At 39.4% G+C, this 275,108-nt stretch overlaps 1 protein-coding gene and 1 pseudogene across 7 annotated transcripts; both read left to right on the top strand.

The window, feature by feature from the left end:
- The first annotated feature begins 35,224 nt into the window (after positions 1–35,224).
- AGTPBP1 (ATP/GTP binding carboxypeptidase 1) lies at positions 35,225–237,700 on the top strand. Of its 7 annotated transcripts, XR_006966288.1 has the most exons (27): positions 73,740–74,070; positions 98,183–98,268; positions 108,325–108,449; positions 119,170–119,237; positions 122,372–122,435; positions 122,873–123,019; positions 125,191–125,322; positions 128,125–128,218; positions 134,955–134,992; positions 138,602–138,810; positions 140,854–141,031; positions 152,067–152,164; positions 156,931–157,047; positions 167,482–168,197; positions 183,559–183,642; positions 185,215–185,301; positions 185,386–185,534; positions 203,807–203,894; positions 207,290–207,434; positions 209,930–210,083; positions 211,109–211,289; positions 212,769–212,898; positions 214,112–214,243; positions 216,265–216,441; positions 220,353–220,513; positions 232,710–232,909; positions 234,463–234,551. XR_006966288.1 is itself a non-coding variant. In XM_047102959.1 (26 exons), exons 2-26 carry the CDS (start codon positions 98,216–98,218, stop codon positions 234,638–234,640), a joined length of 3,705 nt encoding a protein of 1,234 aa, XP_046958915.1. In that variant the 5' UTR covers positions 35,225–35,330; positions 98,183–98,215; the 3' UTR covers positions 234,641–237,700. The 7 variants fall into 7 exon arrangements, 6 of the variants coding, with proteins under 6 accessions (XP_046958915.1, XP_046958939.1, XP_046958921.1 ...); XM_047102959.1 differs by lacking the exons at positions 73,740–74,070; positions 232,710–232,909 and adding an exon at positions 35,225–35,330 and having other exon boundaries at positions 234,463–237,700; XM_047102983.1 differs by lacking the exons at positions 73,740–74,070; positions 232,710–232,909 and adding an exon at positions 35,226–35,330 and having other exon boundaries at positions 98,183–98,247; positions 234,463–237,700.
- On the top strand, positions 87,561–88,802 carry LOC124529071 (annexin A2-like; annotated as a pseudogene).
- Positions 237,701–275,108: the final 37,408 nt, after the last annotated feature.

Below are 275,108 nucleotides of genomic sequence, written 5' to 3'. Positions count from 1 at the left end.
TATGAAATGCTACTTTAATCTGCACAGTCTCTTAGGATATGGAGTCCTTGGAGAACTCTGCCAAAGTTAAAGTTTGGGCAACTCGAATGTAGAAAATCATGAAGGAAACTTTGTTATTTATAGAATGGTATATTTCCATCTTTCTGCACCAGTTATTCTTAAAATATGCTTGAGGATAAACAAAGGAGAATAACATTCATTGGTATTATTAAGTGAAAATATATAATGTGAAGTTAAGACTAAGATTTATTCAAAGCCAAATGCAGTAACTAAAGAATGCAAAATGAAATCTACTCTAACAAACTTCCTTACAAAATGATTACCAAAATAATTTGAAAATAATCCAGATAAAATATACTGGCAAGTGTGTAGGGGGGAAAAAAAGTTCATCTGGTACAAACTATGATTCATAACATTTCCAGTATTGTTCTAGCCTTTTTCTCTTTGGAGACAGTCAAGAAGTGGGATTTCTGCAGATATGCCAATATATGAAATATAGAGTTCATGTTATAATATAATGCCAGCACATGAGTGTTGAAAAATCTAGAGTTATAAAAAAGAATCTGAAGCAACATAACCTGCAGGTTCTAGGAGAGGCTAAGCTATGAGATCCATCCTTCCACACACACACATATTGCAATGAAACAAACAATGTAAGAGAGATCTGCAAGGTGTTTGGAACACTATTCTTTCATTATTTGCTCATCTTTTCTGGAAATTAAAGTAGATGGGCAAGACATGAAACGACTTTCTTAGTTTTTTTTGTACAGAACTTTCATTTCTGCATAAATTTTTTTCCTGCTAATGGCAGTGTGCATCCCCATTGGGGAATCTTTCCACATAACATAGACATGTAAGAACTACAGGTTTCCTTGAATCTTCACGTGGTCATGGCCTCTCTTTATTCCACATAAGAAAAATATAAAGAAAAAATTATTTTGTTATCAAGTCCTGCATTCCAAACTCCACTTTTCGGTTCTGAAACTTTTACTGATTACTTCCATAACTCAACAAATATCTACTAAGCGCCTTTTCTGTGTCAAGTACTCTTCTGTGCAGTGGTGACGTCGCAGGATACAAGACCAATAAGATCCTTGCTCTCACAGAAATTACAACTTAGGAAGGGAAGTTATTCTGGTGTTTTATTATTAAAAAATCTAATTAGAGGTAATTCAGAAGAAAGAAAAGCAGGAAAAAGAAATTCTATGCCAACCCAATTATTATTAGTATTTTGCTCTCTTTGCTTCTAGTTATTTTCTCCCCCTCTGCCAGAGTTTTTGGCTGTTTTCCTTTGTTGGGGGCGGGAGTGTGACGGGTATTAACGTACCACATCCTAGGTTTTTCTCCTTGTAAGTGTGTGCCCATGTAACCGCATAATCTTCATGATTATCATTTTAAAAAATTTTTATTTATTTAATTTTAAGGGGGAGGGGAGAGCGGCTGAGGGGGAGAGAGAGAATATTAAGCACACTCCACGCTCAGCATGGAGCCCAAGGCAGCGTTTGATACCACAATCCTGGGATCATGATTTCAGTCAAAATCAAGAGTCAGTTGCTCAACCAACTGAGCCACCCATGCACCCCAATCATCATTTTTATCGTTGATAATATTCAAGTGTTCACTGTTTCTTGAGACTGGTATTTGGATGGGATCCCAAACACCAGTTCACATATTCCATCCTTAGGGAAAACTAATCTCTACTGGGGTTTGTTGACAAATGCTACTTATGTCCCAAATCCTTTTTTTTTTTTTTTTTAACTTCGGGCTTGCTGATCAGGAGTCGCTAGGCTTGTAATGGGTTTATACGGACAGGAGACACGTGTTTATGCTGTTGTCCAATGGTGTGACATACTTTCCCATAGAAATAAAATGATTAATGATGCTTCAATTCCCAGGCCAGTCCAGATCACGAAGGGCTTTGTTGGTCTTGGATGTACTTAGGTGTGCTCTTAGCATGAAGTGTCTTCAAAAATTCAAATGGCTTTCAGACCCAGAATTGTAAAGTGAACAACTGCTGTTGCGTTGGTGCTAGAAGAAAATATGTGTGACATTACCAATGACTACCATGCAAGTGAATTTTTGGAATAGGGCTTATTTATAAACTTTTGACTGTTACAGCAATGCTATTTTTCCTTGTTAAGGGGAACAATTGTCAGTGGATAGTCAATTGTGTTCACCCATTTATTTTACCTAGATGAAAAGAGTCTGGTTGCCTTTACTTGGAAAGCAAAATCTCTGGCTTTAGAGATGCTGTTTGACATTCTTCAGATGATAGAACCTATAATTCAGACCTCAATCCCCAAAGATACTGTGCATATGTGCAGAGAACAATCTGGGTTCTGAGGGTATACTAAAAGATGTGACCATGGGGCGCCTGGGTGGCGCAGTCGGTTAAGCGTCCGACTTCAGCCAGGTCACGATCTCGCTGTCCGTGGGTTCGAGCCCCGCGTTGGGCTCTGGGCTGATGGCTCAGAGCCTGGAGCCTGTTTCCGATTCTGTGTCTCCCTCTCTCTCTGCCCCTCCCCCGTTCATGCTCTGTCTCTCTCTGTCCCAAAAATAAATAAAAAACGTTGAAAAAAAAATTAAAAAAAAAAAAAAGATATGACCATCAATTGGCTTCTAATTTCAAGGGAGAGAGTTACAAGCTAACAACTACAACAGGAGCCACAATGAAGTAAAGTGCCACAATAGTGGTAGAAGCTTTGAAGAAAGTGAAAAGACAACCCAAAAAATGGAAGAAAATTTTTGTAACTCATTTATCTGACATAGGATTTGTAGATAGAGTATATTAAAGACTGTTACAACTCAATAATAAAAAGAAACAATTTGACAATGGACAAAAGATCCAAGTACGATACACAAATGGCCAATAAGCACACAAAAAGATAATCATCATCTTTAGCTACCAGGAAAATGCAAATCAAATGAGATACCAATGAGATACCGCTTCATGCCAATAGAAGAGACCCATCATAAAAAATGTTGGCGAGGATGTGGAGAAACTGGAACCCTCATACGTTGCTGATGGGAATTTAAAATGGTACGGCTGCTTTGGAAACAGTCCAGAAATCCCTCAAAAGGCTAAACATAGGGAGACCATTCTACTCCTAGAATGGCTTCTACCCAAAGAAATGAAAACATATATCCACACAAAAACAAGGACATGAATGCTCATAGCAGCCTTATCCATAATAGCCCCAAAATAGAAATAACCAAAATGCCCATCAACTGAAGAATGGATAAATAGAATGTAGTATACCCATACAAGGGAAGATTATAGAAACAGATGAGGTACTGATATGTGCTATAAGATGAATGGACCTTGAAAACATTAGGCAAAGTGAAATAAACCAATCACAAAAGATCACACACAATTCCATTTATGCAGAGCATCTAGAATAGGCAAACCTGTAGAGATAAGAAGCCGAAAATCCAGGGGCGATGGAGGGTTGTGGGTGATTGCTAAGGGGAACAGGGTTTCTTTCTGAGGTAATTAAAGTGTTTTGAAATTGATTCTAGTAATGATTGCACAACTCTGAATATGCTAAAAGCCATGGACTTATACACTTTAAATGGGTGAATTGTACGGTTTGTGGGTTACATCTCAATAAAGCAGTTTTATTTATTTTTTTGTTTTAGAGTGAGAAAGAGCATGCATGCACATGAGGCGGGGAGAGGGGCAGAGGGAGAGAGAATCTCAAGCAGACTCCACTCAGGGTGGAGCCCAATGCAGGGCTTGATCCTATGACCTGGGTTCATGATCTGAGCTGAAATCAAGGGTCCAAAGCTCAACCGGCCGAGCCACCCAGGTGCCCCTCAATAAAGCTGTTTTAAAAAAGGATTTGGGGTAGCTGGGAGTGGGAATGAAGACTGCCTGCAAATGGTCATGATGAATCTTTTAGGGGTGGTGAAAATGTTTTATTATAATGATGGTTTCACAACTTTAAATTTATTAATAATCATTGAGGCATACCCTTAAAATGAATAAAATTTATGGCATATAAAAAGTATTGATATATAACTTAAGTAAACTCTCAGAGGGCTTAGGATTCCAGCTCAACGGCAAGAAACAGTCTTGGTAAGAACTCAAATTTCTGGAATAGTATGCTTCCTGAAGCAGAAGTTCCGTAAGGCAGCATAATTTGTGGCCAGCCTCAACACCCAGAGGCGTTGCTGCTAACAATAGTATTTCACAAATTCCAGGTGACTAGTCCCATGCTGGTTTTCCACTGGTTAGGTGGCCAAGAAAAGGCAACTTGTAAAGATGAGCACTTGGACATGGCCCCACGTGAACCTTCAGAGCACACAGCTATGTATAGTAGTCTTGCCAGCACGGCATGGCCATCCATGGTATCTTCTTACACTGCAGTGTAAGAAGATAACTTCTTGGGACACAAGTCATCTGAGCCCACTGGATTGGATTGCTTCCTGGCAGATGAAATGTTCTAAAACCCCCAGAGAATGCCAAAGTTCAAATAGATGGGGACCAGGGGGGAGGTGTTCATCTACAAAACTCCAGGAGAAGTCAGGAGTTCAGAATTTTTCTGCACAAAGTAGAGTCATACCAGCTGGTGCCTCTGCTCTCTCCCATGCCTGGCAGGCCAGAACATACCCATATGGCTAGCCATCAATGCAGGCAGAACTGTATCTATGATCCAGACGGGATGTCTGACTTGGAATGGCAAGGAAAGAGCTTTGTCTGATTACCTGTTTTCTCTGCCAGTCAGGCCCATCAGGATTCCACTAAGACCACGGAGCAGGTAAAAGCACGTACCTAGTTTCTGGTCAAACGTGGAACCCTGATCACTCACTATAGCTTAGCTACCTACTGTGATATTCACAACTCCAGAGGCATCCCAAAAAACCCTTCAAGTAGCACATGAATAAGATGTTGCCTTGGTCTTAGGCTGAGAGCTACCAACCACCAGGAACCACGCTAATGTGGCCCACTACACAGTACCTTGTCCAAGATCAGTACCATACCTGGCAATTGAAAGCAAACAAACATGGATGGAGAAATTAGTGAAAGGATGACATACTAGTACAGCCCATCTAATCTGTGTGGGTTGAAGTGCTCAGGCTGGGCTAGAGGCCCAGAGTCCTTAAGACAGTAGGATCTCTGGAGAAAAATCAGAAGAGCTGGAAATGTGGGTTTGGGGGTCATCTCAAAGGGTAAGTGGTAGTGACTGCATGAAGCAGGACTTGAGGTCTTTCTCAGGCACTTACCAGCTAAATATCTAAGTAGAAAATTTACTTTTCCTGGCCAAACCTCAAGTTCATCATCTGTAGAACTACCTGTCTTTAGGGTTGTCAAATATAAGAGAATTTCTTCTATACCTCTGAAGCCACAGGAATAAGTGAGATACTCTCCCCCACTCCCAGGATAGGTTCAGAATAAGACAGAAAGAGCAGGGGATGCCTGGGCGGCTCAGTTGAGTGTCTGACTCTTGATTTCGATCTTGGAGCCCAGTTGGGATTCTCTCTCTCCCTCTCTCTCTGCCCTTCCCACATTCTCTCTCTCTCAAAATAAAAAAAAAAAAAAAAGGAGAGAGAAAGAGCAGAAAGACGTAATGATAACAAAAAGACAGCAAACATGTAAGAACTGATTTTATATTTGCTGATAATCAAGAACAAAGCAGGATAAAAATATAGGTTACCAAGATAGGGAAGGCAATTTCTGTTTAAATATAAAATGTGACATTTACATGACAGATTCTCAGGAAAGAAGTGGTCTGAAAAAACAGCAGCATTGGATGATTGTTTTATAAATGTAGTGTTCCAATTTTGAATATGCCTATTTAAGAAATTTCATTTAAGTTTCTTAAATTGAGGTTTAGGTTACTAACTTGCCAATAACCCACTAATTCTAAGAATTGTCACATTTTACATTATCTATTATACGACTCCCAGTAAGAGGAGTTTAATAGGAGTTTAGAGTTTAGTGCAAAGTGAAAACAGTGATTTCTCAGGACACAGAGGAATATACTATTTGATAGGCAGGTCAGGGGTAAACATGACTCTGAATTTGGATCCACCAACACCCGAGTTTTAATTTTGGCTTCACCATTTACTAGCTCTCTGAACTTCAAGTCACAACATACCCAAGCTTCAATTTTACCATCTTGGAAGTAGTCATAATACTACATATCTTTTAGGTTTGGGTTAAGAATTAAATGAGGCATCATCAAGATGTTTATAAACTTTATCCTACAAAACAGTATAGCATTTGGTCATGAAAAAGAATCAGTTGTTAAACATTTATTACTTTTCTGAACCCAATATGTCAGGTGAGTATATACACTATAACGAAAGAAACATTGGGACTCATAACTGTAATTTAGGTAATATTTGGTTTCTAGCAAAATTTGGAAACTTCTAGACTCGGCAGTTCAACCTTGGCTGCACACTGGAATCACCAAGAAGCCTTTAAATATTGATATCCAAGCCCCCATCAGAGATTCTGCTTTACTTGGTCTGCAGTATGGTTAGAGACTTCTAGATGTACAGCCAGGCTTGAGACCCACTGCTCTAGAGAAAATTGTCAAAAATACAAGCTGGGGAACCACACCATTGAATTCTAATGTAAATTTAGCTAATCTAGCCTGGGTGTAGCCTAAAGTACCTTGGATGAGCATGAATATACTGAAAACAAGGCTCAGCTTTCTGTTCCAAGACCAGTTCATTAACAGGAATCACTGGACTCAAAACAAAACACCTTCTTGCTGGCCTCCTCACCAGGTGCCCTCAGAAAAGTTGCTTATGGCCAGGCTGTGTTGTGCTTGTGATTGGTTTTCCAGAGAAACAGAGCCAATAGAATGTAGGGTGTATGCGTGTATGCATATATTAATTATGAGAAAATGGCTGGTGCCATTCTGGAGGCTAACACTTCCAACATCTGCAATTGGCAAGCTGGAGACCCAGGAGAGCCGATGGTGTGGTTCAAGCAGGTTTGAGATTCAAGAGTCACTATTTTAGTTAGAGCCTGAAGGCAGAAAAACCAATGGATATTCCAGCCAGAAGGCAATCAGGCAGGAAGAGTTTCCCCCTACTCACAGGAGGGCCACCCTTTTTATTCTGTTCCTTCAACTGATTGGATGCTGACCATCCACATTTGAGAAGAGAATCTCCTTTATTCAGTCTACTGATTCACATGTTAATCATATCCACTGAAATCTTGCCATTTGCAACAATGTGGATGGAACTGGAGTGTATTTTGCTAGCTGAAATAAGTCAGAGAAAGAGAAATATCACTCATATGTGGAATTTAAGAAACAAAACAGATGAACATAGGGGAAGGGAAAGACAAATAAAATAAGATAAAAACAGAGAGGCAAACCATAAGAGACTCTTAAATACAGAGGACAAACTGAGGATTGCTGGGGGATGGGCTAAATGGGTGATGGGCATTAAAGAGGGCACTCGTTGGGATAAGCACTGGCTATTGTATGTAAGTGATAAATCACTAAATTCTACTCCTGAAACAAATACTATGCTATATGTTAACTAACTTGAATTAAAAAAATAAAATAAAAAAAATGACATTTAGTACCCAATTTTACAAAATGCTAATCTTATCTAGATATACTCTCAGAGGCGCGCCTGGGTGGCTCAGTTGGTTGAACTTCCGACTTCCGCTCAGGTCATGATCTCTTGATCTGTGAGTTCGAGCCCCGTGCCGGACTCTGCGCTGACAGCTCAGAGCCTGGAACCTGCTTCAGATTCTGTGTCTATCTCTCTCTCTGCCCCTCCCCCCCTCATGCTGTGTGTCTCTCTGTCAAAAATAAATAAACATTAAAAAAAATTTTAGATATACCCTCAGAAACACACTAGAATAATGTTTGACCAAATGTCTGGGCACCCTGTGGCCAACTCAAGTTGACACATAAAATAAACCATCACAGTGGTATTTGATCTTAAGCCCTATCTGCTGCTCCTGCAGGAAACACAAAAAGGCACCCAGGAGAAGGAGTAAGGAGACTGGAGACAGCTGTCTGGTTCTCTGTAGCCTAGTTTCCTAGTTTCCTTTCCTGGTAACTGAGGGGAAAGAATGAGAAATTTACAGACTGCTATGTAACTGACTTCCATATCTATAGGTTTCTAAAGCACTTAGTCATGGTGGCTTCGAGAACTGCTACAATCAATTCTGTTTCCCTCACCAGCACATGGGTCATCGAAAGGAGAAAGCATCAAGTCATAGGGAGAAGGTGAATGAATGTTTCCCTCTGGCCTAGAGAAGTCTCATTCATGTTTTTACTTTAATATTACTGAGATACCACAGTCTTAAATATTTTAGTTTACTAGAAGCATTAGGGCTACTAAATAATCTTCACCACTACTGCACTCCATTCCTAGATAATTCTTTTTTATAAAATACTTTGCTTGGGTCCTTAAAGCTTTGCATTAGTTTTTTTCCTCCCTACATACTCCACTTGTGTCATTGGAACTTAACCTCTGTGACCTACATGCTAAGCTCTGATTGTTAAATAGACGCTTCTCTCTGCACTCTGGACTTTTCTCAAACTCCTGCCATCTGGAAATGCAACCCAGCCTTTTAGAAGCTCAAAAAGCCCGTGTTGTATAATAATACCCAAACCTGGAAGAGAAGCAGTCACCCTAAATATCTCTAAGTTCATGCATTTCTCCTGTAGGAGGCGCTCTCCAACCCCTCCGTGCAAACGCCTGTCTCTGTTATCTTTGAGTATCATCAGTGCTTCCCAGACCAGAGACCTCAGCCTCACCCGGGAACTTGTTAGAAACATAAATTCCCAGGCACGGCCCCAGACCTAGTCAATTGCAAACCCTGGGAGCGGAGCTTAGCAATCTGTTGTAACAAGCCTTCCAGGTGAGGCCGATGCCTATCTTTGTGAAGTTTTGTGCTAATGAGAGCGTACTCTGCTGCCTCAGAGCTATACTGACACACCTCTACAAACGAATGTTCCTTTCTCTTCCAACTCATTAGATGGGAAAAACAGTTTCATAACCCCGTCTGTGGGCCGATGCTCTCAGTGTTGCACACAAAGGAGCAAAACATCAACCGATTCCTACCTGGATTTCTGAACAGCACAGGCATGAAAAGGGAAGGGATGAAGAGGCACGAAGCAGGAGGAGAAAGCCAAAGTTGTGAGGTGAACTAGCACCTCTTTTATTCTTTTTTTAAAAATTGTTTTTAATGCCTTATTATTTTATCTTTAAGAAAGAGAGAGAGAGAGCATAAGTGGAGAGGGGCAGAGAGAGGGAGACAGAATCAGAAGTAGGCTCCAGGCTCTGAGCTGTCAGCACCGAGCCCGACACAGGGCTCGAACTCACTAACCTTGAGATCATGACCTGAGCCAAAGTTGGACACCCGGCTGAGCCACCCAGGCACCCACACCTCTTTTATTATTTTTGTTTTTTTTTTAAATGTGTTTAATGTTTTATTATTTTATCTTAGGGAGAGAGAGAGCGAGCGAGCAGGGGAAGGGGCAGAGAGAGAGAGGGAGACACAGAATCCCAAGCAGGCTCCAGGCTCTGAGCTGTCAGCACAGAGCCCAACATGGGGCTTGAACTCGTGAGCAGTGAGATCAGGACCTGAGCCAAAGTCAGACGCTCTACCAACTGAGCCACCCAGGTGCCTCAAACCTCTTTTATTCTAATAGAGAGACATTAACATGGCTTTTCGTAGGTTCCATTCTGAATATTTATTTTTAAGTGATTTTCACATTAGTCTATCAGAGTAGAAGCCACTGAAGCGGAGCTTTTCAAACCTGAGAGTGTGTCAGAACTCCCTGGAAGGTTGGGGGAGGGGGAGTTTGCTAGCTCGAGCTTCTTCACCCTGAGATCCGGATTCGGTAGGTCTAGGATGAGGCCCATGACTGCACTTCCCAGGTAATGCCTTGTTACTAGTCTTTTGACCACACTTTAACGCTGCACTAGAGGACAGAATCCATGCCTCAAGCATTTAATAAGTGCCCAGTGTGTTCCAAACCCTACATTAGCTACCTAGAAAAGAAAGAACACAATTGATTTTCAATAGGTTCCTAGTCTTACAGGAGCAAAAAGATACACAGTTTTTTGGTCAGCTTTAGATTTATTAAAGAGAAAGTTCCCATGACAGGGGGATAATAACAGTAGCCACTTCGCAGCACCATTGAGAAGATTTTTAAAAGATCATACGTGGGAAAGCACAGACTGTCAAGAACTTTTCAGCAACGGCTGGCACACAGCAGATGCCTAGAGCTTGGTTCTTGGAGGTGGTCGTATAGGAAAAGGGGAAGCGGGAGGCCAGTCAGTGGTGGGCTTCTGAAGAGTCAGTCAAGCAAAGGGGAGCAGGAGTCACTCACCAGAGGCTGTGGGTGTGCTCACTGATGGCCACAGCAGGCAGTTGATGAGAAAACGAAAGCCCCGGTGCAGATAGGGGTATAAATGTTTCTCCAAACCAAGTGGCAGGGAGCACATCTTGAAAATCCAGCAACAAAATTCAGCAGACGGGAGGAAACAGAAACAGTTGAAGGAAAGCAAAATATGTATTCTGGGAAACTCTCAGAAACATGGCTCACTGCATCCTACCCTTCCGCACCAACCGCAACATGGAATGGGATTGGATTGCCTGCGTTTAAAAGCCATGCACCAGATGACCCGAATAAATCAATGATCAGGAGGAAGTTGGTGGAAGTTCTGTTGAATCACCCAAAGTAATTCTGTTTCCTCTTTCAAAGCCTTTGTTTCTGTAGAGGCAGAGGTTCACAGAACCTTGATTGCACGTTGGAATCTCCTAGAGAGCTTGAAAAAATACTGATGTTTGGATCTCACCTGCAGAGACTCTCATTTAAATGGTCAGGGTTTCGTCAGGGAATAGAGAATTCTCTAACGATTCCAATGTCCAGCCAAGACATATTTTGTCAGTCCAAAGGATGCCTAAGCAGATTGCGTGGGAGGTACGAATTTGCATGGTCCTGGAGGTTCATTCCCTCTATCCTTTCAGTAGATTAGCAAAGAGCTGGCCCACCAGGTCTGAGTTCACTCAGAGGAAAACAGGCTAATACAGACAGCTGATCTCAGAAGGCTTCGTTTTTCTATTCTATATTTTAATTTATATCTTTCTTTTTTTATTTGCTAAAAGTAAAAGAAATGTCATGGGAATGCCTACATTTTCAAATAGAAGTAGGGAAAGTAACTTCCCACTGAATAAATTTAAGGGGAGAGTGGAAGTAAAGAAAGAGTAACTTCAGCAAAACGGCATATAAGGAGGTCCCAGCCCCCACTACCAGCCCTCCAAAGAGCTCCCACAAAATAATTTAACATGAATCACTACATTGTACACCTGAAACTAATATTATACTCTATGTTAACTGTACTAGAATTTTAAAGGTTAACCAAAAAAATAATAATTTAACAACTATCCATGGATGAAAAGAGCACTGGGAATGCTCCAGATTATAATTAAGAAGCTATGGCAACCCAGAGGAGCACAAAAACCAAGAATGGCCACACAGAGAAGGTAGGAGCCATTTTACCTGCCCCCTTGCCCCCCAGCAGGCCAGCACAACTCAGTGCCAAGAGGAATCCCCTACACCATGTGTTCCTCTAAGGGGGATAAGGAGAGCAAAAGGATCCCAGAAGCTTTTAACACTAAGGACTCCAGCAGCCCACACTCCTTCCTTGGATCCCCACAGCCTTCACTGCCAAGGACCTAAACAATCTTGGCCAATGGAGACCTCAGCTGCTGGAGCCGCTGGGAGCCCAAGCCAGCGTACCCCCTCCCCCTGAATCAACCCCACTGTGGCCCACCTCCCTTTCACAGCCCTGTTACCACTGCATTCACACTCACCCACTCCATATCTGGAGATGCTACATACCCACCAGAGCCAGGGACACCATGGACTCGTTGGAACTCAGAACGTGTCCATAGAATGAGCATCACCACATGTCCCTGGATATTGCACCAGACCTAGCACTGCCACCCCCCCTCCAGCTGACACCCCTTTGTCCACCTACAATTGAAAGTCTCTCCCTGCTGATGCTAATCCTGAAAGTCTGGAAGAGGTGATTACTTCTTCAAGTGTACAGATAGAAACACAAGGCTACAAGGAACACAAAAATTCAGGCAAACGTGACACCACCAAAAGAACAAAACGAATTTCCAGTCGCTGGCCCCAAAGAAATGGATACCTATGAATACCTGACAAAGAAGTCTAAAATAATTGTTTTTTTTTTAATATTAAGTTTATTGTCAAATTGGTTTCCATACAACACCCAGTGCTCATCCCAACAGGTGCCCTCCTCAATGCCCCTTGTTTTAAAGAAGCTCAGTGGGCTCAGCTGAGCTCAGACAGACAACTCAACAAAATCAGGAAAGCAATACATGAACGAAACAAGAAGTTCAACAAAGAGATGGAAATCATTGGAGAAGAAGTTCTGGAGCTGGAGAATATAATGAATGGAATACAAAAAATGCAGTCGAGAGTTTAGACAACAGACCCTATCAAACAGAAAAGAGAATCAGCAAACTCAATAAATCCTTTGAAATTATCCATTTGAAGGAGACAGAGGAAAAAAGAATGAAACAGAATGAAGGAATCCTGCAAGGTTTATAGGACACCACCAAGTGAATTGTTGGGAGTCTCAGAAGAAGAAAAAGAGGAGAAAGGGATCGGAGAGATTGGCTAAACAAACAATGACTGAAAACTTCCTGAAACTGGGGAAGGAGACATCCACATCCATGCAGCCCAAAGAATCCTAAATAGGCTGACTACAAAGAGGTCCATATGGAGACATATTCTAATTAAACTGTCAAAAGGCAAAGGCAGAGAGGGAATTTTGAAAACAGCGAGAGAAGAGTGACTCACCACACAGAAGGGATTCCACAGTGAGGCTACCAGTGGATTTCTCCACAGAAACCTTGCAGGCCAGGAGAGACCGGGATGATATATTCAAAGAACTAAATGGAAGAAAAACTGCCAACCCAGAATACTACATCTGGCAAAAGAATTCTTTAGAGATGAAGGAGAGATAAATCTTTTTCGGACAAAAACTGATACAGTTCAACACCATTAGACCTGTGTTACAGTAAATGCATAAGAGAGTCCTTCAAATTGAAATGAAAACATGCTAAACAATATGAAAGCATAAATCTCAAAATAGACATTAAAACTGGCTATAGAGACAAAGAAGTTTATTGTATGACAAAAGGGTTAATTCGACAAGAAGATATGACAATTATGAATATATTCACCCCCCAACATCAGAGCACCTAAATTTATAAAGCAAACATTGACAGATCTGAAGGGAGAAATTTATAGCAATGCGATAATAGCGGGAGTCAATACCTCACTTTAAATAATGGATAGAACATCCAGACAGAAAATCAATAAAGATACGCCTGACTTGAAAAACACTAGATAAAAAGGACCTTAAAAAAGCTAAACTCAGATACAGAGTAGAATGGTGGTTACCAGGGGTTGGAGGGTGAGGGAAGTTGGGAAATGGGGAGTTGTTGGGCCTAGGGTACAAACTTCCACTTATATAATGCATATTTTCTGGGGATTTCATGTACAGTATAGTGACTACAGTTAATAATACAGTTGACCCTTGAATGCTGACCCCTTCAGCAGTCAAAAATCCATGTATAATTTTTGACTTTCCCAAAACTTAACTGCCAATAGTCTACTGTTGACCAGCAGTAACCCTACCAATGACATAAACAGCCAATTAAAACATATTTTGTACGTTATATATGTTGTATACTATATCCTTATAATAAAGTAAGCTAGCAAAAAAACAAAAAAAAGCAAGCTAGAGAAAAGGAAATGTTATTAAGAAAATCATAGGAAGAGAAAAGACATTTACAGTACTGTACCGTCTTTATCAGAAAAAAATCCATGCATTTCAAAGCCTGTGTTGTTCAAGAGTCCACTGTACTGTATTGAATACTTGCAATCTGTGAAGAGAGTAGATCTTAAGTACTCTTGTCACACACGCAAGAAAAAAAGGAAGAAAGAAAAAAGAAAATGGTAACTATGTGAGGTGCTGGATATGTTCACTAGCTGAACATATGTGGTAATCATTTCACAATATACACGTATATCAAAACACCAAGTTGTACACTCTAAAGAAAAACTAAATCAGAGACTACAGTTTGAATATATCCCTAGACCAAACATTAATAGTCACATAAACAAAATATGAAATTGTTCTGATTTATCTGAAATGCCGACCCAAGGAAGCTGAAACAAAAAAAGAGAGAAAGGCAGGAAAGTGTTTTCTAACTACACTCCCTGAATCAAGTCAAGCTTGTTTAACATACTGGTTATGTTACTTTCACCTATCAGATGGCAAAAGCTTAGAATATCTGATAACACCGAATATTGGTGAGAATGTAGGAAAATGGAACCCTCATACTCTGTCAGGAGAGTCATTCAGTCACACCATTCTGGAGAGTAATCCAAGAGTACTTAGTCAATAGTGTACTATATCCTCTGTGATAGAACAACCCCATATTGCATACACCCAGAGAATCATACACACAGGTCACAAAGTGCTCATGTACAAGGATGTTCGTTGCAACATTGTTTGGGAAAACCAGCAACTGTAGGGAATGGATAAATAAGAGTTTAGCTTCCAGGCTTTGTATAGAAGCCACTTAGGAAATATATAGTGCAAGGGATGTTGCATCAGGCAACTTACAGTATCCATCATTTAAGTCTGGTTTAAATTGAAATTCTTAAGATCACACTCGAATACCAAAAAAACCTCATGGAACACCTGACTTCTGGAGTCCATGTCAGATCCAACCAGAAACTGGCAAGTTTCCATGTATTTCTCCAAACACAGTTTAGTAGCTCCAAGTAGAAGATCTGTGATATGCCACAATTGTCCACCCCCCACTGCCCCCACCCATGATCAAAGGCATCTCCTCCAAAGATGTAATCTTTTATGCTTTGCCATAAAATCCCTTCCTAAGTCAATTCTTTCAACAACCCAAACTGGAAATTAGAGACAAAATTCCTTTACTAAAATATGAGTTGTGACCGCAATATTGTTTGCAGTAATGAAAAAATTGAAAAAAATCTGTGAGTATAATTCGCCAATGGAGTCTTTCTCATCTCTCAAAGATGTTTAAGACCCTTTGTTCCCTTGCAAAGTTAAACGTTAGCAATAGTAGTGGTTTCAATCCCTAGGTTTTATTTGAAGTGTGTTTCTTTCTCACCAACTATTTTCAGACTTAATATCCATTTCCCCTGAGGGCTCCAATACTGAATATAGTGGCATAGCGTCCAGTTTTCCCAAAAAGTACTCGTTTCCAGCCTTAAGTCATGATATCTATTTCTTCTGCGTATTATGATGAAGCTATAAAATAAAAAAATCTCTAAAGTAAGATTTTTCCTCATATTTAGGATGATTACATGATTTATCATTTAAACCAGGATATATCTGAGAATGGAAAAGCCTACAGGCCCAATCAGCCTTACCCATGTAAGGCAAAAAGTAGTCTGATTGGAACAAATGTACCTTCCCTGAGGTGATGCAGAGACTTTCAGTCCCTTCTTCCTTTGTTCTTTGGTGCATGCTCATCGCAAAGCTGGGAAAATGAGCCCCCGAAAAGGCAGAAGGGAAGAAGAACCAGGAAGTGAAGTGTCTAAGGGTTTGGGACTCCACTGTGGGAGTGGGGGTGAGGTGGAGGGGGGAGGGTCGTACATATTTCCAATAGATTGTAAACCTACTGTTAACTAAACAGCACAGCTTTTATTTGGTATTTCTGAAAATGAATCATCTTTACTTCTCAGAGGAAGGGGCTCTAATAATAATTTGTGTGGAACCATAGGTGAAAATTAGGGCTGTTTGAGATGAACTGATATAATGGTCAGTGATTAACCAACTGAGAACCAACCAGAAATCATCTAGTGGGAGAACCAACTCTTGAGCCTATTGAGGGGCTACTGAATCCAGAGTTAGATTCTCCACTGTTTCCTACTTGGTTCTGAAATCATAATGGACTTAGGGACAACTGATTTACTCTGAGGACCACTGCCCAGCACCCACCAAGAGACAGAATGAAGTGGCCATTTTGTGACTTTATTTATTTATTTATTTATGTATTTTGCTTTGTGATTTTAAAAAAAAAAAATTTTTTTAACGCTTATTTATTTTTGAGACAGAGAGAGACAGAGCATGAATGGGGGAGGGTCAGAGAGAGGGAGACACAGAATCTGAAACAGGCTCCAGGCTCTGAGCTGTCAGCACAGAGCCCGACGCAGGGCTCGAACTCACGGACTGTGAGATCATGACCTGAGCTGAAGTCGGCTGCTTAACCGACTGAGCCACCCAGGTGCCCCATTTGCTTTGTGATGTTAAAGTGGCAAATGTTGGTCTTCCATCAGTGAAGAGTTTTTTCTAGACAACGCAAGTCTCCAAATTTCAGAAATAAAAATCAGAATATACCAATAACCAGTATACCCATACTAGTTTTTAAAAAAGCAGTGAGAGAAAAAGAGAGAGAGAGAGAGAGAGAGAGAACAAAAACACAAAGAAACTCCACCTTCTCCGCCCTGACATAAAAGTACCCGGTACTGATTTTTTAAAATTAAATAAAATGTTCAGCTTTATTTAAATATTTTTACTTAAAAACTTCATATGTATTAACTATTATATTTTGCCCTTTAATTTTCTTAAATGAGGAATATTCCACATTGAGTTAAATACACAAATCTGAAACTCACAATGTGAGGTGATTGTGTTACCAGTAGGAGAGCCTGTGTTGTGTGAATGGAGGTTTCAGTTCTTGGATTTGCCAGGAAAGACTTAAATGAGGATCCGAGTTCACATAAAGACAGCCAGAAGGAAGGTAGCAAGAACAAAGCAGTTTATTAAAGACAGTATACTCTGGTCAAGGCCAGAGGTGGCGACTGCTCTGAGGCTACAGAGGTCCTTTCTTTTTATGTGAGGTGGGGTGGATGTCTAGGGTCCTGGACCGGGTGGTCTCTGAGGGAGGCTGCTTCCAATCCTTTGGGGAACTCCTCCCACAGGTTGTGAGGAGGAGTTTTTGACCCTACCCTGTTTATGCTGGAACCATCATGGCAGCCTTCCCTGCCATGGAGGGCATGGCTAAAACCACAATGCAAATGCAGTATAATGAGTCTAGGGCTTACCCTGGGGCAGAGCTGGAAGAGGAGAGCACATGTCCTACACCTGTGGCTCTTAGTCTATTAGCCCCAGGGTCTTAAAAACCAGAAGGCCAGGATGATGAGGGACCTTGGAAGTCACAAAGTCAGGATGTTGTGCCCCCAGACTTCTAAATGTGTGATGTTGTGCCTCTGGGTTTCTAACACGTAACCTATTTATCACTGTCCTTGCCTGCGGGTCATGTCTGTCTACTCCCTCATCCGACTGATGGATATACACATATGCCCTCATGTGCAACCCACACTGTATCAAGACTCGGGATATTTCCATCGCTTCGGGGGGTTTTCCTGTGTCTCTCTCAGTCAATTCCTGCTCAGCCCCAGAGGTGAAAGATATTGATTTTCATCACAATAGATAACATTCGCTGCCTCTAGAACTTCATAGCAAAGAAATCATATAGTGTGTACTTTTGCGTTTGTCTTCTTTGAAAGGGATCCGTGTTGCTGCATGTAGCAGTTTAATCCTTTCTTATTGCTCACTAGTATTTCACTGTGTGTCTATACCACTAGCTCTTCATCCTCTCTCCTGTTAGTAGACGTCTGGGTTGTTTCCAGTTTTGTGAAGAAGGCTACTACACAAACGTTACAGCATATGTTTGTTTGTGGACATATATTTTCATTTCTCTTAAATGGCTAAGAATGGGATTGGTGTGTTTATGAAAATATGATCTAGGAGTGGTTTTGGCGCATTTCTGGAAATCTAGTATCTTCCTCTTTACCTTTTTAATTGGAGTACCTAGGTTTTACATTCAATGTAAATAAGTACAATGTAATTATTGTGGGTGGCTTTTGATTTTTATTTGTTTTCTGTTTAGCCCGTTTTCTTTGTGCCTTTGTTTTTCTCCTACCTTCCTTTGGGTTAATCAAGTTTGGTTTTGTTGTTATTTGGTATTCCATTTTATCACCTCCATTTCCTTTATGTAATTCTATGAGTTATTTCTTCTTTTGTATGTTTGTTTATTTTTGAGAGAGACAGAGTGTGAGCTCCTGCACAAGCAGGAGAGGGGCGGGGGGAACAGGGGATCAGAAGCAGGCTCCGTGCTAACAGCAGAGAGCCCAATGCGAGGCTGGAATTCATGATGAGATCATGACCCCAGCCCATCAGGGGCTTAACCAATTTAAGATTGTCTTATCTTGTTATGTATTATAGTAAGGTGTTATAAATCCCACAATATAATGATACATTGTTACTATTTTTGCTTTAAAAATAAATAACATTTTCTAGAAATTAACGAATGTGTGATACAGATAAATAATTTTTTGTTTGTATACACATTTATTCTTTTTTAAAAAATTTATTTACATTACACATTTTACTCTTTTTTTTTTAATTTTTTTTTTCAACGTTTATTTATTTTGGGACAGAGAGAGACAGAGCATGAACGGGCGAGGGGCAGAGAGAGAGGGAGACACAGAATCGGAAACAGGCTCCAGGCTCTGAGCCATCAGCCCAGAGCCCGACGCGGGGCTCGAACTCACGGACCGCGAGATCGTGACCTGGCTGAAGTCGGACGCTTAACCGACTGCGCCACCCAGGCGCCCCACTCTTTTTTTTTTTTTAATGTTTATTCATTTTTGAGAGAAAGAGAGTGCAAGCAGGAGAAGAGTAGAGAGAGGAGACACAGAATCTGAAGCAGGCTCCAGGCTCTGAGTTGTCAGTGCAGAGCCTGATTCTGGGCTCAAACTCACAAAATATGAGATCATAACCTGAGCCGAAATTGGAGGCTTAACCGACCTAGCCACCCAGGGAAGCCACACATTTATTCTTTCTGATACTGTTCGTTCTTTCCTACAAATTTGAGCTTCCCTCTAGTATCATTTCCCTTCACAGTTAAAGAACCTCTAGTATTTCTTTTTTTGTTGTTTTTTTAAAGTATTTTTTAAAGGGGCGCCTGGGTGGCTCAGTTGGTTAAGTGTCCGACTTTGTCTCTGGTCATCATCTCCTGGTTCGTGGGTTCGAGCCGGGCTTTGGGCTCTGTGCTGACAGCTCAGCCAGAGCCTGGAGCCTGCTTTGGATTCTGTTTGTTTATTTTTGACAGAGAGAAAGAGTGCACAAGTGGAGAAGGGGCAGAGAAAGAGAGAGGGAGAGAGAGAATCCCAAGCAGGCTCCAGCACTGAAGGCACAGAGACCTATGTGGGGCTCACAAACTGTGAGATCATGACCTGAGCCAAAGTCTGACACTTAACACACTGAGCCACCGAGGTGCCTGAAACTTCTAGTATTTCTTATAGTACTGGCTGAAGATAAATTCTTTAGCTTTTGCTTGTAAAGGTATTTATTTTACTGTTATTTTTGAAGGATATTTTTACTGAGATGGAATTCTAGGTTCACAGATTGGTTTTTTCTTTTAGCATTTTAAGGATGTTGTTTCATTGTCTTCTGGCTTCCATTCCTTCTGATTAGTCAGCAAAAACCCCCCTATTGAAGATTCTGGATCTGTGAACTGCTCCCCAACCCCCACCAATCTGGGAAAAGCCTTGGGCATCACCTGTGCAAGTATTTATTCTGCCCCATTTTTTTTTTTGGATTTTTTTTTGGATTTTTCTCTTGGATTTCAATTACATTTCAATTACAAATATCAGAGGATTTGTTCAGTTTTTACACTTGTTTTCTTATTACATTTCGGTTTGGATAATTTGTAACATATTCACTGATCTTTCCTCTACTCTGTCAAGTCTGCTATGAAGCCCAACTAGTAAAATCTTTATTTCTAACATTGTCTTTTCCAGTCCTAGCATTTCCATTTGGATCTTTTCTATAGTTTCCATTTCTGAGATGAAATTCCCTGCCTGCATGTTTTCCATCTTTATATGTCACTGTTATTTTAAATTCCTTGTCTGCTGATTCTAACATTGTGTCCATCTGTGCATCCACTTTTATTAGCTGTCACTTTTTGTATTCATAAAAAATCTTTTATTTTTAGGGGCACCTGGAAGGCTCAGTTGGTTATGTGTCCAACTCTTGATTTTGGCTCAGGTCATGATCTCACGGTTCGTAGGGTCGAGCCCCACGTCGGGCTCTGTGCTAACAAACAGCTCAGAGCCTGGAGCCTGCTTCAGATTCTGTGTCTCCCTCTCTCTCTCTCCCCCTCCCCTGCTTGCACTCTGTCTCTCTCTCAAAAATAAGTAAACATTAAAAAAATTTTTTAAAGTGTTTTATTTCTTAAATTTTTTAAATTAAGTTTTTATTTCAGTTCCAGTATAATTAACATACAGTGTTATATTAATTTCAGGTGACAATATAGTGATTCCACAATTCCATACATCACTGTGCTCATCATGACAAGTGCACTCTTTAATTCCCATCAATCTATTTAACCCATCCCCTACCCATCTCCCTCTAGTAACCATCAGTTTGTTATTTCTCTCTCTCTTTTTTTAATGTTTATGTATTTTTGAGAAGAGAGAGCGGGGGGGGGGCAGAGAGAGAGAGAGAGAGAGAGAGAGAGATTGAGCAGAGGATCTGAAGCAGGCTCTGTGCTGACAGCAGAGAGCCTGATGACAGGTTCGAACTCACTAACTGCAAGATCGTGACCTGAGCTGAAGTTGGACATTAACCCCACTGAGTCACCCAGGTACCCACGGTTTGTTTTCTGTAGTTAAGAGTCTATTTCCTGGTTTCTCTCCCTCTCTTTTTTCTTTGCTTGTTTGTTTATTAAATTCCTCATATGAGTGAAATCATATGGTATTTGCCTTTCTCTGACTGACTTATTTTGCTTAGCATTATACTTTCTAGCTCCACCCATGTTGTAAATGGCAAGATTTCATTCTTTTTTATGGTTGAGTAATATTTCTATATATATATGTATATATATACATATATATATGACATCTTTATCCACTTGTGTATTGATTGACACTTGGGCTGCTTCTATAATTTGGCTATTGTAAATAATGCTGCTACAAATATGTCCTGCTTTTTTAGGTCTTATAACTATAGCAGCCCTAACAAACTAATATATAGACTATCCACTTCTCAATCGACTTGGAATGCTGGAGGGGGAAAGCATGTTATTTATTAAGTGCCCTAAAATTCCCCGATTATCTGTCAAGTAGAAGCATTCAATTAATACTTATAGAATGACAATTTTAACAACTTCTTAATAAAAGCAAATTGCTTTTCTGATGTTTGTTCTGAATTTGTTTGCTCAATAGTATAATATCCTTAGAGAAGTTTAGATTGGCATTAACATTATCTGTAGTTACTCCAGGGGTTGATAGTGATAGCTTTGGGACAGTGGTTTATGTCACATTGATAAGGGTAAACACAGGTCACAAAGCATTGCAATCTTGATTATTACTTATCTGGAAATTCTTTATGGCTTGTTGAATGTCTGCATTTTACACAAAGCAATAGGCCTGAATCAGGGTTGATTACACCTTACAAATACACAACATATTTATAGAATAATGTCTTCAACTACAGGCAGGATAGTCAATGAAGGGAGTAAAGATTAGGGGTTAAGAGCACAGGCTCTGGAGTCTGAAACTCTTAGTTCAAACTCCAACTCTGCCATTAACGAGGTCTGTAGATATTTCTACATCTAAAAAGTGCAGGTGGGGTGCCTGGGTTGGTCAGTCGGTTAAGTGTCCAACTCTTGATTTTGTGTGCACATTCCCTCTCTCTCCTCAAAATAAATAAACATTTAAAAAGTGCAGGTGACAACAACAGTACCTATCCTGTGTGGCGCTTTTGAGGCTTAAATGGGTTAACGCAAGCATGTGACTAGTGTTATGTGTGTGTTAAACCAGAAGAAAACAAAAGCTGGCAAGGAAATTAACAATGCCGGAAGGAGTTGTATTTCTCCTCCCCTATATAAATCTACGAAAAGAAGATGCTTGCATTACAGACAGAAATATGGCACTTTCCTTAAATCAGTGCACAACTTCCTCTTCTGGGTCTGGGGTGGGACAGCCCACCAGGGGGCTGTCCCTGGTGGGACAGGGGGATACCAGGGGGAACCACTGGGAGACAGGAAGAAGAAGTAGAATCAGTGGCTGTGTTGAGATTTATTAGGATGTTACATAGCATAAGAGATGTCAGCTAGTGCACTGCCCTCTTTACCCACCCCTTGGTTACTTATGTGACAAATGTCTTAAGTTACTTTCTTTTTTTAATTTTTTCAAACATTTATTTTTTGAGAGACAGAGAGAGACAGAGCATGAGCAGGGGAGGGGCAGAGAGAGAGAGGGAGTCACAGAATCCGAAGCAGGCTCCAAACTCCCGAGTTGTCAGCACAGAGTCCAACGTGGGGCTCGGACTCATGAGCCGTGAGATCATGACCTGAGCTGAAGCTGGACGCTCAACCTACTGAGCCATCCAGGCACTCCAGTTACTTTCTAACTGTTAAGAGGGAACCAAGGCTGCAGGTCCAGATGAGAACTTGGTTTATGGAGTGGGAGTCCTCATAAGAAGCATAGGTAGGTATTCAGTAATCAGGAATAACTAGTACTAGAAAAAGTTCTCTACAATGGGAGAAGTTCGAATAGGGGGAATTTCATAGAAATTGTTAAAAAAAAAAGTTCAATTAGAAATTTATCCTGAAAGACAAAACTAAACAGTGTAAACATTTTCTCTTATGTTGAACAAAATTTAGATTATAATTTCAGCTAAGCCTTGAATAATGGAATGAAGTAGAAGAAACCTAGCTTTGACTTTTACAGGATAGTGGAGATGCCATCCTTTATAACCGACTTTCACAGCATGAGTGTTCTTGCAAAAATACTTACGGGTGTAATCAAATTTCTCAAGAGGCCTTTCTGAATCCTTGGATGGTTAACTTATTCCGTTTTGAAGCTCCTCTCATAACCTAATCATCCTCATTAATTTTTTCCCCCTCATTTATTAACTGTCCTAGATATGTCAAGTTGCATGGCATCTCTTGTCTTTTATATGAATTTTGCTTTCCGTTACAACCTGGTAATTACAGGAGTTAAGTCATGAATTTTCAGAAAACAAAATCCTCTTAGAATAATTCCCATCTCTTGAGGAGGTGTAAATAATATCATGTTCAATATGAGCCATTTCTGACCGTTTGAACCATTATAAACATTCATGTGCTCGCTTCGGCAGCACATATACTAAACGTGTATAAAAACATGTTATTCGACATTTATAAAATCATGTGATTTCCTGAAATTGCCTTAAAATTTTGTTTTAAAGTAATATTAGAGAAAGGTTTAGGGGCAGGACTGCGTCTTCGTATATACATTTTCATGAAAGGTTACCAACTGGCATATTTTGCACAACAGCCCCCTGCATTTCTGTGTTTGATCATATCTACCATCTCATAGTTACAGTGAGAACACATGGAAATATTTAAGGAAGATGTGTCTCGGACGTGTGAAAGTGACTCTCTACTTTTTTGTGTTGTTAGGTAACTTATATCCCAACTTGAAATCAAACAAGAAAGCAGCCATAGATACTCACATTTGCACCAAGAGCATTTCATGAGGCCCTAGTAACTGAAACTGACCAGTAAAGCTGGAGATAGAAGTTAGCAAGTTACAGTTCTTCCTTTGGTCCTCAGCGACCCCCAGTCCAGACATCAGCATCTTAAGGTAGGTGCTAGATTTGTTCCTGTTTTGCTTAACAAATTATCATATACAGTTGTGAGCACTTTATTTAAATGTGACACTTTTTCAATGAGACAAGTTTAAAAAAAAATTCTTTTTTTAACGTTTATTTATTTTTGGGAAGAGAGAGACACAGCATGAGCAGGGGAGGAGAGAGAAAGAGAGAGACACAGAATCTGAAACAGGCTCCAGGCTCTGAGCGGTCAGCACAGAGCCTGACGCGGGGCTTGAACTCACAGACCGCGAGATCATGACCTGAGCCAAAGTGGGTCGCTCAAGCGACTGAGCCACCCAGACGCCCCATCAATGAGACAAGTTTTTGAGTGTTTAGGCAGCCATAAGGAATAATCATTGTGCTACTCCTGCACTATTCCTTTCTATATATCATTCATATAGGAATGAATTAAGATTTTACGCAGGTGGATGCCTCTCTTGCATCATTTCTGTCTCAACTCAAAGATCACCTCTGCAAAGGCCATGTCTGACTAGCTCATGTCATATTCCTATATCACTTTCTATCTTGCCATCCTGCCCCATTTTCTTATTACTATGTGAAATTATCTTGTTCATTCATCTGCGTGGTTATTCCCTACTCCTCACCCCAAGAATGTAATCTCCTCAAGGACAAGGACTATACCCATCGTATTCACTATATCTCCAATGCCTAGAACAGTGGTTGTTTGGCACATATCAGATGTGTTGAACGAAGTAATGAATTATGAAGTTGCAAAGAGTCAGCTAAATTAATACACAGGAAGCTGAGCGAGTCTTAAAGTTTTATTGAAATATTTGCGTTAAAATACTGATATAAAAAATTAACTTGCAATTATTTATGGAGCACAGTGCAAGCGTCAGATACATTTTCTTTTCTAAACCCACGCTTCCATTATTCAAATATATTTTATCAGCTTCTGAGATCGCTTTCCTGCATTGGAGAGCTAAATTTGGAAAAAGTACCAGCATTTGTATGCAAATCTGGCACTCTCCCTGTCTATTTCTTGGAAATTTATATGCTCCCCAAAGGTAGAGCTAGACAGAAAATATGTGGCTTGAATGAGGTTTGCTTTAATTCAAGGCAATTTTTATTCTTAGTCAACAGAAGTTACACACTCATCTTACTGTAGAAATGAAATTCTCTTCTTTTCAATACTCTTCTCTTTGAAAGAGCAATCCACATGACTGAGACAAATATACATGTCTAAGAACATTGAAATCATTCCTGGCAAAATCACTGTTTCATTTTCAGTGATTCATCTAATAATTCCTCTTTCTAGCATGCACTGTAAATTTTAGTATGTGTGATAAATTAGACTATCAAAAATATTTCCCTGGGGGCGCCTGGGTGGCTCAGTCGGTTAACCGTCCGACTTCAGCTCAGGTCACGATCTCGCGGTCTGTGAGTTCGAGCCCCGCGTCAGGCTCTGGGCTGATGGCTCAGAGCCTGGAGCCTGCTTCCGATTCTGTGTCTCCCTCTCTCTCTGCCCCTCGCCCGTTCATGCTCTGTCTCTCTCTGTCTCAAAAATAAATAAACGTTAAAAAAAAAATTAAAAAAAAAATATTTCCCTGACTGATTTTTAAATGTTTATTTACCCTTGAGAGAGAGAGATACAGAGCATGAGTGGGGGAGGGGCAGAGGGAGAGGGAGACACAGAATCTGAAGCAGGCTCCAGGCTCTGAGCTGTCAGCACAGAGCCCGACGCAGGGCTCGAACTCATGGACAGCAAGATAACTACCTGAGCCAATGCCCAACCAACTGAGCCACCCAGGGGCCCCTCCTTGACTGTTTTTAAAAATACCTCAATAAGTAAGAAATAAATTAAGGAAAATATTGTTGCTCATATATTCACGATCAAATGTGAGGATAGCACACATTAATGAAATCAACAACCCATTCTTTAATTTTATTCATTAGTTCCAGCCTCTCCTCTAAATATCCTCTCCACTAAATCTATTACTGAATGAGCAATGAAATATAAAATCAAAGGTTTATGTTTTACTGTTTGTCAAAATTAGGCTAGGTTGATTAAAATTAGGCTAGGTGTCCTTCCCTTCTGGTAGATTTCCCACCACGAGCTTCCAAAAGAAAAGAAAAGAACGGCTTCTTCTCAAACATTATATCTGTGAAACTAGTGCTCTCCCACCAGGCCTCTGTTAGTGCTCTTACCCCAGGCCTCTATTAGAATTCAAGAACTATGTTACTGTTGTGTTGGAGAAACTCTTACAGCTATATAGTTTCGTAGCTGGGGGTAAAATTACATCCTATTAGATGTTCTCAGGTCAGTCAGTTTACACCCTTAACTTCAATTTTATTACTGTAATTAAAAAGTCAGGAGACTTTGGCTTAGAACCAGTTTTATTCTGCATTCAGAAGTCAATGAGTGGCAGGGGTGCCTGGGTGGCTCAGTTGGTTGGGCGTCTGACTTGGGCTCAGGTCATGATCTCATGGTCTGTGAGTTCGAGCCCCACATTGGGCTCTGTGCTGACTGCTCAGAGCCTGGAGTCTGCTTCAGATTCTGTCTTCCTTTCTCTCTGCCTCTCCCCCACTCGTGCTCTGTCTCTCTCTCTCTCTCTCTCTCTCTCTCTCAAAAATAAATAAACGTTAAAATAATGTTTTTAAAAAAGAAGTCAATGGGTGGGGAGTGGGCAAAATGGGTGAAAGGGAGTGGGAGATACAGGCTTCCTGTTAAGTAATAAATAAGTCATGGGGATGAATGGTACAGCATAATGAATATAGTTAAAAAAAAAACAAGATTAAAAAATCCCTGTGATGGACAGTGGTTGATTCACCCACGTATGTTCAACCCCAGATAAATAATGTATAGTCAACTGTAGTAATTCTATTTCTCTTCCAAAGTGAAGTGAGGAAAATATTCTTGGGTTGATGATGACAGACCTACACTAAGGAATCCACCAACTCTAAAGGCTGCTATGCCTTTTGGAGTTTGATTTAGTAACATAATGAATTCTTTTTAAGTTTACTCATTTATTTTTGAGAGAGAGTGAGCACAAGTGGGGGAGGGGCAGAAAGAGAGGGAGACACAGAATCCGAAGCAGGCTCCAGGCTCTGAGCTGTCAGCACAGAGCCCGACACGGGGCTTGAATCCACCAACCGTGAGTTCATGACCTGAGCCGAAGTCGAACGCTCAACCAACTGATCCCCTAGGAAAGGAGTCCATAGCCATGATTCCATTTCACTAAGAAGAACCTCAGATTTTGGGTGCTGCTATGAATCAAATGTCCCAGAGATCTTCTTCACCTTGATGGTGAGACCAGCACCCTCTGAGCTTTAGTTGTACCTCTTTTTTAACTTTTTGTAGGCCAGGAGACTTTTGTCTAGCTTGCCATTCTTTGTAATGGCCCCTGAAGTCTCTGAACACTATCACTAGTTCTACCTACTTATTACACATGCTTTTGGGACCACTGGGGATTCTCCAAGATTTCAAAGATCCAGTACATTCCAACGTGGCATCTTCTTAGTAGAGTAATGCCCAGCAGTTTCAGTGCCTATAGACGGACGAGGGACTGGATTATTGCACTAAAATAACCTGAATCTGTAGACTTGCATTTTACAGTTGCCTCTCTTCCCTATAAACAAATGGAAGTGAGATTTACTAGCACACTGAGATTGTTATGTCTAGTCTGATAAGTGGATCTAGCATGTCTGAATTTCAGCAAAATGTTCTAACAAAGCCTCTCGTGCTAACTTTGTAAACAAATTGGAGAAATGTGAGCTGGCTATTGATTTATACTTGTTATTGCTATCATTGATTTATATTTGTCATTAACATTTAAATGCTCAGACCTTCAGAATGCTGACCAGTGGATCAAGGTCAACTTAGAGAAAGTTCTGCAGTGCCTGCTTTGAAGCACTGTCATCAAAAGTGCTCTATTCAATATTTTGTTTTTCAGTACGTTTCTCAGTGAACAAAATGAAAACAGAAAAAACATGCTTTAGGATCATTTCCCAATGATACAAAATTGAGGAACATGCCAAAATGATGAACAGCGGCAGCAGAATCCAAAAATAATTTGACAGGCTGGGTCAAATCCAAAGAAAGCTGTTTTCATAAATAATATAAAAAGACGGTGAAGATCATGTAAAACATTGTCACAAAGAACCTGTGATAGGTAGAAGGAAAAAGGAGGTAGCCATATTCATCTATTTGGAGGACTATTGCAGGGAATTAGAGACAGATATATTGTCTATGCCTCCATAAAGTAAAACTCGGATGAACTTTGTGGCTCAATAATGAAAGGACTTTCATATTGGAGGCAAAGGATCTGAATTTTGAAAAGAATGATCTGGATTAGGATGTAGTGACATAGTGAGATTCCTACGGTTTACAAATTCAAACCAAAGCTAAGTGGCTGTATGCAGTTAGTTGCGTGATATAGATACGTTTGAGAAGAGGAACTTAGAACTATCTTCCTGGGGGGTTATTTTTTTAATTAGCTTGTGGTTTTTTGTGTTTGAATTGTGTTGGAGAGCAAGAAGCCGGAGGCACTGTAGGAATGTCCTGAGGAAAGGGACGGAGCAGCATGAAACTGAAAGCAGTTTTATTCCCAGGACGGAAGGCTGCTGGGACTGCTCGTTCTCTCCAGAAGGACATCATATGGGCACCAGGCCTGGGGATAAGAATATTTTGTCTGGCGCCAGATGTACTCTTGACCCAGTATGGAATACACCGCAGGTACATGACCTGTCCAGATGCCAAATACTATGTTGTATGTGCTTGCTGTTATCAGACAATTTGCAAAAATAAAAGAGGCTTGAGCCAGGAGACCGGTGCTTTGGCTCCTGGAGAGTCTTAGCCTCCTGCTTTCTAATTCTCTGGTCACCGCACCTTTAGGACCTGTCTTTTTATTTTATTTTATTTTATTTTATTTTATTTTATTTTAATGTGTGTAGAAGATCAGAGATGCAGAAAGGAAGGAGGAATAATAAAAATCATGGTATTAGTAAATCTAAATGTGTTTTTATGATATACAACAAAATTAATAATGTCTTAGTTTCAAATATTTGTAGGGTTGAATATAAGACCACAATGGTGTATAATTTGGGAGGGAGGTATATGGATTTGTGCTGTTCCAGAAACCTCCAATTGTACTGGGAATGGGTAAAAGTGCCACTAATATTAAACTTTGGCAAGCTAAAAATTGCACGTTATAAAAATATTTTTTAGAAAACCCTGCATGTTATAATATCTAAGGCAACCACAAAAGAAGAGTAAAATATGTAACTTCTTAGTGAATAGAGATTAAAAGTCAAATTAAAAAAAATCAATCAACACAAAAGAGGTCAAGATAGAGAGGAAAAAGGAACAGAGAGCAAACAGAGGAAATATAAATCATGTAGTAATCACAGATATATAATCATATAATCAGCCAACCAACTCAAGAATCACTACGAACCCTAAGCAGGATTGGAAAAAGAAAGCACACTTAGGAGTAAAATTGCAAAAACCCAAGAAAAGGAGAAAAATCTTCAAAGCAGCCAGAAAAAAAGGCAGATCGTCTTAAAAATGAGCAACTAAAATGATAAGTTTACTTTTCCATAGACAAAATGGAAGCTAGAAGACAATGGAATGGCACCTCCAATTTGCTGAAGAAATTAGATGCCATAGCTATTTGGTAAAATTGATAAATAGTGAAAATGCCCTTTAGAAATGATGTAGGAGTAAAGGCATTTTCAAGAAAAAAAAACATTAAATGAGAGGTCATCACCAGCAAGCTCATACTATAAGTATAAAAGGGTATACTTCAGCCAAAAAATCGGGACATAACTTCATAAACGATTATCCTTCAAAATTAGATAAACTGGTGTTATGTAAAGCTCACCACCTTGTTATTTTTCTCCTTTCATACGGATCAGTGAAAATTTGATTATCTGGAAGGAGGAATGTACAGACTAATATTTTGGAGCAATGGCTTCATATTTATTTTATTTTCTGCAATGGTATTTATTTATTTATTTTTTTTTTTTTAATTTTTTTTTTCAACGTTTTATTTATTTTTGGGACAGAGAGAGACAGAGCATGAACGGGGGAGGGGCAGAGAGAGAGGGAGACACAGAATCGGAAACAGGCTCCAGGCTCTGAGCCATCAGCCCAGAGCCCGACGCGGGGCTCGAACTCACGGACTGCGAGATCGTGACCTGGCTGAAGTCGGACGCTTAACCGACTGCGCCACCCAGGCGCCCCTGCAATGGTATTTAAAAGATATCATAAAACCTAAATAGAAAACTTATTATTGAATAAAATGCATGTAGGTATCCAATGAAAGTCTCTCTGAATTACCAATCTTATGCTAAATTAAGACAGATTCTCAAGTCATGTGTCAGCAGAGTCAAGCTTCCAATGGTCCTCTTCTGTGTTGGTAAAGAAATCTGACAAGTATTTATGATTTAAGAATACAGAGACATTCCTAAAAACAGTGGCCACGTTGCATCTCCGAGTTAACATTATGCCCAGAGCTATGATTTATCAAGTATGAAGAGTAATAAATAAAACTGTCCTTATCTGCAGATGACATGATTGTCTACATAGAAAATCCTAAAGGATATATAAAAATGCTCCTAAAACTTAAGTTCAGCAAGGCCACAGGATATAAGATAAACAGACAAAAATCAATTGTATTTCTATAGCCTAGCAGTAAACATGTAGGCAGCAAAATTTAAAATGTGGTATTATTTACGATTGCTCAAAAAAGGGAGAAATATGTAGGTGTCAATCCCACGAAAATGTATAGGACTTGTATGCTGAAAACAATGTAATACTAATGACAGAAATCAAAGAAGATCTTAATAAATTGAGAGACATACTTTGTCCACGGGTTGGAAGAGTCAACGTAGTAAATGTGCTCATTCTTTGCAAATAGATATGTAGGTTTAATACAATTTCAATCAAGAGCCCAGCAAAAATTGTGGATATAGACAAATCATCCTAAAGTGTATATGGAAAGGTAAAGGAATTAGACCAGCTAAAAAATTTTTGAAAAAAAAAGGAATAAAACGGGGGGACCAATCTACTTGGTTTCACGACTTATTGTATCGGTACAATAATAAAGACTGTGATCTCGGGAAGGAATAAACACATAGACCAGTGGAAAAGAACAGAGGACTCAGTAATAGACCCACAAAAATGGACCCTCAACTGATCTTTGACAAAAGTGCAAAGCAATTCAGTGGAGGAAGAGTAGCCTTTTTTGATACATGGTTCCAGAGCAACCGGAAACTCGCTGGCAAAAAAAAAATGAACCTTGATTCAGTCACGCCTTATACAAAAATGAACTTAGGTGGGTTACAGGCTTAAATATAAAATGTAAAAGTATAAGGCTTTTAGAAAAAAGCATGGCAGAAAATCTTTGGGATCTGTGGCTAGGCCAAGAGTTCTCAGACAACACCAAAAGCATGATCGAAAGAAGGAAAAATCCATAAACTGCACTTGACCAAAATTAAAACCTTTTGCTCTGTGGAAATCTCTGATAAGAGGATGAAAAAGCAAGCTACACATTGGGAGAAAACACTTGTGAGCCACATACCCGACAAAAGAACAGTATTAAGAATATATAAACAAGGGTGCCTGGGTGGCGCAGTCGGTTAAGCGTCCGACTTCAGCTCAGGTCACCATCTCGTGGTCCATGAGTTCGAGCCCCGCGTCGGGCTCTGGGCTGATGGCTCAGAGCCTGGAGCCTGCTTCCGATTCTGTGTCTCCCTCTCTCTCTGCCCCTCCCCCGTTCATGCTCTGTCTCTGTCTCAAAGATAAATAAACGTTAAAAAATTTTTTTAAAAATAAATAAAAAATAATAATAAAAAAAGAATATATAAACAACTCTCAAAACTCGACAGTAAAAGAACAAAGAACAAACAGTCCAAATAAAATATGGCAAAAGCCATCAAGAGACACGGCACTGAAGAAGACACACAGATGGCAAATAAATACTTGAAGGGATGTTCATCATCATTGCTCATCAGGGAAATGAAAATTAAAACCAGGAGGAGATATTACCACACACCTATGAGAATGGCTAACACAAAAGATGGTGACAACACCAAACGCTGTTGAGGATGCAGAGAAGCTGAATCATTCATATATTACTGGTGGGAATGTAATATGGTACAGCTGCTCTGGGAAGCTGGCAGTTTCTTAAAATGCAACATGCAACTTGCCTACAACTTAGCATTTGCACTCTTGGGCATTTGTTCCATAGAGATGAAATTTTGTGTTCACAGCATAACTTGTATGCCCTTCACCTTGAAGCAGGTGAATGGTTCAACAGACTGCAGTATGTCTACACCACAGGCTACTGCTCAGCAATAAAAAGGAGTGAAATATTGATATACATATTAACTTGGATGACCCATCAGAGAATTGACCTGTATGAAAAAAGCCAATCTAAAAAGGTTACATGCTGTAATGGCTCCATTGGTGTAACATCCTTGAAATGAAAAAATTACGGAAAGGGAGAACAGAGTAGTGGTTGCTTGGGGCTAAGGACAGAGTGGGGTTTGGTGGGGGGGAGTTGACCAAACAGTGCTGCATGGTGATAGAACTGTCCGGTATCTTGACTGTATCAATGTCAATATCATGGTCAATATCCAAAAAATAATAAAATTTTTATTCAAACACACACAACACATAATTTATCTTCTCTGCCTTTCAAAATGTGAACTTCTTTAGAAAATTTCCTGGTGACATAAGATTCTTCATTAATTACCTCAATTTACCAATATTCCAAGGTCTCAAAGTCAGACTGTATAATCTAAGTTGACATTAAATCATTAAATCCCTGTTACTATTAAGAAGGCATCAGAAAAAGAAAACCTCCCAGGATAGTGTGATTGGAGAATGTCTGCAAGTCTTCAGTAATGTTAGAAATTTACAAGCCAATTATGTAACAATTGTTTTAAAAATTCAGTTTAATGCAATCCGTTTCCTTGTATATGTTATCAATTGATGGTGTAAGGAATAAGGATAACAAATTTAGGAGGTTACAGTTAATTAACCTTTCTTCCAAGAAACAAATTCAGATTTGGCACAAATGACAATGTCATGTTTGCACTTAATTTTTTCACTGTGATATAAATCAGAGAGAAGACACTCAGCTGTCCTTTCATATCCAATTCATAAAATAAAGTTAATTTGTTTAAGGATTTTTTAGTATTAGATGTATTAAGTGAACTTAGCTAATGCTTAAACCAAAATTCTTCAAATCAATTTTATGGTCTAGTACTAAAACCCTCTAAATCTTAGTAAAACATCTTAGTACAGAAGCGTTCCTTAAAGATTTCTTACAATTGCTAATTGTCGGCCCAATGCCAACAGTGCCAATGTGCATTTCTTAGGTCCTAATCTTGTAACTCAGATGCAAGGACCCTGAAGAATAATAAACCAAAGTTATATTTTCATTTGCTAAAGATACTTACCTTTAAGTAATGGTCTCATAACTCAGTTGAGTAATTGATTTTTACTTGGAATAGAAAAAGGATCTTCTCCAGGTAGAAAACCATTATAAGGTTTAGTTCCCTAAAGACTGATCTCTTTAATGTATTTTAAAGTATGTGTGCAAGTTATAGAGTATATCATACTGCTTGGCAGTTCCATGAACTTCACACTTATTTCTTCCATCCTGGAAAGTTTTTCTCAAAGAGCATAGAGCATAGCTCATATAGCATTAAAGGTTTTACTTCTTTTCTTTTACTTTCTCCCCCCGCCCCACTCCTGGAAATCTTTGACACTTCTTATTTTAGATTTAAGTACCTTGTAGTGTCTAGAAATCAATCAAAATAGAAGCATCATTGAATTTGGGACTTTGTAATTTTATTTGCTAATTCCTATGGAAGTGGGCCATCCTCTCTTGTTCAGAGATAGCTTTCAAGGGAAGCACATGTCTTTTACTGGAGGTGGCATAGTGATGCCAGCTTTGGAGGAACAGACCCCTTACCCAAATGGGGAAAAACCTTTACTCACAAAGTAGAAGCATCCTATCAAAATCTGACTTTAAGGAGGCCCTCCTGTGAGGTCCGAGTCCTTATCCCTAAGTCTGACAGAATGATTCTTGGACAGAGATCTGTGCAAGGTGATATTAAACATGTTTGATGATGGGGGCACCTGGGTGGCTCAGTCGGTTAAGCGTGTGACTTCGGCTTAGGTCATGATCATGTGGTTTGTGTGTTCAAGCCCAGTTGTTGAAGTCTGTGCTGACAACTCAGAGCCTGGAGCTTGCTTCGGATTCTGTGTCTCCCTCTCTCTGCCCCTCCCCTGCTCGCCTTCTCCCTCTACCTCTCAAAAATTAACATTAAAAAGTAAAAAATAAAAAAAAAATGTTTGTGGCTATGGCAGATGCCTGAACATTCAGATGGATGCCCAGACAGCGTATAACAGCTTGCACATCAGAGCCGATCCTTGTCCACTTAAAGATCTCTGACTCTGGGAATTCTTAATCCGTAGAAGTTGTTTCTTCCTATTTCATATACACTTGAAGAGAGAAAACAAATTTAACCAATTAGATTGCAAAAGAGCCACGTCTTTTTTTTTTAATGTTTATTCATTTATTGAGAGAGAGAATGAGAGAGAGCGCATGCATACACACACACACACACACACACACACGTGGGGGAGGGGCAGAGAGAGGGAGACAGAATCCAAAGCAGGCTCCAAGCTCTGAGCTGTCAGCACAGAGCCCCTCACGGGACTTGAACCCACAAAACACGAGATCATGACCTGAGCCAAAGTCATATGCTTAACTGACTGAGCCACCCAGGGGTCCCAAGAGATCCAGGTCTTAATGCAAAGATTTCAAAACCCCACAGCAAAGCCTTGCTACTGGCACTCAGAGCTTTCCCCCACAGCTTGATTTGACTCATCTTTGTTTTGCTGTGACGTGTATCTATTTTTTCTGAGGGTAAAAAACACAGTTGCTTGGGTAGAGTTTAGGAAGGAAAAGACTTTGAGCCAACGTGCCATTACACCTGCAGATGAGACTTTAAGAAGCAAGAGAGAAGGCATTCACGTGGATGTTCTGAGCTTCCCATGAACGGGGTTTCCTCTCTTCCTCCAGGTGGCAGCAGCTCCTGTTACTGAAGACAGGTCAACTTGTCAGCTCTGGTTTTATATCTAAGTGCCTCTCTATGATACACACCCACAGTTCACTAAGACTGGAGGCAAACTACTCCTCCAGACTAAAATCTTTCAAAAAGAAAGACTAGCCTAAATCATAACCCAAACAACTCCACAAACCTAGAAAATAACTTCCCAAATAGCAGTAATCACCCGTGGTTGTCTGACCATATGTGGCAGGAATGGCTCACTGTTAATGGCTCACAGATGATGTGTTTCCCCTTCCTAATGGCACAGTTAGACTCCATTTCCCAGCCCTCCTCTCAGTGAGATGTGATTATGTGGCTGAATTTAGCTGATGGCTTATGGGTGGAAGTGACTCTAAAGAAATAAGTGCATGCCTTCTGTCCCCTTTTTCCTGTTCCATCATGTGGTTTCAGACAAGACCCTAAACTAGAGCCACAAGATGGAAGGAGTCTGGTTCCTGAGTCACCTCCTGGAGAGCAGACGCTGGACTCCGCCGATCAGGAGTGTTACCCAAGTAAGAAGTCTAGTTCTTTTGTGTTTGAGCCATTGCATTTCTTGGTTTCTCTGTTACAGCAATTTAGCCGACCCTAACACTATACCTGATAAAATATTACTCTGCAGATAATGTTAAAGTTGGCATTTCTGAATTTTTTGTCTCCATATATAAATGTAATCAATATGTATATCTACTGGATATTTCAAATCTTGAGTAAATTCGGACATTGACTTAAATCTCTCTCCTAAAGTAATACTTGCAAAAAAATTAATCAATTAATACTTGTTTCCAAGTAATGCATAATATTTGTTTCAAAAAATTGTAAAACTTATGTTTTTGCATTGGTTGCTCTCAATTTTATAAGGGTGGCTCCCAAATGTTGTCAAAGAATATTCTAGAATGTAAGTTTTTATAGAAAGAAAAGAACGTTCATACATTTATTGTAAGGCATAGTATAGGACCCTACCTCTCAGTTTGCTTATAATCTAACACCAAAGAGATGAGATATATGCACAAATAATTTTAGCACATGAATTGGTGATAGGTTCTAAAAATTGGCTTGGAAATTATTAAATGTGAAAACAGTCAATACCAAGAGAGTATGTATGTTTCTGAGTGACTCATAATTGTCCCAGAAATGCAAAAGCTAATAACTACAATAAAGCATTTACTGTAGAACAGGGATGAAATCATTTCTACTTTTAGTTTTGGGGATGGAAAAACCGAAATTAAAAAAGAAATGTACAGATGTTTCCAGTGCTCAAAGACTTCAAGTACAACCAACATGAATAGCTATTTTAAGACCCGTGTTGGGATGGGGGGAACAAAACAAAACCAACAGTCTTGAAAGTAATCAGGGGAATTTTAGAAAGACTGTGAGAGTATTATAAAAAAGTTGAAGCTAATATTGTTGTAGCAGAAGAATGCCCATTCCTCCCTTCGGTGGACTCAGTGTCTCAGAAGTCTGCATGTACTCTAAGGCTGATTAAAGCTGGTTTTACTAACCATTCAAATTCAGATCTCTCTACCCAGGTTCTAGACTGTGGTCTAATAGGTGCAGCTGTTCAGTAACAATTGCAGGCTGAATAACATTTCCAAAAGCTCATGGGTGGACAGCATGAAATCCTAAAGGCAGAATAAAATTTCACTCTAGGGGTGCCTGGGTGGCTCAGTATGTTAAGCGTCCGACTTCGGTTCAGGTCATGACCTCAGGTGTGCTGACAGCTCGGGGCCTGGAGCCTGTTTCAGATTCTGTGTCTCCCTCACTCTCTGCCCCTCCCCCACTCTCACTCTTTCTGTCTCTCAAAAATAAATAAACATTAAAAAATTAAAAAAAAATTCCACTCTTGACTTAGGTAAGGTTATTAAGTCATGAAATAAATGCATATTGCATCTTTTTATGAGAGATGTGATCATTATGGCAGGGTTTCACTGCCAACAAAACAGGTTCCAAATGTTCACTGATCATTTCATAGCTTATGTCTTCCCCCTCTGCTATGTGAAAGCATGTATACGTGTACAATATTACTGCTAACTAAGATCCCTTGAGGTCTTCTAGAGTCATGCCCAATGCATGCGACCTTAATTTCAGGGAATGGAGGAATGTTTTTTCTACCCAAGAGGACCTTTCCTTCTTTGTTATATGCTAGATTTACTTACCAAATGAGTAACAGCTATCTGTTAATTGAACAAAACCAGAATCAATGATGAATAGATATTAAAGAAATACATTTTTAGCATTTTTATTTTTCCAATGCTATATAGTGGAGGTCTAGCATAGCTCATGATTTTAAATTGTATGAATTCAACACGTGTACTTGACAAAAACGAAAACTGATTATAAATATATATACGTACTATATTTTTTCTGTGTCTTAAGGGCTTTTAAAGAGAATTTTGACAATTTTTGTCTTTTAGATTAGAAGAACCTAACTTGCAGGGTGCCTGGATGGCTCAGTGGGTTAAGCGTCCAACTCTTGATTTTGACTCACGTCATGATCTCATGGTTCATGGGATTGAGCTCTGCATCGGACTCTGTGCTGACAATATGGAACCTGCTTAGAATTCTCTCTCTCTCTCTCTCTCTCTCTTTCTGCCCCTCTCTGGCTCATGCATTTTCTCTCTCTAAAAATAAATAAACATTAAAAAAAGAATCTAACTTCCCTGTACGAAATAATTCTACTGCATCTAATTTTTAAAAATACTATTACCAGGGTGCCTGGGTGGCTTAGTTGGTTAAGCCTCTGACTTTGGCTCACATCATGATCTTGTGGTTTGTGTGTTTGAGTCCTGTGTCAGACTCTGTGCTGATAGCTCAGAACCTGGAGCCTGCTTCAGATTCTGTGTCTCCCTTTCTCTCTGTCCCTCCCCTGCTCATCCTCCGTCTCTCTCTCTCTCTTTAAAAATAAATAAACATTAAAAAAATACCATTACCAAAAGAAAATGAATCTTGTCAGCTTTCTGTAAGGTATAAGCTAACTTCGATATTTTAAAAGTGTGCATGTGAAAACTATTATTAGCTTTACTGTCTTTACTTGTAATTTCATTTTATTAAAAAGTCTTTATTGAGATATAATTGACACAACATTATGTTAGTTTCAAGTGTACAACATAATGATTTGATATTTGTATATATTTTAAGTGATTACTATAATTCGAGTTAACACCTGTCACTGTACACATATAATTATTTTTCTTGTGAGAATTTTTAAGATTTACTCTCTTAGAAACTTTAAAATATGGACTACAGTATTATTAACTATAGTTGCCATACTGTACATTACATTACCTTGACTTATTTATTTTATAACTGCAAGTTTGTACCTTTTGATGCCTTCCACACATTTCCCCCCACCCCATCCCATTGGCAACCACCAGTCTGTCCTCTGTATCTATGATCTTCGGTGGTTTTTTTTTTTTTTCCAGTTTCCATGTAAGTGATATCAAATGGTATCAAATTGTCCCTCTTTTTCTGGCTTGTTTCACTTAGCATAATACCCTCAAGTTTCACCCATGTTGGGGTGCATGGGTGACTCAGTCATTTGAGCGTTCAACCCTTGATTTTGACTCAGGTCGTTTCCCAAGGTTGTGGGATCTCTGTGTCTGTAGGATGTCGTTAGTCCAGGCATCTGATGGCCGTTAATTACCACAGACACAGCCCTGACCTTGTGGTTTGTGGTTGGGGGGACAAGTCGTCCAGGCTGTGGTTGACTGTACATTGCTGCGTTCGTAACAGACAATAAACACTGAACAGAAGTAAAATGTAAAAGGTGCTGGGTATGGAGGCACAGATTCTTCAACAGTTACCTTATTAATTCAGAGCCCATTGATTTAGAATATGTGATAGTCCAGACAAGGTCTGGGTGGATGGTTATTTGTCTAAAAGATGCTCTAACTCACAACCAAAGTTCTTTCTAGTTTCAAGATAGTCCATCCCTCCTCTTCTTTTAACATGTTTATTTTTGAGAGAGAGAGAAAGAGAGAGGGAGGGAGGGAGAGGGAGACATAGGATCTGAGGCAGGCTCTGTGCTGACAGCAGAGAGCCCGATGTGGGGCTCGAACTCACAAACTGTGAGATCATGACCTGAGCTGAAGTTGGACGCTTAACTGACTGAACCACCCAGGTGCCCCCATCCCTCTTTTAATGACCACTGACTTAGTGGCCAATATATGTCAGACTCTGGGCTACAATTTAGCACTGAAGAGAGTATAGTCCCTGCTTCAAGGGGATTAGGGGGAAATATATAGCATTAGCCATGCATAAGGGAAATAATGGAAGAGAGCACAGGCACACAGGTTACCTTATTGTTGGTAGGGGAGAGAAGGGGCAAGCTTAGAATCCTAATAAAAGTATAAAGAATGTCAGGCATATATTAATAAACAAATTGCTTTCATACAGTTTTCAAATCCAGTTACATATTGTACTACCTTTGATCCTTCTTATCTGTTAGTGAAAAGCATTCTTTTATTAGTAAATGAGAACTTTATTAGTCAGTGCAAACTTGGCCATTAATTTCCTGACTCTACATGTATGAAGGTAGTAAAATTATTTCTAAAAATTATCTAATTCAGAGTTTTTCTTATTTGTAATAGATTTTCCAAATGCATGAGATTTTATTGCCACGGCAATAAAATGACCTGGAGAATAAAAAAGACACAGAGAAAGCAATCAGATGCTGAAACATAGTGGATTCTCTTACCTAAAGGAGTAAGGCTATCACTGAAATACTCGTGCTTTCTAGAATAAGAGTATCCATAAATATCCTTGCTACCTTAACTAAATATCATGTCATCTCATGATTCAGCAATCACACTACCAGATATTTACCTATTTGTGGTGTGTGCATGACATCATGTATTGGTCAAAACGTACACACAGATCCTTGCAATGCAAAGAGTGAATTGTAACGTATACAAATTTAAAGATGTATTTGGGAGGTCAGGGGGTACCAGGAAAACATGCAGACTCTTGACAGGAGACTCCAACTGCACGACAAATGTATGAAACAACCTCACTGGAGGGACAAAGAAAAACATGCTGACCTCAATAACTCTGGCAATGAATGGAGTCTGTGAGACTAAGGGCAAAATGAACCGCGGTAATACTTTACTCCATTTGATAACATTGTTTCCTTTAATGGGATAGGAAGGCTGATACCGTACCTGTATACTGGACTTGAGCAGTTAAGTAAATTGAGGACAGATGTGGGAGCCAGGTTTCCCACTATTGAAGTAGGAGCTGACAGATAGGATAGGAGGTTAGAATGGCCCATATGGTAACAATTTAGAGTTGGCGACATCAGGAAGAACTCAGGTTTAACATGAAATAGATACAGGTGATCATACAGAGAGATATTTATGTATGTGCATATACAAGGTGTTTTAGTTTGCTGTAGCTGCTGTAACAAATTACCATAACTGAATGGCTTGAAACAGGTCAAATCTATTCTTTCACAGTTCAGGAGGCTAGAGGTCCAAAGTCAATGTGTCAGCAGGGCTGTACCCTTTCTCGAGAGTCTAGGGGAGAGTCCATTCCTTGCCTTTTCCAGATTCTGGTGGCTTTGGGCATCCCCTGGTGTATTTCTGCATCGCTCTGATCTCTGCCTCTGTGTTGTCTCTTCACTTCCTCCTCTTTGTGTCTCTTTTATAAGGAGGCATTTGGTGGCATGTAGGGCCCACCCAGATGATCCAAGATTATCTCCTCATCTCAAGAGTCTTAATCACAATTGCAAAGACAATTTTTCCAAATGATTTACATTCACAGGCTCCAGGGGTTTTGGAGAGGGAGGGGGCAGCGCGTTTTTGGCTTACTATACACAGATTAGTACACACACATGTGTTTCCCCTGACAGCTTAGAGGGCCTAAGAGAAACAACACCCTGGTGGCAACAGGTATATCCATTGTCCAGATGTTGGTTTCTAATACCATTATCCAGTAGAAGAAACCAGGGATCCTGAAGCAATGGCTGATTCTGTAACTGGGACAGGAAATATACAAGATGAGCCTGGAACATTTTGTAGTGCAAGAAAGTAAGGAAGTGTTCAAAATGACAGCAAAAAACATTTATGGGAGTGCTTTATTTTTTTTATTTTCTATTTTTTAAATTATTTATTTATTTATTTCATTTTATTTATTTTAGAGAGAGAGAGAGAGCACACAAGTGGGGGTGGGGAGGGAGAAAGAGGCTCCATGCTTAGTGCAGAGGCTGGTGGGGGCTTGATCCCACAACCCTGGAATCATGACCTGAGCCAAAATTAAGAGTCGGACCCTAAACCAACTGAGCCACCCAGGAACCCCTATGGGAGTGTTTAAAAAAAAATTTTTTTTTTTAATGTTTATTTATTTTGGGGACAGAGAGAGACAGAGCATGAACGGGGGAGGGGCAGAGAGAGAGGGAGACACAGAATCGGAAGCAGGCTCCAGGCTCTGAGCCATCAGCCCAGAGCCTGACGCGGGGCTCGAACTCACGGACCGCAAGATCGTGACCTGAGCTGAAGTCGGACACTTAACCGACTGAGCCACCCAGGCACCCCAGTATGGGAGTGTTTTAAAGGCAGACAGGAGTCAACTGGATTGGAAAAATTTGAGTAAGAAAATAAAGTAGTATTGGATTATGACCCAAAATTTAAAATAAATATCCAAGAGGGGCGCCTGAGTGGCTCAGTCGGTTAAGTGTCTGACTTTGGCTCAGGTCATGATATCACAGTCCATGGGTTCAAGCCCCATGTCGGGCTCTGTGCTGACAGCTTGGAGCCTGGAGCCTGCTTCAGATTCTGTGTCTCCCTCTCTCTCTGCCCCTCCCCTCCTCTCTCTCTCTCTCTCTCTCTCTCTCTCTCTCAAAAATAAACATTTAAAACAATTAAAAGATAAAATAAATATCCAAGAGTCCATAGTGATATAAATAAGTGATTGAGTAAATTCATAACCAGGGGAGAAGAGGCAAACCTCCTGTGAAGAATCCTAAATAGTTTATGTAGGTACTGTGCCCTAAAGGAGGAGAACATGACTCCCCATCCTGTAAGTGTGGACTATGCAGGGGCTTCCCTCCAAACAGTATGGTATGGAAAGGAAGGAAGGGAATAATTTCGCTGTGGAGAATCCTGACAAATACTACTTCAGCCATGTGATGAAGGTCAACATCAACAGTTAGAAATCATGTTGATAGTCTATACCTTTGATGTGATGGAGATGACACTTATGTGGTTTCCTCCCCCAAACCCATAATCCTAGTTATCATGATAAAAATACCAAATTTGAACTGAGAGACATTTTATAAAAACTTCACCAGTACTCCTCAAAATGGTCAAGGTCATCAAAAACAAGGCAAGTCTGAGAAACTGTCACAACCAAGAGAACCCAGAGGAGGCATGACAACTGGGTGTCATGTGGTATCCTGGATGGGATCCTGGGACGAAACATGGACATAAGGGAAAAACTAAGGATATGTGAATGAAGTGTAGACTATAGTTAATAATACATCAATAATGAGCCAACATTGGCTCATTAATTGTAACAAACGTAACACACTTGTAAATGGGGCAAATCTGACTCGGTTGGTTGAGTGTCCGACTCTTGATTTTGGCTCAGGTCACAATCTCATGGTTTGTGAGTTTGAGCCCCACGTCAGACTCTGAACTGACAGCATGGAGCCTGCTTGGGATCCTCTCTCTCCCTCTTTCTCTCTCTCTGCATCTCCTCTGCTCACGCTCTCTCTCTCTCAAAATAAACAAACATTTTTAAAAATGGGGCAACTTTGTGCAGAGATGGGGGCAGTATTTTGATACTGTCTATACTATTTGGTCAACATTTTGTAAATCTAGAACTGTCCAAAAACAGGTCCATTGATAAAATAGCATCTTCATTACTATGTCTTCATAGTCAGTTTTTTCTTCTTTAAAAAATTCTTTAAAATTTAAAGAGTGTGACTCTTTCTTGTTTAAAATTTAAAGAGTGTAACTTAGTAGCCAGCTCACTTGGATGAGCAGGCATGTTGTGGGGTCTAGGGCGAGCTGCAGAACCCACTTCCCTCGGGGATCTGTGTGGGCTTTGACAAGATTCTTAGCCTCTCTGCACATCAGTTGCCTTGTGGACAGAATAGCAACAAACCTCCTCTCCTAAATTTGTGAGATTTATTTTTTTTTATTTAATTTTTTATGTTAGAGAGAAAGAGTGTGTGCAAGTGGGGGAGAGGGGCAGAGGGAGAGAGAGAGACAATCGTCTGCTTAGGACGGAGCCCAATTCGGGGCTGGATCCCACGACTCTGGGATCATGACCTGAGCCAAAATCAAGAGTCAGAGCCTCAACCGACAGAACCACCTAGGCGCTAATGTGAGATTTAAATGAGATAGTATCTTGGCAGTAAGTTCCATGAGGCAAGGAATCTTGTCTTTTATGACTTATCAGTGCACCCTTCACCCCTGGTCTGCCTGGTACAGGTCAGCAAACTTTTTCTATAAAAAGCCAAATAAAAAATATCTTAAGCCTTATGAACTACATGGGTTGTTACACCATTTCAATTCAGCTGCGGTAGCACACAGGCCGACTCAGACAATATGTAAATGAATGGTCGTGGCAAGGTGACAATTAACCTTTATTGATGGATGCTGAAATTTAAATTGCATGTGTAATTTTCATGTGCCATGAAATATTACTTTTCCTTTGATTTTATCCTCCGACCGCTTCAAAATGTAAAACCGTTCTTAGGCAGGAACTAAAGCTCACTCTGGGCCCATGCATCAAAGTTAGCTGGCCAGAAAGTCAAGCTCTTTCAATTGTCAAAAGAAGAAATAAATGAGAGGATTAGGAAGAAACTGAAATACAAATGAGGATACGATTTTTTAAGATCTTAAATCCAGAAATGAGGATAGGATTTTTTAAGATCCTAAATCCAGACAGTGGGCTGGAGTTAGCCTACAGACCATAATTTGCTGACCCCTGGTCTAAGTATTCACTAAATTCAAAAAGAATGTAACAGTACATTAGTAGCATTAGTATTATCATCTATTTCTTTTATAACTATAGCAGCTAGAAAGTGAATGTTTACAAGATGATGAGATTTGGATTTATAATTTCAATTGTATATTTGCAATGACCTCCTTTAAAAACACCCAAACACCACCTTCTTATCCACAAACCGCAAGGTTTACAATCACAGACCTTTACACCCTTAACTTTCTAAAGGGTTGACAACACAGGAAAAAAATTAAAGTCATCTGCCTTTTCTTTACTTTCTTTCCTAAATACGAGAATTTAGAAATAAGATACAAAGTATAAAAAACTATTCCTTCTGTTCATTTGTTTTATGGATACTTTGCAAAACTGTTTCAATCAGCTCTCGAGATTCTAGTTCAGAACCTCAGAGAGAAAAATTGCTGCTATGTGGAAATATTACATAAGTCTCTCTGACAGCATAGCATGTTAGCTCGTTATCCCAAGGTTCTGTTCAGGAACAATCTGTGCTGGAGGGAGCTGCACCCTGCACAGAAATGTTGAAGAAGCAAGGGTCTGGTTTTACAGAATCATGGGCATGACCCTAGAGTCAGAAGGTAGTTTTTCCACAATTAATCTGAAGAGAAACAAAGGAGCAGAAGCTATTTGATTTATTTCCAAACTCTGGAACTCGGGCTCAAAGTCTTAAGGTCTGGTGAAGCTTCCTAGAAAAATACCAATTCGAGGTGAAATAGGACTGTTTTCAATGAACAAAGATGCGTTGAGGTTGTTGAAATGGTTTTAAAAATCCGCTTGATTCCTAGCTTCTGGAGTCAAGTGCTGGGTGTTGCCTTCTGTTCTAGCCCCTACGGCACTTAGCAACCATTTTCCAAATCATATGCGCTGCGTTGTGGAAGCAAATGACAAAATTCTTTTTCATTTAATTTAGCTGTTGGAGTGGAACCAAGAAAGAGTAGAGGAGCCTGGGCCAACAGTTGGAAAAAAATGTTAGCCTATGGTCCCACCTTTATTCTTCAAACAGGCCCTCTGATACACTTGCCCCTGTCTTTTTAATTTTAAGGAGGGGAATGTGCATCTTTAAAATCATACCTCACTTGAGATTAGGTCCATCAAGAGGTTTCATGGTACTTTTTCCTCTGGAAGCCCCTTATGTGATGCAAGCATGAATCAATGAAGACTTGTGTAAACTGTGATGTTCTAGGGGCACCTGGGTGGCGCAGTCGGTTAAGCGTCCGACTTCAGCCAGGTCACGATCTCACGGTCCGTGAGTTTGAGCCCCGCGTCGGGCTCTGGGCTGATGGCTCAGAGCCTGGAGCCTGCTTCCGATTCTGTGTCTCCCTCTCTCTCTGCCCCTCCCCCGTTCATGCTCTGTCTCTCTCTGTCCCAAAAATAAATAAACGTTGAAAAAAAAATTTTTTTTTAAAAAACTGTGATGTTCTAGACAAATGTAAGGCTTAACAAAATTGCTCTAATTCCCAAACAAAATAAGTTACTTAAAACTACTTCGTGAAGTGATTAAAATTAATAATACCCTGGGAGGACAAACCACTACATTTAAAAAATAGGTTGCCTGTAGGAGAGAAAGAATGGAGGGGGCAGAAAAATATTCAAATGTATTTCCTCAGATGTATTTTGTTCGTGTTTTGGATTTTGGAACCATGTTTATGTTTCACATAATCGTAACATAAAATCAGGTGTAAAATTAAAATATAATCAAATGAACTTAAAAGTAGATCCAGTTGATGGCATAAGTAGAGAGAGAGGCATTATTCCAAGTATCTTTAAAATATAGTAATTTGATTGCATATACCTAGCGGTATATACCCAAAAGACTAAGAACTGTAAAAATAATCCTCAACTGTTTTCAGTAATCATATTGTCAGAGGTCCTGGTAGACATGGGTGGAGTCTGCCTAATTCTGCACCACCCCACCCTGACCTTTCTCATGTTTTATCCTAACTCTAACTCTAACTCAGTGTCTCCTTCTAGAAAACCCAACCTGTGACAGAGGCAGTATTTTGCTATTATTCTGAGACCTTTATATGTGTGGCTTGAGGTAAAACAAATGAGTAATCATGTCCAGTTTGCTTAAAATCAGAATTTTCGGAGGAGAAAGAAGTCTCAGTGGAAGATCAAGGCTTACATAAAAACTCTGCAGATATGGATTTTAACTCAAGGTTATTAAGTTATTAATGTGAACATGTGATATACTTTATGTTTAAAATTTGTATTTTTGTATCAGTCAGCTTTTGCTGCTTAACAAACCATCCCAAAGTTGAATGGCTTCAAACAAGAAACATTTTCATTTCTCATGATTCTGTGAATGACTTGGGTGGGTCTTCTGGTTTGGGTTGGCTAGTTTGGGGAGGGATTGTGTAGGACAGCATAATTCACATGTCTGTGGGCTCAGCTGGGATCAGGCAGGATGGTGGGTGCCTCTGTCCATGTGGTTTTTTATCCTCCAGGAAGTTAACTGAGTCTTGTTCCTAGAAGTACAGTGAACAAGCCTGCATTGGCCACTTTTTTTTTTTTAATGTTTATTTTTTATTTACTTTGAGAGAGAGAGAGAGAGAGAGCAAGCACACTTGGGGGAGGGTCAGAGAGAGGAAAGATAGAATCCCAAACAGGCTCCACACTGACAGCACAGAGCTGTTCGAACCCAAGAACTGCAAGATCATGACTTGAGCCAAAACCAAGAGTTGGGCGCTTAACTGACTGAGCCACCCAGGCGCCCCACACATGTGCTTTTTAAATCTCTGCTTTTGTCAACTTTACTGTGGTCTGTTAGCCAAGGCAAGCCACATAGCCAAGCCCAGATTTTTGGGTTAGAGAAATACATTCCACTTTTTGATGTGAGTGTCAAAGTCACACTTTGAGACATATATTGCATACAGGAAGAAGAGGGATTTATGCCCATTTTTACAATTTATCATGATTTCAGAGCAACCTCTGAAATTATTTTGAGAGAGAGAGAGAGAGAGAGAGAGAGAAAAGTATGAGTGGGGGAGGGGCAGAGAGAGAGAGAAGGAGAGAGAGAATCCCAAGCAGGCTCCATGCTGTCCGCACAGAGCCCAATTTGGGGCTTGAACTCATGAACCATGAAATCATGACCCGAGCTGAAATCAAGAGTCAGAAGCTTAACGGACTGAGCCACCCAGAGAGAGAGAGAGAGAGGGAAACCATGTTTCTAGATATTTTCAAATGAGTTGGAATAAGCACCAAAACTCTTTGCAGAAATGGTTGATTCCAGGTCTGGGCAAGCAAAGTAAAAGATAAGGCTGGAGTATCTTATAATACCAGACAATAGAAAGCTATCAAGGCTAGTAGGCTTGTATCAAAGGGCCTTGGAATATGGAAACTACCTAAGTGTCCATTGCTGACAGATGAATGGATAAAGAAGATGTGATATCTTTCTTTCTCTCTCTCTCTCTCTCTCTCTCTCTGTGTGTGCGTGTGTGTGTTATTCATCCATAAAAAGAATGAAATCTTGCTATTTGCAAAAACATGGATGGACCTTGAGGACATTATGCTAAGTGAAGTAAGTCAGAGAAAGACAAATATCCTATGATTTCACTCATGTGTGAAATCTAAACAACTAAACAACAAACAAGCTCATGGATGCAGAAAACAAATTGGTGGCTGCCAGAGGCAGGGAATGGGGAGTGAGCAAAATGGGTGAAGGCTGTTGAAAGGTACAAACTTCCAGTTATAAAATAAATAAGTCATGGTGATGTAATGTAAAGTACGGTGGGTATAGTTAATAAAATTGTGTTGCATGTTTGAAAGTTGCCACGAGAGTAAATCTTAAAACTTATCACGAGAAAAATATTCTATAATTACACACAGTGATGGATATTAAATAGATTTACTTGGTGACTATTTTGCAAGATATACAAATATTGAATCATTGTGTTTCACACCTGGAACTAATATAATGTATGTCAATTATACCTCAGTAAAAAATACTGCTTAATACATATGAGGATATATACTACAATTATGAAACACTGCGCTTAGTAAAAAAGGGGGGGAGGGGACTTGGAACCAACTTGCATAGACTTCCAGTGGCCAAAGATGGAGAAATTTGAGCATCGATAAGGGAAAGATATTAAAATACTTCAAGTATGTTTAAAATCCATGATTTCATAATGACACTAAAGAAAAAATACCATTGGTCATCTTTTGGAGGATGCTAACTCATTACTTTTTTTTTTGATGTTTATTTTTATTTTTGAGAGAGAGAGAAAGAGAGAGCGAGTGAGAGAGAGAGAGGCAGAGAGAGAGGGAGACAGAGGATCCGAAGCAGGCTCTGTGTTGAGAGCAGAGACCCAGCTACTCAGGTGCCCCAGCTAACTCATTATTTTAAAAACTGGTAAAGGCCAAAGAATCAAGCATTTATTTTATCTTTCCTATATTTCCACAACGTAATCCAGTAATTGATGATGTAAAGCTTCTCTTTATAGATGCATTACAGCCCTCAAATGAAGAATAATGATAGAAGTAGGGTATCTCCATTTTTCAGTTTCTAGTAATCAATCTAGTCAACATCATCATCAGCGGCTAACACAAACACACATGCAAAGACAAGTAGCCAGCATAGGCTTTTTTTAAAAATTTTTTTTAATGTTTATTTATTTTTGAGACAGAGAGAGACACAGCATGAGCAGGGAAGGGGCAGAGAGAGAGGGAGACACAGAATGTGAAGCAGGCTCCAGGCTCTGAGCTGTCAGCACAGAGCCCGACGCGGGGCTCGAACTCACGAGCTGTGAGATTATGACCTGAGCCGAAGTCGGACGCTTAACCGACTGAGCCACCCAGGCGCCCCCAGCATAGGCTTTTTGATGGAAGAATGTAACACCACCTGTGGAATTGTCTTGCCTGCCCCCCCACACTCCACCCCCAAATATCAAACTTGAATCTGGTCAACACTCTAAATTGAAGCATCAGTGTAGAGTTCAGAGCAATGTGTTAAATGAAATCCTAGGGACAAAATCTAGCCTGTGGGAAGCAACTAGTCTTTTTTCTTTTCTTTCTTTCTTTCTTCTTCTTTTTTTTTTTTAACGTTTTTGATTTTTGAGAGAGTGCAGGTGAGGGAGAGGCAGAGGGAGAGGGAGACAGAGGATCCTAAGCAGGCTCCGTGCTGACAGCAGAGAGCCTGATGTGGGGCTCGAGCTCATGAACTGTGAGATCATGACCTGAGTCAAAGTTGGACGCTCACCCAACCGAGCCACCAGGTGCCCCTAACCTTTTTTTCTTTAATAAAAAGCTGCAAGACATTTTAAAAAACATAGGAGAAACCTATAGATTGAGCTGTAAGACATATCAAACAATTGCAATAAATAAACTGAATGTGCTTCCTCAAAATTCATATGTTGAACTCCAATCCCCAATATGTTGGTATTTGGAGAATAGGACCTTTAGGAAGTGATTAGGTCTTTGGGGATAGGGTGCTCAGGAATGGCATTAGTGCCCTTATAAAAAAGATCCCAGAGAAATCCTTTCCCCCTTCTTCCACGTGAGGACACAGAAAGAAGATGGCCACCTGTGAATCAGGAAGAGGATCCTCACCAGACACGGAATGTGTTTTGATCATGGACTTCCCAGTCTCCAGAACTGGGAGCGATATATGCTTGTTGTTTAGGCTCTCCAGTTTATGGCATTTTTGTTACATCAGCCCAAACAAACTAAGACATATCTTACTGGAATTCTGATTCAAAAAACAAAGTATAAAAAATTTTTATGAGACAATCAGGGAACTGTGAAAGCTTGATTGTGTACTTGTTGGTATTTAGATGCTAACTCAGGTTAGCTTTTTAGGTGTGGTAAGGATATTGTACTTACGTTTTAAAGAATTTTCATCCTTAGTGATACATACTGAACTATGTGTGTATGATGCCTGAGAGTTGGCATTAAATAATCTGGGTAGGGGTAATGGTTGGGATTATAGAGGAAGAAAGATTGCCCATGAGTTTTTAATTATTGAAGCTGGGTGGTATAATGGTATATTATACAATGCTCTCTAGTTTTATGTATGCTTGGGAATTTCTGTAATAGTTAAAATTTGTATACATAAAGGCAATTTTCAGGAAGATGAGGGCAATATTAGGTTCAACTGGAAAAAATGAAGACAGATATACCTACTACAAGGAGAAAAAAACCCATGAAAGTGAAGCACAGTGGCATTGACACTTGATTTGAAGGTTTCTGTCATATTTGACTTCCTCCCTCTTTTCTTTGGTCTGTTTTCTTTACTATCTCAAGAAAATCTTCTTTTGTACTTGTGGTAGTTGTTCTCCACTTGACTGACCGTGATCCATTCTCTTGCCTTTCTTTGCCTTGTTCCTGGAGGCTACCTCTAGGGATTCTGTCATCCAGCTCCCTTATAGACTGATTTCTGGTTAGTTTTTGCCAGGGTTATGGGGAAGAGATAGAGGTCCAGGTATTAATTCCACCATTCCACAACCCTGGGGCTCTGTGGTTTCAATAGTGGCAGCTTCCTTCCATGGCTCCAGCTCTCCCAGGATGGTTCCTTCTGCCCAGCTCCGCTCTTCCTAAGCTCAGATGACAGTATTTCATTCCCTAGCACAGCAGTGGATTCCCACTGCTGCTAAGCTCTAGATGCCCCAACATCTCTTGCTTGGTTCTTGCATGAAGGACCAATTGTCCCCTCATTAAATAGTCTATTCGTTAAAGCCTCCTCAGTTAAGACATCTGAGCCTGAGTTCCTGCCAGGACCTCCACTTCACTAACATTCTATTTTCAACATTAGAATTTTCTCCCTTTTGTATTTTACCCTGCTCAAAGGCAAAGGAGAATTAAGTCAACAAACATTCATCGAGCACCTATGTGCCGGGCAGTGTGCAAATATCTGCTTATACGATAGGCAATGAGACAGATAAGGTCTCTGCTGTCATGGGATACGCAGTCTAGGAGGGGGGTAAGTGAGGTAATATAACAAGACCCATTGATTTGCAAGTGATGGGAGGGCTGAACCCAAACTGGCTTGTGGAAAAAGGGGGAATTTTTTGGCTAATAAAAAATAAATCCAGAAATAGAGCTTGCTTCCTGTAAAGTTTTATCTAGCATCTCAGGCTAGGTCACCAAACGAGTTCTCTCAAGTGTGCTTCTGGTAATGCATTCTGTGGCTTGTCTCCTTGCTGAAACAAGCTTGCCCCTAGCTGTGCCAAAGTGTTGCAGCAGTTTGGGGGAAGAGCAAGCCCCAGAATACATCTCGTTACTTCTCATTGGCTGATTGGGAAAGCGATGCTCTGATTGGCCCACGGGAGCCTCCCGACCATTATTAGAACCCAGACTGCAGTCTTCGTTTGAAGCTCCTGGATTGAGAACAGCGAAGGAGGCTTTCCCAGAGGAAAAAAAGCTCCCAAAACATTAGCTGTTTCATGAGCAAAGGCCAACAATGATGCACCTTGATCAGTAAATTAAAGATGATCTACTCTCTCTGCCCCTCCCCTGCTTGGGCTCTGGTTCTCTCTCTCTCTCTCAAAAATAAACATTAAAAAAATATTTAACGATGATCTGTATTGTTATGCAAGATGATTGAAGGGCTGCCAGCTTTCGCGGAGAGCCTCTCTAAGTGTTAAACTCACCTTGACTTAAACTGCACCTCCAGGGATCAGTTCCCCTATGTGTGGACAAGCACTCCACCTCCAATTCTGCCTCAGAGCTTTCTTGGTAGCTTCGGCTACCAAGATTTTCCACATGCAGGGGTGCCTGGGTGGCTCAGCCGGTTAAATATCCCATTTGGGCTCAGGTCATGATCTAACCAATTGGGAGTTGGAGCCCCATGTTGGGCCAGCTTCAGATCCTCTGTCTCCCTCTTTCTCTGCCCCTCCCCAGCCCTGTCAAAAATAAATAAACATAAAAAAAAAAAAAAAAAGCAAAATTCCCTCCCTAAGTCCTTTTGTCAGTCCCTGCCCTGGAGATATCCCTCTGAAACCCAGTTGAGCCCAGAAGCCTGGAAAGGAGCTAGCCACCGAGAGAGAAGGAAGAAGACTGTGATTTTCAAAAAGTAGAGAACTCTCCCATCAAGGAAGAAAAAAATAATTATGTCAATTTCAGGTCCCAGGGGAGAGCTCTGAAAGGTAAAGAGAAAAGTGCATTTAATGAAGATAAGACTGAATTGCGTGTACAGTTTATTAATAAGCATTCTTATAATTATCTGCATATTAATAAACATAATTTATAATGTTAATAAACGTAATGTGTATAGTTATTAAAGTCGATTAGCCTTACTCCCCCTGTCCAATGCACTGCAAATTTTTTAAAAGCAGAGTGTTCCAAACTGGTATCTCTAAATTAAATTAAACTCAGTACATTTGCATTGAGTGGATAGTATATCCAAAGCACTTTGCAAAGTGCTGTAAAACAAATTTTATTTGCTCAAGAGGCCCTCAGAGTCTACTGGAGGCAACAGATATACCTAAATGGCTAGCTTAAGACCTACCAAGGGAACTTCAGGATTATCGGTATAATCCTAGTACCCTGCGGCCGCTTAGTAAAGGTCATATATTCATTCATCTTTTACTGAGCATATCCTTATGCCAGATCTGCATGAGGGACTTTTTATTTTTATCTTATTATTCAGGTGCAAAAAATATTCATGTGTCTCCAAAGGCCAACTCTTCTTATTTCTAACCTGCAAATTCTCTACCTCTGCTGTAAAACACCTTTCTTGCCTTTTTGAGCTTCCCCAAGGAAACCAATTTGGTTTTTTTCATGACTTCCCATGCATATTTCTCCAGGGGTTTGGAAGCTCTCCCTCTGGAGATGCAAAGTCTACTCTCACATGTTCACAGAATGTTAGTTCTGAAAGGGATCTAATGTTTTCCAGCATTTTTCATAGACATTGGGGTATACACTGTACCCCAAGAAAAACAGATCTGGCGGTTTGTGTCTGGAAAAAGCAGGCCCAGGGGTCTCCAGAGATGGTCCTCACACTGTTAACAACCTTCACTGCACAGCTATTGACCAATCAGAATGCACACTGGACACCAGCATGACCACCTGGGGGTCACCAGATGACTGTCAGCTTGCCCATAGAGCCGTTCCTGGTGCATTAGTATTACCTGGCACACACACTTGGAAATGCTATCTTAGAGATTGTATAGTCCAGCCCCTCAGTTTGTTAGTTTATTTTCCAGCTTCTCAGTTTTAGAAAAGAGAGAACCAAGGCTCAGAGAGGTGGTATGGCTTACCCGAGGACATATACGGAATGGGAGTTTCTCCCAAGGGCTCCGTTTAGAGATGACTCTCTCTCACCACTGTCAGGCTCTTTCACAGGGCCTGTAGGCCAGGGTCCCCAACTTCCTGTTCCTTTGTTTATGTCTAGTGGAGGCAACAGATATATGTAAAAGTACCACTTCATTTTCCCATTCCCATTCCTTCCCTCTTGATGAACTCCTATTCATCTTTCAAAACCCAGTTAGATTATTTACCTCCTTTGTCTAATCTTCCTTAGCCCCTCTGGGCAATTAGTCACTCCCTCTTTTACTCCTTCCCTCTTCTTTTTACCAGTGATTTATTTAAAAAAAAAAATAGCTTTGATACAATAAAACTTACACACAATGAAATGAGCCTATTTTTAGTATACAGTTCAATGAATTTTGAAAAATGAATACATCTGTGTATTCAGTCAGTATATATAACATTTCTGTCCCCTCCAAAATTTCCCTCATGACCAAAAGTTAATCCTCCCGCACCCCATATCCCAGCCCTAGGGGGAATCTCTGATTTGTTTTCTGTCACTATAGATTTCTGTTTTCCAAAATTTTGTAAAAATGGAACTGAGCAATACATACTCTCTGGCCTCTGGCTTCTTTTGCTCAGGAAAATATTTTTGAGGCTTGTCTATGTTGTTGTCTGTGTCAGTGGTTTTTTCCTTTCATGGATGAGTATCCATTGTGCAGATAGACCAAAATTTGTTTAACTGTTTACCTATTGATGGACATTTGGGTTATTTCCAGTAAATGGGCTATTGTGAATAAAGCTGCTGTGTATCCCCAAAGTATTTTACATTGATTCATGTTAGAGTACTTTTTATATTAATTGGAACTATAGATTAGGTAAAGTGGAAAGGGCACTAAAGCCAGAATCAAACCCTAGGTTTCTGATTCTAAGATAATGTATATAAGTGGCTCAGCACAGTTTCGACATATAAATGCTTAATAAATAATAGCTATTATGGCTGCTGTTCTTTTTAGCTGTTTGGCCATGAGTAAGTTACTTAACCTCTCTGAGTCTCAGTTTCTTCTTATGTAAATGAGAAACTTCCAGGGTCTTGCCACAACGCTGACCTGCACTGTGAGGAGTATCTAGCTATCATGTAGAGTATTGGTAGGGATGCTCTGGCTTGGAGGGTATAACTTGAGACTTGTTGGGGGGGGTGCGGGGGGGAGAGATAGGGCCAGCCAATTCAGGGAGAGGGGAGTGTATGGAGGATGCAAAAGACGGACTAGATTGTATCTCTGAAATGAGGAAACTCAGTGGAGAGGAAGCGGAAGCAGGGTGTGGGAGGAGTGGGCGTAGGGAGCATTAGTAAAGTTCATGGCAGGTTACATTCAGAAACACAGGATGTGGGACAGAGCAGTTTTTTTTTTGAGTTTCAGGGAGCATATCCAGGATGGGCTGAGGTGCTGAAGCAAGTGAATTATGATGCTTCTCCTAAAATAACTTTGCTTCAGAGCTAAGGATATCTAGCCAGGCTCAAGGTTGCACAGACCTTTTCCCACAGCTCTTTGCTAATTGAATTAAACCCTTCTTGGCAATAAGGGAGACTCCCAAAGACTGACCGGAAGGATCAATTTTGCACATAGTATGATTCAGCTTTCCAGTTGCTTTCAGGCTGCACGCCTTGGCTCAAATTCTTCTTTAGCTACTGTTGACTTTCATTTTCCTGTAATGGTTAGCGGTACCTGACTGCATTCCATGCTGGCGGCCTTCCAGGTGTAATCTGTTGGCTAATACTCACGATTACTGCTGATTCCTAGAGGAAAGGACTCTGCACGGGGCTGGTATGTCTTCACACACTTGTCAGTTTCAGCTGCAGTGCCAAAGGAAATTAAAGCACTGCAGTAGATGTGTTTTGTTTTCCAGAATCATGTATGTGCCAGAATCAAAGCCAGCAAGAGAAACAAAGGAAAGTGACAGAATTAAACTCTGTCTTCTATTCCCTTGCATTTCATGACTGAGTTTATACTCACTTTCATAGCTCGCTGAGTCTTGCTCTGCCCAGAGCCTGCACACGGCATCCTTCCAAGCTCTGCATCTTGCTCCCTTCCGTTCGTGATAATCTCTTTGGTTGCCTGTGTCCTTTTCATTAAATTCATAAATATATAAAAATTGTGTTTCTAACTGCTAAGGCCATCTCCCTCATAGGTCAAATATATCATAGCTATAAGTTCCTTTGGAGAAGTGTAATTGATGTGATATCAGTGACTCCTAGGCTAGGAATTTCAGGTAACTCAATGTGCCTGCAGTTGGAGATACGGATTTTGGAGTAGGCAATTATTTTGAACTTTCTTTCCTTCACAGCCACTAATGCTAGGTAACATTGCCTAGAAGATGAGTAGAAAATTTTTAGAATGTTTGTGATTCTGCGCAAGATGGTAATCTTACATGATTGTGCAAAAAAGCTGAACCAGGGACTACTTTATCATGGGAAGCAGAACTGACCATCCAGGTCCTCAGTACAAAACTAAAACACATGGATAAGACACAGTGAAAATGGACTTACCCAATTATTTGTTTGGGTCCCATTCTCCCATGCCCATGTGAACACAGCATTTATTAAAAATTGCCCATCTCCCTTCCAGAAATAAACAATAGCATGATTCATAAGGGAAGAAAAGGCCTGTATGGTATGAAATCATCACGAGGCCGAAGAGATGTCTACAATTTGCCAGAATCACTGCAGTCAATAAAGAATGTGACTTTCCGAATTTGGATGCTCTCTGCACAATGCCAGTAAGGATGAACACATGACAAGTAGATTTACCTTTTTACCGTAAGCATCATCTGGAGATGGTTTGTAGGTGTGGGATCATTAGAGATCCAGGAGACCCCTACATTTGATAAAGATGATCTAAATAGATCATTAAGAGAGGAACATCACCAGAGAAGGCTGTACCCTAATTAACTACAGTATAACCCAAATCTGTGAACCAATGAAGGCACAGCATGTTGTGTTCCGCGTGGAGCACACATATAGCAGTGTTGTGTTGCAGCCGGCAGTACAGGTTTATAAGAGCCGATTGTGAAATACTTGGGAATTCTGTGAGCCGTCGTTAAATTCTGTTGGTGGTTTGAAATCAGCCATCGTACGAGTGTTTATATCACAGAAACTGGCAATTGCTAGAGACTAGGGCTTTTTGTTGGTTAGTGTTGTTTTGCTTTGTTTTCAGAGAGCTAGGTTAGCGGGCTACCACTGCCTAGTGCCGTTGAAGGCAGAGACTGTCAGGAAAGTGTGTGTTTCCATCTTTCACAGAGGTGTGTGTTATTGTGGGGCTGGAATAGCTCGTCAGGCATTTCCCAGAACCTGGACCTAGCATTCCCACAATTCTCTTTGCTCGCTGAGCAATTTGCTGCTTATTTATTTGGTACCAGTAGATGAATTGGTGTTCAGTGGTGTTCTTCAAAGTCCTGGGAATTCTTTTTTTTTTTTTTTTTAATATATGAAATTTATTGACAAATTGGTTTCCATACAACACCCAGTGCTCATCCCAAAAGGTGCCCTCCTCAATACCCATCACCCACCCTCCCCTCTCTCCCACCCCCCATCAACCCTCAGTTTGTTCTCAGTTTTTAACAGTCTCTTATGCTTTGGCTCTCTCCCACTCTAACCTCTCTTTTTTTTTTTTTCCTTCCCCTCCCCCATGGGTTCCTGTTAAGTTTCTCAGGATCCACATAAGAGTGAAACCATATGGTATCTGTCTTTCTCTGTATGGCTTATTTCACTTAGCATAACACTCTCCAGTTCCATCCACGTTGCTACAAAAGGCCATATTTCATTTTTTCTCATTGCCACGTAGTATTCCATTGTGTATATAAACCACAATTTCTTTATCCATTCATCAGTTGATGGACATTTAGGCTCTTTCCATAATTTGGCTATTGTTGAGAGTGCTGCTATGAACATTGGGGTACAAGTGCCCCTATGCATCAGTACTCCTGTATCCCTTGGGTAGATTCCTAGCAGTGCTATTGCTGGGTCATAGGGTAGGTCTATTTTTAATTTTCTGAGGAACTTCCACACTGCTTTCCAGAGCGGCTGCACCAATTTGCATTCCCACCAACAGTGCAAGAGGGTTCCCGTTTCTCCACATCCTCTCCAGCATCTATAGTCTCCTGATTTGTTCATTTTGGCCACTCTGACTGGCGTGAGGTGATACCTGAGTGTGGTTTTGATTTGTATTTCCCTGATAAGGAGCGACGCTGAACATCTTTTCATGTGCCTGTTGGCCATCTGGATGTCTTCTTTAGAGAAGTGTCTATTCATGTTTTCTGCCCATTTCTTCACTGGGTTATTTGTTTTTCGGGTGTGGAGTTTGGTGAGCTCTTTATAGATTTTAGATACTAGCCCTTTGTCCGATATGTCATTTGCAAATATCTTTTCCCATTCCGTTGGTTGCCTTTTAGTTTTGTTGGTTGTTTCCTTTGCTGTGCAGAAGCTTTTTATCTTCATAAGGTCCCAGTAATTCACTTTTGCTTTTAATTCCCTTGCCTTTGGGGATGTGTCGAGTAAGAGATTGCTACGGCTGAGGTCAGAGAGGTCTTTTCCTGCTTTCTCCTCTAAGGTTTTGATGGTTTCCTGTCTCACATTTAGGTCCTTTATCCATTTTGAGTTTATTTTTGTAAATGGTGTGAGAAAGTGGTCTAGTTTCAACCTTCTGCATGTTGCTGTCCAGTTCTCCCAGCACCATTTGTTAAAGAGGCTGTCTTTTTTCCATTGGATGTTCTTTCCTGCTTTGTCAAAGATGAGCTGGCCATACGTTTGTGGGTCTAGTTCTGGGGTTTCTATTCTATTCCATTGGTCTGTGTGTCTGTTTTTGTGCCAATACCATGCTGTCTTGATGATGACAGCTTTGTAGTAGAGGCTAAAGTCTGGGATTGTGATGCCTCCTGCTTTGGTCTTCTTCTTCAAAATTCCTTTGGCTATTCGGGGCCTTTTGTGGTTCCATATGAATTTTAGGATTGCTTGTTCTAGTTTCGAGAAGAATGCTGGTGCAATTTTGATTGGGATTGCATTGAATGTGTAGATAGCTTTGGGTAGTATTGACATTTTGACAATATTTATTCTTCCAATCCATGAGCAGGGAATGTCTTTCCATTTCTTTAAATCTTCTTCAATTACCTTCATAAGCTTTCTATAGTTTTCAGCATACAGATCCTTTACATCTTTGGTTAGATTTATTCCTAGGTATTTTATGCTTCTTGGTGCAATTGTGAATGGGATCAGTTTCTTTATTTGTCTTTCTGTTGCTTCATTGTTAGTGTATAAGAATGCAACTGATTTCTGTACATTGATTTTGTATCCTGCAACTTTGCTGAATTCATGTATCAGTTCTAGCAGACTTTTGGTGGAGTCTATCGGATTTTCCATGTATAATATCATGTCATCTGCAAAAAGCGAAAGCTTCACTTCATCTTTGCCAATTTTGATGACTTTGATTTCCTTTTGTTGTCTGATTGCTGATGCTAGAACTTCCAGCACTATGTTAAACAACAACGGTGCCCTTAGGGGACATCTGGGGAAGGGAGGAGGATTAACATGAGACTGAGCAGATTTTCATCTATCTGCCACCAGAGCAGATTCATTTTCTTTGTTTTACATACTGGTGCCCCACAAAACAAAAACAAGAACAACAGAAAGCAAACCAACCAACCCGTTGCTTGAAGAAAGCAGACCACTGCTAAAAAAAACTTTTGAAAATAGTAGGCCAGAGCTCTTGGCTCACCAGAAGAGCACATACCTTATTATTAACAAATTACCATTCTGGGAATAATTCAGCCACTTGTGAGTTTGGTTAACATCAACTAGTTTCTCACCAACTGATAAAGTTGGGACGCACCAACTGAAAATTCGAATTTCATAATTAGCCACGTTGAAGACAAGACCCATTGATGAGGAATTGCCCTTCTGAGATTTTTCCTGGGGTGGTCAGCACACCATCGTTTCTGATGGCTCCTTCTCTCACATGTAGCAACTGGAAACTTTCTCTCTGCTACAAGGAAACTGGAAAATGAGTCAATCAGGTGAGCTGGGCTCAATTCATGGGAAGCTTTTACCTTTTAAAATGGATCCTTTTCTAGGGACGCCTGGGTGGCTCAGTTGGTTAAGCATCCAACTCTCGATTTCGGCTCAGGTCATGATCTCACAGTTCTTGAGTTTGAGCCCTGTGTGGGGCTCTGTGTTGACAACACGGAGCTTGCTTGGGATTCTGTCTCTCTCTTTCCCCCTCCACTGCTCACACGCTCTCTGCCTCTCAAAATAAATAAATAAACAACAACAACAAAAAAGGATTGTGGCTAGTCCCTTTAAAAATAAATAAATAAATACAGGTGCCTGGGTGGCTCAGTCAGTTAAGTGTCCGACTCTTGGTTTCGGCTCCAGTCATGATCTTACAGTTTTGTGAATTTGAACCCTGCGCTGGCGGCCTCCTGCTTGGGATTCTCTCTCTCCCTCTCTGCTCCTTCCCCACTTGTGCGGTCTCTGTCTAAATAAATACATAAATAAATAAATAAAATGGCTCCTCTTTTAATTCCAACAGTGACCTGAGTGTCCTTTATAACACTTCAGAAAATTAAAAAACAAAAAGGTCAAAGTGAAAATCACCTTATCCACCATCCCAAGATAGTAGCTGTTCACACACGCACACATATACACCCACTCATACACGCCTTATTTTTTGAAAGGGGTTTTTAAATTTGGAGTTCACAATGTAATGTCACTTGGCTGGTCCTCATCGGTTTGATCATCTGTTACACGCGGGTGCAGCTTGATCTTGTCTATATAGAATTCTAAATAGAAGCTAATGTAAAAGACTCAAAAATTTAAAAATCAAGTAGTTATTTCGGTAGGCACTACATGCATATGGTATAATCTACAAGCACAGTATGGCATTCAACAAACTATAGCCTACCAGTTCTCTTCAGAGGCCAACATTGCTATAAATTCCTTGTTTACTTTTTCTGAGATATTCTGGGTATATCTGTCAATTGTAACAGTTAGCTTGAAGAAAGGATTTCTGGTTTCTATGTGAAAGTGGTTTTTTAATTTAGTAGAATCTTTAAAAAAGGTTTTTGGTTTTTGTTGTTTTGTTCCTATGCTTTACTCTTTATGGCTAGAGAACGCTTCTCATCTGTGGTCACTACTACTGTTATAATGATCAGAAGTCACGTACCTATGAAGCCTCTATTGTGTGCATGTTGCTTTAAGCGTAACTTCATTTAGAGAATCAGTTATTCTGACTTGGGGGTGGGAGTTGGCAGTTGGTAAGGTGAGAATTGCATAACAATGAAAGTTTTTCCAAATTAGAAGTAAAAAAAACCTATTTACGTTTTCTGTCGAGAAAGCTTAAAAGAAAAAAAAAAACTAAAAAAAACCTAGTGTATACACATTTAGAATTGAGTAAATGTGTGTTTAGGAAGTCAGTATAGAGGGGTGCCTGGGTGGCTCAGTTGGTTGAGCATCTGACTCTTGATTTTGGCTCAGGTTGTGATCCCAGGTTTGTGAGATTGAGCCCCCCCACCCCCACTGCCCCTGCATAAAATGCTCACGGGGCGCATTCCTTGCTGGAGGTTCTGGGAGGATCCTCTCTGTTGCCTTTTTCAGCTTCTAGAGACCACACACATTTTCCAGCTCACCATCTCTTCTCCTTTTTCAAAGCCAGCAATGTTGCATCTTTCTGAGATCTCTTCTGTAATCACATCTTCCTCTGACCGCAGCCAGGAAAGGCTTTCCGTTTTCAAATTCTCAGGTGATTACATTGGGTTCAGATAATTCAGAACAATCCTGATAATCCGGAATAATCTTCCTATCTCAAGGCCGGTAATTTAATCAAGTCTGCAAAATCTCTTTGCCATGTAATGTGATATATTCACAGGTTGTGGGGATTAGAATGTGGACATCTTTGGGGGATCATTACGCCTACCACAGGGACCAAGAGAAGGGAATTCCTAAAGGAAAGGAGCATTCCTTCTGTGCTGTCCTGTGTTTTCTCAGGAAAATCCCAAAATGGGGCCTGAAATGTCTGGCCCTACTTAAGTTGCAATTTTTTTCATTTCTTACAGAAATAATACATTAGCATATTATGACTATTGTTCATCAATAAGGCAGGTCAGAGTCACTGAGTATTTTCCTGTAAAATATTTTCATGTCTCACTGGTCATCCTTTGGTTGAAATCCCTCTTATTTGTGAATCCCATGTCCTTATTTTTTTGACATGAATTTCTTTATAAATAATCAAGGTATCAGCTTGTCACTTTGAGTCTCAAACCATGCAAAAGGAAGTTGTAAAGTATTTTTACCAGTATTCCGGAATTAAAGTTGGTTGGGTCTGCAGAGACTTCACAGTAAGGTCATGAGAAACCCTCAATTTCTCAGGGAGGAATTACAGGTCTAGAATCCTTTGGAAAATTGAGGATTCCCATGACAGGAAGAAGAGTAAAGGCATTACAGACACTACCTAGATATTTTGGGGACGTTGTATATATGACTAGTCGTCTGAGGAAGAAAAAATAATCAAACCTGGCTCACAGATGGGTCTGTTCAATGTGCTAGAACCATCCACAGTTCACAGCTACAGCATTACAGCCCTACTTGGTGGTGATGCCAAAGGACAAGGGTGAAGGAAAATCCTTTCGGTGGGCAGAACTTTTTTTTTACGTTTATTTTTTTATTTTGAGAGAGAGAGAGAGAGAGAGAGAGAGAGAGAGAGAGAGAAATGGGGGAGGGGAGGAGAGGAGAGGCAGAGAGAGAGGGAGAAAGAGAAAATCCCAAGCAGGCTCTGTGCTGTCAGCGCAGAGCCCGATGTGGGGCTTGAACTCAGGAACTGTGAGTTCATGACCTGAGTTTAAACCAAGAGTCGGAAGCAATACATTTGGTTGTCCACGTCTAGAGTGAGAGATGGCCAGAAGTATGGGTCTACACACTGCTTCTTGGGCAGTTGCTAGTGGGTCAGGGGCTTGGAAGAAACAGGATTGAAAGATGGGTGACAGGGAAGGGTCACCTCTTAGGGAAGAGGTATGTGGATGAGCCTCTCTAAAAGGTCATAAGCTTCGAAGACATGTGAGATCCACATTAAGGCCCACCACTGGGCATCCACTGCAGAGAAGGCTCTTAATTATCAGGTGAACTAAATGATGCTCTCTGGGATGTCAGTCACTTTATCCAGCCATCCCAGGGTTTGCTCAACAGGCCCTGGGACAGAGTGACTGTGGTAGCAGGGACGGAGGCTCAAGAACATGGACTCACCTTCACTGAGGGTGACTTGGCTAATGCTGCTGCTACGTGCCTCATTTGCCAACAGCAAAACATTATGTCCCCTTGGGTGCCTTCTCCAAACACATGGCTTCTACAGGTCATCACCTATAGCACACGGGTAATCACCGATGATCACCAGATGACCACCAGCACCCAGTGGCCAGTAGCTGGCACTCTTTCAGGCAGTGTCATACTGGAGTGTCTCCAGTGAGGCACCTCCCCTTGAATAGCTTTTCCCAGCACCCTGGGTAGTGGATTTCCAGCCATCTCTGTAAGCACAGACAGACCACAGTGACCTCTCAGCCACCCAGTTAGTCACTGTTGGGCTCTCTCCAAGATCTGGCTCTCAAACATGGAGACTGATGCAAACAGGGAATAAATAAGCCCTTTCATTGATCTGATCGGTTATTGTCCAGAGATTTCCATCTCAACATGAATCAAAGGAATCAAAGTGATGAATCAGGAATCCAAGTCCGGTTGAGTCCCAAGAGGACGAAGGTATCCCCAAATTTCACATATCCTTAAATAGCAAATAACATTTCTTCAAGAAATCATGGAAGCGTATTCATTATGTTTTAAAATAATTCCAGGTGAATTTTTTTTTATAATTAAAACCTTCCAGGGGTGCCTGGGTGGCTCAGTCAGTTAAGCCTCGGACTCTTGTTTTCAGCTTAGGTCTGATCTCACCTCTTAGTGAGTTCAGCCCTGCATTGGGCTCTGCGCTGGCAACACGGAGCCTACTTGGAATTCTCATTCTCTCTCTCTCTCTCTCTCCCTCTGTCTCTGCCCATCCCCTACTTGCACTCTCTCTCCCAAAATAAATAAACTTAAAAAAAAATCCAAATCCTTCGTATCTGCATAAAGTCTTGTTTTAAAAGGTGGGCAACACATAAGAGACTCTTAAATATGGAGAACAAACCGAGGGTTACTGGAGGGGTTGTGGGAGGGGGGATGGGCTAAATGGGTAAGGGACACTAAGGAATCTACTCCTGAAATCATTGTTGTACTATATGCTAACTAACTTGGATGTAAACTAAAAAAAAATCAAATTAAAAAAACGGTGTTCGTCTACAAGGTTCATTGTGACAGAAGAGATTAATGTATGAATGAGATTTTCTAATGCTTACTCCTGGTTTCAGGCTAATCCAGCCTATTGTGTTCACCTGCTTTAAAGCCAGGTGAACAGTAATTAACATTTGTAAGTGCCTTATGATTTACTGCCTGCTTTGACATATACCCTACCTTTTAATCACTCACAACTTCAGAGTTAGTTATGACTATAAATTAAGGAATGTTTTAGTTTTTTTTGTTAAAATATTTTATTGTAGAAAATGTAATAAACAGGGAAAGAAAAAGAACAAATTGGAAATGATTTGCACCCCCACTGCCAAGTGATAACTGTTGTTAGAACTTCAAAGTATATTCTAGGATCTAGCATTTGTGGGCTTTGAAGCCTATATAATTTTTGAGGCTCTCTTCTATTTTTTGGATTTCAATTTTTATTTTATCTTCGGTTACATCGCATGCTTACTTTAAAAATGTTTTAAACAGTGCAAAATATATAAAGTGGTAGCACCTACCTCAACTTGTCCTCAAGTAATTCTAGTAAATAGAACGGTCTCTTTCTTAGCAAATAGAATCCTATTTTTCCTGACATAACTTTGATAATGAGAGTGTAAATGCGTGGTCTCTTCTATCATATTGATTTAAAAAAATTTTTTTAATGTTTATCTTTGAGAGAGATGGAGAGATAGAGTGTGAACGGGGGAGGGGCAGAGAGAGAGAGAGAGAGAGAGAGAGAGAGAGAGAGAATCCCAAGCAGGCTCTAGGCTCTGAGCTGTCGGCACAGAGCCCGATGCAGAGCTCAAACTCACAAACTGAGACATCCTGACCTGAGCCGAAGTCAGACGCTCAGCCGGCTGAGACACCCAGGTGCCCCATCCATAGTATTGATTTTTAAAAAATACAAATGGGCTCATATACTCTATACAGTTCAACAAGTTGCTTTTCTCAATAATAGACATCGAAAAGTTTCTTAAATGTGAAAAAGTGAATTTAGTTTTGACTCTGTTTCTAAATTTCTTCCAATTAATGGTTAGTATTAGGGGAGAGTATCAAGATGACAGGACTCATGTGAGCTGAACCCCTGAAATCACAGCCTCCTCACCCCCTCCCCTGTGTTTGGAACGTGCGTTCTCCTTGCTTTCCCCACTCCTGGAGGCTGCCCTTGAGATGGCTGGTGTTGAGACTTTCTGGGTGGTATCTGTGGCTGAACCCAGTTAAGGCCTTCGCAATTTACGAATTGTCAGATGGCTACAGAGAGCTCATCTCGTGGCCGCTCAAGACCTACCAATCTGGAGTGGATTGTCCCTCTTTTTTTTTTTTTTTTTTTTTTATCTCTCTGTGCCCTCCACCCTATGGTTGGGGGGGCAATGGTGAGGGGGCTTGTTTCAGATTCTACCCACGAAGTTCTGAATAGCTGATATGAAACATTTCTTTAATGTTTTCGAATCAGTTAGTTATTGATGAGGAAGTCTTTTGGAAATGCTGAACAGTTTTATTAAATAGGAAACAGTGGTACTTCTGGTGTTTATGATTTTTGCTTAAAAAGTTTATTTTATTTTGGTTAGTCAAAACAAAACAAAGAGATGGAGTGCACTGGTTGCTATGTGCACTAGGTGTTGTGTGGAAGTGCTGAGTCACTATGTTGTGCACCTGACGCTAATTGCACACTCGATGTTAACGAACTGGAATTGAAATAAACACTTAAAACAAACACAGTTGGGGGCACCTGGGTGGCGCAGTCGGTTAAGCGTCCGACTTCAGCCAGGTCACGATCTCACGGTCCGTGAGTTCGAGCCCCGCGTCAGGCTCTGGGCTGATGGCTCAGAGCCTGGAGCCTGTTTCCGATTCTGTGTCTCCCTCTCTCTCTGCCCCTCCCCCGTTCATGCTCTGTCTCTCTCTGTCCCAAAAATAAATAAACATTGAAAAAAAAATAAAAAAAAAAAACAAAAAAAAACCCAAACACAGTTGTCTAAATTGTAGGATTGAGAAGCTGACTTGAAAATGATGGAAAAATTTCTTTTTCTCACACTTGTTGGGAGCCCTCTAAAAGGAAAAAAAATGCAAAATTATAAATATTTATATATAATTCACATATATAAATGTGAATATTTTTGTAGAATGAGTGATTGCAATATCTTGCTGGAAACTTGGGAGACTCAAGTCTTTTTTATTTTCTATGTTAAAATTTTAAAATTTATTTTCATTTATGCATTTTTAAAAATTTAGTATAGTTGACACACAATGTTATATTCGTTGCAGTTATACAAATCAGTTAGTGATTTGACAAGTTTATACATTATGCTATGTTCACCCCATGTGTGGCTACCATTTGTCCCATTACATCACTGTTCCAGTATCATTGATGGTATTCTTTATGCCATTACTTTTATTCCCACGGCTTATTCATTCCAGAACTGTAAGCCTGTATCACCCTCTCCCCTTCACACATTTTGCCCATTCCACCATCCCCCTCTCCTCTGGCAACCATTAATTTATTCTCTGTATTTATAGGTGTGATTCTGCTTTTTGATATGGCATTTGTCTTTCTCAGTGTGACTTATTTCCCTTAGCATAATACCCTCTAGATGCATCATGTTATCTTGAATGGCACAGTCTGATCTTTTTTTATGGCTAAGCAATATTCTGTGTGTGTGTGTGTGCGCGTGTGCGTGTGTGTGTGTGTATGACATTTTCCTTATTCATTTGTCTATTGTTAGATACTTAGGTTGGTTCCATATCTTGGCTTTTGTAAATAATGCCGCAACAAAAATATGGGTGCATATATCTTTTTGAATTAGTGTCTTTGTTTTCTTTGGGTAAATACCTAATAGTGGAATTATTGACTCATTCAGTATTATTTTTAATTTTTGAATAACTTCCATACTGTTTTCCACAGTGACTGTACAAATTTACATTCCCACCAACAGTGTATGAGGGTTTGTTTTTCTCCAGAACCTTGCCAACACTTGTTATTTCTTGTCATTTTGATTTTGGCTATTCTAACTGATGTAAGGTGATATCTCTTTGTAGTTTTGATTTGCATTTCCCTGATGATTAGAAAAGATGATTAGCATCTTTTCATGTGTTTATTGGCCTTTTGTCTGTCCTTGGAAAAAATGTATTTAAGTACTCTGCCCATTTTTTAATTGGATTGTTTGTTTTTTTGGTACTGAGTTCCTTATATATTTTGGATATTAACCTCTTACTGGATACATCATTTGCGAATATCTTCTCCCATTCAGTAGGCTATCTTTTTGTTTTGTTAATGGTTCCCTTTGCTGTGCAGAAGCTTTTTATTTTGATATAGTCCCAATAGTTTATTGTTGCTTTGTTTTCCTTGCTTTAGGTGACATATCTAGAAAAATGTGGCTGATGGCAGAGAAATTACTACTTCTGCTCTTTTCTAGGAATTTTATGGTTTCAGGGATTTAATCCATTTTGAGTTTATTTCGTGTATGGTGTTAGAAAGTGGTCCTGTTTTATTCTTTTACAGTTTCTCCAGCACCATTTATTGAAGAGACTGTTTTTCCCCATTGTATATTCTTGCTTCTTTTGTCATAGATTAACTGAAAATAACTGTGAGTTTATTTCTGTAATCTCTATCTGTTCCATTGAACTATGTGTCTATTTTTTGTGTCTATATCATATTTCTTTAATTACTACAGATCTCTAGTATATCTTGAAATCTAGTAACTTCGTTCTTTTTTCTCAGGATTGCTTTGGTTATATGGGGTCTTTTGTGGTTCCATACAAATTTTAGTATTATTTGTTCTAGTTTTGTGAAAAAATGCTGTGGTATTTTGGTAGGGATTGCATTGAATCTGTACGTTGCATGGATGAATGGATGTTGAATCTTGTCAAATCCTTTTTCTGCATCTATTGAGATGATCAAATGATTTTTAGCCTTTGTTTTGTTGATGTGGTGTATGACATTGCTTGATTTATGAATATTGAATAATCCTTTTATCATGGGAATAAATTCCATGATCATGGTGAATGATTTTTTTTAAATGTATTTTTGTATGTGTTTTTTCTAATATTTTGTTGAGGATTTTTGCATCTGTGTTCATCAGGGATTTTGGCCTATAGTTTTCTTTTTTTGTGGTGTCTTTGTCTGGTTTTCATATCATGGGTAGTGCTGGCCTCATAGAATGTATTGGGAAGCTTTCCTTCCTCTTCTATTTTGAGGAATAGTTTGAGAATAGGTATTAACTCTTATTTAAATGCCTGATGGAGTCCCACTGTCAATTTATCTGGTCCTGGATTTTCATTTTTTTGGTAGTTGTTTGATTACTGATTCAATTTTGTTACTTATAATTGATCTGTTCAGATTTTTATTTCTTCCTGACTCAGTTTTGGGAAGTTATATATTTGTAGGAATTTATCCCTTTCTTCTAGGTTGTCCCATTTGTTGGCATATGATTTTTTTATAGTATTCTCTTAGAAGCCTTTGTATTTCTGTGGGGTCAGTTGTTACGTTTCCTCTCTCATTTCTGATTTTATTTATTTGGATCCTTTCTCATTTTTGATGAGTCTGGCTGAGGGCTTATCAATTTTGTTTATCTTTTCGAAGAACCAGCTCTTGGTTTCCTTGATTTTCTCTATTGTTTTTTCAGTCTCTATGACATTTATTTCTTGTCTATATTACTTCCTCCCTTCTACTCACCTTGGGCTTTGTTCTCTTTTTTTAGTTCCTTTAGATGTAAGGTTAGATTGTTTATTTGAGTTTTTTGTTGTCTCTTAATTTGTTTTTAATGTTTATTTATTATTGACAGACAGACACACAGCGTGATCAGGGGAGGGGGAGAGAGAGGGGGAGACACAGAATCCAAAGCAGGCTCCAGGCTCTGAGCTGTCAGCACAGAGCCCGACGCGGGGCTTGAACTAATAGACCGCGAGATCATGACCTGAGCCGAAGTCGGTTGCCTAACCAACTGAGCCACCCAGGCACTCCTCTTTTTGTTGTCTCTTGACATAGGCTTATATTACTGTATACTTTCCTCTTAGGACTGCTTTTGCAGTGTCCCAAAGATTTTGAACTGTTGTGTTTTCATTGTCATTTGTGTCCATGCATTTTTAAAACTTCTTCTTTGATTAAGTTTTGACCCACTGTTTGTTTAGGATCATGCTTAGTCTCTGTGTGTTTGTATTATTTTTCCGTTTTTTCTTGTGATTTATTTGTAGTTTCATATTGTTGTGATTGGAAAAGGAGCATGGTATGATTTCAATCTTCTCAAAAAATTTTAAAAGAATTTTTTAATTTTTGAGAGAGAGCACAAAATGGGGAGAGGGGCAGAGGGAGAGAGGGAGAATCTTCAGCAGGCTCCAAGCTCAGCGCAGAGCCTGACACAGGGCTTGATTCCACGACTCTGGGATCGTGACCTGAGCTGAAATCAAGAGTTGGTCACTCAAGTGACTGAGACACTCAGGTGCCCCTCAAAAAAAAATTTTTTTTTCAGGAATAGAACTTAATGATTCATCACTTACATGTAACACCAAGTGCTCATCCTGACAAGTGCCCTCCTTAATGCCCCTTGCCCATTTAGCCCATTCTCCCATCCAACACCTCGCCAGCAACCCTCAGTTTATTCTTGGTAGTTAAGAGTCTCTTATGGTTTGTCTCCCTCTCTGTTTTTATATTATTTTTGCTTCCCTTCCCTTGATTTTTTTTTAAACAATTGATAATCAGTTTATTAAAAAGGTTGATTTAAGCATTTATAATAGTGACTTCAGCCTTGACTCCTGGTTCAATGGAAGTACTCCAAAGATGGAAGTAATTCAAAAAATTTTTTTAATGTTTATTTATTTTTGAGAGACAGAGAGAGAGAGAGAGAGAGAGAGAGAAAGAACGACCAGGGGAGGAGCAGAGACAGAGGGAGAGAGAGAACCCCAAGCAGGCTCCAGGCTCTGAAATGTCAGCACAGAGCTCAATGCAGGGCTCAAACCCATGAACCACAAGATCATGACCTGAGCTGAAGTTGGATGCTTAACTGATTGAGCCACCCAGGCGCCCCCAGATGGAAGTGATTTGCTTAACAATCTCAGAAGGACTGTGCAAATTGATGAGTTGCTTGTGGATTCTCATCTGAAAACAATCCCAAGTCTCAGAACCTTCACCACAAGGAGTCTTTCCTATAGTGATGCTCAGAGTCTTGGTAGGCATCTGAACTGGTTCTTTCACTTTGAGATTCTTTTCTTTTGCACCTCGTATGAGCAAGTCAGCACATACCTCCTCCGAAGATTTACACTGCAGCTGGTTAGAGGAATTCTACTTTGGTGAATTGCCACCTCTGGATTCATGGATATCTTCCTGCTGACTTTAAAAGCCATGGCTGGGGCACCTGGGTGCCTCAGTGAGTTAAGCATCCAACTCTTGATTTCAGTTCAGGTCATGATCTCACAGTTCATGGGATTGAGCCCCACAGTGGGCTCTGCACTGACAGCCAGCCTGGAGTCTGCTTGGGATTCTCTTTCTCCCTCTCTCTCTCTGAAAATAAAGAAACTTAAAAAAACAAAAAAACCAAAACCAAAACCAAAGGCTAGGCTGCAGTGTGGCTTTCTGATTGACTTGTTCCTTGGTGAGGCAAACAGCAGGGAGTCAGGAGCAGGGGTGCCCAGAGCTCCACTGTAGCTGTGACCGCCTTTCCTCAAAGACCCAGTCTTCTCTAATTATTGAGGCTCATTTTATGCCCTCATATGTGATCTATTCAGATCCTTTTTAAATTGGATCTGTTCAGGAAGTTTACCAGAAATGCTTATATAGAAATGCTTCTCGATTGCAATCTGGCTTCTCCTTCATGTCTGGAAAATCCTTTAACTCTCAGCAAACTCAGAACTCAGCGGGCCTTCTTCAGCCTCAAGGTAAATCCATGGCTGTACAGGAGGAGTTAAACCTGTTGCATCCCACGTTAAGAGCATGTTAAGGGCACTTGCTCTAGCACGTTATTATTTAAAAAAATTTTTTAAAAATGTTTATTCATTTTTGAGAGACAGAGGGAGACAGAGCATGAGTGGGGAAGGGGCAGAGAGAGAAGGAGACACAGAACCTGAAGCAGGCTCCAGGCTTTGAGCTGTCAGCACAGAGCCCGACGCGGGGCTCGAACTGACAAACTGCGAGATCATGACCTGAGCCGAAGTCGGACACTCAACCGACTGAGTCACCCAGGCACCCCCCTACCACGTTATTTTTAATGGCTTCCTAGTGATCTATTGCATGGGTGTAAAATATTGTGTTTAATTGGGTGCCTTCTGTTGAGCATGTAAGACAGCTTGGACACCACTCTGTGATGAACATCCTTCTGGCTAAATCTCTGCACATTTTCCTTGTTATTTCCTTAGGATAAATTCCTATGATGAGGCTAAAGGGTATGCCAAATTTTAAAACTTTAAATTTGGCAAGAATATTTAAGTTCCATTTCACAAATAAAGAAAATGAGGGTGCAGTGGTTTACGGATATGGATATTTATTTATTTGTATGGAAGCATAGTTGAAATGAAATGTTATTTTCACTCCAGGTGTACAATCTGATGATGTGGTAATTCTAGAATTGCACAGGGATCAACATGTTACTGTGTAGTCACCATCTGCCCCCATACAAAGTTATTATAATATTATTGACTATGTTACCTATGCTGCACTTTTCATCCCTGTGATTTAGTTATTTTGTAACAGGAAGTTTGTACCTTTTTTTTTTTTAAGTTTATTTATTTGATTGTGTGTGTGTGTGTGTGTGAGAGAGAGAGAGAGAGAGAGAGAGAGAGAGAGAGAACAGTAGGGGCAGGGTTGAGAGAGAGGGAGAGAGAGAGAGAATCCCAAGCAGGCTCCGTGCTCAGTACAGAGCCCAACTCAGTGCCCGAATCACGGACCGTGAGATCATGACCTGAGCTGAAATCAAGAGTCCTACACTTAACTGACTCTGAGCCACTCAGGTGCCCCCTGGCAGTTTGTACCTCCTAATATCCTTCATCTATTTTGCTCATCCCATCCACCTACCTCCCCTCTGGCAATCACCAGTTTATTCTCTGTATTTAAGGATCTCTTTGTTGTTGTTGTTGTTTGTTCATTTGCTTTGTTTTGTCAAATTTCACATATGAGGGAAATCATGCCTTTCTCTTGTCTAGCTTACTTCACTTAGCGTAATACCCACTATGTCCATCTATGTTGTTGCAAGTAGCAAGATTTCACTTATTTTTTTAATGACTGAGTAACATTCCATTGTCTATCTGTCACATCTTTATACCACATCTTCTTTGTCTATCCATCTATGGATATAGCAAACCTTTTAGTTTCACAGAGGGCAGGCAGCTGTTAGGTTTTTGTTGAGTTAAGTTATCATTTGCTTATCTCTTCCAAAGATTTCAGGATTGGTCTGGCACATAAGGTGCTTGATAAACTGATGATTGTTGAATAACGTAGAATAGCTATAACAATCCTAGAACTCCAGAGGACTGGATATGTCCATGGCTGTTCTAAACCATATAACTATATAGTTTTGTTACAATGTTTGTTGCATTTTGTAGGTTACTCTACTAAAAGTACGGAGGCAGGAAAATCAGCAGAAGAGGAGGAGAAAGAGATAGCTGGGCTCCACTGCTCATCTTTCTTTCTCTGCCTAGTCCAGAGTTAAAAAAAAAACCAAACAAACAAAAAACAAAAAAAACCTAAACATTTACTGAATACCTAAAGGCGCTGACTAGACTGATTTGAGGAATCAGAGTTAAGTGAGTATTATTATGTGATCAGACTGATCTACATCACACGATTATTTGTATTCAGTTTTATATATCATAACAGTGTTGGGGAAACTGTTTAAAATAGTGGAAAATTGTGACAGACAGGGAATGGCTTGGCCCTTTCCCTAGTTGTGTGGTTTAATCCACTAGATCTGTGTCCTGGCCATCAAACCATACTAATGATGCTTTGCTAAAGTGGGATTCAAATTCTATATACACACACATTTACATTTATTTCTATATCTTTATATATTGAAGGTTGATTCATTTAGGAAGATGCTCTTTGAATAAAGTTTTATGTGTGTTATATATAATGTCTGTAAAATGTTAAATATTCTTAGGTAATTGTAATTAGGTGTTGTTAGATATGCTTTTCAGTCTGGGTGGTTTGGGGTGGTTCTTGTTTTAAAATTCCTTAAAATACTGTAATCCACCTTTCAGTGCTCACAGCCAGGGAAATTATGGCATTTCTGAAATGGCAATCTCTCCTTAAAGACTCTGCCAAGGGCAAACTGCAAGAAGCAGGTGTCGTGCACCTTGGATTACCTTTTGAACTGCCTTCACAACTGTTTAATTTTGTTGAAACATGATGATAAGAAAACAAAGCAAAAATTTCACAGGTCTCAATTTATTTCTCTACCTGGTTGTAATAATTTTGCATTCTGTAGCAGCTAGCATAAACAGCAGCAAACATGATCCATGCTCTTGGAAAAAAAGTAAATGTCAAGTATTTATTAAGAATCTATTACAGTGGCTTTACGGGCAGTCAAAACAGAAGGGGGTGAATCAGTATTCAATCTTTCTGACACATCACTTTGGCTCTGATTAAAAAAACACTGTCTTTGCCTCTAGTGGCCAATTTAACATTACCATTTTCGTGACTATACGTAGCCACATTACGAAAAAGCAAAAAATAAATCAGCTTGCTATTTTTTTCACTGCAGCTCTAGGCATCTAATTTATTGAGGTTTGGCCACAAGGTGCAATTTCCTTGTGTTCTGGAGCCCAGCTGTCTCTTTATAGACTCTCCTCGAGGTCAGGAAAGGGCTGAGCTTTCCAGTGGTGCCCAAGGACTAGAGCACCCCCCCCCCCCCCCGGCGCCACACTGGGGAGTTAACCGCTCGTCCACAGCAGCTAACAGCCTTCTAAGAGCAGAGTGATTGATGGTAGTGGGGTGGGCGCTGGCTTAGCTCCGGAGAAAGGCGGGCCGCTCTAATTGGGAGCGTACAGGAAGGTGAATTGCAGAGAGTGGGGAGCCGCCCGCCTACCGGTTCGGTTCGGTTGGGTTGGACGCTCGCTGCAGGGTCTGGGCCTGCAGCGCGCGTGCAACCCTCCTCCCCAAACCCCTGCCGCGCCTACCCCGCAGCACAGCACCTAACGCCGGCACGCGCGCCCCGCCCTCCCTCCTGCGCACGCTCGCTCCTTACCCACGCGCGCTCCCTGAGTCCCAACCCCGTTCCGGCCCGCGCGTGCCCCACCCTCCTCCCTAGCGCGTGCCCCACCCTCCTCCCTAGCGCGTGCCCCACGCGGCCCGCGCGCACGCGCATTTCGTCCTCCCCGCCGCTCGGCGCGCGCGAGCCTTCGGGCCCAGGGCGTGCGGTGGGCGGGGCGCCGCGCTGACGTTGCCCGGGATGCGGGCAGGTTCCGCCGCCGCCACCGCCGCCGCCACCGCCGCCTCCGCCTCGCCTGCCACCGGGGTTTGTATGAAAACACCGGGCGGCGGGCGGCGAGAATTCCGTCGTGCTCCCAGAGAGCAGCCGCCGGCGCTGCGGATGCCGAGCTGGTGCCGCGGCTCTGCCCAGTCCCGCCAGCGCCCCATCCTGAGCCGGTGAGCGCCCCGCCGCTGTCCGCACGTCCGGGCCGGCCGCCCCTCGGCCGCTGCTTGCCCGCCCGTCCGCCTTCCCTCCGCAGTCCCCCGGCCACCGAGTCCCGGGGGCGGGAGAAGCCGGGAGGAGCGACCCCGCGCCCGCCGCGGTCTGCGTCCTGGGATCCCTCCGCCCCTCACCTGACAGGTTGTGTAACGTGTGTCTTTCGGGGCGAGTGGACCGGAGCTGGAGGGAGGAAAACCCCTGATGGTTTGGGGCTTTGGCTGGCTTCTGGAAAGCGCCCCACGCCGCCCCCACCCGCGACACTCGGTGACCCCCGCCTCAATCCCCGGCGGAGGGTCCCCGACGCGGTTTTCGGGCACAGGCGGCCCCCGTGCCCTGCCCTTTTTCTGGGGCCGGGGTGCAGCGCGGAGCCGAGCTGGGGGGCGGCGGGCCGGGGACGGGCACGCGCCCCGCCTCCCCCACCCACCCCGGCACACACCTTGCTTCGCGGTGGGCTTGGTGTGTGGTGTGACTTTGGCGGTGGCCAGGTTTGCTTCGTGTCAGGGTGGTTGGCCTGAAGTGTGTTCTCCGTTTACAACTTGTCGCCTTTTGGGTTTGATTTGAGCCTGAATGAGATCGCTCTAGATGACAGTGCAGAGTTTCCTTACAGCCTGCCTTCCTGAGTGAGTTGCGGGTTCTTCGTTGCAAGTACTCGAGGACTCCTGCAACCGTCTACATGGTTTCCCCCTTGTGCCGGTTAAGTCTCTTACTAGGACCAGTGCAATTTTGAATTGGCTGGTTTCCTGGGCATTTACCCATTATAGAATGGAGTTTTTATACATCTTAGCGTAATCGATATGAATGTTGATCATTTAAAGGCCACTTCTTGTTTTGATACAGATTGCTCAATCAAGGGCTTAAAGGTCCAGCACTGCTGATGACCTAATACATTGTAACACTGAGGGGATTTTTTTTTTTTTTTGGCGGTATTAATTCCTTGTAGGTGTTTTGTTTTTCTTCAGGTGTTGAAAATTGTAGCAGTGTTTAATTGTAATGCACGACAATTTGTAGTTAGAAAGGACTGAACAGCTTTCTTTATCACTCATTTTCACTTACTTTGATGCCTGTGTTGTAATCTTTATGTAAATCCAGCTAGTAACCTGAACTCTTATTATAAACTGTCTTTTTTCCTGAGAAAACTAGAAAGTTACTTTTGCAATTTTACAGTGAAATGTTTTCAGTTCAGTATGCTAAAAAAATAGTAGTTTATTTAAGGCACTTTAAATGGTAGTATTTTAAAACATGTGCCAAAGTACTAATGAAAACCAGACAAAACCCTGGAAGATCTGTAAGCATTTCCTATAATGGCTGTGATTAGTCCTGTAATTGCTGTGAGATAGGGATGTCTTATCTACGCCTTATTTTCTTATTGTAATATGACTTGTTTAATTCCCATTCCACCTCGCTTGAGTTAAATTCCGCAATGAAGTTATAGGTTCATTTTTAATGACCTCAAAAATCTGCCTTGAATTAATTGCTTCCACACTTACTGAGAACTGCAGTCTCATTCTGAACTTTGTAATGAAGGGGGTAGACTTAGAGTTCCTCTTGTTACTAGCCAACACTGAAAAAACATTTAAGTGTTTTACTGTAGCCTAAGCTTTTGTAGAAGCAATTTTTATAAATCTTTTCCCATTGACTTGAATTGAGGCATTATTACTTTTTGGAGCAGTCTAGCAAGACTCCTTTTATAATAATGGTTATCTCTGACAGAAGGAAAAGAGACCCAAATGTGAAATTACCCAATTTGTATTAGATTCTACATTTTGGAATTTTTAGTAAATCTCCACAGTATTCACCTTCCAAAATGTATTCTTGCTTAAAGTCCCCCAGTACCTGAAGTTCAACAGTGTATCCGTAGTAATGGATGAAATTGTCAGAGGGCTCTTCAAATTGGGAGACTCCCTTAGGCAGTTGGTCTTGGTGACAACAACAGAAGTTTAGAGTGGGCACCAAATTTTAAATTTTATATATTACTGTAGGTTATAGGGTCTGTGTACTGTAATGCAGTGGCTGAGGAGTTGGGCTTCAGGGCTGGCTTTGAATCCTGGCTTTGCCTGAGGCAAGTTATTTATCCTCCTTGTGCTTCAGTTTTCTCTGTTCCAAAAATGGGGTAATAATGGTTATATCCTTAAGATCTTGAATATTAAATGAGTTAATACACATAGAGTGCTTAACCCACAGTGCCTGGCACATAGTAATTGCTCAGTAAATATTACTGCTACTGCTTTTTCTCACTCTTCCAAGGGGTTTAGTAAGCTCAAGACGGACTTTAGGCTGATGGAGCATGATTACTGTAGAATCGTTCCACTGTGACCCATTGACTCCTTTGGGGCTAAATGACAGCTTAGTCTCACTGTCCTGCCTTGGAAGCATGTAATTTAGTTTTAAATAGAACAGCTAGACCCTGAAAGCTGGGTGTGCTGAGATGCTGCTGGAGAGGTGCTGAAGTATCCATGTTTGTCCCTTCTGACAGAACCTTGGATTGTCTCCCTTATGGTGGTGGTGACTGCTATTTTAATCACCTGTTTTTGACTTGTGTTTCTTTGACTGTCATGTGCTTCTATCAAAAATACTATGTATCAAATTGTTACTGGGTATACAGGAGTTTATCTGATGAAGATACTGCACATTCTGTTGTTTTTTTCTTCATTGGTGTTACAGAGTGAGGTTAGTTATGATTGGACATTGTACCTTTTCAGCTTTCATGTAATTTTGCTAGGAAAGTTTTTGCTAATTAATGACTTTATGTACTTCTTGTTTTTCTTGGTTTGCAGGGATCTGATGTTAATACTCAGTTGTTTAAATCAGTTTTCAAACTTTTGATTTTAGTACCCTTTTACATTCTTAAAAATTATTGCACACCCCAAAGAGCTTTTGTGGATTATGTCTGTATTTATTATATTATAAATTAAAGAGAAATGTACAACTTTTATTAATTCACTTAAATATGATAATATCTTAATATAAGCATATTTTTAATGAAAAATGACTATTTTTCAAAACAAGGCAATAAGAAGAGTGGTATTGTTTTACATAAAAAAATGTTTATTTATTTTGAGGCAAGGGGAGGGGCAGAGAGGGAGGGAGACGGAATCCCAAGCAGGCTCCACACTCAGCACAGAGCCTGACATGGGGCTCAGTCTCACAATCTTGAGATCATGACCTGAGCCAAAATCAACAGTCGGACACCTAACCAACTGAGCCATCCAGGTGCCCCTTGTTTTACATTTTTGTAAATCTCTAATGTCTGGTTTAATAGAAACAGCTGGATTCTCATCTCCTTCTGCATTCAGTCTGTTGCAATATGTTTTTTGGTTTGAAGTATATAGAAAGAGAAACCCAGCCTTACATAGTTAATGGCTGGAAAAGGGAGGGGTATTTTAATAGCCTTTTCAGATAATAATGGATTTTCTTGCTTGGTGCTACATCAGAACTCAACATGTGTTGGTTTTCTAGTTACTTGTATTATGGAATCTGAAATCATATCAATGGACTTTTTATAATGTTATATTAAAATCCACTGGTCTAAACTTTGAATGGATCTTGCATAACCATGCCTGAATTTATAACATCATGCCATGGTCGTTTCTAAGTATTGGTTCAGTCAGTTATGCAGATCTCCAAAATGTTGGCACATTTCATTATATATTATTAGAAAATCACGTTTGTTAATATCACCATTCATCCCATCAGAAACAGATTATTGGGAAGCTATCCAGGTCATGACATGATGGTGGATGTGAGTTTTCCAGAAATCTGATTTTTGCTTGAAGGCTCAAATTTTATCGTTGGCAAGAATTATGACTGCCAGTTGTTTCCTAGAAGTGACAGGCAGATTTTGTTCATCTGTGAGAGAACGTCTGCCAGAATACCCAAGTCTGAATAACCATGGTCATTCTTTCAAGTAAAAATGGGTGTTTCACAAAAAAAAAAAAAAAAAAAAAAAAAAGGCTAGTGAAAGCTCTCAGTTCAGTCACACAAGTGCTTTACCTTGAGACACCCATCAACTATTGCAATTCAGTATGTGGTCAGAAATGCTTTGTGCATACTTAACCATTTTGTCACACAGAATATTAAAAAGATCTGTACTGAAGGGCTGAGATTAATAAAATTAATTTTTACTATTTGAAGGACTTTTTTTAGAGTTTTTTTTTTAAAGTTTATTTATTTTGAGAGAGAGAGCGAGCTTGTGTAAGTAAGCTGGGGAGGGGGAGAGAGAGAGAGAGAGAGAGAGAGAGAGAGAGAATTTCAAGCAGACTCTGCATTGTCAGCACAAAGCCCGACATGGGGCTCAATCTCATGAACCATGAGATCATGACCTGAGTGGAAGTCAGCCACCCAGGCTCCCCTGAAGGACATTCTTAAGTAAAGAAGGATTTTTTTTTTTTTTTTTAATAGCTACTGGTACTTGATGGTGAAAAATACAATGACCGATAGTGCAATTTGGTACCAGTACCAGAAGTTGTTCCAAGATGCTAGAAATGTTATACATCATTGCTTTTGTACCATAGTATAAATGTTAATACAGTTAAAAAGGCTAATAATACTTTATGTTATTATGAAGATAGTTTTGACCTTGTGGACCCCTGAAAAAGGTGTCAGGATCCCAGGTGTCTATGGGCCACATTTTGAGGACTTCTGGTACACATCAGCAGTTCCTACCAAACTTTGATTAGGAGGGGAAGTGGCAGTGACAATTACTAGTTTGTTTTTGCTTCAGTCTTTAGGGCCCAGTGAAGGCTGCCTTTAAAAGGATTTTTTTTTTTTTTTTTTTTAAAGCGCAGTAAAGGCAATTCACTTCTAGAAAGTTGAGGCTCTTAGGGGTTTTAGTCAGATGCTGATATGGGGGAACTATAATATTAGTAATTTGAAATTATGCTATCTAAAAGCAAAAAGAGGGGCGCCTGGGTGGCGCAGTCGGTTAAGCGTCCGACTTCAGCCAGGTCACGATCTCACGGTCCGTGAGTTCGAGCCCCGCGTCAGGCTCTGGGCTGATGGCTCAGAGCCTGGAGCCTGTTTCCGATTCTGTGTCTCCCTCTCTCTGTCCCTCCCCCGTTCATGCTCTGTCTCTCTCTGTCCCAAAAATAAATAAACGTTGAAAAAAAAAATTTAAAAGCAAAAAGATTGGGGAGTATATTTCCACATAAATGTTCAACAAATCTAATTTGGGGGGTTTAAATATTAGATAAATAGTGAAGGCACAAAATGTGAAAAGCTCAACTGATATCAAGCTCTTAAGCTAAAATAAACATCTTAGCTTCCCTTCTTAATCTCTTGAGTTCATTTCTCACTTAATTCGTGCTGAGGGTCAACCATCCCTAAGCAGAGGTACCCAGCATTTGCTCTCTTTGCTTCACGTCATACCTTACTAGGAAAATGACTTAAGATTATGAAGGTTATAAGGGTATATAGGTAACATGGGGAATAAAAGTAATAGGCTTATGAAAGATCTATGATAGAATAACGGTAATAAAAATGTAAACACTGTCTACATATAATAAGTGTTGAATGAATTGAAAAGAATACTGTTTTGGGGTTCCTGTATGGCTCAGTTGGTTAAGCATCTGACTTCAGCTCAGGTCATGATCTTGTGGTTAGTGAGTTTGAGCCCTGCATCCGGCTCTGTGTTGACAACGTGGAGCTTGGAGCCTGCTTCAGATTTTGTGTCTCCCTCTCTCTCTGCCCTCCCCCCCCTTCTCAAAAATAAACGTTAAAATTTTTTTCTTTTTAATTAAAAATAAAAAAAGAATACTATTTTTGACAGGAATTCTCCAGACTTTTTAATTTATTGTAGGCACAATTTCTAGTTGTATGTAGGTAGAAGTGATGTTGAATAAGGCAAGACAGCAAACATCCTTGATGAGCTTTTCTCCTAATTGCAAAGTAAGAGGATTTGACTCCCAGGTGATCTTTGAAGTTTCTTACAACTCTAGAGTTCTAGGTTTTTTGTTTTTATTTTCTTTGCCTATTGATAACATCTTTGTCATTTCTTAACTCCATCTCATCAATTCGAATTTGTGATTTCATTTGAAGCTTATTTTTCCCAATTCTTATATTTGTATTTTTAGTTCGTATTTTGATTTAAAAATTATTTTAAACTTATATGTATATATAAAATATAAAAATTGCCATTTTAATCATTTTACAGTGGTATTAAGTACATTCACGTTATTGTGCAGCCGTCACACCATCCATCTTCAGATCTTTTTTGGTCTTGCAAAACTGAAAGTTTGTACCCATTGAACAATAAATTCTCATTTCCTCCTTCCTGTAATCACTAGCAACCACAAATTCAACTTTCTCTCTCTATGAATTTGACTGGTGTGAGTACCTTTTATGAGTAGAATCATGCAGTATTTACCCTTTTGTGACTGGCTATTTCATTTAGCATTGTCTTCAGGATTCATCCGTTTAGGATGTATTAGGATTTCTTCTTTTAGGGCTGAATAATATTCCATTGTGTGTATATTCCATATTTGTTTATTCATCTGTCAGTGGACTTTTGGGTTGCTTTTACCTTTTGACTATTGTGAATAATGCGGCTATGTACATGGGTGTAGAAATACTTCTTCAAGACCCTGCTTTCAGTTCTTTTGGGTCCATATTTAGAAATGGAATTGCTGGGCCATATGGTAATTCTATTTTTGAGTAACAACTGTACTGTTTCCATAACAGCTGCACCATTTTATTTCTATACCAACAGTGTACGAGGATTCTAGTTTCTCCACATCCTTGTCAACACTTGTTTTCTGGTTGATTGGTCTCTTGTTGGGGGTGGGGTTGGCCGTTGGAGTCATTCTAATGGGTGTGAGGTCCTATCTCATTGTGGTTTAGATTTGCATTTATGCTGCTGAATTTGGTTTGCTGCTATTTTGTTGAGGATTTGTATGACAGTGTTCATAAAGGTTATTGATCTCTGGTTTTCTTGTAATGTCTTTGTTTGGCTTTGGTATCAGGGCAGTGCTGGCCTCATAGAAAGAGCGAGTGTCCCCTTCTCTTCAGTTTTTTGAAAGAATTTGAGAGGGATTGATGTTCTTTAAATGGTACAATTCACAAGTGAAGCCATCAAATCTGGGTCTTTTGTTTGTTGGGAAATTTTTGATTACTCATCCAATCTCCTTAATAGTTATGGATTTATTCAGATTTTCTGTTTCTTTGTGATTTTGTTTCAGTAAGTTTTGTGTTTCAGGAAATTTGTCAATTTCATCTAGTTTATCCAATTTGTTGGTGAACAGTTCATAGTATTCACTTAAAATCCTTCATATTTCTGTAGAATCAGTAGTCGTGTCTCCACTTGCTTTCCTGCTTTTAATAATTTGAGCCTTCTCTGTTTTTTTGTAAACTTACTAAAGCTTTGCCAATTTTGTTAATCTTTTTAAAGAACCAGTTTTTTTTTTACTTGTTGATTTTCTCTATTTTTCTATTCTCTATTTTCTTTATCTCTGCTCTAATCCTTAGTATTTCCTTCCTTCTGCTAGCTTTGTGTTCTCCTTTTTCTAGTTCCTTAATTTGTTAGGTTGTTGATAGGAGGTCATTCTCTCTCTCTCTCTTTTTTTTTTAAATGTTTATTTTTGAGAGAGAGAGTGCGAGTGTGCTGTGTGCACACGAGCAGGGGAGGGGCAGAAAGAGAGGGAGACACAGAATCAGAAGCAGGCTCCAGGCTCTGAACTATCAGCACAGAGCCTGATATGGAGCTTGAACCCATGAACCATGAATGAGATCATGACTTGAGTCCAAGTCAGATGCTTAACCAATTGAGCCACCCAAGCACCCCTGAAATCTTTCTTTTTTAATGTAAGTGTTTATAGCTGTAAACTTTCCCTCCTAGCCCTGCTTTCTCTGCATCCCATAAATTTTGGTATGTTTTATTTTCATTTATCTCATTTCCCTTGTGATTTTTTTTCTTTGACCCATTGGTTGTTAAACAGTATGTTGTTTCCACAAACTTGTGCATTTTCCAATTTTCCTTGTTTATTTCTAACTTCATCCTGTTGTGTTTGGAGAGGTTACTTTGTATAATATCTGTCTTTTAAAATCTATTGAGACCCAATTTGTGGCCTAAAAGGTGGTTTATCCTGGAGAATGCTCCAAGTGCCCTTGAGAGGAATATATATTCTATTGTTAGGTAGTGTTTTATATTTGTTATCTCTCGTTGGTTTACAATGTTATTCAAATCCTCTGTTTTCTTATTTATCTTATGTCTGGTTGTTCTTTCCAAGACTGACCATGGGATATTGAAGCCTCCAACAATTATTGTAGAACTGTTTGTTTTCCCCTTTAATTCTGTCAATTTTTGCTTAGTGTGTTTTGATGCTCTGTTATTAGGTACATGAATGTTTATAATTGTTATATCTTCTTGCTGTCTTAAACCTTTTATTAGTATATAGTGTCCTTCTTTGTCTCTTGTAATCTTTTTTGATTTAAAGTCCCTTTTTTTTCTGATGTTAGTATAGCCACCCTGCATTGTTCTTGGTCACTATTTGCATGGAATATTTTTCTGTCTTTTTATTTTCAAACTATTTGTGCCTTTATATCTAAATGAGTTTCTTGTAGATAGCATATTGTTGGATTATGTTTTTTAAATCCATTCTGCCAATCTCTGCCTTTTGATTGGAGGTTTTAACCCATTTAGATTTAAAGTAATTACTGATAAGGAGGAACTTTGTCATTTTTATATTTTTAAAAATTATTTATTATTTGTTTTGTTTTTATGACTATCTTTGGTTTGCCTAAATTTTTTTTTTAATAATTTTTTTTTTAACGTTTATTTATTTTTGGGACAGAGAGAGACAGAGCATGAACGGGGGAGGGGCAGAGAGAGAGGGAGACACAGAATCGGAAGCAGGCTCCAGGCTCTGAGCCATCAGCCCAGAGCCTGACGCGGGGCTCGAACTCACGGACCGTGAGATCGTGACCTGAGCCGAAGTCGGACGCTCAACCGACTGAGCCACCGAGGCGCCCCTGGTTTGCCTAAATTTTTAATTTTTTATTTATTTTAGTTTTTCTTGTTTATTTCTATATGCCTTATGGTTTTTTGAGTCTCTTATATCCTGTATATTTTGATTTTTATTGGGACTGACTTTGGCTGTGATACTTTACTTAAACAACAAACAGACAAAACTGAAACCATTTTCATGGGCTTGTCATAGGTTAGAGGCAAGGACAATATGTGTTTCAAGGTAAGAATTTTAATGTCAGGTATCACCTATATAGGTTTATGAATTTTGACATTTGTTTAAATCTAAAAATGGTTGGAATCTGAGTTGAGGGAAGAGTAATATTAAATAAATTATTTAGTTGGACTGAAGTGTGGTGCAATTCTGCTCCCAATGGTAACACATTATTTGTAGTATAATTAAAACATCATATAGCAAAACAAATTAGACCTTGTGTAAGTGCTGGAACATCTTTGTGGAGTAGCATGTGAACTATCCAAACTTAGGTTTTTAATGAGGATGCATGATGAAGAAAGGTAAAAGGTATAACTTTTATAGGTTTCCTCTTATCCACAGTTTTTTGGTAAAATTAATGACAATAATATAGGTAAAAAAAAAATTTGCCTGTTTGCAGATTGGGCTGCAACATTCATAAACTACCGTTGACCTTTGAAACAACATGAGTTTGAACTGTGTGAGTCCACCTATCTGCATGTTGTTTTTTATAAATACAGTACAGTACTGTAAATGTATTTTCTTTTCCTTATGATTTTATTAATATTTTTTTCCTCTAGCTTTATTGTAAGAATATGGTGTATAATACATATACATACACATGCAAAATATATGTTAATTGGCTGTTTACATTATTGGTAAGGCTTCTGGTCAATTGACCAGCCAGACTTCTGGCTATTGATAACTAAATCTGGGGGGAGTCAAAAGTTATATGTGCATTTTTGAGTGCATGGGGATCTGTGTTTGTTCCAACATCTCTAATCATTGAATACCATATGAATAAGGTAACTAGATGAAAATGTATACTCTAATAGTAGTAATTTAGAGTAGATCAATGTATATGGAGATGTGGGTTAGTATATGCAGACTGTGTCCAATATATATATTTCTCTCAGTTTAAATGGAAATGATTTTTATATGCCTTTTGCTGGGAATGTTACTTCTCTTTCCTTAGACAACAGATATTGTTTACCTTCTTCCCTTAAAATTTCTCACTGTTCCTTCAAGGATGCTGCCAAGGGTATGGTCATATTCTTTGGGATGTTTCTTATTCAGTAATCAGAATTTACAGTTTTCCATCACATTGACATAGCCGGTGTGGGGGAATAGTAGCTGCCTTATGTTCTTGAAAAGTGATTTCTTCTTTTCAGATAATGAAACAATTAGAGAAAGCTGACAAAAGATGATGCCTTTTCAGTGTACTTGTTTCCCGGTTCCTCGCAGTAGAACCAGCTACCCAGATCTTCTTTAACTGCAGTCTTTCCTTAGTTGTCCACATCCACTACAATAAGAACAATGTCTACTATTTAACAGCAAAGGTAATCATTGTTGACTAGAGCAGTGCTTCCCCAAAGTTTAAACAATGGAAATTTTGCCTAATTATATCTTGTAGGGAGGCCCATTTGTGGACATTTGAGAGTAAAATAGTGAAGTTGTTCTGGTTGAATAGGAATAGAACCAGGTTGTTTAAACAATGCAAGTGAAAAGGAATCCTATTTCCTCAGACCGTATTTAAAAGATTTCATGTGAATAGTGTATGTTTCTTTGCATTTTTTAGCAGTTTGATTTGAAATACATTAAAAACCATGTATGTTTGCGAAGTATATATATTTAGAAAATATAACCTTAACTTTGGGGCATGTGCCAGAATTAATTTCTTTTATGGCTTGTTTGCGGAATGGAAATTAGGACAGGCTTACATGTATGAAGTGTGTTTATGCACACTTACTGACTTGGCTGATAGGTTTGATTTTAAGCTTAAGCCAGTGGAACCTGAGGCCTTCAGTTTTGGTTTCTTGGGCTCTGGAACTAGCTCTAGTTGAGAGCAAAAGATCAGGAGAATCTAAAACACAAACAAATCAGAAAATCCAATACTTTTCTTGAGCTAGAGTATATAAAATTGCTTGTTTTTTTCTTATGTGTGGGCTAGGTTGAGTGAATTGATCTTGCTTATGTGGTTTTCTGCCAAGGCCATATGCCCACATTTAATTCAAGTTCAAGCCACCTTTAAATATATATAAAAGTCAACGTATACAGACACTCCCCCCCCCCCGCCATTTTGGGAAATGTATACTGCGGATTTTTTTTTTATGTGCAGCATAGCAGGATTGTGTTTTTTTTCTCCCTAAAGACCCAGGTGGGTCAGTAGTTTTGCTTTTGTGTAAAAGGGATATTGTATTCTATTGTGGGAATCAGGCATTGAACTACAGAGAGTGTTAAGCCCTTAACCCTAATTTAAGGATGGATTGAATTAGAAAGTTCCTGCAGTGACTAACTTTTTTTTTTAACAGCTTTATTGAGATATAACTCACATACCATACAATTTTCCCTTTAAAATACGCAATTCAGTGCCCTTTAGTATATTCACAGAGTTGTGTAGCCATCACCACAGTGAATTTTGGAACATTTTTATTGCCCCAAAAAGAAATCCCACATCCTTTTAGTGTGTCTCCTCCCCCAGCCCCACCCCATTCTCTTCTAGTCCTAGATGAGCATTAATCTACTCTCTGTATAGATTTACCTATTCTGGATATTTCATATAAATGGAATCATACAATGATGTTGTCTTTCATGACTGGCTTCCTTTTATTTAATATATTTTCAAGGTTCATTTATGTAGCATATATCAGTCCTTTGTTTCCTTTTATCATTGAATAATATTCTATATAGCTATACCACATTTCATTTATCCATTCATTGGTTGGTGGACATTTGGGTTATTTCTACTTTTTGGTTATGAATAATGCTGTTAGGAACATTTGTGTACAAATTTTTGTGTGGATATAAATTTTCATTTCTTTGAGTATATACTTAGAAATGGAATAGTTGGGTCACATGGTTTCTTTTTGTTTAACCTTTTGAGGAACTGTTAGATTGTTTTCAAAGCAGCTGTACCGTTTTAAATTCCTATCAACAATGTATAAGGATTCCAGTTTTTCACATCCTTGCTAATGCTTGTTATTGTCTGTATTTTTTAAAAACTATTATAGCCGGGGCGCCTGGGTGGCGCAGTCGGTTGGGCGTCCGACTTCAGCCAGGTCACGATCTCGCGGTCCGTGAGTTCGAGCCCCGCGTCGGGCTCTGGGCTGATGGCTCAGAGCCTGGAGCCTGTTTCCGATTCTGTGTCTCCCTCTCTCTCTGCCCCCGCCCCCCGTTCATGCTCTCTCTCTGTCCCAAAAATAAATAAACGTTTAAAAAAAAAAAAAAAAAAAAAAAAAAAAAAAACTATTATAGCCATGCTAGTGGGTGAGAAGTGGTATCTCATTGTAGACTAACTTTTTAAATAGTAGTTAAGCATAACAAGAATGATAGTACTCTAAGATGGAGTTAATTTTACAGTTAAAGTATTTAATAGGCTGATCTAGGAATATAATTATCAGAATTAATACTTAAAACTCTATGATTAATTAGTACCACTTGCTAATTAAAAAATGAGGTCATAGATTTTTCTAATCTCTGATTGTACGATTTTTCCTCACAAAAGTCTTTTTGAAAAAGAAAATTGAAGTTTGAATTTCAGAGAACAAAATTCACTCTAGACACCTTAGGCAGAGAAGGTTTATTTATGTTAGAGTACTAAGTAGTTTGCTGGGATATATCAGTCTGGGTCCAATCAGGAAATAGAAACCACACAGTAATTTAACAGGGAAAGATTAATATAAAAAATTATTGACTATAACAGGGATTGGAGAATTGAGGGATTTGTCAGCAAGAAGTAAAGATAACTCTAAAGAAGAGTGGGATAGCTGGTTACTGCCCCCAAGGCTGAGATAGAGTGGGCCCCTCTTCCCCACTGAAGACTTGTTGAAAAAGGTAAGGTCAAGGCAAGTAGGTGTGGTGTGACACTAGTGGAATTTGCTGCATGTTCACCTTGTAGGGTGCCAGGGAAAGCTGTTCATGGGGAGATGTCTCACCCGAGGCCCTCTGCTACAGAGCAGCTTAGACCCCTGTTGGAGAGGCTGCATGTGCTGTAGGAGCCTGGTGCTGTAGAAACCATCCTTGTTGCAGGAATGGGTCCCAGAGAAGCCTTGGCTGCTGCAGCCAAGTGAACACCCCGGAGCCAGGAAGCAAAATCCTTTTCCTCTGCAATGTCTTTCCAGTGCCCTCTTGACAAAGCTTAATGTCTTGCCAGCTGGCAAAGAAATTAGTATTTTAAGGGCACACATCCGTTTTCACAGAGCAGGCAAAAATGGTGAATTTAGAGATGAGGGGCAATAAATCAATGCCTGGCACGGGTTTTAATTGGTTTACAGAATTGTTCGGAGATTTAAAGAAAGAGATTCTAGGTTGAGCTTTAAGGAACAACTCCCAAAACCTCTACACAAAACTGAGAGACCAAGGGAGATATTGTCTCTTTTATGATTAAGAGACCTGTCTAGTTGTGAAATTGCTTTCAGATCTTCATTCCTAGAACCACACTGATATTTTAAAATCAGGATACTGTTGACTCCACAACTGGGGATGCTTGCGGCTCTCGGCGTCTGGCCTCGCTTCTTTCAGAATGTCTGCTGTTGACGACATTCTCTGCAAGCTCAGCTTGGAGGGTGAAAACTCCCACCCCCAAGTTCATGCTGGTTGGTGATGCCAATTTTGCATATACCAATTTTGATACTGAGTGTGATGCTCTGAACATTGAAACAGCTATCAAGACCAAAGGTGTGGATGAGGTCACCATTGTCAACCATTTTGACCAGCCTCAACAATGAACAGAAACAGGATGTTGCCTTCCCCACCAGAGAAGGACCAAAAGGGAACTTGTATCAGCACTGAAGTCAGCCTGGAGACCGTGTTTTGGGGCCTGTTGCAAACACCTGTTCAGTATGATGCTTCTGTGCTGAAATCCTCCATGAAGGGCCTGGGGACTCATGAGGACTCCCTCACTGAGATCGTCTGCTCAAGGACCAACAGGAGCTTCAGAAAATTAATAGAGTCTATGAGGAAATGTACAAGATTGATCTGACACATCTGGTGACTTCTGCAAGCTGATGGTTGCCCTCGCAAAGGGTAGAAGAGCAGGGGATGGCTCTGTCATTGGTTATGAACTGATTGATTGACCAAGGTGCCTGGGATCTCTATGATGCTGGAGTGAAGAGGAAAGGAACTGATGTGCCCAAGTGGATCAGCATCAAAACAAGTGAAGTGTGTGACACATCCAGAAAGTATGACACGCTGGACAGCATCAAGAAGGAGGTCAAAGGAGATCTGGAAAATGCTTTCCCGAAGCCGGGGCAGTGCATTCAGAACAAGCCCCTATATTTTGCTGACTATATGACTCCAGGAAGGGCAGAAGGACTCGTGATAAAGTCTTGATTAAATCTTAAGTTTTTAAAGTAATCTCTGCACCCACTGTGGGGCTCGAACTCAGGACCCTGAGATCAGGAGTCGCATGCTGTATTGACTGAGCCAGGCAGGTGCCCCAGTAAAGTCCTGATTAGAGTCATGGTCTCTCTCAGTGGACATGTTGAAAATTAGGTCTGAATTCAAGAGAAAGTGTGGCGAGTCCTTGTACTGCTGCATCCAGTGAGGCACCAAAGGCAACTACCCAAAAGCGCTGCTGTACCTGTGTGGTGAGGCTGACTGAGGCCCATGACAGCAAGAGCATCCAGGAGTGGTGCTCCTTTGTTTCCAGCTAACAGTTCTAGAAAATAGCTGTGACTAACAGTCCCCTTGTGCCCATCCCTGCCAGGGTGATGTTAGCATTGCCCCTCCTCAATTTTTTTTTAAGTATTTATTTTTTGAGAGAGAGTGCGAGTGGGAGAGAGGTGGAGAGAAGGGGGGACCGAGGATCCGAAGCGGGCTCTGACAGCACGGAGCCCGGTGCGGTGCTTGAACCCACAAACTGTGAGATCATGATCTCAGCTGACGTCGGATGCTCAACTGACTGAGCCACGTAGGCGCCCTTGCCCCCTCCTCAACTTTATTTCAGTTATGTAAGCATTGCCTGCCCCTCATGTCTAGTCTCTCTTTTAACCAAAGAAGTGAACATTCCAAGGAGTTGGAAGAGGAATATGTAATGTGAAACACTTTATCTCGTGTACTCATGTACTGTATGATAAACAGATGAGTAAACTGAAATTTTACTTTATAAAAAAAGAATAAATAAAATCAGGAAACTGTGGTGGTCAGGAGGCTATGGTGATCAGGAATGTCCTGCTGTACTTAACTAGCTGTAGAACCACACTGGGCCAAGACCTGTTATGGCTGCACCAGTCCTGTCTGCTGGTCTTTCTCTATACCCCAAAGGGTCCACGAGATAATTTTCAGGTCTCAGGAAATTCCTCCATAAAAATTAGAACATCTGTGTTAGCAGCTGTGATAATTAGTTTTGATAATTGTTCTGATCAATTCATTGGTGGAGGAGGGATCTTATGTCTTTAAATGGTATGAGATGGCTACTGCCTGACTTTGACCAGATGCTATTAACAACAGTTTATTCGTCAAATACAACCTGGGAGAGGAGGTTACTGCATGCCTCATGGAAGTTGCATTTGGGAGTAGAGTGAACCAGTCACAGTGGCCATGGGAGGCAGGCTTTGTAGTAACAAATGGATGAAATAACAAAAGGACTGCCCTCATGGGAGGATGTGATTTATTTGTTTGAATAATTCTGAGGGCTGGCAGGGCAAGGCACTGACAGCTTGAGGACTGAGTGGGGTGCAGCTGGTTCAGCTGATGGTGGAACTAGCTGGGTGGAGAGCCCTTCTTGCTGGATGGGATTGCACATGGCAGGACAGTAGGCCTTCGGGGCCTTATGAGGCTCAGAGTTGGCGGGGTGTAATTGAAATTTTAAGTCTATATAATAGTACCTCAGTAATGACTGCTAATGCTCTTTTGAAAGAGAGTATTTTTCTGCACATCTGTTTATTGTGGCTATTTAATTAGTCTGCTCTTTTGTGTGGCTCTCCATCCCCACAAACAGCATGAACTCTAATGTGAGTTAGAAATGCAGGTAGGAAAAACAGGTTTTCCTTTCCTTAAATTTCCCACTTTATTTTTTTACTTTATACAAGTAGGCCTAAGGAGTCTTACTACAAATTTTTACTACACAAGACATTAATAAATTATGCCTTGTGGTATATGATGTATACAAAAGTAGTTTTATTTTTCTTTATTTAAAGCATACAAAAAAGACTTTAATTAACCTTACGTGAAAAGCAAATAGGTAGTTAAAATTACCTTACCATTCTGGAAACTAATCTTTCTTCCTTTTCATGATTTTTAAAACCTCATGTGGTAAAGATAATACATTTCTGTTTAACTGACTTAAAGTAAAATGAATTCATTTTTTTAAAAGATAGGATAGACCTAATTTAAATAAATAATGTAAGTTAATGTTTTGTATTTTTTTGTTGTGGTAAAACATATCTAATATAAAATTAGCCTGTGTAACCATTTTTTAGCTTTTGATTCAATGGCATTAATTGCATTCACAAAGTTGTACGGCCATCACCATTATTTCTGAAATTTTTTGTCACTGCAGACAGACACTTTTTAATTATTAGACTATGACTCCCTACATCCTCTTGTCTCCAACCCCTGCTAACTTCTAAAATCTATTTTATATGTCTATGAACCTGCCAATTCTAGGTATTTCATATAGGTGGGGGCATATGATTTTTGTTGCTTTGTTTCTAGCTTATTTCACTTTACATAATATTTTCAAGGTTCATGTTATAGCATATACAAGAACCTCATTCCTTTTTATAAAAAGCTGAATAATATTCCATTGTGTGTATCTACCACATGTTGTCCCTTCATCTGTTAGTGGACACCTGGATTTTTTCTACTTTTGGCTATTGTGAATAATGCTTCTATGAACATTAATGACAATTATCTCTTCAAGTCACTGTTTTCAGTTCTTGGGTGTGTACTTAGGAGTAGAGTTGCTGGGTCATATGGTATTTTACATTTAGCTTGAGGAACTGCCAAACTGTTTTCTACGTGGTTGCACCATTTTACATTCCCACCAGCCACAAATGAGGGTTTTAGTTTATCCACATTTTCAACCCCTATTTACTGTTTTTTAAATTATAGACATCCTAGTTGGTATGAAGTAATACTGTGATTTTGATTTGCATTTCTCTAATGACTAATGATGTTGACAATCTTTTCATGTGCCTATTGGTCATTTGAATATTTTCTTTGAAGAAATGTCTATTCAAGTCCTAAGGTTGCATGCTTTACCGACTGAGCCAGCCAGGCGCCCCTCAAGTCCTTTGCTCATTTTTAAATTGAGTTCTCTTTTGGTTGTTGAGTTGAAGAAGTTGTATATATATTTGGCTACAAAACTCTTATCAGATATATAAATGCAAATATTTTCTCCCATTCTGTGTTTGCTTTTCACTTTCTTGATAGCGTCCTTTGATGCACAAAAAACTTTAAATTTTGAAGTCCACCTTATCTTTTTTTTCTTTTGTTGGTTGTGCTTTTGTTGCTGCAGTGGAGACTCTCTTGCCAATTCCAGGTCCTGCAGATTTACCTCCGTGTTTTCTACTGAAAGTTTTAGCACTTATATTGGGGTCACTGATCCATTTTGAGTTAATTTTTATAATACGGTTTGAGTACCAACTTCATTCTTTTGCATGTGGAAGTCACGCCGTCCCAGCATAGAAGGGACTACAGACATACCTCACTTTCTTGTGCTTTGCTTTATTGCATTTCACAGATACTGTTTTTTATAAATTGAAGGTTTGTGGCAATGCTGTATCTAACAAGCCTGTTGGCACCATTTTTCCAACGCATTTGCTCACTTTGTGTGTGTCACATTTTGGTAATTCTCACATTACTTCAAACTTTTTCATTATTATATTTATTATGGTGATCTGCAGTCAGCGATTCTGACTTGCTGAAAACTTACATGATGGTTAGCACTTTTTAGCAATGAAGTACTTTTTAATTAAGGTATGCACATTGTTTTTTTTTTTAGATATTGTGCTTTGCACACTTAATTGACTACAGTATAGTGTAGACAAGGCTTTTATATGTGCTGGGAAACCAAACAATTTTTATTTGACTTGCCTTATTATGATACTTGCTTCATTACAGTGGTCTGGAACTGAACCCGCAATATCTCTGAGGGGTGCTCATATTCTTTCTTCACTGAGTGGACTTGGTAACCTTGCCAAAAATCAGTCGGCCAGAGATGTGTGTGTTTATTTCTAGACTTTAAGGTCTATTCTGTTGGTCTGGTTTTCTGTCTTTTTGCCAGTACCACTTTAAGTTGATTCTAATTAACATTGTTTACAATGTGAACATTCAAAGAAAAAACAAATTAAAAAAAAATACAATGTGAACATTAACAGTGTCAAATAGCAAAGCTACTAAAAACCATAGGTCAAAATAATATTAACGAAAATAGAGCCTAATATACAATTTATATAAGAATTTGAAAAAAACAAACTTTTTTTTTTCCACTCACTCACTTGAGTGAATATAGGTTCAGAAGTAATGAATAATTATATGTGTTGATTTTTTATGAAAAGGCTTTATACAATAAAATTGTTATTTTTTGAAGCCAAAAGAATGAAGTTTATCTCTCATGAAACTTGTTTTTGCTTTCTATGTTGAACTTGAAATAACCATTCACACATTTCATTTCAACCAACATAAGATTATTTCTTCCTGGCTCTTGATGCTATTAAAAAACAAAATCTTTCTTTCATGAGAGGTTGAAAGCCTACAGCGAAATGTTCATTATTTTCCTAAGATTTTCAGGATACTACTCGTTTGTAGACACTGAGAACTCTTTTAGGGACAGATCAGGAAGTCTCATCTTGAGTATGTAATTAGACCATAACATATGAAATTCTTCCTCCTCAAAGTCAAGTTCTCAGCCTGAGCAGTAGATTCAGAGGAAGGGTTCCTCATTCAGTCTTACACTTGTTTGAAAATAAGGAGGAAATCCTGTTTAACTTTGCTTTTCAATTTTGTTCTTCTAGGTCAGCAAGACTTGAGATTTACAGATACCCTTTTTCACTCTCAAACCCAAGCAGCAGTAGGAGCAGTTTTATGATACTTGTTTGTCACCTGATTTTTTCCCCAATAATCTTGTCACTTGATGTCAAAACATTTTCTCTAAGGTCTTGCAAAGTCATTCACTTGTTTCACGTGATAACAAGTGTTTGCTAAGTTGGCTGGTTTCAGTAGGCAGCCTTTTTTCTCCAAGCACATAGCCTACTGTGTGAAAGTACTCTGCACTTCACCTTTCAGCGCTGACACCCTGTTGAGAACTCCTCATGCACTGAGTCACTGCACTTCTGGATGTAACAGGAGATTCATATGCTCCTTGTTCAGGTTGTAACATAGTTCTTTAAACACTGGTTTTTATTTTTTCTTTAAAAAATTTTTTTAGGGGCGCCTGGGTGGCGCAGTCGGTTAAGCGTCCGACTTCAGCCAGGTCACGATCTCACGGTCCGTGAGTTCGAGCCCCGCGTCGGGCTCTGGGCTGATGGCTCAGAGCCTGGAGCCTGTTTCCGATTCTGTGTCTCCCTCTCTCTCTGCCCCTCCCCCATTCATGCTCTGTCTCTCTCTGTCCCAAAAATAAATAAACGTTGAAAAAAAAAAATTAAAAAAAAAATTTTTTTTAATGTTTATTTTTCAAGAGAGAGAGGGGGGGGGAGAGAGAGAGAGAGAGACAGACCGTGAGTGGGGGAGGGGCAGAGAGAGAGGGAGACACAGAATCCAAAGCAGGCTCCAGGCTCTGAGCTGTCAGCACAGAGCCCAACACGGGGCTTGAACCCACGGACCATGAGATCACGACCTGAGCTGAAGTCAGACGCTCAACCGACTCAGCCACCCAGGCACCCATAAATATTTTCAAGTGAACGGGTTTTTGTTTAATAAAGTTAATCATTTTTTGTAGTTTCAAGCAACTTTTTCCTCTCACCTGCCAGAGTTTTTGACACTAGCACCTCTTTGTGAAGAAAACACTGTGTCGTGAAGTCAGCTTTTGTTTTTTTTTAAACAAGAGTGACAAATCTTCAGATGAAGCCAGCTATCCATTGGACATTGTCAGTATAGATGTCAACATTGTTCTTTAAGACAGACTTTTGTTTCTAGATAGGAAGACAAAATATTAATTATCCTTATTTAGCACCTGCAGTGTGCTGGCTCTCTTCTAGATACTTGGGAGGCATTTACTAAGCAAAACAGATTTTTGTCTATATGGAGCTTTAATTCTAGCAGGGAAATATAGATAGTAAGCAATACACAGAGTTAAGTAAATTGTCTAGTTTACAAGGTGATTAAATGAGTAAAATATTGGCCAGTGAGATATTAGATATTAGACCGTGTGATTTCTTATGTGGGCGTACCAAGGACTGTGGGTTGCTATCACTTTTTCCTCAGGACCTCAAGAAAATGAAGGTACCTACTGTGGTTGCCTTTGTAGTCATCAGTAGTGATAAACTGGTAAGGGTCTGGGATGAATTTGATTACAGGATTGATATATATGGTTTAATGGGGTATCTGTTGAACATTTGTAAGTTTATAATACTAAACTGTTCCCTTGAAAGTTGTTTTGATGCATGTTCATGTATTATCAGTTATTGCATAGTACAGTCTTACAAGTGTTCAGTAATTTGTGAATCATCCAGTGTTAGAAGGTGGTAAGTGCTCCAGAAGAAGAGAGAGTAGATTCAGGCAAGGGACAGTGGGTATGCTAGGGTCTGGATCTGGTTTACAAAATTAAATAGGATGGTTGAAATTTAGACTTTATTGAAAAGGCGATACTCAAGCAAAAGAAGTTTGGGAGTTGTTTGGTCATCAGACTATCTGGCAGGAGAACATTTTGGATAGAGGAAACAGCTTGGGCAAAGGCATTAAGGTAAGAGTGGGAAGAAAGCAAGGAGGCACAGACAGTGTGTCTAGAGCAGTGTGAGTGAGGAGAGTTGTAGGTAGGAGATGAAGTCAGGGAGGGGAACGGCTGGGGGTATTCACCTAGGGCGCTTAGTGCCACCGAAATGGGCAGCGTTGCAGGACATCGAGCAGAGTGGTGACAAGGTTTACCTAAGGTTCCCCCCCCCCCCGCCAACTTTTATTTCCCCAAGGGTTTAATAGGATCAGTCAGATGTTGTGTTGAGAATAGACTGTAGGAGGCCAGAGGTAGAAGGGAAACTAATGAGGATGGTTTGCTTGACCATTGTAGTAGGTATGGTGGAGTGATCAGATTCTGGATGTATTTTGAAAGAATTATCAGAACTTGCTGATGCATTGGATGTGGGATGTAAGATAGGAGCCAAGGAGGAAGTTAAGGCCTTGTACTGAGAACTGGAGAGAGAATTGTCTTTACAGTTGGAAAAGCTTAGGTGAGGGCATACTTGGTAGGGGAGAGCGGGTCAGGAGATCAGTTTTGGATATGTTGAATTTGATATTATTCGAGATCCAAGTGGAGATGTTGAGTAGTCATAAGACTGGATGAGGTCACCAAGGAAGAGACTGGAGTTAGAAACAGATGAGAAAGAAATGAGCCTGGGACATCCAGTGAGGGAAGCTTAGAAAGTATGGCCAAATGAGGAAAGTATTTCCAAGAAAAAGGAGTGACCAGCTCTATCAAATGCTGCTGATAGGACAAATAAGATGAAGACTGAGAGTTGACAGTTGGATCTAGGGACATGGAGGTCACTGACACAGACAAGTGGGATGGGGAGAATCTGGTTGGAGTGTGTTTAGGAGAGGATGGGAAGAGAGTACTGGTTGGCAATGTGTGTAAACAACTAAATGAGACTTGATTGAGGATTGAGGAAGTGGGAACAAGAGAGGTTGTTTTTCCCTTCAAGACTCGGAAATAACATGATTTTATGGTGATGAGAATGACCCCATAAAGAGGAATGAGTAGACTATACCTAAACTTCACGGTCAGTTTTTATCATATGCCCTTATTATACATTCTCAGTTTCTCTGCCCCTTTCTTGCTTTGTCACACTTGGTTGGCAAAGCCACAAACTTGGTGAAATGCAGCACTTCTCTAGGTGCCTCTTTTTAGTACGTGATACTGTAACGGACACAGACTTTCAAAACAGAAAGTTCCCAAGTTCTCTGGAGACACTCTGGCCTTAGGCTATAAAAAGTGACCATACTGGCTTAGCTCTAGGATGATGGGATTGAGAGCTGGCCTTTTTCCTGGGGAATCTCTTTAGTCCCAGAAAGCAGAATTCTTTGAGGTTGTCAGTTTCTTTAGTGAAGATTATTTGTCAGGAGTTCTGTGACTGTTGAACATTTCCCACAATGGTGAGGTATGAGGTATGGAGGAGGTAAGAAGTTGGGATTACAAGGTTTTAGTTAGCTGCCAAGCAGTCTCTTTCTGTTTTACTTGGCATCTTCTAGTCCCTGGGTTCCAAGTGTCCTGAGTTCTTCTGGACAAGGCACCTACCTCCCATCCCCAACTTTTGTTTCCTTTTTGGCACTGTGGGGCTTCAACATAACTTAATTTCTCTTTATTGCTGCTGTCTACTTTAATTCAGTCCTAGGAGGGAGAGGATAGGAATGCCTGTTGTTCGACTATTATTTTATTGTGAATTGGAAATTTGAATCATTTCTTAACTGTTGAAATAGAATTGGCTGTGATGTAAGTGCCCAACATTAACCTATCCAGCTTTATCAGTTTTTTATTTTTTATTTTTTTACATTTATTTATTTTTGAGAGACAGAGAGAGACAGAGCAGAAGTGGGGGAGGGGCAGAGAGAGAGGGAGACACAGAATCTGAAGCAGGCTCCAGGCTCTGAGCCATCAGCAAAGAGCCTGGCGCAGGGCTCGAACTCACAAACCATGAGATTGTGACCTGAGCTGAAGTCGGGCACTCAACCGACTGAGCCACCCAGGTGCCCCCCCAACTTTATCAGTTCTAATGAGATTTGCAGTGAACTTTTCATGAGATGTGCTATTAATGCACTTTTAGAGAGCACCCTACCAGCCAACAAGTAGAAGTAACTTACTTTAACTTTATGTTTATGGCAGCATTAGTGCTTTTGAAATTACATAGGATTTTTTTCCTCCTTTGGATTTTTGATTCTTAATTAATTTGGAAATTGGAAAAAGTTACTTTCAATTGGTAGGTTTTTTTTTTTTAAGTCAGTTAAAAGAATAGCAATTTAAAATTTCTAGTAACCTTAAAAACAATTATGTAATTTTTATACATAATCCTAAATACATGTTTTCTCTTTTATAATTGAGTTAATGAAAAAATTGAAAAAAAATCATATGTGTTTTATTGAAGTCGAAAGTTCTTTGTTAATTGAAGAAAAACATCCAGAATACCTGTATCTTCTAAATCTGTTATGTTCTTTTGCATGTTTCCTTCCCTTTAACTAAATGGCATTACTATATATTGCATAAATATGTGAGAAACTTGTTGAATTGGCAGTAATTTTTAAACTTTCTAGTGATGCCACAAAATTCTGCCTCAGTAAGCATTTATATATAAAATTTAAAAATGTCCAGGGTTCTTTTTTTTTTTTTTTTCTTTTTTGGAGGGTGAATAGTTGCAAAAGAAATATGAAAAGTTGTAAAGATTCTGCAAGCCAAGATTTAAAGCTTTAAAATGTATAATGGACACTTTCTAATGATAAAACTTTGTTGGAGGAAAATATGCATTACGTATATTGAATGAGATATTATAGATGGTTTTTACTGTGTACACAATTTGTTGTTAAAAAGTGCTCTCTCATAGAAATAATGGTACACATTTAACAGTATTTGACCACAGTGTGAATGGTGGACAAGTAAGTACATTGCTGTGGTTGGTTTGAGTATTTTAAGGAGGAATGTAAGAACAGGAAAGATAATTTGAACTGTCTCAAAAGAAATGTTAACACTAGATATTAGATTATTATGTTAGGTTTTTGCATTTTTGTAGCACCAGGATTTTGATAACTTTTTACTGGCTGGTTTTAGGTCTTATACTAGTCACACATTTTTGCACATTGAAGTAGCTTGCCAGAAGCACATAAAACTCAAAACATTCTTCTTTGGTTTCTTGTGTTATCTTGTTATCTTTACAATAAAAACTTTCAGTTGTCTGGCTTTTATGTCACCTAATATTTAGAAACAATCATGTGTTTAAAATCATTAACGTTTTTTCTTTTAGATTATCTGCAATGATGAAATGAAGTAACTCAAGATGAGCAAGTTAAAAGTGGTATCAGAGAAGAGGTACTGTACTTCTAAATACCAATATGTATCAGTTATGGAAATAATACTCCAATGGTTGTTTGAAACTCCTTACTTGAAAATATTATTTATGTTTAAATGATTGTATGTTGTATTTATATTTTTAAATTAATATTTATTAATGTTTAACTTTTCAGTTAAAAATAAGAGTCAGCAAACTATGACCCATGGGCCAAATTTGGTCTACCTCTTGTTTTTGTATAGCTTATGAGCTAAGAATAGTTTTTTTTTTTAAGTTTATTTATTTTGAGAGAGAGAGAAAGAGAGAGAGAGAAACAGAGTGGGGGAGGGGCAGAGAGAGGGGGCGGGGGAGAGAATCCCAAGCAGGTTCTGTGCTTTCAGTGGGAAGCCTGACTTGGGGCTCGATCCCATGAACTGTGAGATCATGACCTGAGCTAAAATCAAGAGTCAGATGCACTTAACTGACTGAACCACCCAGGCACCCGAAGAATAGTTTTTAACATTTCTAAATGGTTGGGGGGGGGGAAGAATATTTATGACACAAGAAGTTTATATGAAATTTCTGTGTACATAAATAAAGTTTCATTGTAACAAGCTGTGCTCCTTCATTTATATATTGTCTGGACACTTTTGCTCTAGAGTGACAGAGTTGAGTAATCATGACAGAGACTGTTTCGTCCACAGTGTCCGGCCCTTTCCAGGAAAATTTTAACTACCCCTGAGTTAAAGCATCATATCGACTAAAGCTCGAATGTACCAAGAAATTGTCCTTAGCAAGGTTTTACTGTGGACTCTTTCATTAAAAGTCAAACTCTTTGATTCTAATTTGGAATTTTTTTAGCTAGATTACTTAACCCTGTTAAGTGTCTATAAAATGGGTGTAATAATAATGCTATCACTATGAAGTTGCAAAGATTAAATAGCGTCTAGCAGGCTCAGTAAATGACAACTTATTAATATTGATAATAGAGTTTTTTTGCTTTGTAGCAGTGTTGTATGTTACATTTACTACAACTTTGCACTTACAAGTATGGTTTACTCTGTTTTCTAATGAGAAGTATATACACAGTTTATTTAAAATTAAAAGAAAATTATTTATTTATTGTTGAGAAACAGAGTGTGAGTGGGGGAGGAACAGAGAGAGAGGGAGACACAGAATCTGAAGTAGGCTCCAGGCTCTGAGCTGTCAGCACAGAGCCCAACGTGGAGCTTGATCCCATCAATCCTGAACTGAAGTCGGATGCTCAACTGCCCAGGAGCCCCTAAATTTTTTTTAAATGTTTATTTATTTTTGAGAGAGAAAGAGAGAGAGGGAGGGAGGGAGGGAGACAGACAAAGCATGAACAAGGGACGGGCAGAGAGAGAAGGAGACACAGAATCCGAAGCAGGCTCTGGGCTCTGAGCTGTCAGCACAGAGCCTAATGTGGGGCTCAAACTCATGAAATGCAAGATCATAACCTGAACTGAAGTCAGACACAACACACCGAGCCACCCAGGTGCCCCACACAGTTTATTTAGATAAGATTTATTCCTGGGGCACCTGGGTGGCTTGGTCGGTTAAGCGTCCGACTTCGGCTCAGGTCATGATCTCACGGTCCGTGAGTTTGAGCCCCGCGTCGGGCTCTGTGCTGACTGCTCAGAGCCTGGAACCTGTTTCAGATTCTGTGTCTCCCTCTCTCTCTGACCCTCCCCCGTTCATGCTCTGTCTCTGTCTCAAAAATAAATAAACGTTAAAAAAAAAAATTAAAAAAAAAAAGATTTATTCCTTAAATTGTTAGATTTTCCAGGTATTAACTATGTGATACATTGTAACAAATTTCATTGTTCAAGTATTTCTGTAATTTCTATAGTAAAGGAATTAAGTACTGACTGTGTTTTAAAAAGGAGCACCAGTCTTCTTTTTGGGATTAGGTGCAACAAGTAATGCTATTTCTGTTGATTAGCTAAAGTATCTAGAATTACTAGCTTGTTGTTCATAAGAATATGAAGTTATAGTTTGACAACTTCTGGCTCTTAGTGTTAGTTTTCATTTTTTTCTCCTGAAATAGTTTTACTGGATATTTATTGTTATTTTTGCTGCTGTTTTAGGTGATCATTGCAAATGGTCTTCATCTAAGAGAAATTATAGTTTCTAGTAATACTTGTTATACTGCCCTGTGAAGAAAACTGTATGCAGGGGCACCTGGGTGGTTCAGTCGACTAAGTGTCTGACTCTTGATCCTGGTGTGGGTCATGATCTCATTGTTCATGCGTTCAAGGCCTGCATTGGGCTTTGCACTGATGGCATGGAGCCTGCTTGGGATTCTGTCTCTCCTTCTCTCTGCCCTTACCTGCTTGTGCTGTCTCTACCTCACAATAAATAAATAAACTTAAAAAAACCTGAATTCAGTAAGATAAATTGAGATAGATAGAAAAGGGTCAAATCCTTCTTTTCCCTTGCTCTAATCTTTTATCTCTCTAGCTCACTTGCTCCAGTGTCTGTATTACAAGAGTTCTCCCTTACTGAGAGTGCTAATCTGTTGACTTCTATTTTTTCTCATTCACCTCCTCCTTTCTTACCCAGTGTAGAATCCATTGTCTATCATTACACTCTTGAAAATACCTGAAATGGCTTTACCTCGTTTTTTATTTTCCATCACACCCATCTGACAGAGTCCTTTCTCTGGATAAACTTGTTGAGTAGCTAAATGACATTGGAGGATGAACTAACTTGGCAGATATCACTAAAAATTACTGATCATCGGCCTGAACTGAGCCCAGCAATCTTGTGACTGTGGTTCTCTGGAAAGTTCATTTTCTCAATTTTTGTAATGATTATTTTATACTTTCTTTCACCCTTTAAACCTTTGAAATCCTCAGACATCTCAAATACATATCCTTAACAAATGGCCTCCCCTTATGATATCACAGAGATAATACAATCTATTATCCTCATATTTCTGGCACCAAAATTTTCCATATTCCCCTTTATTTGATCCCATCCTCTGCCTACCATCTTGTCACTTCCTGCAGCAGATAATGTGTCTCTTTTATTGTCAAAGACTAATACTGAAACCTGTGTTATTGATTTCACCTCCCTCTTTCCTTCTCAGGGTCTTTTAATCATTTGTGCTTCTGTCTTGAATGTTTAACTTCTTCATTCATTACTATTTAAACAAGATCTGGGCTTCCCAGTATTTAGACTCTGCTCTTCTGTCACTACCCAATATATATGATTCCCTTAAAAGCCAAAAAAATTTGAAATGGTCTGTAAATGCAATCTACATCTCCTTTCACACGCTCCATCCATTTCTGTGTAGTTTCTGTCTTACCCAAGAGTACTTACTAAGGCCACCTATAATTTGTGAACAAGTTCATTGACATACAATCATTGTGCAACAAACTGTACGTAGAGAGTACAGTTTGGTAAGTTTGGTCTGTTTATACCTGCAAAATCCTCTCAATCAACAATTTGTATCTTTGTCAAAAATTAGTTGTCATGTATGTGTTGATCTATATTTGGACTCTGTTTCATTCCACTGATTTAGATGTTTATCTTGGTGTTGATACCTCTCTGCCTTGGTGGCTTTATGAGTCTCATAATTAGTGTTGGTCCACCAACTTTGTTCTTTTATTTCCAAAGTTTGGTGTATTTTAGGTTTCTTTGTATTTTCATGTGAATTTAGCATCAGTTTTATAATTTCTACACAATAGCCTGCTGGGATTTTTATTGGATTGCCTTGATTCTATAGATCAGTTTGGGGAGAATTGGTATCTCTCTTTTTTTTTTTTTTTTTGAGAGAGTACCTGCGAGTGAGTGGGCGAGGGGCAGAGGAAGAGGGAGAGAGAGAATCTTAAGCAGGCTCCATGTCCAGTCCAGCGTGGATCCCAGAACTGTGAGATTGTCACCTGAGCCGAGATCAAGAGTTGGATGCTTAACTGACTGAGCCACCCAGGCGCCCCACGGGGGAGAATTGATATTTTGACAACATTGAGTCTTCTTACCCTTGAGGACAGCATATTCCTTTTTTATGATCTTCTTTAATATTTTTTGCAGTGTTTTGTAGTTTTTATTGTATTGATGTGTCCTGGTCTTTCAGGTTGTTTGTCGGATGATTTCTGTTTCCCTTGAAAATAACACCTCTTTTGGGGGTCCCCAGTAATTTTTGAATATAAAGATATCATGAGACAATAAAAAAAAACACTAAAACAAAACTGAGAGCCTGTGATCTAGCCTATACTAACTTCTACATTAAGCTAAAAATGAGAAGTGTGGCTTACCAGGGTGGCTCACACCTGACTGAAACTTGTCATTCTGAAAGATAGGACAGATACCAGGGCAAAGCAGTTAGCCATAAACGTGTACCTAAAATCCCAGTGGAACGTTACCAGAGAAGTTATAAAAAATAATGAATAGAAAATCATTAGCATGTTATTAACTTTGGTGAAGGACTTTCAAGGAAAACTTGACTAATTATTGCTGATCCTAGTATAAATTTAGGCAGTTTGCAATTTTATTAGCAAGATTTTATTGGTTGTCTTTAACAACAAGTCACTTGGTAGTATTGAACTAGAATTTATTGTTAGAGAAGACTTTATTGCATTTAATTCTAATAAGTAGTCAGAGAAATAGTTACTGTTCTCTTCCAGTTAGAATAATATTGTTTTCCAAACATACATATTTAAATACTTAACTATTTCTACAGAAGAATGATAATGAAATTTCTGTTTTTCATTGTCCTTTGATTTATGATGGAAGAAAATAAAGTTTTGTGTTTAGTGTTTGGAGAGAAACAGTAAAAATGTAAACAAAGCAAAAGTAATAAAAGACAGGTAAAAAAGACCTATAAATGAGGAACAGACATTTCTGAAAGATAATGTGCATTTTAGAAATCAAACTGTATTGTTTGAAATTAAAACTAAATTCCTGTGATTCATGTTTAAGTCTAAAACTTTAGTATATTTCTGTTTTTTTTTTTTTTTTTTTTTTTGCTGTGAGATATTTTTACCTGTTTTACAAGGACATCTTTATTATCTACATTTTAAGGTGAAAAAGATAATAACATTTATTTATAATATGAAGGTAGGTTCTATAGCCCTTGCACTTGCTTGGGAAATAATTTGTTGCAGATTAATATCTGTACATCATTGGGACTTTTGTAATATCCAAGAAAATTTATGCTTTTAGAAAAATAGCTCTGAGAGTAAACCCAAATATCAAAGCAGTAGGTGACCACTGTGAAACAGATATTTGAATGATATTATTTTTAAAATATCCATTTGAGGGGCGCCTGGGTGGGTCAGTCGGTGAAGCGCATCTGACTCTTGATTTTGCCTCAGGTCAAGATCTCATGGTTTGTGGGTTTGAGCCCTGCCCCAGGCTCTGCACTGATAGTGTGGAGACTGCTTGAAATTTTCTCTCCCTCTCTTTGTCTCTCCCTCCCTCTTTCTCTCAAAAAAAAAGAAAAAAAAGAGGAAAAAAAAACCTAAAAAAATGTCCATTTGGAGGTTAACTTGATTTGATGTGTTTCATATTGTTCATATTTCCAATTACATGATTTTTCACTACATAATAATTAACAATTATAAGTTGAATCTCTGGAATTTGGTCTGAGCCTCATTTTGATTCATCTAAGAATAGGGTAAGGCAGGGAAGATAACATTCTTTTCCGAGTCTTGTTGTTTAAAATTTTTCTCGGTGTAGTTCAGATTGTCCACTGAATAGTTGTATAGCTTATCACCACCCTCAGATTTTCCAAAGTCTGAAAATTATTCAGAAGGTAGAGCTGCCCTCTGGTGTTCACCCGGTGATTCCTTCAATATTAGTGTCTGCAGCTTTACGTTCTTAGAGCTAAATTGGGGTGGCTTAAAGTATTTTGTTCAGTTTTCATTCGGTAGATGAGAAAAATAGGAATAGAAAGGGAAATTGTTGGGGCGCCTGGGTGGCGCAGTCGGTTAAGTGTCCGACTTCAGCCAGGTCACGATCTCACGGTCCGTGAGTTCGAGCCCCGCGTCAGGCTCTGGACTGATGGCTCAGAGCCTGGAGCCTGTTTCCGATTCTGTGTCTCCCTCTCTCTCTGCCCCTCCCCCGTTCATGCTCTGTCTCTCTCTGTCCCAAAAATAAATAAAAGCGTTGAAAAAAAAAATTAAAAAAAAAAAAAAAAGAAAGGGAAATTGTTTTGCCAGTGTTCTCAATTATTTGCTTCCCTTCCAAAAATTCATCCATCCATCCATTTGAAAGAGCATGATTCTCAGAATGGAATCACTCCGATGAAAGGTTTTTTTTTTTTTCTTTTTTCTTTTTATACAGTGGTGTAATTTAAAAATTTTAAGAGTTACTGATAAATTTTTAATTTGGAATAGAACAGAATGTGTGTTACACTTAGTATGTTTTGTATGTTCATGAATTTTTTGAATAGTAGATGTTTTATTAGCTACTGAAAAATAGAGATGACCTTTAAGAGAAAAATAATATGGAGAAAATTTAAGAAACACTCAGTTATTAAATTTCAGAATTTTGGTTTCCTTAATGCAAATTTCTCTTAAATCTGGGTTATGGAACTGTTTTTAAAGATGTATTTGCTCCCTAGTTTGCAAACTGTGGTGTCTTAGTACCATTTCTCACCAGAAAGAACCAGGGCTCTTTGGAGAAAGGGCTGATTCTAGGTCAGGAGCACAAAATGTGCAAGATAAGCCTAGAGGAGTGGTTCTTAAATTTTTTAGCTTAGAACCTTTTAGTGCTCTTAAATTGATGAAGACTCCAAAAAGTTTTTGTTGATGTGAGTTATTTTATCTATTGATATTTATGGTATTATACATTAAAACTGAGAAATTAAAACTATTCATTTTAAAATGATAATAAACCAATTGTATAGTAATATAACATTTTGTTTTAGAAATAACTATATTTTCAAAAAGATAGAAGACTGGCATTTTTTATTACATTTTTGCAAATATCTTTAATGTGTGGCTTAATGAAAGATAGCTAGATTCTCTTATGTGTTCCTGAGTTCAGTCTTTAATGATATAAGTATCTATACATTACATATAGTATATACACATATATATGATACATACACATACATGGGTTTTGTGGATTTGTGGTGTTCTTTTTTTTTTAATTAAAAAATATTTTTAATGTTTATTTATTTTTGAGAGAGACAGAGAGCGAGTAGGGGAGAGGCAGAGAGAGAGGGAGACACAGAATCTGAAGCAGGCTCCAGGCTCTAAGCTGTCAGCACAGAGCCTTACGTGGGGCTTGAACTCACGAGCTGTGAGATCATGACCTGAGTGGAAATTGGGCACTCAACTGACTGAGCCACCCAGGTGCCCCGTGTTGCGTTATTTTAAATGGTATATTAGGTATATTTTCAAATGTGTGCTTAATGTGTATTTTTCAAACTTCAGATACCTTTTCAGTTGAAGTACTTCCAAATTCAAAGCATTGGGCACAGTTAATCTGAAAAAACATATATTGTTTGTTTATCATATGTTTCTAGATGTGTATTGCCTATGCTATACCAGTCAGTGTTTGAAATACTGGGTGACATGCAAGATCTCTACCTTTGTGGAGCTTATGTAATTACAGATTGTGATAAATTCTCTATAGGTACACTTTAATATTGGAAGTGGAGGGGCTGGTGAGGAAATGGTCCCATGGTTGGGCTGTAGCCTGAAATGAGAAGGAGCCAGCTCTAAATAGAGCTGGGAGAAACCTCCCTCCAGATTGAGAAGACAGCAAATACAAAGACCTTGAGGTTGGGGAAAAACATGTCGTATTCAAAGAACTGATAGAAATCCACTGCAACTGGATCCCAGTGTGTGAGGGGAACATTGTGAGAAGTCAAGTCGGGGAGGTAGACAGAAGCCAAATGATATAAAGTCTAGTATGTTGTGATAAATAAGATTTGGCCTAACGGCTGAAGGGAAGCCATTGAAGGGGTTTTAGCTGGACAGCAACTTGATTATATTAGTGGTTCTATAAATCTACATATGTGATAAAGTGGCCTAGAACTGTATAAGTAACCAATGTCAATTTCCTGGTTTTTGCTGTTGCCCTGTAGTTCATGTAAATGTAACTATTGGGGAAACTAGGCGAAAGATGGAAGGGACCACTCTACTATTTTTTCAACTTTCTGTGCCTGTTTATAATTATTTCAAAACAAAAAGATAAAAAAAGTACTGTGAAAATGGATTATTGGCAAGCAAGAATGAAAGCAGACTAGTTATGAGGCTCTGATTTCCAAGCGAGAGAGAATGATTGCTTAGACTTGGGTAGTAATGGTAGATAGGGAGACAAGTGGATGAAGTTGAGATGTTTCAGAGATGGAGCTGTTATTGGGTTGGTGTGTGGGGAAGGGAGCCCAGATTTTTGTCTTGAGCAACGGATGGTTTCACGTGAGTTTGGGAGCATTAAGATTGGAAGAAGAATAGGTTGAGAGGAAGAATGGGTGGTTTTATATTGGGCTTGCTAGGTTGGGTAAGCTATCATGGTGAGGCTGGAGTTGAGTGTAGGAGCCAGGCAGCATTTAGATCATAACAGTGGTGGGATTAGATGAGACCACACTGGTTGAAGAGTGGAGAGAGTGAAGAGAAGAGAGCTGGGGATAGAGCTGTGTGGGGTCTTTAGCATGTAGAGATGTGTCACAGGAGGAGGAGCCAATCACGAGATCTCAGAGTGGTGGTGACAGGAAGAACGTGAGGAGAGAGTGGGGTCATTGAAGCCCAAAGAAGGAGGTGAAGGAAGAGGGAGCTATCTGATAGTGCTGAGAGACTGAGTGTAACGAGGAAGGAAGTGACCACAGGAGGTTGGGAGATCTCGAGGTGCAGAAGGCAAGCTTGAAAAGTGAACAGTATGTGAGAAAATGGAGAGAGCAAGCACAGACATCTCCTTCAAGGAGTAACGGAAATGCCATGGCAGCTAGTGGGAGCTCCTGCAGGAGATTCGTGTGCCAGGGGGGTATGATCCAGTTGAAAGGGAGAGAGGGAGATGATGTACTACAAGTAATTGAAGGAGCAAAGACATTGAAAATGCAGGAGGGGCTGAGGCAAGTAAATAGGGGAGGGATTGTTCTTTGAGTCTCCACATGCCAGTCAAAGAGCCTTTTTAAAACATCAGAGCACATCGCTCATTTCAAAAACTTTCCATCCCTCTTAGGGTAAAAACCAAAATCCCTACAGTGGCCTGCAAAGCTTTAAATGTTGGTGCTCTGTCCAACCCCACCCCCACTCTGACCTCAAATGTTACTGTTAACTCTCCTTGAAGTCTGCTCCAGCTACATGGGTCACCTCACTTTAGCTGAATGCAGCAGACCCCTGCTTTGGGGTCTTCGTGGTCGTGACTCCTTTTCCCTGGACAGCTCTTTCTGCAGATTTCTGCACAGCTTACTCCTTTACTTCTTTCAGGTCTTTCCCTAAATGATACCCTGTCAATGAGGTTTTCCCTGACCACTGTCTAAAATTGCATCCCTTACCCTGTACCTTTTATTCCCCCAATCTGCTTTTCTTTATAACACTTACCACCACCTTAAATACTGTATGATTATCAACATATTTATCTCTCACCATTGGAATGTTCAGTCTGTAGGGGGCATGAATTTTTGTTGTGTTTACTGTTTGTAATACCTAGAAGAGTATCAAATGTGCAATGTATAATGAAAGAGAACAAAGAAGAAAGAATGTGGATAGAGAATCAGATAGGTTTAAGGATCTGGTAGTGGGAAGATGAGTGTGTGCCTTTTTGAGCTTATAACGATTGTAAAGCAAGGCACTGAGAGTGAACTGGGGTGGGTGGGATGATTAGAGTTTTGAGGTGAGCCTAGGAAATGTAAGACGTCTTTTTGGAGAGTGTAAAGATGAACTTTCAGGGCGTGATTTAAGATTGCTGGGCAGGGTTGAGTGCATATTTGTGGTTTTCTGAAATGGAATGTGTTTCTCATTTAAATTAATAGAATTTTTAGCAATGTTGAGCTATATAACACAGAGTAAGGAAATGTGATATAAACGCTTAATGTTTTTAGAAGGGTAGAGTTTTTTTTTTTTTTTTAAACAGTGATCTTCTAGTGTTGAGTTTACAATTGATGTAGAATGTGTCCTAATATAAAGTAACATTCTTTTTAGCCTTACCAATAATTCACGGATCGTGGGACTCCTGGCTCAGCTGGAGAAGATCAATACTGAATCTGCAGAATCAGATACTGCCCGATATGTTACATCAAAAATTCTTCATCTGGCCCAAAGTCAAGGTAAACTTTAGTCTCTTGTTTTTGAAATGCTTTTTTAGTTCTTCGAAAGTTGATGCTAAGAATATTCAAACTTTGGAGAAATAGATGATTTTCTGTAAAAATTGAACTTTCTCAAATAGACTCAGGAAGTAGAAAACTTCACTGAGTAACTGTGAAAGGTATTGCTATTCAAAGCATTGTTTCCAGAAATGATTATGATTGCCTGAACCATTTTCAAACAATACTTAATTCCAGTGCTTCTTGTTCTAGAATGTTGACACAAAGATGGCAAGTAGCATTGAACATTGGTTACTAGTGTGATCCCTACTTTGAAATGTAAACTCTTTCATTCAGTGGTGGGTGATCTGAGGGAGGTTTTGACTCTGTGGGATTCAGCTGCACCATCTCCGAAATAGAGATAAGAAATCATGTGATTATCATTTACATGGGAAGCATGTAAAAAGAATGCTGAAATGTTCAGGGCCACCTAGGTGGCTCAGTCTGTTAAGCATCTGACTTTGGCCCAGGTTATGATCTGGCAGTTAGTGAGTTCGAGCCCTGCGTGCACCACCAGTGCAGAGCCTGCTTGAGATTCTCTCCCTCTCTCTCTGCCCCTTCCCCACTTGTGCTCTCTCTCTTTCTCTCTCTCAAAATAAATAAGCTTAAAAAAAATCTTAAAAAAAAAGAATGCTAAAATGTTCAATAAATGGTACCTGTAGTTAGGCTTCAGTGCTCTATTTTATGAAGTCAATACTACTGAATTGGTATCGAAATCTCGACAGAGTACGAGAGAAGAAGGGTACTGACTTTGCACTTAGGAATACAAATATGAAAAATCCCAAATAAAACATTAGTGAATTAAGTCTAAGTATACGTTAAAAAATGAATGTCATTGCTAAAGAGCACTTATTTTAGGAATGTAAAATGGCTTAATATCAGGAACTGTACCAGTATAACATTATTTGAACAGGTCAAATAAAATCTATGTAATCATTTCAGTAGATGCTAAAAAAGGTATTTAAGGTTCCAAAACCTGTGGTTGATTAAAATGAAAACAAAAACAGAAAAAAACCCCAAAAACCAAAAAAAAAAAAAAAAACCCCACAAAACACCTGATTTTTCTTTAGTTAAATAAGGGTAAACCAGCAGCTGCCTTAATATTTAACAGTGATACATTGAAGACATTCTGCTAAAATTAAAGTCCAGACATTTTGTAATTTTAGTATTTTATTTTTATTATTTTTTAAAATAATTTTTTAAAATGTTTTTTTTTTATTTTTGAAAGAGAGAGATAGAATGCAAACGGGGTAGGGGCAGAGAGAGAGGGAGACACAGAATCTAAAGCAGGCTCCAGGCTCTGAGCTGTCGGCACAGAGCCCAATGTGGGGCTCGAACCCATGAACCGTGAGATCATGACCTGAGCTGAGGTCGGACACTTAACCAACCGACTGAGATATCCAGGTGCCCCTAATTAGTATTTTATTTAATTTTCAATTATTTCGTTATTCTAAAGTTTCAGGTCCTTCAGTAAGCATTGAACTGTGTTTAAGAACTCAGTATCTTAACCCTTCTTAATGGTCATAGACTATTATTATTTTGATAACTTCCTCCTATTCAGTCCATGTATTTCGGGGGTGGTTGAGGAGATATCTCTAACAGATGACATTTATTTCTAACAAAAATCTAAAATACGTGCCTGTACTTTTTAATTCAGGAAGTCACTAACTGGATTCTAGCCTTGGGAAGTATTGTGCTTATCAACCAAGGTCTATATACAAGGATGTACACTGTAATAGTGCAAAGTTAGATGTACCAAGGATATTCATTGTATTGTTATATGAAATACCTCTTCAGAACAAAACCAACAAAACCAAAAGAAAACAAATTCCTCAGACACATGAATAACACTTGTGTACCCTGCCTCTGCCGCTGCAGACTTTTCCCATCATAGCCTGGAAGCCCTCCTACTCCAGCATCACCACTGAAAATGCCCCAAGTGTACCACTACCCAGACTGCCCCTCTCCTATGCCACTCACCACTGGGGGACCAGCCCCTAAGCACTGTCCCCTGAGTTGTGTAATACAGGGACTTTGTTTATCGTACCTTGGATGAGGCAGTCAACACAGTGTAAGTTAGAAGTGGAAGATTGTCCTGTCATCATTTATAGGATGATCCTGTTTGCTATCCATTTGAGAGAGAAAGATTAGAAATTTGTAGTTCAAGGAAGAAGAAATGCAAATAACCAGTAAGCCTAGGAAAAGGTTCTTTACCTCCTTGAAAGTTGGGAATTACTGATAAAAACAACAGAGATACTTCTCACTGGTTAGGTTGGCAGAAATTAGAAAATGATAATATCCTGTTTTGGGGACATGGAAAATAGGGTATTCTTATACACTGTTGGTGGTGCAGTAATTATTACTAACTTGGAAGAAAAGAATCTGGCGATATTTATTAAAATTTAAAGTGCACTTGCTGGTTGACTCTCAGGAATGTGTTTGACTGAAATAAAAATGCTAGTATAGAAGAGAGTGTGTGAGGATGTTTTACAACATTGTTTGCCTATCAAAGACTAAGATACAACCTAAATATCCATCAGTGAGAAAATGGTTGAATTAATTTTGATGTAGCCAAATTGTGGAACTTTAAAACTATATTATGCAGCTATTATCAGTGAGTTATTTGTGATATATGGAACCTACAGTTTGTATGCGGAACTATATGCATTGTTTCTGGAGTCCTAAGTTTAACATATTAAGTAAAAAAGCAAGTTTCTTTGGCTTATGTAACTATATGTGTAAACTCATTTTTATACAAAATCATTATAAATGTATGTAATGTTTGTATGAGCAAGGCAAAAAAGCAAAAACAAAACCATAAATATGCATACCAAATGTTTAGCAGTAGTTATCAATGGGATAGAAATGGAGGGGAATGAGGTAAGTTCCTAGTTTACTTAAGGTACTTTTCTACTGTTAGAATTGTTGCAGTAAGCACATGCTACTCATAATTTAAATGTACTACTTGTAATTAAAAAAAACAACAACAATAACACCGAACTCCTACAATACCTGTTTACATAGTTGAAATATGTATTTCCACAATTTAGTGCTAGTTTTCCTTGGACGCATTACATTTTCAGTCTTTAATAATGTACTACTTATTTGCAGCATGCATGATACTGTTTGTAATTTACCCTTAATTTTTTTCTCTAGAAACATAATAATTATCCATTTCAGGTAAATGGTCTAATTTGTTGGCATACATCTGTTGATAATAATTCCCTTATAATCCTTTCAGTTTCTGTAGGGTAGGAAGTGATGTTCTTCATTCTTGATTTTTGTTATTTGTGTCATCTGTCTCTTTTCTTGGTCTGTCTAGCTCAGCGGTTCTCAACCAGGGGTGATTTTTCCCTCCACTTGCCTCAGGATACTGGCAATGTTTGGAGATATTTGGGGTTGTGAAATTTGAGAAGGGGATTGTTACTGGCATCTAGTGGAGAGAGGCCAGGGATGCTGCTGAACATTATGTAACACATAGGACAACGCCCTACAAGAAAGAATTATTTGGCCCAAAATGTCAACAGTGCTAGACTCAGGTCTAGCTAAACATTTGTCAATTTTGTTGCTCTTTTGAAAGCACCAACTTGATTATCTCTGTTTTTTCTTTTTTTTCTCTTTCATCGATCTCTAATCTTTATTGCTTCCTTCCTTCTGCTTGCTTTGAGTTTGATTTTTGCTTCCCTTTCCATTTTCTTAAATTGAAACTTTGATTATTGATTTTTGATTTTGAGACCTTTCTTTTCTAATGTGGGCATTAAAGCTGTAAATTTCCCTATTAACACTGCATTCTTCAGATATTGATATGTTGTAGTTTGATTTTCATTCAGTTCACATTTGTTCTAATTTCTTTTGTGATTTCTTCTTTGACCCATGGATTATTTAGCATTGTGTTGTTTAATTTCCCATTATTTCAGAATTTCCCAATTTCTTTCTGTTGTTTTCCAATTTAATTCCACTGTGTTTGGAGATTTGTATGATTTTAGTCCTTTTGAATTTATTGAGACATGTTTTATGGCTTAGTATATGGTCACTCCTGGAGAATGTTCCATGTGCACTTGAGTATTCCATCTGCTGTTGTGTGGAGTATCCTGTCAATGTTGTTGGCTACATCAGTTTGGTTGATAGTGTTCAAATCTTATATACCTTGTTGATTTTCTTTTTTTTTTTTTTTTTTTTCAACGTTTATTTATTTTTGGGACAGAGAGAGACAGAGCATGAACGGGGGAGGGGCAGAGAGAGAGGGAGACACAGAATCGGAAACAGGCTCCAGGCTCTGAGCCATCAGCCCAGAGCCCGACGCGGGGCTCGAACTCCCGGACCGCGAGATCGTGACCTGGCTGAAGTCGGACGCTTAACCGACTGCGCCACCCAGGCGCCCCACCTTGTTGATTTTCTAGTTTAGCTTCTCTATTAATTGTTAAAAATTGGGTATTGAATTCTCTACCTGTTGGTGAACTGTATATTTTCCTTTTCAGTTTTGGCAGTTTTGGTTTATGTATTTTGAGGCTCTGTGTATACATTTAGAGTTGTTAAATCTTCCTGACGTCAAAGACTGTTTGGCCATTATGAAATGTCTGTCTTTGTCTCCAGTAATATTTCTAGATTGAAAATCTGTTTAATAATGGAACCCTTCTAGCTGTTATGGTTACTCTTTGCATATTATACCTTTTCCTTCTCCTTTTCCTTTCAGTCTGTTTCTGCTTTTTATTCTAGAGCATGTTTCTTGGAAATAGTATATTTTTGGATCTTGCTTTTTAAAAATCTAATCTGAGTATTTTTGGTTTCCAAATTAATGTACTTGTTTCTTGGATGATTGGATTTACATCTGCCTTTTTGCTGTTTTCTGTATGATTCAGGCCTTTTATATTCCTCTTCTCATCCTCTACTGCCTTCTTTTGTGTCATCTGTTGATCTTTTAGTTTTTAAAGATTTTAGTTGTTTTCTTAGTGGCTCCTATAGGGATTACAGTATACATTGAACTTCAGATTAATACTAATTTAATTCTGATAAAATATTGAAACTTTTTCCCCAATATAGCTCCATTTCTCTCTTATTCCTTTGTGCTGTTATCATCATATATATTGTGTTCATAGATGGTAGAAACCCAACAATTACAACATTGTAATTACTGCTTCCACAAGTTTATGCCTTGTAAAATAGTTAGGAGAAAAAGTGGAAAATTCTGCTGAATTTCAGAGTTCTGAATAAAGGTCAGGATTGAGAACCAAAAGCTTGGTAGTTTAATTAATGGAAGTGAAGTGATATTTTCTCAGGAGGAGGTAGAGAGGGAGAAAGCTGAGATTTGTGTTCTGGGAACGGTCTACATTTTGTATTTTGCTATAAGAGAGTCCTGTGAAAATGACAAAGTGCATTCATGTTTAGGATTTTTATGTCCTTGACGAATTTACCCTGTTATCATTATGGGATGTTCATCTTTATCTCTAGTAATTTTCCTTACCTTGATGTTTGTTTTGTCTGATATTAGTATAGCCTCTCCAGCTTTTTTATACTTGTTTACATGATTAGCTTTTCCTGTTCTTTTTCTTCTAGCCTATTTGTATTTTTGAATCTAAAGTGTGTCTTCTGTAGGTAACAGTTTGACATTCTCTGCTTTTTAACTTGAGCATTTAGTTTGATAAAATTTAATATAACATTGATTGGACTTAGGTTTATAGTTACTTGTTTTCTGTTTGTCCTTTCTGTTTTTATTTCTCGTTTCTCTTTGTCCTGTCCTCTTTTTTATTATTTGACCATTTTTTAGAATTCCATTTTAATTTACCTATTGACTTTTTAGTTATACCTGTTTGCATTTTTAAGAAATCATTCCTCTGAAAATCATAATAAACAATCGGTAACTTTTTATCCTTTGTTTAGAATTGATATTGTAACCTCATATAAAATTTGGAATCCTTGGCACGTTATATATCCATTTATATTTACATTCTTTAGCTATACTTGTGATATTTATCACATCTGTATACATTACAAACCCCAAAAGACAAATTTTTGCTTTAAGAAATCATGTGTATTTTAAAGACACTAAGAAAAAAAAGTAGTTTTTATATTTACTCAGATATTTACCATTTCTGAAGCTCTATTCTTTCCTAAAGATGTGAGTTTGGTCTGGTATAATTTCCCTGATAGCCTACAGAATTTCCTTTGGCATTTCTAGTGGACAGGTCTGCTGTCTAAGAATTTTTTTCCTTTTGTCTGACAGTGGATTTATTTCACCTAATTCTTGAGGGATATTTTCACTGGTTATAGAATTCTGGGTTGGCAGTTTTTATCTTTCAGCATTTAGAGTGCACATAAAACAGTGCTTCCACTATTTTGTGGCCTCCATAATTTCAAAGGTGAGGTCTGCTATTTTTGAATCTTTGTTTTCTGAAAGTTATGTGTCATTTTTCTCTGGTTGAGTTCACGATTGTTCCATTAGTTTTGGTTTTCAGAAGTTTGCCTGTAGTTTTCTTAGTATTTATGCTGCTTGGAATTTGCTGAGCTTTTCAAACTTGTACATTTGTGTCTTTTTTCACATTTAGGAAATTTTTGGCTGATCAAAAATATTTTTTTCTTCATTCTCTCTTCTTTTGGGTCTATAATTATACATATGTTAGACTTGTGGAGATTGTTTCAGAAGTCCTTGAGGCTCCTGTTTTTCAATTTTAATTCTGTTATTCAGATTGGATAAATTTCCCTTTTTCTGTTCAAGTTCTCTGCCCTTTTCCTCTGCAGTCTACCATTATGTCTATCTGATATTTATTTCACACATTGTATTTTTCTTTTCTGAAATATGCATTTGGTTCTTCATCATACTTTTAATTTTTCTGTTGTGATTTCCTATATTTTTGTTCATAGTGACCTTGTATTTTCCTTAATGTAATAGAATGTAATTATAATAGCTGCTTTAAAATCCTTGCCTGTTAAATATAACATTCAGATTATTGAAAGTGTTGAAGAAAGCATGTAGTGGTATAAGAACTGGGAAGGACTTTTGAAAAAGCCAAGGGAGGAAGCATTGTCAGTAATGTTAAGTAACATAGAGAGGTCAGTTAAAATAAAGACCTTTTTGACTTGATAATTAATAAATTACTGGCCACAACAAGAGCACTTTCAAGTGGTGGAATTAGAAGGAAGATTACAGTATGCTGTAATATGAGTGGCAAATGAAATAATGTTGGGGAGTATAGAGTTTTTTTGTTGTTGTTGGAGAGAGTTTCACTGAGAAAACAAAGAAACAGAGGAAGAGGCAAGGTAAAATAAGGTTTGTTAAGTATATGGGAAAATAAAAAACAGTATGTGCGTGGAGGTTGAAGCTATAGCTTTATAAGTAGGTAGAAAGGATGGGATTCAGAATGTAGTAAAAAGGACACATCCTCTTCCAATACCCCGACTGGAAAAAGGAATGCAAAATTGTCAAGGCTTTGCTACATGAGTATATGGATTTTGGTAATTGTTTATAGAATTTCATCTGTACTTAACAGATCACTTTGTCTCAATTCATTGAGGGAAATATAGATGCTGAGAGTTGGGAACAGAGGCCCAGGGATTGAGAGTCCACAGGTAGAGGACTGGTACAACGTTTGGAATAGCTGTGGGCTATGGCAGGGCAGATGGTGATGGCTGTGAGTTGAGGTAAGTGAAAATAGTAGTTTTGTGTTTCCAAATAAGGATGGAAATGGTGAATTTTTGGTACTAACAATCTTAAACTAGGAGAAGAAATTCTTATGGCATTATTTTTACTGTGATGTAGGAAAGAGAATGCACATTTGAGCATTTACTTAATTAGAAAGCTTTGTGGTGGTTAAGTTTAAGGGGTGAGGCTTTGAATCCAAGTGGGGTACGTCTAGACCTGATTTTACCTGAAAATAGCACTACCTTTGATGAGTTAGAAGTTTCAGTGAAAGTGACAGTGAGACTTCCCTAATCTTTCGAAAAGAAAGAAGGATAGGAGTGTTAGGAGTCTGGGGTCTGATAGAGGGAGATCGTAGGTTAAGATTCCAGAGGTAGGACAGTTTGGGGTACGAGAATTGCAAGGGTTGATAAATTAGAGCAAAGGAGAAGGGTTTTGTTGTCAAAAAACTATGCAGCTAGGTATTTGAATCATTGACATCGAAACCTCCTTAGATTATGACAGAATCTAGAGTATAGTAAAAAACTGTATGGCACCTAGTTTTCGTTTAACGTGTGGAATAAACTAGATGATCGTGGATGTTACAATAAGGAGAGTTTTTGGTCTGTTCCATGAAAGTGAAAATGTAATGGTTTGTTAGTAGAGGAGATCTCAGCCTTCTGACTATTCTATGTGATTAATATCGAAAAATCATTTGGCTTTAGTAGTAAATCAATTGTGGGGGTCCCTGGGTGGGTCAGTCGGTTAAGTGTCTGACTTTGGCTCAGGTCATGATCTCACGGTTTGTGAGTTAGAGTCTTGCTTTGGGCTCTGTGCTGACAGCTCCGAGCCTGCAGCTTGCTTTGGATTCTGTGTCTTCTTCTCTCTCTGCCCCTCCCACACTTATATTCTGTCTCTCAAAAATAAATAAATGTAAAAAAAAAATAGTAAATCAGTTGTGTTATTTAAAAGGTTAAATCAAGGGTGCATTGTAGATATTTAAACAATATTTATTTTATAACTCAGTGCTTACTGATGGAGGCAGCTGGCCCAGGGAAATGAAGGGTCAGCAGAGGAATCCCATACTTTTATTTTTTAAATTTTTTTAATGTTTACTTTTGAGAGAGAGAGAGAGAGAGAGACAGGGCATGAGTGGGGGAGGGGCAGAGAGAGAGGAAGACACAGAATTCGAAGCAGGCTCCAGGCACTGAGTTGTCAGCACAGAGCCCGACGTGGGGCTCGAACTCACAAACCATGAGATCATGACCTGGGCGGAAGTCAGCTGCTTAACTGACTGAGCCATCCAGGTGCCCCATGAATCACATACTTTTTAAAAGGGAATTGAGTTTTACGAATATTTATGAGTTTTTCCTTTTTTTGTAGGCAAAGAAATTTGTCATTCTTTTAAGCATTAGTAATTATGGCAAGGGGTAAGGAGATGAACAGTCACTTATGCAAGTTTATATTTAAACAGATTGTAAGACTTCTGTAAGTTTTACAAAATTCGTTATCTGGACCCAAGATGATGCATGATAGCATGAGTTAGTTGTTTTAAAGAAAAATATGGTTTCTAATCTCCATATTTATTTTGTAGGTAGTTACTAATAGTTATTATAAATAATATTTTACCATAACTTCTCTGTAGCACATTTGTCCCTTTTTGTAATAACTTATAATTTAGAATAACCTAATTTTCAGATGGGTATCAGACTAATGAGTTTTTTCCCAAGATTTTGTGACTTGTCGTCTACATCTTACACTTCATTTCCTTGTGAAATTGTAAATATATAATTTGTATGTGGCAGAACTGTACCATGTATGGCTTTTTCGTTCTTTCACGATGCAAGTTGAACAGGATTTGCTTTGGGCAGAAGTGTGATGTTCTAAAGGCCTGGTCTCACTTTTACCCCCTCCCCTTATCAGGGCTTCGGGGCTCATTCTGCTCTTAGACTCCTTGATCATCCCTGTGTAGAACACATTTGGTATTACCAATCTCTTGAACTGTATTATGTAGTATGTGCTGTATTGAGAATGGATTATTTGTGTTCTCTTTTTAAAATCTCAAAATGTGAAAGGAATGGCATTGTCATTCTATATTAAAAGAATTCCTGGCACTAATGTTTAGGTGTGAAACAGTTGGAGAGGGTCATCAAGTCTCTTGTACCAACAGTCCTATATAAAGGAATGATTCCTGTGGCTCTTTTAGAAATACACTAAATCAGTGAAAGACTGTAAGCTTTGGGTTCAGAAACATCTGGATCACCTAGTCTCTTACTTTTACCCTTACCTGCTCAATGACATTGTACAGATTTCTTCTTTCTGAACTCAAATTTCTGGTCTGTAAAAATAGTAATTTTTCTCCTGGACAGTTAAAATGAGTCATAAATGAGGTGATATAGGTAAAGTACATATAATTTGTGTGTGGTCTATCTAAATGTCTACCTTTCTACCTTTCTTATCTTGTCAATCAAAGGAAAAGAATCGTGGAGAAACTCTAGAAACCTTTAAATAGAGGAAAATGTATACTGTTCCCCCTGCCCCCAATCTCAGTGAGATAAAAGGGATTATTTGGGTGATCTGATCTCCAGAGTCTTGCAGAAGCAGCTCTTCCCTAGTTTTGTATTTTTGTGTAATTCAGAATTTTAAAATAGTATTAGTTCAGTAAAAACATTTGAAAATGGTACTAGGTTTTTGTTTTCACCAATTTTGACTAAATATTTTCTAATTCTAGTCATAAAGATAATAAAGAGGCCTACCATTACTACTCCTACCTCACCTGCAGTTCTGGTATCTACACTTTACTGCTGATTTTAATATTACAGATGGATTGATAAGGATTCATCTAGTTCATGATAGGAAATGTGATCAAATGCAAGGAAGGTCTTGTAAACTGAGATCTGGAAGTTCCCATAGAGTATAATTAGCAGTATCAGAGGGAGAAACATCTAAGAACCAATTTAGAATGTTTACTAAATCAATGGAGTCCTGTGGATTCTACATTAGCTATACAATAGAATTATATGTAATTTTTTTCTTTCATATCTTAGAAGAAAACTTTTTTATACCTTTCAGAAAAGACAAGGAGAGAAATGACAGCCAAAGGTTCTACAGGAATGGAAGTTCTGCTGTCAACCCTAGAGGTAAATCGCTGATAGGCTTTAATTAATGTAACTATTAATACCAACCAGGACTGAAGGAAAAAATGTATATATGAAGTATAAAAGTTTTATTCTAGAGGTAAAGCCAATGAATGGAAGTTAGTTTTATGTTTTAAATGATCACTTGGAACGGTGGCAGAAGCATTCTAATATATATTAGGTAAACCTCTAAGTATATTCCCTGATGATTATCACGTAACCATATTTTAAATTTTAACATGCCATTCCGGTTGGTAATAAGAAGGCATTAGCTGGAAATAAATGATTGATATTGGAAATTCTCATTTATTGTGTTAGGTGATATATATTTGTGATTTAGTTTACTGCATGTATTGGTTGAATAACTATATTATGTTGGTAATAATTAAATTTCTATCCCAGTGTAAAATTTTGGGGTGGAACAGCAGGAAATATTCAGAATCAGGATTTTAAATTTTATTCAGTGCGGTGTTAAGAGTGGGGAGTGAATACATTGTATGCTTTAAACTTACACAGTGCTATATGTCAAATTATATCTCAATAGAGCTGGAAAAAAAAAAAGAACAGGGAGTAAGTTCATGTTTTTTGGTAGGAATCACTTTCTATTCAAAATGATATGTCATTTTTCCCTAAATTGATTCGTCAGTTTAGAGTAATTTCAATAAAAACATTAGCAGTTTTCTTTCTAAAGTCCGATGGGAAAATAAAAAGCAAGAGTAGAAAGGACATTTCTGAAAAAGGAGAGAAATGAGAAAAGACTTGCTGCATCAAATATCAAAGAACACTATAAAATTTTAGTAATTCAGATAGATAGCTTAGAAATTGTGCATGAGTAATAGACATCAGTGTAATAGAAATTCTGGAAATAAATTAAGATCACATGGGAATTTAATATCATCTAAGAAAGGTAGCATTTCAGATCAGTGAGAAGTGGAGGGATTACTTACTAAGTGGAGCTCAGATAGATTGGTAGCCACTTAGAAAAGTGTAGTGGATCCTTACTTCCTACACCAAAGTAAGTTCCATATCCAGCAAAGATTTAAGCTTGGAAAATAAAATCATAATACTAGAGGAAGTAATGGGAGAAATCTTTAAATAATCTTTAAACAGGGAAGGCTTTTTTTTTTATTAAAAAAAATTTTTTTTAATATTCATTTATTTTTTGAGAGACATAGAGAGACAAAGGTTGAGCGAGGGAGAAGCAGAGAGAGAGGGAGTCACAGAATCTGAAGCAGGCTCCAGGCTCTGAGCTGCCAGCACAGAGCCCAACATGGGGCTTGAACTCACGAACTGTGAGATCATGACCTGAGCCCAAGTTGGACGCTTAACTGACTGAGCCACCGAGGTGCCCTGGAAGGCTTTTCTAATGTAAAAAAAGACTCAGGAGTTATAAAGGAAAAGATGGATAAATTCAACTCCATTAACAAAAGTATGTAGGAAAAAAGCACCCTAGACACCCTAGGCAAACTGAGGAAAAAACATTCAACTTGTGTAACTTCTTTAACATATAAAGAAGTTTTACAAATGAGTAAGGAAAAATTAAATCAGTAACCCAATAGAAAAATGTGTAGACGTTCTGGACAATTCCCAGGAAAAGAAACACAAATGGCACTTGAGATTGAACACCATTTGTTTTGTTTGTTTGCTTTATCACAATTTACTGAGGTCAGCAGGGATGGGAGGTGGCGAATTACATATGGGAGACTTGTCTGGGTAAGGCCTAGACATGACAATACAACTTCCATTCAGGTTCCAATGGCCTGAGCTCAGTCGCATGGCCCAAACCTAATTACAGAGGGCTGGAAAATGTGGTTTGTGTACCCAGGAAGAAGATGAAATCAGTTTGCCAAACACGTAATAATATTCTGCCATAGTCCATTCTTCTTTTTAACAGATGTCTGTCTGGCCCTCTCTTCTTTCAGATTCCTCTCTAGTGAGTTGATGGTCCATTTAATATCGCCAATGCTAAGACAAGGGTTTCTGGTTAATGCATAATCCTCTAACTGGTCTAGATGTGGCCTTTTGGTTCCATTAGTCTATAAGCTAAAATGGGGAAGCAGAGACAACACTCATTCCCTTTTGGAAAGGGGAAGAGTAAGAGACTCCTGCCAGTCACTGATACACAGCACTTTTGAAATTCCTCTGTATAAACATTGTAACATTCCTCTACTTTGGGGGTGAAGAAGTTCTCTAAGTAGGTCATAATTCTGCTTTATCTGTGGTTTTCTTGATCCAAGCATCACTTTTAATAAGAGAAATGTAACCAAAGGAAAGTATTTAAACATTTTCTCTTCTTAGATTGGTTGTCCAGACTTTGGGAAATACTCTTCCACGTTGTTGGTGGGAGTGTAAATTACTGCATGAAGAGCAATTTAGTAATATTCATCAAAGTAAATGCTCATATTCTTTGACCCAGAAATTCCAGGAATTCGTCCCATATGGAGATGTACTTGGTTCCGTATAAACATGTACTTAATTTTTTGTTACAGTTTTTTAATAGCAAAAGATTTGAAAAATTAAATACTCCATTAGTAGGCGACTGGTTTCATAAACAATGGCATCACCATATATAATGGATTATATCCTGTAGCCCCTAAAAAAGAGTTAAGAAACCATTTGTTCATACATAAAAATATCAATGTATAGACTAGTATCCATAGGGCAATACCATTTGTAGAAATCTGTGTATACACCTCCATTTACATGGATTTCTTTTATGTGTGCACATTATCTTCGGCTGGATACACAAGCAACTGGTACTGCAGTTGCCTTCTGAGAGGGGAGCTAGGTGACTGGGTAGTCACCATATATACACTGTAGTGCCTTTCACATTTTGATTCATTTATTTGTATTTTCTGTTTGGTAGAAGATGATGAATTCAAATGACAAATGAATTCCTCTTGTAATAATGTTGGTACTAAGAAAATAATAGCTCAGATGACCTGCAAACAGTCTCCTGGGCAAGAAGAAGCTCCTGAAGTGATGAGTGGGAATAGTGGAAGCCCAAATACATTTGTTCTCAGAGAAATTGGAAGGGTCATTTGTAAAAATATATGTAGTTCACAACAGGAACAGAAAAGGTTTGGGAATCACAGATTTACAATGGTTTAATACAGCAAATAAACTATTTATTTCAGAACACGAAAGATCTTCAAACTACACTTAATATCTTAAGCATTCTTGTTGAGCTGGTGTCAGCTGGTAAGTTTTTGTTTCCTTTGGTCTAATTTCTGTTTGTAAACAGTGATCAACAATGTATTATGTGTACTTTATTTGGAATTTTTTGATACTCATATAGAGACAGTTCTGAGTATCAGAATTTGGAAGCTGAAATGTCATACTCTTATTGTTGCTTTGTTTTTGATTTGAGGGCTCTTCCAGTATCCCTCAAACCACTCCAAAACCCATTTCCAGAGCCTTGAGTGTAGAATTTTGGCATCACTTTTATTTACTCCTTCTGTTTTTCTAACTAAAATACTAAATGAAATGAAAGAAAATTTGATTTTGAGGTATTTGATTTCAGAAGTCATCACTTGAAGTATTTCTTGAATGCTAACAAGTTGTGATGTTTTTAATATGTTATGGGAGGATTTGCTGTTTAAACAATTAAAAACAATCTTTTTTTTTTTTTTTTTTAGGTGGAGGTCGAAGAGCGAGTTTCTTGGTCGCCAAAGGTGGTTCACAAATATTGTTGCAGTTACTTACGAATGCTAGCAAAGAATCTCCCCAGAATGAGGAGTTAATGGTGCAGATTCATTCTATTCTTGCAAAGATTGGACCAAAAGGTAAGGGTTTCACTTGTGTGTTCATCATAGAACCACTTGTGACACTGATTCTGTGTGCCTTGAAATTTGGTCAGTTTTGAACATCTAAAATGGTATGGCTTTTTCTCAGTCTTAGCTATGGACTACTTTTTACAGTCAACTGCAGTAGCCTGCAAGAATGGGAGATCCTAAATTCACGAGGAATGCCTTTGCATAGGTTGGAAAAAAGGAAGAAAAATATGTCAAAATCACAAGTGTGTCTTAGTGTATGTGTGCCTGCATTTGTATGTGTGTAAAGGACACATATAGCATGGATATTGTTGGAGCTGGAAGGAGGGAGTATGGATGGAAATGCTTTGAGGAACATGGAGGTGAAATGTGTTCACTTTTCATTAATAGTCATATTTGTACTGCACGTCTCAGTGCTTAAAAAGCTTATGACCTAGTCAAGATCAAAAGAGATATAAAATATTGTAAGACTGATTATTATAACAGTTAAGACCTGCAATATGTTAAAAAATAGAAATTGAGAAAACATGGGATTTGAAACAAAGGTGATTTAGGTTAGGTTAACAGAGAAAGGGCATCCTTGGAATAGAACCTAAATTCAGTTTATAGTAGTCTAACTACACAGATTAAAATGATTCTCTGAACTCTTAGTATAGCAATTTTTTAAGAGTTCTGCCATTGCCTTGTGGTGTACCTATGAGTTTTAAACTTTGAAGCTTTTGGTTAAACTGTTTATTCTAAAAAGTGTTTACATATGTGTATTCAGTGTATTATTATGTATTTCATACATATCCTTACTGTATAAATATTTAATACTTTTAACAATTGTTCCCTCAAAGCATCTCTGAGATGACTTTAATTTTCCAGTTGTCTTAAGGGCCTTAATACTTAAACAAATATTCAGTTAATGTAAGAAATATGTCAACTTTTATTTTTCCTTAACTCTCATATTTGAAGTTTAAGGGCTCCCTGCTGAGATTTTTGCTGTAAATGAGAAATAAAACAAGAAAACCTTATTTCATGATGACTATTGTTATCTCATGCTTCCTCCTTTTTTAGAGCTTTCCTTTGCTTTTCATGAAATTAAGACATTCATGAATTTATATTTGTATTTCTTTAATGTCTCTTCTAAGTTATGGTTTATTTTATTGTCTTCTGTACTTTTAAATTTGTGGTATCTCCTTTATTATTTGTACTAGTTTTCCATTTTTGTTATTCAAGGAAATTGTGCTGTAATTCTTTGAGTGACTTTCTATACTTTTTGTCCCCACCCCCCTCCCCGGTGAGATGGGAGTAATTTTTCCTCAGGAATGTTTAGTTCTTTTTGATGTAAAATTCCTGTTGTTAATGAAATAACTCTGCTTGCTGGTCCTGCTTATTTTCTATGTTTGAAATCTTAACATTATTCTTGTTATCCAGATTGTTTCTTAGACTATTTTAATCTCTTTGTGAGAATAAAAATCCAGAACTTTTCTTTTTCTCCTTTTCTGTGTTGAATTAGATCCTTTAGAAACTAACTAACTTGATAATATTTGCTAGATTATTTTTTACTTAAGCTGTTTATATTTTCATTAATTTATATTCTAAGTCTGAAAAATATAGTTAATATGAAATAAATAATATTGGTAATGGACATTTAGATTCTTTATGATTCTCCCTAACCTTGTGATGGTGTTCCTTTGAATAATATATGTAGTGGAGCAGTTAAATTATTCCTTTCATGACAGTCGAACTTTTTCAACCTCTGTCCCTGTGTGCTATCCTCCCAACTTGCCCTTTTGTACTTTCTTTCAGGCCATGTTTTAAAAGTTTAAGGGATCTTTTAAAATTATGTAAGAGGGGCGCCTGAGTGGCTCATTCAGATGAACGTCTAACTCTTGATTTTGGCTCAGGTCATGATCTCAGGGTTGTGGGATCAAGCCCTTTGTCAGCCTCCTTGCAGAAAGAACTTAGAGTCTGCTTAAGATCCTCTCTCCCCTGCTTGCACACTCCCTCTAAAAAATAAAAAATAAATAAAAAATATACAAGAAAGCAATTCCAATTTTAGTTACTTCTGGTCAATTTTATGTGTGATAATATGAATTCATAATATAAGTTTTTAAATTTTCATTGCTTTATGACATTTTTATTTCATTCAAAAGTTATACATGGCTAAATTGTGTTTGTTCATTTTTTTTTAACAGACAAAAAATTTGGAGTGAAAGCTAGAATTAATGGAGCTCTGAATATAACTCTGAATTTGGTCAAACAGAATTTGCAGAATCATCGCTTGGTTTTGCCTTGTCTTCAGCTTTTACGAGTATATTCTGCCAATTGTAAGTATTTTAGGGCCGCTTTTAGTTGACTCAGTGTTGTCAAGTTACACAAAATGCAAATGGGGAAGTACCTAAGCTCCATGAATCTCTAAAAATTGGAGACAAGAAAAGAGAATATTTAATATGACTCTTGGTAACTCCTAACCCCACTGCCACAAAAGCGATAAGTGGTAGGAAGGTAAGTTGACAAAATCTTGAGAATTCTCATTTCCTGCCGTTTGTAAAAGCCTGTAGTGAAGGGGATGAATAGACAGCCTGTGGGAAGATGTGGAAGAATAGGTGAGTGTTGGCAGCTGGAAAAACTGCTGAGCCTATTTGGATTTCCACAGATGAGAGAAAAACTGAGAGGGAAAGCATGTGGTAGCATAGTCTCCTAGAGCTAATTACCTTCAGCAATCAATAGGGAAGTAGTGGAACAGAAGAAAATAGTATAGGAGCCTCCGAGGAAGCTGCAGAGAAGAGGGATCACAGAGAGAAAGCTTCCTAGCATGCACACACACACACACACTCTCACTAATATTAGGTCCCAAACCTAGGAGGTGTGAATTTTCTTTCTATTCCCTGACTATGGGATTGGAGTGGTTAACAAGACACCTTGAAATTGAAATTGTAGAGTACATGATACGATGTACATGGAGAGTACATGATTCTGCCATATCATGGCAGAATATCATTGTAGAATAATGATAGTCCAAGTGGTAGAGATATGTGTGTGTGTTTGTGTGTATGTATAAAAATGTGTGTGTGTATGTATTTGTCAATAGCTATACTTTGACACTATGGCTAAAGGTGAGCTCATAGGAAAATAGCTCTGACCACTTAAAGAATTAACACTAGATAATTTAAAAAGAACAGAAGAAAATGAATGAATTGGATTTCTAACCAAAGAAGTTAAGAGAGCAATAAACACAAGGAAAGCAGAGGAAAAAGCAGGAAAAGTACACGAAAAAGAACACCCAGTTGATGTAAAAAATAAATTGATTGGATTAAAATAATACTGTAATAGTGATGTAATGGGGCAGATGGTAGCTATTCTGATGGTGAACATACCAAATGTATAAACTTATCAAATGATTAAGTTGTATACCTGAAGCTAATGTAACATTGTGTATCAACTACACTCAAATAAAATTAAAAAAAATAAACAGGTAAACCACCAAATACCCCAATGAAGGAAAAAAAAAGACAGCGCAGAGGTAAAATTAGAAGGGATAATGGAAAAATAGATACAGAAGAAATTAAAATAATCATACAAAACTTGAGCTTATATTTTTGGTGGCAACATATTGAATTTACCACTAGAAGGCTAGTAATGGTTTATGTATAATTTTTAAAAATCTATGTGTTCAGAGTTGAAAACATTAGGCACAATTTTCTGGATAGGTAATTGTGTATTCTGTGTGAAACTCTGAAGTTGTTTCCTCTTTTTCCCCACCACAGTTGCTTTGGTTGAGGTCTCATCACCTCTCACGTAGACCACAGCCTGCTAACAAATGTCTTTCTTTCTTTCTTTTTTTAATATGAAATTTATTGTCAAATTGGTTTCCATGCAACACCTAATGCTCATCCCAACAGGTGCCCTCCTTAATACCCATCTCCCACCCCCCATCAACCCTCAGTTTATTCTCAGTTTTTAAGAGTCTGTTATGGTTTGGCTGCCTCCCTCTCTAACTTTTTTTTTTTCCTTCCCCTCCCCCATGGTCTTCTGTTAAGTTTCTCAGAATCTACATGTCTTTCAAATCTGTCTTCCCCACAGTGCTGTGAGATCTGACTTGTATTTAAAATGCATGTCTGATTGGTTGTTCTTTTTGGGCAATTCCCTGTAGTTGAACAAATTAACAACTTCTGGGGCTCTTTATAGTTTGTTACCTTCTTTTCCTACCTCATCTTCCTACTGATACGCTTTTGTCTGGTATTATATCTTGCTTTTTTAAGTTTTTTAAATATTTATTTATTTTCTGGAGAGAGCACATGCGCACAGGGGAGAAGCAGAGAAAGAGGGAGAGAGAGAGAGAGAGAGAGAGAGAAAATTACAAGCAGGCTCCACAGGGTCAGCATGGGGCCTGACTTGCGGCTCACACTCAGGAACCACAAGATCATGACCTGCTGAAGTTGAATGCTCAACCGACTGAGCCACCCAGTCATCCCCTGATATTGTTATCTTTTAATGTGTGACTTTATACCCGTGCTGTTCACGGACTCTGTTCTGTTTTCCGTGTTATCCCTGTCTCCAGAGACATTCCCTTACAGCAATTCCTGTCCTTGCTAGCTCCTCTTCATTGGTAAAGACTGAGCCCAGGCATCAATTTCTACAGAGATACCTTCAGTTTCATTATGGATTTGGGGCTCCACACAGGTGTAACCTAAACAGCTTACAACTCTTAGTTATTTAGAAAATAATGTAGTAATGATTTGTTTATTGTTACTGTCATGCTCCTCTCTACTGTGTTCTCAGTTTTTGTCCTTGAATCTCCATGACCTGGTATTTAAGAGTTCTCTAAATTTATTGAAGAAACAAACAGAGCAATTTAAAACTATTTTTGTTTTGTAGTAACATTGTGTTGTTTTATATAACTTCTTTCATAATTTCCCTGTAAGGTAGTAAATAACTGCCTCCCCCTCTCCCCCCCACCCCCAACCAAATCTTCCCTTCAAGTGATTGGCTAAGGTGGATGTCATGAGGCCTTGAGTTCATATCTGCTACAGAACTTGTGTATGTTTTTGGCCATGTATTACCAAGAATACACATTTCTATTTATTGAGGTTTTAACATCATTTTACATTCTTTCTTCTCCCTCCTAGCTGTGAATTCAGTATCCTTAGGGAAAAATGGAGTTGTGGAGCTGCTGTTTAAAATCATTGGACCATTTAGTAAGAAGAATTCGGGTCTCATGAAGTGAGTAAATGCTTTGAGTATAAATAGAGGTCTATCTTTTGTTATTCTGGGCCTCTTCTTGATCTGCACAGCCAGCAGGTTGAGTTATATTGTATTGAGGGTCCTTTCTTAGTTCTTAGTGATTTTATTATGATAAAGATTTTTAAAATATAAAGTTTAATCTTCAAAGGTGTATCAAAATTAGAAAGCTTTAAAGTCATTGAATATAGTGTTATGGAAATTTAGATGTAGAACATTCCTAGATACTAGAAGAGGAAAAACCTCATTGACAGAGTAGCATTCATTCAGAAACATTTATTGGATGCCTACTATATCCCCTACCCAGTTTTGCAGTCTTTCAGTGGCTGCATCCTTCATTCTCACAATTATCTGAACATATTTTAAATTTATACATTTCTTTTTTGGCAAAATGTCTTTTTTTTTCTTTTTTCTTGAGATATGTATATTCCAAGATATATATCTATTCATTTGTAGGTCTTTCAGCCTCAAAAATGAAAGCAGCTTCCAGTTATTTGGTTATATTTAGTATTTTTTTCTTAAGCCATATTCTTTAAAAAAGTATTGAGTTTTTCAAAGATACCTGGGGTTTATATTATATTAGAATGATTATCTTGAATTAGGTTTATTAATCACTTACTTGATTCAACAGTTATCAACATTCTGCCATTTAATCCCACTCTATACTTTTATTTATGCTGAGGTATTTTTAAGCAAATCCCAGATGCCATTCGTATATTTCATTCATATATGCAATTCAAATATATATATTTCTATAAAAAAAATCCAAGATATTTTATCATTTTTCCCTAAATACTTCAGTATTTAACTCTACTAAATAGGGACTTAAAAAAATAACCAAAATACTAAAATCATACTCAACCAAATTATTAATTCCTTAATATAACCTAAAATCTATTCTGTGTTCATTTTTCTCCTGTTGTCTCAAAATGCCCTTTTTTTTAATGGGTTTGTTTGAATCAGAATCCAAACAGGACACACACATTGTTCCTTGTCACATTTAGGAAATTTCCAAACCTACACAAAAATAGACTAGAGGAATTACAGACCTGTGCAGAACTAGAATAGAACCCTGTGATGTACCCACCACCCAGTTTCAGCAGTAACCAACATTGGCATTTTTATCTCAGCTTTCCCTTCCTTGTCCGTCCTTCCTTCCTTCCTTCCTTCCTTCCTTCCTTCCTTCCTTCCTTCCTTCCTTTCTTTCTGTATTTTGAAGCAAATATTGGCTGTAACATTTGTTCTGTGAATTCTTTAGTATGATTATCATCAGACACAACTTTTTCCTTTTAGTGTTTCCAGAATATTGTTTCATTGTCCAGCAATATTAATAATCCCTTAATATCATCTGATACTTCCTTTATTTAAAAAAATTTTTTTAATGTTTTTATTTATTCTTGAGACAGAGACAGAGCGTGAACAGGGGAGGGGCAGAGAAAGAGGGAGACACAGAATCTGAAACAGGCTCCAGGCTCTGAGCTGTCAGCACAGAGCATGACATGGGGCTCGAACCCACAAACTGTGAGATCATGACCTGAGCAGAAGTTGGACACTTAAGCGACTGAGCCACCCAGGCGCCCCTGATACTTTCTGATTGTCTTTGAAATGTCTTTTTTTACAGTTGACTTGTTCCAATCAGGATCCAAATAAGATCTGTACATTTTATTTGATTGCTGTGTCTCATAATCTTTAACAATCAGTAACAGTTCCCCTGTTTTTTGGTTCTGTTTTATTTATTTGTTGAAGGACCTGGGTGATGTCTTGTAGGTTGTCCCAACATTCTGGATTAAGATGACTGTATCCTGGGGTCCTTTAACATGTAGGTATGTCCCTTGAATTTCCTGTAGACTGATAGAGCTAGAGGATTGATTAGATTTGGGTTCATTTTTTCTGATCAAAAGGTTTCAGATGTGCTGGGTACTCTCTTTTGTACCACTTGAGATCACTGAGTTTAGGTGATGGCTCTACTTTCCACCTAATAATTTAGCAGTATTTCATGACACTGTCTAGATCCATTATTTCTTTAGGGGTTGCAGAATAGTGACTTTTCTAATTTTCTCATTCTTTCTACTTTGATTAGCTATGGTTCTTTTATGAGAAAGAGTTTATCCACATCAACTATTTTACCAAATTTTACAAATAAGTTCAGAACATTTCCAGTCTTTCCACTCTTTTTAAATAAAGGTCAAATATTTCAGCTTTTACCCTTTTAGAAAATGGAGCTGACTTGTGCATATGATTATTCATTAAATATTGTTTGGTGGGATGTCTTAACATATTTACTTATGCAGAGATCATACACAGTCCTAGAGCATCTCATGAAATGTAACAAAACAAAGAAAATGGTTGTATCACAATTAGTAAAGCCAACTTCCAGAATTGGTGTAGTGTAGTGAGTGGGCTCTGGAGGCAGGCGGAACTGGATTTGCAGGCCATTGACTGGCTCTAGGTACGAAGTAGGTTACCTTACTTAAGCCCCGGTTTCCTGTCTGTAAATGGTAACATGGACCCCTACATCAGAAGTTTGGTTTGAGGATTTAATGAAATGATTCTTTTTTTTTTCTTTTTTAAATTTTTTAAATGTTTATTCTTGAGAGAGAGCACGTGCGCACACATGAGCAGAGGAGGGGCAGAGAGAGAGAGACACACACACACACATACACACAGAATCCAAAGCAGGTTCCAGGCTCTGAGCTGGCAGCACAGAGCCTGACTCAGGGCTTGAACCCACAAGCTGCGAGATCATGACCCGAGCTGAAGCAGGACGCTCGACCGACTGAGCCACCCAGGCGCCCCGAGATGATTCTTATAATGATCACAGTGCCTATGAGTGCAGTGTAGTTAGTTTCGATAACTAATGTAGTAATGAGGGTGTGAGTGAATTTTAGTACTAAAAGTATAGTCTTTATTTTTTAATTTATATGCCATTTCTCCCCTTGACCTATAAAGTACTTTAAAAAAAAATTTTTTTTTAAGGTTTATTCATTTTTCAGAGACAGAGCGTGAGCGGGGGAGGGGCAGAGAGAGGGAGACACAGAATCTGAAACAGGCTCCAGGCTCTGAGCTGTCAGCACAGAGCCCACCGTGGGGCCCGAACTCATGGACGGCGAGATCATGACCTGCGCTGAAGTCGGATGCTTAACTGACTGAGCCACCCAGGCACTCCTAAAGTACTTTTTAATTTATCTTTTATCTCATGGTTTTGATCTCATTCTTAAAGTCTACATTAGTCTATTCTAACCAGTTGCCAAATCTAATATAAAATGTTCCTAGGAGAAACAGAACATTTCACAAATGTCATTAGAATATCCAATATGGGAATATATCCAAAATTATGTAGAAATAGTGGGTATAAACTTCTAAGCAAGGAATAGAGCTACCTAAATTATCCCTTCATTCCTTCCTGTATTTATATTTAAAAACAAAAAACAAATTTTTTACTTTATTTTTACTTTAAAAACAATAAACAATTCATTGGCTGAGCATCAGTATCTCGATGTCTTTATCATTTTTAATAATCTTAGGGTCTCTCCCTTAATTATAAAATTTTGACATATAGAACATTTGTTTTGCTGTTCTTCCTCCTCTGAAATAATGCTCCATGTTTAGAGGAGTAAGATTAGGGTTATTATTTATGTTTGAACGGTAGTGCGGCCCTTGAGGGTTTCCTTCCGTTTCCAATTTTAGGTTTTAGATATACACACTGTTAATCCAGAAGGAAGCAACTTAGGGCGCAGTGGGTTCTTGAATGTCCCGATAAGGATTGAGCCCCTAATTTAAAGGAAATGTGACTTCATGAGAACCTGGAGCTAAAGCTTTCTTCCTTTACTGCTCCTAAAGGAATAAGCCATAGGCAGCTTTTTAAGCCATTCATTGTTGGTTGTATTATTCTGTTTGGGACATAGGAAGATTGGGAAAATATATGAGGAAGTATAAAATAGTGAAACTGAAAAATTCTAATCAGTTAACATAATATAAACTGTGCATTTCAATAAATCTGTTATTCTAAAATTCTTTTGTAAGTTTTATATTATAAATTTGTATTGACTTCTCCGTGTCAGAGAATTCCAGAATTTTTTTGTGCTGAAGGTTTTAAAAATAAACTTTTAAATAACATTTTGGTAAAAACATCAAGAGGACTTTGCACTGAACTTCATAATTTCTTTTAATGTAGTGCAGCTGTGGAACAAGCATGATGGGCTTTGGCAGCAGAAAGAACTGGGTTCACATCCCAGTTTTGCCAGTATTGAAGAATAAACATGAACCCAAAACACATGTAATTTAAGGATTAGAAACTGTCAGAGACACTTTTATTTGGTTCAAAGAAAGAAAGACTGTTTCTCTAACAGTACTCTAGGATTTTTATATTTTGAATAAAGACTTAACAGTAGATTAAGTCATTGCAAGTGATTGCAGCTAAGTGATTGTATTTGTTTCCTAGAACTGTTGTAACAAAGTACCTAGGACAAATTTTTTGGCTTCAAATGACAGAAATTTATGGTCTCATAGTTCTGGAGGCTGGAAGTCCACAATCACCCTTTTGGCAGGGCCACTGCTCCCTCTGAAACCTTTGTGGGAGAATCCTTCCCCGCTTTCTAGCTGGTGGTTTGTTGGCAGTCTTTGGTGTTTCTTGGCTTGTAGCTGCCGCTTTTCAATCTTGGCCTCTCTCTTCACGTGGTGTTCTCTTCTTGTGTGTCTGTCTTCAGATAGTCTCCCCTTTTCTAATCCAATCATGATGGATTAAGGGCCACTACTCCAGTATGATCTCATTTAAACTAATTACACCTGCAGTGACGATGTTTCCAAATAAGGTCACGTTCTGAGGTACTGGGGGGGTTAGGATTTCAACATCTTTTTTGGAGGAAACCAGTATTTCTGATTTCATAATTTTCTTTCTCAACAAGAGGCCTGTATTACTCATTTTTCATAGCACCTAGTTTTTATGGGACCCTAGACACATTATATTCTGAAATCTTTGGTTTCTTTATCCATAAAATGTGCCAGTTCTATGGACCAGGATTGTTTTAAGAATTAACTAGAAAACACATATATGAGGCACCTATAATAATTTCTGGCACTTATCAGCTCTTCTTTTCTATTTTGTACTTTGTATTGGCATTTCCCTTGGAGTATCCCTTTAGTTCTGTGTTTTAATTTTGACCAATTTCAAAGCCATCCTTATTTCTGTTTTACAGTCTTGTGTACATTTTATTACGTAATTATGAGGTTATGGAAAGTTTCTTACTGATGATTTAGTGCTATGAAAATTCAGTATGTAATTTTATAATTTGCATTTAATTTTAACTCACCATTATGAAAACTTCACATTGTTTTGAGAAAATAACAAGTACGAATTTGTAGCATTTTTTAAAGCATATACTTTTGTTTTCCTTTTTATGAATGTCATCTTAAGCTTTATATCGTTGCTTTATTTGTGTCAATAAACCAAAGTATGGCTGTTAATGAGCATTTATTATAAATGAGCACTTACTCTGTGCCTAGTCCTAGATCATTGCTGCACATTTTACCATGAACCAGTATCCATCCTCAGTCTCCCACTCAGCTGTGCTCTTTACCTTTAAACAAATACTCTGGGCATTCCGTGTTGCCTTTACACTAATGTGTGCAGCTTTTCCTTCATTGCTTTGTTTCTGGTTTTCATTTCTTGAGTAGTTTTTTCACAGGTGTGTACATTCTATCACAGTATCTAGACTGTAAAAGTGTGGAAGAGAGAAGTTTGCTGATTTGATCCCAATGAAGGAACTGGCTACTCTGGGTGTCTAGTAGGCATTCAACAAATGCTTAATGATGAGCGACGTGCTTAAGTTTGACAAAGTGCATATTTTTATGCAAATTAATGATAGTTTTTGAAGTCTTACTAAGAGGTACTGTATGTTGTATGTAGCCTTATATTTTTAAAGTTACTGAAATCAAGTGCCAAGTTTTCAGTAACTTATTTAAAAAAGTATTTGATTCTAGGATTTTCCACAGTGATGTTCTGTGTATTTTTAAAGCTGATTAATGGCAGTTGATTTTACTGTGTGTATTTGAGTATTTATGTTCAAAGAAAATATAAGTACTTTTAAGTTTCTGGGCAATTCCTCTGTCCTTTAATAGGCAGTAAGAGTTTTTGAGGTATTAATTAGGTTCATTATTTTCTTTGATGCCTTATGGCTGAAAAATGCTAACGTCTCATACTTCTCCCCTAACCTCCCAGTTCTAAAAATAGTTTACATTTGTTATCACTTTAAATATTAGGATTATTGTGTGATAGAGCTAAAATAATTTTAAGTCAGGTAACTATGAACATCTGTAGAGTTTTGTAGTTAAGAATTTTATTTGTGTTAACACTTCTTTAAAATTTTTGTGAATCAAGGCCTCTGATTCTTAATATTGCTATTTTGTGAACTGTCAGGGTCAGATTCAAGTACAATAATTGAGTCTGTTCATCTAATCTCTGATATAAAGACTAAAATGTTGTTAATTTTCTTCCTTAAAAATATTTTTTGGTGCTTGCCTATTAATATTTCAATCTTCCTCCTATTCGATTTTAACCTAAAGGGAGAGGTCCATACAGAGAAAGACCATATGTAATTGACTATAACAGGAATGACTTTTGGAATAGATAATAATTACTTATCTGAAAAGATGTCTGAATTTACTATTGTAGATTAATTTTACTAGTTTTGTTGTTGTTTGTGTTTTCTCACGTTGACAGGGTTGCTTTAGACACTCTTGCTGCATTGCTAAAATCAAGTAAGTTTTTAAATACTAGAAATACTAGATACTATTTTTCCAAGTATTCTACTATGTTAAAGAAACTCGAAATGTAGATTTAGTCTGTAGTTATAAAGCTGATTTGTGATAATGAAATGTCAAAGTTGATTTTTCATATGGTTGATCGATATATGTCCTAGCTAATGTCATTTATGTTTATTGAGCTATTATATATTATAGTTCAGTACAGTTATGGAATTTTTTCAAGTACATGGGGTTCCTTTTTATAAGTTCATTATGTAAACATAAAATCTTGTCAACAGAAGAAAGTAATATGTGAATATTACCTAAGTATTGTCTTTTAAAAAGTGAAGGTAACATGGTATTGAGGATATTTACTATGAAAATATTTCGAACAACTACTGTCTCTACTATATCAAACACATGATTTTCATGTAGAAACCTCCTATTAGAAATTTTATTTCTATCAAATTCAAGTTTATATCATTAAAAAGTGACTTAATGTAAATTTACAGTTTACTAAATTCATTTACAAACTAAAGCAACTGTTTTCTGATCTTCAGAATTTAAGCATTTGGAGTAAATGTGTCTCATGATACAGTTCCTTTGGAAAGTAATTTATCTACATTATATATTTTCTCTAAGATACTCAGTATCTGCTTTTTAATTAGTAATTTTTGTTAGCACTTCCAGTCTCTTTGCTTGACTAAGTTAACATTTTGACCACAGTAACATTTAGTCCTAAGGATATGTGTGGTGGCTTTCTATCTTATTTTCCCCCAAAACTGTCTAATCAAGGGTACGATTAGGTTGCCTTTAGATTTGAATGACCAGAGTTGTTCATTTGAACAGTAGCAAATGATTAATTGTTTGAAAATCTGGTGTTTGGTAATGATTTATTTAAAAAGTCACTTAGGTGTTAGTATTACATACCAGAGAATATAAAATTCAGTTAACCGTTTTATCTTTGAAATGAAATGTGTAGTACTCAATTAGATTAGCCATGTAGCTTTATTTCCATATTTGATAGGATAAACTTTAGACCAAGATCAGAATACTTGGGTTAATTTTCAAAGATAGTTGTAGCCTTGCTTTGTTGTGCCCTGACTTTGTGGTTCAAATTGTTATTTAAAGATTCATTTTTAAATTAATATAGGCATATGTTTTTGATTTAGAATAGATTAAAATAGCTATTAAAACTGAAGCTTACTAATTTTCAGAATCACTGATGACAAAATCACTAAGTCAGTAAAAACTAAAGCCCTCATAAGTTCCAATTATTTGTAGGAATTGGTTAAGATGACTGAAATCTGGTATCTTCCATTTTAAAACGTATTCTTCCTTTTACTCCCTCTTTCTTCAAAGGACTATGGTGGGCAAACATATCCTTTTACCCCATCAGGTAAAAATGTGACCGACCAGTAGGATGAGTCTAGTTCCTATCTAACATGTTTTCATATGGCACATAGCACTAGAAGGATAGTGCACACTGCATATTTTTAAATGCATATTTAGTAGCACACTGCATGTTTTTAAATGCACTGTGGCATTTTGGAACATTCTTACCCATTGATTTTTTTTTTTTTTTAACTGCTTTTTTTGGAGGGCGCAGTAATTTACTTTAAAAGGGTAAATGAGATTACTGTAATAAGCCTGAGTGAGTGTAAAGCAAAGAACCTGGATTCATGCCCAGTGCAGAATGACAGGCACTTGGGTGCCATCGCTAGAGTATAGATGAGATGCTGCAGTCTGAAGGGGAACCTGAATTTCTTTTAACCAGAGAGGGAAGAAGAAGCATAGGCTGATTTTGAGTTAGGTATCCTGAACACATGAATAAAAAGCCCTTTACTAAACTTTTTAGTTGTGCTCAGTTGCAGATTGCAGATAGCTCTGTTCACTTCTCTTCACTCAGCACCTGTGTTTGAATTATGGGCAGGTTTCTTATTTGATCTTTAATAAAGAATTTAAATTATTTCATATAAATACCATTTAGGCTGTTGGGAATTCCAGTGGAGACCACGTTTTGTAATAGGTGTTACAGTGATCATAATGTCTTGTAAGAAAAATTGTATTCACAGACAGTAAACGAAAGGAAAGGCTTATATATTCCAGGTGGTGTAAACAAAGTATGTATTCCCTTAAAGTACACGAAACTCCTGTTAGTCAAAACTATTGAACTGATTTTGTAAATAGCCACAGCTTTGGCCGACAAACTCTTCAAGACACAATAGAGGTTTTTAAAGCTTTTACACAAGAAGGCTTCACTCCCCACATGAATTTCTTCCAGCTCTCTAATGCCTTCTGATAGGGCATTAATAAGTTTGTTGATCTCAGTATCTTTATGTTTTAGGTACGTATATTAGCACATTTGGAAGCTGTAGTAATTCTTTCAGGTAACTAAAAGCAGCAGAACATTACTGTTATCTTAGTGCCTATGCCATGAGGCAGGCGGTAAACTTAGGAAGAGATTGGAATTTCTTTGTAATTAAAGAAGCTAAGTAATTAAATAATTAAATACCAACCAATCAATGGGTTGGTATTCCACATTATTTTGTGCTCTTATCAATGGCCTACCTATGTGGTGATGGGTGGCTCAGGATGTTGCTATGATAGGATTCCCCTACTGCTATTCTAGTGAAATGTACCCTTTTGGTTAATAATCTAAAATAGTAACACTTTAAAAATAATAAAGTAGATCAACTTTGTAGATTTCTGTTAATTCTACCCCAGTAAAAGTGACCATTTACAAAAAAGCTCTTTAATGTAGTTTTTATTACATTAAACAATTAATGATCAGAAAGCAGTAATGTGCTCCTTACATTTCATTTACTAAAAGTTGTGTAAGTATTTTTTTTTTTTTTTTTCTTTTGAGAGAGAGATAGAGAGCAAACAGGGGAGGGGCAGAGAGAGAGGGAGACAGAATCCCAAGCAGGCTCTGTGCTGTCAGTGCAGACCCAAGGTGGGGTTCGAACTCAGGAACTGTGAGATCATGACTGAGCTGTAGTTGAGTCTGATGTTTAATTGGCTGAGCCACCCAGGCGCTCCCAAGTTGTATAAGTATTTTTAACTTACCATTGTTATTGCATGGATATTTATATAGTTGTGGGGGTAATTGAAGCAGTTGATTTCATTGGAAACACATATAGATTGTAATACTGTATTATAGTATTAATTGAAGCTACAATCCAATGGAGTTATTTCAGTGGAAACACAAGGTTTATGATAGGACTTACAATAATGATAATGTCTTTTAACAAAATCATACTCACAGCTAGTAAGGTAAGGGCTTATATATTCACTGTAATCAAAGTTGGTTTAAGTTTTAAACTACATGAAACTTTAGTATTCATGTTTAAAAAGATGTAGCCCTAATTGTATTAAAGATATTTTGATATTTATTAACCATAAAACACTATATTGGGCAGGTTTCTGGAAAATGTAGTCATCTGAACCTTTTATTTTGTTAGATAAAAAGAATAAATGTGTGGCTCCTACGTATTTTTTCTTTTTGGAATAAAAGTTGTAAGAACTCCTTACAAGATTGTAGCGGTATTTTTAATTTGATTTATTCAAACAGTTTCTCTTGTCATTTAAAAAATATTCTTTCTCAATTTTCTTTTGTTAAAGAAACAAACGCCAGGAGAGCTGTAGACAGAGGATATGTCCAAGTCCTTTTAACAATTTATGTAGATTGGCACCGCCATGATAACCGGCATAGAAACATGCTCATTCGGAAAGGAATTTTACAGAGTTTAAAAAGTGTTACAAACATCAAGTTGGGAAGAAAAGCATTTATAGATGCCAATGGGATGAAAATTCTCTATAACACTTCACAAGTGAGTTTTTTGTTTTCTTCCTGGTTATGTGTTAATATTTCGTTCTTAAGAAAGTATTTCTATAAATCCTCACAAAAGTATGATAAATATGTTTAAGAAAAAAATCTGAAAACCAAAAGGTGCAGTCATTTCTCACGTGACCTCACAGTGAGTTGGAGAAAGTGCCCGGTGCATATCTCCACAATATGAGAATTTTTCCTCATAGGTAAAAAGGACGATGTATGTCTAAATCCATCCACCGGGCAGGAAGGGACTCCATATAGCCATGTTTTCTAAGATGTGCAGTTGACTGTACTCAGTTTTGCATGTTCCCCTCATAAGGTATTTATGGATCCTTTACAGCTGGTAAGATAGTTCTGTTGCCTCTGAGTGCTGTCAATGTCTTCCTTCTGGATAGAGCATTTTTACATAGAGAAGGTACAAAAGTGAATCCTGGAGTTAGGAATCCTAGTCCTGCCAGCCAGCTTAACCATAAACCTTCTTGACAAAAGGCTTAGCAAGAGGACTGTCAGCTCTGGGCAATGGGGATGTTACAGTGCAACCCTTTTGTTTTTAGAAGGTTATAATTATTAGAAAGAAATCTGACTTTTTGAAAATTGCAGCCATTATCTTGGTTGTGCCCTCTTGGTCTTACACACAAGTCTCTTTCTACGTGGCAGTAGTTAAGATATCTGAACACACGATTTACGTTTACCCTAAGCTTTTTCTTTTCCACATCAATCATATGCACTTGTATTTACTATTCCTAATATAGACAGTGATGGATAATTGGTATATTAGGAAGATTTGAGTGGCTTTGTTTATGTCACTTAACATGTCTGAGCCTTAATCTCTCATCTGTTCTACAGGCTAGATGTGAAGATTTGTATTGAAAATTTTATGGGATATCAAAGTGCTATCTAAATGCCAGCTGTCAGTAATAATAATAATAATAGTGTTATATGTTACAGATTCAAATTCCCTGTTCATTAGCCCTTCTCAAGATCAGATACCAGGACAGCAAATTAAAACTATTGAAACTTAAAATTGTGGTATTCAGGCTACTTGTTTTTTTATAAGCTGAAGAGCCAGCTTATTGGAGGTGCTATTGTATGATAACTGATACAGTTCTGAGACAGGCTTAGCTAATGCACATTCCTTTTTATTTCTTACACCTTCCTCTCTTACTGTGTTTTTTACTTAATGCTTTTTTTTCCCTTCTTCCCTTACATTAAAAAGAATTTTTATTTTATGCCCTAGGCTTGCTAAGTAAATATAAATATTTATATTTATAAATTTTACTCGTAAATATTACTTGGCACAGTAGCCCCCCCTTATCTGTGGGGGATACATTCCAAGACCCCCTGGCTTAGATGACTGAAACCTGAGACAGTACTCAACCTTATATATATGATGTGTTTTTTCCTGTACTATACATACCTATCATAAAGTTTACTACTTAGGCCCAGTAAGAGATTAACAACTAATAATAAAATAGAACAACTACAACAATATACTGTAATAAACAGTGAATGTGGTCCCTCTCTCTCAGAATATCTTACTGTACTGCACTCATCTGTCTTAGGATGACATGAGATGATAAAATGCCTGTGTGATGAGATGAAGGGAGGTGAGTGATGTAGTTATGTCGTGTTGTAGCATTAGGGCTAGTATTGACCTTCTGACAGTTGACCTTAGGTCAGAAGGAAGATCATTGGCTCTGGACCAGACTTGACCATGAGTAACTGAAACCAGGGGTAAAAAGGGGTTGATATACTTCAGTGACTTTGGTGCCAAAGATGGTACTGATTTTTGCTTAGTTAAAATATTTTGAGAAAAGTATTAACTAAATTTGCCATATGAAGTTCTTATTTATGAAGAGACCCTTCTGAATAGCCAAAGCTATTTTATAATAAAAAAAAATACTTTTTTTTTGTGATATTTGTCTCTTGAAATTTATTGATGTATTACTTTATGAAGTAATGTAAAATTGGTTCAGTTACTCACCAAAGGCATATTACCTTTTTTCTTTTCTCTTTCTTTTTTTGTTTTCTTAAAAAACAGGAATGTTTGGCAGTTAGGACCCTTGATCCTCTTGTCAACACCTCCAGTCTAATAATGAGGAAGTGTTTTCCTAAAAATCGCCTGCCACTCCCAACGATTAAAAGTTCTTTCCATTTCCAGTTGCCAGTTATTCCTGTGACTGGGCCTGTGGCCCAGCTTTACAGTTTACCCCCTGAAGGTAAGATGACATATTTACTGCTGGCTTTCAGTGGTTCTTGGAATTGTGTGACTGTTGACTTTTTATTTCTTGTTTCTAGTTCCTCAATAAAAGAAGGCCTACATACACACAGTAAACTTTCATATTATGTTTTAGTTAAATATTTCTTTAAATGTAAGAAATTGAAGTCTGATAGTTAAGGGAAGTAGTGTGGAATATTACATTTATGTAAATTCGAATTTGAAAAAATTTATGCATTACATATAGGAGCACTATTTCATAGTTTAAATAAATTTTCAAAGGATAAGAACGTAACATTAAATGTTTAGGTAATTATATTTGGGCCTACGTTTATAACTTTTTGATGAGCCTTCATTCTTTTAAAGTCAAGAATACCTAATCGCCAAAAATGTTATGGTTTATGCTAAGTAAAACTTGCACATGACTTACCCGAGTGAAAATAATGAAATGATCAGAAGTTGGCTGTTTGTCGTTTTCAGTACAATGCTGAGAACATAGTAAAAGAAGTAAGAGTTTAATTTCTTAATGTGGGGAAAAAGATTTTTTTGGGGGGGTTAAGACCTAGCAAAATGGAAAAGAGAATGTAGTCTAGGCTATTGATAGAATTTCTAAAGTATTTTCTTGTCAGTTACTTTTTTGCAAAAACAAATGGAAGATGTTTTATATTTAAAAGCAATTACTTGAAATAAATGATTTAAGAGAATTTCCAGGTAATTATAATTAATTTTATTATTCTTGATATATATTTATTAGTGGTATATGCCACAGAGTATACTGTTAAGATATTATTTAAAAAAACATCTTATTATTAAAGTACAAGTTTAGTCCACACAAAATATCAAAATGGATTACTCAGAAACTTCCTTTAAAAGGTTTAAAAATCTACAACTAAGTCAGGGACTTGAGTAAGACCGTGAAGTGAAAACAGTTAATTTCTCTTTCCCATTGCATTTTAAATTACCACAGACTTTAAAAATAGGGTAAGAGCTGTACCAAAAGTGAAAACAAGGTAAAAGAAGCATTCTTATGAAACAAACAGAACATGCATGGGCGCCTGGATGGCTCAGTCCCTTAAGTGACTGCCTCTTGATCTCAGCTCAGGTCTTGATCTTAGGGTCATGAGTTCAGGCCCCATGTTGGGCTCTGCACTGGGCGTGAAGCCTACTTTAAAAAACAAAACAAAACAAAACAACTCAAAATCAAATACGGAACATGCAACAAACATGGTGGAGATACGAATATATTAAAGAAGAGCATCAACTCCCTACTCAGCCTTCTGTAAATGCAACTTCTCAGACTCCAAGTTGAGGTACCAGTAGCACCTATTTGGAGGGACAGTCAAGGAGCAGTTAGAATCCTTTTCTGTCCTGTATCTCAGTGTAGAATTACAGGGGTTTAAGTGGTGGTTGCAACTGGTAGAAAGCTGGGGAGACTTCTGTCGATATAGCAGGTAGTAACACTGGGAGGAGGATAGGATATAGGGTACACCCCATAGTGTTCTTTATTCAGTGTCCAAAATAATCACATAGGTTGAGAAAACTGACTTCTAGTGCAGTGAATTCAGCAAACATGGGGAAAAAATGACACAGAGATGATATTTTCCTGAGGGCTCCTTTTCTTTTTCATCTCAGACTAATGGATCACTAAAGTAGAAATGGACATTTACATTGACTAACAAGCCTTCGTGATTAAGATGTGAGAGGAGGGTTTTAACAGCAACTGTTCAGACACAAGGAAAATACCTTCTTTCTGTTTACCATTTTTTTTCATGTATCAGGCTTAATTATGTTTATCACAGTTTTCATTACTTTTTTTTTTTATGTTTATTCTTGAGAGAGAGAAAGAGCATGAGTGGGGCAAGTGCAGAGAGAGGGAGACACAGAATCCGAAGCAGGCTGCAGGCTCCTGGCTCAGGGCTGTCAGCGCAGAACCCGACGCGGGGCTCGAATTCACGAACCACGAGATCATGACCTGAGCCGAAGTCGGGCACTTAACTAACTGAGCCACCCAGGCACCCACAGTTTTCATTATTTTTTACCTTCCTCAGGTAGAATATAAGTTCCATGAGGATAGGACTGTTGTTTTTTCCCTTCATTTTATCCTCAGCATCTATTAGACGCAGATTGTGTGCATGTAACATTTGTTGATGAAGGAACTGAGCTGACCTTGAGACTTAGTCTCTAGAACATTAAATACCAAGAGATAGTGAAGCAGCGTCTACAGAGATTTGAAGGGAATAGTCCTGATTCAAGATTTCTGAAGACTTATTAGTTTTCTTCTGTATGTGAAGGTGACATATTCTTCGGTATATAATGGTATGGAAGTAGATTATCCAGGTATCCTTTCTGAAGTAATCATATGAAATATAACTCCAGCTCAGCCAGTGATGAATTAAGAATACATGGTAGCAGAATAATTATATTAAACATTACAAATTATTAATTATGTAACACTAGATAATTGTAATATTCTTTTGAAATACATCTACTCTTGGCCAAAGGTACATAATCCTCAGTTATAGCAAACTGGGTCTTTTACACAAATAAACTAAAGTTTATAATATTTATATTACATATAATTTATATTATTTATATTGTTGGAGTTCCTATTCTTAGGAATATTACACTATTCTTGCATTTCTAAAATAATTATAGAAATAGTGGTTCAGATATGGGTTTTAAAATGTAAAATTAACATCTGAAACAGGGATCTTTAGTGTGGGATCTATTGAACCATAGGAATCCATGGATGGAGTTCAGAGACTGTGAACACTTCGACATTCTATATAAAATTATGTACTTTTTTCCCTTGAGAAAAAATCTTGAAGAGATCTATTTATTGTTCTAGAAAAGCAAGGAGACTTCAGAGATGCACAGAAATCCTGAGAGTGCTGAATACAAAGCAAAAACCAGCAAATCAGTTTTAGTAATAAGATATCTAAGTGGATAAAATACTCTGACTAAAAGGAGAAGAATCTCAGGTTGGGTTCTAGAGTGTAAGTAGCTGATACATTCTGGAGACTCTTAACACAGCAGGATGGAAAGCTTGAAAGTAAATAGATTGGCAGATGTACAGCTGTTAGTCCCATCTCAGAAGAGTCAGTATTATACCGAACAAATGTTTAAAACAAGACAGCAGGGATTATTTTCATACAGGTTAGATAATAAGAAGTATGTCATAAATACTAGAGCAAAGATAGATAACACTGTAAACATTGACTAAAAAGGAGAAGTTCATGGAAACACAGTGTTATTTTTCTTGCAAAACAAATTGAGGAAGTTCATCCAATCCAAATGGATGCAAAAGATAAGTCCTGTTAATACATTTCAAAATATGATTTAAATGGACAATATTTTAGACAAATGTGAGTAACTAAAATTGACCTAAAGAGTAGAAAATCTGCAGGTGAGGTTGCCTTCAGTGAAGACCCCAGACACTGATGACTTGATCTTAATTTTCAAGAAACTTTCCTGTGCTTTGTTTTCCAGAGCATAGGATAAAAGGGAAAGTTTAGAAGCAGCTTCGTTCTGAAATCAAAGCCTGGTAGGAATAACCTGAAACTGGAGATAATTGTCACTCACGAAAATATAAAAGTCCTAAAATATTAGAAAATTGAATTGAGCTGTATTTTTCATGACAATTAAGGATTATTTTTTAAAAAGTAAGTTCATTGTAATATTAAGATTTTAATTAATAGAATTTAACAATAGGTCAAAGGAAGAAAACCAATGAGTCCCTTGCTAAATGCCACGAAGAGATTTAATAAAAATCATTCTTAGTTTCAGATAAAATTTCTTAAGCAATCCAGGAATATTTCCCAGGCAAGCTGGATATTATCCAACTCAGATCAATAGCCAACATCACACACAGTAATGAAGTGTCAGAGAATGCCTTGCTCAACCATTGTTCAGTAACATCATTTTGAAAGCTCTAGGCAGATCCATAAGCCTGGGAAAGCAAGGGTCTTAACTTTAGCCTACTCTTTCAGTGACTGTCAGTATCTGTGGAGGATATTACTGTCTATGTAGAAAATCCCAGCAAGTCAGTTAAGAAGATGTGTCTTAGACAAGATAAAAGTTCTTGAAGTACTGTTTATAAGATACATGTGTAAAATTCAGTAGCTTTCCTGGGTTACGTATGCGGATACAGGAACAAAACCATTTAGAAAACAGGGAAAGTGGATCACATTTAAGGAGCAATAGCAAAAGCTAAATAAACTCCTTGGAATATACGTTCCAAAACCTTACAAAAAGTACTGACTCATTCCTTGTAATTGTTACATCATATAGATATAATGTAATTTATCTAAGTAGTGTCCTGTTGAAAGGCATTTAAGTTTTTCCCTGTATTTTATTAGTTTTTAGTATAAATGAGCCAAGGACATTTTGAAGACCGAGTAACAAGGATTGATTTATATTCCCTGATTTTAATTGTATAATTATAATGATTGATATTGTTCATTAGAATAGAAAAGAAGGCCTCAGACACTCTAAGCTAAATGACATTTCACATCTGGAACAGAAAACCAAAGGAAAATGACGTGTAAAGGAAAATATTTGAAAGATTTGGTTAAAAATTAAAAACATTTTCTCTCTGATACTGAACTGCACTTTCCTTCCTCCCTATCCAGGCAGTCATCTTTCTTGTTTGCAATAGACTTTTTTGAATTCAGTCCCTTTCTTTCTGTCTTATAGTTCATTCTCTGAATGTCAGTTCTTCCCTTGTTTATCCATGGCTAACTGCTATTAGTACATTGGCATATGTTGACCCAGGTTACTACATATATGTAATATGAATAGGTAATTTTTTGCTATTTCCAAAGGAACCTACGGCAATTTGGTGACTGTGTTAATTAGGATGAATTGAGCTGCTGTTACAGAGTGACCTAGGACAGTACCATAGTCACTCAGGCAACAATAGTAACAGACACTTTCATAGCACATACTTCTTGCCTGGCACATTATGTATTAGCCTGTATAATGCTCCCAGCAACACTCATTTTATGGATGAGGAAATGGAGACACAACTTACGGAACTTGCTCAAGGTCAGATGGTTAGTAAATAGAGGACCCGGATTTGAATTAGGTATTCTGTCTCCAGAGCCGCTTTGTTATACTGCAACAAGACAGAAGATTGTTTTTTCTTACATATTCATCCAGAAGATGGGCAGATAAGCCTGGGCAGTAGGCCTCTGTTTCACAGATCATCAAAGGAAACAGTTCTCTTTGTTTTCATCATCTCCTATGGTGGTTTCCTCAAGTACATGTGGAAAATGGTCATGAAAGAAACTGGAACGGGCAATTTTCTTTCTAAAGAATGTGGCCTGGAATTTTGTGTTTACCACTTTGCCTCCCATACTTTTGGCTAAAAACTTATCATATGTCTATAACCACTGTGAGGGAGGCTGGAATCAATAACCTCTAGCAAAACCTCAGAGGCTCTGTTACTAAGGGGAAGGAGAGAACAGACACTTGGGAGGTAGGGAGGAGTTTGTCATCTTCACCATAAGAAGGCACATTGGAAACGGAAGTCCAAAGGAATTTGAAGAAGGTGATGTCAGCTAGAGGGAAGGTCAGGAGGTCCTAATGCTCATCACCCCCACAAACACAGCAAAAACAATAAATAACCAACCACAAAGTGATGGAAATATATGAGAAAGAGTGTTTTTAAAACCCTGAAGAGCTCAAAATCCAAGGATGGCCACAGAGCGAAGTATGGGAAGTGTTTTCTCTGCAGTACCCCATCTCTTAGTCCAGACCAGCGCAGCGCAGGGTGGGGTTTCCTTCAGAGAAACCTCACCCTGGGGGGAAGAAGCGGGAGAACCCCAGGACGCCTTCGCACTGTGGATGTTAGTCGCCTTTGCTGCTGAGGCCTTCCAGGTCTGCACCAAAGCTGATGGAGCTGCACGGAGTCCTGCCTGCTGCATTTACTCTCTGGGGATGGAGCTGTTGCTCTGAGCCCATGCAGCTGCTGCTGCTGCGTCTCCCTACCAGCTGGAGTCACTGTGGGGAGCCCCAGACACCCACACTTGTTTTCCACAAGGGATCTGCACGCTCTGACAGCCGACACCACCACTGCAGCAAGGGCACCTGTGCCCTAGGACCAGGCATGGCGGTGGTTCCACACGTGCCTGACCCCAGGATCCCAGCTGTGCTACTGCTCTGAGTGCTAGCATGCTAGACCAGGGACTGAGAGGGAGCTCCTTGCCCAGAGCTCTCCCACGTTGTCTGTCTCAAGGAGAACAAGGAGGCCCTAGAAGCTTTTGCCTCTTAGGAACCCTCCAGCCCTAGCTCCCACTGCCACCTGAAGACCCTCAGAGTCAGTGTTGACATTGATCTCTGCTGACGGAGCTGCACGGGGACTGTGCTGCTGTGCCTTGCCAGGGAGCAAAGATACTACATCTTCCCCAGCCTCTGTCGTCACAGCTGTTTCCAGGTGAGAGTCTTTCCCACCCAAGCCAATCCGAAAAGGCTGGAAGAAGCAAGCGCATCCTCAAATGGGACAGTGAAGTATCCTCCAGACTGAGACGGCACTTTGAGACCAAGAAAAGTACGTAAGCCGCTCCATACCGTTTACAGAGTTTTATTCAAGGTAACTTATTGAGGAGAGCAGGTGGGCGGTCTAGGTGCTGCTACACAGCTATTTTTTGCCCAGTCCAGACCTTAATCCACAGCTTTTATGGAGTGAGGGGCATTCGTGGTGAGGTCAAAGGGTAGTTATCTAATGTGGCACCATATGTGCGCCGGAGGATCTCTACCTGTTATCCAAAATGGTGCCATCTGTGCACCACTTTAGGGAAGCTCAGAGCAAGCCTGTCTGCGTTCTGGTCAGGGCATACATTAACCTCCACTGGGCCCTGAGGGAGGCATTGCTTGGACATGACCAAGATGGAGGGCCGCAGGTGGAGTCGGTTTGTTGGCACTCCTACACAGGTCAGTATCTGTGTGAACAGAGATGCAGAATCCTCAGCAAAATAACAGCAAACCGATTTTAACAACAAATTAAGAGGATCATATATCATGATCAGGTGGGATTCATCTCTGGGATGCAGGGACATTTCAGCATCCAGAAATCAAAATGTGATATACCACAGTAACAAAATGAAGGATAAAAATAATATGATCATTGCGATAGATGCAGGAAAAGCATTTGGCAAAATTCAAATCCTTTATGATAAAAACTCTTTTAACAAATTAGGTATAGAGAGAATGTTCTTCATCATAATAAATAAAGGTCATATATGACAAGTCCACAGCTGATATTGTGTTCTATAGTAAAAAGTTAACAGCTTTTCCTGTGAGATTATGGAGAAGACGGAGATGTCCTCTCTGGCCATTTCTATTCAACACAATACCGGATGTCCTAGCTGTAATGATTAGGCTAGAAAAATAATTAAAAGGCCTCCAAATCAGAAAGGGAGAAGTAGAATTATCTGTTTGCAGATAATCTTATATATACAAATGATCTTATATATATAAGATCATATATATATATATATATATATATATATATATATATATATAAAGTCTCCACCAGAAAATTGTTAGAACTGATAAGTGAATTCAGGAAAGTTGAAGGATACAAAATCAAATATACAAAAATCAGTTGCATTTTTATACACCTAATAAACTATCTGAAAGAGATGATAGCAGCTTTATTTACAATAGCATTGAAAACAAAATAGGGATAAATTTACCAAGGAGTTGAATGATCTGTACACTGGACACTATAAGACGTTGATGAAAGAGATTAAAGAAGACACAAATAAATGGAAAGATATCCTGTGTTCTTGGATTGGAAGAATTAATATTGTGAAAATGCCCGTATTACCCAAAGTGATCTACAGATTTAATGCAAACTCTATGAAAATTGCAATGGCATTTTTCACAGAAATACAAAAAATTACTCTAAAATTTTATGGAACTTACAAAAGACCCCCCGGTAGCCAAAGCAATCCTGAGAAAGAAAGCTAGAGAGGCATCACAGTTCTGGATTTCAAACTATTACAAAGCTATAGTATTCAAAACAGGATGGTACTCAAATAAAGCAGGCACATAGATTAGTGGAACAGAATCGATAGCCTAGACATAAACCCACACATATGGGGTCAGTTAAGAATACACAGTTGGGGGAAGGACATTGTTTTCAATAAATTGTATTGGGAAGGCTGGATATCCACATGCAAAGGAACGAAACTGGACCCCTGTCTTATACCACTCACAAAAGACTATCTTGACATGGATCAAAGACTTAATTATAAGAGCTGAAACTATAAAACTTCTAGAAGAAAACTTACGGAAAAAGATCTTTGACATTGGTCTTGGCAGTGATTTCTTGGGTAGGACACCAAAAGCACAGGCAACGGAAGCTAAAATAAACAAGTGGTATTTTGACAAACTAAAAAGATTCTGTTTTAATTTCAATTTACTGCCCTACAGAATGGGAGAAGATATTGCAAAACATATATCTGAGAATGAGCTACTGTCTAAAATATATAAAGAACTCTCACAGCTGAAGAGTACAAAAGCAAGTAATCCAATTAAAAATTAGGCAAAGGACCTGAATAAACATTTTCCCAAAGAAGACATACAAATGGCTGATAGTATATGAAAAAGTACTCAACATCAGTAATCATCAGGGAAATGGAAATAAAAACCACTTACTGTATCACCTCACACCTGTTAGAGTGGCTATTATCAAAAAGACAAGACATGGGAAGTAGTTGCAAGGTTGTGAAGGAAATGGAACTCTTTAACGTTGTTGGTGGGAATGTGAAAATGGTACAGCTACAGTATGGAGGTTCCTCAAAAAATTAAAAATACAACTACCATATGATCTAACAATCCTACTCCTGAGTATATATATATCCAAAGGAATTGAAATAATTATCTTAAAGCGAGATCTGTACACCCATATTCCCTATAGCATTATTCACAATAGACAAGATTTAGAAATGAACTTAATGTCCTTTGATAGATAAATGGATAAAAGACCATAAAACTTCCTTCCTTCCTTCCTTCCTTCCTTCCTTCCTTCCTTCCTTCCTTCCTTCCTTCCTCCCTCTCATTTTGTCATGTATATATATTTGAATATTATTCAGCCAAAATGAAGGAGAACCTGCCATTTGCTGCAACATGAATGTATCTGAAGGGCACTATGCCCAGTAAAATACACCAGACGGAAAGACAAATACTGTATGGTATTACTTATATGTGGAATCTTAAAATAAAAACCAAAAAAAAAAAAAAAAACCCAGCAGCACAAAAAATGATTTTGTATGAACAGAGAATAGAATGTTGGGTGCCACAGGTGAGGGGAGTGATAAATTAGTTGATGGGGTCAAAGCATACAGATTTGCAGTTTAAGAGGATTACATTCTGAGAATCTGTGTACAGCCTGGTAACTATAGTTACTAATATGGTATTGCATACTTAGACATTCATGAGAGGAGCTTTTAAGCATTTGTACAACAAACACACACACAGACACTATTGACAATGTTAATTGTGTGAAGTGATGGATGTATTAGTTATCTTTGTTTTGGTAATCATTTTGCCTTGTGTATTTGTATCAAATCATCACATTGTATACTTTAATATATACAATTTTATTGGCCATTTCTTCCTCAATAGAGTTAAATAGTTTAGAAAAACATCCTTTTTTAAAAAATGTTTATTTTTGAGAGCGTGGAGAGAGTATACATGCATGCACAAGTAGGGGAGGGGCAGAGAGAGAGAGGGAGACACAGAATCCAAAGCTGGCTCCAGGCTCTGAGCTGTCAGCACAGAGCCCGATGCGGGGCTCTAACCCTCAACCATGAGATCATGATCTGAGCCAAAGTTGGACACTTAACCAACTGAGCCACCTAGGCACCCCCCAAAATATTCTTTTAAAATATTCTCTATCTTGTTTTAAAGCACTCAGTTACTCACCTGAGTACTCTACTCTTCTTTCCTTGTCTCTCCTACAGCCATGGTCCTCATGTCTCTTTACATTCTGTTCCCTGAGTTTTTCTCTAATGTATACTCATTATCCCCATTCCTGCTATATTGGTCAGACAGTTACTGTCTCCAGTTAAATGGTCCCCCTCCACATATGTTCTCCCTCTCACTCGCCAGAGTGATCTTTTGAACAGTTTCAAGTTGAATTAAGCCATTTTCCTCTTGAAAATTCTCAGTGCTTATCTTCCAGAGGTTAAAAATCTAAACTACTTGGCCTACTGTGTGCCCTACATGTTCTCATTCTTATTTGCCTTTCTTAGTACTTTTCCAAGCATACAAGTTTAGTTACACTTGCTGTTTCCCAAAGATACCATCTCAGCTTTTTGTTTTCATCTTTCTTAAAAGCCACACTCACCCACCCTTATGTTCACCTAGAAAGCTGCCATGTTTTCTGGATATTCAGGATATTGCTTAATCACTACCTGTTTTGTGAGGCGATCATTCATAGCCCCGTGATCCCAAGCAGTTTGCAGTTATTCCATCCTCATATTCCCATAACTGTTTTACGTATATGCCTTCATGAACATAAATCTTTTGTATTGTAGTTATCTGTTTACTCTTTGCTGCTCTTTAACCTCATGAGCTCCCTGCAGACAGGGAGTAAATATATTTACACATATTTAAAAGAATACCCAGCACATTGCACTATATAAGGCACATGGTAGCCATTGAAACAAATAGATGGGAAGTCAGTTGATAAAGGCATGAAAGCAGTTCTTGAAATTTGTCATGTACAGGAAATAAGATGTTTCATTCAGGCTGTTGCAACAGAAGACATTATTCATTTTTAAAAACCGAGAACATCAGTAAAAACACCGATGCATTTTTACAGTGCTTTTTCAAATTTTAAAGCACTTTCACTTTATCTGCTAGGTTTTTCAACAGTGTTAGAGACATTTTTAATGAGGCATTTCATTAACTTTTCCTTTGGTGATTGGAACACCGATGTGGTATGTCTGTGCCACCCTGTCTTCGGATGTGCATGTTGCAGAATGCTTATCTCTGACCTACTCATAGCGCGTTTTGTGTCACAGTGGACGACGTAGTGGATGAAAGTGATGACAACGATGAGCTTGACTTAGAAGCCGAAAATGAAACTGAAAATGAAGATGACGTAGATCAGAATTTTAAGGTTAGTGTGACTCCATCTTTAGTTGACTTTATAAATTGTATCCACAGTTGTAAAACAAAGGTTGGGGAGGTAGGTATAGCTTAATGGTAGATTAATTCATGTAGTCCACATCTGTTTATTATGATGAGGGTGGACACTGAATTAATGAAAGGGAAAATAATATTGTTCTGAATGCATTGGTCTGAAAAGGGTGTGAGAATAACTTACCTTCACTCTTTTTGGCCAGGATGACCTCAGGTAACCCATCTGGCTTAGGTTTCAAAGTCTAAGGAAATCTGAGTTTGAAGGAAAGTGGTTTGAGACTCTAAGTGGCAACCTGTTCCTCTTTCAGCAATCTTTTGGAGATATCAAAATAGTAGGAAAATAATCTGTAACTGCTGGCTCTTTGGTAAGAATTAGTGTCTACATGATGATTCTTAGGTTTCAGGTAATTGGAGAAGAAAATGGACAAAAGTATTTATTGAATTGAGACTAGATAAAAAATATTGTCATGTGATATTAAGTGAAAAGGCAGGGGAGTTTTCAGAATTTGGTGGCACCCCTAGAAGTATAGTGACTATATTTGCTTTATTTAGTGTTAGAAGGTGTTGTTTTAGTATCTTTGGAAAAGTATCTGTTTAACTCTTTCAGTTTTCAGCTGTTTAACTTAGTGCTTTTTTGGCATATGGGGAGGGATTCATTTGACCTTTGCCTGCTTGCACCTTTTTGTCTTGAAATGTTACATCAAAATTGGGTACACTGAGTATTTGACCCCCTCTGGAGATAGAATCTAAGATACTGGAGGGAGATTTCCACCTTTTTTTTTTTTTAATTATTTTTTTTTAATGTTTGTTTATTTTTGAGAAAGACAGAGCGTGAGTGGGAGAGGGGTAGAGAGAGAGACACAGACTCCGAAGCAGGCTCCAGGCTCTGAGCTGTCAGCACAGAGCCTGACGGGCTCCAACTCATGAACCCCGAGATCATGACCTAAGCCAAAGTTGGATGCTTAACCAGCTGAGCCGCCCAGGCACCCTGAGATTTCCATCTTAATAGGAGATGGAGAACCAGTTTTATTATCACCAACTGTGATCACCAAGGCAGGCTTTGGCAGAAATGTCAAGTTAGCCAATCTGGACAGCATGATGGTCTACATTCTTACCTCAAGAAGCTGCAAAGAAGAAAACCCATGCAGGCTCTGATGGTCAAGGCAAAAAATCTGGGCTAACTGTGTGATTGTGGTTCAGGACTTGATGGAAGTGAAAGAACTATGGGATGAGAATTTAGATTCTGTTATGTAAAATGTTCCTTAGATAATAGGAAAAATCACCTGTTTGGATTCTTTGGGAAGTGAGTGTTTAAGGGTAGTAAAATTTTTCAGATTGACACTAAATTTATGATTTGAAGTATTATATTTTGATAGAAACTTTTATGTGCTGTATGTTTCCATGTTATTAAAAACATAGTATGTTGAGTATAATTCATTCTTTATGATTCAGGGTCCTCATTAAAATATCTGTTATTGGGATCACTACAGAGGTAAAGACAGAGAGATTGGTGGGAAAATAGAACTCAATAGGAATTATAACAATGATTCTATTTTGCTCCTTGGAAATTGTCAGTGTAGATGCATGAATACATTACTTAAAATTTTTTTAAAAAATCATATGAGAGTAAAGTTATGTATATTATGTGTCATGATCCTATACCCCTAAATATGTCAGTCTACATTTCCTAAGAATAGTGATACTCTCTTACATAACTACAATGCAGTTATTAACTTCATAAATATATATTGATAGAACATTTTTATCTAATCTACCATCCATATTTGACTGTCAGCTGATGTAATAAATGTCCTTTATGACATTTTTTTCCCTCTCTCTAGTATTTTTTTTTTCCTCCCTCTAGTGCTAACATCAGGTATTGTGTTTAATTATCTTGTCCCTTAGATCTCCTTTAATTTAAAACATTTCCACATATTTCTTTCTCTTTTGTGACATTCACATCTTTGGAAAATATAGTTGTTGGCTGTGTTACTCACTGGAATGTTCATGATTGCTCACATTTCCCCCACTTTACCTTAACACAGCAGTTGTAATAATAAAATAATTTATTGAACATCCAATCTTATGTTAGTCCATGCTCTTTTTAATTTTTTTTTAAGTTTATTTATTTATTTTGAGAGAGAGTGAGCACGACTGGGGGAGGGGTGGAGAGGGAGACAGAGAATTCCAAGCAGGCTCTGCACCATCAGCACAGAGCCCGATGTGCGGCTCAAACTCACAAAGCGTGAGATCATGACCTGAGCCGGAATCAAGAGTTGGATGCTTAACCGACTGAGCCATCCAGGCGACTGTACTTTTTTTAAAAAATTGAAGTATAGTTGACATACACTATTTTATTAGTTTCAGGTATACAACATAGTGATTTGACACTATGAAATGTTCACCATGGTAAGTCTAGTTACCATTTGAATTTACCATTTATGCTAATCCATGCTCTTTACATATAGTAACTCTAAAGCCTCATCTCAGTCCTCTAAGTTACATGGTATTAATTACCTCTGCTTTACATGGCTAATAATCAGAAGAAGGAGGCACAAAAAGATTACTAATGTAGCTTATAAGAGGGGGGGCAGGATTCAGAATAAAGCAGTCGGATGTGAATGTCAGCTTTCTTTACCACCATGCTATACCAAAATGTTATTTGTTTGTTTTTAAAGGGCTACAGAATTGTTGACTCTTTGAAACTGCTGAGTTCTATTATCTTATTTTCTTCTTTACCACAGTCTGCCTCTTACTGTCTTTGGCAGTTACATATTTAGTAAAACTTAATTTTTCCTTTTATTCTAAATCCCATTACTTCTTTCCTTGTCAGGTGAACCTGATATGCATTGAGTTTAATATTTATTTGTGTTCCATTGTGTTTATACTCATAGAGACTCTTTTTTTCCTCACCATAGCAATCCCATTCTCTATTCTCTTTACCCCAGATGTTTCAGCTTGGAGCATTTATAGAAACCTGGAGGTTTAGAAGACTCATTTCCAGATAGCCAGGACTTGTCAGTATACACACTTCAATGTGTTTTTTCCCTCTCCTTTACTTTAGAAGAACTTTAAGGAGTGATAGACAGTTGTTGTTGTTGTTGTTTTTCCCTGAGGCTGCCAGTAGCTCTTCATCTTTGTTTTTCCCTAAACCAAAACACAGAATTTCCTGCTGTTGACCTCTCAAAGTACAGTTTTTTTTGGTCCACAATGACTGTTTTACAGATAAATTATTATTATTTTTTTGAAAGTAGAGAGCCAATCTCTAAGGCTTAATTTTCACAAAATATTGAATATTGAATTCTAGTATGTTTAGAGAAAGAATACTTTTGTAAACTTTTTGTTATTTTAAAAGCATTCTCTATTAGATGCCAATCAAGGAAATTATATATTTTGATTCATCAATTAATAATTTGAAGACACATGAAATTACATATTCAAGTACTAATAATTATATAATAATGATACAGTAATTATCATGATACTCTTTAAATACACATAGTGTTTATTATTTCTGGCAATGGAGAAAATCTTTTTGTTGGTTATACAAGGGATAGCTAAGTTCCTGAATATAAAATATGAGAAATACATAGTATGTTTTTCCTTTTAAATTACTTAATACGAAATATGTACATAGAGTCTATGGAGACTATGTGTATATGCATATACACGTATAGAAAGTATTGTAAGAATTGGGGCATGGTAGAATAAATTTAAGGCTAAAAGTAAGTTCACTCTGATAGTAAGGTAAATGCAAAGTTAAAAATGAATGCCCATTGCAGACAAATCTTACATCTCTCTTTTGCAGTGAAGGTGGTGGTAAGTCTGTATTTGTGTGAGGCCACATTTGGTGAGAATAGCTTGTGTAGTAGGTAAACTGACACTTGTCCTTCTGTCACAGCGTACTTCTGGTCTTTGAGCAGATACAGATAAAATTAATCCCGGATGCATATCCTGTTTTCCTAAGGTCAGACCTCTCCTTTAAATTTACCCTCTTCTTTCTTAAAAGGGCATGAAAATCATTTCTGGTTGTTGTTCAACTTTTCACTTTTTTCCCCCGAAAAACAAAGTGAATGGTGACACTGAGCTTTTCTAAGGGAAATTATTGACCAAGGAATACAAGAGGACGGTATAATCATTAATTTGTCTTGAGGCAGTCCATCGAGCAACAGTGTATGCTCTGAAATCAATGATGAATTTTACATCCTGGGTGTTCTCTTTGCATGCTGTGTAATTTTGAGCAAGCCACTTAACCCTCTCTCTACCTCCGTTTCCTCTTCAGTTAAATGGAGGTAATAATGCTATCTACCTCATAGTGTTCTTGTGCAGATTAAATTATGTAAAACCCTTAGCGCTTCACACATTTTCACTGCTTAGTAAATGTTATGATTATCACCACCACTATCTTGTATTTATATTTTTCAATTTAGTTTTAAGTTTTACTGCCCTTAAATGTGAATAAAATTTTGACAATTCAGGAGGGCATACTTTAGTCTGGATCTTGATGCTAGGTTTTCCATCTTGAGGTGCCCAAATACTGTGTTCTATTAGAGTAACCTTTAACACAATAAAACAACCAAAACAATGAAATGTGCAACAATGAAGCAAAAATACAAGCACATTTTAATTTATACAGCTTTTATTCAGTGATTATTCTCTACATGTGATTAATAATTTGGAAAATTTTAGTCTGAATTATATTATGTAACTTTTTCTTAACTGGTGACATTTTTATTATTTCAGAATGATGATATTGAAACGGATATTAACAAGCTAAAACCCCAGCAGGAACCAGGACGAACGATAGAAGAACTTAAAATGTATGAACACCTTTTCCCTGAGCTTGTTGATGATTTTCAGGTATAAATATGGAAAATACAGCATCTTAATTGATTTTAAGAAAAAATTCTTTTTTTTTCTTCCTTAGGCCTATAATCACTGGTTTCCTTCTTCCTGTTTCTAAAATGTGAAAGTAATATTGCCTTTCTGAGTGACATTGGACTGCTGCTTTAGCATTCTGAGCTGCAAACTGCTTATTTATAAAATGAGGGGACCAGCTCATTTAGTTTTTGGGCTGGCTTAAAAGTTTTTTCATCTCTTTGGCTCATTGCTTTAATTGGCATAGTTTCTTACTCTTTGCAAAAAAAATAATCTTTAAAATGGCATTTCAGAATCTGACATTAAAGTCATCTTTGTAGCAGTTGCATCCAACCGAAGGGGAGACGAGAGCTAAGAAAGTGCTAAATTAAAACTGTAGTCTGCTTGTTGTGTTTCCTGGAGGTTTCCATGTAATGGGACGGGGTTTGGGGGGTGGGGAGGACAACTTGAAGTCTTTATATCTGATTTGGTTCACAGGGAGAGTGACTTCTTGTTAACATTTCTTACCCTCATTTATTTACTGGAGTGCGCGTACATAGCGTGGGTTACGTAGCAAGTAAACCTGATTGAATTGATGGTGATTAGTAGGTTTAGTTTCTTATTCCCACTCAGCTGCCTGCTGTGGTGGGTCCTTGAGTAAGTCCCTGAAATTGCCCAGAATCTTAAACTGTAAAATAAAGGGTGAACCAGATAATCTCAGATTTATTCAGCTCTTATTACAAGCCCCATACCCCATAAACCCATTTATTTCCATTATAATTCTTAGTTGCCTAAAGAAAAAGACTTTAATACGAAGTTATGTATGAGAAATAAAAAAAGAAATACAGTTGATCCTTGAAAAATGTGGGGGTTGGAGGTGTCAGTCTCTGAATGGAGTAAAAAGTGAATGTGTAACTTTTGATTCCCCCAAAACTTAACTACTTAATAGCCTCCTGTTGACTGGAATCCTTACTGATAATAGAAGCAGTTGATGAACACATTTCGTATGCTGTATGTATTATATACCGGGTTCGTACAAATACAGCAAGCTACAAGAAAGAAAATGTTAAGAAAATCATAAGGAAGAGAAAATATGTATACAGCACTGTACTGCATGTACTGTGCGTATCAGAAACAATCCGGGTTAGTGGTGTTGACACTCACCGTGCTCATTCTTCAGGGTTCTCTTGGGGATCCTAATGAGCTTGGGACGCAATAGGAACAGCCTCTAGTTGCTCCCCGCCGCCCCCCCCCCCCCGCCATTTCCTCGGTGCTCACAAAGATTTGAGGGATGTTGGGAGGTACTCTAAAATCAGGCGGACTAGAAAGAAGGCAGGAGTAAAGGAGAATGGTATTTGTCAAAAAGAGAAAAAGAAGAAGACAGGAGGAGGCGTTTGGGAAAGGGTACTGAACTTGCTAGATGTATGGCTGTTCTTTAAACATCTTTGTGCCCAGCTAAGAACTGCTTAAAAATAACACCTGGGAGGTGACAGATAGTGCTACCTCAAAGCAGAAAAATACCGCAGAAGGAATTTGGGGAAGGAATTTCTTCTTTCTTTTCTGTGTGTGTATAGGAACTATATAACATGATTAAAAATGGTGGGAGTTCTGATGTGTGAGTAAAGAAAAATAATTTTTTAACGGGTGTCAAGGCCAGGATTTTGGTTCTCATTCTTTCGCAGGCTACTTCTTTCTTGTAGGCTACGATGGTGAGTTCTTGTATATCCGCCTGTTAATTCATCACCCAGAATAGGCTACCCTTGATGGTTTCCTGCTTGGCCCCTAACAGCTGGTCAGCTTGTCCTTTAATTTGGCTGCTCATAGAAGTGGGTTCCTACTTGTGGTCTGACTTGGCCAGGGCCGGATGGTAAAGACGGGTTTGTCAGAGTGTAAGTGCTCTGAAAAGTCTTCCCAAGTAACTGACTCCTTTTTATTATGTGTAAGCAAAAGAAACTATTTCAAGTATTTCAGTTAATATGTATTTATCAATGTGTTCTCTATTTTGCCACAAAGTATAGTGTAGAATAGTTAACTGTATTTCTGTGGCATGTGTTACAGGAATAGCACATGGTCTTTTATTTACACAACTGGACAGTTATTTCTAAAGTAGCTGTGTTGGCAGTTGACTGTCTTTCTCATTTTTAAATTTCAGATGAATGCATCTTTAGGATACATTAATCTCTATTTTTTGAATTGTGTGTTGGAGCTGTATCTAAGCAGCAAGATTTAAGTGATACATTTTAGAGAATTAAAAATACTGGTTGGTTCCAGATAAGAAGTATTTGAAAGAATTTTTTCAGCCATCATCTTACCAGATACTGGCAGATCATGAGATATTAAACACAAATGAAATTAATTTCAACTTTTTAAATGACCTTTTCCATTTGGATTTACATGTCATTTTCAGTATCAACCATTGGAGTTTAAAATTACTTGATGCATTTGTTAGAATTCTGAACACCACCCACTTTGCTTCCAGATGTGTTAAGGCTACTTACACTATTCAGTGGCCAGATGGAGGCAAATTGAATACATTTGAAGGCAATTTGTAGAAGTGTTAAAGTAATTATCAACAGACTTTTGAGGGACCTTTTTAAAACTATGATTATTTATTCATAGTGACAGTTACAGTTTTATTTGCTTTTGTTTCTTAATGGCAGAATATGGGAAGTGTCAGAATTCTGAATTGTCACAGCTCTTTTTTCATGTATTTGTGGTGGCATGATGACGGTTGCCATATGGACTTTTGTTAGTTTTGTTTTTATTTTTTTCCTCTTTTTATTTTGGTTTTAAATTTTTATTAAAGTTATGTATGGACAGAGTTTAAAGAGTCACATAGCTTTACCTAATTTAATCAGGAAAAACTGGGTCCCTTTCCCACTACTGTTTCCTACCATCACTTTTAGCATGTTTTTGACACTAATCCCCATATTTCTAAATGGTAGGCTCACAGTGTCATCTCTTGATTTTCCTGCTTTTGCTCTTTTTTGTTATATTATTATTTTAAGATAGGCATCCAATAATTTTTAGTCTTCTTTTTTAGTACTGTATTTAAAATTTTAAGCTACAGATTTCCCTCTAATTACTGTTTTAGCTACATTACACATGTTTCGATATTTAGTATTTTCATTATCTTTGTTTGGAAACTTTATTTACATTATGATTTTTTTCTTTCATCTGTTGATAATGTGAAAGTTGGCTTTCCCAATTTTGTATTTATCTTTTTATATATCTGGCATACTGTGGCAGAAGAGGACATTCTTTATGATTAGAATCTCTTGAATTTTTTGAGGCTTCTTTTATGGCTTTGAATTTAGTCAATTTTCGTTGCTACTTCTTGTACCCTTGAAAATAATTCTGCACCTGTTAGGCACGGTTGTGGGTTTGGCCACTGTGACAGGATTGTTCATCACGTTGAGAAGATCTTTCCTGTACTTAAGGCTTTTTATTCCAGTGCTATCAATTACTGTGAAAAATGTGTTAGAAATTTCTCGCTGTGATTGCAAATGTGTCTCCATTTTGTAGGTCAGTTTTGTTAAATATTTTTGGAGGCATATGAGTATATATTGATTTCTGTTCCCTCTGAAATGAACTGTTAATGGTTATAAAGTTATTGATACTATAAAGTCTCTAAGACATTTAAGGCAAAAAAGTTTAGAAAGTTATTAATGTAGCTAAATTAATTTTGATGAGCTGCCCGGTATCTTTTTAAAGCCTTTTGCTTTGAACTTTTTGATATCTTTAGACATGTATCTTTTAAACAGCATACAGTTGGATTTTTAAAAAGCCTGAGGCTGCCATTTAACTGGAGCATTCAGTTCATTTACATATAACTATTACTCTATTTAGATTTATATTTATGAGATCAGATTTTGTTTCATCTCTGTATCTTTGTCTTTTGTTTGGCCTTCATTTGGATTGACTGTTTTTTGTTTCACTTTTTCACGTGTATTCATTTGAAAGCTCTACAGTCTTGTTATTTTTTATTTTAATCAGCTCTATTGAGGTATAATTTACATATAATAAACTTCATTCCTTTAAAGTATAAGTTTGAGTATTGACATACATGCAGAAATTCTAGTTACTCTTGATGTAAGTTTTTACTATTCAGAAGTTAATCAGGACCTTTCTTTTTTCTCTTAATTACAAAAGGAAACTTGGAATACTTTTAAGTATCATCACCTCCCAAACCAGTGTATATACTTTTAATTTACATTTTAATTCTAGCTTTTAAAAAATCATTGTGTATGGTACTGCTTTGTGCTTTACATTCAGTGTTTAAGATTTACTCACATTTTTACTATTTTGTTTTTCATTTCTTATTGTTTCTCAGACCTTTAGTCTGAATTACTTTCCTTCTGCCTGAAATACACCTTTTAGTGTGTCTCTAAAAGCGCTTTTACTTTGTAATCATTCTTGAAGTTAGTTTCTTTCTCTGGCTAATTTTTAGGAATCAGCTTTATTGAAATATAATCTACATGCAGTAAATTACTCATCTTTAAGTCCAGTGAGTTTCGACGAATTACTGTGCAACTACCCACCCAGCCAAGATAATGAAATTCTTTCTGTCACCCCAGATACCTCCCTGGGCCCCTGTGTGGTCAGTCTCTTCATCTCCTGCCCAGGTAACAGCTGATCTGCTGTCACTGTAGGTTAATTTGCCTGTTCTAGAACTTCTCGTCACTGCAGTCCTGCATGAATGTGCTCCGGTGTAAGGTTTCTGTGCTCATCTTATGGTTTTGAGGTTCACTAATGTTACTGCGTATATCAGTGGCTCTTTCCTTATTGCTAAGTAATATTTCATTGTATGAATGTACCATGGTTTCTCTATCTGTTCACTTGATGAGTATTGGAATGCTTGCAGTTTGGGTCCACTGTGAATAAAATTGAGATTAGCACCTGTGTAAAAAGCTTTTTGTGGAAATTTGCCTTCATTTCTCTTGGGTAGATACCTATGAGTGAAATTGCTGGGTAGTATGTATAGGAAGTGTATGTTTTCACTGTACAACACATTGTTTCTGGTGACTTTCAAGATCATTTCTTTTTTTTTTTTTTTTTTTTTTTTTTTTTTTTTTTAATTTTTTTTTTTTTTTTTTTTTTTTAACGTTTATTTATTTTGGAGACAGAGAGAGACAGAGCATGAACGGGGGAGGGGCAGAGAGAGAGGGAGACACAGAATCGGAAACAGGCTCCAGGCTCCGAGCTGTCAGCCCAGAGCCCGACGCGGGGCTCGAACTCACAGACCGTGAGATCGTGACCTGAGCCGAAGTCGGCCGCTTAACCGACTGAGCCACCCAGGCGCCCCTCAAGATCATTTCTTTAGCTTCCTGCTTTGCAGTTTCCCAATAATGTTGACTAAGGGCAGGTATTCTTTTTTAAATCTTATATGGGATTTGCTATGTTTTGGAATCTCTGAGTTGTTTTCGTTTAGGGTTTGGAAAAACTATCTCTCCTTCAGATACTGCCTCTTTCCCTTTTCTTCTCTCTTTTCTTTTGGCATTACTAATTGGATGTAGACTTAAAAACTTTTTTGTTTAATGTTTATTCATTTTTGAGAGAGAGAGAGATACAGAGACAGAGACAGAGCACGAACAGGGGGAGGAGCAGAGAGAGAGGGAGACACAGAATCTGAAGCAGGCTCCAGGCCCTGAGCTGTCAGCACAGCGTCTGACACGGGGCTCGAGCCCACACCTATGAACTGTGAGATCATGACCTGAACCGAAGTTGGACTCAACTGACTGAGCCACCCAGGCGCCTCTGGATATAGACTTTTTTACTTTCTTCCCATATCTTTTAACTCTTTTTCATGTTTTCCTTCTCTTTCTCTATGCTATAGTCAACTACATTCCTTAAAACAGTCTGCCAGTTCCCTAATTTTATTTTTGGCTCTGATTGGTTGTTACAAGCATCCACTAGGCATCCAGATTTGTTTTTTTGCGGGGGGGTTTGGAAGGTTTAAAAAAAATCTGTTTCATCATTGTTAAACTTCTTCTTGTCTTTTATTTCTTTGAACATATTAAATATAGTCATTTAATTAGTGTTATAATATTAGTGTCTGAAGTTCTTGCAGGTCTTTTTCCACATCTGTTTGTTTTAGTTCCTTCTCTTCTACTTGTTTAATTTTTCATTTAGTTGTATTTTTGTTTTTGTTTTTTTCCCTATGAGCTGGTCATTTTCTTTACAATTCTGTTTGTGGAACTTATGCGGAAACTCCAGAAGTTGTTGTTTATTACTTTTGACAGGCTCTCTTAATAGGTTACATTCCTTCTGAAGGGTTTTTGGACCACTCAGATACGTGAGTTCAGGCTGCAGTCTGTGTGATGTGATGGCAGGCTTTTGATATCAATTTATAACTTATGGGTAGTGATATTTTTCATTCTCTTAGTGCCCAGGTTTGAGACAGTTGGTTTTCCTTGCTGTTTGTTTTCTGGTGGGGGTATTTTTAGGGCCTCCATATCGAAAGTTAGTTCTCTGGGGGTTTCATCTTTATGGGAGAAGGATCTTCTGGTAGAGTCCCCACCTTACGCCGGTTCTGGGATAGTCTTCTATTCTTTGTACTCTGAGATGGGAAAACCTAAACCCCCAGGTCTCCTGTTTTAGCAAATATTTTCCAAGTGAAAGCCATTTAGTCTTACCACTTTGGGATCCCGTCATCATTTACTCTTTGCTCTTTATTTTTGCTGTCTTATCCACTTGTTGTGGTACTTAAAATATTTTAATATCCAACAATTGTAAGTGTTTCTGTGGGTGGATATCTAACCCACCGTATTTCAAACAGAGTTTTTGTTGCTCTTGTTTTTTAGAATTACAGGATCACATTATAATTTTATATTTTACAGTTCAGCATTAATACCACCACATGTATACAAATAGTGTAAAAAAAGTACAGTGGTATCTTTAACATAAAATAAAGATTTGTTTTATGGAAAAACTAGCCTTCCTATCTAAATAGGCAACCCCTCTTTTCCAAACCATAGTCAAAATTAAAATTAACTACAAAAGCTCCAAAAAAGGGGAGACCACTTCAGTGTAAGGTATTTCAGGAGAAATGGGCCCATAATACATTATAAGGGTGATCTGAAGATTGTAAATGAAATTACTATTTTTAATTTTTTTTTTCCCTCATGCATTCAGTTGTACTTAGGGGGACGTTTTCTCACTTCAGCATGACCCCAGATCATAGATGAGTAAACTAACATTAAAATATTTATGGTTAAGTTACTGTTCTAAGAATAAAACCTCTCAACTATTTGCCTCAACTTACTGTTTTAAATTCATTTATGTACATGGAATGTACTTTTACTCTTTAAGAAAAGCAGCTTTCATGTTATACCCCTATTTGTTTATGGAAAAGCTTCAGGTGCTGCATACTGAGTTTGATACTGAAGTAACATCCTGGATCAAAATGACATCTCAATATAAAATACCACTTATGTAGCAGTGTTCTTTGTATGTTAGTCTTTATAAATCAACAGAGTTTTTAAATGCAAGTTTACTTGCTTTCAACACTTTTTTTTTTTTAACGTTTATTTTATTTTTGAGACAGAGAGAGACAGAGCATGAACGGGGGAGGGGCAGAGAGAGAGGGAGACACAGAATAGGAAGCAGGCTCCAGGCTCTGAGCCATCAGCCCAGAGCCCGACGCGGGGCTCGAACTCACAGACCGTGAGATCGTGACCTGAGCTGAAGTTGGACGCCCAATCGACTGAGCCACCCAGGCGCCCCGCTTTTAACACTTTTAATGGAGAGCCACCTACCTCTACTACCTCCTTTGTGCCTCCACTGTCTCCTTGGATTAGACATTGTATAGGGGCTGAGAGTGAATCGTCTTAAGGTCCTTGGTTTATATGCAGTGGGTATTTAAAGAATGAATCACAAAGGAAAATATTCTTAATTTTTACCACATAATGTGTATAAAGAAGCTAAAGTTAAAAGATGAATTGCAAATTCAGAAAAATATTTGCAAAGATAGGTTACGTGGAGGATTGGGGTGTTTGTGTGTGTAATGTAGGAATTTATGCAATATAAGAAAAACCCTGTATTTCAAGAACAAATAAATTACCTATGAAGAATTAAACCAGTTAACAGATGTATAGATTTTTATTTTTTTTTTTGCTTTTCTCATAGGGAAATTCAAATTAAAATAGCATTAGACAGTACTTCTTATCTGTCCCTTTTGGAAAAGTGTTTTAAAACTATAGTACTTAATGTTGGCAAGGAAGAGAGCAGTTGAAATAGATAATCTCATCCACAGGTACTGGGAATGTACACTTGGATAAGTATTTTTGGAGAGTATTTGGAGAATTTGTATTAAACATTAAAATTGATTATAGTTATATGACCCTGTAATTCCATTTCAGTGCTTAGGACGTCATCCTAAACAAAAAGTTTTATGCAAAAAGATGTTCTTTACAGATTTTTTTATAATAGCAAAATTTTGGAAATGGCTTAAATATATACTTTGTTTATATGTTTGTTTAAATCCTCTGTTGAATAAAAGATTTAATGCCCAACAGTAGAATAAAAGTTAAATCAGTTGTGGTATATTTCTTTGGTAGAGTCTATATAAGATATAGACGCAAAAAATATTTTTGTAAGTGTAAAAAGAGAAAAGGCTACTTGACCTGTCAGCGACATCCTTTTTTTAAACTTGGCTTCCAGGACACTTTTCTTTCCTGGTGTTTGTCTTTCCCGACTGGCTTTTCCTTCTCCATCTTCTCTAAAGCTTTATTTTCATCCCCTGAACCTCTGTAGTTGATAGTGACCCAAAGTTCAGTCTTCTTCTCTTCTCTAGTTCTTTTCATTGAAGATCTCCAGCCTCATGGCTTGAAATGATATCTGTATGCTAATGATTCCCAGATTTAAATCTTCTGGATGGGCATTTCTTCTGAATTCTAGACTCATATATGTCCAGTTGCCTACTTTACACGCTTGACTAGCTGTGAATAGCTCACACTTAACATCTCAGAGCTAAACTCCTGATGCTTTTCATTTATTCAGGCAAACACTTGGGCACCGTGTATGATACCTCTCTGTCCCTTCTGTCCTGTATCTGGTCTTTTACAGTATCATGTTAGTTCTGCCTCACAGTGCATTTAGAATCCAACCCCCTCTTAGCACCTTGCCCAGACTCTTAATTTGTCCTCTGTTTCTACTCTCCCCTCCTTAGTCTGTTCTCAGAAGGACACTAGAGCAGTGGTTCTCAACTGGGATGATTTTGTCTCCAGGGGATATTTGACAATGTCTGGAGACATTTTGGGTGATCACAAATGCGTGAGGATACTGTTGGCATCTAGCGTGTACAGGGTTGCTGCTAGACATCTTACCATGCACAAGATGGTGCCCCCTATCTTGCTAGCCCTGGCCCCTGAAACATAGAACCAAAACCAAACAAAGAATAATTATTTAGATCAAATGTCTTACCCCTGTGGTTAAGAAACCCTGTACTGCAGGTGGTTAAGACACTCTGTACTTACAGGTTCTATTTTGTTTTGTTTTGTTTTTTTTCTCAGTGTAAGTCCTGTGTCATGGCACTCCTCTTCCCTAAACCCTCCACTGGCTCCCAGTGTCATTCACAGTAAAAACCAAAATTCTTACAATAGCCTGCCAAGCCCTACAGTATCTGGTCCTCTTTTACATCTTAGAATCCATCTTGTTCATTCTGTTCCAGCGATCCTAACCTCCTTGCTGTTCTCTGCATACACCAAGCACCCTTCTTCTCTAGGGCGTGTGGATGGCAGTCCTTTCTGCCTTTGCTTATATTTCATCTTCTCAGGCTTCCCTAATCCATGGCATTTAAAATTGCAGCCCACTTTTCCTCCCTCTGGCACTCGCCATCCACAGTACCCAACTCCCCCCTCTTCTTGCTATTAACACTTTAGTCTATTAAGTTTTCATATTATATATTTGTGTCATGTTTGTTGTGTTGACAGTCCTCGCCCTTCCTTTCATCAAAGAATGTAAGTGGCAGGAGGGAAGAAGATTTGTTTTTGTTTTTAAGCTGATGGGCCTTAAGAGCCTGAAACATTGCTTGGTACAAAACAGACACTGTAGTTGTTGAAGTAACAGTTTGGGTGTTGTGCTTCCTTTAAAAAAATTTTTTTTTTTAATATTTATTTATCTTAGAGAGAGAGAGAGACAGAGCGTGAGTGGGGGAGAAACGGGGGTGGGTGGGTGGGGGAGACACAGAATCCGAAGCAGCTCCAGGCTCTGAGCTGTCAGCACAGAGCCTGACGCGGGACTCGAACTCACAGACCGTGAGATCACGACCTGAGCCGAAGTCGGACGCTCAACCGACTGAGCCACCCAGGCGCTCCATCTTTATAATTTTCAAATGTTAGATTCTGAAGCAGCATATGCAATGAATATAGTCTTAATTTTGTTAATACATTTTAATATTTACAGCTAAAAGATCATATGTATTTTTTATTTTCAAAGGACTATGATTTAATCTCCAAAGAACCAAAGCCTTTTGTATTTGAGGGGAAAGTACGTGGCCCTATTGTTGTTCCTACAGCTGGAGAGGAAGCATCTGGAAATTCAGGCAATTTAAGAAAAGGAGTTGTAAGGAAGGTGCATGTGTCTCCTAAAGGAGACGAAGGTGATAAGAAACCTACCTGTATGGATCTGGCAAAAGAAGATATGAAAGATAATGGCAGAACATCACAACAGCAGCCAGGTGATCAAAATAGAACTATTTCTTCCACCCAGGGCCTAAACAACGATATTGTGAAGGCATTGGACCGAATTACGTTGCAGAATCTTCCTTCTCAGACAGGCCCGGGTTTTACCGCAGGAGGGAAGAAGGACTACAGTCTCCCTCTCACTGTCCTTACGTGCACTAAAGCTTGTCCACACATGGCTGCTTGCGGAAATGTTCTGTTTGAGGGAAGAACAGTTCAGCTAGGGAAGCTTTGTTGTACTGGAGTTGAAACTGAGGATGATGAAGATACAGAGTCTACTTCATCAGTGGAACAGACATCAGTGGAAGTCTCAGATGGACCCACACTCCACGACTCAGATCTCTATATTGAGATTGTGAAAAATACAAAGTCTGTCCCAGAATATTCAGAGGTGGCTTATCCTGATTATTTTGGTCACATTCCACCTCCATTCAAAGAGCCTATCTTAGAAAGACCTTACGGTGTACAAAGGTGAGTTTCAGATTTCTTCGTTCTTTTAAGCAGGACCATTGTCAGAATATAAGACGTACTTCAAAAAACTGCTTTGGTATTTAGGAAGAAAAGTACTCTGAATTAAAGTTATTATAATTTTTTATCCTGCTTTGGAAATTTTGCACTGTTTTAAAATTGTCCTTATGGGTTACTGTATTTTCTAAGCTCATTACTTATTCAGATGAAGCCAACATAATAAACCTGACCATAGGACAGTTTAGAAATTTAGAAATTTTTTATTCATATGGAATCTGAAAGTACAGATTATTTACTAACTTTCAATAAATATTAGTAGTAATATATATTTATTTAGTAATTTGATTTTAATTTGAACTTGATTTAGATATATCTAAATCTGTATGATTTAAAAAGAGATGTGGACAGTATTATTTTGTTATAAAAATTGAAATTAGAAATACTCAGGTTGAAAATATGGGATTCATAAAAACAGTAGCTATAGTTCTTAAATCTTGCCAGTTAATTTTAGAAATTACAAATAGTATTCATTATTGCCAACTAGTAATATTTGGCATATAAGTACATTTGTGGTGCAACTTGACTATTTTCAGTGATTATTTTAGGTTTTTGTGATGATGGTTTACCAGTACCTAAACCATGTACATGCACTTACAAGTATAGTGTGTAATGATAAAAGGAAGACACTGCTGTGGGCATTTGATTTTCCTTGGACTGTAGGCTTTTTTTAAGCAACAACTGTATCTTATTGATTTTTTAAATATTTAATGTATAGTATAAATTAATCATTTTACTTAGCAACTTAGTATATGTTTAATGCTACCAGTTGGCTACTTGACCCACAGCTATGGAATCACATACAACATAGCATCAGAACAGGGACTCACTTTGCTGGAAAGATGTGTGGGAGTGGGCATGTGCCCAGGCATCCACTGGTTGCATCACACACTGCACTGTTCAGAGTTGCAGCCCTGAGAACAGTTGCGGTGATGGGGACAAAGTTTGGCCTGCTCATGTTTGCCTTCTCAGTTTCTCCTTAGGAGATGCCCACAGGAACTGTGGGGGAGCTGCATTTGTTCCTTCAAGTGACATTAAGACTGGAAGAACACACATATGTAGCAGCCATACTTGAACCAGTGAATTTGACTTGATAAGAGTGATGAGTCAGTGTGGTGTGTCCTAGCAGGATGGGGTATTCTGAAAAGCAAGTCAGAATGTTTGGATTCTAGACTTGGCTGTCCCACTGATTCTGTGTGTGTATGTTTGAGCAAAATAACCTAATTTCTCTAGATACCAATTTTCTCTCCAGACTGTGGATTGACACCCATTAGTACCCAGTATTATAAGAGAAAGTAGCTGTGTCACACGTAGTGCAGCAACGTATTGTTGCATAAACCTTTGGGTGTGTGTGTGTGTGTGTGTGCACGTGTGCGCGCGTGCTCACATGTATGCAGGGATGTGAGTTTTTTTAAATGTTTATTTTTGAGAGAGTGAGTGAGAGTGAGCAAACGTGAGCAGGTGAGGGGCAGAAAGAGAGGGAGACAGGCTGTGCTGACTGCATAGTGCCTGATGCAGGGCTCCCATGAACTGTGAGATCATGACCTGAGCCAAAACCAAGAGTCAGATGCTTAACTGACTGAAACACCTTGGTGCCCCAGGGCTGTGATTTTTAAAATGTATTTCTTACAGGTCATGATCAAAAAAGTTTGTTATTCACCTTGACCATGGTTAACAAACTATGGCCCATTGTGTCAGATACAGCTCATAGCCTGTTTATGTTCATCCCACAAGCTAAGAATGGTTTTTATGTGTTTAAATGGTTCAAAAAAAATCCAAAGAAAATAACATTTTGTGACACATGAAAATTACATGACATTCATATTTGTGTTTATAAATAAAGATTTTTTTTTTTGGAACACAGCCATTTCTATTTGTTTATGTATGATCTCTGGCTGTTTTGGTACCACAATGGCAAAGTTAAATAGTTGTCATAGAGACATGTGGCTTGCAAAACTTAAAATATATACTAACTGATCCTTAAAGGAAAAGTTTGCTTCACCCCAGTAGCTACATAGTCTGAAGGCTTTATGGTTCTGTATTTGCAATAAAATACTCAATATCGGCCAGGTAATAAGGATTTCTGAGTATTCAGAAATGCTGCTTTTTCTGAAGTCCTACATTGAGGGTATTGTTTCTGGTTTGCTTATATTATTTGCCTTGTCTTCTGCAAGTTATTTTTTGAGCAAATGATAACATTTTGTAAATTATTTGCTAACTTTTAGGCCAGTCCTTATTCAAATGTAGTAACACCATAAATGAATAATGTCAAAATTAATAAGGATCATTTTCAGAAAAAGGAAGCATTAGACTTCTTAAAATTACTTGGTGAAAATATGTTTTTGTTACTTTGAGTTTCTGCTTTATGATTATCACTGATCTTTTATTCATTAATCTTTTTAAACACAATAAATGAATAAAACTTCATTAAAAATTTCTCCACCCCATTTGGAAGGGGAAAAACCCATTATAAGATTCATATCTCAATGGTAGATAGTACATTAATACTTAAAATTTGGGATTTTGTGCGGAGGAGCCAAGATGATTGAGCAGCATGGAAGCTCTCTGCTTCTCTTGTCCCTGAGATGCAACTAGATCAGCAGCAAACCATTTTGCACACCTAGAAAATTGATATGAGGATTAACACAACAACTGTATAACTTGAGCCATGGACCTTGGCAGGTACCTGGCATGGAGAGGTGAACGGGTGGGGAGAGAAGTTGTGGAGGGTAGGGAGCTGTTTTTGTTTGCAGAGAGAGGACAGAGATAGGGAGAGAGTATAGGAAAAGCACTCCCCCTCAAAGCAGCTGGAGAGAAAGAGAAAGAGTGGAAGTACCCACAAGGGTGTGAACAAGAAAGGGAGAAAGAAGAAAGGAGAGAGTTTCAATACCATTAGGACTCTATAAACAGGAGAGTACAGAGTCAGAAACTCCGCAGCCAGATAGATACCTGGCGGTGCTCTGGTGGGAAGGATGAATCCCCAGGAGCAGACAGAGAGGTGCGAGCGGTCTTTGGGCCACATGGGGAGAGACAGTTCCCCTGCTGGGAGTACATTTGGTGGAGACTGTGTGGCATCCCCATGGGAAAAGGTCCCAGCGGACCCCAGAGAACAGCAATGTTTGCTGGTGTTGGAACAAGGACGCTAGGGTGCAGTGAAGCCTTGTGCCAGTTGTGTGTGTTGTGATTTGCCATAGTCCCTTGAACCACTGCTGCTACATGATCACGCAAACTTTTTCTGGGGCAGGCTGGCACCCAGAGGCAGTCTCTGGGTCTCTGCGGTGGTGTGGTCGTGCAAGTGGTCCTGGGGGCAAGCCAGCACCTGGCCATTGCTCAGCAAGGCCCTCCCCCAGAAGGTCTGAGTAGGTCAAAGCTGCAGGGCCCTCAGAAGTGAGGCGTTTGGAAAAACAGCCCCATCTGAGATAAAATTTGAGAGAGAGGTGCTGCCTGGCAGGTTGATGGCTTGGTCATGGACAGTGTAGAAGCAGGGAGTGGACAAAAGCTGGAAACAAAGGAGAGGTGCCTGATGGCTGCCTGGGGAGAGCACAGAGTTCTGATGCTAGTGACTGGGAAACTGGGTGACACCATTTTCACCTCATTGGCACATACCTCTGCATGTGCCCACATTGATCCACCCCAGTAAGCTAAGCAGCACCACCTAATGGAGAATGGAGCCATTACACCAAGCCCTGTCCAACTACACCAATTAAGCCCTAGAGGACGACCACAAATTTTCCTGCCTGCTTAGTGTACAAGCTATAAAATAACTCATAGTTTGACTTCTAGGGGAAACTGTAATTTCATTCTGTTCGCTGGCCCATCTATTCATTTTTTTCTCTTTTTCTTTTCTTATTCTTAGATACAAAAAGAGGAAAATGTATTTTTATTTTGTTTTTACAAAAACATTTAAAATTTTTTTACTGTATTTTTTTGTAAACTTTTCATTCCATTTTACTTCATTTTATTCTGTTTCATTGTATACATTTAAAAAAAATTTTTAAACATTTTTTTCTTTTTCTCTTTTCCTTTTTTCTCTATTCTGTCAAGCTTCTTTCAACAACCAGACCAAAACACACCTAGGATCTGTCTTCCTTTATTTGATTGTGTTGTGTTTAATTTATAAATTTTAAAAATTTTATTCATTCTCTTTCTCCAAAATGATGAAAAGAAGGAATTCACCCCTGAAGAAAGAACAGGAAGAAATGACAGCCAGGGACTTAACACAGATATAAGCAAGACGTCTGAACTAGAATTTAGAATCACTATAATAAGAATACTAGCTGGGGTTGAAAAAAAGCATAGAATCCCTTTCTGTGGAGATAAAAGAAGTAAAATCTAGTCAGGACAAAATTAAAAATGCTATAACAGAGATGGAATCTTGAATGGATGCCATGGCGGCAAGGATGGATGAAGTAGAGCAGCGAATCAGTGATAGAGAAGACAAAATTATGGAGAATAATGAAGCAGAAAAAAAGAGGGAAACTAAAGCAAAAGAGCACAATATAGGAATTAGAGAACTCAGTGACTCATTAAAAAGGAATAACATCAGAATCATAGGAGTCCCAGAAGATGAAGAGAGAGAAAAAGGAGTAGAAGGTTTATGTGAGCAAATCAGAGTGGAAAACTTTCCTAACCTGGGGAAAGACACAGACATCAAAATCCATGAAGCACAGAGAACTCCTATTAGATTCAACAAGAACCATCAACAAGGCATATTGTAGTCAAATTTACAAAATACACAGACATGGAAAGAATTATGAAAGCAACAAGGAAAAAAAAAGTCCTTAACCTATAAGAGAAGCCAGATCAGGTTTGCAGCAGACCTATCCACAGAAACTTGGCAGGCCAGAAATGAGTGGCAGGATATATTCAATGTGCTGAATCGGAAAAATATGCAGCCAAGAATTATTTCTACAGCAAGGCTGTCACTCAAAATAGGAGAGAGAAAAATTTCCCAGACAAACAAAAACTAAAGAAGTTTGTGACAACTAAACTAGCCCTGCAAGAAATTTTAAGGGAGACTCTCTGAGGGGAGAAAAGACAAAACAAAACAAAAAAGACCAAAAGCAGCAAAGACTAGAAAGGACCAGAGAACATCACCAGAGACTCCAACTCTATAGGCAACACACTGGCAATAAATTCATATCTTTCAGTACTCACTGTAAATGTCAGTGAACTAAACACTCCAATCAAAAGACAAGGGGTAACAGAATGGATTAGAAAATGAGATCCATCTATATGCTATTTACAAGAGACCCACGTTAGACCTAAAGACACCTTCAGATTGAAAATAAGGGGATGGAGAACCATTTATCATGTTAACGGTCACTAAAAGAAAGCTGGAGTAGCCATACTTATATCAGACTATCTAGATTTTAAAATAAAGACTGTAACAAGAGATAAAGGCATTATAATTAAGGGGTTTATCCACCAAGATCTAACAATCGTAAACATTTATACCCCTAATGTGATAGCACCTAAATATATAAATCAGTTAATCACAAATGTAAACACTTTAATAAAGACTCATTGACAATAATACCATAATAGTAGGGGACTTCAACACCCAATTACAAAAATGGATAGATCATCTAAGCAGAAAATCAACAAGGAAACAATGGCCTTGAATGACACACTGGACCAGATGGACTTAACAGATATATTTAGAACATTTCATCCTAAAGCAGCAGAATACACATTCCTCTCAAGTGAACATGGAACATTCTCCAGAATAGATCACATACTGGGACATAAATCAGCCCTCAACAAGTACAAAAAGATTGAGATTGTACTGTGCATATTTTCACACCACAACGCTATGAAACTCAAAAACACAAGAAAAAATTTGGAAAGAAAAAGAATACTTGGAGATTAAAGAACATCCTACTAAAGAATGAATGGTTTAGCCAAGAAGTTAAAGAGGAAATTAAAAAGTACATGGAAGCCAATGAAAATGCTAACACCCACAGCCCCAGACCTCTGAGATGCAGCAAAGGTGGTCATAAGAGGGAAGTATATAGCAATTCAGGCCTTCCTAAAAAAGGAAGAAAGTTCTGATACAAAACCTAACCTTACACCTTAAAGAGCTGGAAAAAGAACAGTAAAAACAACCCCAAACCAGCAGAATAGGGGAAATAATAAAGATTAGAGCAGAAACAATGCTATCGAAACCAAAAAACAAAACAAAACAAAAAAACCCGAAAAGACAAAAACCCAAAACAAACAAAAAAACCCCCCCAGTAGAAGAGATCAGTGAAATCAGGAGCTGGTTCTTTGAAAGAATTATTAAAATTGATAAGTTCCTAGCCAGTTTGGTCAAAAAGAAAAAGCAAAGGAGCTAAATAAATAAAATCAATAATAAAAGATGAGAGATTACAACCAATACTGCAGAAATACAAACAATAATAAGAGAATATTATGATCAATTATATGCCCATCAGGCAATGTGGAAGAAATGGACAAGTTTCTAGAAACATAAACTTCCAAAACTGAAACAGGAAGCTATAAAAACTTTAAAACAGGCCCATAACCAGTAAAGAAATTGAATTAGTAATCAAAAATCTCCCAACAAACAAGAGTCCAGCGCTGGTTGGCTTTCCAGGGGAATTCTATCAAACATTCAAAGAAGAGTTAACACCTGTTCTTTTGAAGCTGTTCCAAAAAATAGAAATGGAAGGAAAACTTCCAAACTTACTCTGTGAGGCAGTGTTACCTTGATTCCAAAACCAGTCAGAGACCCCACTAAAAAGAACTACAGACCAATTTCCCTGATGAACATGGATGCAAAAATTCTGGATGAGATACTGGCCAACTGGATCCAACAATACGTTAAAAGAATTATTCACCACGATCAAGTGGGATTTATACCTGGGATGCAGGGCTGGTTCAATACCCGCAAGTCATTGTGATACATCACAGTAATAAAAGAAAGGACAAGAACCACATGATCCTCTCAAAAGATGCAGAGAAAGCATTTGACAAAATACATCATCCTTTCTTGATAAAAACCCTCAAGAAAGGAAAGATAGAAGGATCATACCTCAAGATCATAAAAGCTGTATATGAAAGACCCAATGCTAATATTATCCTCAATAGGGAAAAACTGAGAGCTTTCCTCCTAAGGTCAGGAACACAACAGGTATGTCCACTCTTGCCACTGTTATTCAACGTAGTAGTGAAAGTCTTAGCCTCAGAAATCAGACAACACAAAGAAATAAAAGGCATCCAGATCAGCAAAGAGGAAGTCAAACTTTCAGTCTTTGCGTATCCTTTATATGGAAAACCCAAAAGATTCCACCAAAAAACCTGCTAGAACTGATCCATGAATTCGGCAAAGTCACAGGATATAAAATCAGTGCACAGAAAGTGATTGCATTTCTATACACCAATAATGAAACAGCAGAAAGAAATCAAGGAATCTATCCCATTTACAATTGCACCAAAAACCATAAGATACCTAGGAATAAACCTAACTAAAGTGAAAAATCTATACACTGAAAACCATAGAAAGCTTGTGAAAGAAATTAAAGAAGACACACACACACACACACACACACACACACACACACACACACAAAATGGAAAAATATTCCATGATCATTGATTGGAAGAAAAAACACTGTTAAAATGTTGATGCTGCCCAAAGCAATCTACGTATTCAATGCAATCCCTACCAGAATAACACCAGCATTCTTCACAGAGCTAGAACAAACAATCCTAAAATTTGTATGGAACCAGAAAAGACTGCGAATAGCCAAAGCAATCCTGAGGAAGAAAGCCAAAGCTGGAGGCATCACAATTCTGGACTTCAGGATGTATTACAAAACTGTAATCATCAAGATGGTATGATACTGGCACAAAACCAGAATGGAACAGAATAGAGAACCCACAAATGGACCCACAAACGTATGACCAACTAATCTTTGATAAAACAAGAAAGAATATCCAAATGGAATAAAGACAGTTTCTTCAGCAGATGTTGTTGGGAAAACTGGACAGCAACATGCAGAAGATTGAACCTGGACCCCTTTCTTACCCCATACACAAAAATAAACTCAAAATGGATGAAAGACCTAAACATAAGACAGGAAGCCATCAAAATCCTAGTTGAGAACACAGGCAAAAACCTCTTTGACCTCGGCCGCAGCAACTTCTTACTCAACAAATCTCCAGAGGCAAGGGGAACAAAAGTAAAAATGAACTATTGGGACCTCATCAAAATAAGCTTCTGCACAGCGAAGGAAACAATCAGCAAAACTTAAAGGCAACTGACAGAATGGGAGAAGTTATTTGCCAATGACATATCAGATAAAGGGTTAGTATCCAAAATCTCTAAAGAACTTCTCAAACTCAATACCCAGAAAACAAATAATCCATTGAAGAAATAGGCAAAAGATATGAATAGACCCTTTTTCAAAGAAGACATCCAATAGCTTAACAGACCCATGAAAAAATGCTCAACATTACTCATCATCAGGGAAATACAAATCAAAACCACAATGAGATACCACCTCACACCTGTCAGAATGGCTAAAATTAACAACGCAGGCAACAACAGGTTTTGGTGAGGATGCAGAGAAAGAGGAACCCTTTTGCACTGCTGGTGGGAATGCAAACTGGTGCAGTCACTCTGGAAAATAGTATGGAGGTTCCTTAAACAAATTAAAAATGGAACTACCCTATGACCCAGCAATTGCCCTGCTAGGTATTTATCCAAAGGATATAGGTGTGCTGTTTTGAAGGGGTACATGCATTCCAGTGTTTATAGCAGCACTATCAACAATAGCCAAAGTATGGAAAGAGCCCAAATATCCATCAATGGATAAAGAATATGCACATAATGGAGTATTACTTGGCAATCAAAAAGTGTGAAATCTTGCCATTTGCAACTATGTGGGTGGAACTAGAGTGTATTAGGCTAAGCAAAATTAGGGAAAGACAAATATATAACTTCACTCATGTGAATGGGGGATGAATCACTGGATTCTACTCCTGAAATCATTATTGCACTATATGCTAACTAACTTGGATGTAAATTTTTTAAAAATACTTAAAAAATTTTTTTAATTGTAATCCCATACTGATAATTACTTGAATCCATATTTTTGGCTTAAATTGGCTTATAAATTAAAATGAAACTGATCTCTTATAAAGTATGCTTAGCATTTTGGGGTGCATCTTTCCTGTTTTCATATTCGATAAAATTAGAACATGAGAAAAAGTAGAAAGGATAAAGGTCATTCTTCGTCTCATTTCTCAGAGGTAATAACTTTTAGCATTTTGATTTTACTTTCCAGCTTTCTGTATGTTTTTAGAAAAATTGTCTAGCTGTATTTTATTGTAAATTATAATCCATATTGCTTTGTTTTACAAAGCATTTAAGGTATTTTACAAAAATACTTTTATCAAAATAAAATGAAAAATACGGCAAAGAAATATAGTAACAATCACAGAAATATGTTCAACTTGTCTCAAAATAAAAGAAATGCATATTAAAATGTACTGAGATATCATTTCCCACATATCACATTGCCTAAAATCTAGAAGTTTGATAGCATGTTTTACTGATGAGGCTGGGGGAAACAGGCACACTCGCTCGCTCTCTCTCTCTCTCTCTCTCTCTTTTCCCCAGACACCTGTACACTCATTGTTTAATTTGTAAAGTCCTTTTAACAGAGATAACAATTATGTTGAATTTGATGTTTCTTATTATCATACATTTCTGATTATTTTATAATATGCATAGTTAAATATATACATAAATATTATATGGCATTGTTTTTCATGTTTTTAAACTTTATGTAAATAATATACTGATAGTATTCTTTTGGAAACTTTTCATCAGTCAATAGCAGGTTTATGATGTTCATCATGGTAATCAATACATAGTATTGTATGAGTATACTCACAATTTATTCATTTTGTTGCTGACGAACATAGTTTGTTTCTAATATATTGCTTTCAGAAAAAAAATTCTTATGTTTTAAATGTTCTTTCATGTTTCATAGTTCCTTCAATGAAAATTTATTTGCATTTTATATCAAAATGGAATTGCTGGGCTGTACACTATAAAAATCCATTCTGCACAATGCAAAATATTTCTCAAGTTCAATTACTATTTCCAAAGAATATCTTCAGTTCTGAAAATTTATTCTGACATAACAATAAATACTATTTTTTATCCTAACATTTTGTATTTTGTTAATGTATAGTAATATACTGCAATTTGCAATAAATTTTCTTTTAATATTATCTCTAGGAATATTAATTGTTCCTTCTGTTCTAGATTTTATATTTTAAGTATTTTAGTAGTTTTACTTAACTCATCTATTTTTGTGAATTTTATTCCTAAGTAATTTTATGGATTTCTGTTACTGTGAATAGGATTTTTAAACCAATTCCATTCTTGGCTAATTATGGCCAGTAAAGTAGCAATTTTATATCTTGTTTTTCAGTAAGTTCATCAAATTCTCTAACATAAATATGAATTAAAACTTTAATGAACATGTAGTAAATGCACATATTGCCTTAAATGCTTACTTTCTAAAACATGATTTGTTCTCAATTCAACCTTGGTAAATGTTAATTTTATAAAGTAAGATTTTTTTTTTTGCATTATATTAGTCATTCTGGTTAAATATGTCATACCAAATTCTGATTGCATTTTATCCATCCCTACCACATATTTCTTACTATTTTTTTAAATTAATATCCAAGTTAGTTAACATGTAGTGCAATAATGATTTCAGGAGTAGATTCCTTAATGCCCCTTACCCATTTAGCCCACCCCCCCCACAACCCCTCCAGTAACCCTGTTTGTTCTCCATATTTAAGAGTCTCTTCTGTTTTGTCTCCCTCCCTGTTTTTACATTATTTTTGCTTCCCTTCCCTTACATTCATCTGTTTTTATCTTAAAGTCCTCATATGAGTGAAGTCATATGACATTTGTCTTTCTCTAATTTTGCTTAACATAATACCCCGTAGGTCCATCCACATAGTTGCAAATGGCAAGATTTCATTCTTTTTGATTGCCTAGTAGTACTTCGTTGTATATATATACAACATCTTCTTTATCCATTCATCCATCGATGGACATTTGGGCTCTTTCCATACTTTGGCTATTGTTGATAGTGCTGCTATAAACATGGAGGGTGCATGTGCCCCTTCGAAACACTATACCTGTATCCCTTGGATAAATACCTAGTAGGGCAATTGCTGGGTCATAGGGTAGTTCTATTTTTAATTTTTGAGGAACTTCCATACTGTTTTCCAGAGTGGCTGCACCAGTTTGCATCCCCAAAAACAGGTTTTCTTATACATTAATAATGGGATTGCAAATTGATAGTACCTCTTGTGGAGGGCAGCCTGACAGTGTCTATCAAGATTAACAGTACTTATTTCCTTTGACACGTTAATCCTGCATCTGGGAATTTATAATTTATATACATTATACACACACACACACACATACACACTCACACTCACATAATTTGCATATCTGTGAAATGGTGTTCAAAGTTTTTTGTTTTGGCATTGTGCCCACCAATCAAACTAGTTAAATAAATTATGGTATATCTTACCTATGAATACTATGCAGTGCTTAAAAAAACAAAAAGATCTGTATATACTGATGGAAAAAGCTATAAGATGCTAATGGAGGGAGAGCAATAAAAGTAGTTAACTGGATGGATGGAGGATATGGCTTGTATAGAAAGTGAGAGTCTCCATTTTATACTTTTATGTAGCATATGAGTTTTGCTCCATGTCAATATATTACCTGTTCAGAAGTTTAAAATTGAAAAGTAGGCGAAAGAATTGTGGCAAAAGCAAAATAAGGAAAGCAAACCCCTGGATTTCTTTATATTAAGTTTAGAATGGCTTGGGGGAGCATAAGTACCTATGGAATGGAGACAGTAGCAGAAATCTTAGTACTGGCACAGCAGCAGATAACTTATATTGAGTGTTTTTTTTTTAAGGCCAGACATAGTACTAAGTAACAAGTACTTCGTATGCAATGTATATGTGTATATAGAGTGTGCCATTTCATGGTATAATAGCTCTATGAGGAAATTACTGTTCTTTCTCTTATTTTACAGAAGACTATGCTGAAGCTTAGGATTCTTGAGTTAACTTATCCAAGGTTACACTGCTAGTAAGTGGCAGAGCCAAGAGTCAAACTCTGGTCTAGGTCATGAGCCTACCCTGTTAATCATTTATATATAGTTATCATGTACGTATGGTTAAACCATGTTCTCTATAAAGAAGATCATCTTCTGTGGACCCTCGGGAATAGTTATGCAATGAACAACATTGCCCATAATATTTGTACAGAAAATATAGCTGTGAGATGTATGAAATTGTTTCCTGTAAGACTGCCCTGTACTGGTGGAAACCTAACTAACAAAGGAAAGTTTCACTGGTGGCCGCGTGTCCTGCGAACTTTAGAGCATTTACTGGACTGAATGCACTGGACATTGTTCAGACTGCATACATTATTGTCTTCTGGGCCAAGTCTTTGCTAGCTATTGGAGGTCAGTAAATTTGAGATTATAGTCCCCGAGGGTATCTGGAAAATATTTACTGTTTTGTTTTGACTGGAGAGCCATGTATTTTAATAGGCCGGTGAGGGAAAGGGAGGAAGGATTGACATTCTTTTTATGGAAGTTGTGGTACTTCACCCAGATCCATGTCTGAATAAAAGATTGACCTTCCTCTTTATTAATGGGGGCTCCTGGAAGGGCAGGTAATTTCCTAAAGTGTTAATTTTAGGTCTAGTCTAATATACATGGGCCACTATGTACCCTAAAATACAGTGTCAGAAGTTGAGAACTAGTGGCCCGTAGGCCATATTAACTTGAACATGATTTTGGCTTCACTTTGCAGACTTTGTTTGTTTGTTTTGTTTTTACTGATTTTGCATTTAAAATTTGGGAGATTCCTCATAGAAATCCAAGTTTCTGATGTTTCTTGAAAAACTGGTATAACAACCTTAGTATCTGGTTCCTACCTGGCATCAGTCAGTTTGTTTTCAGACAGAGCCTGGGCCCTGCAGTGTTCCACACACTATCCATCCATCTCATGGGTACACATGGCTGACCCGTGGCTGTCTGTGCTGTTCTGACCCTGTTTTATATTATGGAGCATTGCTGTGGAACTGAGGTGTTGTATCAGCCTGTTAATACCATTTTCCTTTAAAAACAAAAACCCCAGACTTTTGTAAGTATTCGTATTTGCACATTTGTGGTATGTTTCAGCCTTATTTAATAAATTATTCTGACAAATGGATATATTCTAACAAATGGATATAATTAGGATTTATTTAGTCATTCACCCATACTTGAATACTCACATTTTTTTTTTTTTGGTATGGTGTATCTGAATGTATGTGAGTGCTACCTCTTTTATTGTCAAAGGTCTGGGCAATATAAATTTTGGACTTGTTTATTATTGCAATTAATAGCTTTTTAAAAATGTTTCTTTAGAAAGAATTTGGCATTTGAAAGTTATGACATTGAATGTAAATCAAAGATTTATATCTTAATCCTTTGATACTGGGTCTTTTTCTTGATAGATTGCTTGTCAGTGAAGAGTTATTTTTTGTAGAATAAAACTAAAAATAAATTTAGAGTTGTACCTCTTTAATTTTTTTTCTGTATTTAACTATCACACCTTTTAATGTTTTCCTGATAACTATTAGCTTTTTATCAGAATAGGTTCTTAGCTTATTCTGAAGTCAGTTATACTGATATTGTTAGAGATAATTCTGAACTATATGAGAGTTAATACTGCTTAATCACAAAGAAGTATCTTTGGTGCAGGAGACTAGTTTCACATCTACCTGAAGTTCAGGAGACTTTCAGTGTTTAGTATTTTAAGATTTTATTATAACCATTTTGGCAACTTTCCTCACTCTGTTCTAACAATAAATCAATAAACCACAGTTTTAATCTGTATTACCAATCTTTAGCTGAAACAGACAAATTTGAAATTTAAAGCTGTTCATATAATCGGCTTCCTCTTTAAGAATAAGTGATAGGAGCGCCTAGGTGCCTCATTCGCTTAAGCATCTGACTCTTGATTTTGATTTTGGCTTAGGTCATGATTCTCACAGTTTCAGGAGTTTGAGCCCCGCGTCGGGCTCTGTGCTGTTGGTGCCAAGCCTGCTTGAGATTCTGTCTCTCTCCTTATTTCTCTGTCCCTTGCCCACTCAAGCTCTCTCTCAACAACAACAACAAAAAAAAGAATAAGTGATAATATGACAAGTTATCACTTGACTGTGACTATAACAGCAGTAGGCATCTTCCCAGTATGAGCTTTGTGGCCAGTCTACCTGCAGTTCCAGGTAGATGTATGTATGTAGGCTGTATGACCTACATTTGTTCTGGTTTGCTTACCCTTGGTGACACCTTCAGTGATTGTTGCCTTCCTTGGCTTAATTATGGACAGGGAAGATGGTAGAATCTGTCTGTGACTCCTTTTTCTAGGATAGTGGCAGGATTCTAGGAATTTTCCAGTTGGTGACCGTTTCATTGGACTGATTCAGGGGGAGGCCTAGAGAATTCTCAGGCCTAGAGAATCCTGGAGATGCAGGGTCCATGCTCTGCCTCCTGACACAAGTGTCCCCTTCTCCTCCACATTTCCTCTCCACACAGAAGAGAGCACTGATTCTGACAAATGTGCATGCTGGTTGCCAGTTGCATTTTAGCAACATTCCAGCAATGGTGGCTTTTAAGAATCTTCATATATAATTTTTGGCTTTTTGGATCTTTACTGCTTCTAATAATGCTGTTCTTATATATGTAAAATTATTTGCTTTTCGGCTACAGAGTGGCTTGTTACCATTTCGATGTCGAAAGTCATAAATAAGACATTCAAGATTTTTTAAAATAAAGTTTATTTATTTATTTTGAGAGAGACAGAGACAGCTCGAATTGGGGAGGGTCAGAGAGAGAGAAAATCCCAAGCACTGCCAGTGCAGAGCCCAGTGTGGGTCTCAAACCCATGAAACTGTGAGATCATAACCTGAGCCGAAACCAAGAGTCAGGTGCTAACTGTCTCAGCCACCTGGACACCCCTTAAAATTTATTTTTAAGGTGTTGAACTGGTAACTGTATTCTACATGGTTATTTTCAGAATTCGGGCTTTAATAATACAGATACTGTCTTGCGACATATTGATATGAATGATCATTTTTATTTTAAGAAAGTGTTATCCTTTTACACTTTTTCATCCCAAACTTATTTTGGAGAAAGTTGTGCCTTGGCCTATAATAATGAATTTTGGTGGTCATGCTTCTCTTTTGTGATTTCAGGACAAAAATTGCCCAAGATATTGAGAGGTTAATACATCAGAGTGATATCATAGATCGAGTGGTATATGACTTGGATAACCCAAAGTAAGTCTGTTGTTGTTTTTAGTTTTATTAGTTTTATTAGTACTCTAAAATTTCAGTGTTATTTTTAAAAATAAAAAAATATAGCTAACTTCCACCTAGTTTGCCCTTGCTATGTTTTCATCTTTTAGCAGGGACATAATGGTAATGTAATAGTAAATCATATTAAATTGAATGTATCACAGGCTTTTGTTTGTTCTTAGGTGGACTTAATGGGTTCTATAAGGAAAAGGTCACAAACTGATGCTGTGTTTTTAAAAAATGTGAAATTACCTCCATTTTAGAGAGTGGAAATGTCACATGAAATGCTGCAATTTTGTCCTATTGACAATATTGAGCCTTCGTTCCCTTAGGACAACAAATTACCATCCGTTTTAAAAAAAAGAAGGGACATGTGCTTGCTAATTTCTCCATAGTCCCCACTACTCTTTGTCGCCTCTTACTGCTTACAATGTGCATCAGTCCTTTATATTACTTTCCTGATCTTTGAAGCCATGTGTTTATGATGCTTGATGCGTTAGTGTTATTCACAATTTAGGGTTATCACTGTTATCAGCACATTTTAGGGTTTAAATAAATGAACATTAGAAACGATGAATGTGACTATTATTTAGTCATATGCCTCTTTATACAAGAAATGTAATGAGCCCTCAGTGGGTTTCCCCATCTCTCAACATTCTAATATTCTGATGGACATTTCAGATCTTACTGGTCTTTTTGGAGGAAATAAAACACTTTTTAAAGATCATTATCTTTAAAGGTAAAGAAATAAGGGTAAAAATTATGTCAAAGCTAATGACTGAATTTGAAATAATACTTTTAAAAATGAAAACCAAATCTACCTTACTCAAAATGTCTTAGTTATTTCAATATTTATAATTTGGTGTCAGATCAGGCAGATGTGGTGAAAACAGAAACTCAGGAACCCTGAGCGTGGCATACATACCATTGCTATTTCTAATTGAAATGACTTTGGACAAAATCATTGAGCTTCTTAAAGTCTGAGTTTCCCTCTGTTAGAATGTAAGCTCCAGAAGGGCAAAAATTTGTATTTAATCAGAGACACAGACAGACAACTAAAACCGAATCTGGTACCTAGTAGGCATTCAGTAAATACTAAAGTAGTGAATATGTAAAGTGAAGACAGTACTTTCACCTTCCTGGCACTAATTAAATAAGCTAGTATCTATATCTAATATAGCTCTGCAAATTTAATCTGAGAACTGCATAGTTTAATTAGAATTATTGCTACTCAGTACTGGTCATATGCCTTTTTAAAGATACGTCTAGTCTTTTTATTTGATTATTGGTATTTAGGAATGACGTTTATTTAGTGGGGCAGAATTTCTTATTTGTGATTAATATTCAGTCTCTACTTGTAATTGTAATTTTTAAGTCTATAAATGTTAACCAGAGTTTGTGTTTTGCTTACATTCTTTGGTTTAAAAATAAAGAAGGGGGGACGTGGCAATAGTGGTATATTTTTAATTTGTAGTGTAGTTTTATTTTAAATTTTTTGTTTACCTATTTAATTGCAGTGTATTTTATAATACTTACTTGAATACTTTTATTTAGTTACACTATTCCAGAAGAAGGAGATATTTTGAAGTTTAACTCCAAATTTGAATCTGGGAATCTGCGCAAAGTAATTCAAATTAGAAAGTAAGTCATTTAAAATGTTCTCACTTTGTCTGTACACAGATATTTCCCTAATTTTCATCAGATTTCTTTATTTTCTATTTTCAGAAATGAATATGATCTTATTCTGAACTCAGATATAAATAGCAATCATTATCATCAGTGGTTTTACTTTGAAGTCAGTGGAATGCGACCAGGTGTTGCTTACAGGTTTAACATCATTAACTGTGAAAAGTCCAACAGTCAATTTAATTATGGTAAGACATGTTTTTCCCCCAGTGTAGATGATATGCAGGCATTGTAACTATAGTACATAAGGCTTTTTTTTTCTTCTAATTATTAACATGTTTAAAAAAGGTTCATTGTTCTTTTGTTTTCTCTAGTTCTCAAAATTCGGATACTTATTAATGCAAAATTTGGAATAAACCTGTGCATTGCTTTGTTGGTGAAAAGCTGTTTAAAATGTAAAGAGCATCTTTGCTTTCATCCAAATTAAATACAACTAAAGATTTATTACTTATCCTGCTTAAAATTAAGTTTTCAGTGTCAGCTCATCTAGAAGAGAATTACATAAAGCGGTCTTTAAAAATGTTTAATTTTGAATAGTCTCATAGAAAGTGAATATATATAATGGAAGTTCCAGAAAGGTTTCACGTTCTCTTCACTGAGTTTTCTCCAGTGGCTACATCTTCAGTAGTAACTGACCATCCCAGAGTCAGGATTTGATGTTGGTATGGTGTGGGTGCAGTTTCATGCCATTCTATTACATTTGTAGATTCTTGAAGTTGTCACCACAGTCAAGGTACAGAATGCTCCCACCACCACAAAGCCTTGTGCTTCTCCTTTATTAGTCACTTTTCAGTACGATGTTAGCAGTCATTTTCTATAAATTTTAAAATATAGTTGAGGAGGTTTCCTCCTATTACTACTTTGCTGAGGCTTTTTTTTTTTTTTTTGTCACGAGTGGGCATTGAACTTTGTCGTATGTTTCATCTCCATCAATTGATTTGATCATGTGATCTTCTGTCTGTAAATTGTTAATATGGTGTTATTTCATTGAGTTTTGAATATTGAATCAGCATTTTTTAATCTGTGGAATAGACCCCACTTGGTCATTGTGGATAATTGCTAACATTTTGTTAAGAAATTTGTATTTATATGTTCAGGAGGGATATCAAGCTATAGTTGCTTTTTTGGTTTGTTTTTATCTTTGGTACCGTATCTGGTTTTGGTATCATGGTAACACTGACCTCATAACATGGTCTGGGAAATTATTATCTTATTTTCTGGAAGAGCCTGTGTAGATTTCATGTTACTTTTTTTAAAAATTTATTTATTTGGGGGCGGGGAATGGAGGGAAGAGCAGAGAGAGAGAGGGAGAATCCCAAGCAGACTCTGTGCTTAGTGCGGAGCCTGATGTGGGGCTCTGTCTTGCAAACTGGGAGATCATGACCTGAGCCGAAATTGAAAGTTGGATGCTTAACCAACTGAGCCACTCAGGCACCCCAAATTTGGTATTACTTCTTAAACATTTGGTAGAATTCTCCAATGAAACCATCTGGGTCTGGAAGGATTTCTTTTTTGAGAGTCTTTAGTTTTACTTTTTTTAACTGTTTATTTTTGACAGAGATTATGTGCCAGCAGGGGAAGGGCGGTGGGGGGAGGAGGGGACAGAGAATCCCAAGCAGGCTCTGTACTGACAGCAGTGAGCCTGATGTGGGGCTCCAACCCACACACTGTGAGATCATGACCTGAGCTGAAGCCTGACACTCAACCGACCGAGCCACCTGGATGCCCCTTTTGATAGTCTTTAAGTTACAAATTAAATTTAATAGTTGTAGGGCTATTCAGATTATTTTCTACTGAGTGAGTTGTGGTATGTGGTAGTTTGTGCCTTTTAGGAATTGATCCATTTCTTCTGAATTGTCAAATGTCTGTGTAGAGTTGGTCACAGTATTCCCTTTCTGTCCTCTTGAGGTCTGCAGGGTCCGTTGTGACACCCCTGCTTCATTTCTGGTACTAGTAATTTGTGTTTTATCTTTGTTTTCCTTTGTCAATCCTGCTAGAATTGTCAGCTCTATTGACCTTTGTCAATTTTACTGACCTTTTCAAAGAACCAGCTTTTTGTTTCATTGGTTTTCTCTACTGTTTTTCTCATGAAACAATTTTTTAAAAACTCTAGTGTGTGTAGAGCACACTAGCAAAAGTATTAAAGTTGTTAAAGGCATGAATATGATGGTGCTTTTTAAGGGGCGTTTCGAAGAATTAGAGTTTTCAAGAGTTGAAGAGGCTGTTCTCAGTTGTCATCATTTATGTGGGAAATAGGAAATTTTACACTCTAGATGATTACATGTTTGGGATAAAAGCTTTAATCAGATTCACTAATTTAATGCAATAATGAAAGGAAGATTATGTAGCATAATATCTAGGTTAGTTATAAAATTGTTTAAAGTTTTTAAACGTTTTAAGTAATCTAATTTTAAATAGTGCATTTTAAATATATTTTGACCAAGGAGTCAGTGCTTATATTTTGCATGAATAGTGATGTGAATATTCTATATTTTATTCTAATAGATAAAATCTATTTCACATTCTTTATTTTTGTGATTTTGGGGCCTAACTAGTAATCATTGAATGTTGTATTTCTTAGAAAATAATTTTGACCTATTTTTGATCTTAAAACCTTCATACAATTAAAAAAATTACCTTATTTGAAACTCATTCAGAATAATAGTAAAAAATGAAAGAATTTCATGTTTTCCTTATTTAACTTGTAACTATAGTGCTGACATAATATTTTAGAGGAGGAAAGGACAGTTACTTAAGTGGAAGTATGTTTGTATTTTGGGTGCTCCTTAAGAGTATATAAATATAAAAGCCTATTTATTCCTAAAATGATAGCCAGTATAATTTTCAAATTGTAGTGCCTGCAGGTGGATGACATCTTTACAACTACATTCATTTATTCACTTTTATAAAATAGTACTCTTACTACTTTAAACTTTATTATAATTTTAATTTTAAAAATTAAAAACTTACATTGTAGAGCAGTGCTTCTCTATTTTTTTAATTACAAAATGTTTTTAATGTTAATTTTTATTTTTGAGAGAGAGAGAGAGAGACAGACAGACTGCGAGCCGGGGAGGGGTAGAGAGGGAGACAGAATCTGAAGTAGGCTCCAGGCTCTGAGCTGTCATGACACACGGAGTCCGACATGGGGCTCAAACCCACGAACCGTGAGATCATGACCTGAACCGAAGTCTGCTGTTTAACCGACTGAGCCACCCAGGGGCCCCTATTTTTATTTTTAAATCAGTACTTCCATGTGATAAAATAATGTCTTCCTTTAGTATCATTTTAAGTTTAAAATAAATAAACTGAAACTTGCAAACTGAAACCAAATCAAAACAATGGGACAGATGGCTGCTTTACTTTAAAATTTCCCCTGCTTCTTAGCCCTTGCCCTTTGGGTATTTTTGTATGTCTATCACACTTTCCAAACTCACTTTATAGAGAATTTGGGTAACAGAATGGTGTTAAGAAAATTGAAACCATCCACAGTGCATCATCCAGAGATAGCCACTTTAATATTGTTGTGTCCTTCCAGCCTATTTTATATGGCAATATATGATTTCCACATCTACATAATTCTGTATTTATTTTAAAAAATAAGCCTGTATCCCATGCAGTTTTATAGTCTGTATGTTAACCAAACATTATATTGTTAACATTTTTTTCTGGTCATGAAATATTTCTCCAAAACAGAGTATAATGGACATCCTACAAGAGGTACTGTAACTTATTTATCCAAACCTTTTTCTGTTGTACATTTAAGCTGCTTCTAATTATTTTCTATTTTAAATAATGCTGAGATCAACATTATTGTACAAAATATTTGTGTGTATAATTATTTAGTTACAAATCTACAGAAGTGGAATTCCTCTGTCTGCCAGCTGTAAATATGTTTATTTTTCTGATAATCAAGCAGTGGATCTTTAATGTGGGGATTTGGTAAATTAAAAATTGTTTAGAGAAGAATGTAAGAAGGGGAGAAAATCCACTAATTAGCATTTTGTAATCCTCAGACTTACATTCACATAATTTTAAAATGAAATTTTATCCTTTCATAGATTGGGGTTAGAGTATGAAAACTCACCCGAAACTATTCTCATGCCATTCAGTATTTTCAGTGACATCATTACTAATGTTTATATAATATTCTATTGAGTAATGTACAGTTCGGGATTTTATTAAGTCTTTTTCAACATTTCAAAATTATAAGCTGTGCTGTTGATACCCTTACTTATTTGCTTTTGTGTATGTTTATGATTATTGCTTTGCCATAAATTTCTCTAAGTAGAATTTCTCAAAGCAAATGAACAGATGTTGCTGAAAACTAGGGAAAAGGATACTTACTGTGCTGGTAGGAGTGTTAAATTAGGTCAACCTTTTTGAAGTGCATTTGATAATATGCTTTCGGTGTTTATATTTAACTTCATCCAGGATTTATTTTGGTAAATTCTGTGAATTTGGGGTCTAACTTAATCCTATTGTTAGTAGTTAAGCAGCTACAACTGAACCCATTCTTTCTCCAAAGAGATTTAAAATGGTGTTGATAAATTGAGTTATTTGTTAAATGTTTATTTACATTTATGCCTCATTTGCAACTCTGTTCCTGACCCACTAGTAAAAAATGGAGAGGAAACATCACTTAGAAGACATTGTGAATGGCTGCTCTGTGGTAGCTCGTATAGAAAATGCTCTGGTTATGGGGCGCCTGGGTGGCTCAGTTGGTTAAGCATCCGACTTCAGCTCAGTTTATGATCTCGTGGTTCATGAGTTCAAGCCCTGTGTCAGGCTTTGTGCTGACTGCTCAGAGCCTTGAGCCTGCTTTGGATTCTGTGTCTCCTTCTGTCTGCCCCTCCCTTGCTTGCATTCTGTCTCTCTCTCTCTCTCTCAAAAATAAATAAATATTAAAAAAGAAAAGAAAAGAAAATGCTCTGGTTAGCAAACACAGATTGGAAGCTGGTTGGTAAGATATCACTCTGACTTGCTCCTAGTTCCTAACTTTTTGAATCTGGGTTGAATTACTCTGACCTCCTAGTCATATTATTTGTCCCCTCTGGTTTGAAACAATACAGTTCTCAGAAGCTATGGACTAGCATTTTGGGGGGAAGCTGTTTGTTGCTCTGGTACCACTTGATTTTAATGATCCTGACCTTTCTGTCTAGTGTAACATCCTTTGCTGTGTAACTGACTTTATAATACAGCTTAACATCCTGTAGTCTTTTTCAAAAACAATTGAATTTTTCTACCTATTTTTCCAGAATTGTTTATTCTAAATATTATTCAGAATAGTTTTATTAAGTGCCAGAAGATTTCAATTACATTAAACTCATAGAATAATCTGAGAGAAATTGAATTTTTTATATTAAGTCTCACTGCTTAGGAACATGGTGTATAGTTTTGTTTATTCATTTTCTTCTGCCCTCTCTTAAGTTTAGTTTTTTTTAAATAATTTTTTAAGTTTATTTTTATTTCTTGAGAGAGAGAGAGAGAGAGAGAGAGAGAGAGAGAGAGAGAGAGAGAGAGAATCCCAAGCAGGCTCTGCGCTGATAGCAGAGGTAGGGTTCAAAAACATGAACTGTGATATCATGACTTGAGCTGAAATCAAGAGGTGGATGCTTAACTGACTGAGCCACCCAGGTGCCGCTATTTAGTTTTCTTTTTGTTAGTTTTGTTCATTTTTATTTACTTCCATTCTTAAGTATTTTATGTATTTTCTTTTGGTGTCTATTTTGAAAGAGTACTTTCAAACATTTTCAGGTTTGTTATTTATAATTAAGACAGCTGTCAAGTTTTATATGTTCACTTGAAAAATGACCTCTTTACTGAACGTTCTTACTAGTTTTCATAGTTTGTGAATTGATACTGCGGATTTTCTTGCTATGTCCTTAGAATTTTTCCTTATCTGTAGTTATATTGTGTATCTTTCATTGTTTTGTAGCTGTTGGATATAATTTTGAGAATGTTTACAATAAAAAGGAGACATTGGGCATCCTTGTTTTGACTCTAATGTGAATGCTGCTAGTATTTACATTAAATACCCTAGCTCTTTTTTTGAGGTACAGATTCTTTCTCATAGTAAAGAATTTCTATTTTGGGGCGCCTGGATGGCTCAGTTGGTTAAGTGTCCGACTTCGGTTCAGGTCATGATCTCGCGGTTTGTGGGTTCGAGCCCCATGTCCAGCTCTGTGCTGACAGCTCAGAGCCTAGAGCTTCCTTCAGATTCTGTGTCTCCCTCTCTCTCTGCCCCTCCCCTGCTCATGCTCTCTGTCGCTCAAAAATAAAAACAAATTCTTAAAAAAAAATTTCTACTTTTACTAAGATTTAAAAACTGAAAGTATTTTATTTTTGCGTTTATTAATGTGATGTGACCGTATAATATGAGCTATTAATGTGCTGTATTGTATTAATAATATTTCTAATATCAAATCATCCTTGGGTTTCAGAAATAAATCCACTTTGCCATGGGAGTTAATCTTTTAATATACAACTATTTTTGATTTGTTAGTATTTTGTTTAAAGGCTTTACATCATTGGTTGTAAGTTAGACAAGTCCGTTTCTTGTTTGGAGGGTTGTTTTTGGCCAGTTTTGCAAACAAGCTGATGCTAACTTTGAACACTTAAATAAAAAAGCTTTTATTTCCCCACCCTGTGTTCTGGAACAGCTTAAATAGCATATACATGTCTTCATGAAATTCGGAAAGAACGCACCTCTAGAACTGTCTGCGTATTCCTTTTTGGGTGGGAGGAGAGTCTGGATAACTTCTTCAGATTTCCGTGACTTGGTGTAGTCTAGTTTTCTATTTCTTATTGTGGCAATCGTGATGATTTACATTTTATTATATAAATGACATTTAGATTTTCAGAATTCACTAGCAGGGATTTCTGTATGATGTCTGCACTGTGTGTGCTGCCTGTTCTCTTGCTTCGTTCCCTTGCGTGTGTGCTTAAAACATAATTTAGTGTTTTAAAAACCTAGCTCTTGGTTTTATTCCTTATTTCCGTTAAAAGTTTTAAAATTAACTTTTCTCTTTTCCTCTCTGCAGTTTGATTTTTTTCTTCTTTTTAGCTTCTAGTTTGTTTACCTAAATTTATTTTTGTTTGATGATCAAGCATCTAGGGCTTGAATTTGCTCTTAATTATAACTTATTTTGTATCCCCTTCCCCTCTGGATTTTAATATTAAGACTCCTTGTTATTTTGTAGGTTGCCTCTAATTGTATGTAGTGTTGGTATCCTTTTTGATGCAAGAATTATTTTGGAAGACATTTGTTATATTCGTGGTTGGTTAGATTATTTTGATTAAAATTTTTCTCATTACTTTCAAATTTTAATGAATCTTGTTCACATACATATAAAATTTATGATTTGGAACAGTTTTTTAAGCTTCCTATCTGGTCAGTTTTTGTTTTCATGGGCGCTTGGAAAATAATATATATTCTCTGCTGGAAGCATAATTTCATGTACATTGTTAGTTTAGTGTTATAAATCCATTTATTCAGCTTTTGGTGTCCTTATTTATTTTTTACCCTATCTGCCTAAGACTTAAAAAAATTTTCTTTCAGTTCTGTTGTGCTTCTGTCCAGTCCTCATTTACGAAAACATACATATTTTTTTGTGTTTAAGCAGCATTATTTGGCACATAGTTTGTAACTTTTCCATATTTATTTTGTATATACCATTGAACAGTATAAAATAGTCATACTTAAGTATATTTAACCTTGAATTCTATTTTTACAATGTTTTGGTTTAAATTTGCTTGATACATCTTTGTTTCTTATAAATAGAGGTTGCATTTTATTGTTTGACCCTTGTCTTTAACATGCTTTTAACTTAAAATTCTTTTTGTAATTGATACATTTAGATTTTTACGCTATTTTTGTGCTTCTTGATTGTTCTGTCTGTCACTCTTTAAGGTGTAGTGCAACACTTGTTTCATTGTGGAAATCCAAAATATGTATATAAAAAAATAGAGCATGAGGCATATTCTGCATTGGATTTTCTCAGTCCTTTTCCATCTGCCTTAAGTTTAGTAGAGATTTCTCCCAAATTCTGACAAGAAGTGGTCTCTTGTGATTTCCTTTTATTGCCATATACTTGTAAGTATTTAACTAGGAAGTTGGTTATAGCTGTGAAATGAGCTCTTAGGCAGATATAATTTTTTTAAGTGAAACTCTGTTAGGTTTGTTTAGTACAACATAAAGGAAATCTTGGTTTGTCTTAACATCAGTAGAAAGAAGGGACTAATATTTTAGTAAGCTGGAATTCAGCAGTTTAAGAAATTGCAACTAGCTATGTAGTTGATGTTGTCATCGGGTTGAATTTTGAATTCACTCCAGGGATGGTACTGATGACAAAATATTTGCAGTAGAATCTTGTTCAGCTGAAAGGATTTGTTTAATTGCCATCCATGACTGAAATTCAGAAGTAATATTAGTTTTAATTAATTTTATTTCTTCTCTTTTTTTTGATTGGGACATCTTTTTTTTTTGATTGGTTTGGGGTTTTAGTGTTGGGTTCTAAGCAAATATGTCCAAAGATGGCTTATTCTTTGACAGTGCCCCCAAAAGGGGCAGAATTACTATTGTTTTTGTTTCCTAAATTGCCCTTTTCCTGGGGATATTTTAGGTGATTCTGTTAGTTTTCTCACAAGTGAATGATCTTATTTGTGAATTTTATTTGAGAATTTATATCACTGTATAATAATGTCACATCTGTTGTAATCCATTTCTCTCTCCACACACCCCCCCATTACTTGAAAGGGGTTTGCTCAAATTACCACTAGATGGCAGTCTTGCATTTTAGTAACTTGGAACTTTCCTTGGCAAGCTCCCTCCCTGGCACTTCTGCACTCTTTTTCTCATCCTACCCCCTAACCCTTCCTTCTCCCTGCTCCTCCCCTTAGCCATGTCTCCCAGATACATGAAGATTTTTAACCACCTCCTTACATAAATTGAACATGTGTGGAATCAGCAGAATAGAATTTTAGAGTCTAGTCTGTAGCATTCCCACCTTGCCCTCGTTAGTTAATTCCATACTTGGAAGTTGAGCTGAGCTATCTCTTGACTAAGGAAGTATTCCCTGACTCCTCAGGCTGGATGAATCTCCTGGATAAATGTTCCTTGTAATTTTTCCCTTTGGAGTGCTCATAACAGTTTTATGTTGTTTATAAGTGTAGCTTATTAATCTCTTTCCTGCCCCCTCCCCCTTGTTTATACATTCCATCTGATCAGGGACAGTGTCACTGTTGCTGACTGCCATGTTTACACTATGGCGTTTAACAGATGTTTAGTAAACATTTGTTAAATGAATGAGGCAATGGATGGATGAACTATGAAGATCCCATTAGGAACATAAAATGAACATGCACAAAATATATGTCAAGAAGATTCTAGTTTAATACAAGATCAACTATTTCTAAATATTTTATTTTGAAATAATTTCAAATTCACGGAAAAGTTACACCCTGACTCCAGATGTTGAGGATCTGAAATGATACCTTATCACCCTAGAATACTTTTAGTATATTTTCTATAAACAGTGGCATTTTTAAAATATATATATAACCACCAACGTCAGGAAATAATTGATTTGTGAATCCTGTCTAATCCATAGACTCTTCATTTGAGTTTCACCCATTTTCTCAATAATATCCTTATAATAGCAAGAGAATTCTGCTCAAACCATGTGTATTTAGTTGTCAAGTTCTACACTCTTTAAGTCAGGAACAGTTTTATAGGCCTTAACATATATGACCTGACACTTTTGAAAATTACAGAACTCCTATTCTGTAGAGTAGTTCTCGACTTGGAGTTGTCTCTTGTTCCTCGTGACTCCATTCAAGTTAGGTATCTTTGGCAGGAATATTATAGAAGTGATGTTGTACTCTGGTGACATCCCAGATTTTGTTTGTCCCATTACTGATAATAATAATTTTATCACTTGGAGTCTGCTAGCCTTTCCACTATAAAGTTACCCCTTTTCTCTTTATAATTAATAAAGTATTTTAGGTGGAAGTACTTTGAAACTATGTAAATATCTTTTCCTCATCAGATTTTACTATGTTAATATAAACCCAGATTGGGTTCCTGTTTTTACTTAGTAGGTTGTAATTTGTTTCTCTCATTATTTATTTTTATGCTCAAATTGCCCAATATTTGGCCAGTGGGATCCTTTTCATACTGGCTTCAGTGTCCTTTTGACACATCCCTATCATTCTGTATGGGCATCCTTGCTTTTTCGGCATACATATCCAAGGCGCATCTTGCCTTTTCCTGCCCCAGCCTGGTATCAATCATTTCTTGGAAGAGCCCCGGCTTGTTTTAGTGGTGAATGGTACTTAAAAACCAAGGTCTGTGTGCATAGTGTGTACATTGTTATTGGACCTCTTAGTAGACAGAGCTGAGGACTGTATGTGTGTATAAGTACTTATATAGAAATTTTCATTTGTAGTGGTTTCTCTATATGTATATATATGTTTATGTTTGTGTGTATGTGTTATGTGTATACACCCCCACACAGTCTCTATGAGGTCACACTGATACCTTCAATTCCACAGGCTTTATTCTGTGTGTGTGTTTTTTTTTTTAACCTATATTTACAACGTCCTTCAACGTGGAGAATGTGAACTTCCCTTATCCTTAATATATTTAATCCTGATCAATTCCAGTGTATGTTACAATCTTTCTGCTGCCTTTTTGGGCAGATGTCCTCCTCCCTTCATTCAGCCTTTCTTCCTACCTCCCCTGCATGTGTGTCCTCCCTGTTTGTGTTCATTTTGTTTTATTAGTATTATTTTTTAATGTTTATTCATTTATTTTGAGCGAGAGAGAGAGTGCCCACATGTGAATGGGGGAGGGACAGAGTGAGAGGGACAAAGAATCCCCAGCAGGCTCGAGTGTGGAGCCCGACTCGGGGCTTGATTTCACAACAGTGAGACCATGACTTGAGCCTGTATCAAAAACTGACTGAGCCATCCAGGTGCCCCAAGTGTTAATTTTATTTTTAGTTTCTAGTTTTATTACATGGTGGTTAGACAGTTTTGTTGGTTAGTATTTCTCTTTTATGGAACTTCTGACATTTCCTTTTGATCTAATATGTGATCATTTTTTGTGACTATCTCACGTGCTCTTAAAAGAAGGTATATATATTCTGTGTATATATAAGGATACAGTGTTCCGTATTTAAGATTTGCCTTATTATGTTCTTTAGATCTTCTGTATACATTTCTTCATTTTTGTTCATTTGGTTTGTGGTGTACCTAGAGTGATGTGTTAGTCTACTATTGATAGTATGTTTCTGTCTTCTGTATTCTGTAATTTCTGCTTTACTTAGGAGATTGGTCTTATCTGGTACATAGATATTGGTTATTATTATATTTTACTGTGAATGATCACTTTATAAAGTTCCTTCTTTGTCTCATTTATTATTTTTTGGCCTGAAATCTACTTTGATCTCAGGATTTCAACTCCTACTTTGTTTCCATTTGCCTGGTGTATCTTTGCCCATTTTTAACAGGTGATTTAAAGTTTTTATATTGTCTTCTAGTAATGATGAAAGCCTGGGTTTTATTTGTGCTGCTTGTTGAATTTATTTATTTCCTTTTTGGTGGTAAGGATGTGTGTAGGGATGTAGACTCAAGTGGCTACCATTATCTCCTAGACCAACAATCTGATCTTCCTATTTTTAGTATAAATCTCTGTTGTTGTACTAGCCATATGATAAGCATACATTTTTTTCTCCATAGAGTCACTCAGTCCAGATAACGTATGCAACTTGTGATAGGTGGCTGTAGGTTATTCAAGTTCCATTTTAAACTTTTTTTGTCCCCCTTCCTTGTTAAATGAGGGTATTAGCTTCAACTTGAAAATTTCATGAATATGTGGTTCATCATACATTTGATGAATAGGGACTAAAACACCTTGTCTTTTTTTGTATCTGTACTTGTCATTTAGCATCTACTCAATGTGACTTTGGCTTTTACTTAGATATTGTTAGAAGCTACTGCCATTGGATTTTGCCTTCACCATGGCAATTTAATATTTTGGTGGTCTGTATTCAAGTGACAAGATTGACAGTTCTTGGCATATTTTTTATGTATATAAAGGTTTATCCTTTGGCTAATGATCATATCAATTACTCAGATATAGCCAAAATGTCAGGTCGAGTAGATTGTGGTATATTCAGTCTGAGTTACCTCATTTGATTGATTCTTAGTAGGACAACCTCTTTGGTTCAAATGGTTTTTATGATAGTTGGAATTTTAAGATGTCACTCTTCCATTGTGATCATAATTAACTATCATTTAAAAAGTAATAGAATACATTGTCTTTTATAAAATTAGAACACTTCAATAAATCTAATGTACCGTTGATTTCAGCTGGAACCTTACTGTAGTCAACCATTATTATGAGTTTTGTGTGTCTGGAGGAGTTTGAAGTTTCTTCCCCCCCGCCCCCCGCTTTTTTTTTCTTTTTAGAAAGAGAGGGTGAGCTGGGGAGAGGGACAGAGGAGATAGAGTCATTATTTTTATTTTGAGAGATAGAGCATGCATGAGTGAGCGCTAGTGAGGGAAGGGCAGAGAGAGAAGAAGACAGGAGACAGAATCCCAAGCGGGCTCCGCGTTGTCAGTACAGAGCCCCATATGGGACTTGAATCTGGAGATCATGACCTGAGCCGAAATCAAGAGTTGGACACTTAACCGAGCCACCCAGGTGCCCTGAGAGAGAGAATCTTAAGCATGTTCCACGCATAGATCCCATGACCTTGGATCTTGACCTGAACCAAAATTAACAGTCTGACGCTTAACCCACTGAGCCACCTAGGAGCCCCTGGGGGAGTTTGAAGTTTCAGATTAAAATGGCTCAGTGATTCCTAGGAAGAAATAAAGAAGATAGGAATCTGTTGTATGTACCAGTGAAATACTTGAGTTTCAAATATAAAGAGAAAATTTTAACATACTTCCACTTTAAAAGAACTGGTTACATAAATAATGATAATATTACAGCAGCTAATGTTTATTGAGTATTTACCGTGTGCTGGGCCTTGTTCTAAGTGCTAACACATGTGGTACTCTTAATCCATACAACAGAATCCATTTTACAGAAGAGAAAAAGAGGGCATCAGTGCTTTAGTAATCTGCCCAGGATCACGCATCTGGTAGGTGGTGAAGTTGGAATTCAAATCCAGGTAGTCTGGTTGCAGACTGCATGCTCTTAATCACTGTGTTGTTCTGCACGTGAGAAAGGTGGATTAGTGTCGGACTTCTCATCGGTGGCACAGGAAGCTAGAGGACAGCCAAATGTCTTTTGCGAAGTGTGTCATTTGTTTGTCACTGCCATAGACTTTGTGTATGTAGAATTCAGAATTATATTCTCCCTGAACCCTCTGTGAGAAAAATAAATGAGGAAAAAGATCTCAAGGTAGAAGTCTTGAAATTTATAAAATCTGTCAAAAGTAAAAATGTTCTAAAGGGGGTGATATGGGAGACGTGAAGGTTAACTTATCTTGATGGGATTGCTTAGTTATTGATACAGTATCAGAGAAATACCAATTAATCATAACGATGAGGATGGGAAGTGAATTGAAGAGTACAACAGAAAGCTTCCAATAATGGAGAAAAAAATGTGGAGAAATCAACCAAGCCAGTAATAATAAGAAAGCAAAGAAGAAGAAAACCCATGAAATAGTAGAAAGAAAATAAGATGGAAGGAATGACATGAAATGTACGTCTGTCATCACTAATTATGAGTTGAAATGTCCTAAAAAAGTTACACAGTGGTGGGGGTGAGGAGGGTATTAATTAAATGACAAAGAAAAGTTGAAAATGAATGATTGGGCAGAGATAAACTAGGAAAATGCAAATAAAATATAGCAAAAGTGGTAATATTAATGCCAGAAGTGGAATTGGCAGGTCATATGGTATTTACATTTTTAATTTTTGAAGGGCCTTCATGGCTGTTGTCTGTAAAGGTGTCACCAATTTACATTCCCATCCAGACAAAGAAAAAATCAGGATCAAAAGCACTAAATAGATACTGTGTATTTATAAGTTGCAGTTCTTGAAGATGTAGAATAATCACAAACATTTTTTAAATTGAGGTATAATTAACATATAACCTATTAATTTCAGATGTATAACCTAATGTTTCAATATTGGTATATATTGTGAAATGATCCCTTTGAGAAGTTTAGTTAACATCTATTGCCACATAGTTATAAATTTGTTTTTCTTGAGATGAGAACTTTTAAGAGCTACTGTCTTAGCAACTTTCAGGTATGAAATGTAGTATTTATATATTAACTACAGTCCCTGTGCTGTACATTACATCCCCAGGACTTACTTATTTTATAACTGGCAGTTTTTACCTTTTGACCACTTCCCCCCTTTTTGCCCACCCCCACTTTTATTCTTGCCTTACCAATCTGTTCTCTGTTTCTATGAGATTTTTTTTTTTTTTTTTTTTTTTTAGGTTCTACATGTGAGATCATATGGTATTTTGGTATTTGTCTTTGTCTGACTTAGTTCACTTAGCATGATGCCCTCAAGGTCCATCCATGTTATTGCAGATGGCAAGATTTCCTTCTATTTAATGGCTGTCCATTTTTTAATCAGATTGTTATTTTTTCTGTTGAGTTGTAGGAGTTCTTTATATATTTTAGATATTAACCGCTTATCAAATACATGATTTGCACGTGTTTTCTTCCACTTAGTAGGTTGCATTTTCATTTTGTTGATGATTTCTTTTGCTGTGCAGAACACAAACCTTTATACAGCACAGCAAGGACCATAACCATAGAGCATTTGTAGAGAATGAACAAAAGCTCCAAGAAATACAACTTAATTAGAAGACAGTCGTTGTGAGAATTTAAAATACCCCTTTCAGAATTTAACATATCAAGAAGACAAAACACAAATAACAATACAGAAAATTTGAATAATGTAGTCAACAAGCTTGATTTTGGGATTCATTGGGATTCCAGTTTGAGAACATATTTGAAGATGTGTTGCAGCCAACAGAGTGAGATGTAAGATGGGAAGTGGGAGAAATGGTGGAGCTAATCTGGGATTCCAGTGTTAACAGGAGGAAAGTTGAGGAGCATTTCGGGAAAGCATCTCATCCATGTTAGAACTGGAAGTTGGTGGGATCTTGGACTTCTGCCTTAAAAAAATTGAAATGGGTTTCAAGAAATAGTGTGACATAGTATGATTATGAAACTGAGACATGTTAGGGACATGGGGCAGAAGGCCTGTGTATCTTCTCCAACAGAAGGATAAAACAGAAGAACTGCAAAAAAGTCACATTACAAATGTGAGTGACATAGAATGTCACATGAGTTGGAGTGTTTGATGAAGTGTATGAAAGAATCCATTTGAACTAGACCCTGCAAATACTTTATTTGGGAGTGTGTGGGTAATGCACTTTGGCTGTGCAGTGAGCTATATTTACGGAATCTGGATGTAAGTACTGTTGTTTTTCACCTTAAAAGGTCTGCTTTATAGACGGAGCACAAGAAGGTATCTTCCTTATGTTCATGAAACATTTAAAAATTTTTAACTTTTTTTGTTACAGACAAAACTTATGGGTGACTAAAAAGCTCAGAGATTTTACAGATTTCATTGTGATTTAAAATACTAATGGAAATCAACAAAATGTTGAACAAAAAATGGGTACTTGGAGATGTAAAGTTCTTCCTTAAAAAAACAAAAACAAAAAACCTCTGAAATTTAAAATTGGTGTTACAAATCCTGTAGAACCATGCTGTCCAGTATGGTAGTGACTAGCACACACATGTGGCTAAGTTAAGTTAATTTAAAATTAAAAATTCTACTTTTTGGTGGTACTGGGCTCATCGCCTGCCCTTACTAGCCACGTGTGGCAGGCCGCTGCCAACTTGGATGTTGCAGGTACAGAACATTTCTGTTCTGGTAGGAAGTTCAATTGAACAACTCTGACGTAGAAAGTCCTTCAAAAGAGGACACTTTATAGACTTACGTGACATAGCTAAGCTGGGAGCTGGCGGGAAAGCATTTAATAACTTGCATTATTTATAATAAAAAAGACTGAAAGTAAGTGAACTAAGTACTCAAGATAGTAGAAAAACAAGAAAATAAACCAAAAGGAAGAGAATGAATTTTTTTTAATGCTGTAAATAATGATAGACATAAAATAAAATATGCCAGAATTGAGTAATAAGTAGAGATTCTGGGGTTATCTGGGTGGCTCAGTCAGTTAAGTGTCTGACTTTTTGATTTCAGCTCAGGTCATATCTCAAGGTTCCTGGGATAAGAGTGTGGAGCCTGCTTGGGATCCTGTCTCTCCTTCTTTCTCTGCCCCTTTCCTGCTTGCACGCTTGTGCACTGTCTCTCAAAATAAACTTTAAAAAAAGTAGAGAGTCTGAACAGACTATAACTTTTTAAAAGGAAATTTAAAAAGTATTAGTCACCTTATCGAGATGGCATTTCAGCTGAATTATATTTACCTTTTAAAGAATAGATTGTACTGCTGTTTATTCCAATCAATAATGGATAGCTTCTCAGTATATTTTTCTGAAGCTAGTATAGTCTTATACTGATACTTCGTAAAGGTAATTTTTAAAAAGACCAGTTTTTAGATACACAAATTCTGTTTTTTTAAATGTTTATTTATTTTTGAGAGAGACAGCGTGTGAGCATGGGAGGGGCAGAGAAAAAGAGAGCCACAGAATCCGAACCAGGCTTCAGGTTCTGAGATGCGGGCATAGAACTCGAAGTGGGGCTTGAACCCATGAACACTGAGATCATGCCTGAGCCAAAGTCGGACACTTAACTGCCTGAGCCACCCAGGCACCCCTAGATACAAAAATTCTAAATAAGATTTTAGCTAACATAATTATATACTAGTAAAAGAATAGCATTTTCTTGCAGTGCAAAGATAGCCATAGGAAACCTATCAACATAATTTATTCTGTCAACAGATTAAAGGAGAAAAGCCATGTGAATCTATTAGTGGATGCTGAAAAGGCATTTGATAAAATAAATTAAAACAAGGGGCGCCTGGGTGGCGCAGTCGGTTAAGCGTCCGACTTCAGCCAGGTCACGATCTCGCGGTCCGTGAGTTCGAGCCCCGCGTCGGGCTCTGGGCGGATGGCTCAGAGCCTGGAGCCTGTTTCCGATTCTGGGTCTCCCTCTCTCTCTGCCCCTTCCCCGTTCATGCTCTGTCTCTCTCTGTCCCAAAAATAAATAAACGTTGAAAAAAAAAATAAATTAAAACAAGTGTAATAAGAATTAGGAAAGAAACTACTCCACTTATGGGAGTAATCATAGCACCTGCCACAGAGGGTTGTTGTATTTAATGAATTAACACATGTTAAAATGCTTAGAGCAGTGTCTAGCACATAGAGATTATTCAATGTTACCTCTTTTTATTAAACATGATACAGTTGATATGCAAAAAAAAAATTGGCAAATATTGTATTGAGTGGTAAAACATTTTGATTAAAATTAGGAACAAGACAGAGTTGTGCTCTTCTATATGCAGAATCACTTGTAAGGTTGTATCATTTTTCTAATACAGTAAAAGTAGAAAATGAAGTGACTGATACAAATACTAAAAGAGGAGGCCAAATACTTTAAGTTACAAATTATACGATTTACATATGTACAAAACCCAAGAGACTATGAAACACTAATTAAAATACTCAGAGCTAAATTTAACAAAATGGTTCTGTAGCAGGAAAATGAAAAAAAAAATTGTTCTATCTTTAAGTTAGAATATAAGGAAAGTCAAATCAGATCTCAGTAAAATTTGTCAACATTTCTAAACTTAACATATGAATTTCATTAGTTCTAGTTAGAAGCCTAGTGCACGATTTTATGAAATTGGATAATATTAAAGTTTATATGTAGAATATATTTCTGAAACTACCCAAGAAAATATGCTATATATTTAATCCTATTTTTGCTAATACTCCCTTTACATTTTCCTTCCTATAAGCACATATTTGTGTGGAGAAGTTTGAAGAAGAAAACAATCTTAACATGTTGGTGGCATTTTCTCCCTTAACCTCAGTGTAGACGGGGATCCCTGGAGAGTTAGAAGTATGATCAAATACTGTTTCTTCATATATTTTTGACTCTTTGACTTGTTCCAAGGAATACATTTTACTTACCATTTTTAATCTAATATAGAAAAGGTAATAGAAAAAAGCTTAATGATTTCTCACTAAAGTTGAAATCTGATTTTAGGTAAATTGGGATTAAAAGCATATCATTGATTGATTTAGGAGATTGTAAAGAAATATCTCATATTTTTTTTTATATATACTAAAAACTGAAATGTATTTTCTTTTAGCTTTCCTGAACATTTGGTGCTTTCTATAATGGAATGATTAATTTTTAACTCAGAAGCTCTGAGAAGAATTTTTTTTCTTTCTTTGTTTCTTTTTCTTCTTCTTTTTTTTTTTTTTAAATCTCTCTGTCAAAGGTATGCAACCACTCATGTATTCGGTTCAGGAAGCATTAAATGCCAGACCATGGTGGATTCGTGTGGGAACTGACATTTGTTATTACAAGTAAGTATTCTAAGAATATTGATATCAGCTGACAGAAGGGGATCTGATCTTGATTCTGTTTCAGTTTAAAGATTAGAAACTAGAGTCATTATTGCATTATTTGAACTGTGGTGATATACTTTACTGTTATCTCTAACAGAGTCCTTTAAAATTTGAGATTCATTGAGGTGGTAAATTTAGTAGAAATAAAACCTGTCCTATAGACAGACAGACTTAATCCAAATCTTGTCTCCACCAGTTAGATAGCTATGTGTCCTCAACTTTCTTAGCTTTTAAGCCATGTAAACTTCATTGAATAAACGGAAATTAGGAATTCTAGGAAATAATTTGCAGTGGCTTTTTGTTGTTCTGATGATATTAAGTATAATTCTTTTCTGCATACAAATATTTACCTCATCTTAGTTTCCAGAATATTTTACCTGGAGGTATATCCCATAGTTACCTTACGTCAATTTATACAGTTCAATTTGACCTCAGATAGGTCATCTACTTAATCAAGTTAGAAATCAGTGCTCGAAATCACTTACTGCTTCAGTGGAATGATTGGATTATTCTGCAACTTCACGTCTAAGTAATCTGGGATTATCATATCCTTTGCTTCTCATTTTTACTGTTTCTGCATGTAATATATTTCTAGATAACTTCCTCCACTGAATTCATTTGACCTCCCTGTGTTTTCTCTGTTATTAATCTTAATCCTGACATTTTTGTTTAGTGGATTTTGAATTTTTATCTTGGGTTTAAGTAGCACTAATATTCCTTCAGAAATCAGAAGATTCTGACTCTAGGTTTTAGAAAAACCTGCATCTTAAGTGCTATTACTTTCTGAGAAAGACAGTGTTCCTTGGAATTCATCTCAGTAGGATTTCCCCCTTACTTGTATTAGCAAAATCAATAGTAAATGAGGGATAGAAATATAAGATTATATGCATTTCATCTGTACTTGTATAAATTTCTTATTTGTTTTACTGCTAGGCTAACATAAAAATACTCTTACTTATCTCTTTCTCATAAAGTTGGAATAGAAATAATCAATCAATGAATGTTTTTCTTTTCCACATTATCAAGTGAATGGTTGTAACATGACAGGTGGTGGTTCTGTTCTGTGTAAGGGGGATGGCGAGGATTTTCATTTGTTTAGTTTTTGTTTTTTCTTTTGGCTACTTCCAGATCTGGAACTGGAATTCAGGTCAATTCAACAGATGCCTATTAACTGTTTTCTGTGCAGCAAGCACTACTTGCTTTCCTGAAGCCTGAAATCCAGATAGTGAAGATAAAATCTACTATTTTTGCATGTGTCTTAACTTTTCATGTGAGCTAAGTCCTTGGATGCTTGTTTGTTTCATTTGCAAAATGAGAGTAAGAGGACTTCCACCAGTATATAAGAGAATGTCACTTATAAAATATATAGCTCTAATGTGGGGTTATCGATACCTCTCTGATTAGATGTTAAACTTTTGGGGGAAAAGAGTTGGCAAGGACTAGCCCTGGAACTTGTTTTTGTGTTTTTGTCAGCCCACAGCACCTTGTCATTGAGTATTCAAGATATAGTGGCTAAGTGAATGAAGACTATACTGGTTTGAAAATACCGTTCATGTTTATGTGTGTGCAAGTAAATCTAGTTGTTGGTCATGGATTTTCTTCAGTTCATGACTTAAATAATAGAAGATGATCTGAAATTTTAGAGATTAGGTTGGTTGATAGACAATCTTTAGGCCATCAAATGTCAGTGATACTTAAAGTCTGGAAAGTAATGTGTAGTTTTAAAAACTTTTTATTATGGAAATCTTCAAACATTTGTAAGAGTAAGCAATAGGATAATGTATTCCTCACCCAGTTTCAACCGTTATCAATACATGTTTAGCTTTGCTTTAGGAATACTTTCACTCCTACCTCCACACTGAATTTTTTTTAATAAAGATTTTTTTTTTTTTTTAATTTTAGAGGGAGCGCAAGCTGGGGAGAGGGACAGAGAGAGCAAGAATCTTAAGCAGGCTCCATGCTCATTGCAGAGCCTGATGCGGGGCTCTGTCTCAACTGTGAGATCGTGACCTGAGCCAAAATCAAGAGTCAGCTGCTCAATTGAGGGAGCCACCCAGGCACCCCACACTGAATTTTTAAAAGCATTTCCAGATATCATATTTATCCATAAATACTTCAAAGAGTGAGTGGGAGAGGGGCAGAGAGAGAGGGAGACACAGAATCCAAAGCAGGCTCCAGGCTCTGAGCTGTCAGCACAGAGCCCAGTGTGGGGCTCGAACTCATGAACCACGAGATAAGTACCTGAGCTACAGTCATATGCTAAATCTGACTGAACCACCCATGTGCCCCTAGAGATTTTTTTTTTTAATTTTTTGTTATTTTTGAGAGAGAGCACGTGAGTGCAAGTAGGGGAAGGGCAGAGAGAGGGGAGGGGATCCAAGCGGGCTCTGAGCTGACAGCAGAGGGCCTGATGTAGGGCTCAAAGTCAGGAACAGTGAGATCATGACCTGAGCTGAGGTCAGATGCTTAACCAACTGAGCCATCCAGGCACCCCATATCTCTTAGAGATTTTTTAAAGACCGTCTAACCATAATGCTTTTATCACACTTAAGAATATTCTGTAATACAATAAAATACCCAGTCATTGTTCAGACTTCCCCAATTGTCTCATAAGTGTTGTTTTAGAGTTTCAGCAGGTTTGTTTGTTTGTTTGTTTGTTTCAACATTAGGTCCCCCCCTTTTTTTTTCTGTTATTTCTCCTTTATTTGTTGGAGAAACTGGGTCATCTGTCATGCCAGAGTTTCCACATTTGGGGTTTTGTTGATTGCATGCCTGTGGTGATAATGAATTCTACTATCTCACTGATTGCCTATAAACTAGTAGTTAGATTTAGAAGCTTGATCAACTTCAGGTTTGATTTTGGCAAGAATACTTCATAGTTGGTGCCGTGAATTCCTATTGCCTTACGTCCGGAAACATATCATGTCTGGTTCTTTCTTTCTTTTTTTTTTTTTTTTTTTGTAGCCTTAAGATTGATAGTGAATTTAGGTATTGTCCCCTGATCCATCTGCTTTAAAGATGGTCATTAGCCTTCCATCTAATGGTGGTAGTAACCATTGATGATAATTGGCCAAGATCCGGTAATGTGTATGGTAACAAGGAATTAGGTTCTAAGCTTTTCATTGATGAGGAGTCTCAGCTCCATTTGATAGTAAATTCAGAAATGAAAACTGATGTTGGCTGATAGCATTTATCTGATTCAGTAGTACCAACTCTAATTTGTATAGAATATTTAAGCTAACCTTATAAACCGTGTGTTTCCTCCCACCTGAAGTTCTGTTTCATAAAGAAGTAAGGAGATTCGGAACTTTTGTGTGGAAGAAGTAAACAGGTTTTGTGCTTTTCTGTTGCAGAAATCACTTCTCAAGAAGTTCAGTTGCTGCAGGTGGGCAAAAGGGAAAATCCTACTATACAATTACATTCACTGTCAATTTTCCACATAAAGATGATGTTTGCTACTTTGCTTATCACTATCCATACACATATTCAACTTTACAGGTGAGAACTCATTAAGTTATATTATGACTCTTATTGTGCTCTATGCATATGTGTCAGATAATTGGGAGAAGACGGGTTTTAATTAAATATCTTAATAAAATGAAAAGATCCGGTGCTGAATATTTTAGAAAATAATACCATGTTTGTTGAAAACATTAAAGGGAGTAAAATGGGAATGTAGTCTTTATTTTTATTTAGTAGAAATACTAAGGAAATTTTAAAAGATTTTTACTCTCCACCTTTTTATAGAAATCTGTAGTTCTCTAAGATTCCATGATTTACACATATTAACTAGGTGAGACTTCCACTTGTTTAATGAGAGGCATTGAATCTCATAGAAAATCTAGCAATAGAAAAATGTGTAAGTTTTTCTGTGGGGAATTAATTTCTTTTAGTGGTTTGGTGTGGAGTTCTAGATCCAGATTCTTTAGAATTTAAGATGTAAGAGTTGTTTTGTGAGTTCTTTTGAGATGTTTGAGTACTTACATTGTAAAACAAAACTAAAAAATTAATCAAGTAGTTACTGTGGTAGATTTTTTTCTTCTTAGTACAGAAAGTCTTTTGTAATAATTATGGATCAAAGAGGTATGATTGGTTTACCCAGAGAGAGATTGGAACACTATGATTAGAAACAAGCTTCCAAATTATTAGGGGAAGAGAAGAGAAACATACTCCACTGAACAGAAGAGAGAGCAAAGCTTAGAACACTCAGTGTGGCTGACTTTGTTTTAATAAAAGTTACAACTTACAATAAAGGTGTTATCAGTTATCTTTCCATGCTGAATAATACAGCATCAAAGTATATAGTGCTGTTACACACAGGGTTACATATTATTGTTCTTTACTGATGTGACCTTTTTAGTATATTTTAAATTCCCCTCCTTTTGCCAGTGCTGCTGCCACAACCTTTCCAGCCATTATTGCTGTCTCTCATCTGGACTTCTGCCACCTCTTCTAACTGGTGTTCTAGAATTCACTTCTGTCCTCTTTCCTCCTTTCCCCACACTGGAGCAGGAGGGCTTCGTGATGGGCTTCTTAGTGATTTCTTTTGCCATTTTTATGAAGTCTGAGATTCTTACTGTGGTTCATTTCTATCATTTCCCTACTATTTGTAACAATTTTTGTCATGTCCTCATACTGTTTGCACTATTACTTAATATTTGTCTTTAAATGGGCCTAAAATAACTCTTTAAAGTGTATCCTCATCCTTGGTTAATATCCATGGTATTAATTCACAGTAAAAAATATACCTGTTCATTTTTTAAATGGTTACGCATATGTCACTTCATTATCTAAATTACCAGTATGCGTATATATGCTGCTCCTTGTGAAAGAATGGCCTGTGAGGCCCTTCAGTCTGTGTTAAGTCTCTGTTTCTCACTCTTCCCGGTCTGGCTGCAATGAATTTTTGTCAGTCCTGTAAGATGCCCTTCCTCTTTCTTACATCATGGTCTTCCCATATACCTTCCTTCTTCCTGCCACACTCCCCTCTGCCCTCCTCACTCATCCTCTCGATCTTGGTTTGAATGTAACTTCTTTTAGGAGACCTTTCCACACTGTTGAGATTCAGCTAGGCTCCCCACTCCTGATGACAGGCTCTCACAGCACTCTGTATTTTTCCAAAGGTAGGGTATATTCATTCACACATCCCCGGGCAGTGTCCCTCACAGAAACAGTGGGCACATAGTCAATTGTGATTATGTGAATGAACATAGGCAAAAGTTTAGAAACCAAGTATCTTAAAAAAAAAAAAAAAAGGGACTGAACAGTTTATTTATGGGATAACCATACATTAAAACCATTAAAACTTGTGTTTTCAAAAGACACATATTTCACTTGTTGAATGATCTGATATAGTGTTTGTAATGATGAACATATGTGTGTGTGTGTAAATTATTAAGTGATAAAAGCAGGTTACATTGGTATTTGTTAGTAGTAATCTAGGTGATGCAGTTATGGGTGTTTAAAATTTTTTCTTTGTACTTTCTGTGTCTTCTAGACATTTTACATTGAACCTGTATGAATCTTGAAATCAGGAAAAGTTGTTAAAAAATTTTTGTGCTACATACCCCATTCTGCTGGTCTACAGTCACTTATAATTTCAAAATTCAAAAGGCTTTGAAAACCAAAAGCTTTCTCCTAGCCCATTTGGCAGCCTGGCCTGAATTGATGTGAGCTTATTTAGAATATTGATCCCGCTTTGAGTGACTCCTCACATGTTTTGCTGCAGAAATAATGATGGGCTTATTACAGGCTGCTACGGCCACCCCCATTGGGGGTTTGCAGAATTAATGGCGTATGCATTGTAGCTATGCCCTTTCTCAACTGCCCCAAATAACTGATGTTTGAACTACCTCTGGCTCCCTGAGGGTTTCAGAGAAGGGATTAGGAATCTGATTCGCTTTTAGTTATGTCGAGATCTGGATGCATTTATTTCTATTTATCTTAGGGAGTTTTTAAATGATTGTATACTTTGCTTTTAAATTTTTATCAAGATGCATCTTCAAAAATTGGAATCAGCACACAATCCTCAGCAAATCTATTTTCGAAAAGATGTGTTATGTGAAACCCTGTCTGGAAACACCTGTCCCTTGGTGACTATAACAGCAATGCCAGAGTCTAATTATTATGAACATATCTGTCAATTCAGTAAGTCTGTCTTCTTCACTCAAAATGCCAATTATTCTTATTTTCCTTTGCTTCATATATGTTTTGTAAGGGCAACAGGACTAGAACAGGCATCAGAAGTCTGGGGTTCTAGTCTCGGTCCTATTACTGCCCAGCCCTTGGCCTCAGTTTCCTCATCTCAGAAATGAGGGAGCTGCATGAGATTATCTCTGAGGTCTCTTTTGATATGAATATTCTGTAGTTCTTACCTTTGTTGTGTAACACAACAAAATGTTTTAAGAGTTCATATGATAATACCATTAATTAAAAAATTTACAACTAATTTTGTTTATAAATCAAACCACCAGAAACCCATCATGTGCTTTGATGCTAGCACCAAATAGCTGGTTGGTTTTTCCTGACATTTATATATTTAAAATTGCCTCAGATGTACAACTGTGATAGGAAAATGAGAAAGCGCCCTAATTTTGATAAGAAGGTGAGGTGTTTCAGGAAAGAAAAATAGCTTGATATGCCTGAAAACACGAGCAGGTGAGCAGAGTGGTCACATTGTAGACCTGTGTATCGAAGTGCATAGCGAAACTGTTTTTCTTTGTTCATCTTTGAACAGATATACTTTATCTGTGCTTAGCATAGCAACTGTAAAACAGGGGTAAAATGATATTTTCCTACTTTCCTCATGACTTCATGAAAAATAAATTTATATTTAAAACTTCCCCAATACTTGTTCTTTATAAAAGCAAGATTATATAAAAGAACTAATTTTATATGTTAGATTAACCATTGGAAAATAAAACTCAAATACTATTTATTGTGTTGCGTTCATATTATGAACTCCTTTAGGACATGGCTTATATATGGGTTTTGTGTATCTGTTTTTTTCTGTAGGGCCTAGTGCAGTGCTCAGATACAGTAGGTGCACAGTGAGTTTTAGTATGAATTTATATCAGAACTCACAATTGAGTAGAAATATTTCTATATTCCCAAACATCATACAGACTCTTAGTAGCTGTTCATTTTAATTTGAAATTTTATGTGTACTTTAGGAAATCGCCCTTACGTTTTCTTGTCTGCTCGGGTCCATCCTGGAGAAACTAACGCAAGTTGGGTAATGAAAGGAACATTGGAGTATCTCATGAGTAATAACCCTACTGCTCAGAGCTTACGAGAATCCTATATTTTTAAAATTGTCCCTATGCTAAATCCAGATGGTGTCATCAATGGAAAGTAAGTTAAGCAATCATTATAGAAATATTATAGGTTATGTGCCTATCCTGTGTGTAAACTTGTCAAAATAATAGCATCCAGGTTAATTTGGAAAACAAATTGAGTGATGTTTCTAGAATGAAGAAATTTTTGGTGGGGAATTCATCTAAGATGAATTTTTAAATGAAAATACATTTTATGTATCAGTATGATATTTTGAGAATTTCTGTATTCCATGAGAGTATGATTTCATGTCTTGCTTGAATTGTTTTAGAAAAATCAGAATGTCAGGATATAAGAATACATAAATAAGGTCTTTAACATAACTTCTTATATTCCTTTTTGTTTGTCAGTGGCATGATCTTGAGTTGATCTAAGATTTAGAATCTCCTGGGATCTCTTTCCATTGATATGGAATATTGGCTCTATCTGCTGACCTCATCCTGATAGGAGGTGGTGTAGTTTTGACAGAAGGAATTCTTTAGACTGGAAATAATGGAAGATAACTTCTTTTTAGGTGGAGATGGCTTATGGTTAGTGCAGTTTAATTTTCGTGGGAATTAGAAAACTCTGTTTCTGAAAGATGGGAATTTGGTCTTGCTGTCATGAGCGTCTCCAAAGCTGAGGATACCATATTTTATTTATTCACTAAATGTAGCATGAATATTTCTCACATTTTAGGAAGTTTTTGAATGAAAAAACCAGAATAATTTATTTTTAGGTAATACGTTATGGAATTAAAATGGCATTGTATGTCTAGTTTTAATTCAGAAACATATTGACCAGTTAGAATTCTGTTTACATTTCTGTTACCACCTTCTGATAGCTTGCTTAAATTTCTGCTCTGCTTTAGTACTTACTACCTGAAATAAGTGAAAATGTATTTGAAATTTTACAAGAATGTAGACTTTTGGGGCACCTGGATGGCTCAGTCGGTTGAGTGGCTGACTCTTGAGTTCAGCTCAGGTCATGATCCCAGGGTTGTGGGATCAAGCCCCATGTCACGTTCCACACTGAGCATGGAGCCTGCTTAGGATTCTCTCTCTCTCCCCCTGGCACTCTCCTTCTCTCTCTCTGTCTCTCTCAAATAAAAATAATAGTCAAAGAATGTAGACTTTTCACATGTACCTTTCTTAGGAGGGCCCAGCCCAGATAGTACTTTTACATAATAACTAATACAATTGAAGTTCACGGTGTTGGAGTATAACAAATGATTATTATGAAATCACAGTGGAAAATAGGACCATTAGTAAATTTTAGAGAGTCTGGAATAAGACCCCAGAATTGAGAATTATTTTTTTTTCTATAGCTTGAAAATGTTGACCTAAAAATGTGAAAGCTTGCCACAGTTAAATGCATGTAACACAAGATCTTGCATGAAGCAAATACTTTATAAGTGTTTATTTAGTAACTAGTATATTTACTGGAATAGAATCATAAAATTAAATCGAATATAGGTAAGAGTTTATCAGTACTAATGTTTGTGTTTATATTGTGTAGTCACCGCTGTTCTTTAAGTGGAGAGGATCTGAATAGACAGTGGCAAAGTCCAAATCCAGATTTACATCCTACAATTTACCATGCTAAGGGGCTGCTACAATACCTGGCCGCTGTGAAGCATTTACCACTGGTAAGTATTTGTACTTTATCTAGTCACAGAAATGATTTTATTAGTTAATGACTCAGTATATTCTGGTTATAAAAGCTAAGTGTTAATTTCAAAAGGAATTTTTTACAAATATCTTCTTCTGTTATTAATTACGTGTGTAATTCATACACTGCATTTGTATTCTTATTTTGTCAGGTTTAATTTTTAGTGTTCCCCTGAGCCCTTTCCTTATCTTTTTTTGTCTATGAATATTGGTAACTCCTGGTTTTAAGTTTTAGGTATTGAACTTCACTGTTTGAATAGCAGTAAGGTAACAGGATGTGTCTTCCAAGTTCTCAAACTGGTACAAGCTTATTTCTGAGTTTGCTAGTGAACTCTGAAGCGAGTAAGTCTCGAGTATACACATGAGAGAAGGTGTGGGCACAGTGCTGAACACTACCGGACTGCGTATATATTCTGCTTCTGTTCTCAACAGCTTTTGCATAGAATGTCCCGTTATATTATTGTTTGAATGAGGTAATCTTCCTCTGGGAAAGATAGGAAAACTTTGCAGAAGGTGAACATTGACATGCAGGCCTGTTCTTCATTTTTCATTTTAAAAATGCTGCTCTTAAAAATTAAATTGAAACCATACTACCCTTTTCTCAATTGTGTTTTTCATGAGCGCATTGTCTTTCTTTCAAATTACCTAAATTTTCAAATAACCCTTGGATCAGTGATGACTGCTGCTGTAGATTTGACCTATGACTGAATTTATTATTTTTTAAATTGTGAATAGTAGAGGGGGCGCCTGGGTGCCTCAGTCGGTTAAGCGTCCGACTTTGGCTCTGGTCAAGATCTTTCACTCCGGGAGTTCGAGTCCCTCATCGGGCGCTGCACTGACAGCTCAGAGCCTGGAGCCTGCTTTGGATTCTGTCTCCCTCTCTCTGCCCCTCCCCCGCTCACACTCTATGTCTCAAAAATAAATACAAATAAATTGTGAATAGTAGGTATATTAGAGTGGAACTCGTGGCTTGATGCAGGCCCTAGAAAGGATTTAGCCATTCTAGAATTAATCATAGATCCTTTCCAGAACTAGATACTATTACTTTCATTAGTTCTACTTATTAAATGGTGGCTCTGTTACAATGAAAGGGCAAAGACACACAGAGCTATTTATTGTCTTGTTATTAACTTGCTTTATTTGGAAATATATGAATTTGGAGGTTTTTAACTTTCAAAATATATTTTCAAGGTTTATTGTGATTATCATGGCCACTCCCGAAAGAAGAATGTGTTTATGTATGGCTGCAGCATCAAAGAGACAGTATGGCATACCAGTGATAATGCAGCTTCATGTGATGTCGTGGAAGATGTAGGATACAGGGTAATTATCACAGATAAGTCTGGACTTTGGGGATTTCAAACACGTATAACACTACAGAAACTAATGTAACATATCCCAGCCACTCAGACTCTGCAAGTGTTGCCATTTTGCCATTTTTTGTTGCAGATTGTTTCATGTTAAATAGTCTAAAATTTTTGCTTTTCGTATTTAGATTTTAATCTATTGGGAATTTATTTTTGTGTGAGAGTTGGGGATCTAATTTTAGTGTCCCCATATATAACCAGTTGTCTCAGCACCATTTATTAAACAGTACATCCTTCCTGTGCCGATTTATAAAGCCATCTGTTACGTACCATGTTTCCACACCTCTGGGTATGTGTTGAGGTATGCCCAAGACTGAAGGAAGATCTTACTGCGTCACATCTTATGTGCTTTCCATTAAGGGCACAGTGGCTTTCCTACTGTATTTGCACCTAAACAAAACACCCCAGGTTTTTTTCCCAAAAGCATTTTGATAGCATACCACTGCCCTGAGCAGAAATTCAAAGGCACATTTTCTTTTTTGGTGTCCTCTCTCTTCTTCCCCTTTCCCAAATAAATAAAATGACTGTGCTTACATTTACATTGGCCATCTAATTATTATTGTTTTGAAAATAACTCTTTTACAAATATATTGAAAAAACATTTTTTTAATTGTGTGATAATTAAAAACTTGCATCAGATTTGTTGGTTTTTTTTTTTTTTTTTAAATGCCTTCTGGGTTTTGAGGCTTAGAAATCTTATCCAAAGATTTAAAAAATAAAGTTCCATGTTTATTGTTTTTAATTTCCTTTTGAAATTTTACTTGCTAATTGTTAAGTTTAAATTCTTAATCCAGTTAGAACTGAACTATTAAGAGTGACTTCAGCTTGTTTTTCTCAGTGGCTCTCCAGTGGTGCCAGCAGTTAGTGGGTGATCACTCTTCTCTCCACTAATAATAATTAAAAAAAAATGTTTATTGGGGCACCTGGGTGACTCAGTCGGTTAAGCATATTCTTTGGCTCAGTCACGATCTCACAGTTGATGAGTTTGAGCACTGCATCAGCTCTGCTGACAGCTCAGAGCCTGGAGCCTGCTTTGGATTCTGTGCCTTCCTCTCTCTGTGCTCCTCCCCTGCTCGAGCTGTGTGTGTGTGTGTGTGTGTGTGTGTGTGTGTGTGAGAGAGATTCACTCACTCTCTCTCTGTCTCTTTTTTGAGCATGGGAGGGCAGAGAGAGAGAGGAAGAGAGAGAATCCCAAGCAAGCTCAGTGCAGAGTCCGACACAGCACTCGATCCCAGGAACCGTGAGATCATGACCTGAGCTGAAATCAAGAGTTGAGATGCTCAACTGAATGAGCCACCCAGGTGGCCCTCCACACTAATAATTCTAATTTTTACATCTGCCTTTGGTTCTAATTCTGAATTCTCTTTCTTTCTAGAGATGTATCTACTCCTACACGGTATCACAATTTAACTTCCCTTACATATATAATTAGGTTAATATCTGTTAGATTATTTCTCTTCTTTCAGAACTCCCCTGTCTGCCTTCATACTTACGCACACCAGGTGAACCTGAGAATAATTTGAAGTTGCAGAAAATGTTGTGGGCATTTTGATTGTGATTGTCTTGACTTTATTGATTAATTTAGAGGTGGTTGACATTTATAATGTTAAATCTCTTAATTAGTAAGCCATTTTTCATGACTAAAGTTGTTTTGTTTTTTAAACATTTTTTTTTCAAAATTTGAAACATTTTTTACCATAGTTTTTGTTCACCTGTTGGTTACTACTGTGAATGTGATCCTTTCTCCCATTTTGTTTTCCAACTGATTACTGTTTGTCCAGGAAAGCAGAAAATTCTGAATTTGTAAAGAATGGTTTTGATGCTTGGAATAGCAGAGCACAAAGTAAGAAGATTCACATGGCCCTGCTCTGGTCACTGTGCTTTCATGAAAATGTTTAGAAACTAAAAAAAAAAAAATGTTTTTAATTTAAAAAAGCCCTCTTGAAATATTGTATTCTATCATTCTTATTTTTGCAGACCTTGCCTAAGATACTGAGCCATATTGCTCCAGCATTTTGCATGAGCAGCTGTAGCTTTGTAGTGGAAAAATCTAAAGAATCCACGGCACGTGTTGTGGTTTGGAGGGAGATAGGCGTACAAAGAAGCTATACCATGGAAAGTACTTTGTGTGGCTGTGATCAGGGAAAATACAAGGTAAAACATCTCAGGACTTTGAGTAGTAAAAAGTATTTAAGGACTTTCTTTTCATATAGCATTCTCATGGTTTATATTAAATGGCACATTTGTTACACTGAGCTATTGCAGTCATGAACTTGAATCCTATGCAATTCTTTTTTACTTCTCTGTACTAAATAGCTTGCTTTGGGTTTTTATGAAATCTTGGTTGAGTCCATCTACATTCATAATTTTTAAGAAGGCATGTTGTGGTACACATTTTAAATACCAATTGGTAATTTATAACGAGCTGTGCAAGTAGTACATAATTAACACAAACTTTGTGTCATTTTAATTTGTTGGATGTTAGCGTGTTTTTATGCATTTAGAAAATAAACACATTACACTTGTGAAGTTTTTTATATTTAGATTTTGTGTGTGTGTGTGTGTTACTTTTAAATGCATATCCCTTCCCTAAATTTTTTTCTTTACTAAGACTGGTGGTATAGACTTTTATTGGAAACAACTGGAGTTTTAAGTTTACTTTTGAAACTAAAGACTAATAAAATATTAGGTGACGTTGAATTTTTTAATTTGAAAGACTGAAAAAATAGGCAATCAGCTGGAGCTTAGATAATCAACAGCAACCTAATAAATATTACAAATACTTATTTTTCTTGCCACAGAAAGATTTTCATGTGTCATGCTAGTTATTCTTTATTCTGTTAGGTTTGGTTTGGTAAGGGAGGAAGAGGAAACTGAATCTAATAGTGATCTTTATATACCTCACATACAGATGGTTGGTTATAACTTTATGTTTGGAAGGAGTTAAAAAATCTTTCAAATGGTTAGTATTAAAAATGTAAACATAGGTAATGTCAAAAAAGCTTAACTGGAGAGCCTAAGTAATAACTGTTACAGTCTATATCCAACTGAGAAGAAATTGTGTAGATTTTTCAACTGACATTCAAATTTTGGGGGCCTTGTAGAGTAGAACTTAATGAAATTTCAGTACTTTCTGTTGAGTGACTTCCCTAAATTTTAGGTTGACCACAGTATATTATTCTTCCAAAATGTAGTATCTTTTGAATTCAAATACTGTAAAACAGTGACTTCTCATCTACCAAGGATGTGATGGTGGTAAAAGATAAAATGTACCAGAGCGCCACTCCAGAGCCCAACCCCCATCCCCTAATCATTGCTGTCATGGACAGCTTTGGCAAGAGTCTCATATTCTGTAAGTGTGTAGGATGGGAAAAAAGCTTAAGAATGAATCACTTTTGTATAAGACAATAGGTGTCTTCTAGGAAAAAAGCCCTTAAGCTATATGATGTATGGAAACAGACTGTAGATAACTTCTTAAAGAGATGCTTACACAGTCAGAAGAGAAGGCAATTTAAAGCATCAATGTTTTTGATGCTCCCCTCTGTGGGTTGGAAGAGAAGTAGAGAAGCTGAGACTTGCATGCCTCTTGAAATCAACTGTAGCATATAGCAAAGGTGTTTCCTTATTATATTTGGATTCTACAGATAGACTTTCTTTGAATTTTTACAAATATTCTATTTGTAGGGACGCCTGGGTGGCTCAGTCAGTTAAGCGTCCGACTTTGGCTTAGGTCATGATCTCGGGGTACATGAGTTTGAGCCCGGCGTCGGGCTCTGTGCTGACAGCCCAGAGCCCTGACCCTGCTTCGGATTCCATGCTCCCTGTCTCCTTGCACCTCCCCCATTCACACGCTCGCTCTCTCTCTCTCTCTCTCAAAAATGAATAAACATTAAAAAAAATCACAAATATTCTATTTGTATTTTGATACATTAGTTTGATCATTTAAAAAGCCACATTTAAAAAAATAGTTAAAATATACTTTCAAACCTAAAATCTTAGACCACTTTTTTAAAAAGTTATTTTTTAGAAAGAAATCTATAGACTTAAAAAATAAAATGGATACCTAGTAAATGTTCATTTCTCTTTTATATAATTTAGTTACTAGAGCTACCTTAATTTAAAACTCTTATGGAGGGGCGCCTGGGTGGCGCAGTCGGTTAAGCGTCCGACTTCAGCCAGGTCACGATCTCGCGGTCCGGGAGTTCGAGCCCCGCGTCGGGCTCTGGGCTGATGGCTCAGAGCCTGGAGCCTGTTTCCGATTCTGTGTCTCCCTCTCTCTCTGCCCCTCCCCCGTTCATGCTCTGTCTCTCTCTGTCCCAAAAATAAATAAACGTTAAAAAAAAAAAAAAAAATTTAAAAAAAAAATAAAAAAAAAAAAAAAAAAAAAAAAAAAACTCTTATGGAGAGAAGTATCTCTTACTAATCAAGTTTTTTATTAATGTCTAAAATCCAATGCTGTGATGATAACATATACTTTTTATGAAAGCTTTTTTTGTTATTAATAAACTTAGGGTTTTTAGAGCAGTTTTAGATTCATAGCAGAATTGAGTAGAAAATACAGAATTCTCAAATACCCCATATGTCCCCATACACCTAATGTTATACTTTTCAGACTTGTTAATGTTAGCTAATAAGTTATATGAGTTTAACGATATTTTAAGAAACCATTCTCTCCACCTCAGGAATGCTCTTATATTACTAGATTTTAGGCTGTAAATGGTCTTTATTTTTATTTTCTGTGAACTAATTCAGAAACAGCCATGCCTTTCTAAAGCTTTTTAATTAAGAAGGCAAATAAATGTTCTAATAAAGTCAGGTCACATTCCGTGGAATGTTTGGACATGGGTAAACTAAGCAGTTAGTCAATCATTATTATAAAGGAATGTGCTTTGGGGGGTTAGTAACAGTTTTTACGGTTTATTTTCTTCAGTTACCGTGTGCTTTTAGTCTGTTCATTGAAAAACTGTTTTAAAGTAACTTCTCTAAATGATGTGTACTCTCATTTGCACCTGCAACTTTTGTTGGTGTGAGAATTCTCTTATTTTAGAGATTCATTTTTATCTGAAAATTCAGTGATAAGCAGTGTCTTGGTTTATGGCCATTTTTATCATTTTATGTGGTAACATTTAACTTTTGATAAACTTTATATTGTTTATTGGGAAACTTCCAATTAGAAAGGGTAGAGTTGGGGTAAAATTTTCTTCTGCCCTCACTAGACCAGATTTGAAATAGGCATTCTTAATTGACATGGAACATAGGAACTTCTTTTACTGCTACCTCATTGGCCTAGATCTGTTTGATTCTTTTTGTTTGTTTGTTTGTTTGTTTTACATAGGTACCTTTCTTTTGTTGGTTTTTTGCTTACCAGTTTCTTTTTATTTTTTTTTAAATTTTTAATGTTTATTTATTATTGAGAGACAGAGAGAGACAGACCGTGAGCAGGGGAGGGGCAGAGAGAGAGGGAGTCACAGAATCCAAAGCAGGTTCCAGGCTCCGAGCTGTTAGCACAGAGCTCAACACAGGGCTCAAACTTATGAACGGCGAGATCATGACCTGAGCCGAAGTCGGACACTTAACCGACTGAGCCACCCAGGTGCCCCTTTACTTACCAATTTCTTTTATCATACAGTAAAAAGTATAAGGTAATGTTTAGGTCTACAAATTAAGGCCTTGATTTTGACACTACAGTATTTTAACATTGGCATCCAAAGTCGTGGATTACAAGAAATACTAGCAATATCTTGCAAAAATGTAATTTCACACATGAGCCCCAGAGTAACATAACCACAAAATGTTTATTTTTTTTCCCACTGTGTTGGTGAAAATTGTTTGCATGTAGTAAATGAGAAATAGACATTTTAGAAATGCTTTTTTGAGACCATTTCCTTTGTGATCTAAAATAATCTTGTTAAGACATTGCGCTTGTTGAGTTGTCGGTACTTACAAAGTACCAAGCTTTTAATTTTATTAATATAATTATAAATTTCTTATATGCAATTGTAATAAGACATAGCCAGAGGATAGCAAATGTCCTACTTATATGTATGAAATTGCTTTATTTCTAGGGTCTACAGATTGGTACTCGAGAATTGGAAGAGATGGGAGCAAAATTTTGTGTTGGTCTGCTGCGTTTGAAAAGACTGACATCCCCATTGGAATATAATCTGCCTTCCAGCCTGCTTGACTTTGAAAATGACTTGATTGAATCGAACTGCAAAGTAACGAGGTAAGACACACTTGTTTCATTCCATTATGTTGTAGCATAATGTTAGACTTCATTAAATTAATTAAGTAGAGGAAGGGGACAGAGATGTTGATAGCCAAAAGCATTTTTAGAACTAATATAATTAAGTTCACACATCCAAGTTATTTACATGTTTAATTGTTACAAATTGTAATAATATTCTTCATTCTTTTAACATTGATGTTTGGATGAGACTGTAATGAAATATCCTTATATTTTGAGTGCATTTTTAGTGATCTTACTGTTTTACCTTTAACCCAAAAATAAGCAATGTGGAAAACAGTGCTTAGATAGTATCTAATTAATTAATTAATTTTATAATTTACATCCAAGTTAGTTAGTATATGGTGCAACAGTGATTTCAGTAGATTGCTTAATGTCCCTTACCCATTTAGCCAATCCCTCCTCCCACTACTCCTCCAGCAACCCTCAGTTTGTTCTCTGTATTTAAGAGTCTCTTATGTTTTGTCCCCCTCCCTGTTTTTATATTATTTTTGCTTCCCTTCCCTTATGTTCATCTGTTTTGTATCTTAAATTCCTCATATGATGAAGTCATATGATATTTGTCTTTCTCAGACTAATTTTGCTTAATAATACCCTCTAGTTCCATCCATGTAGTTGCAAATGGCAAGATTTCATTCTTTTTGATTGCCGAGTAATACTCCATTGCATATGTATACCACATTTTCTTTATCCATTCATCCATTGATGGGCATTTGGGCTCTTTCCATACTTCGGCTATTGTTGATAGTGCTGCTATAAACATGGGGGTGCATGTGGCCCTTCAAAACAGCACACCTGTATCCCGTGGATAAATGCCTAGTAGGGCAATTGCTGGGTCATAGGGTAGTTCTATTTTTAGTTTTATGAGGAACCTCCATATTGTTTTTCAGAGTGGCTGCACCAGCTTGCATTCCCACCAACAATGCAAAAGAGATCCTCTTTCTCCTCATCCTCACCAACATCTGTTGTTGCCTGAGTTGTTAATGTTACCATTCTGACAGGTGTAAGATGGTATCTCATTGTGGTTCTGATTTGTATTTCCCTGATGATGAGTGATGAGCATTTTTTCACGTGTCGGTTGGCCATCTGGATATCTTCCTTGGAGAAGTGTCTATTCATGTCTTTCGCCCATTTCTTCACTGGATTATTTGTTTTTTGGGTGTTGAGTTTGATAAGTTCTTTATAGATTTTGGATACTAACCCTTTATCTGATATGTCATTTGCAAATATCTTCTCCCATTCTGTCGGTTGCCTTTTAGTTTTGCTGATTGTTTCCTTCGCTGTGCAGAAGCTTTTTATTTTGATGAGGTCCCAGTAGTTCATTTTTGCTTTTGTTTCCCTTGCCTCCGGAGATGTGTTGAGTAAGAAATTGCTTTGGGCAAGATCAAAGAGGTTTTTGCCTGCTTTCTCCTCGAGGATTTTGATGGCTTCCTGTCTTACATTGAGGTCTTTCATCCACTTTGAGTTTATTTTTGTGTATGGTGTAAGAAAGTGGTCCAGGTTCATTCTTCTGCATGTCACTGTCCAGTTTTCCCAGCACCACTTGCTGAAGAGACTGTCTTTATTCCATTGGATATTCTTTCCTGCTTTGTCCAAGATTAGTTGGCCATACGTTTGTGGGTCCATTTGTGGGTTCTCTATTCTGTTCCATTGATCTGAGTATCTGTTCTTGTGCCAGTACCATACTGTCTTGATGATTACAGCTTTGTAGTATAGTTTCAAGTCTGGGATTATGATGCCTCCTGCTTTGGTTTTCTTTTTCAAGATTGCTTTGGCTATTTGGGGTCTTTTCTGGTTCCATACAAATTTTAGGATTATTTGTTCTAGCTCTGCGAAGAATGCTGGTGTTACTTTGATAGGGATTGCATTGAATATGTAGATTGCTTTGGGTAGTATTGACATTTTAACAATATTTGTTCTTCCTATCCAGGAGCATGGAATCTTTTTCCATTTTTTGGTGTCTTCTTCAATTTCTTTCATAAGCTTTGTATAGTTTTCAGTGTATAGATTTTTTACCTCTTTGGTTAGATTTATTCCTAGGTATTTTATGGGTTTTTTGTGCAACTGTAAATGGGATTGGTTCCTTGATTTCTCTTTCTGTCGCTTCATTGTTGGTGTATAGGAATGCAACCGATTTCTGTGCATTGATTTTATATCCTGCAACTTTGCTGAATTCATGAATCAGGTCTATCAGTTCTTTGGTGGAATCTTTTGGGTTTTCCATATAGAGTGAAGAGTGAAAGTTTGACCTCCTCCTGGCCAATTTGGATGCCTTTTATTTCTTTGTGTTGTCTGATTGCAGAGGCTAAGACTTCCAATACTATGTTGAATAACAGTGGCGAGAGTGGACATCCCTGTCTTGTTCCTGACCTTAGGGGGAAAGCTCTCAGTTTTTCCCCATTGAGGATGATATTAGCATTGGGTCGTTCATATATGGCTTTTATGATCTCGAGGTATGCTTTACTATCCCTACTTTCTTGAAGATTTTGTTCAAGAAAGGATGCTGTATTTTGTCAAATGCTTTCTCTGCATCTACTGAGAGGATCATATGGTTCTTGTCCTTTCTTTTATTGATGTGATGAATCACGTTAATTGTTTTGTGGATATTGAACCATCCACTGCCCTTTTCAAGTTCACTGATTCTTTCTTCTATTTGATCCAGTCTGCTGTTGAATCCTCTATTGAATTTTTCAGTTCAGTTATTGTATCCTTCAGTTTTGTAATTTCTTTTCAGCACGTTTTTATATTTTCTGTCTCTGTTGAAATTCTCACTTTGTTCATTCATTCTTCTCTTGACTTTGGTGAAAATTTTTATGACTGTTACTTTGAATTCTGTATCAGTTAAATCACTTACTTACATTCTTTGAGACCTGTTTCTAGGTATTTATTTTGTTCTTTTGTTTGGAATATATTCCTCTGTTCATTTTCAGTGACTTGTCTGTTTTGGTTCCTGCACATTAGATGAACCTAGCCGTCTCTCCCAGTCTTGACAGAATGCTCTTGTGTAATAGACGAACCTCCTTGATCAGCCTGGCTTGAGCTCCTAGTTGTCTCTCAGAGTTTTGTGATTGCCCAAGCCTCTTTTTTTGTTCTCAGTCGCTCCCAGTAGTTGAAGGTGCCAGGTCATGGTAGTATCCCAAAAAGGAGGATCATAGTCAGCACGTAGATGCAGGATGATTAGGAACTGGACCCTCTAGCAGCAGCTGAGAAAATATGTGGTTAAGCCCCTTCCAGAGAAAAACTGGGAGATGGGCATTTTTGCCTATTCCCTCTGTGCTAGCCTGAGGATAAAGCTGCAGGAGGTGCCTCTGTGCCTGGTCAGAGCTGTTTTCCTTGCTTGCTACCGTAGTATGGCACTAATGAATGCAAGCCCTGTTGGCTCCTAGGGGCAGGCCATCCTCAGGTCTGTCTCTTCGGCGGCAGCCACAAAAGCTGAGGGCCAGATGTGTGTACAAGCTCCTTTCAGGGCCGTATGGGGGACTTGCTTTGATTATTGGAGCCCCCTGAGGGGAGAAAGCAGGATATGTATCTGCTGGGTTCCCCAGTCTCTGAAGAGGATGACAACCCACAGTGCCTGCCAAGTTAGAAGTCTGGTCCTTAGGCTGCAGCTTTTAAAATATACACTGAAACTTTTTCAGGGGAGGACTGGGAGATGGGCAGTTTTGCCCGCTCCCTCTGTGCTGAACACACCATACACACACACACACACACACACACACACACCTATATACATGCATACATACATGCATATATATACCTTTGCACACATATACATATGAATACACACACACACAGATACACGCTTGGGCACAAGTCCTGCTGACTCAGAGCTAGGTGTTTTTTTCTAACCAACCTTTAATTCACCCATGCTGTCTTTAGCTGGGTCTAATCTGATGTGAAATTTATCTTTTTAATTTCTAATTGTAGTTAATTAGGGGGATTAGAAAAAAACCTCTAAAAAACCTCTTTGCGGAGGGTTGGGGGGATGATTTACGAAAAATTGAGAAATGTTACCCTGGGGCATAAGTTCAGTAGCCAGTATCCTGGGGGGCCACTCGGACTTGCTTTTGAGCAGACTTTCTCTTACTCTCCAGACCCCCATTTCTGTGTTTTGGCCCTAACAGAATAGCCTCTGTGACAAAACTCTTTGGAAAGTCATCTTTCCATCTCTCTGAACGAGGGAATAGCTTGAGGAAGGTGATCTGAAGGTCTAATTGCTCTTTATAAAGACTTTAAATCAATTGTTCTTTTCAGTTGTACCCTGAACACCAGTATCTCCAGTTTCTCAGCTTTGCTGCAGCTTTTGTAATGCAAATCCACACATCCCTGTTGGCTTCTCCTGTCCTATGGACTTGAGCAAAGTGGAAGTTGGAACCCAGGCCCTTTCACTTCATCCATCTGCCTCCATCTGCCAACACTTCGTTGAGATCTCTTCTTTGCTTTTACTCCCTCTTTGGTTTTCTTTTTCCTGTGGACTGTCCTTTAGAAAAGAAGTTACTCTTTTACAGTCACCTTAGTTGCTCTTGAGATTCACTGTCGTTACCGGAACTTCTAGAACTTCCTTTTCAGTGAAGCCTGCGGTTGAAAATTAATCGTGTTTTTTATTCCCAGGGCATTCATTGGAAATTACACACACAAAACATTTTAACTATCCCCGATTGTATTTGTTGTATAATAAAAATTTCATCTGATGTAACACTGAGTCTACATTATATCTTTCTTAGGGGGTGTGTTTCTTTTAGGTCTAAGCTGGGAATATTGGTTGAACTCATTTAAAAGCTTACAGCTGTTGGGGCACCTGGGTGGCTCAGTCGGTTAAGCATCCGACTTCAGCTCAGGTCATGATCTCCCGGCTCGTGAGTTCGAGCCCCGCATTGGGCTCTGTGCTGACAGCTTGGAGCCTGGAGCCGCCTTCGGATTCTGTGTGTGTCTCTGTCTGTCACTCCCCCACTTGTACTGTGTCTCTGTCTTCCTCTGTCAAAAATACATGGACAATAAAAATAAAATAAAAGCTTATAGCTATGTAGTATTTTTGTACTTAGCAAAAGTGTTTCTATTTTACCTGTCACCTAAACTATTAAAACAGTCCTTTCAGTGACTCTCATTTAAAGGATTTGAGAATTGATACAACATTTAACAGTGCTTCTCATCAGATTATGATGATGGGGACTACATTTCAGGATATTAGGTATATAGAAGAAGTATTTGAAGTTTGAGTATATTTAAAACTTTACAGGAAAGTGAAGCTGAAAAATACCAAATTCTGGACAATATTTTATAATAAAAACATATGCTCATGTTTAAATGAGGCCTAATTAGTCTCTTATAATCAGATAGTATTTGGATGTCTTTTTCTTTTTTTTCTTTTCTTTTCCTTTATTTCTGTCTTTCTTGAGATGGAGTCACACAGCATAAAATCAACCATTTTAAAGTGAAAATTAATGAAGTGAATAATAATATGTTCATAATATCGTACAACTATCAGTTCTAGTTCTGGGAACTCTGTCTAGTTCCAAAATGCGTATATCACCCCCAAAGGAGACCTTCGTACCCTTAAGCAGTCATTTCCAGCCCCTGACAATCACTCGTGTGCTTTCTGTCTCTGTGGATTCACCTGTTCTGGATATTTCAAATAAATGGAACCATGCAGTGTGTGACCTTTTATGTCTGACTTCTTTAGTTAGCTTGTTTTCAATCTCTATCTGTGGTGTAGCATGTATCAGTACTTAATTTGTATTTGTGTGTACAGCATGGACATTAGAAAATGGGGTGAGAAATTGTTCTTAATGCAACTAATAAAAATAAATAGGACTTAAGCTGGAGAAAACCTTTAAAATACGCTTAGCATTTGTTCTACTTTATGTTAATGCTTTTTTAAAAATCTAATTTGATGTGTTTTGATAAAGATAGAGTACCTGACTTCTAATAAAGTATAGGGAATGAGTACAGGTCTGTAAATGAGTTAACAGTATAACGTTTTGTGGTTAAAGGCTCTACCCCTGACCCTAGCAATATCAGAGGGACTGGCGGGAAGTTATTGGTCAGGTGTAGTACAAAGATACTCATTGCTGCAGACTATTAACACATGAATGAAATACTAACCTATGTATTTGCTGTGCTTTCTTCGTGTGAAGCTAGTGTTTATTTGTAAATATGTAGGACCTTTTTCTTCTGAGAAAATTAATACTGTTAAAGAGAAAATTATTTGTGACACTTCACAGAACAGGAAAGCAGACTACTCAGGAGGATTGCTAACAAGGGGGCTTTGTACTTTGGGAGGGAGATTGGGCTCAGTTGTGAATACAGTGAGGAACACTAGTGACTTATAGCCAGGGAGTAGAGTAGGGGATTGGCAGTTGGAAAGTGACTAAGAGAAACCATCCCAGGTAAGGGAGATTCTGGCTAAACCTACTTGACGGAGTTTTTGCTGAAAGCAGGCCAGGCTGATGAGATACAGAGAGTGGGGATTTCGATAAACTGACTCAGCAAGATTTTTGCTACAGCTAGGCTAAGCAGACAGAGCCCCTGCCTGAGGACAGATCCCAAGGTCAGGACCTAGTCTGAAAGAGGACTGAGAGCAGCTGGACTCAAGCTTGGTCACAGAGAGAATCTGTCAGTACAGATCATTTGTGGCCACATGTTAATGGCAGTATCTAATACCTAGTAATGTAGTAAAGCTTACTCATATTGATGTGCTTTAAAAAATTTTTTTTAATTTTAGAGAGAGAGAGTAGGAGCGGGGGAGAGGGGCACAGAGAGAGAGAAGGAATGAATCTGAAGCAGGCTCCATGCTCAGCGTGGAGCCTGACACGGGGCTCAATCCCACAACCCTGGGATCATGACCTGAGCTGAAATCAAGAGTTGGATGTTCAACTGACTGAGCCACCCAGTCGCCCCTAATGTGTGTTTGCTCTGTTTTTTATGTACAGTTTATTATTTAATCAAGCTAATCCTTAAAAAAAAATTCCTTTTCAATGGCTGTGATGCGCATGCTTGAGGCTGTTGTGCATTTCTGACAGACATTTATTGCAACCATGTAGAAAATTCCTACAGCTATAATTGCATTAAGATATTTTCTAGGCAGGGGTGCCTGGGTGGCTCAGTCGATTAAGTGTCCGACTCTTGATTTTGGCTCAGGTCATGATCTCATGATCCATGGGTTCGAGCCCCGCATTGGGCTCTGTGCTGACAACTCAGAGCCTGGAGCCTGCTTCTGATTCTGTGTCTCTCCCTCTCTCTGCCCCTCCCTGGCTTGTGCTCTGTCTCTCTCACTCTCAAAAATAAATAAACGTAAAAAAATTTTTTTAAAGAATATTTTCTAGGCAGATAAATCATGCCATATAATTGAAGGGTCATATCACAACTCCTAGTCCACTTGAAATCATAGTTGCTTATAACTAAAAGTGAACCATTTGTGTTTTTGTGAAATGCTCTTGTACCCACAAGTACAGAGGAGCCTAAAATCATCTAGAAAAACAAAATGGAGACTTACATGAACACTTCAGGACCCCAGGGCAGATTTGATTATAATGAAAGCTTTCAGGCTTAGTGTAGGAGAAGGAAATGATCCTTATCATTGAGATCCAGATAAGTATCAAGTTAGTTATCGTTAGTCTCTAAGACAGCTGTACAAGGAATTTGATGATTGTAGATATTTATTCATATTTATGTGCTATATTCTCAGTAACCTCTTAACCTCTTGGAAGAATGGTTATTCCTCTCAATAAGTGCCTATTTGAGACTTCAAAGTAAGAATGTGGCATATCAGAACAAGGAAGAATACATATTCCTTCAAAGAGGCTTCATTCTATCCTCTGGCAGGTGTAGAGTAGTCTGGCCAGGGACTGAGCAGACTTGAGGTAGGTTTGCAGAAATTGGGAAGCTTGTTCTCCCTGGGTTCACCTGTCCCCTCCCTGCCCTCCGAAGGTCACGATTGGTGGCCTAGGGCTTCTCTTTGCCTCAAGGAGGCTCCTCAAGACAGCCCTCAATTCTATTGTTTGTGTTCTGTTTGTTTTGCTGCTTTCTGCTTTGCTTTTCAGCCTCTTGCACTGTGTATTTAAAGAATTTGTCACATGCCTCCAGGGGAAAACTGTTGGGGTCATATCTCTGCAACTCCCTTCTTTCAGGAAACTTGGCAGCTCTGAACTCCAATTTTTGCCACCAATCCTTTGAAATTGCTGAAAGCTCTGATGACTTCTCTGCCTCTTAGCAGCTGCCCTTGCCTGGCCTTGGTTCCCTCTGGACTTTGCCCCACGCACCTTTTCTCTTGGTTGATTTTGCTTTGTATCCTTTCACTGTAATAAGTCATAGCTGTTAATACAACTGCGTGTTGAATCCTGTAAATCTTGCTAGCATGTCACCAAACCTGGGGTGGCCTTGGGACCCTCAATGCACATGCCCATTTTGAGTTTCTGTTAAGTTCAATTATTATCTCTGAGATTTTCATGTTCTATTGAGAATGAACAGAGACAGATGATCATGTAACCCTTTTTCATATGTGTGTAAACCCAGACTCAGAGATGAACTGACCCAAGATCATCCATGTGGTAATTCTTCACAAAACCAGGAATCGTGCCCACGTCTAACCCAGAATTCCCCTGTACTTTCGTTGTATCTTGTATCTTCCAAGGAACTAAGCAGAATTGCTAAAAAGGAATGGCTTCAGCCTTTGAAGCTGTCCGAATTATTGGGAAGCTTAACTGTTTACCACTTTCATTACGTATAAGAAATGTTTCTAGATCAATAGTAAAATAAAGTAAGTTGGAGGTTAGTGACTTCATTACTATTTTTTTGAAGGCAGCTTAGTTATATATTATTTTCCAATGAAGTATCAGTAAATTAACAACTTTCTTTACTTTTTTTTCCCCCCAAATAGATATCCTCTTATTAGAAATTCTAACTCTGTGTGTGGGTATGCACGTGTGCAGGAATGTGCAAATAAATACTTATGTATACACTGTGGTCAGTTAAGACCGACAAAAATTGTTACTTGTATTTTCTATGGATAATTTTGTTTGCTTTGTGATATTTAGTAGATGCTGAATCTCTTATGAGCTAAGAATCAAATTATATAAATGGAACATTCTCTAATATTTAGGCAGATAGAGATTTTTCTTTCACCTGAGACCTGATATTTGAATACAAGAAAGACATAATCGGCAAGTCACAAATTGGTAATTTGGACAATGGAATATTTTTCTGTTTGTGTATCAATTTCAGACTTTCTCCCCTAGGATATGTTCATTGTGCTGTCTAAAGACAGTAGGTTAGTCTCAAAACTGTTGAAGAGGACAAGGTTAAGGTAGGATTCTGAGTCACAAAAGTAAGGCAGTGTTTTTAGTCAGTGGCTTGACGGCAGCCCATCGCCTGGGCTCTGTAGGAATTAACAAAGATTGATTAACTTTTTTTTAACAGATTTTATTAATTTCATAATAACATTTTGTATTTGTATAACCTAAGAATTTATAAATGCTTTCCCACTTTACTACAACAATTTGCGAGGTAGTAGGTCTGATATTGTGATCTCTGCTTGTACAGTAGAGAAAAACCGGTGTTGGAAACCAAGGACATGACTTGCTCAAGGTCATGCAGCTGGTTAGTAGAAGAAGAGAGGCACAGACCCAGAATTTCTGACTCCATAAACAGTGTTTTGCTTCTTTCATGCTTGTATAGGGAACAGAGCTGAAGATCTGCCTTCTGGTGTCTCAGATGTCAAGTCAGCTCTCATGCAAGTAGTTGGGCACACACTGAGGGGGATGGTGAATTTCTTAGGTTTAATTTTGTGTATGCTTAATAGTTTAACACAAGGATAGCCAGAACACTTTCTAAATCTGAATAAAGCAGAATTTTTTGTTATCTTTAGAAATCAGTTGGAATTTTAAACCTTTTCTGCATCTCAATGACACCCTACAGCAGAGAATTTCAACAGATTCATCCTGTGAGAAAGTCATATGGGTGAAGATTTTGGTATTTTTCCTGAAGCGGCATGAGGAAGATTTGGTTTGGGACTAAAAATGCTATTCTCTTTTAGAATCAAATGTTTCTTATTGATTAAAATCCAGAGTAGAAGGATGTTAGGGTAGGTGAACAGAGGCCAGTTATTGGAGAATGAAGCAGAAACAGGCAACGGGAGTTAACTTAAATGAAGAAAATTAGGGGAACAAGAAAGTCGTGGTGGGAAAAAAGTAATAGTGACAGGAAATAATTAAGTGCTGATTAGAGTTTCTTTTTGTGATTGAATTATTACTTGAATTCCTTTCTGTTGATGTCAAGGGATTATTTATTTTATAACTCTAGGGCAAATTACCTTCAAGTCTTTCTCTTCTTATCTGAAGGCTATTGTGAGATAATGTATAGGAAAGCCCTTCCTAAATCATGAATTGTTCAAAACATATGTTGGAATTATTAATAAAAGCAAAGCTGAGTTGCTGTGATTGGTCTTGAGCCTTAAGTTTTTTTTACTAAAGTATAATCAGTGAGATGGGGTAATATAAAAATCGATGATCTCATTGGCTCCGTTGGCTTCTTATAGAGTTCAGCAAACATTTGTTTAGGGCCTACAATGTATCAAGCACTTTCGGGAGCTGACAGGAGGCACTGAGATGAGTAAGTCACAGTTCCTGACCTTAAAGTGCTTAGGAGACAGACCCACAAGTCAGTGGTTTCACCTGCATACCAGAAGTGATCGGACAGAATGTGCAGGGTACAAAGGGAACACAGAGAAAGGGCACTTATCCCAAGGTGGGCTTTCATAAAGGAAGAACATCTAAAGATGAGCCTGAGCTGCAGTTTGAAAGAAATTTGAGTCGTTGGGAGAAAGAAGGTGGGAAGTGTGTCCTAAACAGAGGAAGGAATGTCCGTGAAGGTTTGTCATGTAAAACGTGAGGCAAGAAGTGGTTCAGAGATTGACTGGCAGGACTTGCTTGCTGAGAAGTGTGGTTTTACGACTCACTGAGTGGATGATTTGAGGACTAGGACAAGTGGCACAGGCTTGGTAGGGAGACTGGTGAGTTCCACTGTGAACATAGACTTGAGGTACATGTGAGATAGCCATGCCTGGTATGCACAGTGCAAGTTCAGGGGCGAAGTCAGGGCTAGAAATTTGGATGTGGAAATGATCGGAATGCAAATTAAAATGTGTGAGTTTACTCAAAGAGGGCATGCTTATGAGAACAGTTGGCCAAGAGAGCATTTTTATACGGAGGATGAAGAGCACTTGATCAGCAGGGAGGAGGGACAGAGGGGAATGAAGCACGACAGAGGAGAGGAGTGTTGGCATTCCTACCATTTAAGTGCAACAGAGAGATCTAGAACAATGGGCTGGAGAGTGACAACTGGAATACCAGTCGGAAGGCTGCTCTCGGGAGTGACAGAGGTTGTCATCTCCTCCTGTTCCCTTCGTCTCGAGATTCCCCCAGTTCTTTAACCCCTAAGCCTACTCCTTGCTCATCAAGAGCACTGATAGCCCTTCACCACTGCTGGAGGGACTCTATATTTCAGCCAGAGTGTAGACCTTAACGAAGCAGAGGCCAGGAACGCGACTTTGTTAGGACCTGCAGAAACAGGCGTCACAGTTTGAGTTACAGGAATGGAATTAGAGTGTGAAACCCACCCGCTCCGGGGTATCAGGATGGGGGATGCCAGAACACGGATGAAATTTATGTCACAGTCAGCATATGAAGGAGCCAAGACCGGCAATTAACAGGCTCACATTATTTTCTGAACATTCCTTATTACGGGATTTATTTGAAATTTCCAGGAGCTTTGTTTTCCAGGTTATGCTTTTCAGCCTTAAAAAAGTGCTAATCAGCATCTGATTGCTCCAAGTCTCCTTGATGTCTAGGAGCTTTTTTTGGCTTGATCTTAGGTATTTTTGTTACTTCAAAATCATACTTCCTCTGTTTCCTCAGCTTGTAAGAGTAGACTTTTCCTTTAAACCCTTTCTCTTAGTTCAGATTGATTAATATTCTAGTGTTCAGCTACCCGTGTAGAATTAGGTCCTTGCTCTGACCTTAGTGTAGTGGCTGGGCTTCCTGTAACCAGCTTCCTTTATGCCAGTCTGTTTTCCTTGGTGACGGTATGGGGGTTCAGGGGTGCATCGGAATTCTGTGTTCCATAGACTTCCTGAACGATGCTTGCCCACCCACCCACTGCATGGATTTTGTGCTCTTCCTAGACATTGGGAGACCCCGCAATGCTGCAGGTAACTACACTGCTCTGGTCACAGTGCCTCATCACCATGGAGCCAGCCTCTACAGTCCTGGTTGGTGTTCTCAGCCCCTGTACCAGCAGAGTACATGGCTTTTGAGCAAACCTGCCTCCTCCCTTGCATTTCCATGGTCGTTTCTTCTTGTTAGGACAGTCTCCAGGAGGAAAGTAAGCAGGTTTCTCTCCTCACTTCTTTCCTGCATCCTTTGCTTTAGCTGAAGCCTCCATCTTTTCTAAGTGTCTTCCATGGATGCTGTGATTCACCTGGGACACCCTGAGAATGTGAATCACGAAACTCAGGGAGGAATGAATTATTGTTTTTCAAAAGAAAGAAAGAGAATAATGGTCGTTTGAAGGGGCAAATATGTTTTTGCCTTTTAATCTAACACTTTTTCTAAAGACCTAACAGTTTCATGATAAATATTTTAGTTGCATAATTGAATGCGGTGAAATAGTCCTTGTGCGTGATAGGTTGTAAAGTCTCACATCGTCCTTCGGGCCACTCAGCTGGCTTATCAGGACTGCTGCATCATAGTGCAAGCTCTGAACTTTTTAAGAAGTTTGCTATATAAGATCAAGGTGGTTTTGCAATCTATTTTTAATGAGCGGGAGAAAAACAACTTTAGGAAAAAAGATAATCTTACCAGATGAGTTTTGCTTTCTCATTTCAGAAAATGAGAACCACATAATCCATTAACTTGTCTTTCCTGCCTGAACTTCTAGATATCTGAACCGAATTTAATATTCAGTGCAGGACTTCTTTCATGCGAGCTGCCTAATGACATTTGCTTCTCTGTTCATTTTAACAGATTATTGTTCCCTTTTTATTGTCTGATTTTATGGCTTTTAATTGCACCCATGGTGGGAAATCCTGTTTGGAAGCAGGTGGGATACAAACAGACATCTGTGTGAAATTAAGATAGTTTGGGTCACAAAATGGGGACATTGAAATGCTTCTGTAGTGTTTCTTTGATAACACTGTGTGTGTGGGCATGTGCACACATGTGTGTAGAAAATCTCCCAGATGGGGAGAAATCCGAATACTGTGATTTTTTGAAGAGGAAAGAATATTTTACCCTAGTGGAAAGGTTGTCTTTTATCCCAAACAACCTACCTAATGAAATATTCAGAAGCACTTAGTGCTTTTAAGCAAATGTCTTATTCTGTGTCTCAAGGGAAAGTAATTAATCTGGGTGTGAGCATTCACTTGTTTTTCATTTTTATTCTTGACCAATGGAAACTGGATGGGTGAGTGCATGGGCCGTTTTTATGGCAAATAATCATTGTATAGACTTAGAATAAGTGGTTTCAGTGTTTAAATACCACAGTTTCTTATAATGGATGAATTATACGATAAATAAAATAAAGTTTATTGAAATGGTCTGTTTCTTTTCAGTGATTAAAATAGAACTTTTAACCCTACAAATTGATGAAGTCTTTTCAAAAGGCAACCTCATGGGAGAGTTTCTTGTTTTTTGTAGCTATCTAACTATAGGGTGGAGAGTGACAGTCTTTTAATATAATTAATACTTAGCATTTCACCCTTTATGGTTTCAGCTATTACAAATCTTTTAACTTGTTCATTTGGATAACATCTTTAAAGCTAATGCAAACTCTTACATTATATTGAAATCAAAATTAACCCAATATGGTCAAATAGCCTTATGTTAGAACCTTAGGATCTAATGAAGTCTCATGTGCTCTATGTGCTCTGGCCACAGCCCTACCACTTACGTCTTGGATGAAGATGAGCCTCGATTCCTTGAAGAAGTGGATTACAGTGCAGAAAGTAATGACGACTTAGATACTGAATTGGCAGAAAACGCAGGAGATTACGAACCTTCTGCTCAAGAGGAAGCACTTTCTGACTCCGAATTATCAAGAACATACCTACCTTAAGCCTTCTACCATCTCTTGTTAACTGAAAAAAGAAATGAAATATCTTGGGTTTTCTTACACAGGAAGTTTGAGAGAAAAGAGTTAAATAGCTAACTAGAGAAAGGCAAAAAGTAACTTGGGCCTGTTTGGTTTCAAGACAATAAATATGTTATTAATTCATGATAACATTGGCACTTGTTTTATTTCAGATATTCGGTGCACTTGATACCGCACTGAATGATCAAATACTGGATTTACCTGTTTTTAAAAACCTGAGTATCACTGCATGAATTTTTATCTTTAATGGTTATATCCTGCATCAAAGGGGTAAATTTTAAAGTGTTTGAGAATATAAAATCTGAATTCTAGAGTGGTTGAAAATCCCGAGTTGTTGAAAACTAATATATATGTACATGGATTTCTCTAGCTGTGACTGTGTAGTGTGGTTAGACATCGAAGATAAGACTGTTCTTCAGAATCATGTTAACTGTGGAGTTGCGACTGAAATCACCCAGAGTTTGCCTTGAAACCATTACAGTCTCCATTTACCAAATTAAACAAATAAAAGCTGTATTAAATATTGGATTCATTTCGTCATCCTTTTTAACCAGCCCAGATTATTTGGTTTGTGGAATCTTTGTGAGGCTATTATAAAAATCCAACAGCTGAACACACTGATAAAAACTTGTGAAAAGAAAAAAGGGCCGAATTTACCGGTGTTAAGTTTTTACGGTATACGTGAAACTGTACCTATTGTAGAAGATACTTTTGAACAGCTCTCTTCTCTAAAACTGTGTCTCGTGGGTGTACCTGAAATTAATCACTATAGTCAGTTAAACTTTAAAGATGCAGTGAGAGTGTGATCCAGTGTTAAGTGTGTGTCTCTGTATTAAGCATATTTAGCGTTCCCTGAGTTGTGTGATGCTGTTAGATTTACTGAAGGGAGTTCACCTAGGGCGTGCCGACCCTGGTGTCTGAGTCTAGGTGACCGTGATGATGGTAGACCATTTCTTGTAGTGACATCTTTGCGGGTTTAAGCTGCTCTGCTGCAGGAATGATTTTGTCTTCAAATAAAATAAAACTAGTTCAGCAACTCTGGAAAAGTGTCCTAAGAACTAAGTTTCTGTTATAATAACACAAACCCAAAGGAGATACCTCATTCATGGATTCTTGCCAGGACTCACATGCTTCGCTTTTGGTACATTGTCTTTGCTTATTCCTGGTTACAATTCTTTTAGGTCTTTTTTTAAAAACCTGTAATAATGGAAAAGAAAAGATAAAAGTGTATTTCATGTTTTTGCCTTTTCCAAATCAGTGATTTTCACTGTCTTTATTTGAGGCATTTTATCCATGGTATAGCTTATTTCTGGTGGTGTCCTAGGAGCCATGTTTAAACACCTAGCACAGGGCAATTGAGCTCTTTTTCTCTTAGGAACCTAATTCTTATGAATCTCAGAAAATACAGACTGGATTGTGAGGATTGCCAATCCTCTTACTGTGTGGTGAGCTAATGTGGGAAAGATGAGGATACTTTGTAAGGTCAAACCTTATTTATTTAATAATCCAATAATTAGTAAAGTAATTTATTTTTTATTTATATACTTCATATATAAAATAATTAGATATTTAATTATAATTTTTTTCAGAGAGTGGATTGGAGCCACTGTGTCTGTATGTAAATTTTTCTTGCTTCTTATAAAACTAAAAATTGAAACCCAAGGTATCCATGTATGAGAAGCAATTACAGTTACTGTAATGTGAAGAATAACTCAAAGCTTGAATTTATTATGTTGGCAGTTTAAAAATCCCTTACTGTAATATTTCATATCGATGACGTACATCTTTTAGTATATGTTATAAAACCGAATATGCCTTTTATTAAATAATTATTCACAAGGTGGAAGAGAAACCTTTATAGTTAGGAAATGATATTTTCCTTAATAAACAGCTTTGGGAAAATAAGAATTTAAAATCCTAACTTTCCTAAATAGGGGTAAAGCTAAATGTAATTGGCTCTTAGTAGCTAAAACTGCCCTAAATGTTATCCCTGTTGTCTATTTCTTTTCAGGATTTTCAAAGAATAAGTGAGATGCCTTCAGTGCCATACTTCTGAAAAGTAATGTGTAGCTGACAACCTGAGTCTAATGACAGAGTTTAGATTTATTTAATTTGCCTTGTTTTTGGAACTATGAATATTCTTAAATGTAGATGGTCTAAACCAGTGGTTCTCGTCCTGTGTTGTGTGCATCAGAATCACCTGGGGAACTTGCTTCTTAAAACAGAGATTCTGTAGACCTGCATGGGCCCCAAATGTACATTTCTTCAAAATTCTCAGGTGGTAATGCTGTAGGCATCGCTCCGGCAGAACCACTGTCTCCCCTGATGCGCTCTTCCAGCCTCCAGTTTCCTAAGAGGAAGTTAGCACCAGGGATGGTTCCGATCAAACTAATTTGTAGAATCAAGAAAATAGACACAGGGAGATCAAGCGAGGTCCCAGGGGCACGCAATCCAGATCAAACTAATTTGTAGAATCAAGAAAATAGACACACAGAGATCAAGCGAGGTCACAGGGGCTCCAGCCCAGGCCTGCAGACAACTAGTCTTGTGTTGTCTCCTTGCCGCAAAAGGAGATGCTGTTGTTGGCCTTTCCCCAGAAAGGGAGAACCGTGAAAGGCTTGAGGGTCTGTCTTGAGTTTGTGAAATGTATTCAGGCAGGGCAGCATGCAAAAACCTATGGTTCAGATCAGTTTCTCCTTTACTGCAGTCATAGTATTGTTTGAAGACAGGATTTTGTCCTGCCTTAGTATCTTTCTTACTCACTTCCTGCCAGGTCTCCCAGTTTTGTGTGGTATTTAGAAACATGGACATTTGTCTGAATCCTAATTACAAATAAGTAACCTGGAGTCTCACTTCAGATAGCGCACTAACAGCAATGAATACTATCTTTCTACATTTCCAATGTCCAAGTTAACATGACCATATTATTATAAGCACTGAAATGGATAATATAATAAATGTACTAATGGAATTGTCTTTGTGCATGATCCAGAAATAAATGACAGTAACAAAACCATGAATGTATCTTTATAAATCCTTTTGTTTTCTTGTATGTACTTTAATGGTTATAAAAGAATGGAAAAATCAAGTGAATTCAATGAACCAGCTGCATGTAAACGCTAGGTCCCTCCATTAGGAAAAAGCTGTTGAAGCAGTATTTCAAATGAAAGATCATTCTACTGTATCCATTAGAATGTTCTTATTAATATTAAGTGAATATTTCTCTGGTTAAAGCATATTTAAAATCCTGTATAGAAAAAAGGAAACTCAGAAGGTAGTCTCATTTTCTTTATGAGAAGTCACATTTTGAAGGTTTGGTTCCCAGAATGCCAATTTCAGTTGTTTTTCACTGTTAATGATATTTTAAAAGCCTTAATATTGACCTACACAGTGCTGACCATTAAGGGCCTTCTCTTTCTATACCCCGAGCAGTAACTTAGGCCTGTTTCTGCTCCCTCTACCTCCTAAGCCTTCTTTATACTTCAAGCTCTTTTGGCCTCTGGGCACCTTCTCTCAAATCTTAGGCTTCTGAGCTTGGTTGGTTATTGGGGTCATTGAGTAATTAAACTTTTCAGTTTGAGGTCACTAAACAGGCAGGACCTAAATCAAATGAGTGGGCCTCCTAGGGTGGCATTTGAGGCATTGGACCACCAGCCAAAGTGAAGTTTTGGAGCCTGGGATGTGGCTGACGCTGTTGAGGGTGGAAGCGATCTCTGCGTCTGTGCAGTTGCACGCATGCACGCTCACAAGCCAGGGCAAAGTGCAAGGGGGCCTGTGATGCCCTTCTGTCTGCAAACCCGGGCAGCTCCCGCTATTAGCTCCCGATATTCAGAAAGGCTTCCCTTCACAGCAACTAATGTGGGACTGTCCCTTTTAAAGATGCCCTGCGGGAGTGCCAAGCGAGTATGAAGTGAAGCAGTAGCAAAACTCTGCTCACGGAGTGACGATGCTGATTTTCCAGACGTTGTTAATGTGCCCGTAAACCACATAAAGAGCAGCGATGAATGGCAAAGGGGAAGAAATTAGGAAAGACAAGGATGTTTGGTACGGAAAATTGAAATAGAAAAGGTGAGACTTCAGTAACTACAAGTCAAGTCTGCACCTTTGAGAGTAAGTGGGCTTCTCCGCAGCTTGTTCTCTGCCTGACAGTTAATTAAATAGGGAATTTTAAGACTGGAAACTCCCCTTCATGTTCAGTGCTAAGTAGTTACTAAAGTCAAGTTACAAACTCTGTTGGCAATGTCACGACTTTTTTTTTATTATTTATGCTTTTTCCTGTATCATCTCTGTGATGGCTTTTTCTCCTGTTTTCCTCATCTTAATCTTAGAAATGTTTGACATTTCATCTGCTTTTCTTTTCGCGTGTGGGCACTCGACGCCATGAATGATTATATCATTTCATATAAAAAGATAACTTTCAAAATCCGAAGATATCCCTTCGAAAGGATTATAAGCTGTACTTCATGTCGAGAGAGGAGTGTCCAGTGCACACACGCCTTTGTCAGCTTTTATTTCCCCCTTTTGAAGGGCTACACCAGATGAAAAAATACCAAAAACGATACCCCTGTTCTCACACATGTGAAGATCCATATCGCTTACAGGATGGGGTGGACAGTGCAAGTGTGCTTCCTGGCGAGCCATTCTCTCCTTTGCCCTAACCAGTGTTCAAGATCTGTGTGTTCTGAGGTCACCGTGTTGCCCTGAAACCCCAGGAGTGGGGGGATACGTGACCTGAGCGGAGCTCGTCTGGCACGTGCCACCTGCTGATCACGAGGATGGTCAGGCAGACTGGCGATCCAAGCCGACCCTAGCCTAGCGAATGTCTGGACTGGATGGTAATGCCAGAACAAAGGCCCTTCCTTAAGAAGGGAGGGTATAGCCGCTGCTGGCCTCCATGCAACCCCGAGAGGAGAACACTCCCAAGACAGCCTGTGTTGAATGAGCAGAGCCAAGACATGGAGAGAAACTGGGTCCTTTTGTCATTTGAGCCTGTGTCGAGCTTTATGTGAAACCTTGAATTGGACAGTTATGTGGTTCAAGCTATTTAAGTTGAGTTTTACTTGTGAGGGTATGTCTTACACAAATATGCCCCAAACCTACCTGAAAAACCAACCTTTCGTGTCCATCCTCGAAGGGATGGCTGGACCCAAAGCACACATCCTGAGAGAGAGGTAAATTCTTGTTACTCAAAGGGACACTCTGGACAGGCAAAATCAGCAGATGTCCTCTCAAGCATGTCAAAGTGATTTTGTGTCTAGCAGAAAGGCTTATTGGGCCAGAAATGAGCCATATTTTTGTCATCCTGCTCTAAAACCCAGGGATTATTTCCTCCAATTATGAGACTTGTCATTGGTTTGTTCAGACGTAATGTTATCCCAAGAGCTGACTTTTCAGCATCTTGAAAGTTCTCTGTTACAGTAATGGAGAACATGAATGCTGTGAAATATTAATACTGAAAGGGAGTACCTCTGTAATGGTGCATCATCATGACAAGATGCACCCAGAGAGCAGGCTGAGAGGGATCAGAGATCCCTTTGTTGGGTGACATCAGTTAGACGAATGAGCAAATACAATGGGATGAAGTTTTCGTATTATGCAGTTACCAGTCTCAAAGCTATTTCTATCCACCCCTGCCTTCTATCCACACAGGATTCCCAGGTAAAGAGCATGTAAATAGCCCTTTAAAGTTCAGGAAGTGCTTCCGTACAAGTTACCTCATTTGAGCATCACAAAAACACTATTAATAAGCAGATATCCTTGGTATTTTCACTTAACATGTGAGGCTCAGGCGATAGGACTCACCCAGACTTGCTGGTGGGCAGCAAAGTGGGGACTCAGGGCCGAGCACTGGCCCCTCTGCTGGTGGCCCTGTGCTTCCCCCACAGGCGGCCAACCCATGGCCTGTGCCAACTCTGCGGGCGAGTTTGATAAGCAGTTTGACAATTTTGAAAGCGTACGAGACTGTTCCATCACCACACACCCTGGTCTCCCTCCGGAGGGTGGCGAGAGCCAACCCTGCCAGTATCTGGCCTGTGTTGAACACTCTCCTGGCTGCTTTATGAAAATGATGTCGATGGAAACATTTTCTCTCATATTTTACAAATCACTGTCTTTATGGACGGTTAGGTAGAAGGTGGCACATCTGGTGTTTGTGTCTCACCATTTTACGTTTTTGGTTTTTTTTGAAGAAAAGAGACCCTTGAGTCTTTTTTATTTCACGTTTAACAAAATAGGTAGTGCGTTAGTACAGTCTTTTTCTGTCCTTTCTGGTTTCTCTTAAGGCTTGGAAAGGCTGCTTTTTATAGCCAGGATGGTAAGGGAAATGTAATGCACATTTTGTCTAATAGACTTAAAATAAGTTTTGCTTCACTTTTCGTCAACCGAATTTACATTTTTATTGGGAAGAGAGTTTATTCTGTAGCTTCATTATCACTTTAATCGGCTGGGCCAAGAAATAAGTTTCAGAAACAAACCCACAATGATCTGTTTTCTAGATTCCGTTTTATTTAGAGGAATATAATCTTCTTATAGCACAAAACAAGAATAAGATGACCTAATAAGCGCCCTGACTTTGGATTTGTACTAGTTTACGATCAGCTTGTTGGCCAAAACTTTTACAGACTTTTTTTAAAGTGTATTTTTAGAGAGAGAGAGCAGGGGAGGGACAGAGAGCGCAAGACAGAATCTCAAGCAGGCTCCATGCTGTCAGCACAGGGCCCCCACATGGGTCTGAACCCACGACCCGTGAGATCATGACCTGAGCCAAAACCAAGAGTCAGCCGCTTAACCGACTGAGCCACCCAGTTCCCCCTATGGAGGCTTTTTTATTTGTTGTTGACTAACTAAGCTTGCTTAATTAAATAGCCGCCATCCCATGCCAGAGCTACCTGTCTCAGGATTGACAAGGACAGAATTAACACCCAGAGGTCTGAATCCACCTTAGAGTCTTTAGAATGATTGTTTTCATCTTTCACCTCTTGCGTACCAGCACCCCCCACAGGTTCTCCGGTGGTCCCCAGTGTTTTGTGGTGCTAGCTGGAGGACCCTGGGATCTCATTAGCACGGATTCTTTCACATCGTCGGACTCTGTTCAAAGGGACACAGGATGTCCTGTCATAGCTCAACTTTTCTAATTTAGAATTAGTTTACAGTGGGTGGAGCATTTAATGTCCATTCAACTAATCCACCAAATATTACTATCACAGCTTGTGAAGTTAGAGACCCACATTTGTAGGGTGTTAGGCACAAAGCCCGGCACAAAATAACAGCTCAATAAATAGCATACAATTATCTCCATGGGTGGTGGCCCACTTGACTCCATTTCATTTATTCTACTTAGTATTTCAGACCTTTTCCATGTTGGCCCTCATTAGGACATGCAGTACCACACTTGTTTAGATGAAGAAATTCATCCGAGAAAGGTTAAGTGACTTGCCTGAGGCCACCCAGTTCTCTGCTTCTGAACCCCCAAATCCTCTCTGATGTGTGCGCTCTGCTGGCTCATGCTTTTAGGCTGAGCAGAAACCGACTCTAATTCCAGACTTGTTTCATATTCTGTTGACAATTACATCGCCCATCTTGGCATTTATAGCTTTGACTTTATAGCTTTGGGAAGCACCTTAAAATATAATTGCAAATGCTCTCCCCATCCAAACGTGTATGCTCCATGCCTAATAATGAGGCTCTTAAGTGGTGGCATAGGAGAGCAGCAAGATGATAGCTCATGGGAAATGAGAAATCTGGGCAAATGGGATCTGGTAATGGACTTGTCAGTGACACCATTTTTCTGATCACTGGTCCGCGGTTACGTTGGCACATTTTGTATTTCGAAAGGCACAAAATGTCAGGCCGTTGCCCAAATCCTGGTTAAGATTTTGATTATTTTGCAGAACTGTAGGAAAGTAACTCAGGAGTGACTTTTTAAAAACTTTGTTTGATGTTTCTGTCCTTTGTTTACAAGTGGTACTTGCTATTGGTTGTAGATCTGGCAAAAAAAAAAAAAAAAAAAAAAAAAAACCACAAAAAACCCCCAAGTTTTTCTCTCCTATTGCCTCAGTGGTTTCATTGCTCTATTCTTGCAGTAGAAGTCCCAACCGCCACTAGATTTGAGACACATGTGACATTGGCCTATGTGCTTGGCTGCTCTTAACTGAGAGCATTCATTCGCTCATTCATTCGTCAGACTTTTCGCAAGTACTGACGTGCATGGCAGCAGAGGGGGCGAAAGGAACACAAAAGTGAGGAAGATATGGCCCTTACCCTCAGGAAACTCGAGTCTCGTAGTGGGGAAAGACCTAGTTTCAATAAACAGCAATGATGCGAGGCAGAACGTGATGTCAGGGCAAGGAACACAATGCCGAGGGGACACCAGGGACTGACTCATCTCCACGTGGGCCTCTGGTTAAGGTGTCACAATGTGAATCCCGGCTAGATCTCCAGGAATACTGGGGATTGGAAAAGTGGAGATGGGAATTGGCAGCCAGGGCAAGAGAGAATGAGCAGGGTAGACATTCCAAGACAGAGGGCACGAGATGAGAGAGGGTGGAGGTTGGTTGACCATGAGGAAAGGTGCAGGGGGGGGGGGGGTGGTGGGTCTGGTCACAGAGGGCCTAGGAAGTTCTGCTGTGGAATCCGTACCTGTAGGTCAGTGAGGGGCTGTAGCTGGGTCTAACAACCAATCCAGTTGGGTTTCTTAGGTTTCCCTCTCAACTCCCGTCTTTGGGGATGAGTTTGTCTCTGACCCCCAGTTCTCTCTGGCCACTAGCTGCTCCTCGGGAACAGGCCCTTCAAGAACCCTCCGAGATGAGCCCCAGCCTTCCCCTGAGCCGGGCCTGCTCTGCCCAGAGGGAATGTGGACAGTGCTAATCACACCAGAGTTACTCCTCCTTCTCGAATTTTATCAGTTCGTGCAAACTAGGGAACTTCGGGCTTCATAAGGGTTCCAGGCTAGATCAGTGTTGGCACAGAATGAAGTTCCCTAACTAGGCATGCTTACAGGAAGTGACCAATAGTTCTCCTTCTCCCCAGAACTGCAAACATTCCTGATGAATGAACCTGCTGAGTGAATCCCCGAAGAGAGTCAGCTCGGGGCAGCGGACAGAACTGAATCGGGAAGAGCCAGCTTGTCTATGCATCGGACCTCGTCAACCCTTCAGTCAATAGTGCATTTGCTAGAAATTCATCTGCTTTGTCTATAACGTCGAAGTATTGAGTAGAGAGATCCTCAGGTCCCTTGGCTCTGTGATCCCTCAATGATTTGGCCCAACTATATCTGTTAAAACATGCATTAGATAGGTTTCTGTGGGTTTTGTCACATGTAGAATGGAAAGTACTCGAAGCAATCGCGTTAACTTTGACAACTTCGATCAATTCATGGTACATATAGACGCTCCCTACCAGTGGTTCCAACAGGGTGGAGGAGCAACCGCCCCGCCCCCTGCCCCTGCCCCCCAGAATGGCTGGGATCATTTGGCAGACATTCCCACCCTCCACCTCCCACGGCTTCCCTGCCTCACTGAAGTTGGCCTTGCCAAGGGATTTGCTTTGGACTCTGACATAGGACTGGAGGTGAGCCAAGGACTTAAATGTGCTTGTGCAATTTGGCTTGTCTTTTACCTTTTGGTGATCCACCAGGAGAAGAGAGTGCCCCGGGTAACTGCTGTCCCTGCGGCCTAGTCCCCAAACAGACACGCCTGGAGTCCAGCACAGCTCACGGGCGGCCTGAAGCAGAGACACGCGGCTGAGCCCGGTCTGCATCGGCTGGGCCAGAGTAGACCTGCGGGCCCGTGAACCTGAGAGTTAGTGCTTGATGTTACGGGCCCCCGAGTTTCAGGGTGATGTGTCTGTCACACCGTATCCTGGAGGGAACGGCCGCCTAGTACCCACCCGGCAGAGGACTGCAGGGTCCTTGTTATGTCGGGCTGAGGGCTAACCGCAGAAACGAATCAAGTGTCGTAAGCAGTAGTTGGACTTGTTATCGTTACTGTTCATCTCACGTTGAACTTGACTCTCTATCTCTCAGATGCAGAATGTAGAAGCCCCCTTAGTGGGACTGGGAAGGGAAATGTTGGATTAACATTTATGGGTTGATTAGGCAGGACGGATGAAGCCACACACTCTGTGTCGATGGAGAGAAGACAGAAAATGGGGGGTGGGGGAGGGAGGGGGGACAGAGAGGCAGGGAGGACACGAAGGTAAGGTGCAGGGGGCGTGTGTCCATCCCTTACATCTGTCTTCTCGTTTGGGGCTGGGCTCCGTTGCTTGCTCACCTTTGGGAAATCTCAGAGGCCGGCCGCCTCCTCTCTGTCCCACCAGGGGGACAGGTGGGGGACTCGGTCCCTGTCCCCACCCGTCGGTTAGCACCTGCTGCGCCCGCTACTGGCTCATTGGGCACCAGGGAGAGCTTGTGTATTGCTGAGGTTTCACGGCTTCTTTACCGAAGCTTCCGGAAAGTGTGCCAATGCCCTGCAGATGCAGAGAAGGAAGGTGAGGAAAAGAGCGCAGAGCCACTGGTCCACCTCCCCCACTTCCGGGGGTGGCGCAAGGAGCGGTTCTCCGGGGTGGGCCTTCTGAGGGTGACCCGCAGCGAGGGGTGCCTGCCCCTCCCGGACCCTCACGGGCCTCGCGCGCGTTCCTACCTGCCCAGTGTCTGGCTCCCCTGTCCGGGAGCGATGCCGCCCCACACCCAGAGTGAGGCAGCCCGGCTCCGCGAGATTCTCTGGAACCTTCAGAATTCCCTGCTTCGGCTTGCAGATGTTGCCCGAGTCTGGAGTGGAGCGGGAGAAGCTCTGGGTCTGGGCTGGGGGTGGGCTGGGGACAGTGGGGCCTCCGCTCTGGGAGGGGCTCTCACCCCCGAGAGGCCCAAAGCAGACACGGGCCGCCTCTCACCAGAGACCACCAGCCGGAGCCCTGTGAGGCAGGTGCTTTCCCCCGGTTAGAGCGACTCGGGCCGGGGTTCCTGAGAAAAATCGGTCTTTAGCAAGAATTTCCTATTGACCAAGTAATTTAAAAAGTGGTGTCATTTTTACATATTTTTCCCCATGTGAAGGTTCCTAGCTTGTCACCTGTTAGGAGGTGTGTGTACGTGGTGTGCAGTGTAGGGGGGGATAGACATGTGCATGTGTGATGTGTGTGTGGTGTATTGTGTGTGAGTGTGGTGTATGTGTGTGCGGTGTGTGTGCTGTGTGTGGGGGTGTGTATGCTGTATGTGGTGTGTGTGTGGTGTGTGGTGTGTGTGCCGTGTGTGTGTATGTGTGTGGTGTGTGTGGTGTATGTGTGCGTGTGGTGTGTGTGGTGTATGTGTGTATGTGCATTGTGTGTGTGGTGTGTGTGTGTGTGGTATGTGGTGTGTATGTGTGGTGTGTGTGTGGTGTGTGTGCCATGTGTGTGTGTGTGTGGTATGTGGTGTGTGTGTGTGTATGTGTGTGGTGTGTGTGTCTGTGGTGTGTGCCGTGTGTGTGTATGTGGTGTGTGTGTGTGTGTGTGGTGTGTGTGCCGTGTGTGTGTGGTGTGTGTGGTGTGTGCCGCGTATGTATGTGTGTGTGGTGTGGTGTGTGTGTGTGGTGTGTGCCGTGTGTGTGTATGTGTGTGTGTGTGGTGTGTGGTGTATGTGTGTGTGGTGTGTGTGTGTGTGTGTGTGGTGTGGTGTGTGTGTGGTGTGTGTGTGTGTATGTGGTGTGTGTGTGTGTGGTGTGTGGTGTGTGTATATGTGTGTGGGGTGTGTGTGTGTGGTGTGTGTGGTGTGTGTGCCGTGTGTATGTGTGTGTGTGGTGTGTGTGTGGTGTGTGTGTGGTGTGTGTATGTGTGTGTGTGGTGTGTGTCATGTGTGTATGTGTGTATGTGTATTGTGTGTGGTGTGTGTGTGTGTGTGGTATGTGGTGTGTATGTATGTGTGGTGTGTGTGTGGTGTGTGTGCCGTGTGTGTGTGTGGTATGTGGTGTGTGTGTGTGTATGTGTGTGGTGTGTGTGTCTGTGGTGTGTGCCGTGTGTGTGTGTATGTGGTGTGTGTGTGTGTGTGGTGTGTGTGCCGTGTGTGTGTGGTGTGTGGTGTGTGCCGCGTATGTGTGTGTGGTGTGGTGTGGTGTGTGTGTGTGCCGTGTGTGTGGTGTGTGTGTGTGTGGTGTGTGCCGCGTATGTGTGTGTGGTGTGGTGTGGTGTGTGTGTGTGCCGTGTGTGTGTATGTGTGTGTGTGTGGTGTGTGGTGTATGTGTGTGTGTGCCGTGTGTGTGGTGTGTGTGTGTATGTGGTGTGTGTGTGTATGTGTGTGTGTGTGTGGTGTGTGTGTGTGTGGTGTGTGTGTGTTGTGTGTGCCGTGTGTGTGTGTGTGGTGTGTGTGTGTATGTGTGTTGTGTGTGGTGTGTGTGTGTGTGGTGTGTGTGTGGTGTGTGGTGTGTGTGCCGTGTGTGTGTATGTGTGTGTGTGGTGTGTGTGTGTGGTGTGTGTATGTGTGTGTGTGGTGTGTGTCGTGTGTGTGTGTATGTGTGTATGTGTATTGTGTGTGGTGTGTGTGTGTGTGTGGTATGTGGTGTGTGTGTATGTGTGGTGTGTGTCTGTGGTGTGTGCCGTGTGTGTATGTGTGTGTGGTGTGTGGTGTGTGTGTGTGTGTGTGTGTGGTGTGTGTGCCGTGTGTGTGTGTGTGGTGTGTGCCGCGTGTGTATGTGTGTGTGGTGTGTGTGTGTGTGGTGTGTGTGTGTGGTGTGTGCCGTGTGTGTGTGTGTGTGTGTGTGGTGTGTGTGTGGTGTGTGTGCCGCGTGTGTGTGTGTGTGTGGTGTGTGCCGTGTGTGTGTGGTGTGTGTGTGTGTGTGGTGTGTGCCGTGTGTGTGTGGTGTGTGTGTGTGTGTGGTGTGTGCCGCGTGTGTATGTGTGTGTGGTGTGGTGTGTGTGGTGTGTGTGTGTGTGTGGTGTGTGTGCCGTGTGTGTGTGTGGTGCGGTGTGTGTGTGTATGTGTGTAGTGTGTGCCGCGTGTGTGTGTGGTGTGTGTGTGTGTGTGCGGTGTGTGTGTGTGCGGTGTGTGTGTGTGCCGTGTGTATGTGTGTGTGTGTGGTGTGTGGTGTGTGGTGTGTGCCGTGTGTGTGGTGTGTGTGTGTGTGTGGTGTGTGCCGCGTGTGTATGTGTGTGTGGTGTGGTGTGTGTGGTGTGTGTGGGTGTGTGGTGTGTGTGCCGTGTGTGTGTGTGGTGCGGTGTGTGTGTGTATGTGTGTAGTGTGTGCCGCGTGTGTGTGTGGTGTGTGTGTGTGTGTGCGGTGTGTGTGTGTGCGGTGTGTGTGTGTGCCGTGTGTGTGTATGTGTGTGTGTGTGGTGTGTGGTGTGTGTGTGTATGTGGTGTGTGTGTGTATGTGGTGTGTGTGTATGTGTGTGTATGTGTGTGTGGGGTGTGTGTGTGTGTGTTGTGTGTGTTGTGTGTGGTGTGTGTGTGTGGTGTGTGTGCCGTGTGTGTGTGTGTGTGTGTTGTGTGTGGTGTGTGCTGGAGAATGGTGAGGAGGCAGCTAAGTGGGTGGGGTCCAAAGGGCTCACCCGTCTCTCGGGCGCAGGCGGAGAAGCTCCACCTGTTTACACGTCGAGACTCTGCAGGATTCAGCTTGTTTTCTCCGCACCAAGTGTGCGTCCAGCTGACGCTGACGATGTGGGGGAGGTGCAGCCGGGGCAGCACGGTGCTGGGCTGACGGGCAGCAGCCGTCCCTGCCCTCCCTGCACAACAGGACCCGACTTTCTTCAGGACACGGTGGGCCCGGGGCGGGGGGGGGGGGGGCTCACGTCGAGGATTTAGGGAAGGCTTCACGATAGAGGTCTTGTTGAACGGAGTTGACTTTTCGTGTGTAGGGGCGTGTGCGCGCGCCCACGTGCACCGCACTTCAGAGTTGCAAAGCATTTCCATATGTATTTCCTCATCAAATTGGTGTAGCGACCGTGAACGTGGTGTGTCATCATCCCCACTTACCACCGAGGAAACCGACCCTCAGGCGGATGGAGGTGACATGTGCAGGTCATCCGTTGTGTCCCCGGGGGGGCCGGTGCCCCAGCCCTCAGGTCTGGCCGCGATCCCAGGGCGTTTCCTTTTCCTGCCATGAGGGAGAAGCAGCCACCCAAATGCACGTAAATCGGAAGAGTAGAGGGGACAATGTATATTACAATTGCTTGCATCTCTGTGCAAAGAAGAAAATTAAACTAAAAAGGTTAGTAAATGGGAGGAGAAGGAGAGTGTGGTGGGCAGAATTCTAGAGACGTTCGGTAGGGACACTTCTTCCCTTCCTCCCTTCTCGTTTCTTCGGCTGCTCTAATAATTGCATTGACGTAAGACAGGTTGACAGGAGAAAATGGAAGCCCACAGAGCTGTGAGTCTCAGAGAAGTGACCGGAACAGTCTGCTTTTATACCTTTTAGACAAAGAAACAATTATTTGTGAAGATTTGACAAAATACGGGAGTTTGGGCTCAGAGTAGCAAATTAATAAAGAAGCAACAAAGTTGGCTTATACAGTCTTCTCAGCCTTGAATTCCCTAACTCTGGTGATAAGGATGCTTTCTACCTCCCAGTACAGGGTGGGTGACCTCACGTGGGAAATTTATTTCCTGCTTTCAGGGGGGACAAAGGACGGTCAGAGTGTCCTTCTCGCCCTGATGTTTTTTAAGTAACTTTATTATTATTATTATTATTATTATTATTATTATTAAAGTAGGCTCCATGCCCAACATGGGGCTTGAACTCATGACCCTGGGACCAAGAATCAGATGCTCTACTGACTGAGCCAGTCAGGTGCCCCCTCTTAACTAACTTTAATTCAAAATAATCAATGTTATCTAAGTGGCATATTTTGGGTGACCTATTCAGGTCCCCAAGAGTCCCATTCCCTGGTTACTCAATCAAACACAGATCTAAGGGGGCACCTGGGTGGCTCAGTCAGTTAAGCGTCTCACTTTGGCTCCAGTCATGATCTCACGGTTCGTGAGTTCAAACCCTGCATGGGGATCTCTGCTGTCAGCACAGAGCCCACTTCAGATCCTCTGTCACCCTCTCTCTCTGTCCCTCTCCTGTGCATTCTCTCTCTTTGTCAAAAATAAATAAACATTAACAAAAAAAAAATACCCGCAGATCTAGTTATTGCTGAGGGGACTTTGCAGATATAACTAAGGTGATCCAGCCAGCTGACCTTAAAATAGGGACACTACCCTGATTGTCCCAGTGGGCCCAGTGTAATCACACAGAGCCTTAAGAACAGCAGAGGAAGGCACAAGTTTCAGTTGGAGAACTGAGGCAGAAAGAGAGGCCAGAGAGATTTGTAGGGCTGTTGTCAGCTCTGGAGACGGAGGGGAGGCCAGAGCCAAAGAATGCAGGGGTGGGGGAGGGGCCTAAACCTGAGAATGACCCTGGCCCAAAGCAAGTAAGGGGGGGGGACTTCAGTCCTACACGGAGGGGACTTCTGCCAACAACCTGAGCGAATTTGGAAGTGGGCTCATCCTCGCGGCCCTGCGACACCTCGATTGCAGCCTTGTGTGGTTTCTGCTGCCACAGAGAACCCGCTAGGCCCAGACTTCTGCAGAGAGAAGCTGAGGCAATACATTTACTTGTGTTGTTTTAATCCGCTGTGTTTGCAGTAACTTTAATCTGCTACATTTGCAGCAATAGAAAACGAATCCAAAGGGGGTTATGGAGAAGAGGAGGAGGAGGAAAAAGAACCGAAAGCCAACTGCCTCGCTACCACGGAACAATCCTGCGTGTTTCTCGCCGGCTGGCAATGGGACTCCCTGGGTAGACAACACTAACCACCTTCCGTGTGGCTTGAGCTCAAAGTTTCACGTTTGGCCTCAGCGTCAGGGTGCTGCTTTTTATTTATCTGCGAGGGTACGGAGAGTTTATCTGAATCCCCTGTGATTGTGAGAAAGTATACTTTCCTCATTTAAGAAAGTCACGTTGTGCCAAATGCACTGATGTTTAAGGTGTTCTCTGGGATTAAACCCTCCGTGTGGACTAATAGTTTGGTTTCAATTGTGGGGGGAGGAGATAAAGACGTGCCAGAGGAGCTCATGAGGCAGCCCGGTGACTTTATGACTTTATGACTGCCTTTATGACTGCCATGAGGTCTGGGAGCCGTCTGACCCAGTTGGGCCCCAACAGCGCAGCCGGTTTGGGCGTCCATGTTTGTGAGGAGCTCTTGGTAACCTGTAGATGCTCTTACAACCGCACAACTCCATAGGGCTCTCAGCCACACAGGCTGCTGTCCTTGATTTTTGAATCTACTACAATGTTCCATTTTGTCGGAAGGATCTTGGCCCCTTTATCCTTCTAATATCAGGAAGGTGGAGGTTTCCGGTGTGGTCTTACCTGTGCCTTCAGTGCATGTGGGATTATGGTGAACACAGTTCCCTGAACCAATGGGGGAGGTGAGATGGGGACACATGCGTGTCCGTGGGCCCAGGGAGGGGGACCTGTGGAGGCAGCCGGGTTTGGGCTGGTGGCATAGCATAGTGCCCTGCATAGGCACTGCCCTGCAGATGGGCCGACCCTACCCCAGAGCCATGGGGTATGTGCTGGTGGACAAGCGCTAGAGGGCACTAGAGAGATGGCAGGGAATGGCGGGGCGGGGGCGCCCAGGCTCGTCTGAAGGACTCAGACACCTGCCCCCTGAAATGCCTACCTGCGTTCGTCGTTCTGTATGAGCCAGAAAACTTCAACAACCAACGGAGAGGTTTACAGCCGTGCCTGATCGTGTCCCTAACTCTCAGTCCGGGGAGCAGACGTAACCAGCCGGAAAAGGACTACATTGGGGCCCAATGAGAGCTAAAGAAACACTGGCCCCTTTCCCTCCCCCTTGGTCCACACCCAATACGCCAGAGGAGTGTTGACGGTGACCGGGAGCCTATTCAGAGCTCAACCCTGACCTGTCCCTGCACGCATTCAGGGTCTGGTCGAGTCGGTCCTTGAGAAGGGGAGAAGCTGAGGCTGAATTTGAGGTTAAGTCTATGGCCTGAACTCAAAATGTCATCAGGGGAAGGAAAGGGGAGATTTGACACAGTGTGATCGAAGATAATCTCATTACACTAAGGGAAATGAGTCAGAGAAAGCCCAATACTGTAAATACTGTAGGATCTCACTTCTACATAAAATAATAGTGATAATAATAATAATAATAATAATAAAAGGTGGGCCAAATAGGTGAAGGGGGTCAAAAGGTACCAATTTCCAGCTGGAAAATAAATAAGTCCTGGGGATGTACTGTACAGAATGGTGAAATTATACTCTATTACAAACTTGAAAGTTGCCAAGAAAGTAGATCTTAAAAGTTCCCATTGCAGAAAAAAAATTTTTTTTAACTGTTTTTGGTGTGGGATGTTAACTAGACCTTACTGTGGTGATCATTTCATACACATACAACTATCGAATTATGTTGTACACCTGAAACTAATCTAAAGTTCTATGTCAGGGGCACCTGGCTGGCTCAGTCAGTGGAGCACGTGACTTTTGATCTCAAGGTTGTAAGTTCGAGCCTCATGTTGGGTATAGAAATCACTAAGAAAAAAAAAAAAACTAACAATAAGCTTTAAAGTTGTATGCCAATTACACCTCAGTAAAGAAATAATCGTTGGAGAAAAATAAAACTGTTTCGTGCGTCCAACCCTGCCGCCCCCCCCTCCCGCCCCCAAGTTGAGAACTGCCCGATAAATTGGTATAGGCACCATACAGTAGAAGGGTTACTAGGGCTCCAGGGGGCCCGGGATTCTGGGTGAAGGTGTGAGCACCAGGGGAGTTGGACTCAGTGTCAGGAATGACTGGTAGAACCAGCCGACCGTGAGGGACTGAGTTCCCCGTCTCTGAGATGGGAAATTGCAGCAGATAGATGCTCCCTAAAGTCAGTCCAAACCTGGGGCTTCTCGTCCTCTTCTGGGAGCCGGGGACAGGTGGGTAGGTGGAAGCGGCTCAGGAGGAGGGGGCAGGCTGCAGGGGGGTCGTCTGCAGCTGCGGGTGTCCCCGGGGCCTGTCAGGGCCTGGAGGGAGGTGGCACACAGAGCTGGACCCTCCCCCCCCCCCCCCCCCCCCGGTCTAGATCTCCAGTTGCGTGGACTCAGGCAGACTCTTCTGCTGGCCACCACTTCCTGCCGGGCGGGGGAACGGTGACTAGCTGGTGCACTCGGTCTGACCCAAGGCCTCCCAAAGGAGGTGCAGCCCTGACAGCCACCCACAGGGCCCTTGACCTTCAGGCCGCCCAGCTTCCGTTCCGACAGGAAGGAGGTCCAGCCACGCCTCCCCCGACTCGGTCGTCTCTGCTGTGATGTGAGGTGGACACGAACTTTTGCAAGTGGGAAGGGCCTGGCTGTGGAGCCCTTGCCAGGGTCAGTCGGCAGGTAACCGTAGAGCTTGGTCGTGGCCCTCTGTGCCCAGGTTCCTGCTGATTTAGGATTTGGGGGGAAAAGATAGAAACAACAACAAAGCGTATGAGAGCAGGAAGTCGCCCCGGCGCTCCAAAGGGAATAAAGAAAGGTGGGAGTTCAAGTCCACAGAGTCCAGGGTCCTTCTCAGGCTTTACACCTATTGCCCTCAGGCATCAATCCTTTTATATCGTGCCCATCTTGAGTCAATAAAAAAACACTCCTATTTCCCACCCTCATCCTTGCTGGGCCCCACCGCCTCCTCTGGTTCACTGGAAGAAGTCGGAGGGCTCTGTTACGGGCACAGGAAGAGGCCCACAGCAGACCGTGCAATGAGGCCAGGGTTGCCAGATTTAGCAAACAAAAAGGGCGCACGAGGAAACGCGAATGTCAGATAAACCGCAGTGTGATATTTGGGACCTACTTGCGCTAAGACCTTACTCGTTGTTTATCAGAAATTCCCATTTAACTGGGCAACCTGGATTTTATATGGATTTTAGCAGCGTGCCTCGTTCCTGCAGGGTAGCCCCTGGACCCGGAAGTCTTTGATGGGGGAGTAAGTCGAGGCAAAGGGACACTCATCCTTTCCTTCTTTGCTGCGGGATGAGTGTGACTGCCTGAATGATCTGCTTTCCCCCGTTGGGGTCCAGGCACCTGCTTTCCCCCCTTGGGACCCAGGCACAGACACGATGTGACGTCCTCCCTAGTAGTCACAGTGAGCCTGCACTCATCCACTTGCCCACCTTCCGGAAGGTCTCAGAACATCCTTGCCACCTGGGGTTCATGCCACTTTAAAGGATCAGTCCTATTTGCCTATGGCGGGCCTTCCTCGCCACCCAAAAGAATTAGGGGACCCACTTCTTCCAGCTGCTGCCGCACTATGTCATATTGCTGTTAAAAACGGCCCTTGAGGGTGTGATGAGCTCAGTGCTTTTGATCCACCTGAATGGAGACAGAAGTGGGGCCTTTGTGCTGAGGTTTGGTCCCCTCACGGGGTTGTTTTAAAGGAATGTTAGCTGTAAATATTAAAAAAAAAAAAAAAAAAAAGGCAGGGGGCGCCTGGGTGGCTCAGTCGGTTGAGCGTCCCGCTCGAGCTCAGGTCACGATCTCACGGTTCGTGGATTCCAGCCCCACATCTGTGCTGACTGCGCAGAGCCCCCTTCGGTTCCTCTGTTCCCCTCGCTCTCTGCTCCTACCCCACCCCCTCTCTCAAAACGAAATAAACGTTAATGATAATAATAAAGGAATGTTAGCTGCAGGTTTGACATGGTTGTCCCGTGTCAGAGCAGCCTGAGTGTCTCCATGTGCACGCGCGCGTGTGTCTGTTTAGTGTAAGTTCATCGAGTCTGCGGATCCTCTTAGCATCCGTCAGGCCACTGGAGCGGCCTGCCAGCCTGCCTCCCGTCACGCAGCGTTTCTTCAAAGTGGTAAACACGCATACAATCCATGTTGTGTTTTAAGAAGACGATGGTTCAAAGGGTTTGCTGGGCTATTTTTAACGCCGAAGTCTGGAAGGAAAATGATGTCACGGTGCTGGGAAAAGTGTCCAGATATTCCAGTAGACCACAGCTGAAGAATTCTGGTTTTTATTTGTTTCTCCCAGATTGGGGATCATTCAAAAAAGGTGTTTTAAACCCCTTGTTCCAAAAAGCTTTGTAGCTTGAACTTTGCAGCCCCAGCTTGTGCAAGCCCCAGCTTATAGCTTTCTCTCCTGCGGTTTGTCAAATAGACACGAGCCCGGACGGGACTGGGTGAGCTGGTGGCGAGGCAGGAGGGGAAGGGTCTTTTCCTGACAGCAGATGGATTGCATCCCAGAGGAGCAGAAAGCCAGCAGCCATGTTAAAGTGAGGAGAAAACCGTGATAACAACAAAAACATAATCACGTTAGGCTTTCCTGCTTCTGCTGTGTGATCTTGGACAAATTGCGGAACCTCTCTGATTTTCAATCATCTCATTTGTAGCATATGGCAATACTGACCACAGAAGATTGGCGTGGGTGTTGATGAGATAATGAATGAGAGCAGCTATTTTAGTGCACGGCACAGACTAAGTTAAACACTCATTAGCTCCTGTCTCTCCTTTCCTTTGACTTGGTTCCATCACCGTGTTTTATTTCTCCCCACTGTTTACCAGTGATCTCCCTGAACTATCCTGGCTTACTGTCTTTAAGTGAGGAAGAACACACAGGAGAAATAAAGTCACAGGAAGGTGAGGGGAAGAAGGAGAAAGAATGTGGCTGTTCTCTTGGGGAGTGGGCCGTTCACCTCTCTTTGGGAAATGGGGGTTTTATTTGCAGATGAGTGAGGTCCTGACACAGTGCATGCAATGGCTGGGGACTTGGGGGACTGGGTTTCTCCCATGGGGCTGGAAATTAATCTAATATCGGAAGGTCGCCTCTCTTGGCCAGCGCTCCCAGGCCTGCTTTGGTATTTAGGTGTGAGACAACAGGATTTCAGGGAGGCTCCAATAGTTGGTTGGCCCCTTGGTGAGAACTGTAGTCTTTACCATCTCATTTCCGTTTTGCCCCATCACCTGGGTTTCCTCCGTATTTGTCTATAATGGGGAGGCTGGAGACAGTTGGTGATCACTTTGGGGGACACGCTCCCGGCAGAAGGGAGAGAAGCAGGCCCCGAGGGGGAGAGTCGAGACCTTGCTTTAGAGCCTGGTGTGGAAGGTCACCCCTGCTCGTTCCTCTCAGAGAGGGTATGTTGGTCAGCTTTGGGTGGGATGGGTGGTAATCTCTCTACTGTTGTGCAAAATCTGGAAATGGACCCAGCTCCCTCCCCTCTTCTGCTTACTGCTCATACAGTCCCTTTATCCCACTGACTTCTTTTTATGGAAGAAAGCATCTCAGAAACGACCCATCTGGGGGTGCCTGGGTGGCTCAGTCGGGTACGTGTGCAACTCTTGACTTCAGCTCAGGTCATGATCTCATGGTCCGTGAGTTTGAGCCCTGCGTCGGGCTCTGTGCTGACAGCGCGGAACCTACTTGGGATTCTCTCCAGGCCAGTCTTTCTAGAGGAAATGACGTTTAAGCTGAGACCTATAGAATGAACTTCAGACTCTGGAGCCCGAGAAGAGAATCGTGAGCAGCAGGAACAGAATACGCGAAAGGCCGGAGGCAGGCACAGGGCACCGGGGAAGCCGCAGGTGCTCGTGACGGTCCGTGCAGAGCGTGCAAGGAGTGAACGAGAAAGCCGGGGAGGTCGGCAGGGGCTGGGCCACGGGGGGCCGTCCCTCACTCCAGTCCGCTTGCTAGGGTGAGGATGGCCTCCCCATCAGCACCTGCACACAGAAGCTCCTGCTCAGGCTCAGGACAGAGATGGGGACCTGCAGGCACGTGGCCTATGTGGTGGCCACCGCATCTGGATCTTGTCCTTACCACCGGTGCCCACAGGTCCAACCTGGGGCAACGTCCGCACGTGCGTCGCCTCACCTGCGGGCTTTCTTCCTCTTCCGCCCTGGTTTTGCGGCCAGTATGTCAGGCCGGAAGTGCTGAAAAATTAATGTCCCAGGAGCCTCACTCGACCAGTGACTCTCAGGGATTAGTGGATACCTACCCCAGCTCCCTCACTACCCTGGGTGGGATAACTGAAGCGTTTGACCCCGGCTGTCAGTTTCCCTTCTGGGATGAAACTCCATTGGTCTAACCTTGGACGTGCAGATAACGATCAGAACTTCCTGGTGCCCCCCAGTTCTCCCTCCTCACCTTTTTTTTTTTTTAAAAATCAACATGGGGCTGTGTGTCTTCCAAAATTGGATTTTTTACAGAGAATTATATTGGGGATAAATGATTTGGTTGCCAAAGAACAGCCAAAATAATAGTGGCTTTAAAAAAGAGTTTTTTCTCTTACTGGTGTGAGCGCAATATAGGAGTGATTGAATTGTGTGAGTTCAAGGAACCCCAGATCCCTCTGCCTCGCTGGCTGGTGTATCGGTCAGCAGAGGCTGGGTTATACTACAGTAACAAACAGTCCCCGCGTCTTGGCGGCTTAAAACATCAGTTTTATTTCTCTTTCCCGCTACTTATCCACTGAGGGTCAACGGAGGGGTGTTGTCCTCATCTGGGACTCAGGCCGATGAACAGCCACTGTCTGGAACACGTCTGGTGGTCCTGGCAGAGGCCTCATACCAGCAGTTGACATGCACACAGCCCAATGGACAGATATTCTCCTACCGGTGTGCCCGGACAGAGATGAGAAGTGAATGCTGGCCAGCAGCACTAATGGTGGCCACACGCGGCAATTCACAGAGGGCTTCCAACCCCTGGGATGGCTGCTCGAGCTCCTGCCAGGATGTCATCTGTGTTTGACTCAGCAGAAAGGGGACAAAGGAGGTGCGAGGCATGCCCCTTCCCTTTCAGGTCACAATCCAGACAGTGCATATCCCATTGGTCCAAATGTGGTCACAAGGCCAGTCTAGCTGCATGGTCTGCTGGGAATTATAGCTCTTATGTGAATGGCCACACGGCCTGATAAAATCTGTGGAAACATTGGAGGCTCCATTTGGCGACATCACCAGGAGGTCCCTTTGGCAAAAAATTCTGAATGCTTTTGGTTAATGTTGGAGTATCTGAGAAAGATGTGGTGAGGGAGGCATTTAGGATAGTTTGATTTCTAAGACAACTTGCTCATTCAGTTTCCGGCCTTAGAATATAACCCCTCCCTGCCAACAGGTAGAGATCTTCTTTATGATCTGTTTTTTGACATACTTAGTAAATATGGAGGCTCAAAAAACCCTTGTCACAAATACTTTGAGAATTTCCCCAGGATCTAGTTCTGTACTGAGTGGCCACAAGAGGTTATCGCCATTTATTTATTACAAGTGAGTGTTCTACCTTCATGGACAGCCTCCTCTTTCTGTCATACTTGAAACAGGGAGAGATCTTGTGACAGTTCATGAAGAAGTCTATATTCAATAAATATTCCCTAGAACAAAGCCTGGAATTATTACGTAAAGTTTTCTCCCCCTCTGTAATTAGCATGATGTTTGTGTTTCTCAACAAAAACTGTGTCCTTTTTACCAGTTTGTCCTCATCTGGGACTCAGGCTGATGAGTCAGTGGTGGAGATTGCTGGGCTGGAGTGGGGTGGGTGAAATGACGTGTCAGTTCAGAGTCTGCCATTAGTGTGGGCAGCTATGGATAAACCCTCCCTGGCCCTCGGTTTCCTCATTGATTAAACAATGCATGGTGGATTAAAGAAGGTCACAAAACCTTTGTTTCTCTTTCCATTGAGAGATGGCATCGGATTCCACCCCTCCTGAATCTGAGCTGGCCTTAGTGACCTGCTTGACCAATACAATGTGGCCGGGGCTTCTGAGAGGGTCGTAAGGAGCCTTGCGGTTTCTGTGTGGGCCTCTTGGAACGCTCACTCTTGAGGAACTCCCCCCTGTAACCCAGCTGCCATGCTGGGGCGAAGCCTAAGCCACAAGGAGAAGTCACGTGCACACACTCCCGTGTCTGGCCCCAGATGAGCTTTCAGCTGACAACCAGAACCCAGCACCTGCCCCAGGACATTGCTATGGGCATGCCAAGGCCAGCTGAGCCTTCAGAGGATACAACCCTAGCCGACATCTGAATGCAACTGTGTGAGAGCCTCCATGAGAACCCCTGGCTGAGGTCAGCAAACTCACTGGACTATGGGAGATAATGTTATCGTATCAAGCCAAGTTCTGAGGTGTTTTGTTACGCAGCGATGTTTGACTGGAATCCAAGGGATTTGCACGGACATCCTTTACGGGGCTTGGAAGCTTTACTAAGCACTGCAAGTACAATGACAAAGTGTCCCATACAAGCAAGCAAAGAGCGTCAAGTATACCGAAGAGTAGCCACGGTGGGATTCGAGGTACGGTGAGGTCACACAATCAACCTCTCGGCACAGAGAGAGAACGACGGAGACGTGGGCAGTTCCCAAACACAGAAAATGCGCTTGTGGGGAAAAAGCCACTATTCTAAGGATAGAGACATCTTTCTACAACCACTTCCTACTACGACTTCCTACTTCTTCCTTCTAGATTCAATATCACACCTAAGTAGTGAGGTACCAAAGAAGGGACTATTATCCAACGATGAGAGAAGACAGAGTACAGACAGGGGGTAACTTTCTCCTGCCCTCAATGCCAAAGGTGATCAGGGACAAACTGAATTTGACCAGCGGGAAAGCTGATGACTCCAGGACTCTGGTAGACCAGTTCTCCTTAGTCTTTGGGCAATAGAGGTTGAGAGAAGGATGAACAAGAGGTACAAAATCACTGCTTTCCTGGGTCAGCAGCCTTCTCAGCATTACTCAGCAGCCTTCTTTTCCTTCTTCCACACTGATGGAACCCTAGTTTCCTGGGGACGTGTGTGTATGTGTCCCCACTAAATGACCCCACCAAAAAGGCTACATTTTCACCTCCCTTGCAGTGAGTAGTGTTTATAGGCACAATATAACTTATTGGGTGAACCTTCTGGAGAGTCTATAAGTGGATGCAGATTCACTTGGCGTGTGTTCTTTGCCCTTTGCCCACCCCCTCCCGTAGGTCTGGGGAGGGGGCTAGGCACTTGGATTTTTCTCCAGCTTCTGCCCTCGTGGATGCTGCTCTTCCAGGGACCACACTGGGAGAACCACTGCTCAGCCATCCTAAGAAATGGGTTGGAAAGTCACATGCGAGTGGTTTTTGATTCCTTCCAGTCCCCAGAGTGGCCGGGAGACGTCTCGGGCGGGGGGGGGAAGGCCCCATCTGAATGACTGGAGTCATGGTGGATGAGGAGCGCAGAAGGAACTGGACGGCATCACTGACCGTCACCACCGGGATACACAACACGTGGCTTTGTCCTTCAGGAAAGGTGGGGACGTGACCAGATAAGGGTGTCCTCCCCGATGGCACGTCCGCACGCAACTCCCACGTGTTTTCCCGTGGGGCGGCCTGCTCCCCATCACCGCCCAGCCGGCCCTCACCTGCCTGGAGTCTGCTGCCTGGGCTGTGCGCGTGGTTCTGGATCGCAGGCATGTTTTACCCATCGTGACTTGGTTGTTACCATACACCGTGTTTATTTTTCTTCATAGAAAGATGCAAGCTGTGTGCCTCCAAATGCTGGAAGCTGAGAATATTCCATTTGTTTGTGGAGACACAGACTGGATGGCACAATTTCAATCAAACTATGAAATGCAGCCTGGCATGCCTGGAGAGAAAGAGGGAAATAATAACCCTGTGTGCTCCTCTTTCTCCTGAGAACTGCACACTTGATTAACTCATTAGTCCCCGGAAGGGGTCCTGGAGGACATATTCCCCCAGTGGCCGGTGACCAGGGACTGTTGAGAATGGTCTTTCCTCTTGCTGGAGACAGGTGGGGCCATGTGACACACGCTGTGCCTCCGCTGGTTTACTCTGGGTGACCAGGCGTGTGTCCTTTTGGTTCCCAAATGGACTGTGGCCATTTTCTCCCCTAATTACAAAAATAATGAAAGTTCATTTAAAAAACTTTCAGGAAACATGGGGCGCCTGGGTGGCTCAGTCAGTTAAGCATCTGGCTTCGGCTCAGGTCATGATCTCACTGGGTCTGTGAGTTCGAGCCCCGCATCGGGCTCTGTGCTGACAGCTCAGAGCCTGGAGCCTCCTTCAGATTCTGTGTCTCCTCCTCTCTCTACTCCTCCCATGCCCGTGCTCTGTCTCTCTCTGTCTCTCAATAATAAATAAACGTTAAAAAAAATCTGAAAATATTCAGGAAACAAAGCATAAAGACCAAAAAAAAAAAAAAAGCTATCGTGTCTCTGTGTCTGTTTCTATCTCTTTCTGTCCACCCTGCCTTTTCCAGCTATTGGCATCTTTCAGGGTTAACATATATGGCTCCATATCCTAAGTCGTGATGGTGGAATATTATCCCATCCTGTGGCTCTATCAGCCCCGAACGAGGGGCTGTTTTCTCCTTCATAAATTGTGATAATCGTATTTATTTGGCTGTTTGCTAATTGCAGTTTTTTGTTATGAAGAAGCTCACACTGTGAGAAAAGTTGAAATAATAGTTCAGTGAGCACCTGCATACCTCCGTCTAGATTCAAGTATTGACGTTTTGCTATGTAGGATTTATCCCTCTATTTATACGAGGGTGTATTTAAGTTTTCCTAACAACCACAGCACTATTATCACACCTAAGAAAATTACTGATAAGTTCATAATATCATCTAATGTCTAGTCCATATTCAAACCAACCCAGTATATGCAGAGTATTATTCCACTACATAATATGTAGAGAAAACCTTTCAGGGCTCTCTATCCGGGCTTACGTATCACAAACTTGGGGCTCCGTTTTCAACAGGTGCAGGATCTTGGATCCAAAATTCTTCAAGGACCTTTGGGGGTTAGGGGTGGGAGGGGAGGGTTTTTCTAAACTTGAAAGTTGTTCTGCAGGTTAGCACATTTTTTTGGAGACGAGATACTGAGGAGCCGCTGGCTCAGGGGCGGTGGCAGGGGCAGGAAGGAGAAACGTGGCCATCCACGTCAGGGCGGTAACTGCAATGAGCCCGGCCGAGAGAAAACAAGCAATGAAGTAACAAAGCTGCGGAAGATGCGATTTTGGTGTTGGGGGCCAGAGAAAGTGGCAGGTGATCATAGGCTCCTGAGGACGCCTTGTCCTTCGCACAGAGTTGTTGTGTGTTTCTTGTTTCCTTTTCTTAAATTTATTTTTGATGTTTATTTATTTATTTTGAGGGGGAGAGAGAGAGAGAGAGGGAACTGGGGAGGGCCAGAGACAGAGGGAGAGAGAGAATCCCAAGCAGGCTCTGCACTGACAGCGTGGAGCCCCATGCAGGGCTCGAACTCACGAACTGTGAGATCGGGCCCTGAGCCAAACCAAGAGCTGGACGCTTAACCGATTGAGCCACCCAGGTGCCCCTCGTGTGTTTCTGTAATGAGGGGCTGGGCGGGCTGACGTCCCAGCATCTGCTCCCTGTGCTCCGTAGCCCTGTTTCTGACGCCCTGTGGGGAGAAAACCAAACAAAGGTTTGGTCCGAGGTTCCCCGAGACTCTCATTGCCAGGAGAGTCTATTTCATTTAGAACTTGGAACCACCATCCCTTTCAACGGCAATGCTTAATGAACTGGGGCCTGAGAAATAAGCAATAAACATTCTGGCCCGCTTAATGGAATACAGTCTCTCTTGCACTGCCTGCAATAATGTGTTTTATTTCCCCACTTTTTATTAGCTCTCAGCTAAGGGCTCCGCTACATGGGCCCCCGTGGCCTTCTTTTTGGGAGCAGTGGAAACCTTAGCTTCACGTTTGCCTTCTGAGCATCTCAAATGTCTTCCAGTGCTTTTGCGGTGGTAAACCAATGCCATCAAAAATGAGATTTCAAAAAGAAAAAAGAAAAAAAAGAACAGAAAATGAGATTTCAGTAATGACAGCGGTTTGCCGTCTTCCATCTTATAAATGCAATCTTTTTTCCTTTTGTATTTGTTTGGATTTATATTAACTTGGATTATGTAAGCCGGCAGGGTGTTTTTTAATGAGACTGATGGTGCCAATGTTAAAAGAAAAAAGTTAAAGACTTATAATCACATAAAACAGATTAAAGTGGCAGGCGCACCACGGGGCTATTCCTGGGATGCGCCTGAAAGTTGGATTTCTGCTCTGTTTCCAGAGTGTGGCTTTCTTTTGAAACATGTTTGCATTAGGTTTAAAATCATCAGTAATCTGTGAGGTGCCTGGCTGGATCAGCTGGAAGAGTGTGAGATTATTGATCTTGGGGTTGTGAGTTCGAGCCTTAGGTTGGGTGAAGAGATTACTTAAAATGAATAAATAAGTTAAAACTTAAAACAAATTATACAGTCACCAGTAATTTTTAATTGGTGGCAAAGGATTGGCATCTGCACTGGGAGGGGGAGAGAGGATGGGCAGAGAAAAAGAGGGAGAGTGGGGGGTGCTTGGGCATCAGGCATCATCAGGGACTTGGCAGTCTCAGTTTTAGCCATTTCTGAAGCCACGGAACCATGCTGAGCCTCAGTCTCCTCAAAGCCTCTTTATCTCTGACCTCGAACGTCCCTATCCAGGTCTGGACTCTACCGGCGCAAATGAGCTCTTCAAAAGTGGGATATTACAGTCATTACTGCATTTCCTGGGATGGTGAACATAGATCCCTCCACCCCCAATTAGGACTATAATATGAATTTTATATGTAACAGTAATTAGAAGGAAAAGTTGTGAGTTAATAGTATCTGTACAATATCTCTATCATAACCAGGCTATGAACAAAAACTGTTGCCATTTCTTAGGTTTTTTTTAAAGCATGCTTCAGGGAGAAATTCTAATTCTCCCATATTTGAAATAAGCAAAACTCTAAAGGATGGAAAATCAAAATGCCTCGGTGGTTTCTCTAGACTACCTGAAGCTACTAGAATGTGACGTATTTACCCCTCCATGCACCTGTCTATCTACCCATCCATCCATTAACCCACCCATCCACCCACACATCCATGCACCCATCTATCCATCCACCTATCCATCCATCCACCCCACCATCCACCCATTTGGTCATTATTTCTACTTCTTTTTTTAAAAAAAATTATTTATTTATTGAGAGAGAAAAAGAGAGAGAGAGAGAGAGAGAGAGAGAGAGAGAGAGAGAATGAGAAAGGGAGGGGACGAGAGAGAAGAAGAGAGAGAATCCCAAGCAGGCTCTTCACTGTCGGCGCAGAGTCTGACGAGGGGCTCAAACTCATGAACCGTGAGATCATGACCTGACCTGAAATTCAGAGTCGGATGCTTAACCGACTGCGCCGTGCGGGCACCCCTATTTCTTTTAAGCACCTACTGTATTAACCATGTTTCTAGCCTGTGTAAACCTGAGGCTTTAACATCTGCCCTGCGTGCATATGTCAGACCCGTGTTGTTCTGGACAACTTGATCACCTTGTCTCGGCGTCTCCCACATCCTTGGGAGAAGTCCTCCTCCCAGGGGTATGCTTTTCAAACACAAAGAAGCCAATCCAGAGTCTACACACCCAGCTGCCTCCCTTATGGGGCTCACACGTGGGGCCACTATCCACCTGCCTTTCACCCCAGGGCCAGATGCTAGGCTACCAGGAACGGCTCCTTTATTCTCTTGTCCTCTGAAATTATCCCAAAGAGCCAATCCTAACCCTGCTCACCCTCCTCACCCATTCCTTCTCATGCAAACCACAATAAAGGCTCTTGCCCACGTTCTTCCCTTACTCCCTCCACCTCCTGGCCAACTCAGCTGCTTCCCCGCATGGCCCACCACGACATGGTGTGCCCTCTTCTCATGGGAAGTGTGAGCAGCAAACTCTTTTCGGTAGCTGTGCTCTCCTGTCTGTTGGCTTTGGCCTTCCTGAATAATAGTCAAACTTAGTAAAATGTGCTAGGCACTGCCATGTGAAAATGAGCACAACAGAGTCCCCGCTCTAGGGACCCTTACGGTTTGCACGTCGACACAGACAAGCAAACACAGATGGACAGCACAGTTCAGGAAGCACTGGGTTCACGCATGTGCCATAAACACCAAGGGAAGGGAGCCAGAACGGATGGTTTGGAGCCGGATCTTGAAGGATGAGAAGAGGAAAAGCCTCCGAAGAGGCACAGAGCTGGGGCAGGCTTGGTGGCAGTAAGAGTAGTTTGGTGTGGCTGGAATGCAGGGCGGGGGATGGCAGGAAGGCTCAGGATGGAGATTTTAGAAGGTTTCAAAATGCTGGGCCCAGGATTCTGGATATTGCTTTCTGAGTGATGAGGGGCCAGCAAAGGCTTACAAGCAGGTGACAGATGAAATGTCGTGTGAGACTGGAGTCGATGAGAGCAGATGTGGGCTCTCTCATGTCACCCATCAGGGACTTGAGGAGAAGCAAAGTGGTGCGGGGAGAAGGATCCAAGAATCGTTTTGGAGGCTTGGAAACCCGGCCTTGGTGAGTGAACGTGGGAAGTCTTGAGCTTTTGTGTGTGGGCCACAGGGTGGGTGATGTGATGCTGTGAAGGGAGACGGGCCTGCGGGCAGGGGTGGGGGAATGGAATGGACGGGGCAGGACAAGCGAAGGACAGGTTTTTACCTGTTTGTAGAACCTTCGCGGGAAGCCCGAGTTAGGGGCGGCTTGGGAGTGTGGTTGTCGTTCCTCACTGAGCCTCAGCTGGGAATGAAGTCGACTGAGACCTGGGGAAGCCAGTGGTGATCCCTCTGGGGTCATCCCCAATCTAGTCACTTCCTTCTCTCAGCTTCCCTCCCCAGCCTCATCCTGGGGGTACAACAAAGCCCAACGGAGGAAGTGCGACCAGGGCCATGCGCCTGAGCCCCAGGGGCCAAGACTAGCTTCTCAGACCACGTGGCGTTTGAGGTTGTCTTAAAGGATGTGTCAGAGGCCAACGGGCTGAGAAAGAAAATGGATCCTTAGGTTGCAAATACGGCCAGCAGAAACCTCGAACCCCATCCGGAGAAAAAGGCAATGAACCCAAGTGGTGGGGGGTGGGAATGAGGACAGGGTTAAAATAGTGCCTGTGGCTGTTTCTCCTTCTTGGAGCACGGAGATCTTGCCAGTGTGTGCACAGTGATGAGCATGTTTCTAATTATCACATCGAGTCTTTGATCTGTTTTAATTATCTGCTTTTCCCGCAAACACAAATTTGAGTCACTGGGGCTGTGCTTAGCCACCTGCTCCGCTTGAAGGTGCTTTGGAAGTGGGTCACGAGCGTTTCCCAAGTGCAGTACAAATGACCTGCCTTTCTCTAGGGCTTCACAAATACGGAGGTCCTACTAAGTGCTAAGTGACGGGGAGCGTAGCAGTGAATAGGACCCCCGTCTTCAATTGCATCAGACGGCCTGACTCCCTTTCCCCAGGGGAGGAGGAATCTGGAGGACGAGAGAAGAAAATACGACAAAAATTCTGATTGATTTAGAACCCAGTCTACAGAGATATGAACACTTTGCAGGTGTGTTGGAGCCGGAGACTTATTAATAATAAAAAAATAAAACTAAAAATAAAAAAGCTTTCTAGGTAGGTCCCGTGGGATTCGGGAGAGTAGCTCTGTATTTGAAGGTTCTGCATCTTTATTGTAAACTCTTCCGCGGTAATTAGACGAGAAGGTAGCATGGTCCATCCTACTGACTGACTGAGGCTGGGAGGCAGAGTCACACAAAAAGTGTTTTATTTATTTTTATTTTTTTATTTTATTATTATTATTATTTTACAAAAAGTGTTTTAAGATACAGGCTTGGGAATGTTAGAATTTAAAAAAAAAGTTTACTGGGGCGTATCGTACATATCACGTAATCAATGCATCTCAAGTGCATGATTCAATGTCGTTGCTGTTGTTTTGTTTTTTTAGTAGCTTTGCCGAGTTGTGTGATCACCGTAAATCACACTTAGAACATTTCTGTCACTCTAATAACATCTCTTATGCACATTTACTTCTAATCCCCATTTCTCCCTACCTGCTCTCCAGGCAAGCAGTAATCTACTTTGTCTCTCCGGATTTGCCTTTTTCTGGACTTTTTTTTTTTTTTTTTTTTTTTTTTTTTACAGAGGGATAGAGAGAGAGAGAGAGAGAGCACACGAGCGCACACTGGGGGAGGGGCAGAGGGAGAAGGAGAGAGAGACTCTCAAGCAGGCTCTACGTCCAGCACAGAGTCCGATGTGAGGTTCCTTCTCACAACTCTGAGATCGTGACCTGAGCCTAAATCAAGAGTCAGATGCTTAACTGACCGAGCCACCCAGGCTCCCCTTCCAGACATTATTTATAAATGGAATCATACAATATGCACTCTGTTGTGTCTGGCTTCTCTCACATAGCAAAGCATTTCTGAGGTCCATCCATGTCTCTTTGTCTGCAGTCTGCTTCCTTTCACTGCTGAAGAGTATTCCACTGTATGGACATACCACATTCTATTTTGTGTTTGAATTGTTTCCAGTTTTGGTCTGTTACGAGTACTGCAGCTCCGTTTGTGTGGGAGAAAGACTGAAAATTTGGAACAAAAATGTCTGCCCCAGTTCTCAGTTATCCAGAATGCTATATGAGCTCAAGAAAAAGGGTTTTATGTGTGGGCCAGGGTTTTATGGCTTCATCGTGCGAGCACCGGAACGTCACCTGCAGAGAAACGCAGGGGAGTCCTGGAGGCAGAGTATGGCCGTTAAGATGAGGTAGCTCCAGCAGGCACCTTGGAGTATAAAGCACATGATGCCTGAGTATCTGAATCTACTCCTAAAAAAAATAAACAGCAACATGCTAAAGAGAGATGATGAAATCACATAAAATGCTCAGTTGAAACCACCCAAGGCAAAAAAAAAAAAAAAAAAAGAAAGAAAGAAAGAAAGAAAGAAAGAAAAAGCACAGAAGATAGCAATAGAACCAGAACAAATAGAAAACAGTGACAGATATGATAGCTATCACTCTCTATCCGTAACCACTCTGAGCATCAGCGGTCTGAATGCATCAGTTCAAGGGCAGAGATTGCCAGAGTGGATCAAAACACAAGACTTGACTCTATGTTGCCTACAAGAAACTCACTTTAAACCCATACAGATTAGGAACGAGGAAATGAGGAAATGTACACCCCACTGACATCATTCAGAAGAAAACAAGTAGCTGTATTAATTTCTGAGAGAACAGACTTCAAAGCAAGGGAAGTTGTCAGAAATAAAGACGGATCTCACATAATGATAAAAAAAAAAATCTCAGTTCTACAAGAATGCATGAGAATCCAAATGCTTTCCCTCCAATTTGATATCCTATGATAGGGCCAGACATAATAGAGTCTAATCCAAATGCCTTTTGTTGCAGATGGGGCAACTGAGGCTCACGGAGATCAAGTGAATCTCTGCAGGGTACACAAAAGTATCTATGGTCTTTGGACACTCAGTCCAAGCACTTAAAATGTTTATTTCGTTACTTCCTTATGCCAACCAGGCGCACATGCATATGTTTATTGGGCATTAATCAATCTGGCTGCATGTAGGGGGGCTAACTTTGGTCTGAAGTAAGAAAGAAAGGAAGTAGGAATTTGATTGGCTGTCTTGCCAAATTCTATGTTTCAGTATAATATAATTAACTAAATATAAATTTAATTTACAAGTGTATCTCTTATTCTTCATTGCCTTGAGAATGCAATAAAAAGGGAAAGAAACTTCTGTGGAGACAAATGAGGGTAAATTGAATGAAATAGGATAAAAGGAGAAAACAGGCATATTCCCCAGAGGTACTGTGAATAACACTTCCCTTGCCTTATAGGTATTACCATTCCCATTTGTTCAAAGCCCTCGTTCATCCTTTGCACTGGTCACTCTAGTGAGGGCCTCCAAAAAACATTTAATCATATGAGGTTGGTATTATTATCCCATTTCCAGAAGATTAAAATGAGGCTCAGGAGATTTAAGTGATTTGCGTGAGGTCCAAAGCTGGCAAGTGACAGACTCATTCTTGGAACTCATTATGTGAAAGCCTTATGGAATAGAATTCTGCAGGCTTCCTTCCTGAAGGAAAAGGCTACGAGTTGTTCACCTGAGAAAGAAAGCATCTGAGCCTTCCCTGGGCTCCGTGTAGGGTCTTTATCTCTCTCCAGCAGATGGGTGACAATAGAGGTGTCCTTCTTGTAAAGGAGAGTCACCTGGTGGGTGGTTCACTGTGGTCTACTGGTACCATCTGAGGGGACCCTGGGACCACAGTGCCAGCTGTGATCTGAGAAGGGAAATCACCCCAGACGACCACGACCCGGTGTAGCAGACCTGAATCTTACGCCCGGGACCCAGATTTTGCGGCCAGTTGGTCCCTGCTCTCCAGCCTGGCTGAAGGGGGCTGTGGGCTCCGAGTCTAGGGGCAGTTCTCACTGAACTGATTGGAGCTGGACCCTGAGTTTTAAATATCTCCCACCCCATTTTTTTTGTTTCTCTGGATTTTCTTTTAATACAATTTCAATCCTGTCTCTTAGCTGAGACAGGTAAGAACAGCTTGCCCGTCTCTTTAGGGGAGACGGAGAAGTAGAGGCTGGGTGGCCTGGTGGTCCTGGGAGTCTGTTTCTTGTTATGCCTTTGACCTGAAATAATGCGAGACTCTGCGTAGTGGTCTTTCCAGAGACTTTCCTCCCTTGCTCGCACTCCTGGGCTGAGTCACATGTTGAACAGGCCAGCTGGGACTCTTCCTCCCTGGTGAGGGATGGTGAAGCCATCTATGAGTGTCTAGAGCTGGGGTCAGCCACGCTTTTCTGTCAGTGGCCAGAGAGTAAATGCTTTAGGCGTTCCAGGTCATACAATCTCTGTCATTCTCCTGAACTCTGCCACTGAAGTGGGAAAGCAGCCATAGACAACATGCAACGAATGGGCGTGGCTGTGTTCCAATAAAACTTTATTTACCAAGAAGAGTGATAGGCCAGATTCGGCCCCCAGGTATAGTTGGCCAACCTTGGCCAAGAAGGTGGACCAGAGGGGAGGAATCCTTTCACAATGTATTCATATATGGAATCATCACCAAGTACAACTTGAAAGATCTTACGATTTTATTTATCACTTATACCTCCATAAAGTGGGCAAAGTCTTTAAAAAGAAGGTGGAGCAGTCATAGTCGTCGCACGAGTACCATTGCCCAGATAGCAAAGACATCTCAGACGGATCCAAGACCCAGAATTTGTACAGCCAAGAGCTTTGCACACCAGTCTGCTCTCTTCAGCCCCAGGGGCGATGTCTGTCTAGCTCAGAAGGCTGAGGAAACTTGTTTCAGAGCATCGTATTTAAGGAGACATGAATAGGAGCATGGGCCTGGATAGCATAAGTCATGATCAGCTTGTCCAGCTTGTTCTCCACAGCTTGCCAGCTGGGGCTGGGCCAGGGCTGGGGCTGCATTCAGAGGCCGATCAACTTTCTAGAGACATGTTTTGCCAACAGACCTATCCTCAGCACATGTTGTTTCCATTACACCGGCCCATCACGGTGTGCTCTTGGAAAACTTCCAGAGTTTGCATCTACGTTAATCAGGCCAATTTCCAGACACCGAGGGGCCACAACAGAGGTGTGGGGCATGAGCTCTGATGGCAGGGGGAGCCGGGCAGGCCCAGATACCTAGCACACAAGGTAGAAGTGGGGGGGCACCTAGAAGAACAGCTAGGGCATGGGGAGAGCATGGGGGAAGACCTACTTTGGCTGGGACACTAGCTTCATAGAGGACCTTAAAGGATAGGCTGTTTTTAGACACAGGGGGACAAAGGGTGGGAGAGTGTGAGCATACTTGGCTAACAGCTAGTGGTTTCATCTGGCTTTGAGGTACGAAGGCAGATCATGTTTTCGCAGGATGGACCCCAAAACATCTTCCATGCCCCGTGTTCTGCTCCCCTGTCTTTGAAGTGCGTGGCTGGTGCTCTGTATGTAGCCACTGGAATGCTGTATAAATAAATGATGGTGCCAGATTTCCAAGGCTGGGCCATAAATGGAGTGGCAGTTCCCGCCCTGTGAGTGGGAACACTCACAGATGGAGCCCCGAATCCGCAGTAAGAAGTCCTACCCCCGAGCATGAGGAAGCCAGCAAACAGAGCAGCTGCACGTACGTGCTCTGGTGGGCAGTCCTGACCCCCTGCTGGCCCATTCAGATGCACCCAACCTCCATGTCTTCCCAGGTGATGCCCCAAACATGGCGGAGTAGAGGTGGGCCATCCTTGTATGCCCTCTCTGGTTCCTGGTCCACAGAATCCGTGGGTGCGTCAAAGGATTGTTGTTTTTCCTCCCCGAGGGGAGGGTGGTTGTTCCCTGGACGCTGAAACTGGGACATGAGTGTGGGAAAGCTGCTTGGCACAGGTTCTTCTGTGACCTTGAAGCCAAGTCTGGTCTCAGGGCTGGAACTTAGGAAACAGGCAGCAGGAACCCACTGGAAGGTCTGCTGGAGGGAGCAGCTTACCTCAGGCTGTGCTTTTAGGAGAAAAATCTGCAGCAAAATCCAAGACAGAGTGGTGGGAGGAGGCTGGAAAGTGGAGGGGAGGAAGTCGCCAGGCCTTTTTCTGACTGATGTAGAAGAGACACAGGCTTGGGTAAACATGGCCGTGGGGACTGGGAGGAGGGGCCGGTGTAAGCGCCACTGCTGTGAGAGGTTGGACGGTCCTTCCTCATCCCCCACCGCTCCCTGGCTCCCTGCTCCATCCGAGATAACAGAGCACATGCAGGGTGTGCTTTGGAACCCGGCTGGCACAGTCTTACAAAAGCAGGGCTTCTGTTTAGAATAGGTCCAAGGTTCCTCACCAGCTAGTGGAATAATAAAACACAGAGCTGGCTTCTGGTGAGATGGTGCAATGTGTGGTTGGCTGGGGCACCAAGGAAGAGCTGAGTTGGTATCCTAGGGGGTCATTAGGCTTTTACGTGTGAGGGACAAGAGGACCAAAGGCTGTGACGTATCTGGGAAGGCGGGCAGCAACCTTCCTCAAAAGACTAAGTTAAGAGTGGCCTGCTTTAGAGCCTACCCTTGCGGGATGCCACCGTGGGGTTACTGGACAAAGCCCCCCTGTTGTGAATGTGTCTTTCACGGAGGTTCTGCCTTTTCTTCCGCAGTCAAGATGAAGTTCATCATTCAGACGCTTTAGTATCTTCAATTCATACTATAGTGTAAATGGCTGACACACGAGCATTTTCTGAGGGAGAATCCTGAAGCAAAGAGCACTGGGCCACATGAAGATATTGGATGGCTGAAAGTGGTAGAGTGGGAGGGAGAGAACAGGATACAGAGAGTAGAGGCTGGCGGTCAGAGCTCATTGACCGCAAGCTTGTATTTAGGTCTGGGTTTGCCTGCAGCTAGAGCTCCTTCACAACCCCTTGTTAATGGCCATCGTTGGTTCTTGACTTGATGAGTGTCAGTTCTAACTTGTCAGGCATCTATTCTGATTGGTCGATTGTCCATTATGACTGGTGGGCATCTGTTCTGATTGGCCGTTGTGGTCACCTAAGGAGGCTGGACTCCGGCACCAGGAATAATTCCCGCATCCCAAGTGTGGAAGCCAAACACAGGATGGCAAGTCCAGGCCTCTACCTCTCTGGCACTCATAGCCTTAGTTCCTGACCACCTTCCACCTGCACCCTGTGGGTTCTCCATGACCCATTTCTTCCTGGGAGCTCTCTTCCTCTCTCCTGCTGTCCTCAAAGGCACTCACCTCTCTCTCTGCCCTTAGCATAACCTCTGTGGCAGACACTGTGGTGTCCTACCCAAGTCCTCCCAGCCCTCATCCTTCTCACATACCCCGGAAGCCCACTTCCAACTACAAGTGCAGATTCTGCCTTCCTCTGGCCACCGCAGCTGGACCATATTGGCACCCTGATCTTGGACTTCTAGCCTTCAAACCATGAGAAATAAAATTCTGTTGTTTATAAGCATCTGCTCTTGGGGCAGACTGAAGCACCTGGCTGTCAAGTTCCCCCCAGGAGCAACCCTCAACCACTGATGGAAGGGCTATGGTGGATAAATGTCCCGGATGCTTCTCTTCTTGGCTGGGACATCTCAGAGGTGTGGTTGACACCATTTCCCAAAGCTCTCCTGCAGCCACGAGCCCCAGCTGCCTGCGTGGATAAACCTGCCGATTCCCTCCCCTTCTTCGCTTCTCTGCGCTCCTACAGGGCCCCCTGACATCGCCATCCTTGCCTCGGGCACTATTTTGGAGGCTCCCAAACCCAGACATCCTCTCAAAAATGCCATGTTTCAGGGAAACAAAAGGCAAATGGTGTACAGGTAATGCCGGCTGTTTTCTCTACAACACGATGCTGCTCTGAAGCCAGGGAGCAAGAAAGGCAAGGATGCCTTCTGAGCTCTCGGAGAGAAAAACAGGGTGAGAGCCAAGCACAAACCAATAATGCAGTCAATGACCCTGTCCCAGATTCAGTCAGGGCTGAAGTCAGCCACTCCTAGACTTTCTCATTAGGCAAGCCAATAAAGCCTTTTGGTGCGTGTGTGCTTCTTACCCGGAGTTGGGTGTGTAAGACCTGCAACTCCAACGGTCCTGCCTCATTGAGGAGAAACCCTTCCTGGTCATGTTATGCAGTGGTCCGAATGTTTGTGTCACCCCCCAAGTTCATATGTTGAAATCCTGACCCCCCCCAGTGTGATGGTATTAGGCGGTGGGCCTTTGAGAGGTGATAAAGACACATGAGGGTAGAGCCCTCACAATTAGGATTCATGTCCCTACAAAAGAGACCCCAGAGGGCTTCCTCCCCCCTTCCGCCATCTGAGGACACAGTGAGAAGTTGGCCGTCTACACCCTGGAAGAGGGGTCTCACCAGAACCTGCCCCTACCAGGACCCTGAACTTGGACTTCCAGCCTTCGAACTGTGAGAAAGAAATTCCTGTTGTTTATAAATATGTCAAATATGTCCTGTCTATTATCTTGAGAACCTCTAATGGAAAGTTAAAAAAAAATTCCTCCCTTTTCAACACTAATGGCACTTCTCTGGGGTCATGAATTTATCGCATCTTTGAAGACATTGCTTTCTCAGCGGCAGGTGCTCAGCCCTTTGCGTCCTCGGACGGGATCTCTTTCAAGCTTTGCTCCCTCTAGTGATTGCACGACATTAAAGCAAGTTCTAAGCCTCTGCCGCGAACACACCTTGGCGGGTGCCTCGGGCCCCCGGCGCGGACCCCTTTCCGGCTGGCATGCTGTTAACCGTGGACGCAGAGCGATGGCACGCTCTGTGGAGAGCACTGCTGTGCTTTGTGGGATCGGCTTTTGTTGGAGACAAAGGAGCTTGTCTTCAATTTGCTTCTTTAAATCTCCCTGGGGCTTTGAAGTCAGAACTAGAAGCAGTGAGGGTGGGGGAAAAAATAGGGGCTCCAAGGTTAGGAAAAACATGCAGATCTGAACCATTCCTCCATGAATTTGGAAACCCGTCTGAAAAACAGCATCTGACTGTTTAGTAGGAATTCAGTGTGATTTCCTTTCCGTACCTCCCTTTGAGGGCATCGTGTTACGTCAAGGGTGCAGGAGACGGTAGAACAAAGGCCATTCTTGTTAGCATCAACAGACACTTTGGAGGGATGAGAAAGAGTGTGTGGAGGGCGTGTCTATGCACAGCTCATTCTAGAAGCTTCCCTGTCAATGGTTAAGAGAGTGTCCCTCGAAGTTTTGTTCCTTGCTCTCCCACTGATTCATGATGCAGGCTTCTCCCCCAGCACAAGTGAAACCAGCAAGGAACCCTCTTCACTTCACTTACTCTGCTTGCCTTTCTTTTATTTTCACTGCCCCTGCTTCTTCCGCCATTCCTTTTCCATTGCCCCTTTGGATTCATTTCCTAGGGCTGCCGTAACAACATATCACTGGGTGATCAACTGGGTGGCTTATACAACAGAAACTTATTTCTTATAGTTCTGGAACCTGGATGTCCAAGATCAAGGTGCTGGCCGGTTTGGTTTCTCCTGAGGTCTCTCTTCCTGGCTTGTGGACGGCCACCTTCTCACGGTGTCCTCTCTTGGTCTTTCCTCTGTACCCGTGCATCCCAGGTATGTCTTCCTCTTCTTGTAAGGACATCAGTCTTACTGAATTAGGGCGTACCTTTGTGACCTCATTTAACCTTAATTACCTTAGAAAACGTCCTATCTCCAAATATGTCCTAAGGTGCTGGGGGTTAGGGCTCCGATATATAAATTTTCAGGGGACACAGTTCAGCCCATAACACCCTCTTCTCCACTTCTGTCCTCAGAAATGGTCTTGCTGAATCAAGTGACATGGGTTCAAATCTTAGTTGTGCCATTTATAAGCCAAATGACCCGACGACTTACCTGACCTCTCTGAGCTTCAGATTTATCACCTGTGAAATGGGAACACTCACGCTTCATGGTGGCGTTGTCAGGATTAAAGGGGATCGTGTATGTAGAGAGCCTGGCCCTGTGCCAGGTGTGGGAGGCCCACACTAAACATGGGTGGCCTCTTTTTCTTCACCCCACCCCCACTTCCCCGTGCTGTGGCTCAGCCAGGATAAGTGAGCACCTCTGCAGACGCTGTCACTAAATGCCCTTTGGAGTGTCCCCAGAAAGATCAGAAACCTGGGGTTCCTGAGGAAAAGCTCGAATTTCCAGGCCCCACTCCCAGAGACCAGAAGTGGGGCCTGGGAATCGGACTCCTCGTGTGTTTGGGATGTATCGCCAGGTTG

Source organism: Lynx rufus, unplaced genomic scaffold (assembly GCF_022079265.1).
Source record: "Lynx rufus isolate CCGP_SWC_20201006 ecotype Redwood Valley unplaced genomic scaffold, mLynRuf1.p SCAF_10, whole genome shotgun sequence".
Classification (NCBI taxonomy): domain Eukaryota; kingdom Metazoa; phylum Chordata; class Mammalia; order Carnivora; family Felidae; genus Lynx; species Lynx rufus.
This window is presented reverse-complemented; position numbering and strand designations above follow the sequence as displayed.

Excerpts from the sequence above, each read along its gene's own strand:
- AGTPBP1 (XM_047102959.1), top strand. The coding sequence starts at position 98,216 with ATGAGCAAGTTAAAAGTGGTATCAGAGAAGAGGTACTGTACTTCTAAA. Across the intron at positions 119,238-122,371 it reads TTCTGCTGTCAACCCTAGAG|AACACGAAAGATCTTCAAAC; the intron begins GTAAATCGCTGA and ends TATTTATTTCAG. Across the intron at positions 138,811-140,853 it reads TTCTCTATAACACTTCACAA|GAATGTTTGGCAGTTAGGAC; the intron begins GTGAGTTTTTTG and ends CTTAAAAAACAG.